Source organism: Artemia franciscana, chromosome 6 (assembly GCF_032884065.1).
Source record: "Artemia franciscana chromosome 6, ASM3288406v1, whole genome shotgun sequence".
Lineage (NCBI taxonomy): Eukaryota > Metazoa > Arthropoda > Branchiopoda > Anostraca > Artemiidae > Artemia > Artemia franciscana.
This window is the reverse complement of record NC_088868.1, coordinates 5,128,081-5,416,438: the sequence shown is the minus strand read 5'-3', so window position 1 is coordinate 5,416,438 and position 288,358 is coordinate 5,128,081. Positions and strand designations below refer to the sequence as shown.

The window sequence follows — 288,358 nt, the reverse complement described above, 5'->3', positions numbered from 1 at the left end:
TTTTCTTGTTTTTGCATTCCTTTTTCTTCGTTAGCATTGACTATCAATGCTCTTTTTCTCTTCCATTTGTTTAGAAAACTAGAGTAAATTAAATTTACTGGAGTTACTAGGTATAATTTAATGAATTACGGTTTTCTATTGAAAACTATGGTTTGTAGAACGCATATGTTGATTTTAGATCACTGTATATGAATAAACTAGAATAAATCGAATTTAGTAGAGTCACTAGGTATAATTTGATGAATTACGGTTTTTATTGAAAAGTATGGTTTGTAGAACACATATGTTGATTTTAGATCATTGTACATGAATAAATTAGAATAAATCGAATTTACTAGAGTCACTAGGTATAATTTGAGGAATTACGGTTTTTATGGCACTTAGTATTAACCATTAATACTATGGTTATATAATTATAATTATGAAAATTAGAAAAAATGAGGTATTTTTAACTTACGAAGGAGTGATCGGATCTTAATGAAATTTGAAGTTTGGAAGAATATCGTGTCTCAGAGCTCTTATTTTGAATCCCGACTGGATCCGGTGACATTGGGGGGAATTGAGGGGGGAACCTAAAATCTCGGAAAAAGCTTAGAGTTGAGTGATCGGGATGAAACTTGGTGGGAAAATAGGCAAAAGTACTAGATACGTGATTGACTTAACCGGAACGGATCCGCTCTCTTTGGGAGAGTTAGGGGCGGGGGGTAATTCTGAAAAATTAGAAACATGGGGTATTTTTAACTTACGAAAGAGTCATCAGATCTTAATTAAATTTGTTTTTTGGAAGGATATCGTATCTCAGAGTTCTTATTTAAAATTCGGATCCGGTGACCTTGTGGGGAGTTTGGGGGGGGGGCCTAAAATCTTGGAAAACGCTTAGAGTGGAGGAATCGGGATGAAACTTGGTAGTAAAACTAATCATAAGTCCTAGATAAGTGATTGAAATAACCGGAACCGATCTGCTCTCTTTGGGGGAGTTGGGGGAGGAAGGTTAATTCTAAACAATTCAAAAAATGAGGTATTTTTAACTTACGAAGGAGTGATCGGATCTTAATGAAATTTGATGTTTAGAAGGACATCATGTCTCAAAGCTTTTACTTTAAATCCAGACCGGATCCGATTAAGGGGAAGTTGGGGGCGGAACCTAAAATCTTGGAATACGCTTAGAGTAGAGGGATCAGGATGAAACTTGGTGGGGAAAATAAGCACAAGTCCTAGATACGGGATTGACATAACTGGAACGGATCTGTTCTCTTTGGGGGAGTTGGAAGGAGGGTTAATTCTAAAAAATTTGAAAAATAGGGTATTTTTAACTTAAAAAGGAGTGATCGTATCTTAATGAAAATTCATATTTTGAAGGACCTTGAATTTCATATCTCTTATTTTAAATCCCGACCAGATCCAGTGTCATTAGGGGGGGGGGGCACCGGAAATCTTGGAAAACGCTTAAAGCGGAGAGATCAGGATGAAACTTGGTGGAAAGAATAAGCACAAGTCCAAGATAGGTGACTTACATAACCGGACTGGATCTGCTCTCTTTGGTGGAGTTGGGGGGGGGGGATTAATTTGGAAAATTAAAAAAAAATTAGGTATTTGTAACTTACGAACGGGTGACCAGATCTTAATGAAATTTGATATCTATAAAAATATTGTGCTTTAGAACTCTCATTTTAAATCTCGACCAGATCCGGTGACATTGAAGGGAGTTGTGGAGGGGGACCGGAATTCTTGGAAAACGTGAAAATCGAGGTATCTTACCAACGAGTTATCAGATCTTAATGAAATCTGATATCTAGAAGGATCTTGTGCTTTAGAACTCTCAATTTAAATCTCGACTAGATCTGGTGACATTGAAGGGAGTTGGAGGGGGAAACCAAAATTCTTGGAAAACGTGAAAATCGATGTATCTAACGAATGAGTGATCGGATGTTAATGAAACTTGATATATAGAAGAATCTTATGTCTCAGATGCTCCATTTTCAATTCGAATTGGATCCGGGGACTGATAGGGTTGGAGGGGGGAAACAGAAATCTTGGAAAACCATTAGAGTGGAGAGATTGGGATGAAACTTAATGGGAAGAATAAGCAAAAGTTATAAATACGAAATTGACATAATTGGTACAGATCAGTTCTCTTTGAGGGAGCTGGGAGTTGTTAATTTGTAAAAATCAGAAAAATTGAGGTATTTTTAACTTAAGAACGGGTGACTGGATCTTAATGAAATTTGATATTTAGAAGGAACTCATGTCTCAGAGCTTTTATTTTAAATCCCGACCTGATCTTTTAATATTGGAGGAGTTTTAGGGGGAGACCAGAAATCTTGGAAAACGCTTATAAATGTTGTAGATGCGTGATTGACGTAACTGGACTAGATCTGCTCTCTTTGGTGGAGTTAGGTGGTGAGGTTCAGTGCTTTGGTGAGTTTGGTGCTTCTGGACGTGCTATGACGTTGAAATATGGTAGGCGTGTCAGGTAGCTGCACAAATTGACTTGATAAAGTCGTTTTCCCCGATTCGACCATTTGGGGGGGGGGGTCTGAAGGGAGAGGAAAAACTAGAAAAATTTAGGTATTTTTAACTTACGACTGGGTGATCGGATCTTAATGAATTTTGATATTTAGAAGGACATCGTGACTCAGAGCTCTTATTTTAAATCTCGACCGGCATTGAATCTCTGATTTTCCTTTTAAAACAATCTATTGATTCTTATAATTTTGCCAGAGCTCATACCATATGAGCTCTTGGCTCCTCTGACCTCGTCACAAGTGCCATATGAGCTCTTAGCTCTTGTTTATTTAAAAGCATGGTTTGTAGAACATATATGTTGATTTTAGATCATTGTACATGAATAAACTAGAATAAATCGAATTTACTAGAGTCACTAGGTATAATTTGATAAATTACTTTTTTTTATTGAAAAGCACATGAATAATTAAAACGAAATTTGCTTATTAACTAACAAGCAGCAAAATAGTTTGGGCATTATTTGCCTATAATTTATTAACTAACAAGCAGAAAAATAGTATTGTTGAAGTAATAAGCAATGTAATAAAATGTATTACTTATTAATTAACAAAAAAATTCCTGGTTAAAGATACAGAAGGAGTATACAAGGAGTTGTTGTAGAAACTTTACATTCAATAGTAAATTTAATGTATGTCATGATATATGTCAGAATTTTAAAGTGTTTTTGGTAAAATTCTACTTATTCAAAACCAGTGAAATCTACTCTTTTAGCTGAAACTATTCCCAGAGAGAGAGTCAGTTACTTGCAATGAATTATTAACACTCCAATATGGATTAAAATTTGAAACTTTACTAGTTGCAATGCTATAAGCTTTAAATTTAATACTAATTATAAAAAATAATACATAAAACAATATACAATAAAATAATAATATTATTATTAATAGTACTAATAATAATATTATTATAATAATAATAATAATATAGTAATAATAAAATAATAAATAATATAAGAAAATAAAAGACAGGTCATTTGCCACAATTATTGTTGTGCACCTAGTTGCCCCAGGAATTTAGAGGGATTCTTTGGGATTAGGGGGATTTGGGGATTTAGGGGGATATATGTTTAGGGGGATTCTTGTGAAATTTTGCAATCCAGTAGATGAAAGATAGATTTTTGTCATTATAATTTATTTTAATATTAAATTTTTCTAAAAGTATATCTTCAACTAAACTATTATCCTCTCAATGAATATTTTCATGCGTGTTCTTTGTAAGTAACTCTTTTCATGAAATATCACAATAGAGTCTCTGACAAGTTACGGCACCATTATTATCAGCCTTATCATCTGGTATAATGACAAATTCATCATTTATATTAGCAATTGCTAGTTTTATGTTAGTGTTAAAAAAATTAAATCTTTATTAAGGTTGTTTGCATTAGTATATATCTTATTTCTTGCTTTATGTATAATCAAACTCTTGTTATTCTGAAAACAATCTTTATTAAATTATTTTTACACCACTTAACAACAAATAAATCCAAATCGTTATTTAAACCAATAAGAGTTAGTAATTATAGTTAAAATCATTAGCCAAATCGTTTTTGGATCATTCTTATAATTCAAATTACTAGGAAGGGTATGTTTGACATTCATCAGGTTTAAAATCCAGGTAAATTAATATCCTCTATTTGTTTAATACTAAAGCTCATAGATAAACATAATGTCTTCTTCTTAATAATAATCTTACAGAATTTTTATAAATTGACAAAAAAAATTGTATATTCTTACGAATTTATATCAGAACATACCAGTCCAAAACCATAAAATTCACATGTTTCCATTAGCCTATTTTAAATAAACTCAAATACGAAATTTTCATACGAAAACCACATTTTGTAGTAGCCAAAGAAAATCAGTAGGCTTATAAATATAGCAGCCAGTACCTTCACGGTGATGTCGCAATAACCAGGTATATACATATATATATATATATATATATATATATATATATATATATATATATATATATATATATATATATATATATATATATATATATGGGATCTATACATGGGATATATATACATGGGATCTGGGGCTTACGAGTCATGGATTTGTTATTAGTTTTCATTTGATTTGTTCTCGTTTAGTCTGAAGATGTTGTTTAGTTTGAAGTATTTATTTTTATTTATTTTTATATGAAAACCACATTTTGTAGTAGCAAAAAAAAAAAATCAGTAGGCTTATAAATTATTATAATTATCAGTAGGCTATCTTATGTTCTGAGGCTGACACACCAAGCTTTGCTCTCCATTGGCTAGAAAAGAAATAAAACTGTTTCCTTTACCATACCTTGAGCTACACTAAATGAGCTACACTGCAATCAGTGGCAACGCAATAGTGGCACGTTGCCTATAGTAAAGCCATAACGGTTCAATATTTTATATATAAAAAAAATGTCTCAGAGGTATTTCATTTGTAAGGAATGTTCGTATACACTTTGGAGGGGACTCATTCGATTGGAAATTGGAAGTTTTAGTGCCCTTTTTAAGAATCGAAAGTGATCGGAGGACAACTAGCCCCGGCTCTTTTTCCCTAATTGCATAAGATAAAAATTTTGAAATAGCCATTGTGTAAAAATAGTTAGAAGATTAAATAACAAAAACTCCGGTGTCGAAATAATCCCCCTACCCCACCCGTCGACCCAGAGGCAGGCGTTGTATTTTATGCCCTGGGGGCATATATAGTTCTTACGGAAGAGATGCTTGTGTAAACTTCAGAGAGGGTTCATTTAATTAGCAGTTCCAATGCTTCTTCAATGTCAGTCTTCATGTTCGTCATAAAAAAGAAGCCAAGGGAGTAGAATGTAGAGAAAAATTATCACTAAAAGTAATAAAAACTCTAAAACTTTAAGTATCACTAAAAGTAAACCCACCAAAACCACAAATCAAAAACCAATAAAATACAAACGAAAAAATACCCATGCAGAACGCTCACACAACGACTCTCTCGGAATATCACTTTCAGCCGATTGAATCACTAAGTCTCTTGGATGAATATTCCTTTCCTCCTCACTTTCAATGACTTCTAAGTATTTTCCAAGTATTTTTTCCAAGTTTTCACGTGTAGCTACAAGTTTAGCTCTTTCGGTCTTTTCACTCCTAGTATAAAAAAAAATCAATAAGATTTTCAATATAGCATGACAGAAAAGCATCTCAAAAGTCAATTTGTTTCTTCCTTGACGTCTCGAGGTTCTCCAGATTTGCTTTTGTATCTTGACGGATTTGAGATTCCAGTAAGGATATTTTCGATTTAAGTATTTCAATTTCTTCATCTTTTGTGGGGGGCATTTTACGTCAAAACTAATGTTATGAATAAACGCTATATTTTAACTAATTAGTATTTTCTGAGGAAATTTTATTTTATCGTGAAAATGACATCATGATATGTATTCTGGTATGATGTCTATACCAAAATGATGTCATATTCTCGACACTACAATGATGCTTACAAAATTAAAAATCGTGTCGTAATGGAAAATAATATTATGCTAAGCATTTTGTTATGAGGTATGAAAAAGCTGAAACTATATTGATGATACTAAAGTATACCCGAGAAATACCACACTATATAAAGGATATCACAGTATACTTGCATTTGACATAGAGGCTAAAAATACTGCGACTACTTCTGGGAGGGAGGGGAATATGTAATTTATGCTCTTGAAATGTGCTCATAAATAGGGCGTCACTCACATCATTAATTCTATATTCTCTAATTAATTCTAGATCAATTCTCTCTACTAATTTTTTAATACTTTTGACCTACTTGATAGTTATTTTTGGGCCAGATAATTCTAGGTTACACATTTTCAAAACAATATATATATATATATATATATATATATATATATATATATATATATATGTATGTATATATATATATATATATATGTATATATATATATATATATATATATATATATATATATATATATATATATATATATATATATATATATATATATATATATATATATATATATATATATATATATATATATATACCGACACTGGATTTATTTAATCTTTGTTATTTTGTTATTTAATCTTTTAACTATTTTTACACAATGGTTATTTCAAAATTTTTATCTTATACAATTGGGGAAAAAGAGCCACTTCCCTCCGATCACTTTCGACTCTTAAAAAGGGCAATAAAACCTCCAATTTCCAATCGAATGAGTCCCCTCCAAAGTTTATACGAACATTCCTTACAAATGAAGTACCTCTGAGACAGCCTACTGATAATTATAATAATTTATAAGCCTTCTGATTTTTTTTTTTTTTTTTTGCTGCTACAAAATGTGGTTTTCATATGAAAATAAATAAAAAAAACAAGTTTTTTAACTGAAAGTAAGGAGCGACATTAAAACTTAAAATGAACAGAAATTACTTCGTATATGAAAGGGGCTGCCTCCTCATCAACGTCCCGCTCTTTACGCTAAAGTTTTCCTCTTTCTCTCAACTCTACTTTTTAAAACTTTTTAAAAGTATTGTATCTAATTCTATGTTATATTTGAAGTGCTAATTAATATTTGAAGTGCTAAGATAGAATTAGCGCTTCAAACTAAAACATATTCAGACTAAACGAGAACAAATCGAATGAAAACTAATAACAAATCCATGACTCGTAAGCCCCAGATCCCATGTATATATATATGTATATATATATATATATATATATATATATATATATATATATATATATATATATATATATATATATATATATGTATATACCTGGTTATTGCGGCATCACCGTGAAGGTTAAGGCTGCTATATTTATAAGCCTACTGATTTTTTTTGGCTACTACAAAATGATGTGGTTTTCCTATGAAAATTTCATATTTGAGTTTATTTAAAATAGCCTAATCGAAACATGTGAATTTTATGGCTTTGGACTGGTATGTTCTGATATAAATTCATAAGAATATACAATTTTTTTCTGTCAATTTATAAAAAGTCTGTAAGATTATTATTAAGAAGAAGATATTATGTTTATCTATAAGCTTTAGTATTAAAGAAATAGAGGATATTAATTTACCTGGGTTTTAAACCTGATGAATGTGAAACATACCCTTCCTAGTAATTTGAATTATAAGAATGATCCAAAAACGATTTGGCTAATGATTTTAACTATAATTACTAACTACGATTTGGATTTAAATTTGGATTAAATAACGATTTGGATTTATTTGTTGTTAAGTGGTGTAAAAATAATTTAATAAAGATTATTTTCAGAATAAGAAGAGTTTGATTATACATAAAGCAAGAAATAAGATATATACTAATGCAAACAACCTTAATTAAGATTTAATTTATTTAACACTAACATAAAACTAGCAATTGCTAATATAAATGATGAATTTGTCATTATACCAGATGATAAGGCTGATAATAATGGTGCCGTAACTTGTCAGAGACTCTATTGTGATATTTCACGAAAGGAGTTACTTACAAAGAACACGTGTGAAAATATTCATTGAGAGGATAATAGTTTAGTTGAAGATATGGAAGATAAACTTTTAAAAAATTTAATATTAAAATAAATTATAATGACAAAATCTATCTTTCATCTACTGGATTGCAAAATTTCACAAGAATCCCCCTAAACCCCCTTTATTGCTGGGGCAACTAGGTGCACAACAAGAATTGTGACAACTGACTTGTCTTTTATTTTATTATATTATATATTATTTATTATTTTATTATTATTATATTATTATGTTATTATTATTAATATTATTAATTATTTCTATTGTTATTAATTATTATAATCATTATTAATAATAATTATTATTATATTATTAATTATTATTTTCAATTATTATTAATATTCTTATTAATACTATTAATAATAATATTATTATTTTATTGTATATTATTTTATGTATTATTTTTATAATTAGGAATAAATTTAAAGCTTATAGCATTGCAACTAGTAAAGTTTCAAATTTTAATCCATATTGGAGTGTTAATAATTCATTGCAAGTAACTGACTCTCTGGGAGTAGTTTCAGCTAAAAGAGTAGACATTCGATTTCACTGGTTTTGAATAACTAGAATTTTACCAAAAACACTTTAAAATTCTGACATACATTAAATTTACTATTGAATGTAAAGTTTCTAAACAACTCCTTGTATACTCCTTATTACAACTTGAAAATATTTTCAGCTTGGATCACGCTATTTTCCCATTTAGTATTTCATGCATGTGCAAAAGTAAATTTCATAAATATTTGAACAGTTTTTCAATTCTCAGGCTTTTTATGGGCGATAATTACCTTCGAATCCTTGGTGATAGCCTGTTTCAAGAACTAGATGGATTACAGGAGTGGTGCCTCGAAAACAACCTGTTGGAGTATCTATCCGCAGAGCTACTTCAACCACTCCGATCCCTGCAGTACCTCTGACTTGATGGCAACAGGTTCACTTTAGTCAGCTCATCAGTTTTTGCTTTTAGTTACAAGCCACAAATGTTAAACACTTTTAGGAATTATAAGCATTACTCATGGTATTATTCAATTTATAACCAGTTCGAAGCGAAAAAAGTCATGTTATCGACGGTATGTAGTCTTGTCAAAAAAATAAAATAAAACATGAAAAAATCTGACGAGTTGAGACAAATCCAAACGACAATTATTTTATTCCATTCTTTTATTATTATTTTTTTGTATTCACCCTTACTTCAGTGTTTTTTTTTGTGGATTTTATTAGAAATGATTCTCAAGTCAAGACTAGGGATCATTTTTGGAACAGGCAATCCTGGTATTATAAATATAAATTTTAATTTTCTATCTTTGTATCATTAAGTAATTAAAATACTGTTATAAATGACTCTTCACACATTTTGGAAAAATATTAATTATCTCTAAAACTTAGATAAAAAAACTATGTTTGTCAGCTTTCTGGAAAAATCAAATATTCCGTTTTTACTATGCCAAAGTCAACTTCACTTTTTAAACAAAAACTTGGCAGCATAACTCAAAATAAATTACAGAAATGTGCAATTTTGAAAAATCCTACCTTTAATATCTTTAAAACTTACGATGTCAATGTTAAATATTCAAAATATTCAGCGTTCCTTTTGGTAACTGTTTTATAATGTAAATAAATAAAAGATGTATCATCAAGACATTGTACTCGCTGTCGAACCTAAACTTTCTCAAACTGACTTTCTTGTACGACGCACAGCAATAAAAAGCCTTTACTAGCAGTTTTGTAATGGTTGTATGGTATAATGAGACAAATCTATTACTTCATTTGGAACAGGAGGTATTGGCAAGCTATAGTAGACCTCTTCCTTTTCGTCCCATCTACTAAGTCATATCTCAGTTTTTCCCAAAACCTACTTTCACCCCATACTAGCTTAGCACTTGTTTTCAAATATAGTTTCAAGTCATGATCTAAGTCTTTCATTTTTGTACTACCGACTATTATAACTATTATTTTTCGGTGACGTGCCTTGAATATATGATGCATTACAGCGTTGCGTCTCTGCCGTTCGGAGCTCAAAAAGTGTTCAGAAAGAATTAACATAATTCTTTGACTATTTTCAATACCTTGCAACATTGAATCACTGACAAACACAGTTGATGGAGTGCAGTCTCTATATTGAAGGCATAACTTTAGCCGTGACCATACTCCAAATTCGATTTTAAAGTCTGTATGACGAATGGTTCGTCCTTTGTGCTGTAAGCAACAAACGAATTGTACAATTCAGATGTCTGTTCTTGTTTTGTAAACAAGCGTATACCATACTTTGAGTGGACCCAGACACGAATATCATATCTGTACAAGCATAAAACTATGACTAGACCTACTTTGCCCGGGCAACGTGAAGTGTTGCGGCAACCATTGTCCGGTTTCGCCGGCTAAAGTGTTGTGAGAGCTACACTTTGGTTTTGTTTCTTCGCTATCGATCAGTAATCACATGATTAAAGGCTATGTCTCAGCGTTGAAAGAATAACAACAAAATACTATCGCAAGAAGGGACTAAATTGACTTTGGAGCCGGTTTATCTTTGTCCTTTTCAATCGTAGACATCGTGATGGATGAAAACTCGGAGCAATATCTTATATAATGTAATCGGTATTATAAAGCCATCCCTAACTTTTCAGGATCAAAATACCATAGATGACATTCTAATAATTATTACGAAACTATCTCATTGTTTTACATTCTCGTTTGTGCTTGTTTCTTCACTATCGGTTAAATGATGAAGTTGTCAGCCTATCGAAGTTTTTAAAACGATATATTTTAACAAGAGCCCTATCAGTTATCACATTACAAAAGGCTATTCCTCAGCGTTGAAAAAACAACAACTACAAAATAATATCGAAAGAAGGGACTAAATTGACTTTGCAGCCTGTTGAAGTTTATCCTTTTCAATCGTAGACATCGTGACGGATGAAAACTTGGAACAATATCTTATGAAAGTTCTTAAGCCGAACTGGCCAGACATGACAATAAACAACAGAGATAAAACTCTACAAAAAGAAAACTTCAAACGAGACGACGGCCAGTAGAGAGGAAAGACTAAAACAACGCGGATATGTCGCCTGTATCCAAACAAGGCGTCCTCAGCACAAGATAAAAAATTAAAAGAAAACTAATCTAAAAACAAATAAAAACCACCACCAATAATAATAAATACAATTGTCGCTACTTATCCACGTAGGCAAAAGCAGCTAATTGAGTTACTTCAATGAGAATCAAAGAGCAACTTTGATTCTTTCAAAGATTTTTGCAACTTTCAACAAGTTGCTCTTTGATTCTCATTGAAGTAACTCAAATAGCTGCTTTTCCCTACGTGGATAAGTAGCTACAATTGTATTTATTATTATTGGTGGTGGTTTTTATTTGTTTTTAGATTAGTTTTCTTTTAATTTTTTATCTTGTGCTGAGGACGCCTTGTTTGGATACAGGCGAAAAATCCGCGTTGTTTTAGCTTTTCCTCTCTACTGGCCGTCGTCTCGTTTGAAGTTTTCTTTTTGTAGAGTTTTATCTCTCTTTGTTGTTTATTAACAATATCTTATATAATCTAGTTGGTACTATAAAGCTATCCGTAACTTTTCAGAATTAAAATACCATAGGTGGCACTAATTATTACGAAGCTACCTCATTGTTTTACGTTATCGTTTGCACCAGTTGCGTAAACACTTAATTCTGTCGGATTTAAAGAGATCGAGCACAATGTGCACCAATTTGCACAAATTTCTAGCACAAAGTGAACATATTCTTACTTACAAGCCCCTCTCCCGTGATAGACATCATGTTCACCGGATAGAAATAAATGAGTACACCAACTAGCAAAAGTTGCAAACCCCTCATAGCTAAAAATGATTTAAAGATGCCCAACAGCCGATCATCACTTACAAGCTCCCTAGATGTCTTACCACTGGAACCAAATTGGTTGAACCATCAAATACACCGGAAACAAATAATAGATACACCAAATAGCAAAAGTTGAAAACCCCTCATTACTGAAGATGATGCTGAGCTAAAAGCCGTTTCTCACTCATAGTGATCCGATTCTTACTTATAAGTCCCTCTCCCGTGATAGTCATCAAGTTCACCGGAAACAAAGAAATGAATACACCAACTAGCTTAGTTGCAAACCCCTCATCGCTGATGTTGACTGTAGCCTAACAGCAGACTATTACTTACAAGTCCCTTACATGTCTTACCACTGGAAACAAATTGGTTTTACCATCAAATACACTGGAAACAAATAATAGATACACCAACTAGCAAAAATTGCTAATCCCTCATTGCCTAAGGTGACTATTACCTAACAGCCAACTTTTGCTTACAAGTCCTCTATATGTCTCACAATTTGTATTGGTCTAGATTTCGTTTCAGTGTGTACCTTACTACTGAAGTTGTCAACCCCTTGAAACTTTCAAACTGGTATACCTCACTAAGGAATTTTTGTACCAAAAACTGGATGTCATGTACTTTGATAAGCTCATCAAGAGCTATCGATTGCCATTGAAGTTGGTTTTTTTTTTTGCCATACGCCAACTTTCTAGTGTCACCACTTAGAAAGGAGCAAAGGATGAGCTCCAATTTCTTTGGCAATGAGAGAACTTTTAAAGTTTATTAGGCACATCTGATTTCTCTACCGCAATCCCAATTCCGAAAAAGCGAATGATAAATTCAGCTGAAATAACGAACAGAAATGGATAGAAACAATAGATGGGAGCACTTTCGGACCCGTGGGAAAATGCCACTTTTTTGCTTCTGTAAATTTTTCTATTTATCACTCAAAGAAGATGTATTGGCTGTGGGGCCGGGTAACTGCCGCATATACTTAACACTTCTAGATTTTAGTCCATCTTCAATTTGAAAGTGGTGCCTGCCTTCTTGCCTGCTAGAACGGAGCTTTCCACTCGAAAGCAGAAACATGCTATGATGAAACGAAAGCTTGGCTACACAACTTCAGATACTCCTCTCTGACATAGGCTATATAAAGCCACTTCACTTCGCACACCATAGGCTCTGGCTCGTGGACAAGCAAAAACTATCTTTTTTGGCCCCAGGCAAGAGTTCTGCGGAGCTTTCCAAAATGTAATGTCATATTCATCAATCCAGCCTGAGGTCCACATTTTCCGTAAAAACCGCAAAGGTTAGACCCTTACCAGTTTCCAGGAATAAGCTGAGATCGGGGACAGAGGAAAAAAAAAACGGGACAAAACCAAAGTGTTACTCTTGCAACACAATTCCACTTAATTGGTTCTCCTGTGCGAAATGTCCATCCAGTGAAAATGATAATAAGTTTTTGAATCCTAAAATTTTCAACCATTTAAAAAGGCACTAGCCCTTTTTAGAGTTCATCAAATGAACTCTTTTTGAAGTTTTTACGACAACAAATATCCATCTCAAAATTTCTATCAGATGCATTTCGGGATAATACGAGGTGTGTGTGTGTGTTGGGGTTTATCTACCCACCAATCACTTTGAATTTTAAAAGCAGCACTAAAACTTCTTATTACCAATCCAATGATACCTCTCCGAATTTTATGAGACTACCCTTCCTATATCTACCTTATATGCCCCCAGGGCATAACTTGCAACCCTTGCCTTGAGGACTCTGGGAGGGGAGGGGGCGCTCATCCTCAAAGACGTAATTTCCGGAACTTTCATTTACGCTGAACAATAATGAACAACTCAAAATCATGATTGGATATGTTTGGGAAAATGGTGGACATGGGAAGGGGGTTTGTTACCCTCCATTTACGTACGACTGTTGTGAATGGCACTAGCCCTTTTAATTTCCATTCGAATGAGTCTTTTTCGAAGTTTCCACGACAACAAATGGCCATCTCAAAATTCCCACAATATGCGTTTCGATAAAATACGAAGCGTGTTTGTGTGGGGGAGGGGGGTGTATCTGCTCTCCCATCATTCTGAATCTCAAAATGGGCACTAAGACTTCTTATTAGCAATCCAGTGAGCCCCTTCCAACGTTTATACAATCACTGTTTCTATATAAACCTTGTATGTCCCAGGACATAACATACGACCCTTGCCCTGAGGGCTGTATGGGGTTTGTTATCCTCAAATATATAATTTCTGGACCTTTCAAATACATTGAACAAAATGACTATCTCAAATTTTTTATTAGAGGAAATGGTGGGTGTGTGAAGGAAGTTTGTTGCACTCCGATCACTTTCGACTATTAAGAGGCACTAGCCCTTTTAATTTACAATCGTATGAGCCTTTTTCGAAGTTTCTACGACAACTCCTTCGATATGAAGTGCACTAGTCTAAAACAAAAAAAAATAGATGAATAATACATTGAACTCAATTCATTGAAACATTGAAAACGCATTGTGGATACAATGCGTTTTTACATTCCTGGTGCCGTAGTTACATCATTCGCAGATGACACAGCTCTTACAGTGATTGGGGAATCTGTCGAAGATCTTATAGAGATAACTAATGTAGCTTTGGAGAATTTATCTCAGTTCACAAAGAATAGTTTTCTTGCATTGAATACTGAGAAGACTAATTATATGATATTTAGTCGTATTGGTAAAGTTGTAAATAACTGTCATAGTATTCTTTTATAAGGTGTTTCCATTAGTCAGGTTTTTCAATGTAGATATCTAAGATTTTATTTTGACGTAAATTTTAGTTGGATTCATCATTGCAAAGTTTTATCTTCAAAATTGGCTCGCGGAGTCAGTATTTTAAGAAGATTTCATAATTTTTTTCCTCTACATGTCCTGAAAGCAATTTATTATTCAATTGTCCATCCTTATTTAGTGTATGGTTGTTCATTGTATGCAAGCAATTTTTCTAGTCATGTAAAAAGGGTCCAGATTATGCAGAATAAGGCAATTATAAGTTTGGGTGAGTATCTTGCGTGTGGTAGTACTAGAGATAGTTTTAGAGATTTACATATTTTGAATATCGATTTTATTAAATCTCAACAGATTTTAATTTTTGTATACCAGGTTTTAAATGGATTGTCTCGTCAATATTTTAGAAGTTTTTATCGATATAGTTCAAATTATCACGATTATTCTACTAGGAACTCTGATCAGCTGACTAGTGAAATCAGGCATACAACGCGATCTGGGTTTGTGATTAAACATGTAGGTGTTGTTATTTGGAACTCAATTCCAGAGAGTGTTAGGTGTTCTGAAAACCTTATGTTATCTAAAGTAAGAATAAAAAATTATTTTTTGAATAAATTATAAATTACATTGGTTAAATTTTTATCCCTTTTTTTATGATGAGAGATGGCTGTTTAGAGATTGTATAGTGTTTCGTATGTTTTTTTTTTTTTTTTTTTTTTTTTTTTTTTTTTTTTTTTTTTTTTTTTTTTTTTGCGTATTTCTTTGATTTTGAATGAATAGTTATCATTTATTTGTTGTAGTTTTGCTGCTGAACAGGGGCATTTTAGGTCCCTAAATTGAGCAGTATATTATTGATTGTAAGTGCAATTTTAGTAATTTTTATTTGATGAAATAAACGCATACCTACCTACCTAAAAAACTCACATCGATCTTTACTTAGGCAGTGTTATTGTGCTCTCTATGTAAATAATCGCCAGCGGGGCTAAAATGTTGTACCTTGAATTGTTGTAATTGTTGTATCGACCTTCAACATAGGTATTAGCATCATTGTACATCTTACTCCGTTGATTTCCATAGCTTTTATCGAAGCGAACTCATGTCCTTTCTAGATGTGTTTGAAGGTTCTGAAACATATAAGCATTACATGTGGCCGCTTGACGATCATATGGTGTAACTCTGCGATTATCTTTGTCTTTTTGGAACACTGCAACATGATGTGACAACTCTTCTCGATTACTTTTGTTCAATCTGGGGTCATAACAGCAACGACACTTTACTTTTTAATCATCCGCTGAAAGGAAAAATTATTTTTATTGCATTGGAAAACCAAAGTGGTATTATAATATTCCATGTTTATTAATCATATATCTGGTGGCTGGATTCAACTTCACTCCGCATGGCTTGTGAATAATCCCATTTTAACTCCATTATCATCAAATATAACCTATACTGCCTGTTTAATTTCTGTCCAATCAGGATTATAAGTCAAGATGGTGGAGAAAGCTGGTTATCCACGGTGATGAACGATTGATTTCGCATTTGTAGAGTTGTCAGCCATAGTAGCATCTTGATCCAGGGAACGAGGATGGCAGTGTTACCTTTGTTTCTTGCTTTGTCCAGTTGCTATGAAGGTAAATAATTTACAACTATTGATGGTTCGATCATCGCTTAGGCTAAATGAAGCTGAAGCAAAACGTGAGTTAAAGTTTTGGATTTGTATTTTGAACTTATTAACAAATGATGTTGTAAAAAGCCAAACTAATTCATTTGAAAACTATGAAAGTTGCAATAAATTTCAACCAAGTAAGTAATAATCTCCAAATGCATTATATTTACTTGTTACTCTTTGTTTGAGGAAGCTGAGAACTCCACTGTGAATTATTATAACGTAGAAGGGTTCCAATGATTAAAGATTGTGTATTTTATGGTTTATTTTTGGTTAGTACTAGGTTTTGATGCATAGCTTGTTGCCGTCTAACGTTGCAAAAGAGTTTTTCTTTAAATCACAAATTGTGAAGTGCTTTGTTTTCGCTTGCGATTCGTTGTGATAGTTGTTATATTTTTAAAACTGCCTATTTCGTTGTGCATCGTTTAGCTTGTGAATCATTATAGTTTTATTTGTCACGTGTCTTCTAACCACCGATTTTGATGTGCATCAATTGCTTTAGTCATATCTTGTGAATGATTATTGTTACACATCTTTTACCCACAGATTCAGCTGTTAATTTTTTCAAACAACGTAATATTTTTAGCGATTGTGAATTTATATTTTTTGGATCTTCAGTTAAGCATATTTTGTCAAGAGTTGTTTATCTTAAAGTGAGTTTTGAAACAGAACCAACTCATTGGGATTTCTCAACGTTGTATGTATTCACTGCAAAGTCATTTTATTTCCTCGGTAAATGTAATTCATTTGAGATTGCTGCTTGCCTGGTCGAATTGCATTAACACATTCACTGTCTCCAAGTAAGGTTGTTTTCCTTTTTTCACAATGTCATACTCTCTTTTTAGTTCCACAAACGGATTTTAAGCTTAAATTCATGTTTCGCTTTATATACACTCAACGTAAGCGATGGTTGAAAACATCAGTAGTCGTAACGTTTGTAGTTTCAAAGTAGCTGAACAAATTTATCTCACAAGTACTTTGATGTTAAATCCTCCATAAACCATTGAAGGTAATTTTGAGCCACCTTCAAAAGACCAAATGTACTTTTTAAACCCCAAAAATACTCCTGAAAATCACCTTGCGCATCACCTAAATCGTGAAATCCTTAGTACCTTAATGGCTTTAATGGAAGATATATTACAAGACTGAAACTATTATGCAAAAGGATGTAAATAGAATGAAGTCGCCAGAAGCAGAGAATGATGCAAGTTTTTTTTTTTTTTTTTTTTTTTTTTTTTTTTTTTAAATAAAAAACGACCTCTAAACACGAAGGTCAATGGTGTTAATTATTGACGGTTAAACCTTCTTGCATATAATGAAGTACGTATTGCTCTTACTCTTAATGCTGACCATAGTTTTCCATCAAATAAAATATTTGTAAAAGAGTGTGGCAAAACTGTTGTCAGTTTCAAAAACTTGACCATCATGTGGAGCTCTTTACCTACCCATTGTTTCAGCCAACTGGAACTTGTCAAGATAAATCTTGGGCATGTCAATGCAAACATCTTGTGTATAATATCCAATAGGTCTATTTATTTATAATTATATCTAATAGATTTTTTTAGATATAATTATTTACAGACCGGGGGGATTAGGTGAGTATAATTTTTTTTAATTTCCATTTGTTTTTTAATTTCCGTGGTAGTTTCTGACCATTTTCTGTACTAGCCGAAATAAGCTGTGTCAACGCTGCTCTTTAGATCTGCCCATTTCCAAAAGAAACAGAAGTTAGGCCCTAAGATTTGTGTTTGTCGGAAGAATACGCGGAAGTTAGACACTGAGAAGCTTAACTTGAGATGGGAATAGATGTAGCCAGATTTTCTGGTGATATTGATGAAGATCTCTTATGCCCTATCTGTTCAAATGTCTTAGAAGACCCTCTCCAGGTATGCAGGTTTTGGCTATGCAGAACTAGCCTAACAAGTTGTTGAAACAGCATACTTTTGATCTCTTTCTAAAGGATAAATCTCAGGTGTTTGTAGGATTTTTGGTAAAATTCTAGTTAACTGACTTCTTGCTATCTCAGAAAGGGTTTAGGTTAGGAAAATGAAATTTTCAGGGATGAATCTGCAGACTAAAGTATGTCCTTGGAAGGTATTTTGAAGAAACTACCTCCACTCCTTCTCCCTCTAGAGGCCCCTGACCTTTGATGACCTTTAAAAATATGTGGTTTATAAAAGTGAAACCTTGCAAAATAGATCTTCTGCTTAATTGAAGTACAACAAAATTGTTTTCAGCTTCATAACTTTACTCAATTCCATTTTATAAGGCTTTAAAGATATGCAAATACATTTCCTAAATTTTGAAAAAAAACATTGATATGGCTCAAAATTCTACTCAAATAACAGGAATTGCATTTTCAGAACTAAAGGTAGAGAAAAAGCAACTAGTAACTAAAAATTAAAGTAAAATGTTGTTTTGTCAAAATTTTAATAGGTATAGACCTGTCATGTAGGCAAATTTCAGGGCCCTATGGAGGGAGAAGGAGTGGAGGTAGGTACTTTAAAATACCTTCCCGGGGCATACTTTAGCCTGTAGACACATCCCTGAAAGTTTCATTTTCCTAACCTAAACCCTTTCCAAGATAGCAAGAAGTCAATTAACTAGAATTTTACTGGATTTTTGTCTAGGGTAATAATAAGTCCTCTTAAGAAGGAGGTAGCCTATGCTAGTTCATAAAGAAATGCATTTTCATGTTGCTAAATTTATGCTCACTTTTATGTTTTGGATTGCAATTTGACAATTCTTCCCCAACCTCTGTCCTGTGGTGGTGCAGTGGGTTTGACCTTAGCTTGGTAATACAGGACCCAGAGATGGAATCATGCTGCAGTAATGCACTGCAGGGCCAACACAGGGACCTGAGTAATCAAGACACATTAATCTGATACAATACCCCAACCTCTTCAAGTTTCATTTTCCTAACCTAAACCCTTTCCAAGATAGCAAGAAGTCAATTAACTAGAATTTTACTGGATTTTTAGTCTAGGGTAATAATAAGTCTTCTTAAGAAGGAGGTATGCTAGATCATAAAGAAATGCATTTTCATGTTGCTAAATTTATGCTCATTTTTATGTTTTGGATTGCAATTTGACAATTCTTCCCCAACCTCTGTCCTGTGGTGGTGCAGTGGGCTTGACCTTAGCTTGGTAATATGGGACCCAGAGATAGGGTGGTTTTATATTTTAATGAGCTTGTGTTGTGATTTTATCTTAAAGGGGGTTTGCGTTGAGTTGCTTGGGACACTTCTAAGTCTTAATAGCTTAATGTGGATATGGGAGCTAAATTATTAATAAAATAAAAAGGCTTCGTATAGAATCCCCGGTAACCTGGGAGACAGAAACATCTCAGTGTTGTTTGAGGTCTCCTGAAACAAATATAGATTCCCTTGGGACCGTACCTGAAAGCTAGAGGAACTGTACCTGATGCCCTAATACATAGACAAAAGATGATTAAATACAATAAGGTTTATTTACTTACAATATACAACTATTGACAAAACAGCTTCAATGACTTATTGCATGAAAAGGTGAACATGAGCAAAATTGATCTTGACAATTCGAATCCTTCCTTCAGACTACCATTTGCCCTTGTGTTGGGCTCATATATCCAACGCGCGCACTTGCCGGACAGGCTTGGTGACCTGCGGAAGTTGACCTCCACTACTATTGGTAATATTTAATCATGTGACTAGTCACGCATCCAAAAGCTGTTCTTATGGCAAGGATTTCTCTTTTGGTTTTGAGAAAAACCCATAGGTCAGAATAACTGGTTACTTAACTTGTTGAGTAACATTTTTTTTATCTAAATGCACGTAATCCAACCGCGTTGGACTATGCAGACTGTTGAAAAACTCAGGGGTCAGAATAACTGGTTACTTGACTTGTTAAGTAACTTTTCACTTATCTAAATGCATGTAGTCCAACTGCGTAGGATTATGTAGACTTGTTAAATTTAGCAACTGTTAAATTCTAAATGATTTTATTCAAAACTTTTTCAAATTGAAATTTACTAAAGGGGTGTGACTGAGAAATTTAGTCCTGAATTTAAGAGTTCCTAGAAGAGTATGGATGAGAGATTTGGTCCTATATTTGAGGATTCCTAAGGGGATGTGAATGAGGGATTTGGTCCTGAATTTTATAGAGGGGAGGGGGCTGGTCTATATGTTACAGAATCATGCTGCAGTAATGCACTGCAGGGCCAACACAGGGACCTGAGTAATCAAGACACATTAATCTGATACAATACCCCAACCTCTTCTAATGGTCTCATATAGCACTAGGCTGTATTAATAAACTAACAGAAAAAGGATCAAATAACTGCTTTATAATATTAAAAAAGTAGCTTATCAGTGAATCATTTCCTCATTTTCTTCCAGTTTTCAGAAGTTTATGAATCAGCTTCCATCAGTTAGGCTATTATCTTTCATAGCCTAAGGCTATATAAGACTATTAGAGGGGGCTTAGGAAAAATTGTCAAAAGTGCAAATCAAACCATAAAATGAGCATAAATATAAGCTAGTAACTTAACAATGCATCTATCTTGCTGAAGTATGTCTCCTTCTTAAGAAGTCTTAATCTAGACCTTACCCAGTTTAGACTTTTCACTCTCAGAAGAAAAAGAAAACATAATTTAAGAAGCTACTGTAAAATATTATAAAATGTTCAGGCTACTTAGGCTAGCCTATATCATTCATTAATAGCCTACATACAACCAAACTTCATTCTTACTCTCCTTAGTATAGCATAGACAAATTTTATATGCTTGATGAATTTTTAATAGTAGCCTATGCCTTTTTTCTCCTTATACCTTTGAATCTAGAAGTAAAAAATCAGGAGGAAAGAGACATGCTACAGCTAAGAGAGACAAACTTTTAGATTACTAATTTTATATTCATTTAGTTTTTGCTTCCTTTTTTGACAATTTATCCCAACTCCCTCTATTAATCTCATATAGGCTTAACCATAGGCTATACAACCATCTCAAGTAACCCAGAGTTTCTGAAGTTCTGAAGAGTTCCAGAGTCTCTTAACCCATCTCAAGAGTTTATTTAACCCAGGCTTTTACAAGTAAGCAATTACTACTAGAGCACAAGCAAAGGAATCATAATATGGGCTAAGGTCAATTACTACATCTCCCTTCTTTTAACCATGAATGACATGACTCATGTTTGTGTCATTTTCACACCATACTGATGCAGAGAGGGGCATCACTAAAATTTATTTATGTTGCAAGAAGGTGCTAGACTTGCTTCTCTTGTGTGTATTTTTGGTGTGCATAACAGTTATGCACTAATCAATTCTACTCTCACACTCTTCTTAACAAAGTACAATAAGGCACTAGGCTCACTTTCCACTACACATAACTATTTACAGGTTCAATCTCTTTGGTGGCCTCTATCAGTCCTCCAAACTGTGTTCTGGTGCCAACTTGGGAACCAGATACTGTTTCATGATGCTGAACTGAGGATTCCAATTGGGTGGTCTCTGTCCCCAACTGTTCTATTTGCAAGGAGCAGAGCAGTGTAGGAACATCTGTAGAGTGGACTTACTGGCCATGGAGGTGATTTCTGAAGCAGAACAGCCTTGTTTGAAGTAGTAAATGGGGTCAAAACTATGACAGTTTGACTACTAAGTTCTTTTGTCCCAGAATCATTACCAAGGCAGTTTGGGAGATGTATTTTGTTTTATCTGATGACAGATCCATCCTTTGTCTTGACTATGTAAGACTGCAGAGACTTGGATTGGGCAATTACTCTTGCTGTGCTCCACATCCCACCTAGAGTTTTCTGCACATAAACTTGATTTTCCCACCATTACTGATGGTAACAACCTTGACACCATGTTTTGACAATGCTTCTATTGTCTCTGAAGAACCATACATTTCTCCAAGAACTTATGACTGCTGACCAATTTTTGTTTTAAGTGGCCAGTGGTACATGACAGAAAAGACCTCAGTTAACTACTCATTAGAAGTTGGGATGGTAAGGCTAGTCTGTCCATGGGTGTGCTCCTGGATTTAATGACTCCTAAGCATGGGTCTTCACTATTTTCTGAGACCTTTGTCATGAGATTCTTAGCTGTCTGGGCACAAGACTGTTGGACTGGGGATATGTAGAGCTTGATCTCCTGTGAGCAAATCCCCAAGTTTTGGCAAACTCTTGAAATTCAACTGAGCAGTACAGAGGGCCACTGTCAGACATTAGTATAGATAGGATGTCATATCTTGCAAAGTGGGATTTGAGTTTAGAGATGATGGCCTTTGATGTAGTGGAGCTGAGTTTGTCCACATCAAAAAGTGGCTATTATAGTCACAGTCACAAGATAGTCAGTATTGTTCAATGTGAATAGGTTGGATGAAACTTTTTGCCATGGAAGAATTGGTATCTCATGATTGATCATAGGCTCTTTCTGGTTTGATGACATTTTCTGGCACAATGTGGGCAACTCTGGACATACTGCTCTGTGTCTGCATTTAGGCCTGGCCAGTAAACCAGCATTTGAGTGCTGTGCATGGTCTTTTCCATACCAAGATGTGCAACATATAGTTGTTTCAAGATGTCTTGCTGTAATTCCTTGGATATGACCAATCTCATCATAAGCCTCTGTCAGTCACATTTTCTTGCATTTTGGCCAACCTTTGTGGACTGTTTTCAACAGAATCCTCAATTGACTTTCTCTGGCAATTTCTTCCTGGATCCATGGAATTTTCTTATTGCTTACTAGTAGGTGTCTAGATATCTAATACATACATGACTATCTCTGTCTCTAGTTTCTCATCAATATCAGAAAGGTGCAGGCAAGAAAGGGCATTGGCCTTTTTCATTTCAGAGCCTGGTTGGAACTGTACTATGTTAGGGGAGAGGATGCACTTTCAGGGTTATAATTATTATGTTGAAAAGGAGCATAAGATAAAGAATCTAACAATACAATTTGTACTTTATGTTCATATTGTGTATAGCTTATGGATATATAGAGGAGGGGGAGGGGAATGAATCATCTACTGGGTTTCCACAAAGTCTGGATACATGCAAATTTGGATATCTTATTTGTTAATGTTAATTTTTATTATCTGATCAAATTATGGCTCTGTCTGAAAAAGAAAGACTTGAGTTGGTACTCCCAAGTGGTGAGGGGAATTTGTAGGGGTTGAACTTTCCAGGGGAAATTTGCCAGAATTCCTATATGTAGTTCTTTTTATTTCTCTGTTATGGAGGGGAATTTTCAGCATGATCTGAAAAACTATCAGAAATTAATATATTTTGTTAAATTAAATTATGCTAAGAATAACCTTTCAAGCAGAATCATCCACAAGAAATTTTCTGGTGGGAAAACTCAGTGAAAAAGGTGTTGATTGGTGTAAATTTTTCTGGAGGCAGGGGGACATTTTATATTGGAGGAACTCACCATGAAGGCAAATTTTGTGGGGGTATGCAATTTTCCTTGGAGGGGAGCTGGATTTCCTGGTATTATTTAAAAAAATGATCAGAGATTAAGTTAAAAAATGTTTTTTAACTGAAAGTAAGGAACAACATTAAAACAAACAGAAATTCTTACATATATGAGGTGGTATGCTCCCTCTCAATATGCTGATCTTTATGCTAAAGTTTGATTTTCCTTCCAGTTCTCTAAGAATAACGCCTGAAACACCAGGGTGTTCATTGAGAACAATAAGAAGCATTTTTAAAAGCACTTAAAAAATTAGGAGGGGGCTATCTTTTTCATATGTGGAATACTTTCTATTTGTTTTAAGGTTGCTATAAAAAATAATTTTTATTTGTTTTAAGGTTGCAAATGTTGACCATGAGGTACAAAAACTCTTTTGTTCCCTATTTTGTTTTGCATTTTAATAATTGATTTAACTTTGTAATTATGTTTATCCCTTAACATCTGTTTTATCATTGTAATTGTTCTGATGTGCTTATGCTAGCTTGTGTGCTATTTTAGCTAATAAATCATATTCTATTCTATTCTATAAAAAAGCTGGAATCTTAAACTAAAATAATATGACAACAACATATATAAAACTAAAACATCATAAAAGATAAATATACAATTAATACTCACATATAAAATTACCTAAGCTCATGAAGTAACCTATGCTATGCTAATTACCTATGCTATGCTCATGAAGCTACAAAAGTAACTGCAAGTTACTTGTTTCATTCTGGTGAGCTGTTAATCTTAACCTTTACCTTATGCAGCACCATTAAGTCATTGCAGCATCCTTGGGTAGCAAGGAATAGAAATGGAAGGCTAGAAAAGCTCAAGAATTTCCAAACCTTAGGCTACTTAAACTTTTGGGAATAGATCCAGGTTTTTTATTATCCCTTTTGAAGGTATTTTGATGTACCTATGTGCAGCCCTTCCCTGACCAAGGGGCACAGACGCTTTTCAATGCTTATGCAATAAAAATAAAACCCTCAGAAATTGATCTGGGGTAAGATACCCAGTAGTCTGATAGCTAGCATAATCCCCACTTTAGCAGTTAAATCACTGCAAAATTTCAATTTTACCAACTAGAAATTATAATGTTTTACCATTGATTCAGTCTAGATTTTCTTAATAATTGTGTGATTATTTTGAATATTTTAGCCATATACAATGCTGGATATTTTAAATGCAGCTGCTAGCCAATAGTAGAGTCTAATCTTGGAATGCTGCCCAATCTTGGACATAGGATCTTAAAATTAGATCAAAGTATCTTAATCATAGAGTGAATCCTGAACAAATTTTTGACAAGCATTTTGCTTGTCAAAAATTTTTTTTGACAAGCAATGACAAGCAAATTTCAAAAAATTTTTGTCAATGCTTGTCAAGACAAGCATTTTGCAGCAGAATGATTGTTTTTGATTAGGCTAGGCAGTAAGGGTAACTCTTCTCTAAGGTAGTTGTCAATGCTGGATATTTTAAATGCACATACAATACAATGCTGGATATTTTAAATGCACCTGCTAGCGAATAGTAGAGTCTAATCTTGGAATGCTGCCCAATCTTGGACATAGGATCTTAAAATTTGATCAAAGTATCTTATCATAGAATGAATCCTGAACAAATTTTTGACAAGCATTTTGCTTGTCAAAAATTTTTTTTGACAAGCAATGACAAGCAAATTTCAAAAAATTTTTGTCAATGCTTGTCAAGACAAGCATTTTGCAGCAGAATGATTGTTTTTGATTAGGCTAGGCAGTAAGGGTAACTCTTGTCTACGGTAGTTGTCAATGCTGGATATTTTAAATGCACATACAATACAATGCTGGATATTTTAAATGCACCTGCTAGCGAATAGTAGAGTCTAATCTTGGAATGCTGCCCAATCTTGGACATAGGATCTTAAAATTTGATCAAAGTATCTTAATCATAGAGTGAATCCTGAACAAATTTTTGACAAGCATTTTGCTTGTCAAAAAATTTTTTTGACAAGCAATGACAAGCAAATTTCAAAAAAATTTTGTCAATGCTTGTCAAGACAAGCATTTTGCAGCAGAATGATTGTTTTTGATTAGGCTAGGCAGTAAGGGTAACTCTTGTCTAAGGTAGTTGGTCAATGCTGGATATTTTAAATGCACATACAATACAATGCTGGATATTTTAAATGCACCTGCTAGCGAATAGTAGAGTCTAATCTTGGAATGCTGCCCAATCTTGGACATAGGATCTTAAAATTTGATCAAAGTATCTTAATCATAGAGTGAATCCTGAACAAATTTTTGACAAGCATTTTGCTTGTCTAAAATTTTTTTGGACAAGCAATGACAAGCAAATTTCAAAAAAATTTTGTCAATGCTTGTCAAGACAAGCATTTTGCAGCAGAATAATTGTTTTTGATTAGGCTAGGCAGTAAGGGTAACTCTTGTCTAAGGTAGTTGTCAATGCTGGATATTTTAAATGCACATACAATACAATGCTGGATATTTTAAATGCAGCTGCTAGCCAATAGTAGAGTCTAATCTTGGAATGCTGCCCAATCTTGGACATAGGATCTTAAAATTTGATCAAAGTATCTTAATCATAGAGTGAATCCTGAACAAATTTGATCTAAGACAAGCATTGTGCAGCAGAATGATTGTATTTGAATAGGCAGTAAGGGTAGTAAAGTAAGGGTAGTAATAGGCAGTAAGGGTAACTCTTGTCTAAGGTAGTTGTCAAGGAACAAATTTTTCTAAGATTGTAGTCCATCAGCCAAACTGAAATGTTTAAATCTAAACACATCATATCCAAGATTATGCACTGTCTGAGTTCTGAGGGTTTTACCCTAGTTTGCAAATAAAGTATAAAAAGTGTTTTGAGCCTCATACCTTGGTAAAACGTCACTTTAGCAGCTCCTCTAAAACTAAAAGAATCACCTATAAACACCATGGTTAAGTTCTTTCCAAATATCAAGGTCATCTTCCATACAGTACAGTCCATCCCTCCCCACAATGATCCAAAACATGACTCAACAATATATTCCTCTGCTGATTTGAATTTTTTGAAATTCAATTGTGATTTTTTTTTTGTCTTCACAAATTCTTTTTATCATGACACAAAATTTTTTTTGTGTCTTCTTTTTCATCCAGTTCTCCTGTTTAAAAAAACAAAAAAAGAACAGAGTAGAGCATAGGCTTATTTTGTTACAAATGGAAAATAAAAAAAAATACAACAAACAAGAATTGGACCCCTAGGTATTGACTGTTATTAGAATAAAAAATAAATTCCTTAGTTTTAACACATTATGGAAGTAATGAAATACATCAGAATGCACAGAGACAAAATCATGACACTCGTCTTAAAGGCACTGAGTAAAATGGTGACCAGTGTTTACACCCTCCCCCCAGCATTTACCCCCAGCAGAAAATACTGAAATTTGATTTTTGCTTTCCAAATTAGAGAATTTTATTTTAGTTTTTTTTTTAAAGCAAACTGTCCCTTATGTGCAAATATATAGCTCAAATAATATATTTCCCATCTATTCTGTCACTTCTCTTTGTCTTGTCTCTTGCTAAGCTGAAGGAAATGAACAAAGAAACCAGTTTTTTCTTGAGTTTTACAAAGCGTAAATTTGAGTGACTAGTGTATAATACATAAGTATCAAAATTCCTTCCCCCTATGGAAAATAAAAACAAAACAAAAGTCTTATAAAATTCTCAAATTTGAAAAGCCTTATTTTCCACTGGAGAGTGGAAAATAAGGGGGATCTTCTGGGGGGGGGGGGTAAACGCCTAGAACTAAGTAAAACACTTTTTACAAATGCCATGAATATTATGGTTCTGTATACTGTCTTTATACTTTTCTTGCATTCAAGACTTATGCCAATTCAGATTTACATGAACAATTCATTCACAATATTGGATAAAAATATTGATTGAAATGACCAAAAATATCAATAACAATGGAAAAAACCTGGTAATCCAGTTAATAGAATTATGGTGCATATTCTACAAAAGAATGGCATTGTTTTAGTGTTTTTCTTTTACTTATTTATTTATCCTTTCACGTCCTGGCTGGATGGGTTGGTGCGCTGGATTCGGATCTCTTGTCTGAGAGGACGCGGGTTCGAATCCCAGTGCACCCAATTCTTCAGTTTGGGACGAGGGTCAGTGGCGTGACTCTGTAAGCTTAGCCAGTGTCGACCCAGCTCTAAATGGGTACCTGGAGAAATCTGGGGAAGGTAAACAGGAAGGGTGTGCCAAAGCAAAGGATGGCTGGCCCCCAGCCCCCCATTGCACTTCCTGGCTGAAGGGCCAAGAAACGGAGATCAGCACCGCCGGTACGGACTGTAAAGTCTAACGCCGTATCCTTTTATATCCAGGACCATCAGAAAGAGGGGGGGAAGTCTATTGTCAGAAAAACAATATGATATTTAGAACAACTATACAATAAGGAATCTAATGGCAATGCTCTTTTATTTATTAATATTTCCTTTAGGAGGGTCACTAAATTATGATTCTGCCCCTACTTGGGGTCAGTTACAATTTATAGGCCAAGGTTTTAAAAATTCGAAAATCTTTTTTTTTAGATTTAAAATATTATTAAAAAATATTACAGGCAAACATAGAGTGTAATGTCAAAATTAAGCTGAAACATTTTTTTTCAAAATTTTTACCTGTCATCTCCATAATCTTTAAACCCCCTAGTGATAAGGGACAAGTAGGAACAATAGCTTGCTAACACCTTTTGGGGTTTTATTTTATGCCTAGATTTATCCCTGGGAGTCTTGTTCACTTAACAGGGGCAGTTTCCAAGAATATAAAAAGTCCATTAACTAGAATTTTATTTTAATTTAGCATGTTTTACATTACTTAGCTAGAATCAAGATCAACTATCCACTTGATTTGTCTTCTTTTTTTTTAGTATGCTAAATGATCATTTAAATCAACAATGGTTGAAAAGTCTTTGAGTGCCCACTTTAGACGAAACTAATTGGAAATAAAAGCTCAAGAACAAAAAGTAACTTTAGATAATATGAGTCAAAAAAAGAAAAAGAAGAACAAAAAAACAAAAAAAGAAACACACCAAGGCTCAACAATTTGACCAAAGAAGAAACTTACATAACTGTTTAACATGGGTTGTAGCACATGGGTTCTTCTCAGCTATCTGGTCAACTTACCAGCGTTCACTCCCAAACGCTTGTCCAAAACATTCATTCCGCTACTCATACAGCTCTTCATACTCGGATACAAAACGAAATAAATTCTCATTCACACATAGGGCAAAAATAGGAGCCAGTCACCAGCCTAAACTTTCCTAAAAATTTTCTTCTCTCACCTAAATCCAAACTAACCCCTCTTACCAACAATATATTTTCCAAATCCTCTTCATTCAACCCAAATTTACCTCAAAAACCTCAAAGACATAGATTGGTCCTTGTGAGCTTGCCATGCTTGTTTTTATTGGTTGTTTAGTGTTTGCTGGACCTCTTTCCATACTGACACGCTTTCATCCATTGGGCCCTTTCCTTCATTCCATATCTCTGGGTGGCCACAAAGGTCCAGTATTTTCTTGGCCATGAATCACGTCTACTGTCATTCAAGGTCTCCAAAGAAGCCACACTCTAGTTAGCCTCATTATTGTCTCTCAGAAATTCACCATTCTAACCAATCTAATACTCCTTAAAGTGAAAAGCCTCAAATCGCCTGTCAGTACCACTGAACTAAATGAATCCTTCAACCCTAAAATTCTCTTAAAATATCTTAGCTGAACTACTTCTAGCTTAGCTGCTTTAGAAAAACCCCAAACCTCAGAACCCCAATGTAGACTAGAAGCTATTTTTGTCTGGAAAACTCCTCTGGATCCTCAAGTCAGCTAGCTGACCTAAATTACATTACTTACCTGATCAAAAGCATATTTATTAGCTTATTACCCCATAAATTATAATCTTCTATATTCCTAGACATCCCCCTTAATGCACTAAACTTAACACCCATATAAACAAAGTCTTCTTTAACCTCTAACATAATTCCTCCAAAATTAAAGTCATCCCCAGAATCAACATTCCCTTTGCTCCTAAATACTAATACTACTGATTCTTAGCATTCAACTCTAAAATCCTTCTTTTCTAAGTAATTTTTTATTACTAATTGCTATTGCTCTAATTTTATTAGAGCAATTTTATTAATTTTATTTTTATTTAATCTATTTTTATTGCTCTAATTGCTTCTGAAGATAATCTCTACTATCTGCCACTAGAACTATGTCATCTGAAAATAACATACATGATATCCTGAACCAACCAAAGATACATAAGGAGCTCCATTAATTTTCATAAAACTATCTAAATCACTAACAAACAAGGAGAAAAGCTTAGGAGATAAAGTACATCCTTGTTTCACACCCACATGCAGCATAACCAGTCTTGAAGAATTTCCAAAATCTTCTCAACAAATGTCACGCCCAGATATATATATATATATATATATATATATATATATATATATATATATATATATATATATATATATTTATATATATATATATATATATGCTATTAAATAAAAAAAAACAAGCTTTTTTAACAGAAAGTAAGGAGTGGCATTCAAACTTAAAACGAACAGAAATTACTTCGTATATGAAAGGGGCTGCTCCTCATCAACGCCTGCTCTTTATGCTAAAATTTGATTCTTTCTCTTAACTCTACTTTTTAAAACAGTAAAAAAAAACTTTAGCGTAAAGAGCGGGGCGTTGATGAGGAAGCAGCCCCTTTCATATACAAAGTAATTTCTGGTTTCGAAGGCATAGATGCATAATTTAAGGCCAGATATATGGCTTCAAAAGAGGGAGAGGATACTGGTTACATTAGTTACCTGTGCATATGTCAGGATTGGTGATTGGAAAATTGAACGTTTCTACTCTTTTGTTGCATTAGTTTCATATTTATTTCTTCATATTTATTTCTTTTATAGCTTCATATTTATCTCTTATCAAACACATAAGTCCTTTTACTTCTTGTTCATAACCCTTTGGCCTTCTACCAACCCACCAGTGCTGTCATTAACCATATCTTCTCCTATTCTTGTGATCCAAAACACATTAACCTTCACATATCAGAAAACACCTTCCTTACACCTTAGTTCCTCCAGAGCCATCGTTGGCGCACATGATATAGGTGCCGGCCATTCTCAGATCTTGGTCATATGTTTGTCTCAATGTATGTTTGGGGTGGCCTCTCTTTTTTCTACCGTCTGGCTTCCATTCATAGGTTGCTCAAGGAAGGCGGCTCTCTTCCATACGAAGAACGTGTCCCAGGTATGCCCATCGCCTTCTTTTCAGCAACTCAATGACTGGAGGTTGACCTGTTTTTCTGCGTATTTCTGCATTTGTAATTTTTTGTTACCAGCTTGTATTCAACATTCTTCTGAGGCTCATATTTCCAAATGCAAGGATCCTTTTTTCAAGTTGGATGTTTATTTTCTAACATTCACTTGTGTAAAGGAGAATTGAGAGTACATTGCTGTTGAAGAGTCGAAGCTTCAGTCGCATTGAATATTCATTACTTCTCCAAATAGGCTTCAATCTATTGAAGGCACCTGTAGCTTGTCCAATTCTATGTTTAATCCCGGTCGAGATCTCTCCATCACAATCAATCCAGCTACCCAGGTACTTGGACTCCTGAACTTGTTCTAGATCCTTGTTTTTGCAATGGAGAACAAGTGGCGAGGTTGTGATGGCCATGCTCTTTGATTTGTCAATGTTTATCTTTAGCCTGACATTCTCTGCATTCTCGGTAATAGTGTCAAGTAGCTGCTGCAACCGTTCTTTAGACTCTTCAAGAAGGACAACGTCGTCCGCGAAGTCCAGATCGAACAGTTCAGAGTCCAGATCTGAAAACACAGTCAACCATAATATGTTCCAGAAATATTATTGACTACTTTTTTCTATTCATAACCCGACAGATGTTTTCTACCTATATAAGTTTAAATTGGAGTAATGCTAGTCAGATTTTGAGTGCTGGGGTTCAGCATGTACTTTTAAATAGTTTTTTTTATTGTTGCTAGACATCTGTATGTATTTACTTTATTTTAATTTTGTGTTCATGGATATAACTGTGTATAATTTTTATATTTACATTCAAGGCTCCAACATGTGAACATGCGTTTTGTAATAGCTGTATTACTGAATGGCTAACTAGAAACCAAACTTGTCCTATAGATAGAAGATATTTAACTATTGATGCTCTAAAACCAGTTCCAAGGATTCTGAGAAATCTTCTTTCAAGGTATTTATTCATCTTTATTTGTCAAATACAACAAATAAATAAGGGGATAGATCCTCCATAGATATTGACGGCGCAGAGCGTGCCAACAACCATTGACGTTTCTTGGGACCACATCTATTGGTAAATTGCTCAACTAAGATTAGTTGTTATATTCTCAACTGATGTGTATCTTGTTTAGCTGTATCCTGTATCTACACACCACGAAATTCACATGCAAAAAGATGTTGCAATGATATTAATATCTAGACATAAAATAAATAAATACAGACGGTCACTAGTGTAGAGGAATGAACCAGTGAAGAAACTGAGTGGGAACAGCCACAGGTAATCAAGTGAAAAGGGTAATTTTGATAAAACATGAAGCAATAAAGAAGAATATAACTGATTAAGAGATGTATCTTAAATATATATAATTTCTTCTCCTTGCATAGTACCCTAATCCTAATGATCACAAAATTAATCAGGGGGAAAGATCCTCCAGAGATATTGATGGTGCAGAATGTGTCAACAATTATTGACGTTTTGGTTGTTGGGTCCACAGCTATTAATGAATTGGTCAACTAAGTTTAATTGTTATGCTCTTAACTAGATTGTATTCTTGTTAGCTGTACCTTGGTACTATTCAGCAAGAAATTCAATTACGAGCAGAAGCTGCATGAATATTCTTATTTAGACGTACAAGTGTATTACACATATGAATGCAACTTCAAAAATATGAAAATTCTTGTAACATTAAAAAAGTATACTAACGGCAATGGGAAGTGTTGTAATGGGATTAAGTGAACTTGAAAACATCAAGGTTCAAAATCAAAGTTAGGGTAGCCTTCTGTCTCTCAATTCTCTAGAGACCGTCGATTATCAAAAACCCTTTAAATAGCACTTATTCATTGGCGGAAATAGCAGGTTAATTATACCAACTTGTCAATCTGGTCTCTAGGGGTGTTATCAGAGATTTGACACGATTCTTTCTGACAAAAAAACTTGTAAAAATTTCAGGTAGCTGAAAATATTCTATGGAACTGTTCAAAAACAGGAAAGTACATCGAAAAACGGTTGCAATCATCTTGCAGGTCATTGTCTTCTGCTCATGATAGTACCAATTTTGTTTTGAAAGCAATATCCTTCATAGAGTACATTTGTAAAAAAGAGCTAGACATTTTCTAAGATATCTAAGCAATTGAGGAAATAGAGCAAAATCCTAGCAAACATTTTGTAGCATCCCCAAGAAGCTACGGCCTGATATTAAAAGTGGTATCTTCCGCCAATGAATACTTGAGTACTTTTTAAAAATAAATTTTCGATTTTAACATGGGATTTTCGAGTTCCATCAGTTCACTTAATCACGGCCTTAAACTTAAATAACTTGATGAAATTTAAACTTGAATAGCAAGCCATGGGTTTTAGCTTTTGGTATCATGGCTTAAACTTGCATATTGCCAACCCCCCTCGCCTCCCCCTAGGAATGTTGACCATTAAGGTAACTTAAATCAAGCCTTGAAGTTAACTTGACTGTGTGGTGTGTTGATCTTATTGTTTTCTGCCATATGAGTTGTTAGTAGTAGTACTTTGCGAACCTATTTTGTTTGCATCCTCAATGCTAGTGAGTTTGTACCATGGAAGTGCCAAGTTTTTAAATTACGATGAATCAAAATTGTTAGAACTGAACGTAATTTAGTCAAATTTGTAGTGTTTAAAATAAAATGGTATACCTAACTACCAGTCATTATTTAGGTGAACCCTCATTAGAACTTTTTGCTCAGTAATTTGTTAGTACGATTTTTAATATGAAGCACTGTAAAATGAATTAAATCCATAGCATTTCCTGGCCACTTTTTTTTAGACCGCCACTGTTTGATGCCAAAATCATTACTAATGAGAGAAGATTTTCATTTTTCACTTCATCACTAATGAGAGATAAATAAATCATAATGTTTTTTTAAATAGGGACTTAGGGGAATATTCATTAAATTCTTTATGAACAAGTTCAATTAAAAATCATCTAAGTAAGTATTTTGCTAAACCAATGGACAATAGCAGTGAACCTGGGGTTCTCAAAAGGTTGTGTCTGCTGCCGCTTGTCCTTAAACTAATTTATTCTTGATGTTCTTGGTAATTTAATAATTGTTTGGTCTTTTGCGTCTAAAAGTATAAATAGCATAATTGACTTTTGTTTTTCCTTCTTTTATTATCTAAACTAAAGGCCTAAAATGCTAATAAAGCTTAAAATGCACTACATTGAATGTGGATAAATCCATGACATTATTTTTTAATTAAACTCCAAAAACTCCCAAACACTGTAAACTGAATTGAATCCATAGTATTTCCTGTCCACTTTGAGAGAAGATTTTCACTTTTCAAATCATTGCTAATGAGAGTTTGACCTACGTAATTGTATGGATGGGTAGGGCTAAGGCCTCATTCAAGTACTGATCTATATTAATTACTAATGTAGGAAAATTGTCTTCCTTTTCTCCTTTTGTCCTTTTTTTTCTGTGGTATTTGTTTATTTATGTGTTTGTGCTGTTGCATTGGTGATTCCTTTTTTCATTGTATCTTTTGTTGAGCTTAAAGGGCGTGATTGTGTTTTCACTCTATTGACATTGACAAATTGAACATTTGGGTTGTTAGAATTAATCTAAATTAACAAATTTAGTTTCATTAAATTTTAGTGTCACTGTTTTTGCTGTTGGTTTTTTTCAATAGGATTTGACAGTCAAACTGATATTATAGCTGATATTATATGCTTATTTATATAGATTAAGCTTGATGTGTGACAACGAAAAACATGGCTGCCCAGCAGTTGTAAAACTGGAAGCACTTCAGACACATCTTCTTGAATGTGAGTTCAATCCCAAAAGGCCAGTACCATGTAGCTTAGGCTGTGGAATAACCATACCCTTTGATGAGCTGAAAGACCACAATTGTGTTAGGAGTTTGAGGATTGAATTGGTCAATATGGAGACGAAGGTGGCCACATTACAAACAGAAAACGCTGAAACCAAGTCCAAAATCTCCGAACAAATGAGGCAAATCCAAGTACTGAAGGTAAGTAGTATAGTAGTATGTAAGGTAGTGTGATAGTATAATTTGCAGTGTGTGGCATCACTATGGATAAGGTAATAGCATAATAATGACATTATAGTATAAGCTAAGGTAATGGTAATAGTATAAGGTAAGTAGTATAGTAGTATGTAAGGTAGTGTGATAGTATAATTTGCAGTGTGTGGCATCACTATGGATAAGGTAATAGTATAATAATGACATTATAGTATAAGGTAAGGTAATGGTAATAGTATAAGGTAAGTAGTATAGTAGTATGTAAGGTAGTGTGATAGTATAATTTGCAGTGTGTGGCATCACTATGGATAAGGTAATAGTGTAATAATGACATTATAGTATAAGGTAAGGTAATGGTAATAGTATAAGGTAAGTAGTATAGTAGTATGTAAGGTAGTGTGATAGTATAATTTGCAGTGTGTGGCATCACTATGGATAAGGTAATAGTGTAATAATGACATTATAGTATAAGGTAAGGTAATGGTAATAGTATAAGGTAAGTAGTATAGTAGTATGTAAGGTAGTGTGATAGTATAATTTGCAGTGTCATCACTATGGATAAATGATAAAGTTGTGGCATCACAGTTGTGGTATAAAGAATAGAGGATAAAGTGTGGCACCACTATGGATAAAGTTGTGCCATCATATGAGTGTGCCTCAAGGTATATTGCCCTGAGCTACTCTTAAGCAATATCTTTATCAAGGTGCTCGAAGACTAGCTATCTTCATGATAAAAATAACCAATACAATGACACTGATTTTCCCTTTTTTTTGTATCAAGGAAAGTTAAATTGAACTCTGATTGCCTGAATTCCCAAATAGACAATTGTACAGCGAAACATATCAAAAAACGGAAAAATCAGGAATCTAGTATTCAAGGAAAAGGATCTCCTTACACCTGTGTGTTTAGCACATTGTAACGGAGTGTTTCCGTTACAATGTGCCGAATTTAGAAAAGAAAAGAGAAAAGTGGGTGAAAAATCAGCATAAAAATAAGTTAAAAGCATATGATACCAAAAAGCTTCAAAAGTTGTAACTTCATTTTGGAGGCCCAGTTGTCGTTAGAAATGAATCAAGAGATTATTAATGTCTGAATTCTTATAAACGAAAAGCGTTGTCAAATTCATTTAATTGATTTGTTTTTACTCAGTTTGGGAACACTAACAAAATGTGATGCTACCCTAGGAACTCCAAAAAGAAAATTGGGAAAAAAAGACGAAAACTTTGTGAAATTTTAGTCATACTTATTAATTAAGGTCAACCAGGTACAGAAACCAACCATTTTTCAAATGGTAATACCTGGTAAATAAACCAGGTATATACCAGTAAAATTACCCTAATAAAGTAGACCAGTAACATTAACCATAATAAACCAGGTATACCTGGTTTTACCTGATAAATAAAATACTGGTATTGCCTGGTAATTTTAGGTGTTTAGTGTTATATAAATAAGGTATGTAATATTATAAATTAATATTGTTTTTCAAACTAAATCAACAAGATCTGGTAGAGTAAGATTCCCTTGTTGAATCCAGTCAGGGTAAAAGTAAAAATTAGAAAAAAACTAACAATTTTGTTTAATAATTAATTCATTTAATTATTGGAAAAATGTATTTAGTAAAATTTTATAAGTAAAATGAAAATCCATTTATTTAGTAAAATAGTTTATTAATTAACTTAAGTTAGGTAGTTTAATATAGTTAAATGTTGACTACATAAATTAAACATAAAAAAATTAATAAATAAACTTTACTTAATGAATTGTAAAGAGGGAGTGTGAGATTCATTTGTTTAATATATCATTTGTTTAAGTAAATACAATTTCACGCATGGAATTGTATTACTATTTGTACAAAGCAGTTATTTGGTTTTTCAAAGTTCACTGCTTTATTAAATCTTTCTCACTTTTTCTGTATTTTCATTTTATTTATATTATAAATGGAAAGGCGGTATGGTCTGAGATATTACTCACTACCACTGGCGGATCCAGGGCAATCCGGAAGGACCTCTCCCTCGTTCAAGATTTTATATGGTGCCGTCTTATTATGTTTTTGTCCCTTGTTTCCTCTTTTTTTTTAAAATTAACTGGTCAATTTGGTCAGTTATTGGCCCCTTTGTCACATTGGGCCCCCCGAAGATTTTGCTCTAGATCTGCCCCTGCTCATTACTCATTCTAAGTCCGATCGACTTTAATTTTCTGAATCGAATCAACATGTTTTTAATAAAAAAAAATTCTTCGTTTTCTATTTCTGCGACCCCCTTTTTTTTTTAGCTAAAAATATTGAAAATAACGTTTTTTGAATTTTTCAATGGCACAAAAGAGATTGTTGACAAAAAAAGACAATGAACCACCAGAAAGTAAAACCTCCTTTGCTTTCTGGTCCTTTGCTTGATATCCTACAACTTCTTATTTTAGATGAAAAAAATATAGGAAATTGAGAAGCAATGTAATCAAGAAGAATCTAGGAAATTAACGATATTGCCGGATGTGTCAATAAATTAACAACCGTTAGTTGACAAGAATTAGTCACTTTTCCATAGTCTAATGCTACTGCTACTAACAGCTTACTGGAGGACCTTAGTCTAATGCTACTGCTACTAACAGCTTACTGGAGGATCTTAGTCTAATGCTACTGCTACTAACAGCTTACTGGAGGATGCCTGAGCATGACCTGAGCACCGCCAAGCATGCTCCTCCTCTACTCCAGTCCATTCAAAGCCTCCCTCTGCATGCTCTCAGGAAGTTTTAATTTTCTTTAATTCTATCTTTACGACATCCGCCCACCCCAAATGTGGACCACCTGCTTTCTGTTTAGCTCTAGATGGTTGGCCGAAAGGTACAATATTTGGCAATCTGTCATCCTTCATCCACAAAACGTGCCCTAGCCATCTCTTATGGGCTTTTTGATTACCGAATACCATATTAGATGTAAAAAGATTGTTTTACCCATAAAACTATGTGAGTCTGTAACCATTGTTGTGTTCTTTTCCTAGACCAAATTCACCTAGGCAAGGATGCCATCTATTCCTATTCCTGCCAACAAGGGCATTAAAATCCCCTAATAAGAGTACCATATTTCTACCTGGGATTATGTCTATTTGTCCCAGTAAGTGAAATTCATCTGAATAGTCACTACTCTTTCCATATAGCGTTTCTTTACAGGAGTATATACTACTATGATTGACACTTTGCAAATTTTCGTTGGAAAAGGAGAAACTAGAGTTCTCCCATCATTCATGCCTGATTAAATAAATTCAGTATCAACAAGTCTCGTGATTCCTACCCCTGGGATATGAGTTTCTGAAATTTCTAATCAGATGAGTTCAAAGCATCTGAACTCTTTTGTCAAAATTTCAATACGGTAGTTGTTTGTCAACCGTGTAATGTTCCAAGTTGCAATTTTTACATTACAAAAATCATTGAAATTGCTATGGTCGTAGGAAAAGCAATAAGTCTCGCAATTGCAGGTTAACTCTTCTTAAGTCAACACAAATCGCTTAAGTCAGTTCAGAACCGGACAACAAAAAGTCCTTAGGACCGTTAGTTGTACGGAGGCTTTCTGCAATCATAAGCCTATCTTGATTGGTACTCTGGAATGGAACCGGATTGAACCTGGAATCAAACAGGGATGTCTTCTATCCCCATTTAAGTGTATAATTTTGATGGAATTTTTCCTTAGGAATACGAAAAAATTCAACCTGGGAGCTTAGAATCAAACATGTAATTAAAGCCCCTAGAGCGATTTTACTGATGATCTGATCATTCTAAATTAAAAGATTGGCGAAATAAAGGATGTTTTGAGGGCTCATGTTGCTGGAATACCTTTGAAAATTAATATTAAGAAAACTGAGTCGCTTAGTGACTGGGAATAAATGAATTTGAAGATTGCTGGGTAACAAGAAGATTAATCAAGTAGATGGCTGCACTTACATGGGCAGTAGTATCAGTAAAGATGGCGGATGTGGTAGAATAGCCAAGGCTCAAGGTGGTTTTCACCATTTGACAAAGCTCTTCTATCAACAAGAGTCGAAGTTCTGCCCAAAGAATTTCAAGCCTATAACCACCGACTCCTGTATATTTATATCTACATATGTTGTCCTACAATCTGGAGACAGTTCGGAATAGATAACGTAACTAGGAAGTTGTTTTTCAGCCCAAAAAAGCCCACCAAAATGAACAGAATCCAGAAGAAATGTCTATAATCAGAGTCTGATTAACGAAAATCGTAATCCGAAAAATGTTTGTTCATTTAGTTATTAAAATTTCCAAATACGAGCCGTGTTTTTTAAGTAAGGTCCGTTTGAACATAAGCACACAACAAAAGGTTATTTTAAATAATTTTTTTTTCAGAAATTATATACTTTACTCTATTTTTCGACATAGTTACCAAGTTTTTTCAAACACTTATCAAACCTCTCAACTAATTTTAAAGTATAGTCTTCATAAAAATTTGACGCCAGCTCCAATAACCAAGAGTTCACTGCTATTCTTACAATGTTCTCCGCCCTTCATCTTTGTAACAGTCGCCACTGAGGTGGCAACCGGATGAACAGGAGACGAAACATGGGTTTCGCATATCACGTCCAAATCGAGGCAACAGAACCTGGAATGAAACACCCCCACTTCCCTGAAAATTTGAAGGCCAAACAAACTCTCTCCCTACCAAAAATCATGGTGTCGGTGTTTTGGAATAGACATGATGTTTTTTGGTTGACATCATGCAACGAGGAGCCACTATCAATGCAGAAGCATACTGCCTAACGCTCAGAAAGGTCCTCAGAATGATAAAAAAAAGGGGGCATGCTGATCAAGGAAATTGTCCTTCTTCATGACAATGCGAGACCTCACATTGTTCGTCTGACCCGTAATTTGTTTGACAGTTTTGGCTTGGAAGTTTTAGATCACTCACAATACAGTCCAGGTCTTGTGCTGAGTGGTTACTATCAGTTTCTCCACTTCAACAATCACCTCAGTGGCAACTTTTACAATGATAATGACGGCGTAAAAACGGAAGTGAAATACTGGTTACCAAAACTGGCGGCAAGTTTTTATACAGAGGTTACTTTAAAATTTGCTGAGAATTATGATAATTTTTACAACAAACTGGGCAACTATAGAGAACTGGGCAACAAACTGGGCAACTGGGCAAATAGAGTAAATGTACTTTTTGAAAATAAATTTACTTTTTTTTAAATAATCTTCTTTGTGTACCTATGTTCTAACAGATCTTACTTAAAAACACGCCTCGTATTTAAGACCATGTTTTTACCTGGAATCCTGTCTATTTGTTCCTGCAACTGCATATAAAATTCATCTGAGTCACCAAAGTAAAACAGTTCAAAATAGGGATGATACCTTTTTATTGACAGTGAATAGATATAAAATTATTTAACTGGATATTTAGAACACATATACAGTGTTCATCATCAGCAGTAAAACTGTATATCAGAACTGTATCATCAGAAGGAACACTGTATATGTGTTCGAAATATCCAGTTAAATAATTTTATATTTATTCACTGTCAATAAAAAGTATCATCTCTATTTTGAACTGTTTTACTTTCGTCATGGAAAGGCAGTGTTGTCTTCGAAGTTATCTAAATTTGAGTCACCATTATCTATCAGTTAGATCTGCAGGGTTATATACTATTACGAAGGATACCTTCCATCTCAGTCGTAGAAAGAGCAAATCCATTATTAATACCTTCCCAATCTAAGCAAGATTTAGAAATGTCCTTAATCCCTATGAACCCTTATCTCTGGCTATGTACCATATTCTACCGGAAAAAATAAACTCTTTATGCTATACTGCCACATCATAGTGATTATAAAACAAAATTACCTGGGTATTCAACTGAACTATTCAGCTATCATCTTGCAGTAGGCATAAAACAAAACGGTGCGCATGCTCACCAAAAATATTCATGCTTATATAATATGCTGTCATATAATAATGATGATATTGACTAAAATGAACTATTCTAGCTTATTTTAGGATTTGGTGAGATCCATTTGTGGAAACAATCCTGCTATACGAGCTCTAACTGATCAAATGGAAGCTGATGAAGTTGTTCGATGGTCCAATAGTCTATCAAGAGCAAGAGTTACTCGGTGGGGTGGAATGATATCAACCCCGGATGCTCATCTACAGGTAATTCTTCGTCATCTTCCATAAATGAGCAATTGTAGCAGATTGGTTTGCAATTAAGATTTTACCTTTGAATACGTGTATGCTTCTCCCTGGGTTTCTTTTTTCGTACCAAGTTTTATTAAAAAAAAATTGATGCATTTTTAGAATTGTGTTTTATTTTTCCTTGAATATTTTGTATTAAATGATAAATTTTAATATTCAAGGAATAGACACCCTCCCCTCTTGAAAATAAACTTAAATATACCAACAAGTATTTTGGGCAAGCTAATTAAAGCTGAATATCCGTTTTTTACATAAAATAAGACATTGGTTTCTTGCTCATTTGCTCTAAATCTATGTAATTTTAAGCTTATTGGTTAGTGTATTTTGTCCATAGAAAGTTAATATTCCATAGAAAGTCCATAGAAAGCTATAATTTTAAGCTATGTAATTAAGCTGTATTTTGTCCATAGAAAGTTAATATTCCATAGAAAGCTATAATTTTAAGCTATGTAAATAAGCTGTATTTTGTTCGTAGACAGTTAATATCCCATAGAAAGTCCATAGAAAGCTATAATTTTAAGCTATGTAATTAAGCTGTATTTTGTCCATAGAAAGTTAATATTCCATAGAAAGCTATAATTTTAAGCTATGTAAATAAGCTGTATTTTGTTCGTAGACAGTTAATATCCCATAGAAAATCCATAGAAAGCTATAATTTTAAGCTATGTAATTAAGCTGTATTTTGTCAATAGAAAGTTAATATTCCATAGAAAGCTATAATTTTAAGCTATGTAAATAAGCTGTATTTTGTTCGTAGACAGTTAATATCCCATTGAAAGTCCATTGAAAGCTATAATTTTAAGCTATGTAATTAAGCTGTATTTTGTCCATAGAAAGTTAATATTCCATAGAAAGCTATAATTTTACGCTATGTAAATAAGCTGTATTTTGTCCGTAGATAGTTAATATTCCATAGAAGGCTATAATTTTAAGCTATGTAATTAAGCTGTATTTTGTCCATAGAAAGTTAATATTCCATAGAAAGTCCATAGAAAGCTATAATTTTAAGCTATGAATGAATGAATGAATGACTGTATTTAAAGCCATTTTTCAGGCCGTATACATACATATATAACAACAAACAAACTAAATTATGTAACAATCGACTTTCGAATAACAAGACCCTCCCGGACAAAATTTGCCACTGCTACTATATTTATTTTCGACGTCGACTTCAAAGTTCCAAGAAGGGGCTCACGACTATCCACTCCAAGAAAGCTCCCTCTTAGCTCATTTAGCCCCTGACACCTGAAAAGAAAATGGTCTAGCCCATCAAGATCACCGCAAATTGGGCAAGTATACCGCATTTCCGGGTGACACCTATTTTTCCAAATACTGTGAAGAGGGAGACAGTTTGCTCGCACCTGCATCCAAGACCTCAGGGATTTTTTTGGAATCCCTAATTTAAAATACAAATCTTCACCATAATTTTCTTTCACCTTATAGTAAGAACTTAAGCTTTCCGACTGGCTAAGGTCATTCCACCATTTCGGAATTTCTTGGTCTTCCAGCCTTGTTTGGATCTCTGACAGAAAGGCTTTTTGATCTGAGATTGGGCCCTCTCCTCTATTCCATGCATACGATAGACCTGTGCTGTCCAGTAGTTTTTTGACATGGAAGGGCCATGACGATTTTTGTCCCAGGGTAATTCATCATACGCTGCTCTGATGAGTCTTGAGGAGGGACATTGCAGTATTTTCAGCCAAAACTTAATTAGTTGGATCTGTCTATGTTTTCTCATTGAGAAAAGTCCCAAGTCTCCCTTGATGAAAAGTGTGTGAGTTGTGGCGTGCAGACCTAGCATTCGTTTATAATATTGTAGCTGTAGTGTTTCTAATGAATTTACCACTTCTAGGCCCCATACTTCCCCTCCATAGTGGAGGATTGGCCTTATTTTTGAGTTGAACACGTTTTTGTGCATCTTTAAGTCACCTATTCCCGTCAAATTACTGTTCCTGAACAGCGTTGCCATTGCTGCTTTTCCTCGATTTGCCATCTTCGAAATATGATTGCTCCATCTTCCGTTCGATGTTAGATGGAATCCTAAATATATTGCCTGAGACACAACCTTCACAGCTTCACCATTCAAATTAAAACTTTCTTCATCTTTATTTCCTGTTGATTGTCTACGGCAAAAAATCATCACCTCTGTCTTTTTTGTGTTAATTTTCAGTTTCTTTTCCTCTAAATATTCAGCTGTTAAATCTAACAGAGTTTGTAGCTCCGAATTGGATCTGGCGAACAAGGCAATATCATCGGCAAATACTAGTAATGATAATAGTTTATTTCCAAGGTGTACAACTGGCGCCCACCTTTTTCAAGGTATTCGGCAAGATCATTTATAAAAATAGCAAAAAGTTTCGGTGATAGGGTACTACCCTGTTTTACACCTTTTACATTAAAAAACTCTAGATATACCGCTTCCTGATATCTTTACCACATTTCTGGTCAAACAATACATCGAGAGAAGAACCCTTAAAAAGGGTGACGGAATTCCCGTTCCTAAAAGCGTTCTAAACAGAATTATACGGTCAACATTATCAAATGCTCTACTTAAATCAAGAAAAACCACGTACAACTTTCCGTTTCCCTTGCAATACTTACTAACCAATGCATTTAGAACAAACATTTGATCAGATGGTGAGTATCCTTTACGAAAACCGGCTTGCTCTTCTCTCAGAATTTGCCTCTCATCCAGCCATAATTCCAGCCTTTTGTTTAAGATTTTGTCCAAAATTTTTCCAAGACAGTTTCCTAAGCTGATTGGTCGGTAATTCTCGCACAAACTTGCATCACCTTTCTTAAATAGGGGGATAACTACAGATATCTTCCAAGGATCAGGCCTTGGCTGTATTTTGTCATTAATCCTATGTAATTAAGCTGTATTTTGTCCATAAAAAGTTTCAGCCATTGTTTATAATTCATGGTCTTAGTGATTTATGAATTTTAAATAGAGTTTTAGATTTGAAACATGACGTGAACACCCCCTCCCATCGCTTCTCTACTGTCTCATTAAAATATATTTTATGTTACATTTTATAAATACATTAAAATACATTTAGAATGCATTTTTTATAATTCATGGTCTTAGTGATTTATGAATTTTAAATAAAGTTTTAGATTTGAAACATGACATGAACACCCCCTTCCCTCGCCTCTCTACTGTCTCCTTAAAATATATTTTACGTTACATTTTATAAATACATTAAAATACATTTAAAATGCATTTAAAATGCATTTTTATAATTCATGGTCTTAGTGATTTATGAATTTCAAATAAAGTTTTAGATTTGAAACACGACATGAACTCCCCCTCCCCTCGCCTCTCTACTGCCTCCTTAAAATACATATGCATAGTTAAAAATGTCCTCTAAAGAAATCCCAGTGCATTGTTGTTATGGGACAAACGGTTTGTAGACAACACTAGCATTGTGTTTTGTCTTGAACCATAAGTGAATGAAAACACACTTTTACATGGAAGACGTTGTTGCTTTTCCCCCAGTTGCTTAAATTGCTCAGTTGACTAAAATTGTTCATTTGGAGCAATTTTTCGCTTCGTTGCTACTGTAGTTAGTGCTTACAAAAGTTGTTTTACAGTCAAGTATTTTTTTTTGTCTTTCTTCTCAAAATTTAAGACAGAGATTATACATTTTTAAAAAATGAAAAAATGATACGTATTCTTTATGCGTCGTTTGTGTTGATATTGCTTTTCAAACTGAGTATTGACCGTTTCAATTTTCTGCTTTTGAAACAGAAGTGAAACGCTAAAGTAAAAAAAAAAAAAAAGAGAATCAGTTTCTTGGTTATCCACTTCTATATTAATTACTTAAAAAATTAGTCTGTCCTTACTTTATTAAAAAAGTTATTTTTTAGTAAATTGATTTATTTTAATTTAGTTTTATTTCTTTAGAAAAAGGTAATTTCTTGAAAAGAATAGCCTGACATTTTTTTAATTGTGGATTTTCTTGCTTTTTGGTTGCTTATTTTTTATATTTATTTTTTTTTGTTATTTATCTTTTGTTAATGTCTGTTATTGTGTGTGTTATTTGAAACAAAAATCATAATATTTAAGAAATTCGGAACAATTTCATTTTTTACTTATTTGTCTCATATGTTACAAATTCTGAATACTTTTATACTTTACTTATTTGTTTGCTTAGTCGTTAGAAAATTTAGAAGCCTAGTTATAGTCTAATAATAAGCAGTAGGCTGTTTGATATTTTTTTTTACTTGAATTGGATAGCTTGTAGATGTCAGTGGTAATTACAACGACAGGATTACCATGGGATAGAATTACAAGGCATATCACCGATATCTTAGTAAATAAATGCACTAATATATATATACTAATTGTTTGCATTAAAAGTAATTTCGAAAAATATGCTAGAAGATTGAGGGATTGAATGACATCTTATTGGGCATACGAAAAATATTGGGAAATCTCCCGATTCAACACAAAACCAGCTGATACCCTCATTTCCAACCTTAACTGCAACAGTGTTATTCTCGTACATAGCATTAATCGCTTTAGTGTATTTGTCTGGTATACCATACAAGGATAAGACCTTTGCTACATCTCCTCTATCAACAGAACCGAACGCACGCTCATAATCTATAAAACTGAGGACCAAAGGGGTTTGACAACTCAAGGACTTCTCAATTATTAACCCAAGAGTGAAAATTTGGTCGACACATCCTCTACCCTCTCTCTCTACCATGTTCTCCTCTTATTACTTTGTCTACAGCATCTCTCTGTCTAAAAAGCATCATATTATTAAGTAATTTGCTACCTACAGAGCAAATAGAGAATAGAAAAATATCAATTGACAAATTTAAAGCGCTCCTTTAGGAAACGAAATTGGCTATCTTTATAATCTGTGATTTGCCTCATCGTGAGTAATGTGAGCTCATTAGGACCTTCTGAGGACTCATCATTACAATATTCTTAATTACTTTTTAACAATAGTTTTATATAAAAAAATATTTGAATTATAAACCTACGTATACGAATTTAACAGGACTTCTTTGAGCCCTTCTAAATGTACTTGGCTGTCCTTGTGATTTGTGATTTAGGTCTTTGTAACTAATCAAGATAATATTCGTATTTTGGGCAAAGTTTCTAGAAACTTTATTTTTGCGAAACTTGCCAAATTAGCCACAAACTTCTGTTTTACAGATTATTAGGAAGCTTTTGGTTCAGCCGATAGGAGAGCTTTAGAAATGGCCCTACCCTTGTATAATATACCAGATAAATAAATTAAGGTGATGGGCACTGTACCAGTACTGCGGTTAAAGCAGGGTTGAGGTTAGTAGCTGGTTTCGTGTTGAACCTGGAATTAAACAAGGATGTCTTCTATCCTCATTTAAGTGAATAATTTTGATGGACTATTTCCCAAGGAATACGAAAAATTCAATCTGGGAGCTTAAAATCAAACATGTAATTAAAGCTCTTAAAGCGATTACATACTGATGATCTGATGATACTGATGATCTGATACTGATACTGATACTGATGATTTGATCATTATAAATGAAAAGATTAGCAAAATAAAGGATATTTTGAGAGCTCATGTTGCTGGAATACCTTTGAAAATTAATATTATGAAAACTTAAACTGGGAATAAATGAATTTGAAGATTGCTGGGTAACAAGAAGATTAATCAAGTAGATGGCTGCACTTACCTGGGCAGGAGTATTAGTAAAGATGGCGGATGTGGTAGAATAGCCAAGGCTCAAGGTGTATTTTCACAGTCGAATAGTTTTAGAAGAATTAGAAAATATGTCTTTTAGAAAATATGAATTAGAAAATAAGTCTGCGAGTCAAGATTAGAATATCGGAAGCTATGTTAATGACAGGGGTTCAGTATGGCTCTGAAACCTGTGCTCTACCAAAGACGGAGGAGCGTTTATTAGATGTTTTTTTCAGAGGAATTGTTCCGATTGTTTTGGTTATGTTTCTGACTGATATTTCGAACAGCAAGTTGTACGGAAAATGTGGTTCTATCGTACTTTCTAGGGCTATAATGACAGAAAGGTTGAGATGGTTAGAACACGTACTGTGGTAAAATTATAGCAGTTCATATAACTGGCTTACCAATAAAGTGATCATACGACTCGATGTCTTTTTTATGGTCTTTACAAATATAATAATCGTTTCTACCGTAAATTCAAATTTAAGCACTTTTTAACCTAACCTAAACTAACCTTATTATAAATAATTTTAGCACTGAGAAAATGTAGCATTATTTTTTCGAAAACGACGGAAAAGATGGCGCTGAGAAAGCGCAGTATTATTTTGTGGAAAATAAGCGATAAGTCATACTTTAATTGAGAATTTGTCAGTTTTAAGAGCTCAAAAAGTCTTTAAATTTGGATTTGCGGTAGAAGCGATTATTATATTTGTAAAGAACATAAAAAAGGCATCGAGTGGTATGTTCACTTTATTGGTAAGCCAGTTATATGAACTGTCATTATTTTTTTTAAAAATCCCTCATTTTTAAGAGCTCAAAAAGTGTTTAAATTTGAATTTACGGTAGAAGCGTTGATTATAATCTTAAAGAGCATAAAAAAGGCATCGATTGGTATGTTTACTTTATTGGTAAGTCAGTTATATGAACTGCTATAATTTTACCCGTTCTGCTAACGAAAAATGAGTTCAAGTTCTTTATTTTTCTTTGACTATACATATTTAAAACTATTCACATAACATCCCCGGTAGGGAGACTGGCTCGAAAGCCGGGCGACAATACAAATGGTACAAACAAACAAACTTAGAAGAAACGGATGTCATCACACTTCTCACTCTATCTCACATTAAATAATTAATTATTATTAAATTATTTATTTTTTATTTATTAAAAATTAAATTAAAATTATTTATTAAATAATTAACTATTAAAAATAAAATTAAATTAAAATTAATATTTAATTTAAAATTAATTTAATTAATTTTAATTAATAAATTTTAATTAATTTTTAATTTAATTAAAATTTAAATTAAATTAATTAAATTAAAATTAAAATTAAATAAAATTATTAAATAAATTTTATTAATTATTTACAAAAATTATTTATTAAAATTATTGCCATTATTTATCCGATAACTGAACGGAGGGAGCAAAAAATGAGAGATTGCTTAAGATCGTCCTTTTTGCCCCCAAAAAGCTGATTGTTCGTAAAGGGTTGGGAGAGGTCTTAATAAAGGACTTATAGGAGATTGGAACTACTTAAGAGGAGATGTAAAGAAAGAAGCTTTAAATAGCTTTGGAGACAGAAGGAGCTTACGCTGCTCTGCTGGCAACGGGGGGGGCTTGGTGGTGCTTTAAGTTGCCAAGATAGGTACTTTTAACAGCAGTTTAATAGTTTTCTATCATTTAAATTTCAGGGGTAAATGATTAATGGTTTCAAGCCTTTAAACCCCAGAAATGTCACTAAAATTGCAATTTGGTTCCCTTAAGACGTTTTAGGATGATTTTGTCATGACGAAAGTATACAAAGCGCTTAAATAAGAGTGTTAGCTATCAAACGACCTTCAACAGCTCTCTACGATGTTCTAGTACCCTATTAGAACTGGAGCAATAAGGCAAAAAAAGGCAGACATCTCAGCGTTTCCAGTTCTCAGAAAATTCTCAAGAAATTGATCAATCCTCAGAAATTTCATGAGAAATTCATGAGAATTGAGAAAATTCTCAATTCTCAGAAATTTATTTCCGCGATAATATTTTTACTAATACTATCTAAATAATAGCTATTATTCCTGAATCAACATTCACGACAAGTTTTTCTTACGAGACAGTGTTTTTAAGGTTTTGGCTACTATGGGGCGTGTTTTTTCTGTATTAAGGTGCAGCTATTCCTGCTCTCATGAAATGCAAGTGTTTCCGGGCCATGGGCATGCTTGTTGCAAAATATGGTTGTAGTTCCTCGGTATATAAAAAGTGATATCCTTGTTGCTAAATATGGGGGACTGTGGATATTCTAAAAGAGGTTTTCGACTACGTAGATCTCAGTTCTGCAATTATTTCTTCGATCCGACGCGATTTTTTTATGAGGGGGAGGGGTCAGGGCATTTTTTGAATTCCCATAAACTTGTTTAACTAACGAACTTATATCATAAAAACATTCCTGAATCAGTTTCAAATGAATTCATCCTCAATTGACAGTTTTTTTGGAAACGCGTCTTTGAATTTTCGGTTACTATTATTGTTATTTTCGTGCAAGGTTGTCTTGAAAGGGGGGTAACTCCCCTATTAGCTTTCTTAGCTGACAGGTTAACTTATGCTCGTCTTCAGCTTTTAATTTTTTCTTTATTCAGTAGTTTTGTCGATTATTAATAGTTCTGTTTTTATTCTTCACAGAGCAACTTTTTCTTTAATTTAACGAGAAAAATTTAACTAGAGTTTAACGAGAAATTTACCTTTCATATTTATGAAGAATTATTTCAGAATTATTTATACAGATTTCTGTATAAATATGTTAGTTTTAATTTTAATGCTTCAATATATCTGCTGATGACAATTGCTGTACATGTGATCGAAATATCCAGACTTTGTATCTATTTCTACTGTCTAATAAATGGACATCCCCATTTGAACGTTTATTTGTTCATCTTCTTCAATATATGAAAAATCCTTGTTGCTAAATATGGGGGACTGTAAATGTTCTAAAAGTGGTTTTCTACTATGTTGATTTCAGTGCTGCAGTTTTCTTCTTGATCCGACGCGATTTTTTTAAGGGGGGGGGGCTTCAGGCCCTTTTTTGAATTCCCACTAACTTGTTTACGTATGCATTCATCCTCAATTGACAGTTTTTTTTGGAAATGCGTCTTTGAATTTTTGGTTACTATTATTGTTATTTTCATGCAAGGTTGTCTTGAAAGGGGGGTAACCATGAATAGCTTTCTTAACTGACAGGTAACTTGTGCTCGTCTTCAGCTTTTGATTTTCTTTTGATTCAGTAGTTTTGTCGATTATTAGTATTTTTGTGTTTATTCGTCATAGAGCAAATTTTTCTTTAATTTAACGAGAAAAATTGCCTCAGCTGTCTATATATAAACACTACCTTAATAGAGTGAGTCAGATTTTAGGGTCTAGCTAGGGACTGAGCACAGAATCGAGGCTTTTTTCCGTGACAGTCTGAATCCTCGGTTGACAGTCCGGATTGTAATTATTACGTTTTCCACTACAATTTCGATTGCCTTATCCGGTTTTCCATAATCCCATAATCTGGATTATCACTAGTGATATCACTAGATTAGTCAACTAGATTATCACTAGATTTGTCAAACTAAGAATTTTGTTTGAGAAGATTTTCGAGCGAGATTGTAAAACCAACGACAAAATCTCAAAAGTTTTGACAGTGGATTACTGTGAATTTTTTGGAAATTACTATTTTTGATTGCGGTCTCCTTGAACATACCTAAAATCAGATGCGTAATTTGCTATTGGCAGGGGGAGGGGTAACTGGTCCTTCTAGACTCAATTTTGCCCCCTCCCCTCGTGATGAAATCTTGTTTCTTCAATAATCTTGTCAAAACTAAGATAATCCTGCATAATTCAAGCATCCAGAAACCGGGTTAGTTTTCTTTAGTATAGCCTATTTTTATGGCACTTGGTATTAACCAAGTGGCATATAGCAATCTCAAATTCTGTTGGTCTGTCGGTCCCGGTTTTGCTACTTTAGGCACTTCCAGGTAAGCTAGGACGATGAAATTTGGCAGGCGTATCAGGGACCGGACCAGATTAAATTAGAAATAATCGTTTTCCCGATTTGACCATCTGGGGGGGAGTGGGGGGCCCGTTAATTTGGAAAAAATAGAAAAATTGAAGTATTTTTAACTTACGAACGGGTGGTCGGATCTCAATGAAATTTGATATTTAGAAGGATATCGTGTCTCAGAGCTCTTGTTTTAAATCCTGAACAGATCTGGTGACATTAAGGGGGGAGTTGGGAGGGGGAAACCTAAAACTTGGAAGACACTTCGAATGGAGGGATCGGGATGAAACTTGGTGGGAAAAATAAGCGCAAGTCTTAGTTACATGATTGACATAACTTGATCGGATCTGCTCTGTTTGGGGTAGTTGGGGGGGGGGGGTAAACTCTGAAAAATTAGAAAAAATGAGGTATTTTTACTTACGATTGGGTGATCGGATCTCAATGGAATTTGATATTTAGAAGGATATCGTGTCTCAGAGCTCTTATTTTAAATCCCGACCGGATCTGGTGACATTGGGGGGGGGGAGAGTTGGGAGGGGAAAACCTAAAAGTTGGAAAACACTTAGAGTAGAAGGATCGGAATGAAACTTGGTGGAAAAATAAGCACAAGTCCTAGATACATGATTGAGATAACCGGAATGGATCCGCTCTCTTTGGGGTAGCTGGGGGGGGGGGTTAATTATGAAAAAATAGAAAAAATGAGGTATTTTTAACTTACGAACGGGTGATTGAATCTCAATGAAATTTGATATTTAGAAGGATATCGTGTCTCAGAGCTCTTATTTTAAATCTTGACCGGATCTGGTGACAGGGGGAGTTGGAAGAGGAAACCTAAAATCTTGGAAAACACTTGGAGTGGAGGGATCGGGATGAAACTTGGTGGGAAAAATAAGCACAAGTCCTAGATACATGATTGGCATAACCGTAACGAATCCGCTCTCTTTGGGGTAGTTGGGGGGGGGGTTAATTCTGAAGAATTAGAAAAAATGAAGTATTTTTAACTTACGAACGGGTTATCGGATCTCAATGAAATTTGATATTTAGAAGGATATCGTGTCTCAGAGCTCTTATTTTAAATCCCGACCGGATCTGGTGACATGGGGGGAGGAGTTGGGAGGGGGGAACCTAAAACTTGGAAAACGCTTAGAGTGGAGGGATCGGGATGAAACTTGGTGGTAAAAATAAGCACAAGTCCTAGATACATGATTGTCATAACCTGAACGGATCCGCTCTTTTTGGGGTAGTTGCAGGGGGGGGGGGTTAACTCTGAAAAATTAGAAAAAATGAGGTATTTTTAACTTACGAACGGGTGATCGGATCTCAATGAAATTTGATATTTAGAAGGATATCGTGTCTCAAAGCTCTTATTTTAAGTCCTGACCGGATCTGGTGACATTGGGGGGGGGGAGTTTGGAGTGGTGGAACCTAAAATCATGGAAAACGCTTAGATTGGAGGGATCGGGATAAAACTTGGTTGGAAAAATAAGCAGAATTCTTAGATACGTGATTTACATAATTGGAATGGATCCACTCTATTGGGGGGGGGGAGTTAATTCTGAAAAATTAGAAAAAATGACGTATTTTTAACTTACGAATGTGTGATCGGATCTTCATGAAACTTCATATTTAGAAGTGACCAGATCTCTTATTTTAATTCTCAACCGGATCCAGCCTAATTGGGGGGGCAGTTGAGGGGAACCAGAAATCTTAGAAAATACTTAAAGCGGTGATATCAGGATGAAACTGGATGGGAAGAAAAAAAAACCTGTCTAAGACACGTGACTGACATAATCGGACCGGATCTGCTGTCTTTGGTGGAGTTGGGGGGGGGGGTAGTTTTGAAAATTGAGGTATTTGTAACTTACGAAAGGGTGACTAGATCTTAAAGAAATTTGATATTTAGAAGGGTCTTGCGCTTTAAAGCTCTAATTTTAAATTCCGACCAGATCCTGTTGCTTTGGGGGGAGTTGGATGGGGAAACAGGAATTCTTGGAAAACGTGAAAATTGGGGTATTTTTATTTTACGAATAGGTGATCGGATCTTAATGAAATTTGACATTTAGAATGAATTCATGTCTCAGAGCTCTTATTTCAAATCCCGGCCAGATCTTTTGACATTGGGGGGAGTTGGAGGGGGAAATCTTGGAAAACACTTGGAGTGGAGGAATCGGGATGAAGCTTGGTGGATAGAATAAGCAGATGTCCTTGATATGTGACTGACGGAACCGTACTGGATTCGCTCTCTTTGGTTGAGTTGAGGGGAGGTGTTCAGTGATTTGGCGAGTTTGGTGCTTCTGGACGTCCTAGGACGATGAAAATGGGTAGGCGTGTCAGGGAGCTGCACAAATTGAGTTGATAAAGTAGTTTTCCCAGAGTCGAACATCTGAGGGGCTAAAGGGAGAGGAAAAATTAGAAAAAATTAGGTATTTATAACATACGAGTGAGGGATCGGATCTTAATGAATTTTGATATTTAGAAGGACATCGTGATTCAGAGTTCTTATTTTAAATCCTTACCGGCATTAAGCCTCTTATTTTCCTTTTAAATCAATCTATTGATTCATAGAATTTTGCTAGAGCTCATACCATATGATCTCTTGGCTCTTAGCTCTTCTTGCCTCGTCTCAAGTGCCATATGAGCTCTTAGCTCTTGTTGTATCTATGGTACTATTTGGCTCATTTTTCAGTTTTCACTGTCATTTTCATATAATTCGAGAAAATTGGTTCTAACTCACCCCAACCCCTCCCAGAATTTACCATCATGACGAAGTTACGCCACTACCTAAAATGGTTCCTCATAACTCATCCTTGGCAAAACTCTGGGTACATGTGTATTATTCAGAACACACTCAATAAGTAAATTTAGGTTCTTTCGTGAAACAAACTACGATGCGAGAATCCGGTTTCATAGCCACAAAGACAGAACATAATTTAGTTTGCTATGCATAGTGATAGGAGATAGTGTCTGAACATGGATTTTGAACTGAAGATTTGGGATTTGCCAAAGACTGAAAAAGAGGCAATTATATTTTTCCAGGATAAGGGGTTGTTGCCCACAACAAAACAGTGCGCCAATGGACACAACATGACTTTATACTCTTACGAGAAGGAACATTTCTGGAAGTGTAACAATAGGCTATGTTTGAAAAAAGTCATTTGTGTGTAAATACGTGTTTTGCTGACAGTAGAATACCATTTATTACTGTAGTTCGTTTCATTTATTGCTGGGTTTTAATTAAAATGTGCCTGCATCGTAGTTTGTTTCACGAAAGAACCTAACTTCACTTATTGAGTGTGTTCTGAGTAATACACAAGTACCAAACTCTGTCTACAAGCCGTCATTTCTGTTGATTATAGTCTCTTTCACCATATATTCTATATATATATGGGTGATGCACAATTTTAGATCATTTATAATCCTTTTGCTAGTAAGTGATAGTGAAGGTAATAATATTTTGATCCAACTTTTATATTTTTAAAATCACAGTAGGCTACCCTCAGTTGCAGTGCCAGCTAGATAAAGTGATGGTGACCTATAGTATCCTAGTGCTAATGTGTCAATTTCACTTGATGATTGAGTCCCAATTCAGCTTCTAATCAAATCTATATCACCTTAAACTTTGAATTATTCTCAAGTGGCAGCCTAGATTGTCTTCTCTGTCAGCTCATTCTACAATGGTACAGCTCTAACAGAAACATACTTTACCATTCTCTTCTTTGGCAACAGGGTAGTAGTTTTTTTGCAATGACTCATAGTATGGCTCCATACTCCATAGTATGAAGTATGGGTCAAGAGAGCCATACTCTGAGCCAAGAGAGCCTCTCTGTGCCATACTCCATAGTATGGCTCAAGAGAGGAGGTGTAAATAAACTCTTCACTATCCTGAAATTTAGCTACTTTGGAGTCATAATTACATTGCTCTTCTTTTGTCAATATGTCAGATGCAACATACATCTTGTATTTGATGTCCACATAGTATATGATGCAGGCTCGAGACAAGTCTTGTTCCCCTTTTTGTCAAAACTCCCTATAACCCTGCACCCCTTTTGTACTCCAGGGATGTTACAAATGTTCTAAACTAAAAGTGAGAGTATACAAAAACTTTATACAGTCTCTTTAACACAGAAGGTCTTATCATGATGAATGTGTGCTTGTAAAAACCAAAGGTTTGGTTAGTTTTAGCCATATGGGTCTTTTTGTTGGTATGAAACTTATTATTATTTATAATATAATATAAATGTAAATTATATAATATAATAATATAATATAAAATTATAATAAATAATAAAATTATATGTTTTTGTGTTTGTGCTGTTGCATTGGTGATTTCTCTTTTCATGATATATATATATATATATATATATATATATATATATATATATATATACGCAGCAGTCTAGACGCAGCAATGGAGAAGCCAAATCCTTGCTATTATTCTTGGAATATATATGTTACATATTATATGTTAGCCTAATATATATATATATATATATATATATATATATATATATATATATATATATATATATATATATATATATATATATATATATCCATTTGACCCATAAGGCCCATGACCCCGTCATTTGGGGGGGGGGAATAGGCTGGAAGTACTCCCAATAATTTAGAGGAAAAAATATTTTATAGCCCATGCCCCCTGACTATCCAGATATGAACCCTTCTTGCCCCCCCCCCCTAATACTATGACCCCAATGCAGAAATTGGATATTTGAATGCAGGAATAAGAACTGGTACTCATCTAGCCTTAATTTTGTGAAACTGCGGAATCAAAGCACATTTCCCTTAGTGATTCAGTGAATATTTTAGTTTTTTATTTGAATGCCCAATAGTTTTGCATACCAACCCCTTTTTAAGGGGGGGATCCAAATAAGATAATATAAAATAAACTATCTCGCTTGTCGAGAACGGGAAAATACTAAAGCAGATCTGAAGAAGACGAGTCAATATTATATTCGTGAATCAATTAAAAAAAAATTGACCTCGACGTGATTTGAACACGCAACCTTCTGATCTGGAGTCAGACGCGCTACCGTTGCGCCACGAAGTCTTGTCAGAAAAGAATAAAAAAATAGTATATGCTAAACATTGTTTTATATGCTAAACACTGTTATCACGTGTACAATGGTTAAATTTGCAGTTGAATACACAATTTAGCTTGGATGAAAGTGAAAACATCACTTTGTGTCTTTTATGCTAATTCATAATTCAATAATTGCTTCTTGGGTAAATTATAGGTAAATATATGACTGTCCATTTTATTGACTTACCAATAAAGTGAACATTCCACTCAATACCTTTTTTATGCTCTTTACGAAGAAAATAATCGCTTCTATCGCAAAATTCATATTTTAGCACTTTTTGAGCTCTTAAAAATGACGAATTTTCAATTAAAGTATGATTTATCGGTCGTTTTCCGACAAAATAATTCTACATTTTCTCAGTGCCAAAATTATTTATAATAAGGTTAGGTCAAAAAGTGCTTAAATTTGAATTTGCGATAGAAGCGATTATTATATTCGTAAAGAGCATAAAAAAAGGCATCGAGTGGTATGTTCACTTTATTGGTAAGTCAATAATATGGACAGTCATATATTTACCAAATTATATTTTGGACCCTTAAATGGGTAAAAGAGTTTAAAACAGCCTATAGCAACCGAAAGTTTAAAAATGTGTCTTAAAAAATGATTATTGAGAAAAAAATTTCATTCTTAGCTTATTCAGCTAATATAAATAGATATATTTGCTTCCCGTGGTCTCTCATTACCATTCCCATGGTTTTTTCGTATCTTTGATTTGAGTTTGAGATTTAAATTGAGAATCAATTCTCAGAGCATTCCCGTGGTCTCTCATTGCCTTTCCTGGGCTCCTATAAATATATAAATATTTTGCTAATGGTAATGTAATTTTCATTAGTCTACATCCGTGGTTCCCAACGTAGGCAATGGCAGTATTTTGATGGACCATGTGTGGGACGTCCACACTTCGGCTGCGGCTGACTATATTCTAGCTAGATAGTAAATGTTATTATGAAAACAAATTTGCAGAAATTTTAAAAGTAACGTCATTAAACTCCTTAAAAGTAACGCCAGTGTTGCTGTGACATCATTTTTGGGGGGTTCAGGGGTTCATGTTCGAAAATTCCTGTAAATCTGTTTTCAAAATAGTATTTTAACATAACGACTAGTGATAATAAAAATTATCATTCCTTAATCAGCCACAAATGGCAAATTTGTCTCACTAGACAGTTTTTTTTTAGAAACTTGTTTCAAACTTTTAGTTTATTTTACCTTTAGGGGTCCCATTAAGGGTTCAAAATGTAAATTCCCCAAGAAGCAATTATTGAATTATGTAAGAGTATAAAAAGGACGGTACTTGTCCATTATTCAGAACACACTCAAAGATTTGACCTGCAAGATCTGACAGAATCGGTTTAGCTATCTGTATTCGGAGACAATTAGCTTTGGCTCGGTGGAAAACTACGTTGTAAGTATATTGTAATTAAATATTTAATACATAGAGTTGGTGTTTTGGTTAGATCGGCTGTCCTCCGACAAAACCTAGTATCTACACAAAAAAAAATCAAATTTGAGTTAGGAGTGGAACCCACCTAATCAGACCACGAGTAATTCAATGGTGAACTCGGAATATTTATCCAAGGTTTAGTTTCATAGATCTCACCTAGTGGAATTTCACCTAGATCAGACACAAGGTCTGAGCTTTATTTTCGGGCTTTACCTAGTATATACATACTATAAATTTGCTTTTTCTCCAAAACACCTATTTGCACTAGATCTGAATGGAGAGAGGAAAATTACTGGTAGCTCTCGCTAGAAAGAGAGCAAAAGAACAGGATGAGCTGGAAGATAAAAGGTGAGACTTTTTTTTAAGGTCATGGCTACTATCATATGAGTCAGTAGGTACAGCTTTGGCACTGGCTGGGTATACTGGGTTGTTTTTGTAAACAGTAGACACACAAATAGAAATAAACCAGTAGGCGGAAGATTGGCTGTCAAATCATTTTTTAATTGTGCTGTTTCCCAAAAAAAGAAACAAAAACTCTGACAGTAGGAGTTTCAGGAACTTCTGCAATATTAGCGCCTTCCATATTACCACCTTCCATTTTTTTTATTTTCTTTGTTTGTACTAATTGATTTCAACAGGATTAGTGCTTGAATCATATCTAAGCTTACTTTATAGGAATTGCGACCTTCAAGATACTATTTTCTTGCGTTCTGTTCTACCTGTACGATGACTGGTGTAAATCCAATAAATACCAAGGAAGCAAAGTTGAAAGAGGATTTAAAAAAAGGAGAGTTAGATAATGTTTCATCTATTAAAATTTATTTGTATATTAGAGAAAGAAAAAAAAGGACCAAGAACTTCAAGCTGAGTGTACAGCCTTATCACATGTGATGGAAGAAGTAGAAGACACACTGGAATTTCACGAAACGGAATTCTCTCAAGTACAGCTGGAAACTTGTATTAGCGATAGCACAGAAAACTTCCATTTGATGCAGCCCCTTGTTCTGGACGAGATAGATGTGGAGATATTTAACGAGATAACTCCAGCTATGGTAATAACAAACCAAGATACAGAACCAGCTGACTTGCCAACCACACTTGCTGAAATGCCCGTAATTGAAGCTACAGAACGACAGGCTAGGAAGTCTTCCTAATGTTAGTGACAACAGTGAAGCAGCAAGTGTTACACCGATGGTCCCTAGCCTTGGGTCCCATCCTGGACGAAAAAGAGCCAAAAGCGGAGAAGAATAGGTGACGCGAGACAAGCGGAAACATCCGTTTATTGATTCAACCCCCTGTGGACAGTTTTGTAGGAAGCACTGCAAAGAGCTTACCATAGGAAATCGTTTTACCATATGGAATAGCTTTTGGGAAGAGCAGTATGAGTCGAGGCTTAAGTGGCTTGCAAGTTGTGTAAGGTTGGCCCCCGTCAACCGCCAAACAGTTGAATTCACCGAACAGAAATTCAAGAAAAATGAATCGAGGCTGTATTTTCTTCCAAAGGTTGTGGAACATCTCACAACAAAAATCCCAGTGTGCAAAAAAACATTTATGATCACTCTTGGCTTGAAAACTGATGGACTTATCACTGAATTGTGCAAAAAGATAAAAAGCGGCATTGTTTGTCAGAATGTTTGTGAAAACCGTGGAGAAAGAGCGCCTCAGCACAAGATTTCGGTGGAAATCAGAGAAAAAGTCACTTCACATATCAACAGTTTTAAGCCCTGTACCCCCCACTACCGGAGAAAAACTGCTCCGGATGTGAAGTACTTGCCTTCTTCGCTGACAATCCAGTTTATGTTTGATGACTTTGTGAAAAAGAATCCAGACGTTGCTATCTCAGTCGAATAACCATAAACATATCCCTGAGAATGCCGCTGTCTGATGCCTGCCCCACATATGAGAGATATTCAGAGAGAAATAATGATGATGAAGTAAATGATGAAGAGCCTGGTAAGGAACTAGACAGCTCATGGAGAGACGAATGGCTACTGCACATAGACATGGCTAGGAAAGCTACTCACAAGTATCAGGAAGATGCAAGTGAAAACGACAGTCCTGATAAAAGAGTGTATGCAGTTGACCTTCAAAAGGTGATCTTGCATCCCGAGTTCCCGGGATTAAAACTCAATTTTCTTGAGTCGTTTGATAGTCTTTAACGAGACATTTGCAATGGTACACCCGAAAGATCCAGGATCTTTTGGGTCAGAAAACTCATTTTGTGTGCTATGGTATGAAGCGTTGCGAGGTAGAGGAGCGGAGAGCATTGTGGACTCTCTCTTCTCAGTGATCAGTGCAACAAGTGAAAGAGACGTCAAGTCATTCATATTCTGGATGGACAATTGTACGGGCCAGAACAAGAACTGGGTTTTATACACAGCCCTTGTACAAATAGTGAACCAAGTTTTTGGGACGGAGCGTATTATTCTGAGATACCTCACAAAGGGACATACCCATAAATTAGCACACGGAATTCACGGGAACATCGACATGAAAATGAAAAAATGGGCAATACATGACTTTGGTGATCTTTTAACTTGTGTTAATAGATCCAGGAAAGGAATTAATATTATCACTATGGACAAACTCTTTCAGGAATTGGACTTCAAAGAAGAGAGCCTGCACAAAAAAGGTGAAGTTGCCTCACCTGAATGCTATTGTTGAAGCTGAATTCCGGAAAGGATCAAGAAATATGTGTTACCGCACCAGCTTTGACAGTGATGAAGTGCTGCTTTCAGACTTTCTGCAAAAGTCATTCAACTATACGGAAATTCCAGACCCTGACTCGACACCAAGGGGCATTTCTAAAGAAAAAAAGGAAGCCGTTGTGAAAAAGCTATGCCCCATTTTCAGATTTATGGCTGTTCAATCGTTCTTGAGTTCAAAGTGATTTGATAATGCTACTTAAGGCTAGAACTTTAAATACCGATTTTTTTTTTAAGACTCCAAATAGTGTAGATACCAGGTTTTGTCGGTGGAAATTCAAGTTGATCTCACCGGAAAAACACCGACAAAACCTAGTATCTACCTTCTCCCTTGTTTTAAAAAAGACTACGGCCTTGTAATTAGTATAGTTGAAATCAGTGAATTATTTGCTATTTTTCTATAACTATAAGGTTCTAAAAATCATACGAATGAAGAAGCAGCTTTAAAAAACAACGTTTTCGCGTTTTTCTCGGAACTTACTCAGATGTAGATACTAGATTTTGTCGGAGGACAGCCGAGATTAGGTTAGGTATTTAATATAATGCATTCGGCTTTACATAATTTTCTGCTGTAGTTCCCATAATTTCGTAAAAAAAAGTATTACATTTTTATCGTATTTTGATTAGAAACCGGTTTAGCTATCTGTATTCGGAGACAATTAGATTTGGCTCAGTGGAAAAACTACGTTGTAAGTATATTGTAATTGAATATTTAATATATAGAGTTGGTATTTTGGTTAGATTAGGTTAGGTATTTAATATAATGCATTCGGCTTTACATAATTTTCTGCTGTAGTTCCCATAATTTTGTAAAATAAGTACTACATTTTTATCGTATTTTGGTATACCCGGGTTGCAGCGGTAGCTAGCAGCCTAGCAAGAGACGATCACGTCCAATACTAAGAAATATAATAACCCATAACTCCTAGAAATAGAGTCAGATCATAACAAAATACTATTAGAACCGCATTGTCCGAAACCCATATATAGGGAACTTACCATCTCTTGGCTTGAACAACAAGGGAAATGTATTGGCTTGAAAATCAAGAAAAGTGGCTGCAACTACAATATTCTGCATATACGGCATCTTTTTTTCTGAGATAGTGGGCACTGGAACATCATAGAGAGCTGTTTAATGGCTCATTTTGAAGGAAATGGATAGGGTTAAAAACCTTTTGTAATTAAGAAAAATTATTTCTAAAATATAATCAATTTTTTGCGAAAAACTGCATTTTTCTATAATACTGTTGTAGCTTATGTTATTATAACATCAGGAATGTTTCCCCTCTACTTGCTTTTGTAGTTAAAATAAAAAAAAAAAAAAAACTTTAAAACGAAATCAATATTTTTACAAAGAACTGCATTTTCATGTACAAGATAATGAATGTCGTCATAGTTTTATTAGAATTATGACGTAAATAAAAAAAATGCTTTATTATTTACTACTACTACTACTAATAACTCATCACAGCATCAAGCCGCCTGAGGTCAAATAGCTACGCACGCTCCTCCTCCATCCCAATCTATTCAAAGTTTCTCACTGCTCCCGCCGTCTTTGCTAATAATACTACCAAGGTAAGTAAAGCTGCCGACCTGATCAGTCTTTTTCTTACCCAACGATACCTTTTCATCTTCACTTATTCATAGCCGTAGTGACTTAGTATTCTTAACATTAATTTTCAAACCTATTCTAGCAACCTGAACTCACCAAACCTCTAAAAGCTCATTCATTGTGCTCACACTTTTATCTAGGATGTTTAAATCATCAGCATAATCTAAGTCCAGGAGAGATGCTCCTCCACATTTGATTCCGTGGTCTCTCATTGCCTTTCCTGGGCTCCTTAAAACAAAGTCCATCAAAACGATCCATATAAGGGGAGTTAGAACACAACCCTGTATAACTCCTTATTTAATACAAAACCAGCTGCCCCATCTGTAAAACTGAGGACCTAAGGTGTTTGACAGCTAAGTCACTTCTCAATTATTAACCTAGGAGTGAAAATTTGGTCGACCCACACTCTACCTTTTCTAAAACCGCTCTGTTCTTGTCTTAAAATTATGTCTACAGTATCTCTCAGTCTAAAAAGTATCAAATTACTTAGTAATTTGCAACCTACAGAGACCAGACTAATGCCCTGATAATTACAACACTCACTCTTATCACCTTTCTTATATTCATAATCTTCCGTAACTTATTTCTAACCTAAGGGCCACCATATTTAAAAAACTCATTTACCACACTATCAGCACGTGGAGCCTTATTATTTTTTAATCCTTTTAGTACTGTCACTAATTCTTCTTCACAAAACAACTCTTCCTTCATATTCAAGGTGTCACAAACTTTTTCGCTTATTATTTCATTAGTATTAACCTAACTTCACTTCTTGGGTGTGTTCTGAATAATGGACAAGGGCCAAAAAGGTATCAAGTGATATATGCACTTTCATCTTAGCTAGATTATGGTTCAACTACATATTTACCCTCCAATGTACATACGGTCTATTAATTGCTCCCTTAAAATGTTCCACTATTCACATGCTGTCCCTTTTGTTCTCCATTTTTAAAATATTTTATTTATGTAACTCATTTCTTGAGGTCACTTACCGTTCAATTTATTGTATTAGCAGGTGTAATTTATGCGTCAATTAGCCCATATGGTTTCTTGTAGCAGTCCTTCTAACCCTTGACTTATTAACTTCTCCTGAAACAAAGTACAAATAAATTGAAAGAGTGGAACGTTGCGGTAGAGGTGACGAAAAAATTATCAACGTCATCCTACCTTTGTCGTTTCTTGGTATTTTTCAGTGTAATACTATGGCTAAGACACTATGGATAAGATTTAGGGGTTTTGGGCTAACCCTATTGATTGTGTTATTGTGAACCGAAGACTAGCAGGGTTGTTACAACATATTAGGGTATATAAGAGTCTTTTTATTAATGTTAAAAGTAAAGATGGCCATCTAGTAGTGTCTAATTTTTAACTAAAGCTAAAAATTGCACAAGGGTAACTACTACTTTTCGGGAGGTTATGACGTTGTAAGACTCCAAGATGAGAATTTGAGCGAAAATTTCAGGAACAGCTGAATACTAAACTATAGAGTTAAAATTTGATAACGTAGAAGATGGATAGAATCACTTTAGGGAAAATAGTTTGTGAAGTCGCTGATGGTGTCCTAGGGAAGAAATATAGAAACGCAGCTAGGAATATTAGTGAAAATGACTTATGATTGATAGAGAGGAGAAGGCGCCTATACAAGAATTATTTGAGTGATAGATCATCTGAAAATAAGAGGAATGCAAAAAAAGTGGAGAAAGCAATAAAATTTGAATTAAGGAGGTGTAAATTGGAGGCCATGGATAAAATTACCGAAGATCTGGAAGATGATGATGGCAATCTGGGAGATTGTCGTCAGTAGAAATACTAAAGTATTAAAATTAAAACTAATATATTTAAAAAGAATTATATCAGAATTATCCATTCAGATTTTTATATAAATTGTTAGTTTTAATTTTAATGCTTTAATACATCTGCTGATGACAATCGCTGTACATGTGATTGAAATATCCAGACTTGTATCTATTTTCACTATCTACTAAATGGACTTATCCCCATTTGAAGGTTTATTTGTTCATCTTCTTCAATATGACTCCAATAGATAAATAAAACAGACATCAACTCTGGCCTCTTGTTGTTTGCATATATACCAGGAAAGAAGGATATCCAGTGAAAATATCATAATATTTTCGCGTAAGTTGCATCTGAGGGGTTGTCGTAAAATCGCTTGTTTCAGAGGCGACGCATACCTTAAGTTTGCTGAAACGCAACAAAAAAGCTTAGTTTTTTTTATAGTGCATTGTGTCTCCTTTCTGCAAATGCGAAAAAAAATATTGGAATTTAGGGCTTTTAATAAAATAACTATTTTTGGTGATTGTTGAACAGTGTTGCCCGTCGGTCAGTTCTTAAAGTGCTGCAATGGCCCAAACTGCGTGCTACACAGTGATTTTTGGTGCTGTAGTCAAAACATTGACTGTAATAGTGTTAAAATAGCACTTTTGTGCCAAACGTGGCAACCCTGTTGGTGAGTTCAATATTATATTATATTATTGGTATTATATTATTGATATTATATTAGTTATATTAGTTTATTAGATATTATATATAGTTTATTAGATTATATATATAGTTTATTAGATATTATATATTATATTAGTAATATTATATTATATTAGTTGGTATTATATTATTGAATTCTGAATTCAATAATATAATGGCGAAATTCTTCGTTATTACAATCCGAAATTTTTTATTTATTTGATTTTCAGAACCACTTCTATTTTAACTACTTTTCAACGCCATATAATGCTTATATTAATTTTTCTTTCAGTTTTTAGGTGAATCTAATTCTGAAAATTTTTAATTAAAAATAAATAAAGGAAAAGTGATTATAGATAATAAAATAAAACAATAACATGAATAATAGATAAGTAATAAAATAAAGTATAACATAAAAAAAAAATAATATAATACAAATGAGTTAATGCTGATAAAAATTACAAAGAAAAATATGAGATATTGTTCTTTTTTTTATTCTTTTAGGTCAATCTATATTATATCACGGTTTTGGTAAATCTTATATTAATTTTCTTTTCAGTTTTTAGGTGAATCTTATAATATTTAAATATAAATAAATAAAAAGTAATTATAGATAATAAAGTAAAACAATAAAATGAATAATGGATAAATAATAAAATAAAACATGAAACAATTTATATTGTATTACTTTTTTGTTGAATCTTATATTAATTTTTCTTTCAGTTTTTACGTGGATCTGATTCTTGAAAATTTTTAATAAGTAAATGAAAGTAATTAGCCTATATATGATAAAATAAACGGTAAAATGAATAATAGATAAGTAATAAAATAAAAAATAATACACAAAAATGAAACAATATAAACGAGTTAAAGTTGATGAAAATTAGTAAAAAAAAAAATGTTTCTCTTTTATTCTTTTAGATCAATTTATATTATATTCATTTTTGATGAACCTTATATTAATTTTTCTTTCGGTTTTTACGTGAATCTAATGCGTGAAATTTTTAATAAATAAACAAAAAGTAATAATAGATGGTAAAATAAAACAGTAAAATGAATTACAGATAAATAATAAAATAAAACATAATACAAAAAAAAGAAACAATATAAACAAGTTAAGGTTGATAAAAATTAGTTATAAAAATAAAAAAGTTTTCTTTTTTATCCTTTTAGATAAATTTATGTTATATTAATTTTTCGGTGAACCTTGTATAATTTTTCTTTCAGTTTTTAGGTGAGTCTAATTTTTAAAAATGTTAAATAAATAAATAATAAGTAATTGTAAATAATAAACTAAAACATACTATAAAAAAATTACAGAAATCAGTTAGGGTTGGTAAAAATTAGTAAGAAAAATAAAAATGTATCTCTTTTTTATTCTTTTAGACCAATTTATATTATGTTAATTTTTCGACGAATTTTATGTTAATATTTCTTTCACTTTTTAGGTGAATCTAATTCTTGAAACTCTTTAATAAATAAATAAAAAGTTGTTATATATAATAAAATAAAACAATAAAATGAATAATAGATAAATAATAAAATAAAACTAAATACAACAAATAAAACGGGTTAAAGTTAATAAAAATTAAAAAAATTTTTTTATTAATTCTGAATTTTTTTTGTATTTTTAAATTTCAATTTTTTAATGAAAAAGGGAAAAAATTAATTTAAGAAGGAGAAAACTAAATATATAACAAACAAAAATGAAGCTAGCGCTCCTAGATCATCACTCATCTAATTTCAAGACCACATTATCAATAGAATCAATGGTAATGTGCAGGTATTTTCATTATCTATCAACCATAATGAGCTTCCTTTATCAGCTTTATGGGGTGATTGATCCATAGTGGTGATGGATAATAATTATTAGCTTAGCTGAACTCACATGTGAATGGAGTTCACAGATTTTCCTTTAATTTCACTAGAAATATGGAACTTTATTGGAGTGTCTGTTCGGTCAATCAGTTAACAGCTATTGATTTTTTTTTCATTCATTCTTTTATATTTATTCTTTATAACTTGTTTTTTATCAAATTCTTAATTTTAAATCATTATTTCAGACAACTATCAAGCGCTCTCTCTCCGAGTCCGGCTGTCCTGCGCATATAGTTGATGATCTTATGGAAAATTCCCATGAGCGACGATGGCCTCCAGGCCTCTGTTCACTAGAAACTCGGCAAACGAATCGACGCCAGTATGAAAACTACATCTGCCGTCGTGTACCAGGGAAGCAGGCCGTCATTGTGATGGCCTGTGATAATCCTCATATGGACCAAAATACTTTCGTGCTTCAGCCGGGATTAGTGATGATTTTTGCTCATGGTGTTGAACAGGAGCAGTTTCCAGTTGTGAATGTCCCCGTCCCCGAACCGAGAAATACTACCGCTTAACTATTTTTGTTTATACATATGTTAAGCTTTTCTCATTATCTTTGCCGTCCAAGATTTTTCGAGAGGGGCCTGAGATTTTAGTCTTTCCCCTGTTGCAGGGATAATCAAATGAGTGTGATTTTTACTTTCCGGCTAAAATTTTTCTGTTTTAAGGGGAGTCATCACCTCCGAAGCATCCATATAAACTACTACTAACACTTCACTGCTCCACGAAGCTGCCTGAGGCAAAAAGAGCTACGCGCGCTTGTTTTCCAACCAAATCTATTCAAGGCCTCTCTCTTTACACCCTCCCAAGAAGTTGTTATTTCCCTTAAATCTCTCTTTACGACACGCTCCTACCCCATTCGGAGGCGAACTACTTTCGTGGAGGATCCATATAGCACGCTTAGTTTAAACATATCACCAAACAAAGGGATTTAAGAAAAGTAAATCTCCGTCTGAAATGATATTAAGAACTTCCTCTTGCAACATTATGGTGCTAAATGTACTTCTTGAGGGTTCGTGTACCCCCTCTCATTATTTTTAAACACGGACAATATCCGGTTGTGAATATCCCTGAACCATGGAATACTTCCTGTTTATTATTGTGTGTCTGTTAACTTTTTTTTATATTAATTCCGTTTTTTTTTAATTTCGATTTTTTAATCAAAGAAGGGAAAAAATTAATTTAAGAAGGAGCAAAAAAACTGGAGGGTAACTTGGCCCCCTCCCACGCTTGTTTTCTTCCCAAAGTCACCCGATGAAAATTTGAAAATAACCATTTTGTTCAGCACTTTTTGAAAAATTTAAGAACTATGTTTTTGAGGATGACACAATCCCTCACAGTCCCCCAGAGGATGGGCTGCAAGCTATAAACTTTGCGCATTGTTTACATATAGTGTTGGTTATTGAGAAGCATACAGACGTTTTCAGGGGGCATTTTTTTCTGGTGGAGGGTTGGAGGTTACGTGGGAGGATCTTTCTATGGGGGAAGGAAATTTACTATGAAGGGGGTGCCAGATTTACCAGCATTATTTAAGACACGATCAGAAATTTAATTTTAAAAACAAGTTTCTTCAACTGGAAGTAAGGAGCAACATTAAAACTTAAAACAAGACGTATATGAGGGGATTCGTCCCCAAGTCAATACCTCACTCTTTGCACTAAAGTTTTTTTTAGTGCTTTCAAAAAAGCTATTCTAATTAATTGGCCTTTGTGATTTAGGGGTCACTCTTAAAGAGCTGGAACAAAATCCAATTCCTTTTTTTCCCATTTTTTGCGTTACTTCCAGATATGAAAAAACTTTTGTCCCCTTCATCACAGAAAAAATGAATAAAATATCCCACTAGTTTCTCCCTTTTTCTCTCTCCGTCCCTCTTTTTTATTGGCCCAGGTTGTTGCACTTATTTGGTTGCCCCCCCCCCCTCTTCTGTTTTTTTAGCTTCCCTATTAATTTTTATAGATTTTTTGTTTCGTTCTCTTTTTTTTGTTTATTTACTTATTTTCGTCCCCCTTTTTTTGACAAGTTTTTATCTTTTTAACTTGATATCTTTTCTTTAACGCTGAAACACTAAAACCATAGGAGTAAGTCTCAGTCCCGATTACAGTCAGTCAGTCCCACCAAGCCTAGTTGTATATGAATCTTAGTTTCCTTCCTTTTAATTCCTTTTTGATGTACATTTTCTTTCCTTTTGTTGTTTATTTTGTTTTTATTAGTTATCTAACTAGCCCATGTTTAAGAAAGATATATTTTTATTAATATACTATGTCAGTCAGTCCCAACAACCCTAGTTCTATCTGAAACTTAGTTTCCTTTCCTTTATTTCCTTTTTCATATAGCTTTCCTTAACTTTATTTTGTTTTCTTTTATTAGTCTTTTCCTTTTCATTAGTTTCCTGACCAGCCCATATTTAAGAAAGATATATTTTTACCAAAATACTATGTCAGTCAGTCCCAACAACCCTAGTTCTATCTGAAACTTAGTTTCCTTTCCTTTATTTCCTTTTTCATATAGCTTTCCTTAACTTTATTTTGTTTTCTTTTATTAGTCTTTTCCTTTTTATTAGTTTCCTGACCAGCCCATATTTAAGAAAGATATATTTTTACCAAAATACTATGTCATTCAGTCAGTCTCAACTACCCTAGTTCTATCTGAAACTTAGTTTCCTTTCCTTTATTTCCTTTTTCATATAACTTTCCTTAACTTTATTTGGGTTCTTTTTATTAGTCTTTTCCTTTTTATTAGTTTCCTAACTAGCCCATGTTTGAGTAAGATTTTTTTTTTTTTACCAAAATACTATGTCAGTCAGTCAATCCCAACGACCCTGGTTCTATTGGAAACTCAGTTTCCTTTCCTTTATTTCTTTTATCATATAGCTTTCCTTGACTTTATTTTCTTTCGTTTTTATTAGTTTCCTAACTACCGTAGTTCTATCTAAAACTTAGTTTCCTTTCCTTTATTTCCTTTTTTATAGCTTTCCTCAACTTTATTTCCTTTCCTTTTATTAGTCCTTTCCTTTTTATTAGTTTCCTAACTAGCCCATGTTTGATAAAGATATATATTTTTTTTTACCAAACTACAGTATTAGTCAGTCAGTCCCAAGTAGCCTAGGTTGTCTAAAACATAAATTAAGTTCCAGCTTTAATAAAAAGCTAGTATACAAAGTAATAGTAAAAGTAACAGTACGGTTAAATCGAGGAAAATAGAAAAAATGAGGTATTTTTAACCTACGAACGGGTGATCGGATCCTAATGAAATTTGACATTTAGAAGAATATCGTGTCTCAGAGCTTTTATTTTAAATTCCGACCGGATCTGGCGACCTTGGGGGGAGTTGGAGGGGGGAACCTAGAATTTTGGAAAACGCTTAGAGTGGAGGGATCGGGATGAAACTTGGTGAGCAAAATAAGCAGAAGTCTTAGATACGTGATTGATATAACCGGACGGATCCGCTCTATTTAAAGGGGGGGGGGGTTAATTTTGAAAAAAAAATGAGGTATAAATAGATAAATAAGGAATTTTAAGTTTGGTTCCAAGTGAGAGCAGATTAACTGCTGGAATGATCAAGAATTAACTTTATTCTAAGTTTTTGTGAATACTATTAGCCAGAGTCTTTAGTATATTAACTTTTGAACAATCATCATAAATTTGTAAAATTGGAGGTCAATGAGCATTAACATTTATATTTCTTGTATATTTTTGCTAAAATTTCTCAAATTTTATTAAACATGATAATGCATATTAAAGCACTAGTTATTAAAATCGCAGTTAATCAGTAAATAAAAATTAAAGAAGTAAATAAAATTCGTATTTAATCCGTATTAAATTTGAAGTAAATACGCATTAAATAAGCCGGCTGATATATTGTTTTAATATTGTGACCTGTCGCTGAAGGCCGTGATTAAGTGAACTTGAAAACATCGAGGTTCAAAATTGAAGTTAGGGCAGCCTTCTGTCTCTCAATTCTCTAGAGACCTTAGATTGTCAAAAACCTTCAAATAGCACTTATTCATTGGTGGAAACAGCAGGTTAATTATACCAGTTTGTCAATATGGTCTCTAGGGGTGTTATCGGCGATCTGAAACGATTCTTTCTGGCAAAAAAACTTGTAAAAATTTCAGGTAGCTGAAAATATTCTATGGGACTGTTCGAAAACAGGAAAACACATCGAAAAATGATTGCAATCATCTTACAGGTTATTGTCTTCTGCTCATGACAGTACCAATTTTGTTCTAAAAGTAATATCCTTCATAGAGTACACTTGTGAAAAAGAGCTAGACATTTTCTAAGATTTTTAAGCAATTAGAGGAAATAGAGCAAAATCCTAGCAAACATTTTTTAGTATCTTCAAGAAGCTACAGCCTGATATTAAAAGCCTTATCTTTCGCCAATGAATACTTGAGTACTTTTTAAATATAAATTTTCAATTTTAACATGGGATTTTCGAGTTCCATCAGTTCCCTTAATCACGGCCTTAAATCAGTGTTGTCGGATTTGCTGTTTATATTCAATAGGAGTTGAAGCATAAATTAAATTGTCATTTCTTGGTTTTGATCAGCCATAACTAATTAAAATGATGATATTTGTAAGCTATTGTTATTTATGGGAAAATTGATAATTACGTGCCAGTTTTTTTTTAAATGAATCAGTTTTTCTATGACTATAGACTTCTATATTTGTTTACGATAGACATAAAAATGAAAGGAGAATTTCTACCTTCTGTGCCTATCCACTGCTGAATAGGGGCGAAGATACAGTTTTGAGTTAAGGAGGGGAATATAAAGAAAAAATAATCCAGTCTGCCAACGAATGCGTACACGTAAGCTAAATTAAGACGGCGAAAATTGGAACTTTGCCGGGGGATTCGCCCCCCCCCCGTTTTAGCTGCACCTATGGACTGCTGAGATACCACCTGCACCAATACAGCATTTGCGCATCTAGAAGTGCAAAAATTTATTTATTGTTAAACTTCAAAAATGTTTGTAGGGTAAAAAAAATAATAAATTAAATGTTTGCTGTTGATGTTTTGTTATCTTTGGTTGGATTGAAACAATTTAAATTCTTCAGTTTTAGTTTGCGAATCTTATTTATAAATCTATCAGGGGCACTAAATTGAGGGAGGTAGATTCCCTGCCTCCTTCTTTTTAGATTTTGAAAAATTACTTTTTTTATACGTTCATAAAGACAAAATAGCCCCCTACCTTCCAGATCTTGAGAAATACATTTTTCGGTATGTTTATTAAAAATAAACGTAAAAAAAAGTTGGATCCAATTTTTTCAAATCAAGTGAAAATGACGGTGAAAAGTGAAAATTGAGCTATATAGTACCATAAAGGTAAAGATATGATAAGATAACTGACCCATTGCAGTAGATGATTGAATTATGCAGGCTTATATTAGTTTTGACAAGATTTTTGAAGAAACTAAATTTTCAGCTGGGGGGAATCTGGTGTATGAGAGGGAAGTTGCCCCCTCCTCCTAATCCATAGCAAATTAAGTCCTTGTTTTGGGTTGATTCTAAATATTTAGAGCCCATGCGTACTTGCCTCGGGCTAAATAAGACTTGAAGGTTTTGTTTTCCTATTTTGAAAGTGCAATTCTTGCGTTATATTTCTTATTCCTTTTACTGATATGTTTATTGCAAACTGTTGAATCATCCAAATTTACTTTTTATGGAGTTTCGTCATGTAAGTAGATATTTTCTGGGGTAATGCAATGGGGTGGTCCACTCTGATTGATTTTTTGGGGGAATTTTTACCCTTTTTATTATGGGTAATTTCTGAGCTTCGTTACTCTAACTGTCCATCCTGTTCATTGGGCTATATATTTTTAGATAATTTCGCCAACCACATTGGTCTGCCACACCAAAGATTTTTTTGGAATTAAGAAAAAAATTTAGAAATTTTTGGGGAAATTGTTCATATAATCCGCCTCTTTTTTTGTTCTTTTTTCACCAGCCCCCCATACCCCCTCACCCCTCCCACACCAGAGTAAATGAATAAGAACATGCGATTATGAAACTATAAACAAACTGGTCTATGAGAGTTGGAACTGAACTCTGTACTATTTGTGGTAGGTTATTCAAATATGCTCTAGAATAGTTCTATAGACTCGTGAGTTCTGGTCCTTCGCCTTGTTCTTACACCACTAGTTTTAAAGACTCTGTCTACTTATAAAATAGAATACTATTTTATGAATAAAATTTCGTTATTATGAATAACAATATGTTGTGTTAAAGTTATTTTGGAAATGTTTATTCTATGAAAAATGTAAAAAAAAAAAAGTTATAAATTGGGAGTGAGGTATTAAACAGAAAATCTGTAATTTATTGCACAGTTTTCTGTCTTTTTGCTCTCCGTGAGATTTAAAGATAATTATTGGCGGATGTTTTACATCTCTTCGTCTGTGGTTGTGTAATAAATTATTCGTGGCAAGTGTTGCCGAATGTGGCACAAATGTTTGTTAAGTTGTGTGCTAAATTCTTAAAATCAACTTTGTTTCTGAACCAAATTTTGACTTTTTGTTTGAGAATTCAAGCTTTTTAGGTTGTGCTATTGTATATCAGACATTTGAAAACGCTATTTGTAATCATTACCTTTGAGCATGGCAAATGCTTACCCTATATTAAAGCAATCTCTAAAACTATATACATTTTATGATACAACCACAGCAAAATACGAAATTCTGGCATACCAGAAAAGTATTTAAACTGCATGAGAGTTTCTGTTTTATAAGGCTATGTCAGTTTATTCTATAATTATTGTTCAGTAAGAACAATTTAGTTCAATTCACTAAAAATCCAATACAGCAATGACTAGATTTCGAACTTACTGCAATCGGACTATCCAAGGATTTACTTGGGGTGACAGTGAAAAAAAAGGAAGTTAAAATAAAACGGTTTGATCAGGTCACAATGTTTTTCCGAGAGGAATGCCTCCGTTCTGTCCATGCGTATGTATGCAAGCTAACACACCTGCTGAAATAAATTACGTTTTTTCTTTTATCAATTTTTTTCTTTAGCGACAGAAAATGACTACAAAAATAAATATTTTAATTTCTTAGGCAAGAGAAAAGTACAAGTGTAAAAAGCATCGTGACCTGATATTTTGAACTAAAGTTGAAAAACAAGCAAACACTAAAAGTTGTAGTTTTCATCAATAAAAATATAAAATGGCGTGGCTTTAGGTTTTATCACACCTGCGTTTTCATGCTTCTACAAGAAATATTTCTAAGTTTTGAAGTTATCTTTTCAATTATTTGAGTTTTTTTCAATTGAAAATCTGCCATACTTTGTAAAATTAACTACGTAATTTTGCGTTTTCGTTTTATTGTGTGCTAATTTCTTATGTTATTTGTTTATTGTTAAAATTCTCCATGTTCTTAGTGATCTTGCTGGCTTTAAGTCAAGAATAAAATATTTGTATATTAATTAGTTTAATTTGGATTTTCTATTGTTAGGAATTCTGTCTTAAAGTAATGCTTTCAGTCGAAGAACTGATGTTATTTTATTTATGTTTGACAACAGTAGTAACATTCAGGTATATACGGGGGATGGGGGGATGAATTATGTCACAACCTTCAGTTTTTTAGGATTATCCCCTCTATTCTGGATGCATTATATAAAGACTGCACACGCGTATGTACTTTAGCAATAGAAATTCAGCTTTATCAAACAGCGAACTGTAGTAAGGAGCGACCCGGCTCAATAGTAAACGAAACTCTAAAAAACGGAATTTTGATGCTAAAATATACATCAAAAGAATCAAATTTTCATGCTGATTTTAAATATATAAGTTTAATCAAATTTAGTCTTTGTCATCAAGAGTTACGAGCCTGAAAAAATTTGCCTTATTTTAGAAAATAGGAGAAAACACCCCCTAAAAGTCACAGAATCTTAACGAAAATCACACCATCGCATTCGGCGTATCAGAGAACTCAATAGCAAAATTGAGCTCCTATTTCAAGCTCCTATCTACAAAAATGTGGAATTTCGTATTTTTTTGCCAGAAGACAAATCACGGGTGCGTGTTTATTTGTTTGTTTTTTCCAGGGGTCATCGTATCGACCAAGTGGTCCTAGAATGTCACGAGAGGGCTCATTCTAACGGAAATGAAAAGTTCTAGTGCCCTTTTTAAGTGACCAAAAAAATTGGAGGGTACCTACGCCCCCTCCCATGCTCATTTTTCTCCAAAGTCAACAGATCAAAATTTTGAGATAGCCATTTTGTTCCACATAGTCAAAAACCATAATAACTATGTCTTTGGGAATGACTTACTCCCCCGCAGTCCCTTGGGGAGGGGCTGCATGTTACAAACTTCGACCAGTGTGTACATATAATAATGGTTATTGGCAAGTGAACAGTCGTTTTCAGGGGATTTTTTTTTGGTTTTGGGGGTGGGGTTGAGGGGAGGGGGCTATGTGGGAGGATCTTTCCTTGGAGAAATATGTCATGAGGGAACAGAAATTCAATGAAAAGGGCGCAGAATTTTCCAAAATTACTATAAAAAAAAAACAATGAAAAAATAAACATGGAAAAGTTTTTTTCAATTGAAAGTAAAGAGTAGCATTGAAACTTAAAAACGAACAGAGATTATTACGCATATGAGGGGCTCTAAAAATACTTTAGCATAAAGAGCGAGTTATTTAGGAGGAGATAAATACCTCGCTCTTTATGCTATAGTATTTTTTGTAATTTCAACTATTTATTCTACGGCCTTTCTGATTCAGGGGTCATTCTTAAAGAATTGGGACAAAACTTACGATTTAGTGTAAAGAACGAGGGTACAAACCCCCTCATATACATAATAAAAATTCAAGAATATAAAAGTTTGTTACGTAAGCTAATTCTTAAGTTACGTATATTTTTTACTAATAAAAAAAATTCGTTAAAAAATAAAATTTATAATTGCCTTTTTATGTAACCGAAAAAAATTGCATGGCAACTAGGCCTCCTTCCCCATCCCTTATTTCTCAAAATCGACTTATCAAAACTAATAGAAAGCCATTTAGCCAAAAAAGGAATTAATATGCAAATTTCATTTTAATAATTTATGTGTGGAGAGCCAAAATCAAACATGTATTATTTCAAAAATGTTCAGAAATTACATAAAAAAAACTAGTTTTTATAACTGAAAATAAGGAGCGACATTAAAACTTAAAACGAACAGAAATTACTCCGTATATGAAATGGGTTGTCCCCTCCGCAATCCCTCGCTCTTTACGCTAAAGTTTGACTCTGCCACAATTCTGCTTTTTAAAACAATTAAAAGCTTTAGCGTAAAGAGCGAGGGATTGCGGAGGGGACAACCCATTTCATATACGGAGTTATTTCTGTTCGTTTTAAGTTTTAATGTCTCTCCTTACTTTCAGTTAAAAAAAACTATTTTTTTTTATGTAATCATATACAGGTCGACACTTTTCTTGAGTGCAATATTATCCCATCCTACCTATTTGTTTTCACTATTTACCACCGAAGAAAGAAGTAAGCTGATACAGCTCTGTTAACTGGAGTATAGACAGGAACCGATTTAAAACTTTGACCCTCCTAGACCCAGGCCTTTTTGGGAGCTTTTCGGGGAAGTCTTCTAAAATTCAGGAATACTGGAAGCACTGAACTGAACGCAATTGATGAGCCAAAAGTAATGAAAGAAGAGATGACTCTCAGCTGCCATTCTTGGAGAAACCTGACAGTTTGTAAGTGGCCACAGAATTCCTGTGTTGTTTTTAAATCCCTTTTCTGTGAAAAGTCTGCGTGGCAGCAGTGTCTTTATTGTTTTAAAAAGTAGAGTTGTGACAGAAAGTCAAACTTTATTGTAAAAAGCGAGGTGTTTAGGAGGGGAAAACCCCTTTCATATACGGAATAATTTATGTTCCTATTAAGTTTTAATGTCGCTCCTTACTTGCAGTTTAAAAAAAACTTGTGTTTTTTCATTTAATTATCAATTAAAGACGTTGACGCATCAATTGAAGTGTTGGAATAGAAGATGTTGGTAGATCCCCAGTTGCGAACATATTTGAGAGAAAAGAGTAGAGGCCGCCATATCAAATGGATTTAAGTTAAAGTCTCCTATTATCACAAGTTCACACGAGCGTCTGCCTATTAAATCTAAGACCTCAGGAAGGACCTGAGGAAAACAAGGGAGGTCCACTCGGAGATCTATAAATATTGCCAATTATCAAAACCACATTTTGTAGCTTAGTTTAAATAAACTGGGATTCGAAGACCCCTTCATCATTCCTTGACAGATCGCTTCGAACAGAATAGGGAAGAACATCAGAAATGTACATTACTAGACCACCCTTTACCATCCTTCTGCGATTTAGTCGGCCCATTTTGTAACCTTGTAAATATTAAAGCATTTCATTACTAGAATTAAGAAAAGTGTCACACAATCCGGTAACAGCGGGTTGCCCATCAGAAACTATCTACCTCAACTGATCAATCAATGAAGATAGACCTCGAGTATTGAGCTGAAGGATCGAAAAATAATCATCTCGATCAGAAACTATCTACCTCAACTGATCGATCAATGAACATAGACCTCGAGTATTGAGCTGAAGGATCGAAAAATAATCATCTCGACTAGTAGCCCACTTTAAATCGGAGACTTGCTAGTAATTGATTGGAAATATTTATAGATTACTTGCAACCTATACATTTACACGCAAAACTTACAACCCTTGCCAATGAACTCTGGGGATTGTATCCACCCTAAGCATATTGTTGTATGATTTTAGACTATTGGTAACAAAACGGCTATCTAACAATTTGAATTGAATGTGCTTTACGCAAATAGGATGTCAAGGAGGGGGGCTAGCTGCTCTCAATCCATTTTGACTCTTAAAAAGAAACTAGGACTATACATTTCAAATCAAATGAGCCTCTTATAAAGTTCGCACGACCACCCTTTCTATAAAAACCTTAAATGCTCCCGGGTAATAGCTTACAACCCTTCCTTCCAGACTCTGGGGGATTCTATCCACATCAAAGGCCTTATTACATGATCTTTGGACTATTTTTCAAAAATGGCTATCGCAAAATTTGTATCGGATGCATTTATGAGGAATACGCCGTTGGGGAGGGGGGCTAAGTGGGTAACTCCAATCACTTTTACTCTTAATAAGGGAACTAGAAGGTAAAGGTAAAGGATACGGCATTAGACTTCACAGTCCGTACCGGCGGTGCTGATCTCCGTTTCTTGGCCCTTCAGCCAGGAAGTACAATGGGGGGTTGGGGGCCAGCCATCCTGTGCTTTCGCACACCCTTCCTGTTTACCTTCCCCAGATTTCTCCAGGTACCCATGTAGAGCTGGGTCGACTCTGGCTAAGCTTACAGAGTCACGCCACTGACCCCCGTCCCAAACTAAAGAATTGGGTACACGGGGATTCGAACCCGCGTCCTCTCAGACAAGGGATCCCGAATCCAGCGCACCAACCCACTCGGCCAGGACGGCTTAAGGGAATCCAATGAGCACCCTACGGAGTTTATACGACCATTCTTTCCATAAAAACCTTGTATGCCCTCAGAGCATAACTTACAAGCCTTATGCTGAGGGCTGTTAGGGAGAGTTGTCATCCTTAAAGACATAATATCCAGACCTTTCAACTATGCTGAACGAAATAGCTATCTAAAAATTTTGATTAGATGTGTTTCGAGAATTGATGGGCGTGATCCTCTAATCACTGTTGACTATTAAAAAGAAGTCCTTTCAATTTCCAATCGAACGAGCCTTTTTTTAAGTTTTTACGACAACAAATGGCCATCTCAAGATTTCTACCAGATGCAATTCAGGAAAATATGAGGTGTGTGGAGAGGGATTATCCGCTATCAGATCACTTTTTATCTTAAAAAGGGTACTAGAACTTCCGAATACCAACCCAATGATCCCCCTCCAAAGTTTATACAACCACCCTTTCAATAAAAACTTTTACGCCCCCTGGTCATAACTTATACCCTTGCCCTCAGGGCTGTAAGGGGATTGTCATCCTTAAAGACACAATTTCCGGATCTTTCAAATGCGTTGAACAAAATAGTTATCTTAAAGTTTTGATTGAATGTGTTTGGGAAAATAGTGGGCATGTGAGAGGAGTTAGTTGCCCTCAAATTGCTTTCGGCCATTAAAAAGGGCAATAGCCGTTTCAGATTCAAATCGAATGAATTCTTTTTTGAAGTTTCTACGACAACCAAGATACGAAATGCCCTGGTATAAAACCAAAAAAAAAATAATAATAATAAATAGTACATTGTGCTCACATCGCTCTTTACTTAGGCAGCGCTATTGCGCTGCCTATGATAACAGAGTCATTCCTGAGAATTTATCTTTACTTTCAGTTTTTACCACTAGATTCAGTTTTGCTGCTTCAGAAGTAACTTGTTCAATTTAATTGAAAGTTTGGCTTTTACCTGATCCAGATGCTACCTCAGCAGGTTTGCTACCCGGTGGAAAAAAAATGGTTTTAGTTATTTATGTTGCGAGAGCAACACTTTGGTTTTGTCGTGTTTTATTTTTCCCTAGCACCACGGTTTTAGCTTATTACTAGAAAATGGTAAGGGTCTAACACCTGAGGTTTTTATGGAAAGTGTGGACCTTAGGCCGGATTGATGAATATGACTTATGATGAATAATGAATGTGATCCATAGCAATCCAACTGATCCCCAACTTAGTGCCAAATAGTCCTGAAACACTATTAGTCAGCGTTTCTCCATCTGTCTGAGACAGTCCGTGGATTAGAAGAGCATTCGATCTTCTTTCCTTTTCTATATCGTCGTTGCGGTATTCTGGAATTTCAATAAGGTTTTCTAGCAATACAATTTGAGCTTGAAACCCTTTAAGCATTTTTTCAACACTAGCGAACTTGGAACTGTACTCCAGATTGATCGCATCACAGATCTCAGTGATCGTAGTGTTAATTATTTGTTCAGTGATCATATTTTTATCCCCTGAACATTTCTCAGTCATCTGCTTGTGAATATCTTGACGAAGATTTTGTTTCAATTTGGTAATTTCATTCTTTGCGTTAACAAGAGTAGTCGAGAAACACTGTCTCCCTAGGAGGCAATTCCCATTATTTCTTTATACATATGCGGAAATTTGCCAACTTCAGTGAATGCTCTTAGAGCTCCATTTGTTTTTTCTGTTAAAAAACAAAAAAAATTGAAAAAACAAAAAAAATCAAAATTTTCTTCAAAAGACAAAATGAACACCGAACTTAATGATATTTTTTCATATGATCCATAGCAAAATACTTGATAAGATTGATCTTCTTCGATAAAATTATACCAACTATTCGAACAGGCCAGGATAGCCGTAGAATTTCCCAAATACAACGTCTTTAATATTATAAGGCATTTCACAATTAATAATGTCTAAATTCTTCACCCAAAAAACTAGTCAAACAGGTTTTTCGAAAAACGAATGCATACGACCTTGCGTACATGAATACCTTGCAGCGACTGATGACTGTGGTCGGGATTAAGAAAAGGTAGGGCTAGATACAGCCAATGGAAAATTTACCTAGTATCCAAGGTAATATATGCAAAAACTACAATATCAAGCAATTCGTGGTAACGAATTGTAAATAAGGAGCGACCCGGCTCAATAGTAGCCGAAATTCTAAAAAACGGAATTTTGATACCAATAGGTACATCAAAAGAATTGGATTTTGATGATGATTTTAGACATATATAGATTTCATCAAGTTTAGTCTAACTCATCAAAAGTTACAAGTCTGAGAAAATTCGCCTTATTTTAGAAAAAGGGGGAAAACAACCCATGAAAGCCATATAATCTTAATAAAAATCACACCATCAGATTCAGCATATCAGAGAACCCTACTGTAGAGGTTTCAAGCTCCTATCTGCAAAAATGTGGAATTTTATATTTTTGCCAGAAGAAAGATGACGGATGTGTGTTCATTTGTATTTTCAGGGGTGATCGTATCGACCCAATGGTCCAAGAATATCGGGAGAGGGCTCATTTGATCGGAAATTAAGTTTTAGTGTCCTTTATAAATGACCAAACATTTGGAGGGCAAGTAGACCCATTTACATGGAAGGATCTTTCCATGGAGGAAGAGAAATTTCCATGAGGGGGCGCCGGTTTTCCCAGCATTATTTAAACGTTCCGAAACTAAACACAAAAAACAAGTTTTTTTACAACAGAAAGTAAGGAGCAACATTAAAACTAAAAACAAATTGAAATGATTACGTATATGAGTGGTTCAGACCTTTGTCGATACCTCCTCTTTACGTTAAAATATTTTTAGTACTTTCAAAAGAGCTATTTATTCAAATTAAACGGCCTTTGCGATTCTGGGGTCACTCTTAAAAAATTGGAACAAAATTCAAACTTTATCGTAAAGAGCGAGGAATTGACGAGGAGACGGGACCCCTCATATACGTAATAATTTCTGTTCGTTTTAATTTTTAATACTGCTCCTTCAAAACTCCGTTGAAAAAACTAGTTTTTTTGTTTAATAACTCTTGTGTTAACTAGTCAATAATTGAATGAAGACTGAAAAGATGAACTAAAAATTTATCTATTCCTGCTTTGAGATTTTGAACAGATTAAAATACTGAGATTTTGAAACTCTGCCGTATACTCTCTCCTCAGTACATTGGGGCTTGATTAAGTTCACGGGTTACAAAACCATCGTACGGGTGAGTAAATCAGTCTAGTAAGTATTGAGGCTCTGGCTTGTAACAGCAATACATAGTAAACTACGGCCCTCAATAATGTCAACTTATCTAAAGAAAAAAACACTTAACAAAACAAGAGCTAAGAGCTCATATGGCACTTATGACGAGTTCGGAAAAGCCAAGAGCTCATATGGCATGAACTCTAACAAAATTCTAAGAATCAATAGATTGATTTAAAAGGAGAATCAGAGGCTTAATGCCGGTCGGGATTTAAAGTAAGAGCTCTGAGACATGAGGTCCTTCTAAATTTCAAAATTCATTAAGATCCGATCACCCACTCGTAAGTTAAAAATACACCATTTTTTCTAATTTTTCCTCTCCCTTCAGCCCCCAGATGGTCGAATCGGGGAAAACGACTTTATCAAGTCAATTTATGCAGGTCCCTGACACGCCTACCAATTTTCATGGTCCTAGCACGTCCAGAAGCACCAAACTCGCCAAAGCACTGGACCCCCCTAACTCCCCCAAAGAGAGCGGATCCAGTCCGGTTACGTCGATAACATATCTACGACATTTTCTTATTCTACCCATCAAGTTTCATCCCGATCTCTCCACTCTAAGCGTTTTCCGGTTTCCAGATATGTCACCAGGTATGGTCAGGATTTAAAATAAGAGCTCTGAGACATGAGTTCCTTTCAAAGATCAGATTTCATTAAGATCCGGTCACCCGTTCTTAAGTTAAAAATTCTTCAACTTTTCCGAATTAAAACTCCCCCCACCCAAATACCCCAAAGAGAGCAGATCCGTTCCAATAATATCAATCACGTATGTAGAACTTATGCTTTTTCTTCCCATCAAGTTTCATCCCGATTTCTCTACTCTAAGCGTTTTCCCAGATTTCCGGTTTCCAAGATTTCTGTTTTCCCCTTACAACCCCCTTTTGTCCCCAGATCTAATTCAAATTGAAAATAGAGCATCTGAGACATAAGATCTTTCTATAGATCAAGTTTCATTAAGATCCAATCACCCATTCGTAAGATAAAGATGCCTCAATTTTCACGTTTTCCAAGATTTACGGTTTCCCCCTCCAACTCCCTCCAATGTCACCAGATCTGGTCAGGATTTAAAATAAGAGCTCTGAAGCACAAGATCCTTCTAAATATCAAATTTCATTAAGACCTGGTCACCCGTTCGTAAGTTACAAATACCTAATTTTTCCGAATTACCCCCCCCCCCCCACTTCTCTAAAGAGAGCGGATCTATTCCGGTTTTGTCAGCTACGTATCTTAGACTTCCCACCAAGTTTCATCCTGATTCATCCACTCTAAACCTTTTCCAATATTTCCGGTTCTTTCCCCAAATGTAACTGGATCCAGTCGAGATTTAAAACAAGAGGTCTGAGTTATGATGTCCTTCTGAATATGAAATTTCATTAAGATCTGATCACTCTTTCGTAAGTTAAAAATACCTCATTTTTTCAAGTTTTTCAGAATTACCCCCCCCCCCCACCCAACTCCCCCAAAGAGAGCGGATCTGCTCCGGTTATTTCAATCACGTATCTAGGAATTGTGCTTATTTTTCCCATCAAGTTTCATCCTGATCCCTCCACTCTAAGCGTTTTCCAAGATTTTAGGTTTCCCCCTCCAACTCCCCCCAATGTCACCGGGTCTGGTCGGGATTTAAAATAAGAGCTCTTAGACACATTATCCTTCTAAATATCAGATTTCATTAAGATCCGAGCACCCGTTCGTAAATCAAAAATACCTCACTTTTTCAAATTTTTCCGAATTTTACGCCCCCCCCCCGCGTATGGTAAAATCGGGGAAACGATTATTTCTAATTTAATCTGGTCTGATCCCCGATACGCCTGCCAAATTTCATGGTCCTAGTTTATCTGGAAGCGCTTAAACTAGCAAAACGACATGACCTCTTCTATTCATCCTGAAATATCAAAATAAAAACCGAAATCGTCAGGAAAATATGAACTCTAATAAAGATGCATGTAGGTATGCGCTTCAAACTAAGTATATGAGTCAAAATGCTCCTTGAAAAGGACAAATAATCAAGTGTTTGTTATTTTGTACTTGACACATATAGATTAGTGATTTAAATTCTCAGGGTTTCAAGCTGTCGTAGATTTCTAATTAAAATTTTTAAAATCTTGAAATTGTTAGTTATTCAATTCAAATTTTTAAATCTTGATATGTCTGTTGAGTAAAAAATAAAACTTGAAATTTGGATCCGATCTACCTTTAGATAAGAAAATTATCCTGTAAAACTTTTGATTTATAGATAATTAATAACTAATTATAATTAATCGTGGAAATACAATAAGATGATATGTACGATACCAAAATAAGAATAAAATTCTCAGTGGTATACATAGCAGTATATACAATTTTATGGACAGATATTTACAGCCTCTATACATAAACATAACTATATTTTCTGACTGGTTTTTGTGGAAAAGGTGATAAATTCTGAACTAATATTGTCGGTGCGTTCAATTTCCATGGTTAACTAAAGGGGTGTGAATTTTCATTTTTTTTTTTTTTTACATTTCATTAGTAAATCTTTGAAAAAAAAAATCGATGTCATGCCGCTTACTAGAATTCAGATACTCATCTATGCCGGCTATATAAAGAAAATAAACACATACTTATTATAGTCCGAGTTGTAAAGTTACAAACAAACATTTGAAAATACCTTATCTGAAATCCCTATTAAAAGTATTCACATGAAAAAACATAGCACATGAAAAGTTCTAAAGTCATCAGACAAGAGAGAATGGTTAATCAATCATCATCATAGCTGTTTAGTTATAATTATTAGCAGAGACTCGTGAAAACTAATTGGAGTTCTAATGAGTAATTTGTGACAATAGTACTTTAAGGCTCAATAATGATCTGTTGATGAATGCTTTCTGTATGATTTAATAATATGGTTAATACATTACCTGCAGATAAGATGACGTAATTTTCATTCAAAATCGTTTAGGATGGCATCATAGATTTGTAAAAAACGTGACATCATGCTCCCTATATATTTCAAATCCATGTGTAGAAATGCAAACAGTGTATACGTGTTTAAGTCAAAGAAAGAGAACAACAGAAAAATGTCGGTTAACAGAATTTCAAAAGCATCGAACTTGAAAAATGCCTTATTAAAAGAGATGAAAGAAAAAGATACGAAATCGGATATTCTCCAAATGCTGCTACACAACGGGGCAGACCCTAATCTGAAAGACAATGAGGAAAAAACAGCTTTGCATTATGCTGCTGAAAAAGGCACACTGGATATTTGTCAGCTGCTATTGAGCAATGGAGCCGACCCAAATATAAAAAGCGGTTTCGACGCTGAGACAGCCTTGCATTATGCCGCTAAAAAAGGTAAATTGGATATTTGTCAGCTGCTGTTGAGCAATGGAGCCGACCCAAATATAAATAGCGGCTGCGACGCTGAGACAGCCTTGCATTATTCTGCTAGTAAAGGCACACTGGATATTTGTCAGCTTCTGTTGAGCAACGGAGCCGACCCAAATATAAAAAGCGGCTTCGAAGGAAAGACAGCCTTGCATTATGCTGCTGAAAAAGGTAAACTGGATATTTTTCAGCTGTTGTTGAGCTACGGAGCCGACCCAAATATAATAGATGGCTCCCTTGAGGAGACAGCTTTGCATTATGTTACTGGAATGTATGCTGATGAAAAAGGAACTCTGAATATCTGTCAGCTATTACTGAGGAATGGAGCCAACCCAAATATAAAAGGCGGCGCATACGGACAGACAGCCTTGCATTATGCTGCGACATTGGGCAGAGTGGATATTTGTCAACTACTGCTGAGAAATCGAGCCTACCCAGATATAAAAGACAACAGGTTCAGGAAAACAGCCTTGCATTATGCTGCTGCAGACGGAGCACTGAATATGTGTAAGCTGCTGTTGAGCAATGGAGCCGACCCAAATATAAAAGATAGCTTGCTTAACGAGACAGCTTTGCATTATGCTGCTGAAATAAGAAGACTGGATATTTGTCAGCTATTGTTGAGCAATGGAGCCGACCCAAATATAAAATGCGGCTTCGAAGGAAAGACAGCCTTGCATTATGCTGCTGAAAAAGGCACACTGGATATTTGTCAGCTGCTGTTGAGCAATGGAGCCGACCCAAACGTTGTAAACAAGTACGGCAAGACAGCCTTGCATTATGCTGCTGAAAAAGGCACATTGGATATTTGTCAGCTGCTGTTGAGCAATGGAGCCGACCCAAATATTGAAGTCGACTTGTACAAGAAAACAGCCTTGCATTATGCTACTGGAAAAAGCAAACCGGATATTTGTCATCTACTGCTAAGTAATGGAGCCGACCCAAAGGTAATAGGGGGCGTCAAGACACTATGGAGAATAGCCTTCAATGACTCTGACTGTTCACTCAAATCACTGTGCCGGGATGTAATTAGGGAGCATTTATATTATGATCATATAACCAACAAATTTCAAAGTATAAACATGCCAGAAACTTTGAGACAATATATAATTAAATATGTCCGTGTAACTGAGCCACTGAGTAACTGAAGCCCCATATAAGTGAACTCCTTTGAAACTGAGCCCTGGTGTAACTAAACCACTGATCAACTGACTTTCATTTAGCTAGACCCTCATGCAACTGAACCCTCTTTCAACTCAAGCCCATTTAACTAAACCCCCGTGCAACTCAACCACCGTGCGACTCATCCACTGTGCAACTCAACCATCGTGCAACTGAATCACTGTCCAACTGAACCACCTTGCAACTAAACCACCTTGTGTAACTGGCTCATCGAGCAACTGAACCACTGAACTCAGCTTTTCAGTATTCTAAAAATGTGAGGCAATATCATTGGGTAAAACACAAGTTACAATCTTTAAATGTTCAACCTTGTTGTGATTGTTCGTTTCTTAAAGTCCCGATATAAACGCCTGTCAAGATCATTCATAAGAAAATAGTGTTTTATTTTTGAAAAAAAAGTAAGGTCCGATGTCAACTATTAAAGCAGATTAATTACTTTTTTTTGATGAGTCAGGCATTTCTGAGCGTTAAGCAATAACCATCTGTGTTGAAAATTTTGACTTTTGTGAATCTATATAACCAATTTGGGTCAGACGTCTTTGAGGAGCTTATAGCTAAAAAGGACATGGGAAGGGGACTGGTTGCACTCCAGCCTTTTTTCAACAATCCTTCAATATTCTCTGACAGTTGAAAGTTTTTACCCTCAGATATATGCTCTCAGACATCCTCGTAACATTGCAGATACCTCTATTTGTAAAACTGGATGTAAATAATGCCTTTTGATTTGGTTGAAGATGCTCCTAAACATCTTCAGAACAATGTGACGGCTGATACCATCAGCCATTCTAGATGTTGCTTGTATTTCCTTTTCACATCCAAAAAAGGAAAAAATGTGCTTTAATTGTGTTTGGCATACTTCTTGACATTTTCCTAACGTTTGACCTTAATATTCTATGCTTTTTTGTTTTATTTATACAATCAAACATGCCCTCTTTTCTTGAAAAAAAAAATACATTACCTCATATGTTAACAATAGGCATCTTGTCATATGTCCCCTGAGATATATCATATTTTAACAGGCAACTTGCATAACTTACATCCCTTGAACCAAAAGTAGGGGTTCGTGAACCTTAAAGGCAGTTATTTAACCTTTGAATTTTTTTAAATAAAATGTGAATATCAAAATTAACTATTGGATATATTTGAGGAAAAAAGAGGGTTGGGGCTGAAGCCCTATTATCACTTTTAACACTAAAAAAGTTCAATTGGACTTTTGATTTCCAATCGATTGAGGTACCCCCCCCCTCCCAAGTTCATTAGCTTTTCCATAAAAATCCACAAAACCTCTATAAGTTCATTCATTTTGCTCGCACTTTTACCTAGGACACTTGAATCATCAGCATAATCTAAGGCCAGGAAAGTTTTTCTTTCCCATTTGCATATGTTTTCTATCATTCTTGTGCTCCTTAAGAAAAATTCCATCAAAACGATTCATATAAATGGGGTACAACACAACCCAGCTCAACTCCTGGTTAAATATGGAACCATCTACTAACCTTACCTCCTACCTTAACTACAGCAGTGTTATTCTCGCATATAGCATTGATCATTCTAATGTATTTGTTTTGTATACCATACAAGAAAAAGATCTTCACTATAGCTCTTTTAACAGCTAGGACGGAAGGAAACTTCCGTCCCTAGGCCAGAACAACAAGAAAAATCCACTGACTTGAAAAACAAGAAAAGTGGCTGAAACCAAAATATTCTGCAGAAATTAAAGGGAAAAACTTTTGACAGATTTAGTCATTCAAGACATTAAAAACAAGAATAGCATTATAAACCAATACGTTGATCCAACACTTTGAACTGCCTACAAAAATTATTAAGTTCATTTCAACATCACATAATTAACTGTTTCTATAAAACTCGTTTGAACTGAAAGGAAGCCTGTATTTAAATTTCAAAACAGTGCTTAATGCCATCAATTGTTACTTCTAGATAGCAGCACAGTCTTTTCATTCTTATTGGCATTCCAGAATCTTTTTTTCGGCTTATATACCGGCCAGTACATAGGGAACAGAAATTTAAAAAAATAAGGGTACAAATGGTAAGTGTGGGTATTGCGGAAAAGAGGATACTAATTTAGCCCATTTCCTCATGGAGTGCCAGGAGCTTGAAAGTCTTAGGGATGAAATTTTTTTTTTTGGGGGGGGGACCATCGGCTGATATCCTGAGGTCTTTGATGCCTGGAACCATATGCAAACTGGCAAGATATGTGGAAAAGGTGAGAGAGGATCAGTCGAGCCCGAGGGAATGAAAATAACTATTGTTTTATATTGAGTGTGTGTTCTGTGCAGTGTAGTATTATTAAATCATGTTGTGTATGGCCGTAGGGCTCAAATAAACTTCTTTCTTTCTTTCTTTCTATACTTAACCTCAACTTCCCCAGATGAAATTTTAAAAGATAACAGCAAATGCTTATCCGACTTTTGCAAATGACTTTTGTACACTGAATCGTGAAAGTAAATAACAAGAGCTAAGAGCTCATACGGCACTTGTGACGAGATCAGAAGAGCCACAAGCTCATATGGCATAAGCTCTGGCAAGATTCTAAGGATCAATAGATTGAATTAAAAGGAAAATCAGAGGCTTAATGCCCGTCGGGATTAGAAATAAGAGCTCTGAGGCACAAGGTCCTTCTAATTATCAAAATTTATTATCATCTGATCACCAGCTTGTAAGTTAAAAATACCTAATTTTTCCTCTCCCTTTAGCCCCCCACATTGTTGAATCGGGGAAAATGACTTTATCAAGTCAATTTTCTGCAGCTTCCTGACATGACTACCAATTTTCATTGTCCTAGCACGTCCAGAAGCACCTAAGTCGCATAAGCGCTGGACACCCCCCCCCCCCAACTCCCCCAAAGAGATCAGATCCAATCCAGGTACTTTAGTCACATATCTAAGACATTTCCTTATTCTACCCACCAAGTTTCATTCCGATATCTCCACTCTAAGCGTTTTCCAAGATTTCCAGTTTCCCCTTAAACTCCCCCCAATGTTACCAGATCCGGTCAGGATTTAAAATAAGAACTCTGAGACATGAATTCCTTCTAAATATCAAATTTCATTAAGATCCAGTCAGCTGTTCGTAAGCTGAAAATACTTCAGTTTTTCTAATTTTCCGATTTGACACCCCACCCCCCACTCCCCCAAAGAGAGCGAATTCAGTATGGTTATGTATATCACGTATTTAGAACTTTTGCTTATTCTTTCCATCAAGTTTCATCCCGGTCTCTCCACTCTAAGCGTTTTCCAAGATTTCCGGCTTCCAAGATTTCTGTTTCCCCCCTCCAAACCCCTTTGTCCCTGGATCCAATTCTAATTGAAATAGAGCATTTGAGATATAACATATGTCTATATATTAAGTTTCATTAAGATCCGATCACCGATTCGTAGGATAAAAATACCTAAAAATTCATGTTTTTCAAGATTTCCGGTTTCCCCTCCAACTCCCCGTAATGTAAACAGATCTGGTCGGGATTAAAAGTGAGTGCTCTAAAGCAAAAGATCCTTCTAAATATCAAATTTCATTAAGATCTGATCACCCGTTCGTAAGTTACAAATACCTCATTTTTTTCTAATTTTTCCGAATTAGCCACCCCGCCACCACTTCCTCCGAAGAGATCCAATCCAGTCTGATTATGTCAATCACAAATCTAGGACTTGTGGTTATTTTTCCCACCAGGCATCATCACGATCTCTCCACTCAAAGTGTTTTCCAAGATTTCTGGTTTCCTCCTCTAACTCCCCCCGGTGTCACCGAATACGATCCGGATTTAAAATAAGAGCTCTGAGAGACGATTTCAGTCTAAATATCAAATTTCATTAGGATCCAATAACCCGTTCGTAAGTTAAAAATACCTCATTTTTTCTAATTTTTCCAAATTATCCAATTAGGCCTCCCCCAAATTTGCTAATCATGTATGCTGAAAGCAGCAGTATACTTGAATTAATTACCTAAAAAAATTGGGCATTTGATGATACAGTTTCAAGCTGGGTCTTTCTGTGGTTTTAGTGCAGTAAATTTCTCTGTCCCTTTTTTCTCTCTACCAGTTATGATATATCTATCTCTTTCATTTATTAGTCTATTTTAGTGGTTTTTTAATTAGTTTATTTATAAATTAGCTCTACTACGAACCTTGATCTATTTTAGTTTAGCCTATTTTAATTCCTTTTTTTTAGTCTGTTTTAGTTCTATTTTAGTCTAGTTTAGTGCATAAGTATTGGCAATCGCTCTTCTACGAACCTTGATCTATCTTAATTCAGTTTATTCTAGTTCTTTTTTAGTCCATTCTAGATTTTTTAGTCTATTTTAGTTCAACTTTTCGTCGATTTTAGTTCTTTTTTTGTCTGTTTTAATCTGGTTTAGTGTATAAGTTTAGGAAGTCACTCTGCTACGATCTTTATTTATTTTAAATTTTAGTTTAGTCTATTTTAGTTTTTCTTTTAGTCTATTTTAGTTCTATTTTTTTTACAGTTTAGTGTATAGGTATATGCAGAAATTATACTATGAACCTGGACCTATTCTGACTACATGGTTCAAGCTTTTCGAATATTTAAACCTAGTTTTTTCACGTAATGTATTACCTAATTGGATTTTATTTTTTCTACTTTTTCTACATTCCATATTCTATTTACACATTCCAAATTCTACTTCCACATTCCATATTCTGTTTTTTCCTATATTCCGTAAAAGGGTGCAGCCTCCAAGGTGAGGTGTTAATTAACCGTATAAGTTGAGGTATAAACTCCTCTGTAAACTAACTGTAGTCTAATTGTATCATTTGACTACAAACCTAATTAGATTTTATAAGATTTTGTGTTCTACATTCCATATAAAGGCAGTTTTAGGGGAAGGACAGATGGGGCACTTGCCTCGGGCGTAAAAATTTCAGGGGCGGTTTCAAATAAGAAATCAAATGGTTATAATGCATTTGATGTTATCGAAATTTTATTTTTACTAAAATATAGTAGAGGGCACATCTAATAAATGAAAATAGTTAATAAAGAATTAGTTAAGTAATTGTAATAATTCGGTTTTTGTGAACAACTGCAGTCAACGCTCTTTACAATTGATCTCAATGTTAATAAGTCTGACTCAAATATATGTTCCAATCTGCAAATACTTCACTACAATGGGGAGATGTAGAGTAGCTAGGAAGAGCCCATTTCATCTCAAGAATCCCTCTAAGACATCCAAAATCCAGATGAATTACATATAAATTAAATCCAGTGCAACGCTGTGTTTTTTACAGACTATAAATTCATCAGGGGTGTATTTAGGGGTATACAAAAAGAAATAAATTATAGCGTATCCTAATAGTAGTATTAATAGTTTTGATCATATGTCAAAAGCATGCTTTAATTGTGTTGCGAAAGCAACACTTTGGTCACAGATATTTTGGTAACAGACAGTTTTTTTTTTTTTTTTTTTTTTTTTTTTTTTTTTTTTTTTTTTTTTTTTTTTTTTTTTTTTTTTATTGAAGTCAATAGCTATAGATGAGTTGATCAAAGCATATTACATCCATTTTTTGGTAGAAAAATGCCTTCATGAGATATACTAGTTTGAAAGTATAAAGGGGTTGACAACATCAGTAGTAAGGTACACACTGAAACCAAAAATAGGCCGATACCAATTGTGAGACATATAAGGGAGTTTTAAGCAATAGTCAGCTGTTAGCTCATAATCATTTTCGGCAATGAAGGGTTTGCAAATTTCGCTAGTTGGTGTACCCGGTGTATTTAATGGTGCGACCAAATTGGTTCCAGTCGTAAGACATGTAGGGGACTTGTAAGTAATAATCGGCTGTTAGGCTATATTCATCTCCAGCGATGAGAGGTTTGCAACTTTTGTTATTTACAATGAGGGGTTTCCAACTTTTGCGAGTAGGTGTACCTAGTATTTTTGTTAAGATCCTTACAGTTTAACAACTTAAGCGTTTAATCGAAGCGATGAAACAAACCAAAGTGCTGCTCTCACATCACTCTACTTGGCGAAGCCCAACAAAGGTTTCTGCAACACCTCACGTTGCCCATGCAACGTAGATCTATTTTTTGTTTATGGGGCTCAGGATAACTGAAGTTATATTTTTCAATCTCTCTCCTTTTTTATATTTTTTTTAATATTTTATTCAAAAATTTATATTAATAGCAGAGAGAGGGGGGGTTACTAATTTTATCAAATCATGCAGTTTTCAACTGACCAGCATGATAAGCTCCTTTGTTGTAGGCCATTAATTGTAAATTATGATTGTTCCTTTATATTATTATTGTAGTTCATATAATCGCTTTTTTTTTTAGCTTTATTAATTTTTTTCTCATTTAACAATAAAGTTTATTCAGGGATATACTGGAAGTTGTGAAAAAAACCGAAAGACTTTATTAGCTATGTGTACAAAAAAACTATCACAACCACATAAATAACGATGAATCGGATCCAGTGAAAACTATATCATACAAAAGCGTAATTCACACTGAATAGCAGTAGTTATTGCAGTCAAAACAATTGTCACTTCAAGTAAATTATTAGTTTGATATTATCGCTTAGGCATTAAATTGTCTATTACCTTATTCCTGTAACTCTAAGAACATAAATCGGCAGAGAAAATATTTCAAGCTTCAATTCTTCCTCAAATATGTCTGAGGACCCCTAACTTCATATAGTAGACATAAAAACTGGCATAATTCAAAAACGTGCCTTTGATATTTAATAGTTATCGGGTAATTTATGTTTACTGGAAATTTTGACTAAACCTAATGACCCCCCCCCCCTCTTGCTGCTTAAAAAACAAGATTAACAATTGCAAGGGTAATACAATTTTAAATAGTCTATAATACTGTTAAAAAAGGTTCAAGTTTCAGATGACAAAAATCCATGCATAAAAAACGCACCTTTCAGTTTAAAAAGTTAACGGGTTATTTATGGTTGTTTTAGCTTTAAATTTCCTTCCTTTCACCTTTTCCCCTGATTAATTAAAAAATAAAGTTAATTTATGCTTTAAAAAATCAAGAATGGAGACCCCCCCCTGTGGAGAATAAATTAAAAAAAACGTTAATTTTTATGGAATTACTACTGAATATCAAGAAATTAGTATCACTTTTATACCATGTACACTTTAAGAAAAATAACACAACTCAAAATGTAGGCTATATTTAAGTTTTAGTGACCAATGAACGATTCCTGTTAACTTAAAATTTCAGCTTTAATATGTCTAGATCTTACTTAAAGTTGAACTTTAATCTATATAAAAAGAAAATAGTACCAAGGAAATTTAAAAGAAAATTTTCTAAAACTTTCTTCAACATTCAAGTTTCACAAACAAGATTTAATACAAGTGAAAGTTTTAAACTGCAAATTTTCCATAAAATGGGCATATTTACCTCTTCCTCATCACTCTGTGGGAAGTTCTAATGTTTTTCAGTTAATGAGTGTTCCGGATTTTCCATATCATTTTGGACAGTCGGAACAAGCTTTTAGAATTATATATGAAAACAAGAGCTAAGAGCTCATATGGCACTTGTGACGAGGCGAGAAAAGCTAAGAGCCAAGAGGTCATATGGTATGAGCTCTAACAAAATTCTATGAATCAATAGATTGATTTATAAAGGAAAATAAGAGGCTTAATGCCGGTCAGGATTTAAAATAAGAGCTCTGAGTCACGATGCCCTTCTAAATATCAAAATTCATTAAGATCCGATCACCCAGTCGTAAGTTATAAATACCTAATTTTTTCACCCCCAGATGGTCGAATGTGGGAAAACGACTTTATCAAGTCAAATTGTGCAGCTCCCTGACACGCCTACCGCAGGAGATCGTCGTTCTAAGCTTTTGGCACACAATGAGATTGCTACTGACGAAAATTCTCTCATAATAATTTGCTTAAAATCTTAATTTCTTACGCCCTAAGAAAACACTCTTAGACTAGATTCATGTTTTTTTTTTTTTTTGTTTTTTTTTTTTTTTGTGTGTGTGTGTGTGTGTGTGTATGTGTGTGTCGCGGGTCGTTTTTTACTTTGATTCTGTCACCACGAACTGGAACTGTGAATTCTGTTACCACGAAAGGCAAACAATTTTAAGTAACATAAAGTTTTAACGCCATTTGAAGGGAAATACTGTATACCCCGCTTTCTGGTCAAGTTAGTTCAAATGACTTGGAGTATCAAAAATCAGATATTTTCCCCGGCGAGTGTCTATTTAAAAGATGCATAATTTTCTAGATTTTTCCAAATCTCTTGGAAGAGAAGTTTTACCTCTTAAGGTGACATACAATGAAGTAATTGCTGGTAGCAGAGAGGCTGGGTAAGTCCTTCTCTATTATTCATCTCTCTCTCTCTCTCTCCCTCTCCCCCCTCTCTCTCTCTCCCTCCCCCCCTCTCTCTCTCTCTCTCTTTCACCTAACATTTAGGAACAATTGTAAGTTTTGTCAAGGAATATTAAACTGGCGTGCACGTTTACGTTCATTAGGATGGGATATATTTAAAAAAATAACTAGAGTCTAAAGCAGGCGAAATGTCAGAAAGACACGTCCAGAATCCTAGCACGTCCAGAAGCACCAAACTCGCCAAATCACTGATCCCCTCCCCCCAAATCCCCCAAAGAGAGCGAATCCAGTACGATTCTGTCAATTACGTATCAAAGACATTTGTTTATTCTATCCACCAAGCTTCATCCCGATTCCTCCACTCCAAGTGTTTCTCCAAGATTTCCCCCTCCAACTCCCCCCAATGTCAAAAGATCTGGTCGGTATTTGAAATAAGACCTCTGAGACATGAATTCCTTCTAAAAATCAAATTTCATTAAGATCCGATCATCTATTCGTAAGATAAAAATACCCCAATTTTCATGTTTTCCAAGAATTCCGGTTTCCCCCTCCAACTCCCCCCAATGTCACAGGATCTGGTCGGAATTTAAAATTAAAACTTTAAAGCACAAGACCCTCCACACTACTTTTAAGTTAATTGGAAACCAGAGATGAGTTTTGAGGAGTGAATGTCAATAATGGTTCTTTAATAAAAGAGGCCAAATATGAACCTGATTCCTTATAAGAGGACTAATTTCGTAATAGAAACGAGAGACATGGGGTATGTACAGGTCAATAAAAAAAGAATAGATGGCAGTCAAGTGTAGTTTTTGAGTCCGCCCCCTAACCTTTTCAATCTAATCAACATCTATCTGGAAGGATTGGAAATGCTACTGCAGCAACTTCTTCTTATTGACCACATTGCTTGAGAAACAAATTTAATCAAGAAAAAGGGTGTCAATCGGAAAGAGCGGGAGGTAAAGCGAGCTACTGGGTCTTCCCCTCCCCTAGATTTTTGTATTATAACTTTTTTGGCATTTTCGTTGGAAAATATATTTTGTCTATTCATTGACAAAATAAATAAATACCCCACTCTCCCTAGAATTTAAAATACAATTTGCCCCTTCCACACTACTTTTAAGTGAATTGAAAACCAGAGATGAGTGTTGCGGAGTGAATTTCAATAACGGCTCTTTGATAATAGAGGCTGAATATGAACCTATTTCCTTATAAGAGGACTAATTTGGTAATAAATGCGAGAGACCTGGGGTAAGGACCCAATCAATAATTTCAAGAAGTCATAATTTGAATTTACTAAATAAATTTACATTGTGGGAAATCCGAAAGAGATAGAATGTGTCTTTCGTGGTTATGATATCTTGTGCAAGTTCTGCATTTAGCCGGAAATTTGAGGTAATTACTTCCAAAGTAATTTATTAGCATTTAGTAAAGCATTATTTAACAGGTTGTTATCTATAGGTTAGAATTGGAATTTTATAAAGGAAGCTCTTTGAATACTCTGTCATCGGGGTTATTTCTGTGTTCTACTTTCTTCTGTCAGATTCTTAGCACCTTCTTCATCTGGCAGGTCTTTCCCCATCAAGATTTCAACCTACACTTAATGGGATATACAAAGCACACACTACCTGGTGATCACCGGTATCACAAAAGCAATAACGACTGCCAAACAGTTCCATAGGACTGCCGTAATCGTCATTGCAACAACTAGACACTATATTAACTGTTGGTCACTATTGTAACTTTTTAGACCTAAATACACATCTCTAGTGCTAAATGATTTATTTCTTTTTTGCACCCTCTTCTTCTAGTTTCTCTACTCTTCTATGTTATATTCATCTTTCTCAAAATTTGTATTTCTAACCGTTTTTTTTTTTTTTTTAGTGGCAACAAAACAATAGCATAATAAGGCAAGACTAATCATGATTTACAATTAAGGGCTAGACCCCTTAAACTCTCTAAAAGTCTTGGTCATCATTTGTGCTGTAGTGAACACCATAAATATTATAGACTATGTGGTTTTTATGGTTCGAAATATTACGAACAAAAAGAAAAAGAAAATCCTGCCAACGATCAAAATTAAGAGAAAAATATTTCTTTATTACGTTTATGGCTTTAAATTTACTTTTACTAAGTAAGAAGGAAACTGTTTTTGTTCAATCTTGATCTTTCAAATCTATATATTACAAACAAATTACAAACTCAACATTTTTATTATACGTATACACATGGTGACGGGGGGGGGGGAGGGGGCGAGTGGGAAGCTGTTCTTCTCCTAGAAATCAAAAATTTCACTAGATATGGCTGAAAAACCATGTGGTTGAAAAAGCGGTTGAAAAAATGTAGATAGCTAAAAAAGCAGTTGTTTAAAAGTAGATGGTTGAAAAAAGGTAGAAAGGTAGAAAAGCAGTTGTTTCAAAGTAGATGTTAGAAAAAGCGGTTGAAAAAAGACATATAGGTAAAAAAGCAGTTTTTTAAAAGTAGATGGTTGAAAAAGCGGTTGAAAAAAGGCAGATAGGTAAAAAAGCAGTTGTTTAAAAGTAGATGGTTGAAAAAGCGGTTAAAAAAAGGCAGATAGGTAAAAAAGCAGTTGTTTCAAAGTAGATGATAGAAAAAGAGGTTGAAAAAAGGCAGATAGGTAAAAAAGCAGTTGTTTAAAAGTAGATGGTAGAAAAAGCGGTTGAAAAAAGGCAAATAGGTAAAAAAGTAGTTGTTTAAAAGTAGATGGTTGAAACAGCGGTTGAAAAAAGGCAGATAGGTAAAAAAGCAGTTGTTTCAAAGTAGATGGTAGAAAAAGCGGTTGAAAAAAGGTAGATAGGTAAAAAAGCAGTTCTTTCAAAGTAGATGGTTGAAAAAGCGGTTGAAAAACGGTAGATAGCTAAAAAACAGTTGTTTAAAAGTAGATGATTGAAAAAGCGGTTGAAAAAAGGTAGATAGCTAAAAAAACAGTTGTTTAAAAGTAGATGGTTGAAAAAGTGGTTGAAAAAAGTTAGATAGGTAAAAAAGCAGTTGTTTCAAAGTAGATGGTTGAAAAAGCGGTTGAAAAAAGGTAGATAGTAAAAAAAGCAGTTGTTTAAAAGTAGATGGTTGAAAAAAGGTAGATAGGTAAAAAAGCAGTTGTTTCAAAGTATATGGTTGAAAAAGTGGCTGAAAAAAGGTAGATAGCTAAAAAAGCAGTCGTTTAAAAGTAGATGGTTGAAAAAGCGGTTGAAAAAAGGTAGATAGGTAAAAAACAAATTGTTTCAAAGTAGATGGTTGAAAAAGCGGTTGAAAAAAGGTAGATAGCTGAAAAAGCAGTCGTTTAAAAGTAGATGGTTGAAAAAAGGTAGATAGCTAAAAAACAGTTGTTTAAAAGAAGATGGTTGAAAAAGCGGCTGAAAAAAGGTAGATAGCTAAAAAACAGTTGTTTAAAAGTAGATGGTTGAAAAAGCGGTTGAAAAAAGGCAGATAGGTAAAAAAGCAGTTGTTTCAAAGTAGATAGTAGAAAAAGTGGTTGAAAAAAAATAGATAGCTAAAAAAGCAGTTGTTTAAAAGTAGATGGTTGAAAAAGCGGTTAAAACAGGCAGATAGGTAAAAAAAGCAGTTGGTTCAAAGTAGATTGTAGAAAGAGATTGAAAAAAGGCAGATAGGTAAAAAAGCAGTTGTTTAAAAGTAGATGGTAGAAAAGGCGGTTGAAAAAAGGCATATAGGTAAAAAAGCAGTTGTTTAAAAGTAGATGGTAGAAAAAGCGGTTGAAAAAAGGCAGATAGGTAAAAAAGCAGTTGTTTCAAAGTAGATGGTAGAAAAAGCGGTTGAAAAAAGGTAGATAGGTAAAAAAGCAGTTGTTTAAAAGTAGATGGTTGAAAAAGCGGTTGAAAAAAGGTAGATAGCTAAAAAGCAGTTGTTTAAAAGTAGATGGTTGAAAAAGCGGTTGAAAAAAGGTAGAATAGCTAAAAAAGCAGTTGTTTAAAAGTAGATGGTTGAAAAAGCGGTTGAAAAAAGGTAGATAGGTAAAAAAGCAGTTGTTTCAAAGTAGATGGTTGAAAAAGCGGTTGAAAAAATGTATATAGCTAAAATAGCAGTCGTTTAAAAGTAGATGGTTGAAAAAGCGGTTGAAAAAAGGTAGATAGCTAAAAAAGCAGTCGTTTAAAAGTAGATTGTTGAAAAGTGGTTAAAAAAGGTAGATAGCTAAAAAACAGTTGTTTAAAAGTAGATGGTTGAAAAAGCGGTTGAAAAATGTAGATAGCTAAAAAACAGTTGTTTAAAATTAGATGGTTGAAAGAGCGGTTGAAAAAAGATATATAGCTAAAAATGCAGTTGTTTAAAAGTGGATGGTTGAAAAAAGGTAGATAGCTAAAAAAGCAGTCGTTTAAAAGTAGATTGTTGAAAAGCGGTTGAAAAAAGGTAGATAGCCAAAAAACAGTTGTTTAAAAGTAGATGGTTGAAAAAACGGTTGAAAAATGTAGATAGCTAAAAAACAGTTGTTTAAAATTAGATGGTTGAAAAAGCGGTTGAAAAAAGGCAGATAGGTAAAAAAGCAGTTGTTTCAAAGTAGATAGTAGAAAAGGCGGTTGAAAAAAGATAGATAGCTAAAAAAGCAGTTGTTTCAAAGTAGATGGTTGAATAAGCGGTTGAAAAAAGGTAGATAGTTAAAAAAGCAGTTGTTTAAAAGTCGATGGTTGAAAGAGCGGTTGAAAAAAGATATATAGCTAAAAATGCAGTTGTTTAAAAGTGGATGGTTGAAAAAAGGTAGATAGGTAAAAAACTAGTTGTTTCAAAGTGGATGGTTGAAAAAGCGGTTGAAAAAAGGTAGATAGTTAAAAAAGCAGTTGTTTAAAAGTAGATGGTTGAAAAAAGGTAGATAGCTAAAAAACAGTTGTTTAAATGTAAATGGTTGAACAAAGGTAGATAGCTAAAAAAGCAGTTGTTTAAAAGTAGATGGTTGAAAAAGCGGTTGAAAAAAGGTAGATAGCTAAAAAAGCAGTCGTTTAAAAGTAGATGGTTGAAAAAGCTTGAAATAAACAGCTGGAATTACAGAATAAAAGTCAAACAAGAAGACATTATCCATAATGCCTTGGAAAGATTTATCTCAAATCCAAGAAGATTAAGGCTGAAGCTTATTGATGATTTACGATTTTTGGTGATTACTTATTAATAAAGGTTTCATAGGTATGATAGAACTCTCTGGCAATGTAAGGTTTTGTGAACTGCAAATATAACTTCAGCTCCTCCTTGCCCTTCATCACAGGATCTGCTTCCCCCCTTCCTTAGACAAGAAGCTATGTACACCCATGTGTCTAAATATGGTTTAGACACCCTTGTGTCTAAATCAAACCCTTAGAAGTTCCTTATTCTCCTCAGCAGCAGCGTTGTGCTACGCTAAAACAAATTTGAATTTGAGTCTATTTTCAAGCGTACAACTTTCAATTACAAAATAGATTCTTCATATAACAGCCACTGGTTCACTAAGCACAAAATCCACAATTACGATAAAAAAAAAACATTCGCACGTAAATACAATTATTCATACTTCGTACAATTAGATAAAAAGAGCGTATATACAGTCTAAATTAAGATTGCACATTCCTCTAAATTGAAAAATTAGTTCGTAACAAATTAAATTAACAATAAATAGATTGTAAAACTGAAAAAAAGTATAAAAATAAAACTTTTAAAATTAACAGCAAAATTGTAAAAATAAGGAGTAAAATCAAACCTAATAAATGAAGTCAAAATCCACACTATTTTTGTCATCGACTGAGAGAAATTTTCAAGCAATTTTGTTTGTTTCCTTCGCAAAAAAATGTATAATTTAATGAGTCAAGAACCATTAGTTTAATGGGTTTTTTTTTACAATTTTTTTTACAGAATGATCAAACGGGAGGAAACAGGATTATCTAGTAATCTTTGTTTAAAGTTGATTACAATTCCTTTTGCCCATCTTTTTTCTTTACTTTAAGTGTGCCTTTATTGCAACACATCTTTACATTTAAATGTGTTCACTCTGAAGTAACAGTCGCTATTTTTTTGAATTGGCTTTATTATTGCTATTGATTTTCATTATTCCTAAAATCTATTTTAGGGAGTTTATATATTCTATCCCTGTACAGTTCCACTTTTTTTTAGATTAAAGAATTACGATTAAAAAGGAACAAAGGAAAAAATTAAATTAGAAAAAAAAATACTGGGGTAATAACGAATAGAGGCCAGATTCTGCCAAATTCACGGTCGGATTTCCACAATTTACAAATAACGCCACAATTCAAGAAATTAACCTTCTACCTCCTCTGCTTTTGTATGGTTTCTGAAAAATTATGAAAGCAATCTTGCTAAAAAAGTCTTAGAATTACGACCATGACTTCAAAATTTGAAAATTCAGCTTGACTACAGGTTAAAGTCAACTTTGAAAAAAGTAATTTTACGGTAAGCCACTGGTAGCAAATTGAACTAACCAGATATTTAATATGTAGTATTGGATTCACTTGACCCATGAACCGCCCCAGATTTGTGCCTAATGCATAAGAAAGTAAAACAAATCATTTTAAACAGTTTCAAAGTTTTTTTTTGTACCTCCCCCCCCCCCAGAGCAAAATCCTGGATTCACCCTTGCTTCACAACAAAAAAGATTATTCGAGGATCCACATTAACATCTTTCTTTATATATCACATTAGATTTATCATATTTGTACCAATGAATCCATTATTCTTAGATTCAACCAGCCAAAATGTGTGATATCACATACACTGTTTCTCCGAGAATAATCTAAACTTCCTAAACAAATTAAAATTATAGTTTTTTCAAGGCCCTGTACACCGAATTTCAAAAATTTTTATTTAGTTGATGGATAGAAATGAATCTTAACTATGAAGCAGGAGAACAATTTTTGTCTTTTGTTGGTATATCAAAAGCATAGAAAAGAAAAATAATATAGCGAAACTTGCAGTGGGAACATGACACTAATGGCAAAACCAAAGAGTATGGAAGGGTAGAAACTGACACCAATGTCAAAAAAAAACTCAACCCCATCTAGGATTTGGAATTTTTTTAGTGCAACAATAAGAATAATAAATTCAATTTTTTCAGCTGGTGAAAAGTGTCTGATCTCAGTTCCTACCAGAAAAACGATTACAAGGCTAAAAAAAAAAATGCCCTAAGCGTCACCAAACGCTAGATGGCGCTGATGATTTTCTTTTGCCAACAATAGCCTTAGATTCCTTTCTTATATGTTAACTATAGTCTTGGGGCAAAAGTTTGTAGAGTCTGGGCTATATTCCTTTTTCTATTTTATTGATAATCCCATTGAACTCACTTCGATTAAAGAGTATACAGTTTGTCGTTCTTATTTTGATTTAATGCTACACATTTTAACGACATTTGATAAGAAATACTGGACTAATTGAGAAGTGATAACTACGGATAAAAAGATTCGCCTTAAATCTGACTCAAGATTCAACTTAAAACAGAAAGTTTGTGTACAAAGAGGCTTTCGCTCTCCCTGAAAGCTAGGTAAGGTATAAATAAATGATTAGTTTCAACATGTGAGGTATAAATTAGGAGGGGTATAAAAATGTGAGGTATGAATATGTATGCCGTGTGAGGTTAAATCATGTGACGTCTCGTACTGAAAAGGTCTTTCTAGGAAAATTTTCTAATTAAATAATTAATATTATATAATACATTTGTTAACAAAATATGACTATATAACGTTTTATAATTATATTACATTAATCATATAACATATGATTAATTTACTCATCCATAAATTTGACTTTTTTGATGCTAAATTAACTTTTCCGTAACGCAGCATAAACTTGTGTATCATAAAATTACATTCAGAACTCGAGCACTAGCCGGTGCTATTCTCTCTACCCGATATATCCGTAAGTTTTCTTAGTACTTCCTATATTACAGACACAAACTTGTTCCACAGGATTAAATTACGTAACATAGTCATGAATTATGCTGGTGTGTATGGTTCTACGTCGTAGTGTGTAAGCACCCTTATGAACGGAACTGCATTCACTTAAACACAATTCAGATACAAATTTAAACATATACGCTCTTTTTACCTTGGGAAAAATAACACTAACTAGATCAGGGTTTTAAAACTATTCAAACTGCACGGCAAATTGGGGGTCAAATATTTGAATAAGAGGTTTTACCATAAAAATAAATGAGTATGGGTAAAGTATTTAGCTTTTCTTTTTCCCTTTCAAAGACCGAGACAGCATATTTACATGTGAGTTAAAGAAAGTTGCTTGGGGGGCTTCCAAAGGCCCTATCCCGAAAAACAAACTTATTATAAAACATAACTTTAACATTCTTTTATCTTGAAAATAATGAAGTGGGATGTTTTCTTGGTAAATAAAGGAAACAGTATTTGGCTGACTTTCATGGGGCATACCCTGAAAGACTTCGGTGGATTTTACAACGCAGGTTATTCCATGATGCTAAGTTATACGATACATTAAGGAATTACCCTATCTCGTCTACTATCCACTTTTTTAGTTTGTGTGCCGCCAATAAAAGATCTAAAAAAACGACGAAAAGCCAACACATACTTGCATGAAAATTTTAGAAAAAACATTCCCCCATTTCCCCCATTTTGCAACGGGGATGGAGATGCTCCGTTTTTATAAACATACATCCTGAGAAAGTGTAATTTTTTCAATTAGATAGAGTCGGAAAAGGTAGTCCCTAAAAGTATTCTAGCATACCTGCACAGAAATCACAAAAGATTAGTTCAAATAAATTATTATTTGAGTAATTCGGCCGCTTTGGGAATTCCCTGTGGTGCCATCTCCTTTTATTGTGAAACTCGCCGACAAATCTGAAGAGAAACGGCTAAAGATAACTCTAACGCTATCTACCTTAGACCTCCCCTAGTATGGATGATAGATTATCATCAAGAAGTGAAATTAATTATTTTTATAAAACTTTGAAAAATTTAAGCCAGTTTAACCTCTCAAAGAGACTATTTATCCTGGCTTTACTCTAATTAAACATTGCTCTCAAGTCTTTAATCACTTTTACCAAGTTTGTCGAATTCGATCAACTTGTCTTTCAGGCGAAGGCTATGTCTTGGAGATTGTCAGCCGACACTAAGGATCGTAAAATAATTTTTAAGTAATAATGATAATTAATAGTTATTATTATTATTATATTAATATTAATTATTATATTATAATGTTATATTATAATAATAATAATTATTATTATAATATAATAATATATTAAATTATAATAATTATTATTATTATTACTAATAATGATTAGAAACAATAATAATAATTAGTAACAATAATAATTTGTAAAATAATAATTAATAAAATTAGTAAAATAATTTTAAGTGAAAATAAATGCCGCAAAAAAATTAGACAAGTTTCAAAAAATAAATCTAATTTTAAAATTGGATTTTCCAAGTAGAGTGGAGAAAACTATCTTCCCAGTAAAACATAGCAGATTTGAAGTTTCCCGTAGTTACAGTTACACAGTTCTTATAGTTTTAAAACCCTTGAAGCTAAAAAAGAAGCTGATAGTTAACACTGGTGGTATTCTTTGGTAAAGGCAGCCAGACACTCCTTCGTGGGTCCACATATAAAAACAAATGTATAAAGTACAGGAATTAAGGGTAAAATAGTAAATAAACAGAATAAAAAGTAATTCTTTATGATTAGTTCAGACAAAAAATTATGTTTTCTTCTATTATCTTTTAAAAACACAATATAGGTTCTTCTATACATTAAAGAAAATTGGAGAATCAGGTGGATCTAATCAGGTGGAGAATCACTCCTTCGTGGGTCCACATATAAAAATAAATGTATAAAATACAGGAATTAAGGGTAAAATAGTAAATAAACAGAATAAAAAGTAATTCTTTATGCTTAGTTCAGACAAAATAATTATGTTTTCTTCTATTATCTCTTAAAACACAATATAGGTTCTTCTATACGTTAAAGAAAATTGGAGAATCAGGTGGATGAAACTTTCAGCAATCAACTCAAATCGTAAAATCTCTGTAAGTCTCATTTACAAGCTCTTCTGTCTCTAAACACTGACGAATGTTTGTCGAAAAAGCGTTTTCTATTCTAGAAACACCAAAAATCAAAGAAATCTCATCACAATATTAAAATATAATTTGTTTACGCCACATCACCTTCCAACTGAAATACTATTCAGACTTTGATTACTATTTACATAAAATTATCTTGCAAGTCAAGCGTTTCTGCAATATCAAAGAAAGGAAGTTCAATTAATTTCCTTCGCGAAACCCCCTCCCCCGTATTAATTACCCTCCTCCCCTCAGAAAACCCCTCCCCATCCCACAGAAAAGAAAATTTACCTTGATAATTCCTTTTCAATAGAGAATCGAGTCTATAAGTAAAAAACAAGACAATGGGCTAAATCAATAAACCACAACCGTCAATTTTCCAATCATCATGCTTTCCACAATAGAGTCAATCCCAGACTGAATAAAGTTGTCTTATACCCTACATTAATATAAATTAATTAAATGGAACAGGGTTTCAAGTTTAACAAAACATACATTTATTTAACGCCGTCTAATATTTTCTGACAGTTTTTGGCTTTTTTCTTCTTTTTGTTAATGCCTGAACAAAGCATACAAAGAGGCTAGAAATATACTTTGTATAACAAACCATAAGAGAGAGGTTTTTTTTTTTATTCCGACCTAGGTTCACAGAGATGTTTTTTGTCTTGCACAGAATAAATTAATGTTTCACGAAGGAGGATAAATCGCAGAGCGGGCCGACATGAAGTCAGAGCGTTGCCAACTAAGAAAAAAAACAGGTAGATTTGGGATTCAAAATAAGAAATAAAAATACATATAATATAAAAATAATCTAAAACAAAATAAATCTAAAAACAAAATACCTAACAAAAAAAGAAAAAAAAAATTAAAAAAAAAAATTCCAACATAAAACGTTTATTGTTTGTGCTGAAGCATTACGAAAATTTGCAGCAAACCGTCATGTTCATAGAATTTGAATTTTTTGCCAAACTAGTTTTGACGTACAAAGCAGTCAGGTATTCGTATGTTGGCCAGTCCAACGGATAGGCTAAAGGTTTCACTTAGAGGAAGTACAAAGTACGTGAAAATAAAAGCACTGTCTGTCCCTGGATCCATCTTAGGTCAATTCATACATAAAAACAATCGATTTTATATCATGGTTCTGTATAAAAATTTCGTCGGTGTTGCCACACTGAACTGTAAAAATAAATAAAAAACTTCGATTTGGCAACGCTTTTCATCCGTAAAAATTCAAGCATTTAACAATATGTCAGTTTCCAACGACTAATATACCTTCAAATGAAAGCTAATCCTTCTGAAAATGCTTGATACCATTTTAATTTACGCGCATCCTTTTCTACCAAAAACTGTGTAACTGTATACGGGAGTCTTTTGCAATAAAAATTGAGGTTCCTGTTTTTCAATTTTTTGGAAACATATTTCGAAATTTCAACTAATTCCAAGTTAATTGTTTAATTAAAATCAATTAAATTAATTAACTAACAAAGTAAAATTAATAAAAATTCCAATTAATCAATCCCAACAACAAGATTTCAGTTTCATTGCCCTTGGTATTTCACGCCTGGATAAACAAGATACGTGTTATATGCTTCGTGCACAAAAACTACAAATTCAATTCAACTTCAATTTGTAATAGAAAAAGACCTTCATATGCAGTTAGTTTTCTTTCTAGCGGGCCTCAAATTTAAAAAACGCAAAAATTACGCAAAAAACAAATGGCAGCAAACAGTTTAAGAAGATACAGCCTTACTTTAGAGGTGTCGTTAGGAATCAACAGATTATTAATGCTTGACGTTTTATGGACAAATAGCTTCTTATCCAACAAATTTGATGTACTTATTTATTTCCAAATTTCAACGAGACAACGCTGACAAAAAAGTTATACCCAAACAACTTCATAGTTTTGATACAACCTAAAGTGAAAGAAAATAAAGGTTTTTAAGCTCGAATAAACTGAAAATGGGTCCGGAGGTAGAAAAAATACTATTATATTATTAGTACTTCAAAGAATTTTGACGCCTTGATGGACGATGCCTGTTCTTTACATAAAAACCACAAATTTATAGTAGGCCAATCAAATGACAAAAAAAGGAAAAAAAGAGGAAAAATGTCAATGGAGCTCAACTAAGATGAAAACCCTGGCTGAAAGATAGAATTTTTTTTCAGACTTTTTTTTAGATTATTTCGATATTTTTGTTTAACAACTTGTTAATCGTTTTCTTAACCTTGTACGTTATAGCAGGTTCGGTAACTTGCATAATTCACCTAATCTTTCAGGCAAGGCCAGAAAATAAATATTTGACTATATTTACCCGTTTAGGTAAATTTATTTTGATTATTATGTCTTCCCATACAATTTATAACTGTCTCTTCTCATGATTAATTAATAATAAAAGGTATTTTTTAATTTTTATAACATTATAAAAAAGTCACTTTTCTCTTCAGTTTTAACAGAGACAATGCTTTCAACTATTGCTGTACCCATTGATCTTTTACATAACATAAAATCCTCGTTTCCCAAAAATTATTATAAAAAACTCCAAAGTAGATTAGAAAATTATCAGGTTCTTTTTTATGTTTAGTTCTTTAATTTGGATGTTGTTAAGTTTTGGTTCCACATAAAACTTATTCAAACCCAGAATTAGGTCTCTATAAAAGGTACTAAGTTTTCTTTTTGCTCCAGTTAGCCCATGCATAGAAATATTTCTAAACACATGCGTCTATAGAAAAAAAGTTACGCATAAGAGAAATTTAGCGAAAAACCGGGTGAACGCTTTACATTAACAAATACATCAGTGTGAATGCTTAGGACATCAACGGGTATTTCTATTTTTTGCTCTAGTTAGTCAGTTGATAGAAATATTTTAAACACACGACATGTGCCAATAAAATAAAGTTACGCATGAGAGAAATTTCACCGCTAGCGAAATACGCTTAAAACGCTTTACATTAACAAATACATCAGTGTGAATGTTTAGGACATCAACAGGTGTTTCTATTTTTTGCTCTAGTTAGTCAGTTGATAGAAATATTTTCAAACACACGATATGCGCCAATAAAAAAAATACGTTACGATAAGAGAGATTTTTCTGCAAGCTAAAAAACGCGTGAAACGTTTTGCATTCAAAACACATAAGTGTGAATCTTAGAGATATGAACAGGGGATTTTTCGTAATTCTCCAATGACTAACTGATTGTTTTTTCGCGCTTCTCCAAATAATTAACTGATAATAAAAGAGATTGAAACTGCTTTTCCTAAATTTGCCGTTAACTTTCTCTAAGTACAATCAGATCAACCTCGTTGATTTTAAACAAGAATGCAACTTTCGTACAGCGTGAGTTGATAGGAGACTAGACAACGAAAAAAAAAACAAAAAATAGAATCCATTACAGTTAGGGTTTCAAATTACCAAAACCATAGGTGTCAGAGAACCACGAAAATCATATAAGGGGATTTATAACATTGCCCCTTGTGCCCTCTACTTATGCAACAACAGCCCCAGCTTCACTTCTTGAATCAGGTAGGGGTGGAGCAAAACTCCACTGTCCCGTATAGGGGTCATAGACTTCAACATCAGAAACTGTGATCTGAGCACGATAAAAATTGACTTCGAGGGTTTGATCCCCTCCAATGACATACAAAAGACCGTTTGAAACTGCAACAGCTGGACTAGACCGACCAACAGACATAGATGGCATTTCTTCCCATTTATTCTGAAATAGAGGAAAGAACTTAAAAATGCGGAATTGTACAGAACGAATGGCTAAGTTAAAAAACCAATTATTTTCTTCAAAAAAAAAAAAAAAAAAAAAAAAAGGAAAGATATGACACGTAAAATACCTTTTTGATTTGGTTTTAAACTACATTGGTAAAAAAAAAGTTAATGATTTTGTATGTATACTTATGCGTTTATTAAAAGAATAATATACTTAGTGACATTTCTATATACTGATGAGCTTATAAAATGACTAATCGGCATCGTGAAATTTCCATAAAGCTATTTAAATTGTCAAATAAAAATCCTCAGAAGATCAATCAACTTGGTTCTGTGTAAATCTTCCAAAATTTTTTATGATCCGTCCTAACCCTCATCTACGAAAATCTGACGTTTGTCATCAGAGTCATCAGAGAAACCTGCACTCCCCCTCCCAAAAAAAATATACTTTTCATTCTAATTGGATTTTTATATATAATACTAGCTGTTGGGGTGGCCCTTCGTCACCCCAACACCTAGTTGATGGGGGCACTTCGCCCCCCCCCGCACGCGTAAGTCTTTACGCGCCATTGTAGTTGTGTCCCTGTGTCCCACCTGTGAATATATATATATATATATATATATATATATATATATATATATATATATATATATATATATATATATACATATATTTTTAACTACATAAAACTTACAAATATACAACATTCTTCGATGTCCCATTGTCTGTGCATACAAATAGATTGTCAGGTTTACCGACTCTTGAACATACAACATAAAATTGTCCATGGGAAAAACAATCCGTATTCAGATCTATACCTAATTATTCTAATGATTGCCCTTGAGCTTTGTTGATGGTGATTGCTAATCGAACATTCCCTGTGTCCCCGTCGTCATTTATATATCCCCCTGTGCCCCCGGCGTCCCCGTTGTAGTTGTGTCCCTGTGTCCCGGTCGTCATTTATATTCCCAGTATCCCCGTCGTCATTTGTGTCCCAGTGTCCCAGTCTGTAATTTTTCTTTGAGCGTCCCGGTCGTCATTTATATTCCCTGTGTCCCGGTCATCATTTGTGTCCCGGTGTCCCGGTCTGTAATTTCGTCAGGTGACAAACATGACGTCAGTCGACACACAACTTCATGACGACATACAGCTCAATCCTTATAATGAATCAGTCGAAACACAAACATGACGTCAGTCGACAGAAGACACACAAACAAACAACTTATTTTTATATATATAGATTTAGGGATTTTTTTTATGTATGCTTATGAGTTTATCAAATTAATAATGTGTTTAGTAACATTTTCGGGCAGTTTTTTCAATTGGCAAATGAAAATCATTGAACGATCTTCCAATCTTATCTTGTGTAAATATCCTAAAAATTTTTATGATCAGACTTAACCTTCACTCTACGAAAATCTGAGATTCGTAGAAGTCCTCTTATCGAAAAAAAAAAAAAAAGAAAAAAAAAGAAAAAAAAAAAAAAAATGAAGGAAGCTCTCCTAAAGAACTTTAGGAATCAGAATTCCAATTACTTCATCTAATGAACTCTCTTATTTAAAAAAAGAAGCAACCAAATATGTGTTCTATTACACTAAAGAAATGACACTGCAAGAGTTAATTTGTATGGAAAATTTGTATTAATTAATACAATTAATTTGAGTTAATTTGTTAAAGTTAATTAATTTGAGTTAATTAATTAAAGTTAATTTGTATGGATTCTGGTTGACAAAGTAAACTAGGGAAGAAGTTTTCTCCTAACATTAGAGCTTTCTAAAACCCTCCTTTCACCCTGATTCAAAATTGTCAGAAAAATAAGGTGGTAATGGTTGAATTACTTCTATTAGCGTAAGACAGATGAATGTCTATTTATATTTCTTAAATGTTGGTCAATCAAATGTAGTTCACATCCCCAAAATTTTGAACAATACCTTTTTGGAAATTTTCATTGAAAAATGCCTTTTTTGGTAATTTCACTGAAAAAATGACAAATTTGCCCCCCCCCCTAAATTTTCGTGACTTGATACCACTGCATCCAGGACAATTTTTTATCATTCCTAATCTTTCAATATTACGTGTAAAGGGAAACTTTAAACCCGCTGTATCCATCAATCTGCGAAAACTTAATCCTATAATTTGTAATTATAGGATGATAAAAAGCTCGAATTAAGAACTATATTCATGGTATTAATCATGACACTCAGGTTTTCTAAAAAAAAGAGCATTTTATGCTTTTATGAAATGTTGTGTTTAAAGAGTTGAATAAATAGCGTAACAGCCTATATTTCTCTACAAAATATATATCTTTTTTTCAAAGTATCAAAGTTTCAAGTTTATCAAAGTATATTCTTACGTATAAAGTATATTCTTAATAATAGTTTTCTCAAGAACAAAATTAAGCTTTAAAATAAAACCTTCATTTAATTTTTTAAAAAAAATATTTAAAATTAAATCTATAAGACTTTTAAAAAAATTAATTTTTTTTTAAAACTTAAAGATAAAATTAAAAAAAAATTAAAAAAAATCTTTCTTTAATTTTTAAAATAAATTTTAAAATGCCTCTTATTGTAATACGTGATATATCTTGAAGCTCAATAAAATTTGAATATAAATAATAAAATAATATAATAATCTATAATAATTGCTATAATAATTTTATGCTATAATAATTGCTAATATCAATAATAAAATAATCTATAATTTGTCACGCGTGATACATCTTGAAGCTCAATAAAATTTGAATATGAATAATAAACAATAAAATAATCTATAATAATTGCTAATAATCAATAATAAAATAATCTATAATTTGTAATACGTGATACATCTTGAAGCTCAATAAAATTTGAATATAAGTAATAAAATAATATAATAATCTATAATAATTGCTGTAATAATTATATGCTATAATAATTGCTAATAATCAATAATAAAATAATCTATAATTGGTCACGCGTGATACATCTTGAAGCTCAATAAAAATTTGAATATGAATAATAAATTAATCTATAATAATTGCTAATAATCAATAATAAAATAATCTATAATTTGTAATACGTGATACATCTTGAAGCTCAATAAAATTTGAATATAAGTAATAAAATAATATACTGACCTATAGTAATTGCTGTAATAATTTTGTGCTATAATAATTGCTAATAATCAATAATAAAATAATCTATAATTGGTCATGCGTGATACATCTTGAAGCTCAATAAAATTTGAATATAAGTAATAAAATAATATAATAATCTATAATAATTGCTGTTATAATTTTATGCTATAATAATTGCTAATAATCAATAATAAAATAATCTATAATTGGTCACGCGTGATACATCTTGAAGCTCAATAAAAATTTGAATATGAATAATAAATTAATCTATAATAATTGCTAATAATCAATAATAAAATAATCTATAATTTGTAATACGTGATACATCTTGAAGCTCTATAAAATTTGAATATAAGTAATAAAATAATATACTGACCTATAGTAATTGCTGTAATAATTTTGTGCTATAATAATTGCTAATAATCAATAATAAAATAATCTATAATTGGTCACGCGTGATACATCTTGAAGCTCAATAAAATTTGAATATGAATAATAAATAATAAAATAATCTATAATAATTGCTAATAATCAATAATAAAATAATCTATAATTTGTAATACGTGATACATCTTGAAGCTCAATAAAATTTGAATATAAGTAATAAAATAATATAATAATCTATAATAATTGCTGTAATAATTTTATGCTATAATAATTGCTAATAATCAATAATAAAATAATCTATAATTGGTCACGCGTGATACATCTTGAAGCTCAATAAAAATTTGAATATGAATAATAAATAATAAAATAATCTATAATAATTGCTAATAATCAATAATAAAATAATCTATAATTTGTAATACGTGATACATCTTGAAGCTCAATAAAATTTGAATATAAGTAATAAAATAATATAATAATCTATAATAATTGCTGTAATAATTTTATGCTATAATAATTGCTAATAATCAATAATAAAATAATCTATAATTGGTCACGCGTGATACATCTTGAAGCTCAATAAAATTTGAATATAAGTAATAAAATAATATAATAACCTATAGTAATTGCTGTAATAATTTTATGCTATAATAATTGCTAATAATCAATAATAAAATAATCTATAATTGGTCACGCGTGATACATCTTGAAGCTCAATAAAATTTGAATATGAATAATAAATAATAAAATAATCTATAATAATTGCTAATAATCAATAATAAAATAATCTATAATTTGTAATACGTGATACATCTTGAAGCTCAATAAAATTTGAATATAAGTAATAAAATAATATAATAATCTATAATAATTGCTGTAATAATTTTATGCTATAATAATTGCTAATAATCAATAATAAAATAATCTATAATTGGTCACGCGTGATACATCTTGAAGCTCAATAAAAATTTGAATATGAATAATAAATAATAAAATAATCTATAATAATTGCTAATAATCAATAATAAAATAATCTATAATTTGTAATACGTGATACATCTTGAAGCTCAATAAAATTTAAATATAAGTAATAAAATAATATAATAATCTATAATAATTGCTGTAATAATTTTATGCTATAATAATTGCTAATAATCAATAATAAAATAATCTATAATTGGTCACGCGTGATACATCTTGAAGCTCAATAAAATTTGAATATAAGTAATAAAATAATATAATAACCTATAGTAATTGCTGTAATAATTTTATGCTATAATAATTGCTAATAATCAATAATAAAATAATCTATAATTGGTCACGCGTGATACATCTTGAAGCTCAATAAAATTTGAATATGAATAATAAATAATAAAATAATCTATAATAATTGCTAATAATCAATAATAAAATAATCTATAATTTGTAATACGTGATACATCTTGAAGCTCAATAAAATTTGAATATAAGTAATAAAATAATATAATAATCTATAATAATTGCTGTAATAATTTTATGCTATAATAATTGCTAATAATCAATAATAAAATAATCTATAATTGGTCACGCGTGATACATCTTGAAGCTCAATAAAATTTGAATATGAATAATAAATAATAAAATAATCTATAATAATTGCTAATAATCAATAATAAAATAATCTATAATTTGTAATACGTGATACATCTTGAAGCTCAATAAAATTTGAATATAAGTAATAAAATAATATAATAACCTATAGTAATTGCTGTAATAATTTTATGCTATAATAATTGCTAATAATCAATAATAAAATAATCTATAATTGGTCGCGCGTGATACATCTTGAAGCTCAATAAAATTTGAATATGAATAATAAATAATAAAATAATCTATAATAATTGATAATAATCAATAATAAAATAATCTATAATTTGTAATACGTGATACATCTTGAAGCTCAATAAAATTTGAATATAAGTAATATAATAATATAATAATCTATAATAATTGCTGTAATAATTTTATGCTATAATAATTGCTAATAATCAATAATAAAATAATCTATAATTGGTCACGCGTGATACATCTTGAAGCTCAATAAAATTTGAATATGAATAATAAATAATAAAATAATCTATAATAATTGCTAATAATCAATAATAAAATAATCTATAATTTGTAATACGTGATACATCTTGAAGCTCAATAAAATTTGAATATAAGTAATAAAATAATATAATAATCTATAATAATTGCTGTAATAATTTTATGCTATAATAATTGCTAATAATCAATAATAAAATAATCTATAATTGGTCACGCGTGATACATCTTGAAGCTCAATAAAAATTTGAATATGAATAATAAATAATAAAATAATCTATAATAATTGCTAATAATCAATAATAAAATAATCTATAATTTGTAATACGTGATACATCTTGAAGCTCAATAAAATTTGAATATAAGTAATAAAATAATATACTGACCTATAGTAATTGCTGTAATAATTTTGTGCTATAATAATTGCTAATAATCAATAATAAAATAATCTATAATTGGTCACGCGTGATACATCTTGAAGCTCAATAAAATTTGAATATAAGTAATAAAATAATATAATAACCTATAGTAATTGCTGCAATAATTTTATGCTATAATAATTGCTAATAATCAATAATAAAATAATCTATAATTGGTCACGCGTGATACATCTTGAAGCTCAATAAAATTTGAATATGAATAATAAATAATAAAATAATCTATAATAATTGCTAATAATCAATAATAAAATAATCTATAATTTGTAATACGTGATACATCTTGAAGCTCAATAAAATTTGAATATAAGTAATAAAATAATATAATAATCTATAATAATTGCTGTAATAATTTTATGCTATAATAATTGCTAATAATCAATAATAAAATAATCTATAATTGGTCACGCGTGATACATCTTGAAGCTCAATAAAAATTTGAATATGAATAATAAATAATAAAATAATCTATAATAATTGCTAATAATCAATAATAAAATAATCTATAATTTGTAATACGTGATACATCTTGAAGCTCAATAAAATTTGAATATAAGTAATAAAATAATATACTGACCTATAGTAATTGCTGTAATAATTTTGTGCTATAATAATTGCTAATAATCAATAATAAAATAATCTATAATTGGTCACGCGTGATACATCTTGAAGCTCAATAAAATTTGAATATAAGTAATAAAATAATATAATAACCTATAGTAATTGCTGTAATAATTTTATGCTATAATAATTGCTAATAATCAATAATAAAATAATCTATAATTGGTCACGCGTGATACATCTTGAAGCTCAATAAAATTTGAATATGAATAATAAATAATAAAATAATCTATAATAATTGCTAATAATCAATAATAAAATAATCTATAATTGGTCACACGTGATACATCTTGAAGCTCAATAAAATTTGAATATGAATAATAAATTATAAAATAGTCTATAATAATTGCTAACAATCAATAATAAAATAATCTATAATTGGTCACGCATGATACATCTTGAAGCTCAATAAAATTTGAATATGAATAATAAATAATAAAATAATCTATAATAATTGCTAATAATCAATAATAAAATAATCTATAATTGGTCGTCATACATCTTGAAGCTCAATAAAATTTGAATATGAATAATAAATAATAAAATAATCTATAATTGGTCACGCGTGATACATCTTGAAGCTCAATAAAATTTGAATATAAATAATAAAATAATATAATAACCTATAGTAATTGCTATAATAATTTTATGCTATAATAATTGCTAATAATCAATAATCCTTTTTGGCCGAAGATTGTCCTTTTTGGCCAACCGTCTGGGGCTACACGGAAAGCAGGTCGTCCTTGTCCGGGTTGGGAGGATTTCATAAATAAAGATTTAAAGGAAATGGGAACTTCCTGGGAAGGTGTAAAGAGGGAGGCTTTAAATAGATTAGGTTGGAGGAGGAGCGTGCGTAGTTGTGTTGGCCTCAGGCGGCTTGGTGCTGCAGTGAGTTATTAGTAGTAGTAGTAGTAGTAATAATCAATAATAAAATAATCTATAATTGGTCACGCGTGATACATCTTGAAGCTCAATAAAATTAGAATATGAATAATAAATAATAAAATAATCTATAATAATTGCTAATAATCAATAATAAAATAATCTATAATTTGTAATACGTGATACATCTTGAAGCTCAATAAAATTTGAATATAAGTAATAAAATAATATACTGACCTATAGTAATTGCTGCAATAATTTTGTGCTATAATAATTGCTAATAATCAATAATAAAATAATCTATAATTGGTCACGCGTGATACATCTTGAAGCTCAATAAAATTTGAATATAAGTAATAAAATAATATAATAACCTATAGTAATTGCTGTAATAATTTTATGCTATAATAATTGCTAATAATCAATAATAAAATAATCTATAATTGGTCACGCGTGATACATCTTGAAGCTCAATAAAATTTGAATATGAATAATAAATAATAAAATAATCTATAATAATTGCTAATAATCAATAATAAAATAATCTATAATTTGTAATACGTGATACATCTTGAAGCTCAATAAAATTTGAATATAAGTAATAAAATAATATAATAATCTATAATAATTGCTGTAATAATTTTATGCTATAATAATTGCTAATAATCAATAATAAAATAATCTATAATTGGTCACGCGTGATACATCTTGAAGCTCAATAAAAATTTGAATATGAATAATAAATAATAAAATAATCTATAATAATTGCTAATAATCAATAATAAAATAATCTATAATTTGTAATACGTGATACATCTTGAAGCTCAATAAAATTTGAATATAAGTAATAAAATAATATACTGACCTATAGTAATTGCTGTAATAATTTTGTGCTATAATAATTGCTAATAATCAATAATAAAATAATCTATAATTGGTCACGCGTGATACATCTTGAAGCTCAATAAAATTTGAATATAAGTAATAAAATAATATAATAAGCTATAGTAATTGCTGTAATAATTTTATGCTATAATAATTGCTAATAATCAATAATAAAATAATCTATAATTGGTCACGCGTGATACATCTTGAAGCTCAATAAAATTTGAATATGAATAATAAATAATAAAATAATCTATAATAATTGCTAATAATCAATAATAAAATAATCTATAATTGGTCACACGTGATACATCTTGAAGCTCAATAAAATTTGAATATGAATAATAAATTATAAAATAATCTATAATAATTGCTAACAATCAATAATAAAATAATCTATAATTGGTCACGCGTGATACATCTTGAAGCTCAATAAAATTTGAATATGAATAATAAATAATAAAATAATCTATAATAATTGCTAATAATCAATAATAAAATAATCTATAATTGGTCGTCATACATCTTGAAGCTCAATAAAATTTGAATATGAATAATAAATAATAAAATAATCTATAATTGGTCACGCGTGATACATCTTGAAGCTCAATAAAATTTGAATATAAATAATAAAATAATATAATAACCTATAGTAATTGCTATAATAATTTTATGCTATAATAATTGCTAATAATCAATAATCCTTTTTGGCCGAAGATTGTCCTTTTTGGCCAACCGTCTGGGGCTACACGGAAAGCAGGTCGTCCTTGTCCGGGTTGGGAGGATTTCATAAATAAAGATTTAAAGGAAATGGGAACTTCCTGGGAAGGTGTAAAGAGGGAGGCTTTAAATAGATTAGGTTGGAGGAGGAGCGTGCGTAGCTGTGTTGGCCTCAGGCGGCTTGGTGCTCCAGTGAGTTATTAGTAGTAGTAGTAGTAGTAATAATCAATAATAAAATAATCTATAATTGGTCACGCGTGATACATCTTGAAGCTCAATAAAATTAGAATATGAATAATAAATAATAAAATAATCTATAATAATTGCTAATAATCAATAATAAAATAATCTATAATTTGTAATACATGATACATCTTGAAGTCCAATAAAATTTGAATCAAGAGTCGTCTGTCTTCTGAAGACAGCATAAAAATTTCAATGCTTTAATCTTAGAGATAATTTGCGTAAACAAAATAATAAAGTACATAAACATTAAGTAATTACAAATAATACTAACTCTTTTTACAATAAAATAAGTAAATTGATTATAATGCACCGTGACTTTGAATTAAATTAAAATTAAATAATCTCATTCTTATAAGTAATATAAAACAATAAACAAACAAAGAAATACTGTAAAAATAAAAAAATGAAAGTATAAACAAATAGAGATATATTGTAAATATATACGAACAAAAATCAAAATAAATGATAAAAAATAATAATATATAAAAATAAATAATAAAACAAAAACAAATGTTTGTTGGAGATAATGTTATTGTTTTGCAGTACTTCAATCGATAAAAAAATAATACACTTAGAAAACCAATAATAAAATCGATTATAAAATTTTTAATTGTAATTAAAATTTCCACATGCTAGAATCTGTTTTAATCCATGTTTGAAGATTGGGGAGAATAATGGGTTTACTAACTGAAATCGTTAGTTGACGTTAAAGACCCATCGTTGCTCCCCAAAATAGGAACAGACACTCCTCCTACAGCCCACTCTGTTCAGGGCTTGGCTAGTTATCCCACACATGAACGTCCTCCTAAATTTTGTCTTTAAGGAGTTGGTCAAAACAACAAGAGCTAAGAGCTCATATGGCACTTGTGACGAGGTCGGAAGAGCCGAGAGCTCATATGGTACGAGGTCGGAAGAGCCAAGAGCTCATTTGGACGAGGTCGGAAGAGCCAAGAGCTCATTTGGCACTTGTGAGAAGGTCAGAACCTAAAGTTAAACTTTATAGCACAAGATCCTTCTAAATATCAAATTTCATTAAGATCTGGTCACCCTTTCGTAAGTTACAAATACCTCAATTTTCAAAATTACCTCCCCCCTCCCAATTCCACCAAAGAGAGCAGATCCGGTCCAGTTATGTCAGTCACGTATCTTAGACAGGTTTCTATTCTTCCCATCCAGTTTCATCCTGATCTCACCGCTTTAAGTATTTTCTAAGATTTCCGGTCCCCCCAACTGTCCCCCCCCCAATTACGTTTGATCCGGTTGAGATTTAAAATAAGATATCAGAGTTACGAGGTCCTTCTAAATATGAAGTTTCATGAAGATCCGATCACTCCTTCGTAAGTTAAAAATACGTTATTTTTCTTATTTTTCAGAATTACCCCCCCCCCCCCCCGCAATTGAGCGGATCCGTTCCAATTATGTAAATTACGTATGCAAGACTTTTGCTTATTTTTCCAACCAAGTTTCATCCCAATCCTTCCAATCTAAGGGTTTCCCATCATTTTAGGTCTCCCCACCCCAAACTTCCCCCAATGTCACCAGATCCGGTCAGGATTTAAAATAAGAGCTTTGAGCCACGATATCCTTCTAAAAATCAAATTTCATGGAGATCCAATCACCCATTCGTAAGTTAAAAATACCTCATTTTTTCTAATTTTTCAGAATTAACCCCCCCCCCCCAACTACCCAAAAGAGAGCGGATCCGTTCCGTTTATGTCAATCATCTATCTAGGACTTGTGTTTATTTTTCCCACCATGTTTCATCCCGATCCCTCCACTCTAAGTGTTTTCCAAGTTTTAGGTTTCCCCCTCCCAACTCCCCGCCCCCATCACCAGATCCGGTCGGGATTTAAAATAAGAGCTCTAAGACACGATATCCTTCTAAACATCAAATTTCATTGAGATCCGATCACCCGTTCGTAAGTTGAAAATACCTCATTTTTCTAATTTTTAAGACTTACTCCCCCCCTCCCAACTACCCCAAAGAGAGCAAATAAGTTCCGATTATGTCAATCATGTATCTGGGACTTGCGCTTATTTTTCCCATCAAGTTTCATCCCGATCCCTCTACTCTAAGTGTTTTCCAAGATTTTAGGTTTCCCCCCTCCAACTCCCCCCAATGTCATCAGACCCAGTCGGGATTTAAAATAAGAGCTCTGAGACACAATATCATTCCAAACATCAAATTTCATTAAGATCCAATCACCCGCTCATAAGTTAAAAATACTTCATTTTTTCTATTTTTCCGAATTAACCGGCCCCTTCTCCCCCCCCCAGATGGTCAAATCGGGAAAACGACTATTTCTAATTTAATCTGGTCCGGTCCCTGATACGCTTGCCAAATTTCATCGTCCTAGCTTACCTGGAAGTGCCTAAAGTAGCAAAACCGGGACTTTAGGTTTTCCCCCTCCAACTCCCCCCAATGTCATCAGATCCGGTCGGGATTAAAAATAAGAGCTCTAAGACACAATATCATTCCAAACATCAAATTTCATTAAGATCCAAATACCCGCTGATAAGTTAAAAATACTTCATTTTTTCTATTTTTTGCGAATTAACCGGGCCCCCACTCCCCCCCAGATGGTCAAATCGGGAAAACGACTATTTCTAATTTAATCTGGTCCGGTCCCTGATACGCTTGCCAAATTTCATCGTCCTAGCTTACCTGGAAGTGCCTAAAGTAGCAAAACCGGGACCGACAGACAGACCGACAGACAGACCGACAGACAGACCGACAGACAGACCGACAGACCGACAGAATTGGCGACTGCTATATGTCACTTGGTTAATACCAAGTGCCATAAAAACCGAAGTTTGGCCACCATTTTTTAATTTTCCACCATTTCTTGATTTTGAGAGGGAGTAGGGTAGGCTATAAAAAAAAAAAAAAAAAAAAAAAAAGCCGATATTCTACATCCGTCGGCAGATAATTTACTAACCTCTTCGAAACAATATCTTTCAACTGATTTCAACATATCACTGTGTCTATTAATACCCCCAACAACGTAGAGATAGTTGTTAAGGACAGCAACGCCCATTTGCGACCTGGACACTTGCATCGGAGCCAGAGAGACCCATTCCCCGATCACTGGATTATAGGCAATCATATCTTTGATATGTCTTCGACTTCTTGTGCAACCTCCGACAACGTATATCATACCTAAAAATAAGAAACAATGAGTGGAAAAGATAATTCAAAATTATAGAATTGCCATTCAACGTTAGTTCGCATAATTATTAACTAAACAGAGATGGATATGAAACAAGAATTTCCTAGCTTACAACGCAATAGCACTGCCTAAGTAAAGAGCGAAGTAGGCTAATTTTTTTTCACCACTGTAGGAAGAGCTTCGGAGGAGGTTCATTCGATTAGAAATTACAGTTCTAGTACACTTTTAAAGAGTCAAAATGACTGGACGAGCAAGCAGCCCCCCCCCCCCTCATGCCTGTTATTACCTAAAGGACATCAGATAAAAAATTTGAGATAGCCATTTTGTTTAGTAGAGTTAAAAGGCCCAATAATTATGCCTCTGGAGATGACCCCCCCCCCAGAGTCCTTGGAGCAAGGGCTGTAATTTACCGTTGTTTACATAGAGTATAGGGAAAGGGGAGCATGTTTAACCCAAGGTGCCCAAAAAGGTTAAGACAATAAGTTGAAGCTTTCAGGGAATACTGCGATGACTGTCGAACTAAATCAAAACATACTATGTGCATGCAGGTTGACAAAAAGGAAGTATCTAAGGAACGACATAGGGTATTGACTTTCAAGGAAACGATTAGAGGGATGATCAACTTACTAAAAGGCAATATGTGTATGCTGCTACTACTACTACAACTGCAACTTCAACTACGACTACTACTCAGGCTACGGGTACTAAGGTGAAAATTTCTGGGAATGTTGAGGGAAAAGATAAACTAAATCAAAACACGCTGTGCGAATCCAGGTTGTCAAAAAGGGCGTATTAGCAACATCTTAGAAATGGCTCAAAGTAAAAAGCTGAAACTTTCAGGGTGCGTTGAGGGGATTTTTGAACTGATAAAAGGCATTGTGTCCTACTGCTGTTCCTACTGCTTCTTCGATTACTGAGGCTATTGGTATTAAGTTGAAACTTCCAGAATACCTTTATGAAGATTTTAACTAGACCAAAAAACACTTCGTGCATATAAGTTGTTAACGGGTGTATCAGCAATGCCCCGAGAACGGTTTAGAGTACTAAGTTGAAACTTCCATCTCACGTTGAAGGGCCTGTTGAACGTAACAAGAGGTCTTATGTACACACTATTACTACTACTTCCACTATTGGTCCACTGCTTCTACTAAGGATGAGGGTACTAAGGTAAAATTTTCTGTAAAAACTGAGGGGGATGTCAAACTAAATCAAAATGTAATATATGCATGCAAGTTGTCAAAACAAAATATCAGCAATGTCTCAGAAAAGCCTTAGACACTACTACCACTGCTGCTACTCCGACTATTTATGACTGCTAGTTTTTATGACTACCTACAACTGCGAATACTTGTGAATGCGACTAATCGCAACTCCATGCGACTTTGTCTGCAACGACGACTTGAGTCTGTAGCTTTTTACGACTGCAGCTACACCTACTTACCACCCTGACAGCGAATAGTTGACATAGTGACCGTCAATACCTGCGACTGCCACTACTTGAAACTCCAATTTTGCGTATATATGACTGTAACTAGTTGCAATTGCTACTATTGCTACTACTACTACTACTACTACTACTACTACTACTACTACTACTACTACTACTACTACTACTACTACTACTATTACTAATATTACTACTACTACTACTACTACTACTACCACTACTACTACAACTACTATTACTACCCCTGCTACTCTTACTACGACTATTACTACTACTACTACTACTACTACTACTACTACTACTATTACTACTATTACTACTACTACTACTACTACTACTACTACTACTACTACTACTACTACTACTACTACGAGTTTAAGCATATTTAGGTTGTCAAATTGGCGCAGATCAATATCTCAGGAAGGGTATTCAGTTGGCATATTCAGGAAAAGTTGACGGGTATGTACAACTAAATCAAAATAAACTAAGTCATCTGGATTGTCAAAAGGGTGTCTTTCCAATATCCTAGGAAAACTAAGGGTATTACGTTGGACCTTCAGAGGATATTTTTAGGGATGTTAACCTTAATCAAAAGACACTATGTTTACCAAATTTGATCCGAAGGGCATAACTTCAGTATCTTGGGAACAGTTTACGGTATTAAGTTAAAATTATCACGGCTTGTTGAGTGGTAAATGAACTAAATAAAAATGAGTTACATGCATCCAAGGTCGTTAAAAGGTTGTATCTGCAATATCTAAGGAAAAGTCGAAGGAATTAAGGTGAAACTTTCAGGGCGTGTGGAGGGGGATAGTTGATTAATATTTGTCTACACTCCAGGTTATAGCTCGATGGGGGTTAGAACTCAATCCAGCCTATAGAAGCTCAAATATTATGCACACTTTCGACCCTCACACTTGAATATTTTTACCTGTACCCATCAATCCAAAACACTAGAGTACAACTATAATTAAAAATTGTCAATACATTTTTTCAGTTTATAAATAGTAAGCAAAATCTAGATTATTACAGAGAAAAGCAAAAAAGACTAAAAATATTATTCACTTAACCAATCAAAACGATATGTCGATTAAAAACAAGTAGAAATTCACTTAAAACTTTTTTCCAGAATGGAAACTTTTTAAAAAATAGTAAAGAGCTACATTAAACCAAAGCCGAACAGAAATAAAGTCAAGTAATATTTCGAGCGTAAAATTACTATAAAACAATATCAATAAATAAATGAAACTTAAGGCGAACACAAACTGTAGTAAGGAGCGACCCGGCTCAATAGTAACCAAAACTCTAAAAAATGGAATTTTGATACCAATAGCTATATCAAAAGAATCGCATTTTAATGCTGGTTTTAAATATATAAGTTTCATCAAGTTTAGTCTTACCCATCAAAAGTTACGAGCCTGAGGAAATTTGCGTTATTTTAGAAAATAGGGGGAAACACCCCCTAAAAGTCATAGAATCTTAACGAAAATCACACCATCAGATTCAGCGTATCAGAGAACCCTATTGTAGAAGTTTCGAGCTCCTATCTACAAAAATGTGGAATTTTGCATTTTTTGCCAGAAGGCAGATCACGGATGCGTGTTTATTTGTTTTTTTGTTTTTTTTCCCAGGGGTGATCGTATCGACCCAGTTGTCCTAGAATGTTGCAAGAGGGCTCATTCTAACGGAAATGAAAAGTTCTAGTGCCCTTTTTAAGTGACCAAAAAAATTGGAGGGCACCTAGGCCCCCTCCCACGCTAATTATTTTCCCAAAGTCAACGGATCAAAATTCTGAGATAGCCATTTTATTCAGCGTAGTCGAAAAACCTTATAACTATGTCTTTGGGGACGACTTACTCCCCCACAGTCCCCGTGGGAGGGGCAACAAGTTACAAACTTTGACCTGTGCTTACATATAGTAATGGTTATTGGGAAGTATACAGGCGTTTTCAGGAGGATTTTTTTGGTTGGGGGGAGGGGTTGAGAAGAGGGGGATATGCTGGGGGAACTTTCCATCGAGAATTTGTCATGGGAAAAGAAAACTTCCATGAAGGGAGAGCAGGATTTACTAGCATTATTTAAAAAAAAAAAATAAAAGATAAATGTGAAAAAGCTTTTTCAGCTGGAAGTAAGGAACAGCAATAAAACTTAAAACAAACAGAAATTATTACCCATATAAGGGGCTCACCTCCTTATGATACCTAGCTCTTTACGCTAAAGTATTTTTAGTAATTTCAACTATTTATTCTACGGCTTTTGTGATTCAGGGGTCATTCTTAATGAATTGGGATAAAATTTAAGCTTTAGTGTAAAGAGCGAGGTACTGACGATGGGGCGAATCCCCTCATATATGTAATAAAAACATGAGAATACAAAAGTTCTTTACGTAAGCTAATTTATAAGCTACGTAAATCTTTTACCAATAAAAAGATTCGTAAAAAATTAAAAGTTCTAGTTGCCTTTTTAATTAACCAAAAAATCGGAGGGCAACTAGGCTTCGCCCCCGCTCTTTTTTTCTCAAAATCATTCGATCAAAATTATGAGAAAGCCATTTAGCCCCCCCCCAAAAAAAAACAATATTCAAATTTCGTTTTGATTATTCCTCTGCGGAGAGCCAAAATCAAAACATGCATTGATTGAAAAACGTTCAGAAATTAAATACAAAAAAACAAGTTTTTTCAACTGAAAGTAAGGAGTGACATCAAAACTTAAAACGCACAGAAATTACTTCGTATATGAAAGAGGCTGCTTCCTCACCAACGCCCCGCTCTTTACGCTAAAGTTTGACTCTTTCTCTCAATTCTTCTTTCTAAAACAGTAAAAAACTTTAGCGTAAAGAGCGGGGCGTTGATGAGGAAGCAGCCTCTTTCATATACGAAGTAATTTCTGTGCGTTTTAAGTTTTGATGTCACTCCTTACTTTCAGTTGAAAAAACTTGTTTTTTTGTATTTAATAACAATAAATAACCATGTTAAACTCATAAGAAGCGGAATACTATCAATAAGAAGAGTAGGGCTACCGCCCATCGTGTCTGAGTGAGATAGTCTGATTGAGAGGCAAAGCTGGCATAGGCCCTTTTCGGAATTGTATAAAAATGATTTCATTTTCACTTGCTGATAGAAAGTCAATCATCCGTCCATCCATCCTAAGGCAGAACTAAGGTAGACAGCCATAGAGCTAAGAGATGAAAGACTGAATTGATTTTGGTTTGACACGTGACTGACAATGTCCATTGGACTTCTTTGCAGAATCTGGGACTGAAATTGCTTGGGCTCATAGAAGAACAAGTAAAACCTTTTCTCAGAAAGTGTTAAGAAAGGAAGGAGTAGAATCTGAAGCCAAAAGTTTACAACAAGCTGGGATCGTAAGAGATGAGCACAATCCCGGGCTCAAATAAGACAAAATTTTCAGGCTCAGAAAAGCTTAAATCTATCAAACTAGGACCATTTCAGCCAAAAATCAATTTTTCAATAAACGAGGAGATTCTTCTTCTTCTTCTTTCTTCTTGTTTCAGGACACAAGCTCTTCAGCTCTCCCTGGCGCTATGATCTGGCAGACGGTTGAGTGCCAAGCCGCTCGGTCGTGTGTGTGTGGTGCACATATTTCAAGCCACTGCTTGTCCCATCTTCGGCCGTGTCGTCGGAAACCACCAATCGGCTCTAGGTCCGCCTTGAGTGTGTTAAGCCAGGTCTTGACTTGTCCACCTCGCTTCTTCTTCCAGTGTGCGAGGGGTTTGCAGTATAGCGCCTTTTTAGTGAGGGTGTCATCTGACCTCCGACAAACATGGCCAGACCAAGTTAGGCGGCGTTTTTTTATTAGGGCTTCAATGTCATGCTTCTGGTGGCATCGTCTACGAATTTCGACGTTGCTAATTCTGTCTCGGAGGGAGACACCGAGGATTTGTCTCAGGCAGGAGTGGTCGAATTCCGTAGCTACATGCCTAGCGAAAGAATGGCTAAAGTGTGGAGGCGCCGACGGACTGGGGACCTGTCGGTCAATAATATTCCCACGAAACGTAAACGAGGAGATCCAATTCGAGAGTTCCTAACACCAGTTGCGGTTTGTTATAATCTGGCGCAATGAGTGCCTTCACCTGGAGTATAGTGTCTAGAAATACTTAGCCTAATGTTTTGCCTGTTAATTGTTTCCAACTGGACCTGGCCGAGATTTTTGGGATCGAGATCTTTTATTACTTTAATAAATACAAAATTAATAAGACTTTCAGGCATAAATCGTGGTATATTATAGAAGATCAATCTACATCTGTTTGCTTTTTTCTGTAATCTTGCTTGTGATGATTGAGTCTTCATTCAGTTTTTGACCTATATGGATCAAAACCAGTTTATATTGGTTGGTCAATTTACAGAGGATTATTGTTTGGATATTTATTTCATTGCGCAACGACTGAAATTGTATATAATGCTGAATAATGCTGTGAACAATTTGCTTTCGATAATTGGATAATTAAAATCATGTACGCAACTATTGAAGTTGTGTAACGTGCTGTACAGCGCTGTGAACAATTTGCTTTGGATAATTAAAATTGTGTACGCAACTTGTGAATATACATCTTGTGAATATTGCTACCTGATTTGCTATTGCCCTTACTGACAACTATTGTGGCCCCGCCCAAGAATTTTGATGAAATTTGATCATTTCACGGGATGATGCCAGGTGAAAGATTTGTCTTGAATCCCGTGTTGAATTTCATTTCACGGGCTAGAACTGCAAGCTGTTCAGCTGATAATATCGTAAAAATTGCTTGCAATTTTTACAAAGGAGAGATGTTAATTGAAGCAAAGAAGATTTTGTGGGCTGACGCCTCTATTACTAGGGTAACTGAGCGCCCAAAGTGACTGATAATGTAAGCGATATGGTTCGAGCCTTTGATCTTTGTGACGAGAAAAAGATCAGCCTACCTCAGTATCTGATTTTCGAGCCAGGTCATGTCCCATGTGTGCCAGGAGAGACAACAGCTACGTTAACTCGAAAGGTTAATGAACTCTACATGGAATTTAAAAGCTTCGCTGAGCACCATAAAGCAAGGTCATTCGTGCAAACTATTCCTGAAATGAAACCTCCCCCACCCACAAAACCGTCCTATTCAGTTATTGTGAAAAATCCACCAAAAAACTTGAATAATCCTGACGCTCGAAAAGATTTCCTGGATAAAGCTTGTGGGGGTGTCAGTTCAAGCATAGTTGTTTTGAGGCCTAGGAGGGATGCATGGCAAGTAGTTCTGTCGGACAAGGGTGCCGCCAATACTTTGGCAGATACATTAAGCAAAGCAGACCAATCCATTAATGCTAAAGTGAAGAGTCCTGCCTTTTTCGGTATAGTACGCCGAGTGCCTGACGGAACATCTAAAAGTGACCTATGCGATCTCGCTAATAACTGTACAGAAGTTGTTCAGTTAGGAAGTACGAGGTCTTTTCGATTAAAGTTTGAGTCACGTGACCACCTAAAGTATACCACTGAGAATCCCCTTGCTATTGGTTACGAGCGTCTACCCATAACTGAGTACAAGTTTTTGTCTACCCAGAGCTACAAATGCCAGTGCTACGGCCATACTGCAAATAACTGTAAAGCTTCCCCGAGATGCTATAAATGCGCTGGTGACCACCAGAACTCCAACAAAAACCCGTGTCAACTTGTCATGAAATGTGCTCTCAATGGCTCCTCCGACCACCCCTTTTATTCGTATAAATCTCCAGAAGCACAGAAACTACTGCTTAAGAAATGAACAGTCAAACAAACACAAGTACAAGTACTGTACAAGATTTTACGTTTCTTACTAATTTGTAATAATGTTGTTTTTAATTATTACGATGACCAAAATAATCTGTCCACCAACACCTTAGCTAGCCCCGATAGCCCTTTAAACCAAATTAACTGTAAATATCTCGACACTTTTGATTTTGTGAAAAATATGAAACCTAAGCTAATGGAAGAGACCAAACTTAATGTAATTTGCTTTAATATCAGAAGCATACGGGATAAGTGGGCTAATTTTAAAGATTTAATTTTAACAAATGGTTACTGCCCTTTCGACGTAATTGGAATAACGGAGACGTGGCTTTCATAAATTGATGATACTAATGAATTTTCCCTCACTGGCTTTCAAGCTATTCATATTGAAAGAAAATTAACCAAGTCCTCTGGTGGCATTTCTCTTTACATCCGATCAAGTCTAAAATTCAACAGACTATTAGACTGTGAATTCTTGTTCTCGCAACCTATAAATAATAGATGCATTTATTCAATAATCGTCAACATAAGTGTAGACGAGAATTCTTTTATTTTTTCGTTATTTTATAAACCACCCTCATTTCCGACACCTTTCTTTTGTAGTCTGTTAGATGATTTTTCTAGTTTTATTAATTTACCACAAAAGAAGGCAATAGTTTTTGGGGACTTCAATTGTAATTTATTAAATGTTAGCAATAACAATGATTGTGATACCTTCTTTGAAACATTTACCTTAAGTGGTCTTCTTCCCACAATCCTTTTTCCTACTAGAGTTGATCCCATGAGATCTACCGCTACTTTAATTGATAACATTTTTGTATCCACTTCCCTGGGAAACCACCTGTCCTCCAAAATAATATTCTCTGACCTGTCAGATCACTTTCCAATCTATCTTTCCTTACCCTCCCTATCAGCTACTCAACCCCGTAGAACTAATACCCCTACGTCTAATAGAATATATAATACTGTTAATATGAACCTGTTCACGGATTGTTTGAAATCCTTCGACTGGTCCAAGACTTTGGATTGTCAGGATGTTAATTCAGCCACAAGGAGTTTTACACAGGGACTGAGTGATCTTATCAGTTCAACCTTTCCAGTTCGTAAATCAAACCGAAAAACTACCCATATACGCCCCTGAATGTCAAATAGCCTGATAATCTCTATTGACCTGACTAATTATAAAAAAATACAAAAACGTATATACAATACTCATCCGGGAAGCAAAGAAAAATTATTATTATTCAAAAATCTCTCAGTGCAAAAGGAACTTGCAAAAAATTTGGTCTACAATAAATGAAATTCTTTAAAAAAAAAAAAGGAATTCAAGATCTGTTCCTATTAACCTTAGGGACATCAGTGGCAGATTAATTGACCCGATTTCAGTACCGGATGCTTTTAATAATTATTTCACTAATATTCCAAATGCTAACTTCTGTTCCTTCTCACAGTCAGTACACCCTAGCAAGAATCCCAGATCCATGTTTTTCTCTCCAACTGATCGCAAAGAGGTGCTTCAAGTTATCGAATCTCTCTCTAATAGTAGTACACCTGACTTCTTTGGCATAAGTAATAAGCTTCTTAGGACCGTATTATCCTATATTTGTGAACCCATTGTGCACATAGCAAACCTGTCTATGACCAATGGAGTCTTCCCAGAAATATTTAAATCAGCAATTGTTATCCCGATTCATAAAAAAGGCGATCCGTCTGAGATAAGCAATTATCGTCCAATCTCACTTCTCCCAGTTATATCTAAGGTGCTCGAGAGAATTATATTCCGACGTCTTTCTCCCTTTGTATTTGGGAATCATTCATAAAATTCGTTGATTTCTCCCCATCAATATGGCTTCCGTGCAAAATTTTCAACTGCTCATGCACTAATAGACGCCACACAGTTTATACGTTCCCAACTTGACCTTAAAAATACTGTATTGGGCTTATTTCTGGATTTTTCAAAGGCCTTTGACATGGTTGATCACAGTGTTTTATTAAGTAAACTCAATAACCTAGGGATTCGCGGAGTTCCTTTCTCATGGTTCGGCTCTTATCTCTCTGGTAGAGTACAGAGTGTGAGACTGGGCGGGGTGACTTCACATCCCCTACCTGTCCGGAGGGGCGTCCCACAGGGCTCTGTTCTTGGTCCAATACTTTTTCTCCTTTATATTAATGATTTGATTACGGACCTGGGTCCATCACTGCACCCAGTACTTTTTGCTGACGATAGCAACTTTTTCATTACCGGTCCTAATTTACCATCCGTCGTCACCCCTACTCAAACCCTTCTGAATAGAGTACAGGAGTGGTGTCTCGTTAACTGCATGACCATTAGCAGCAAGAAAAGTCAGGTGGTATTATTTCGAACCCCTTACAAAAAAAAAATGAAGCTCAGCCAGCACGTGGCCTAAAATATTCTACCAATCTCCTCCCGCAGGTCGAAGTTGCCAAGTTTCTTGGTGTCCACATAGACTCCTCCCTATCATTTACAACACATGTGTCCTATATCAGAGCCATAATTTTGCGACAGGTAAGTATGATTAATCGTGTGAATTATTTTCTTCCTCCCGATATCCTTGTCACCCTTTATTATTCTTTTATTTACCCATATATCTCATATTGCGGATCTGTATGGGGCAATACTTATCCTTCACTTACCAATAAATTAAAATCTGCTCAAAACCGTGCCGTCAAAGCAGTTTTTCGGTTGCCACGACTATATCCCACCAAGGACTTGTACTCCGATTTTGGTATTATCCCTTTTGAAAAAATCATAAAAAAATTAAATCTATCCCTTGCATACTCCGCTTACCATAAAAATCTTCCTCCCCACTTATTATCTTATTTTAATAGTAATAATTCTGAAGACCACTGTCTCCGTTCATCCAACCGTTCCTTCATTGTCCCCAGGTGTATCTCTAGTTGCGCCCAGCGATCCCAAATTTATAAATCTATAATTCAGTGGAATTTAATACCCTCAAGTGTCGAGCTATACACAAGTTTTCGGACCCTATATAACAATGTACTAAAATCTTAATATTATATTTCTCTAAATATTTATTCAATTTGCTTTAAATACCCTTATTTTCTCTTTTCTTTATTTTTCTCTCTCTTCTTCATTTTCAATTTTTTTTTATTTTGGTCCTTAACAAGTTCGCTTCTAGGATCTTTATTATTATTGTTGTTATGTGTTTTCTTTTCTTTTTGAATAAATTGAATTGAATAATAAATTGAAATTGATGATTTTTTCTGTTTTCTTTTTTTTTGATGTTATGAGAAATAAAAATACATAGCTTAAAAAAAAAGATTGTTTCCAGTAGGGACATAGACCTTAAAAGTGAATAATTTTGAGACATATATTTAAGTATGCTTCCATCGTTTTTCTGAAGCAGTCTTTAAAGCTGAATAGTTTTCTGATATTAAATAAAAAATAAGTTTTTTTTTAATTGAAAGTAAGGAGCGACATTAAAACTTAAAACGAACAGAAATTACTTCGTATATGAAAGGGGCTGCTTCCACATCGACGCCCGCTCTTTACGCTAAAGTTTGACTCTTTCTCTCAACTCTTCTTTTGAAAACAGTAAAAAACTTTAGCGTAAAGAGAGAGGCGTTGATGAGGAAGCAGCCCCTTTCATATACGAAGTAATTTCTGTTCGTTTTAAGTTTTAATGTCGCTCCTCATGTTCAGTTAAAAAAAAAAAAACTTGTTTTTTTATTTAATTTCTGAACGTTTTTGAATCAATGCATGTTTTGATTTTGGCTATCCGCAGATCCGCAGATGAATAATTAAAACGAAATTTGCTTTTTTTTTGTTAAATGGCTTTCTCATAGTTTTGATCGAATGATTTTGAGAAAAAAGAGCGGGGGAGGAAGCCTAGTTGCCCTCCGATTTTTTGGTTACTTAAAAAGGCAACTACAACTTTTAATTTTTTACGAATGTTTTTATTAGTAAAAGATATACGTAACTTATAGATTAGCCTACGTAACGAACTTTTGTATTCTCATGTTTTTATTACATATATGAGGGGGTTCACCCCCTCGTCAATACCTCGCTCTTAACAATAAAGCAGAAATTTTGTCCCAATTCATTCAGAATGACCCCTGAATCACAAAAGCCATGGAATAAATAGTTGAAATTACTAAAAATACTTAAGCATAAAGAGCAAGGTATTAGGAGGAGGTGAGCCCCTCATATGCGTAATAATTTTTGTTCGTTTTAAGTGTTAAAGCTGCTCCTTATTTCCAGTTGAATATTTTTTTTCATATTTATTTTTTCATTGTTTTTTTTTTTTAAATAATGCTAGAGAATCCTGCGCTCCCTTCATGGAAGTTTTCTTCCCCCATGACAAATTCCTCGATGGGAAGTTCCCCCAACATATTCCCCTCTTCTCAACCCATCCCCCAACCAAAAATCCCCGTGAAAACGTCTGTACACTTCCCAATAACCATTACTATAGGTGAGCCCTGGTCAAAGTTTGTAACTTGTAGCCCCTCCCACGGGGACTGTGGGGGAGTAAGTCACCCCCGAAGGCATAGTTATAAGGTTTTTCGACTAGCTGAATAAAATAGCTATCTCATAACTTTGATCCGTTGACTTTGAGAAAATAATTAGCGTGGGAGGGGGCCTAGGTGCCCTTCAATTTTTTGTTCACTTAAAAAGGGCACTAGAACTTTTCATTTCTGTTAGAAAGAGCCCTCTCGCAACATTCTAGGACCACTGGGTCGATACGATCACCCCTGAAAAAAAAAAAAACAAATAAACACGCATCCGTGATCTGCCTTCTGGCAAAAAATACAAAATTCCACATTTTTGTAGATAGGAGCTTGAAATTCCTACAATGGGGATTTTCGTTAAGATTCTATGACTTTTACCCCTATTTTCTAAAATAAGGCAAATTTTCTCAGGCTTGTAACCTTTGATGGGTAAGACTAAACTTGATGAAACTTATATATTCAAAATCAGCATTAAAATGTGATTCTTTTGATGTAGCTATTGGTATCAAAATTCCATTTTCTAGAGTTTTGGTAACTATTGAACCGGGTCGCTCCTTGCTACAGTTCATTACCACGAACTGTTTGATAAATTTGAGTGGGTTTTCATTAGTTTGCTGGGATAGGCCTTAAAACTAAGTTAATTCTGAGATATTAATTTAAGCGTGATGTCATCTGTTTACTAGAGCAGGCATTGAACCTGAATCATTTATAGATAAAAGTCTGAACGTGCTGTCATAGGTTTTCTGGGATACACCTTAAAACTAAATAGCTTCGAGACATGAATTGAAGTAAACAAATTTGAATATTAAGGAAAAAAGAGATTTTTAGAAGCAGTCGGTAGAAAAAAACCCCAAAAAAGATATAAAAATTAATAATGTCCCTCTATATGAAAAAAAGGTATAATGAACCAAAAATTCCAGCAAGAAGAAACTCTCCAGACTAATTTAAACTAAGGGTATTTGGAGGTACCATAAAGCAATCATTTCTATTAATGATTAATTATTAAAAATAAAAAATGTTACGAATCATTTAGTGCCCCTTTCAACAAACACGAACTGAAACAACCATTTTAGGTCTAAATAACCAAAAGTTTCGGGAAGAACATATTCTTTTGATTAATCATAAGCGAAAGAAACACCTTAAGTGCAGTTATGACTACTTTTTGTCACGTTTGATCGATTCACAAAAATAGCCAAGGAATGAAGAGATCAATCCACGGAACTGTGGGAAATTAATTATTTTATTTATATTACATAACCAAATTTAGGTACAAACACCAAAATCAAGAAGAACAATAGGGAATTTCTCAAAACAGTGGGAAACAAATTAGAATGAATATTTCGGCCCTATGTCCAAGGGCCGTCCTCAGCAATACAAAAATATATAAGAAAAAACAACTTACAAGAGGATAAAATCAATAAAACTAAAATGAACAGTGTTTCAAAAAAGTCCCACTGTCTTAAAATTTCCCTATTGTTCATCTTGTTTTTAGTGTTTGTGATGGAAAGGCAGTGTGGTCTTCGTCACTATTTACAGATTTAGGTAATTAAATAATTAACCAAATTGACATACCATCATGTGCAACAACACCCATACTGAATCTGGGTTCTGGCATTTCCCCAATCAGCTTCCATTCGTTTACTACCGGGTCGTACCTCTCTATGCTACCACCTATGTCCTCACCAACCCAACCACCTAAGGCATATAGAAGATTGTCCATGGTGCAAAGGCCAAATTCACATCGGGGTTTTTGAAGACACGCTATCTCCGTCCATTTGTCATCGTTGACGTCATAAACCTAAAGACAAGTTGAATTAAATCAGTATTTTCCAAATTCAATTGCATTTCTTACTAGGAGAACAAAAGGAAATACAGTCTGCCATAGAGGATGAAGAACGTTTTATAAAACAGCTCGTGGTAACGAACTGTAGTAAGGAACAACCGGGCTCAATAGCAACTGAGACTCTAAAAAAAACAGAATTTTGATGGCGATAGTTACATCAAACAGAATTTTAAATATATAAGCTTTATCAAGTTTGACCTTACCCATCAAAAGTTACGAGCCTGAGAAAATTTGCCTTATTTTAGAAAATAAGGAGAAACACCCCCTAAAAGTCATAAAATCTTAACGGTAATCACACTATCAGATTCAGCGTATCAGAGAACCCTACTGTATTGGTTTTTATTGGTTTAAAAAGTAGAGTTGTGAGAAAGAGTTAAACTTCAGCGTAAAGAGCGAGCCGTCGAGGAGGGGACAACCCCTTTCATATACGGAATAATTTCTGTTCGTTTTAAGTTTTAATGTCGCTCCCTACTTTCAGTTAAAAAAGTTTTTCCATTTAATTTGAATTAAGACAGTGTGACTTATGCCTACCATCTTCTACAAGGGTAGACTGTGGTAGCTTACGCTGGCTTAAAGACCGCACGAGTCCACCAAAACAAATCATATACATTATATTAACACAAACAACTTGTGTTTAGACTGAAATTAACTCCTCTAAAAACAAACCACATAAATTGCATAAGGACAAATCATTTCTTAGACCACACTGCCTTTACGTTTATCACTGAAACCAAATTATATCAAAACGAGTGAATATTTTTAAAAAGACAGAAAAAAATACGAAAATAAAACTTTTTAATACAAAAATAATACTAAAATTTCGAATATTTGCTTTGTTACCTTACTGTTTCATGCTTTGGTTCTCTACTATGTTGGATTTTGTTGAAATGCAAGTTTTTATGGCACTTGGTATTAACCAAGTGACACATAGCAATCGCAAATTCTGTCGGTCCCGGTTTTGCTACTTTAGGCACTTCCAGGTAAGCTAGGACGACAAAATTTGGCAGGCGTATCAGGGACCGGACAAGATTAAATTAGAAATAGTCTTTTTCCCAATTTGACCATCTAGAGGGGGGGGAGTCGGGGGCCCATTAATTCGAAATAAAAATAAAAAAATGAAGCATTTTTAACTTACAAACGGTTAATCAGATCTTAATGGAATTCGATGTTTGGAAGAATATCGTGTCTCAGAGCTGTTTTTTTAAATACCGACCGGATCTGGTGACATTGGGGGGGGGGGGGAGTTGGGAGGGGAAACCTAAAATCTTGGACAATACTTAGAGTGGAGGGATTGGGATGAAACTTGGTGGGAAAAATAAGCACAAGTCCTAGATACATGATTGACATAACCGGAACGGATCCACTCTCTTTGGGGTAGTTGGGGGGGAGGGGCTAATTCTGAAAAATTGAAAAAAATGAGGTGTTTTAAACTTACGGACGGGTGATCGGATCTCAATGAAATTTTAGATTTAGAAGGATATCGTGTCTCAAAGCTCTTATTTTAAATCCCGACCGGATCTGGTGGCATTGGGGGGAGTTAGGGGCGGGGGAACCTAAAATCATGGAAAACGCTTAGATTGGAGGGATCGGGATGAAACTTGGTGGGAAAAATAAGCAGAAGTCTTAAATACATGATTTACATAATTAGAATGGATCCGCTCTATTGGAAGGGGGGGGGGGGTAATTCTGAAAAATTAGAAAAAATGACGTATTTTTAACTTACGAAGGAATGATCGGATCTTCATGAAACTTCATATTTAGAAGGACATCGCAAGTCTCTTATTTTAAATCTTAACCGCGTCAATCTCAATCTCAGCGTCATTGGGGGGACCGGAAATCTTAGAAAATACGTAAAGCGGAGAATCAGGATGAAACAGGATGGGAAGAATAAAAACCCCTCTAAGATACGTGACTGACATAATCGGACCGGATCTGCTCTCTTTGGTGGAGTTGGGAGGGGGGGGTAATTTGGAAAAATGAGGTATTTGTAACTTACAAAAGGGTGACCAGATCTTAATGAAATTTGATATTTAGAAGCACCTTGTGCTTTAAAGCTCTATTTTAAATTCCGATCAGATCCTGTGACATTAGGGGGAGTTGGAGAGGAAAACCGGAATTCTCGGAAAACGTGAAAATTGGAGTACTTTTATCTTACGAATAGGGGATCGGATCTTAATGAAATTATATATTTAGAAGGAATGCATGTCTCAGAGATCTTATTTCAAATCCCGACCAGATTTTTTGACATAGGGGGGAGTTGGAGGGGGAACACTTGGAAAACACTGCGGGATGCCAATTTGCATCCCGCCTCTTAATCGAAGGACAAGGTGGAGTGTCGACTCCTTTTGGATATTATAGTCGGACAGAGTACGGCCATCTTCAAGCTGCTTTCCAGCGAAAATCAGACGCTGCTGATCAGGAGGAATGCCTTCTTTATCTTGAATCTTTGCTTTGACGTTTTCAATAGTATCTGAAGGCTCAACTTCGAGAGTTATGGTCTTTCCAGTTAGGGTTTTGACGAAAATTTGCATCCCACCTCTCAGTCGAAGGACAAGGTGGAGCGTCGACTCTTTTTGAATATTATAATCGGACAGAGTACGGCCATCTTCAAGCTGCTTGCCAGCGAAAATCAGACGCTGCTGATCAGAAGGAATGCCTTCTTTATCTTTAATTTTTGCTTTGACGTTTTCTATAGTATCTGAAGGCTCAACTTCGAGAGTTATGGTCTTTCCAGTTAGGGTTTTGACAAAAATTTGCATCCCGCCTCTCAATCGAAGGACAAGGTGGAGTGTCGACTCCTTTTGGATATTATAGTCGGACAGAGTACGGCCATCTTCAAGCTGCTTGCCAGCGAAAATGAGACGCTGCTGATCAGGAGGAATGCCTTCTTTATCTTGAATCTTTGCTTTGACGTTCTCAATAGTATCTGAAGGCTCAACTTCGAGAGTTATGGTCTTTCCAGTTAGGGTTTTGACAAAAATTTGCATCCCGCCTCTCAATCGAAGGACAAGGTGGAGTGTCGACTCCTTTTGGATATTATAGTCGGACAGGGTACGGCCATCTTCAAGCTGCTTGCCAGCGAAAATCAGACGCTGCTGATCAGGAGGAATGCCATCTTTATCTTGAATCTTTGCTTTGACGTTTTCAATAGTATCTGAAGACTCAACTTCGAGACTTATGGTCTTTCCAGTTAGGGTTTTGACAAAAATTTGCATCCCGCCTCTCAATCGAAGGACAAGGTGGAGTGTCGACTCCTTTTGGATATTATAGTCGGACAGAGTACGGCCATCTTCAAGCTGCTTGCCAGCGAAAATCAGCCGCTGCTGATCAGGAGGAATGCCTTCTTTATCTTGAATCTTTGCTTTGACGTTTTCAATAGTATCTGAAGACTCAACTTCAAGAGTTATGGTCTTTCCAGTTAGGGTTTTGACAAAAATTTGCATCCCGCCTCTCAATCGAAGGACAAGGTGGAGTGTCGACTCCTTTTGGATATTATAGTCGGACAGAGTATGGCCATCTTCAAGCTGCTTGCCAGCGAAAATCAGACGCTGCTGATCAGAAGGAATGCCTTCTTTATCTTGAATCTTTGCTTTGACGTTTTCAATAGTATCTGAAGACTCAACTTCGAGAGTTATGGTCTTTCCAGTTAGGGTTTTGACAAAAATTTGCATCCCGCCTTTCAATCGAAGGACAAGGTGGAGTGTCGACTCCTTTTGGATATTATAGTCGGACAGAGTACGGCCATCTTCAAGCTGCTTGCCAGCGAAAATCAGACGTTGCTGATCAGGAGGAATGCCTTCTTTATCTTGAATCTTTGCTTTGACGTTTTCAATAGTATCTGAAGGCTCAACTTCGAGAGTTATGGTTTTTCCAGTTAGGGTTTTGACAAAAATTTGCATCCCGCCTCTCAATCGAAGGACAAGGTGGAGTGTCGACTCCTTTTGGATACTATAGTCGGACAGAGTACGGCCATCTTCAAGCTGCTTGCCAGCGAAAATCAGACGCTGCTGATCAGGAGGAATGCCTTCTTTATCTTGAATCTTTGCTTTGACGTTTTCAATAGTATCTGAAGACTCAACTTCGAGAGTTATGGTCTTTCCAGTTAGGGTTTTGACAAAAATTTGCATCCCGCCTCTCAATCGAAGGACAAGGTGGAGTGTCGACTCCTTTTGGATATTATAGTCGGACAGAGTACGGCCATCTTCAAGCTGCTTGCCAGCGAAAATCAGACGCTGCTGATCAGAAGGAATGCCTTCTTTATCTTTAATTTTTGCTTTGACGTTTTCTATAGTATCTGAAGGCTCAACTTCGAGTGTTATTGTCTTTCCAGTTAGGGTTTTGACAAATATTTGCATCCCACCTCTCAATCGAAGGACAAGGTGGAGTGTCGATTCCTTTTGGATATTATAGTCGGACAGAGTACGGCCATCTTCAAGCTGCTTGCCAGCGAAAATCAGACGCTGCTGATCAGGAGGAATGCCTTCTTTATCTTGAATATTTGCTCTGATATTCTCAATAGTATCAGATGACCCCACATCAAGCGTAATAGTCTTTCCAGTCAAGGTTTTAACAAAAATCATCATTGTATAATTCTAAGTGAACAGAAGAACATATAAAGCCGAATTGAAAAATATATATACCCCTATTTCGACAAAGAAAACTTTATTGTACAATAGTATTTACTTATAAAAACATAATATTTTCAAAATAAACCACAAGGAAATATTTATGCAATTATCTTTTCTTCAAAAATATTCTAAATACATAGATTTTTTTACGCAATTCCATTTCGCAGGCAAAATACTGGTTTTTTTCATGACGTTGCAGTCCAAATTTAGATATGTATCTTTAAAACTGAGCAATAATCTAACAAATACTCTTGTGGTCCCAAAACAAAATCCACAATTTTGCTTATACCACCAAATTGACACCACATTAAAAAGACAGATAAATGACCAATCGATCATGTGGAACGGTTAATGGTAACATATTGTAAGTAAAAATTAATACATCAGAACACTTTTTCTTTTTATATTTGGATGATGCAAGACCTAGGTATGTTACTCCATTGTGGCAGAGTTAATTGATCCCTGTTTGACAAAATGTGGCCAAGTGATCAATCTTAACAACTACCAGTCCTTCAATCGTTTTGGCATTTCTGGTTTTGAAGTTCTGGATTTGTATCACATTTATTATTTTTGGCTTTGATTTTTTATTTCAATTGTACACAAACCATATCTCTATGTACCAGGCGATATGACTCAAGCATTTTATGAAAAGTTGCTTCTCTGGCTTATGATGTCATACTTTAGCAACTTCGTTGTTCCTACATTAGATACAATTTGCATAAAAGATACAATTTTTGACAAAGTGTACAGCCATCACTGCTAAATTGGCAAGTGAAACTACTCCTTTGATCAAATTCCTGGTTCAGAAAAATCACTTCTTTACCCGTACACATAACTGTCGTATTTCATTTCTAGTCTAGATAACTTAGTTGTCTTAAAATTAATTTTTGAAACTCTTCTTGTCCACAAACAGAACGGACTACCAATAATAAAAGGCCATAAGGCTTCAAGCTATTATTCATTATAGTTTTCCCAATAGCCATTTCTTATGGAAGGTGTCGTCATGAAGTTTATTCAAGTTCAAGTTCCATTTATTTCCATGAAGTAACAATAATAAAAACAATGTCCCAAAGGGTTCAATGGCCATTATTTGGGAAAAGGCATAGAATAAATAAAGGATCGTAAAACTTACTAAAAAACATCTAAATATAAATCGTTAAGGAAGAGAAATCAACTCACCGGCAGTCCCCACAAAACGGTGACCCTCGCATCACCTGACAATAAAATACCTTTTAAAATTATCTGCGTCATCGACGATCCAACGCCAAAAACAACAACCCCCCAAAAACAACAACCCCCCAAAAACAACTAAACCATAAAAAACATTTAATAAGAAACCTTCAATAAGAAACTTTTCATCTGTCTCTTAAAGGAGCCAAGTTTTCGTGACTGCCATTTTCCATCTTAGTTTTTAAACATGCCACTTAAACGATAAATTGTCATCCAAAAGAACACCCAGGAATCGCAAGTGTCGATCCAGGGGGCGACTTATGTAGCCGAACACTGACAAAAGAGAGATCGCCCTGTAGTTCCCAGGATCCTCACGGTCACTCCTATAAAGAGAGCTATCACACGCGCCAATTTAAGACGTTGAGGAAATACTCCTAGTTGAAATTACTTATTAATAAAATGTCAAATTGGGGTGATAATCCATGGGAGGATATGTTTAATTACTCTGGCAGAAATTTTTTAAAAATCTGCTGAAGAAAACTTTAAAGACAAAACAGTATTTCTAATACTGTTTTGCAGTATTTAATTTCATTTGATAAAACTTGTTTTTTAAGGCAATTACATAAATCAAGGTGCATAGGTGTACCCAGGGGAAAAGACTTTTAACAGACAACGTTAACTTGCAAAATACCTTTAATAGAGGCATTAATGGAGGTATTTTCAAACAAAATGAAGTGGTGTGGGTTGTCGTATACGTGTTGGGCCAAAGTAGAACCAAAATTCTCAGGCCTTTGGCGTAGCTTCATGGCTTTGCAGATTGAAAATTTGGGTTCCAACAACTCCTCTTTCAATTGTTCGTGAGTTCTATCAATATAGAAGTGACAGCGAGAACAGGGGATCCTCTAAACATTACTCCCCAGTACAGTGCTGGTATTATCTTTCCTATAGTTGTAAAAGGTCTGTAGTATATGCTACATTTAGGTTGGGTCTTTTTTTAATTTTCAGTTAATTGCTCATTTTTGGAAAATAGGGCAAAATTGCGAAATTTTTCTTTTCGCCTGCCAATGGGACTTTCAATGGGGCTTTCAATTAGAGATTGCGTTGTTTTGTTATCCTTTACTGGTTTAACCCTTTTCTGTAACTGATTCCAGTAAATTTATAGGACATCTATTGCAAAATAAAACGTCTTTTATGTATTCAAGTTCAGGGACGGTGTGAGCTTCAGAACATATCCGTATCGCACGACTAACCAAGGAAATGGCCACTCCTCTTTTTACATAGGGAAGAGGTGGCGGGTGGTTTGAAGAGAAGTGCAAATGTTTATCGTTGTGGGTGGACTTCCTATATGTCAAAAACTTTAGCGACACAGTAGTGGGGAATTGTCACCAAAATAGTGGTGAACGTCTGCAATAAGCTTTGAAGGAACTAAAGATATGCCACCCATGATAACACTAAGTTGTCTCACTTTTCATAACGCAATTCTAACGAAACTTGTAGATTAGTTAAAAAACGATTTGCTAAAGCTTACATGTAGGTAGTAGGGAGATTTGTCATTCTTCTCTTATTGTTTTACTGAAAACTTTTCAGGAGAGGATGCTCCCGATTTCTGATAGTACGCTATCAGCAATTACAAGGGAAAAAACTACATAAAACGCCTTACAAGAAAATCTCACGACGGTAAAGAAACAATATTTATAGAAAATTTAAAAAAAAAGGTGCTCACTTCACCGTTAGCCAATATTTGGCTCTCCTGTTCCCCTCCAATGACAAAAATCCGTCCATTCATATGTGCAATGCCCGGTAATATTCGTCCAATCTTCATTGGACTCGCCATAGTCCACACCTGACTAAAAGTGTCAAACTTAAGCACAGAGTCGTACGTATACTCCCATGATCTTGTTTGATCAATCTAAAAAAGAATAAAAATATTATAAATTTTGACTCTTATGGTATTACAATGAAACTACAAGTCGCTATTACCCTCTCATCATTACCCGTAATTAAAACGTTTTCTACTGTATAAAAAAAAAATCAGTTTCACTTGGGCGAGACCATATAAAAAGTCGTTAGGAACAGCCTTATATTTTTAAGGTGATGGAATCAAATTCTGTCGCTCCCAGAGTATCTACTGAAAAACTGATTTACGATTTTGAAAAAAAAATTTTAAACTTTAAAAATCTTAATTATATCATTCATTTGTATTCTCATCATAGGTTTTCCGGTTCTTGGTTTCTCTTCTTTTTTTTATGTTTGAATATCGCAATGAAAAAAGGTTATCCTAAAATTTAACTCAAAAAATTCCGACAGAATTTTCCCATATATCGTTAATAGTATGTTATCAACAATAATATTTTATTCTCGCTACGTGATCTTGCATGTATACCAAGTTTCTTAATTGGTCTTGAAAGTTCTCGTGTTTTTATTTACCAATTACTTTTGTAACCATTCCTTAACAGATGTTCAGTCAGCTCGTGTTGACTTTGAACTAATAATGGTACCGAGAAGAGAACTATCACATTATTTAGAATAGACATACCTGATATGATCAGAGAACAAAGATGGTAGCATCATCAGAATGTAAGTCATGTGCCAGAATCCAGATTGCCAAACATATTTCTCCAGCGGTAAGTAGAAGGAACACAGAGACAAAGAGGGCATAAAAATACATTCCAAAGACATACGAGCAAGAAAGGCATGCCATTAGCATACGGGTATTCCCAAAGTGGGAGTATATCTATTACCCACTTAAGATGATGAAAGCTCTTCATTCACACTTCTCTACCAGCAAGTAGAAAGAACACAGCGACAAAGAGGGCATAAAAACACGTTCCAAGAACATACGAGCAAGAGAGGCATGCCATTAGCACAAGGGTATTCCCCAAGTGGGAGTATATCTATTACCCACCTAAGATGAACAAAGGTCTTCATTCACACTTCTCCAGCAGCAAGTAGAAGGAACACAGCGACAAACAGGGCATAAAAATACGTTCCAAGGATATACAAGCAAGAGAGGCATTCCATTAGCATAAGGGTGTTCCCCAAGTGGGAGTATATCTATTACCCACCTAAGAAGATCAAAGCTCTTCATTCACACTTTGTGTGCCTCTAGAAGTAGAGGAGAAGCGGAGGTCTAATGTAAAAAGTTTAATAATTTTAAATTCTAACAACTCAACAAGTTTAATTTAATTTAGATTCAAATATGTCGTTTATACTGAATTTCACCATCTAACTTATACAATATGTTTTAGTAGTGGAAGTTATATCCTTTCCGTGTGATTTTTCATAGAAATGTTAGTCTTTATAGCCTAAAAATAATTTAATGTGTCCTTTCTGAGTCCCCTCACTCTGGTATCCAGAGCACGTCCCTCTTTTGCCACCGAACCCTTCCCCGGATGTTTGTGTGCATTTCAATGTTCATGCATTTGGTTAGACCTGTCTTATATTAGAGAGAAAAAGATGGGTTTATTAATATAAATAACAAAACAAAACAAGCAAATGGCCCGAAGCAAAGCTTGTTTGGGCTTACAACCCCAACACACATACATATAAAACAATACGAAAAAGAAGAAAAAATAAAAAGAAAAGAAAAGGAAAAGAAAAAAGAAAGAAAGAAGAAGAAGAAAAAATCAATTACCCTGCATTTCAATCGAAACGGATTTACACTTCAAAAGAGACAAAACAAAAAGAAACTAAAACCACTTTACCAGTATCGTCAAAATCAAAACCAACATCTTGGCTCCACTTGAGGTCCACTCAACTATCAAAACCATAAATATTAAGGCAAAATAGCTTTAATTCCCGCCGAAATTCAAGAAAGCTATCCAAGTTTCTCAAAGTCGTAGGTAAACAATTCCATGCACGGGGTCCTAGATGCCGAATAGAGAATTGAGATCTACGAGTAATAGTAAGCGGACGACGAATTATATCGGACTATCTCGTAGAATGTGTATGAATATCACTTCCTAATTCAAACATACTTTTAAAACATATTGGTAAACAATTTTGAAAATATTTATATATAAACAGGCTTCGATAAAAAATAATAAGTCCTGCTAAAGGCAAGATTTTGCATTCTATATACCTCTTTTGTACCGAGTCTTTAAAACCTACACCACATAACACTCGAAGCGCTTTATTCTGAAAAACTCGAACACGATCGAGATGAGAAGGAAATGTACTACCCCAAACATTGCAACAATATAGCAGATAAGGATGAATTAAGGAATAATACATTGTTCTTAAAATATCTCTTGGGAAAATATACTGCAACTTTCTTAAAATGCCAACATTCCTAGCGAGTTTAAGACTAATATAATCTATATGTTCTCTAAAGCTGAGACATTCATCAATTAAAACTCCTAGATATTTTGTACAATTCATTCTTAGAATACCCATATCAGCAATATTAAGTCTATCTATCCAAGGGTAATAATTTGAGCTCCTACCATACAATAAAAAGCAAGATTTACTATAATTCAAATTTAACTTATTAAGCTTCATCCAATTGTGTACAAACTCCAGACAAGAACTAATACGACTCAACAGCTGAATTCCTGTTCGTGCAGCCACAGTTATATGAGTGTCATCCGCAAAGCTGGGAACAATTACTTTTTCCCCGTCACATCCAATGTCAAGATCATACGAAATCATATTAAAAGCTCTACATAAATCATTTATAAAAATTAGAAATAACAGGGGACCAAGAACAGATCCTTGAGGTACTCCAAATTTAACACTACTGACTGAAGAAACATTATCTCCTAGTTGTACATATTGAGTTCTTTCTTTTAAAAACGAGGACAGTAATTCAAGAAATGGTCCTCTAAAACCGTAATTTTCTAATTTGGCAATGAGTATAAAATGGTCAACGCAGTCAAAAGCTTTTACAAAACAGAAGCGACTTTCATACCATTATCCAACGCATCATTCACAAAAGTTGTCAAAAATAAAACAGCATGCTCAGTAGATAAACCCTTCCGAAAACCAAATTGATTTGGATTAAAAAATGATTTACTCTCCAAAAATTCAACCATTCTTTTAACTATCAATATATTTAACTATCATTCTTTTATATTATTATTATTATTTTTTTTTATATAAGTTTCGAAGCCTTAAAATTTTAGAAAAATACAGACGCTTCTCTTAAGATTAATTAAAGAATGCTTTAAACAAGATTTAATGACTCAGACGTTTATGTAAGAAAATGGCTGGTCTTTGGAGGGATTACTCCTACCCCCGATGCACTTTATTAATTGATGATGTGGCCCCTATTCTTGCAGAGTATCAGCACTTTCGTCTGAAAACTTACATAAAGCTTTCACACTTCTTTGCATTCCTCGATGACGAAAATGTGTTTCTTGGCTCTTTTTCGAGGCTCCACAGATGACCTAACAAGACTTCCTTTCTTGAATCTCATATCTTCTGAAGCCTTTCGTTCACCTTCTTTAGATTACATAGAACTACACTTAGATTACAGAAAACTCACATAGAACCTACCAACTTTCGTTTGCATCCTCCAATCAAGAAAATGTGTTTCTTGGCTCTCTTTCGTGGCTCCACAGATAAAGTCACGAGACTCCCTTTCTGGAATTCTACGTCTTTCTGAACACTCTTGAGAGCCACCTTAAGACTGATATCTTTCAGGCAATCAACTGATTCTTGCAAAGCACGAGTTGATATGAGAGGAAGTCGAACATGAATTAAAATTTCAAAGACGTATTGCCGACGCTCGTCTAAATTAGATTTGATCCACCGAATTGCACTGTCGAATACCTAAAGAGGAGAAACATTATTTTCATTTATGGAACATATTACTTTAAAAAATACTTTCAACATCCGAGAAATTAAATAGACGGGAGAGATAATAGCCTAGGTTCGACTAAAAAGATTTGACCCGTCGGATTCATGACCCGACGGATTAAGTACCAAATAAAATTCGACGCTGAAGAAAAAAAATCGACTATCGATGATATAAAGTCGACAAGGTTGTCTAAACAAGACTTGGCGCATCGGATTCTCCTTCTATCTAAAGAAAATACTGATTTCAGAGACAAGAAATTTGATAAAACTAGACGCTCTTGAAATTGAAGTCGAAAAGGGAGAGATAAAAGTATGCACACAGTGTAAAATATATTTTATACATTGAGTCCAATGCACCAAACACTTTAAATTCGACATAAATAGACAAGAATCAACAGTTGCCTGAACTAGAATCGATCCTCGGATTACACTGCTAAGTACCTAGAAAGAAGAGACACGGCACTCATCTCTGGGATAGTTTCGTTTCGGGCGATAAAAATAAGAAAATCCAACACTCGAGAGGTTTAAGCTAACAAGAGAAAATTCATATAATATTCGTCAATTGTCTGAATTATATTTGATCAATTGGATTGATGAATTCAACGCATCAAAGGCCTAAAGAGAAATATTACAACTAATTACAGGAAAAAAATTAACTTAGAGGTTAGAACGTACACAAAGCTTCCCCCTTGCCAGAACTATATTTGATCGATTGTGTTGATGAATCGAATGCACCGAAAGAGCGGACATTCAGATTACTTGTAGAAAACAAACTAACTTGGGGTTAGGTTAAACCTGACCCTAACCAAGTTAAACAAATTAACTTGGGGGTTGAAGTTACACAACCCTCGACAATTGTGTGAATTATATTTGACTGATTAAATTAATAGATCTGATGCATCAAATGTCTAAAGAGCAAACATGACAATTATATATAGAAAAACTAACTTAGGGGTTAGATTTTACATAAAATTCAGCTTTTCGGAATTATATTTAATTGATTGGATAGATAAATCTGACGAGCCTAATGCCTGAGGTATCAAATGCCTAAAATCCAATAAAATGCCAAAAAGTTAGTATTGTTTATAGGAAAAATGCATAGGAGATTAAGAATTTTCACAAAAATCGAATCTCATCAGAATTATAATTGCTCCGTGGAATTGCACAGTGAAATACTTAAAAGAAGATGCATTATTTTTATTTGAAGAAAATGCTATTCTGAGAGATAAGAAAATAATTTGAGTCAGTAAATTGCCAAATCAATTTACTTACAAAAAAATTGAAAAGTGATAACAAAGAAAAATTGCTGTCCATCAGTGACACAGTCTGACATAAAGGAGGAGGGAGATTTTAATACCTATGAATAACATCCTAGTTACTCTTTTCCCCTTTTTTTTATATTTGCACCCATTTGAGTCTTATAACAATAATTTACTTCCTCATTAGCATTCCCCATGATTCAAAAAAATAAAATTCCTGAAAATCGTATAATGTTACTGTTGAAAACTCTAACAGCCCCAAGTCACCTTACACTAAAATAGCTGCATAAGCATCCCCTCCACCCAAATCTATTCCATGTTTCAGTCTTTCCTTCATCCAATGACGTATCTCCTCCTTATTCAAGGACGTCCTAGTCTTTCCTTCATCCAATGACGTATCTCCTCCTTATTCAAGGAGATCCTGTTTTTTGTTTGGCCCTAGATATACAGAAAGCACGATGTTCCTATTATTCGTTATCTTGTAAACGTGACCTAAACATCAAAACCTTTATTTCATTATAGCCCTAGAACGTGGGATCAAACCACAGTTTCCATACATCTTATTGTTAGACAATTGGTTATTCGAACGATCCTTGAATAACTCCTTTAAATAAAGAGTAGCACATTTTCCTCAAACTTTCGAAACACTCGCTTTTAAGAGCTATACTTCACCCCTTGTAAGTAGTGATTTTCAGTATTCTCATGTCATATCGAGAACTTATCTTCCTGTTCGTCCAAAGTTTTCTCGGCAGCAGAAAATACTCTGCACCTTGTCTATTTTAATTTTACTCCTCTGTATTCACCAGTATTTATTTGATGGAAGCATTTTGCTGAGGACGGCTTTTGGATACAGAGCCGAAATATTCAATTAAGTTATGAACAAATTTCCCTGTCTTGAAAATTTCCTATTATTAGTTTTTATGATGGAAAGCCAGCGCTTCGTCGTTGATACCCTACGTTTCGCCCAATCTTTTTCAGCAGGAAAAATACCCCACATCTTGGCTATTCTTCTTTCTGCATGTTCACTGTATCAAATATCTATACTAACAATACTACTCAGGAAGGGGGGGTTATTCCCCCCTTCACTCCTTTCACCCCCCCCCCCCCGTTATCACTCCTTTCCTTCGTTTATATCTTGTCTAAGCCTTCTCGTACAAAGCATTAATTGCTTTAATTTATTTATATTGTCCATACAAGGATACAAGGTCCATACATATGGTCCATACAAGCTTCTATCCATACAAGGATAGAAGCTTCGCTATAGCTCTTCTACCAGCTCAAGCAAATGCCTATTCGTAATCAGTAAAACTGGGGGCTAAAGGGGTCTGATAATTCAGCAGTGGCTTACTTTAGTCAAAATTCTGGGGGGGGGGGGGCAAAGTTAGAGCCTGATTTTTAAATCTAGTGAAAATGAAAGTGAAAACTGAAAAACGAGTCATATATTACCATAAAGGCAAAGATATAGTGAAGAAAAGTGACCTGTTCTTCTTGATACTTGAATTATACAGGCTTCTCTTAATTTTGACAAAAATTTTTGTAAAAACTAAATTCCATATGGAGGGGGGGGGTGCAAATTTGGATCCCATATCAAATTACACCCCTGTAATTCAGGCACTTTTCAGTTATTAATATAAGAGCGAAGAATTGGTCGACGCATCTTCCTCCCTCTTAAATCTACAGTTCTTTCCTTAAAACTTTATCTACGGCATCTATGAGTCTAAGAAGTATCATCATGCTAAGGATTACTTCCTGCTCTTCCTTTATATTAGTTTAGTTTCTTCCTTTATTTTGTCTATTTAGCGTTGATTTTCAAATCTATTCTCACATTCTGGATTCTTAAGCCTACAAGAGTCGTTCATTTCCCTAACATTTTATCGAGGGCATTCAAACTATGTGAATTCCCTAAGATTAGCAGAGGTTTAGCTTCCAATTTCATACCATGATCTCCCACAGGCTTGCCAAAAGTCTTTATAAACAATTCATATTAAATGGGGGTAAGGCCTAACTTATTCCCAAGAGAGGTGGCAAAACTCCGGATTCACTTATCCTTTATGTTCCCTTTGACGTTACGGTCTACCTGAGGGGGGAGACATTAATTTTTTTAGCATCCACAATTCATCACTGAATGAATTAATTAGTTTTCTCAACCCAAAACCCTACAACAGTATAACAAAAAAAATGCGGCCCCAATGGAGAGCTGAGCTCGTAATTATTTGGTAAGTCAAACATATGAATTAGTACTTCGACACGAAAAAAAGTAAATAAATAACCTAAAAAAACGACAAAATTAGAAAAGAAATGCGAGCAAAACGGAAAGCATTCCACATGGAGCAAACTTAAAAAATATAAACAAAAATAACATAGAATATGGATAACATAGATTATGGAGTAAAAACTGTTCCCAAAGAAGCAAACTAAAAAAATATAAACAAAAATAACATAGAATATGCTTATGCTCCATAAATAAGCTCCTTAAAGTACATTAATTAGGTCCAAATGACTCAGTTTTTTTTTCTTTTGTATTTAACAGAAGGAAGTCAACGCTATTTAGTGAAATACTTAAAAGAAGATACGTTATTTTTATTTGAAGAAAATACTATCCTGAGAGATAAGAAAAGAATTTGAGTCAGTCAATTGCTAAATCAATTTACTTAAAAAAAAATCGAAAAGTGATGACAAAGAAAAACTCCTGGCCATCAGTGACACAGCCTAACATAAAGGAGGAGGGAGATTTTAATACCTATGAATAACATCCTAGTTACACTTTCCCCCTTTTTTTTAAATTTGCACCCCTTTGATAATTAGATAGTCAAAGAGGCGCATCTACATGATTTAGGGATTCTGGAACAAAAAATATCATTAACTGAAGGAAAAAGAAATATGAAAATTAACAGTCTTAGAAGTTAAAATTGGATGGTAAAAGTTGCCTTAAAAGAAGAAAATGAAATAAATAAGGGGCCTCCTGAGCCATTGCTAGCACATAGGGCGTCGAATCGACGTTTCAGTTGGTGAGTGTTTTTTACAGAGACAGATAGCAAGCTTCTTACCCAAAAATGATTATTGAAATGATTATTCTGTTTTGTATTTTAGAATACCATAATGCATCTCTTCTATGCTTTATGTATGAAATATTTAAGAACAAAATGTTTTCTGACTCCGATGCATTTTAGAGCTTTAACGACAAGCATTGTTTGTTTACTGTATGTTGGTGATAATAATAGCAATAATGATGTCTGAGGAAAACTATTTTTAAGCATTCTCATTGTATTTTTTTTTAATTTAATCAACTGCTGTGGTTTTATATGCGTTATTTACACAGCAATTTAAACAAAAAGTGTGGTTTCACATTTTGGAAACAACATACAGTCAATATTTTCTATCAATACAAGTTAAATGTAATGGCCTAAAAAAGGAGCTAAAAAAGATAAAAAAGGAGCTAAAAAAGATCCGTTGTTAGGCCCCCATTGGACCAACAACAAAATACATTCTGTATTTTCCATGAGTTCATCCACAACAAAATACAACATAAAAAAAACCTGTAAAAGAAAAATCAAGGGACAAGGATTGCGTAAGCTATAGGTTAATGTTTTCCTTTTTTTCTTTAAACATTGAAATTCAGTACAGAATGCATTCCTATATCTAAATTATACAGATCAAAATAACATACAGATTTATTTGACATACTTCATTACTATATTCTTTTTTAAATGTAAAACAAAGTTTTAATTGCAAATTCAAAAAATGGGATGCTCCAAGACACAAAAAAAATCCAAAGAACATCTTTCAGAGATCGATGACTAAATTAAGTGTTTTTTCCTTTTTTACGGCATTACGAAATGATGGGAAGAAGCTTCAACTTCTTAAAATCTAAAATTTTGAAGTATAATTCTTTACAGAGAGCATACACATGGGGTTTTTGAGAAAGCATTAGAAGGCTTTCTAAAATTTCCCATTTTGTGATTAATTTTTGCTTAAAAAGAGCCAAAAAAAGATTTGAGAAAGATAAAAGAAATAAAATAGAAGAAATAAATGGAATAATAAAACCAGAGAAAAAAGGAATAAAGAATAAAACGGAATAAAAAAAAATAAAATAAGAAGGAAGAAAATCTGAAGATGATACTGGTTTACCTACCTGATACTCTTCATCAATCCGTAAGTCCTCAGAAGCTAAAATTGTTAATAAAATATGTTTGGGTAATTCCAAAAATTCCTCTTCCTTGACTACTTCTACAAAATTCTGACAAACAAAATTAAAGGCAGCCTCTGATAAAATCTTGAAATTATGATCCTCTGCAAACCTAAAATGCATTGAAAAGGGTTAAAGCCATATTTCCCCTGCATATATTATAAGAAGAAGGGGTTCCAAATAATCCACCAGCTGTAATTAAAAATTGTAAATTAAGGTTATATTTTATCGTTGCTAAAACACAAACAAAAAATCCTGTAGTGTTCCCTCCCCCCTAATAAGAACATTATGAGGAAAGCTAAGAGCGAACTAACAAAATGTACTGCAAACATCCAAAAACGCTACACAACGTCAAGCAGCCGACATTTTCGAACACTCCTCCTCCATCCAACCCGTTCAAGGCTTCTACTTTGGTGCAACCCCAACTGAGGACTTTCCTGTTTAACACTGGGCGTCTTACTACTTTTAGGACTATTTTCAAAGATAATTTTAATTGACAAATACAAGCAGAACATTTTTTCTGCACCTGCTAAGAAACAAAAAATCCTGTAGTGTCCCCTCCCCCTGATAAGAATATTATGAGAAAGCTAAGAGCGAACTAACAAAATGTACTGCAAACATCAAATACGCAACAAAACGTCAAGCAGCCGACATTTTCGAACACTCCTCCTCCATCCAACCAGTTCAAGGCTTCTACTTTGGTGCAACCCCAATAAATCACTGAGGACTTTCCTGTGTAACACTGGGCGCCTTACTGCCTTTAGGACTATTTTCAAGATAATTTTAATTGACAAATACATGCAGAACATTTTTTCTGCACCTGCTAAGAAAACACCTAAGGGCTTGTTGGCAGCAGGTGGGAGTCTTTTCTATTCTACATATTGTAAAGGCACTACTTTATATTATTCGACATGACATTAATACACAATTCAAACATACACAACCCCCATCCTACTTACATAAAAACAACACATGATTACTATTTTTTTGCAATGAAAAATCTATTTGCTGTAGTCTTGAAGAATACCAGATGGCTTTCATTTCGTATTGCCACTGGAATCCATACACAGGGAGAAAAATTTTCTTATTACCAAAGAAGTTCTAGTCGTATTTTTAAGTAAATGTACCAGATTTGATACTCCTCGCATATCATGATTATGGAGATTACTATTAACGAGAAAAAGGAATTGAAAGAAGAAAAAAGTATATTTAAGTGTGGTATTTAATGTTAAGGTATTTAAATTTAAGGTATTTAAATGTGAAAATAGTAAATTGAAAATCTCTAGTCATGAAATATCAATAAGTAGACTCTTAATTTGATATTCATTAATATTATGAGCAATGTATATTTTAGATAAGAAGTAGATACACCGTATAGCTCTTGTTGCGGTCTGTCATCTGAAGCTTCTATTTCGCCTCACTAACACCTTGAGCTTCACTTTAAGGTTTCACTACCTCTTGTTGCGTCCTGTCATCTGAAGCTTCAATTTCACCTCACTAACACCTTGAGCTTCACTTTAAGGTTTCACTACCTCTTGTTGCGTCCTGTCATCTGAAGCTTCAGTTTCGCCTCACTAATACCTTGAGCTTCACTTTAATGTTTCACTAACTCTTGTTGCGTCCTGTCATCTGAAGCTTCAATTTCGCCTCACTAACACCTTGAGCTTCACTTTAAGGTTTCACTACCTCTTGTTGCGTCCTGTCATCTGAAGCTTCAATTTCGCCTCACTAACACCTTGAGCTTCACTTTAAGGTATTTTCTCTCATCACACTGTCATGTTCCTTTTTTCAGTGAGGAGCATTCTAAACAAAGCACGGGTAACAATCGAAAACCAGTTTTATTATTTGAGGAAGACACAGTAGATGTAGTCTTATAGAATTGGCATACCGATCCATATTATTATAAGCATAAAGGGCATTTGGACTCATTCAGCCAATAAAACTAGGAAAGAAAATGCACAACCAATCTTCATACGGGACTTCCTTCTAATCTTTTCTGATATCAGCCAATAAAATTCGAAATGAAGATACACAACAAATCTTCATACGGGACTTCCTTCTTATCTTTTTTCATATCAGCCAAAAAAATTCGGAATGAAGATACACAACCAATCTTCATACGGGACTTCTTTCTAATCTTTTCTGATATCAACCAATAAAATCAGCAAATAAAATTGGGAATGAAGATACACAACCATTCTTCATAGGGGAATTCCTTCTAATCTTTTCTGAAATCAGCAAATAAAATTCAGAATGAAGATACACAACCAATCATCATAAAGGACTTCCTTTTAATCTTTTCTTATATCAGCCAATAAAATCAGCAAATAAAACTGGGAATGAAGATACACAACCAATCTTCATATGGGACTTCCTTCTAATCTTTTCTGATATCAGCCAATAAAATTCGGAATGAAGATACACAACCATTCTTCATACGGGACTTCCTTCTAATCTTTTCTGATATCAGCCAATAAAATCAGCAAATAAAATTTGGAATGAAGATACACAACCATTCTTCATACGGGACTTCCTTCTAATTTTTTCTGAAATCAGCCAATAAAATTCGAAATTAAGATACACAACCAATATTCATACGGGACTTCCTTCTAATCTTTTCTGATATCAGCCAATAAAATCAGCAAATAAAATTCGGAATGAAGATACACAACCATTCTTCATACGGGACTTCCTTCTAATTTTTTCTGAAATCAGCCAATAAAATTCGAAATGAAGATACACAACCAATCTTCATACGGGACTTCCTTCTAATCTTTTCTGATATCAGCCAATAAAATCAGCAAATAAAAATCGGAATGAAGATACACAACCATTCTTCATACGGGACTTCCTTCTAATCTTTTCTGATATCAGCCAATAAAATTCGGAATGAAGATACACAACCATTCTTCATACGGGACTTCCTTCTAATCTTTTCTGATATCAGCCAATAAAATTCGAAATTAAGATACACAACCAATATTCATACGGGACTTCCTTCTAATCTTTTCTGATATCAGCCAATAAAATCAGCAAATAAAAATCGGAATGAAGATACACAACCATTCTTCATACGGGACTTCCTTCTAATTTTTTCTGAAATCAGCCAATAAAATTCGAAATTAAGATACACAACCAATATTCATACGGGACTTCCTTCTAATCTTTTCTGATATCAGCCAATAAAATTCGAAATTAAGATACACAACCAATATTCATACGGGACTTCCTTCTAATCTTTTCTGATATCAGCCAATAAAATCAGCAAATAAAAATCGGAATGAAGATACACAACCATTCTTCATACGGGACTTCCTTCTAATTTTTTCTGAAATCAGCCAATAAAATTCGAAATTAAGATACACAACCAATATTCATACGGGACTTCCTTCTAATCTTTTCTGATATCAGCCAATAAAATCAGCAAATAAAATTCGGAATGAAGATACACAACCATTCTTCATACGGGACTTCCTTCTAATTTTTTCTGAAATCAGCCAATAAAATTCGAAATGAAGATACACAACCAATCTTCATACGGGACTTCCTTCTAATCTTTTCTGATATCAGCCAATAAAATCAGCAAATAAAAATCGGAATGAAGATACACAACCATTCTTCATACGGGACTTCCTTCTAATCTTTTCTGATATCAGCCAATAAAATTCGGAATGAAGATACACAACCATTCTTCATACGGGACTTCCTTCTAATCTTTTCTGATATCAGCCAATAAAATCAGCAAATAAAATTCGGAATGAAGATACACAACCATTCTTCATACGGGACTTCCTTCTAATCTTTTCTGATATCAGCCAATAAAATTCGGAATGAAGATACACAACCATTCTTCATACGGGACTTCCTTCTAATCTTTTCTGATATCAGCCAATAAAATCAGCAAATAAAATTCGGAATGAAGATACACAACCATTCTTCATAAGGGACTTCCTTCTAATTTTTTCTGAAATCAGCCAATAAAATTCGAAATGAAGATACACAACCAATCTTCATACGGGACTTCCTTCTAATCTTTTCTGATATCAGCCAATAAAATTCGGAATGAAGATACACAACCAATCATCATAAAGGACTTCCTTTTAATCTTTTCTTATATCAGCCAATAAAATCAGCAAATAAAACTGGGAATGAAGATACACAACCAATCTTCATATGGGACTTCCTTCTAATCTTTTCTGATATCAGCCAATAAAATCAGCAGATAAAATTCGGAATGAAGATACACAACCATTCTTCATACGGGACTTCCTTCTAATTTTTTCTGAAATCAGCCAATAAAATTCGAAATGAAGATACACAACCAATCTTCATACGGGACTTCCTTCTAATCTTTTCTGATATCAGCCAATAAAATCAGCAAATAAAAATCGGAATGAAGATACACAACCATTCTTCATACGGGACTTCCTTCTAATCTTTTCTGATATCAGCCAATAAAATTCGGAATGAAGATACACAACCATTCTTCATACGGGACTTCCTTCTTATCTTTTTTCATATCAGCCAATAAAATCAGCAAATAAAATTCGGAATGAAGATACACAACCATTCTTCATACGGGACTTTCTTCTAATCTTTTCTGATATCAGCCAATAAAATTCGGAATGAAGATACACAACCAATCTTCATACGGGACTTCCTTCTAATCTTTTCTGATATCAGCCAATAAAATCAGCAAATAAAATCCGGAATGAAGATACACAACCATTCTTCATAAGGGACTTCCTTCTAATTTTTTCTGAAATCAGCAAATAAAATTCGGAATGAAGATACACAACCATTCTTCATACGGGACTTCCTTCTAATCTTTTCTGATATCAGCCAATAAAATCAGCAAATAAAATTCGGAATGAAGATACACAACCAATCTTCATACAGGACTTCCTGCTAGTCTTTCCAGATACCAAATACTTAGGCCATCAATATTAATCTAGTTTTATGAAGTCCCAATGCCTGTATCAATAAACTTGTAACAGAATTATCACAGGAATTAAGCAGAATGTCACAGGAATAAACAAACATGTACTAAAGAGAAACGGCACATCTTACACTATCTTACTAAATAATGTAACTGTCGTCATTTTAGAAGAATTTGTAAAAGAAGTATCAAAGGAATTAAACAAGACGTGACAGGAATAAACGAGCACAAATATATGAGAAACAGCATATCTTACACTATCTTACTAAATAATGTAACTGTAATCAGTTTACAAGGACTTGTAACTGAATTATCACAGGAATTAAACAGAATGTAACAGGAATAAAGGAACACATATTAAAGAGGAACAGCACACCTTACACTATCTTACTAAATAATGTAACTGTAACAAGATTTACAAGAATTTGTAACAGGATTATCAAAGGAATTAAACAGAATGTGACAGGAATAACCGAGCACATCTATATGAGAAACAGCATGCCTTACACTATCTACCTTACACTATCTATCTTACACTATCTTACTAAATAATGTAACTGTCGTCATTTTACAAGTATTCGCAACAGTATTATCCCAGGAATTAAAAAGGATATGACAGAATTAAAACCAACAAGTATTTGAAATTTTAAGAATTTACAAGAATTTGTGACAGGATTATCACAGGAAATAAAAAGGATGTGACGGGAATAAAACGAACACATATTAAAAAGAAGCAGCATATCTTAATCATCAATTCAAAGAGATATTAGTTTTTATGACAATGTGAGCATTGATTTTATGCCCTTATTTCCTCTTTTTGTATTTTTAGAACAACTTGGTAGTGTTTTTCTTTTATGTATTTTTATAATAAGGTGACACTTGCTTCTTTTTTTAATTTTATGACAACGTGAGCAGTGAATTATGCCCTTCCTTCTATTTATGTATTTTTATAACAAGGTGACACTGTTTTTATGCCCTTCCTTCTTTTTATTTATTTTACAACAACGTGAGCAGTGCTTTTATCTTCAAATTTCCTCTTTTTACATTTCTATAACAACGAGGCAGTTTTTTATGCCCTTCCTTCTTTTTCTTGGATTTTTATAACAAGGTGACACTTTTAATATGTCCTTCCTTCTTTTGATTGTATTTTTTAACAACGTGGCAGTTTTTTTATGTACTTCCTTCTTTTTTTCATTTCTACAAGAACATGGCAGTGTTTTTGTGCCGTATACAACAGCTGAACGTTCGGGGCTTAATTTGCTACAGGGTAGGGGGACAATTGCTCCCAACACCCCCAATTTGCCCCCCTCCCTAGCTGAAAATTAATGTCTTCAAAAATCTTGTCAAAATTAAGATAGACCTACATAATTCAAGGATCCACAGAAACAGATCAGTTTTCTTTAGTCTACCTTTGTCTTTATGGTACTATATGGCTCATTTTCCACTCAACCATTTTCAATCGACTTGGGAAAATCAGTTCCTACTTTGCCTCCCCCCCCCCCTGGATGTTGACGAAGTTATACCCGTGCTGAACATGCTTAAAGTAATGACACTTAAGTCTGCTTTATTGTTGGTTTTATTTTGAGCTTTCCATTTTAACCACACGCTGAATTTACCTTATTTATATCTTTTTTAACCTTTAAAAAAATGGTACTTTTTTAAAATTTTACCTTCTTATTTAGCAGAGTTATTCTACTGTTCAATTTTTCTGTGGACGGCTACTAGATATCTAGCAAAAATTTGAATTACTTTTCTTCTACAATTCACTGTCTTTAAAATTTCGCCAGTGTATTATCTTTTTATTATTTATTTTCATGCTTGTAGTTCTTTTGGTCCTTTCACTATTTCTATATTTAAGATTTAGAAATTGATTACGCTTGGAAGGGCAAAAAACGAGACTTGCCTATAAATACCAAGGCAGTTAGCTGGATGAAATTCTTCAATAAGAAAATCCGTACAACAGACAACTACTTCATCTAATCCAAGCATGTCGGCTGCAACTATTAATTCTTGAACATTGGCACGCGTTACCGATATTTCACCTGAAAGAGGTGCATTTGGATTAAGAACAAAATTTCATAAGCACCATACATTTTCAAAATTGCCCCTTTAGGTTTTGAAAAATATTTTGAAAAAAACACTTTTCAAAAAAATAAGAGCCAACGAAAAAAAGGCTAACTATAAGAAAAACGAAAGAAACATCTGAAATTTTGACAAAAATTCACTAGAACCAATGAATTAACTCAGGCTTCAAAATAATATTCAATTTTGGCAAAACTATATCGATTACTTTCAGAATAAGTCTTTTTTACTATAGTAGAACTTAATGATGAGTCTATAGAATTGCGGTGTTTTAATAATAATTCTTTGAGGGCATAGGCAAATGACTCCCATTCCCGCTAAACAAGAAAGATATCGCAAGAATTTTGTTCCGAGTTTTGTTGAGGTGTATAATAACCAGGAAAACTAGTCATTAATTTTATTGGTATCTATTTATGTTTTATTTTTGACTTTTTAACTAAATGTTGACTCTTTTTGTTATGTACTTTGTACAATAAATTATATATATATATATATATATATATATGTGTGTGTGTGTATATACGTATATATATGTTGACCAAAAGTAGTTTTTTACCAGGTAACCCCCACATCCCACCCAGTTTATATTGGGAAGCACAGTCAAAAAAGTGACCATCATATTTGGAAAGAGCAAAAAGTAAAGAATCTGATGGAATTACCTTTTTTTATTAGTATGTTTCCTTTATATATGGTCAACCACTTACTCTTAATGCTGAAACAGATAAAGATGCTGAAAGGTGCTTAGTTATGTAGAATACTGTTGAGATGACGTTACTGGTAAACAGTGAACTAGTTACCCAATTCTTTTAAAATCAATTTAAAGTCAGTTAATCTTAAATTCAAAAAAAAAAATTCTGTCACACTTAAAATTTTGATCTTTAAACAGAAGCAATTTCTTTTGGCAATCTGACAAATCTGACAATTTGGCAATCTGACAAACTTTAGTAGCCTATCTGAATCTGGCGCAAAGGTGACGAACAAATCCCAATGGGAAGATGCCAACTGGTCTTACCGTTGCTTATCGCTCTTAAACAACCTTCAAAACCAATAATTATACGTGTAAACAAGCAAAACTCTTACTGAAGGGGGGAGGGGTCTCAGGATTTTTTTCCTAAGGAGGGACCAACTTCACAATAAATCCACCCTTTTCCCCGACTTTACATCCACCCTTTGGAATTGAAGAACGTCAAAATGCAAAGGACATAGCTCTGGTAAGTAAAGGATGCATGATACATAAGGGTTTTTGGACGTAGGGCTTATGGGAAGCTTCCGTTTGGAGGTTAAAATTGGTTAATTATTTGGCTTTTTTATACTGTTTTTGGTCATTTGTTCCATACACGTACATTTGTTCCTTTGGGTTCATTCCCCCCCCCCTCCTTCAACCTCTGAAATCTCTAGACTTTAATACTGTGACCCTAAAAATGGAACTTATCACGTTGGTGTATTGGACTGTCAACAGGAAGAGGGTAGAAGGAGGCATGACGAAAGGAGGGAAGAAGGAGGCTTAAAAAAAATCTACCAAACGTCTAAGGTAAAGAAAATTTTTGAACCGTATCTCTTTGAAAATTTGTTAAAAGCCTATAAATATAAAAAGTAATTTGCAAGAGAACCTTTTGCAAATAAGCAGAAAAACCCCTTTCTGTCTCTTACTTTTCTTATTTGTCTCTAAAGCTGAATATCAAGTTATTTCAGTTTCATTTTTGGCAAAGAATCCATTTTTTATTAAATATATTAAAAAGGTGGTATTATGACACTAGCAATAAAATGTTGGGATCTCTGCTATCAGAACCTAGAGATAAGAGATAATCAATCTAGACACTAATTACACAAAAATTAATTTTAGTCTGTAATTTTTTTTGGGTAGCAAAACTCCTTGATGATTTTTGATTTTTTTTTTCTTTTTTTTAGAGAGAGAAATGAAGGTTTGAAAGCGAAAACATAAAATATACAGCTAATTAGTCTGACGGCCTGTTTGGCTAGCTATTTCATACACTGTCATTAGCCATAACATTAAATGAAAAATATGAAGACTCCTTTTAAAATAAAAGGAAAAATCAAACACAGAATAGTTGTCTCCATCTGATTAATTACTGATTACTGATTTCAGCAAGCGGTGTCAAATAACCGACCAAGTCCGACTTAGAAGGTGGCGATACCGAGGGTTACATAGCTCAAATGAGACAAGAAGGACGTCCCTATGACGTTTGGTGCTGGGCTCCTCCGGGCTAGACAAAGAATCACCATTGGTCGTTCCCTAGAAATTGAGGCAAGAGTAGTAAAATAATCCTGCAATGAGCTATGGTCTCTGGCTCAAGATCGCTCGGCGTAGAGATCAACTATTGCTGTCCTATATGCCACTAGGCATTGGAAGATCTAAGTTAAAAATTTCAGTAGCAATTGACTGATTTCATTGAAATTTCATTCACTGCTAGAAAGGTAAAATTTCAGTTGAACATAAACACAAAAGATTCAACATAATATTAAACAGGAAAAATTGGGTGAAAAAATTAAACAAAATATTCCATTAAAAGAATGCAAAAATCAACAAAGTAATCTTAGTTACCATTATTTATAATAATCTTAATAGTAATAAAGTCAAATAAAGCAATTACCTGTATAAACAAAATCCAACAGCATTTGAAATATATCAGAAGTGATTGACTGCAAATTAATAACATCCAGCTGTTTTTCCACCAAGTCGCTTAAAAACATGGCATGAAAGTATGAGCTGCTTGCAGCTAACAGAAGTTTATGCGTCTGAAAAAAAATCGAAAATAGAAGAAAAAAAAATATAGGCAACACTAAAAATACAAATAAAAAACCAATAGCAAATGGGTTTAATAAAAGAAGAGTTTTAAGATAAAGAGCGATAGGACTGAAACTATTTGAAAACCCCTCAGGGCCAGTGCCACCAGAAACCATCTTGACACCAGAACCACCAAAAAAAATCGACTTTACGATTTGCCATGGAATCATTATATTTTCACATAATTTGCCGGCTTTTTTTACATTTTTTTTCGATTTGATTCTCCTCTTTCGTAGTCAACTTTGTGTTTGTTTGTTTTTTTTGTAGGGGAAAATAAGATAACGCGCAGCAATGGCTGAGATATTACTTGAAATAAGAAAATAGAATGCCCTGAAATTTTCTATTATCTTTTCCTAAAACGTGTAAATATGAAAGGAGGGGGATTTTGCTTTAGTTAGAATTTAGATTTGGAGCTTTTTAAACCATCGAAAACTTTAACATAAGGTGAAGAGTGAAAAAGGGGAAATTTCGGGCTAATATCACTAGAAATAGTAGGGGAGGGTGGGATGTTACTGTTAAATCAGAATAGGTACATATGAAGCCATTTTTTACTCCAAACTGTGTAGATTTCTTAGGAATTTGTCCCTACCACACAAAAAAAAAATGAATTTCAGCTTGTTTTTGGTAGTGCTACTGATCTCGCTCTATATTAAGGGAAGGGAGGGAATGACCAGTAATAGCTGAGATGATTTCCAAAAAAAACTGTTTTCCAAAACTTTTCCAAAAAAAATTTATGCAGCCTTTACTTTACCTTTTGCAAGTTTATAAATTAATTTAGACTAATTTGTGCAGATTGATGGAGTTAGAATTTAGATTTGCAAGCTTTAAAAGGAAGTTTTATATAATTTTTCAAAGTTTAATTCAACTTTAATTAGCATATTTCTAGAAAATATTTCCTGAATTGCCGACTGTCACTACATCTCAGCCATCCTCTGTCAAAAAGTAGTACGAAAATAGAAAACTCAATTTTGAGTAAATACTTTTCCTGTAGGAGTTCCCCTATTGTCGACAAGGCAATTGCAATGGCGTACTCCTAATATTTACATCTGCAATTTCTAACAGAAACCTAGCATATAGACGGGTAAAGTAGTTATCACCAATTTTCTATAGCCAATTTTCCTACAAGTCTTGGATTAATATACTAGGTTTACAAAACCTAGAATATATGTTCAACAGAAATAGAACAGAAAAGACGAGACAAAAATGGACTTCGGAAAACCTATTAACTACAGTCTATACTATATTAAAATGATTTGGTTGCTTCAATTAATTGGCAAAATTCAGAGAATCAATTTTATAGCGCTAAGGGTTCAGCCCCCATAGTGATGAAAGTGGTCAAGTATGGTTCTGAAGCGTGAGCACTTCAAAAATGGAAGAGGAACACTGCAACGCCAAGCCAACCGAGGCCAAAATAGATACAAGCGCTCCTCTTTCATCCCTATCTACTCAACACCTTCCTCTTTACACCTTCTCGGGAGGTTCCCATTTCCCTTAAATCTTCTCTAACAACATCTTCCCACAATCGAGTTGCCCCCTTGATCGAGGACAACCAGCTTTTCGTTTGGCCCTACCCAGTTGGCCAAAAGGACAATCTGTCATGTAGATACAGTCAGTAAGTTAAGTACCCAAAAACAATCAGTAGGCAATTTCTCTCAAAAACGTCTAGCAAATCTTTCTGCATTTTTTAGAACGCCCATGCTTCAGAATCATACTTGATTCAATATAGTCAGTGGTTATGCTGACTTATTACAAGCTAATAACCTACCTTAAAATAAGTTCCTTCAACTACCACTGTTACATCACAGAAGCTGGAATGTTTCCACAATTTGAAAAGCTTATTAAGAACATTTCCAGGATACGATTTGTCTGAATAATTTTTCACACCAGACATGTTTTCATGAGAGCTGTAGTTAGTCAGTGGAATTTCTACTGTGGCACTCATTTTAATTATCTAAAAAAAGGACATTATTTCCAAAAAGGCCATCTCAGATCTGCTTAACAAGAGAGCAATATACAAATAGCTATAGAAGTAGAAGCACTAACATACGGAAGTGTCCATCTAAAGAATATAGAAACTGTAGAATAGAAATATAGAGAAATAGAAATAGAAATATAAAAGTAGAAAATGCAAACGGTTATGTCAAGTTTGATGAATTTAATCTAGAATAAAACCCCCAATTATTTCCAGAAAGACTATGTCAACTATTCTTACAAAGAAAACAATATACAAATACCCAATAGATATATTGAACATCAACAAAAAGAAATATCAAGCTTGAAACTACAAATTATTTCTAAAAAGACTATCTCAGATCAAAAAATACTACCTCATATCAATTGAGATCAAAGCATCAACATAAAAAAGTATCTGTTAAATAAAATTTATTAAATAAATATATAATACAATGCATAAAAATATATAAAAAAGTATATGTGCATAATATAGCACAAAACTATGGATTATTTCTAAAAAGACTACCTCACTCCAAAAAAATACTATCTCATTTCTATGTATATCAAAGCATTAACATATAGAAGCATTAATATATAGAGTATAGAAAATCCTAACTATTTAACCTAGTTCAACATAGTAAAAAAAAGTATTGTGTCTGAAAACACTACCTCAGATGTCCTTAGAAAGAAAATAATGTATAACTATCTGCAAAAATAGAATCATCAACCTACAGAGTACATAAGGTGCAAACAGTTTTGTCTGGTTTGATTCATTTAATCTAGCATAAAACCACAAATTATTTTAAAAAGAAACTACCTCAGGTTTCCTTAGGAAAAAAACAATATATATATATATATATATATATATATATATATATATATATATATATATATATATATATATATATATATATATATATATCAGTGCTGTCACTTACTTGAAATACTTTTACTTGAAGTACTACTTAAGTAAAATTTTCCATTACTTGTACTTGTACTTAAGTAAAAACTCTAGGGTGTACTTATTACTTGATACTTAAGTAAGATTACAAAATACTTATTACTTAAGATACTTTTAATGTACTTGTTTTTCAAATACTTTACTTTTGACAGGAAAATTTTGTGCGTGTGTGCTTTGGCAATGTACAAGAAAACATCACCTTTGGATTTAGAGCAAACTCAGATATAGCTTTTGTGTGTCTGTGCTTTGGCAATGTACAAGAAAACATCGCCCTTTAGATATAGAGTAAACTCAGATATAGCTCCATGCCCTATTTTTGGATATGAGATGAGATATTGTTTTTGAAGAAAAAAAATTATAGCACGATTAATACTTGGTTTAATTTTTGTTTAAAAGTTATATAACAAAGAAAATTGAAATTATTTCACAGTTCACTGGGTCCACAGTGAGCTAAAATCCCTTGTTTTGTGTTAAATGTTGCATACTGTAGTCAATAGGGCTTATATTTCTGACATTAGTGTTTAAGTTTTGTCATCTCGTCAGCTGAACCAGATTTCTGTGGAGCAGTGCTTGGGGCTTAGGGGGGTCCAGTGCTTTGGTGAGTTTGGTACTTCTGGACGTGCTAGGACAAAGAAAATTGGTAGGCGTGTCAGGGACCTGCACGAATTGACTTGATAAAGTTGATTTCCCCAATTCAACCATCTGGGGGGGGGGGCTGAAGGGAAAGGAAAAATTAGAAAAATGAGGTATTTTTAACTTGTGAGTGGGTGATTGGATCTTAATGAATTTTGATACTTAAAAGGACCTTGTGTCTCAGAGCTCTTATTTTAAATTTCGACCAACATCAAGCCTCTCATTTTTCTTTTAAATTAATCTATTGATTCTTATAATTTTGCTAGAGCTCATGCCATATGAGCTCTTGGCTCTTCTGACCTCGTCACAAGTGCCATATGAGCTCTTAGCTCTTGTTTCATTCCTTTTTTCTCAGAAAATTTTCGACTTAGTCTCATAGTTTTGCCACTTCATGGTGTGAAAACTGCTGCTAGAAATAGATAGGTTGCAACTTCTGCTGTATTGTCTTCTAGTATATTTAAATGTGTGCTTGCATTGTACCTGTGTCCCCTTAAAAGTTTTGTTTCTTATGGTAATATTGGTTTGTCTTCTGTTGCATATACAGATGATGTTCTTCTTGTTGCCCGGACTGGTTGTGGATTGCTTTCGGATTTTACTATATTAACCAATGAGCTATCTAAGATTGGACTGTCAGTTAATGCGTCTAAATGCGATTTTATTGGTTTTAATAACTCTTATGCGGTTGCTCCATTTGTTGCTGGGACTGCAATTCTGCCATGTTCTTCTTTAGTTAGTTGGCTTGGTCTGTGTTATGGTCCAACACTTTCCATTACCTTTTCATCCCTAGTGAATCAAGCTGTGAAAAACCTATGCGTCACTTATGGAAAAATATCCCCAAACAAAAGCTGTTACGACCGCAATGGTTTGTGAATGATTTATAACGCTTATTGCGCCCCTGTGCTTTTGGGTTTTTATCAGGCATGGCTCATCTGTTTCATAAGAAAAATCCCCATACTCTACATGTGGCTTATTTCAGATATCGCAAAATCCTCCTCCGGCTTCCTAAATGACACCAAAAAAGAAAAAACTCGATTTGGTTGAATAGATATGCCTTCTTGAATTCGGTCTTCCAGTGATGATTTATGTAAAAAGACTATGTACTTTATTCACGGTTACGACCCTCTGCAGCCTTTTTTCCATATTGATACTGGTTAATTAGTCCATGCTGTCTTTTGTTAGTTTGAATTTTGTCTTGCTCTTTATCGTTTTTGTTTATTTATAATACTCTGTACTTTGCGTTTTTTTTATATTTTTACGGATAATAAAGTTCATTCATTGATTCATTCATTCATTTTGCAGTTTGACCATCCATATGGAATGCGTCTGAATCAGTGGACTTGCTGAAGGCCTGTGATTTTATAATAAATGTTTGTAGGGAGTTTTACCAACCATCTGAATTGACGACACACCACGCGACTTGCTTGAGTGAGAACCAGCCATAGGATATAGATGCCATACATTTTCATAGCGTGTCTGAAATTTAACTTGAAAACTTGAGGCAGTTTCCTTGTAAAGGTGCCGAGGGCGAGACATGCCTTCAATTGATTATTGATTTTTGATTATTGAGTTTTAATTTCTCTTGTTAAAAAAGTCTGCAACTGACTCACTTGGCTCCTTACTTTTAAATTTGAGTTGTTTTTTTTTTGTTGCTAAGGTTTTTACTTATTGAATCAGAGAATGAACTACTTTATTAACTTTTATCTGTTTTAAAGCCAATCCAATGTTTATTTTTCTATTTTCCATATTTTTCCACCATTCCGACGTGTTTCAGAATAATCCTGTATTTTTTCAAACGTGCCAGATTTGACTGAACTCTAATCGCCAGAAGTCCAACTCTATGTGCACTGTATTAATCCTTTCATTTGATCAGTCTGATCCAATCAGAAGTTTTTTGACTGCACTTAATTGTTTTGATAGTCTTTTTCTTTCACGCCTTTGTGTTGAAAATTGGTTCAGATTATTTTTTGGACTTCGTTGGGTGTCTACCAGCCAAACAAGGGAAAAAAATATTTTCAATATTTTTTTTATCATTCCCACATGTTTCAGAATAACCGTGTATTTTTTCAAACATGCCAGATTTGACTGAACACTAATCACCAGAAGTTCAACTCCATGTGCACTGTGTTAATCCTGTCATGTGATCCGTCTGATCCAATCAGGAATTCTTTGACTGCACTTAATTGTTTTGAAAGTCTTTTTCTTTCAAGCAGCTGTGTTGAAAATTGGTTCAGATTACCAGCCAAACAATGGAAAACAATACTTTCAATATTTTTTCCATCATTCCCACATGTTTCAGAATAACCCTGTATTTTTTCAAACGTGCCAGATTTGATTGAACACTAATTGCCAGAAGTTCAGCACTACGTACACTGTGTTAATCCTGTCATGTCATATGTCTGATCCAATGAGTTTTTCTGATCCAAAGAGTTTTTTGACTGCACTTAAATATTTTGAGTCTTTTCCTTGCAAGCCGTTGTGTTGAAAATTGGTTAAGATTATTTTCTTGGACTTCATTGGGTGTGTACCAGCCGAACAAGGGAAACGGTTAAAAACGATAAAACGAAAATTCTGGTTCATGATTAAGATTTCCAAGAGAGGAATGACAGACGACATTTTCTAGGCAAGGGAAGGGGCTAAGAAGCTTTCAGAATGGCTTTAAAAAAAGGTAGCATGGACTTTATATCAGAAATATATATATATATATATATATATATATATATATATATATATATATATATATATATATATATATATATATATATATATATATATATATATATATATATATATATATATATATATATATATATATATATATATATATATATATATATATATATATATATATATATATATATATATATATATATATATATATATATATATATATATATATATATATATATATATATATATGTATATATCAAACAGTTCATGGCAACGAACTGTAGTAAGGAGTGACCCAGCTCAATAGTAACTGAAACTTTAAAAAATGGAATTTCAATACCAATAGTTACATCAAAAGAATCGCATTTTAATGCTGATTTTAAATATACAAGTTTCATCAAGATCAGTTATACCCATCAAAAGTTACGAGCCTGAGAATATTTGCCTCATTTTCGAAAATAGGGGGAAATACCCCGTAACAGTCATACAATCTTAATGAAAATCACACCATCAGATTCAGCGTATCAGAGAACCTTATTGTAGAAGTTTCAAGCTTCCATCTACAAAAAACGTAGAATTTCGCATTTTTTGCCAGAAGACAGATCATGGATGCGTGTTTATTTGTTATTTTGTTTTTTTTTTCCCAGGGGAGATCGTATAGACTGAGTGGTCCTAGAATGTCGCGGGAGGGCTCATTCTAACGGAAATCAAAAGTTCTAGTGCCCTTTTTAAGTGACCGAAAAAATTGGAGGGCACCTAGGCCCCCTCCCACGCTCATTTTCCCCAAACGTCACCGAATCAAAATTCTGAGATAGCCATTTTATTCATCATAGTCGAAAAACTTAATAACTATGTCTTTAGGGACGACTTATACCCCCGCAGTCTCCGTGGGAGGGGCTGCAATTTACAAACTTTGACCTGTGTTTACATATACAAATGTTTACTGGGAAGTGTACAGACGTTTTCAGGGGAATTTTTTGGTTTAGGGGGAGATTTGAGGGGGGGGGCTACGTGGGAGGATATTTCCATGGAGAAACTTCTCATGGGGGAAGAGAATTTCAATGAAGGGGGCGCAGGATTTTTTAGTATTATTTGAAAAAACAATGAAAAAATAAATATGAAAAGTTTTTTCTACTGACAGTAAGCAGCAGCATTAAAACTTAAAACAAAAAAAATATTACGCATATGAGGGGTTTACCTCCTCATTATACCTCACTCTTTACGCTAAAGTATTTTTAGTAATTTCAACTATTTATTCGACGGATTTTGTGATTCTATAGGTCATTCTTAAGGAATTGGGACAGAATCTAAGCTTTAATGTAAAGAGCGAGGTATCGACGACGGTAGAAACCCCTCATATACGCAATAAAAACATACGAATATAGAAGTTCGTTACGTAAGTTAATTCGTAAGTTACGTACATTTTTTACCAATGAAAACGTTTGTAAAAAATTAAAAGTTCTAGTTGCTTTTTTAAGTAATCAAAAACTTGGAGGGCAACTTGGCCACCTCCCTCGCTCTTTTTTTCTCAAAATCTTCCGATTAATTGCAATTAATTAGTATGCAAATTTCGTTTTAATTATTTATGTGTGAAGAGCCAAGATCAAAACATGCATTAATTCAAAAACGTTCAGAAATTAAATAAAAAAAAACAAGTTTTTTTAAATGAAAATAAGGAGCCACATTAAAACTTAAAACGAACAGAAATTACTCCGTATATGAAAGGGGCTTTTCCTCCTCAACGCCCCGCTCTTTACGCTAAGGTTTCTACTGTTTTAAAAATAGAGTTAAGAGAAAGAGTCAAACTTTAGCGTAAAGAGCGAGGCGCTGAGGAGGGAAAGCCTCTTTCGTATACGGATTAATTTCTATTCGTTTTAAATTTTAATGTTGCTCCTTACTTTCATTTAAAAACTTTTTTTTTACTTAATATATATATATATATATATATATATATATATATATATATATATATATATATATATATATATAGAATAAATACTTGATGTAGTACTTGAAGTATTACTTAAGTACAATTTTGGCAAGTACTCGATATTTGATACTTAAGTAAGAATTTGGAAAGTACTTATTACTTGATATTTAAGTAAAAAAACAATGAGTACTTAATACTTGATATTTAAGTAAAAATTTGGAGTACTTGTTGCAGCACTGATATATATATATATATATATATATATATATATATATATATATATATATATATATATATATATATATATATATATATATATATATATATATATATATATATATATATATATATATATATATATATATATATATATATATATATATATATATATATATATATATATATATATATATATATATATATATATATATATATATATATATATATATATATATATATATATATATATATATCAAACAGTTTGTGGTAACAAAGTGTAGTAAGGAGTGACCCAGCTCAATAGGAAACGAACCTCTAAAACAGAATTTCGATACTAATAGACAAATCAAAAGAATCGAATTTTTATGCTGATTTTAAATATACAAGTTTATATCAAATTTAGTCTTACTCATCAAAAGTTACGAGCCTGAGAAAATCTGGCTTATTTTGGAAAATAGGGGGAAACACCCCCTAAAAGTCATAGAATCTTAATGATTAATCTTATAACAACATTGCATTCAGCGTATCAGAGAACCCTACTGTAGAAGTTTCAAGCTCCTATCTACAAAAATGTGGAACTTCGTATTTTTTGCCAGAAAACCAATCACAGGTTTTTTCCAGAGGTGATTGTATAAACCAAGTGGTCCTAGAATGTCGCGAGAGGACTCATTCTTACGGAAATTAAAAGTTTTAGTGTCCTTTTTATGCGCCCCAAAAATTTGAGGGCGCCTAGACCCCCTCCCACGTTCATTTTTTCCCGAAGTCAACAGATCCAAATTTTGAGGTAGCATTTTTTGTTCAGCATAGTCGAAAAACATAATAATTATGTCTTTGGGTATGACTTACTCCCCCACAGTCCCCAGGGGAGGGGCTGCAAGTTACAAACTTTGACAAGTGTTTACAAACAGTCTTCCTTTTCTCCTTCTATCTTCTTTTTTTTATGTGTTTGTGCTGTTGCATTGGTGATTTCTTTTTTCATTGTACAGTAATGGTTATTGGGAAGTGTACAGACGTTTTCAGGTGGATTTTTTGGTTGGGGTGGGGTTGAGGGGAGGGGGCTATGTGGGATGATCTTTCCTTGGAGGAATTTGTCATGGGGGAAGAGAAATTCCATGAAGGGGGTACAGGATTTTCTAGCATTATTTAAAATAAAATGGAAAAATAGATATGAAAAAGTTTTTTCAACTGAAAGTAAGGAGCGGCATTAAAACTTAAAACAAACAGAAATTATTACGCATATGAGGGGTTCATCTTCTCCTAAATATCTTGCTCTTTATGCTAAAGTATTTTTAGTAATTTCAACTATTTAGTCTATAACCCTTGTGATTCAGGGGTTATTCTTAAAGAATTGGGACAAAATTTAAGCTTTAATGTAAAGAGCAAGGGATTAACAAGGGGGCAAACCCCCTCATATACATAATAAAAGTAAACGAATGTAGAGGTTCGTTACGTAAGTTAGTCTGTAAGTTATATACACTTTTTACTAATAAAACGTTGGTTAAAAATTAAAAGTTCTAGTTGCCTGTTTAAGCAACCAAAAAATTGGAGGGCAACTAGGCCTACTCCCCTACCCCATTTTCCTCAAAATCGTTCAATCAAAACTAAGAGAAAGCCATTTAGCCAAAAAAATAATATGCAAATTTCGTTTTAATTATTCATTATTCATGTGCAGAGAGCCAAAATCAAATATGCATTAATTCAAAAACGTTCAGAAACTAAATAAAAAAACAAGTTTTTTTTACTGAAAGTAAGGAGTGACATTAAATCTTAAAAGGAACAAAAATTACTCCACGCGTGAAAGGGGCTGTTCCCTACTCAACGCCCTGCTCTTTAAGCTAAAGTTTTTATTTTTTTTAAAGTAGAATTGAGAGAACAAGCCAAATTTAGTGTAAAGAGCGGGGTGTTGAGGAGGGAACATTCACTTTCATACACGGAGTAATTTCTGTTTGTTTTAAGTTTTAATGTACCTCCTTACTTTCAGTTTAAAAAAAACTCTCTTTTTTAACATATCTATAGAAACCAAAGCATCACCATACAAAAGTATTAATTCATAAAAAAAAGAAATGTCAAACAGTACAATCTATTTTAACATAGCATAAAGACAAATTATGTTTTGAAAAGACTACCACAGATCTCCTTAGAAAGATAACAGCATATATATATCTATAGAGATCCAATCATCAATATATAGAGTATAGAAGATACTAACTGTTTTGTCTAGTTTAGTTAATTTAATCTAGTGCAAAAAATATAGATTATTTCTAGTATGACTACCTCAGCTCTCCTTGGGAATAAAAACAGTATATAGATATTTAAAGGGATCAAAGTATCAGCAAGTAGAGGTATAGTATTAATCTATACAATATAGAAAATGCACACTAGTCAATCTAGTTTAGAGCAATTGGCAGCAAAAAAATATTTTCAAAAGTAAACATCATGGACACCATAATCAACTGCAGTTCATCAATAGTTGCATGATTGATCCCAACTTTGTTGTTTTGATTTTTCCTGCTGAAGAGAAGGAAATGATTGAAATACCTCAGGATTTTTTTTTTTGAAATCACGATGACATTAGCTACTGGCTACAACACGTTCTGCAGATGAAGGATGGCAGCATGCCAAAGAATATCTTTTTTGGCCAAATGTCTAGGACTAAACAGAAATCAGGTTGTCTGCAGTTGGGGTGGGATGATGTCATCATGAAAGATTTAAGGAAAATGGGAAATTTTTGGGAGGACGTAAAGAGGGAGACTTTGAATAGATTAGGATGGAGGAAAAGAATGCGTAGCTGTGTTGGCCTCAGGTGTTGCGGTGAGTTGTAGTAGTAGTAGTTTTCATAAATTGGCACTGAAAACTAAAAAAAAATTCAAGCTCAAATTGTTGCCGTTTTCTTTTTAATTTGGCACCGATTTTGCAAATTGGTGCCAAAAAAAGTTCATATACCCTGCATGCAATTTTTGGAACTGAAACTGGAGCTATATGTGCCTGGCCCTTAACTCTTGCCACCTCATGAAGTATTGTTGCAAGGGTAAGATTTGAATAGCAAAACAAAGAGAGAGAAAAAGACAAATTTAAATTGCAATAGACCAAATATTTTTAAAGTTTCTATTTCCCTTGTTGGGTAGCTCTGTGACAGTTTGTCAATTAAACCACAAGGAACTGTCACCCTGTGGTCCCTGACACCTCTACACTTGTCTTGCAGTGAATTATTTGGCTTCTGGCTTGCTATGACTGATGAAGTGCATGCTGCTAAGTCTCTTCTAATCCTGCCTATTAAAACAATCAAATTCCAACATGCTTCAGAGTGCTTATCAACCCTATTTTACCCTTCTTTGACTCTTACTGCAATGCCTACTTTTGGTTTATTTTGCTTTCTTAATTTATTATTGACAGGGGGTCCACTCCCCCCCTGGCTTGTATTTGTTGTATTTTTTATTATGAAAAAGATGTGATTTCACTTTGTTGTTTCACTTTGTTGTTTCACCTGTTTATTATTAACCTATTGATGTTTTAATTTATTTATGGTGACTGACAGGATTGTTAGTAGTCCTGTCACCCCTGACCTAAATAGTTGTAGTGTAAGGATTTTTGCCTTTGGAGTTAAAGGTTGGGGGGTTGTCCCCCCCCTACTCACATTCCTCCCCAAAATCCACTTCCTTTTGACTCTGTTCATCTCTTTTATCCAAGAAGCTACCACCTGGTTCTGGACTCTACTCATTTTTTGCCAAAATAAACCCCTCCCCTCTCAGATACCTTCCACTGTACTTCTCTCTCTCAACATTATCTTGCCTTACCCCCCCCCCCCCTCCCCTACAAAGAACACACCCAATTTGACTTCTTCCCTGATCAGAAAACTTTACAACCTCATAAATCACACATGAGACCCTATTTTGATTATGGGCTTATTGTTTATGGTGCTTGTGCAAAGACCCTGATGCAAAAAATTGAAACAACACAAAATGATATAATCTATAATATTTTCTCTTAGAAAACCAACAAGTACTAAGTTTCTGCTTACTGAGAGTGGATTATCAACAATAAACAAAAGATGAAGCTTTCTTTCTATAAATTATCTGACAAAAATTAAAGCCACCTACTTGACTTACTGGAATTTCAACATAACAACATTAGCCAGTCAATGTTCCTATTACCTGAACAATTGTTTAGGGTCATAAAAATATTTTTATAAAAGCATTTTGACTTTTTGAAAATGTTTTCTCTATTGCAAAACTACAGCAAACTCACTGTTATGGAGTTATTCCAGCCCAAATATTCTTGTATTTACACATAGAATTGCAATCTTTTCCATTTTGTTGATTGGATATTTGAAATCACAAATCTGTAATTGTTTAGAAACAAATTTGGGCTATTTATTTGCACATCAGGGGGGTGGGGGTAAAGTATAGCATATATTAAATATGTAAACTAACCATTGCTGTATTTAATATGTGCTTTGCTTTACCCCCCCCCCCCCACTAAGGTGCAAATATATATTAACTCCATAATGGTGAGTTTGTGGTAATTTTACAAGAGAGAAAAGATGTTCAAAAATTGAAAATGCATCTATTAACAATAGGTTCATGACCCTAAACAACTGTTCAGGAAATAGGAACATTGACCCATTAGCCTATAGGCTATCTTGATTTTGAGCTTTCAGTTTCTTTTTCCCTGGTTTAATTTTGAAAATGCAATTCCTGTTATTTGACTAGAATTTCAAGCAATATTAATGGGTCTTTTACAGAATTTAGAAAATGTATTTGCATATCTTTGAAGCCTCAAAAATTGGAGTCAAGCTTAAGTTATGAAGCTGAAAATACTTTTTTTTGTACTTTTTTAAGCTAAGCAGAAGATCTATTTTGCAAGGTTTCAATGTTATAACACAATGATTTGTAATGCTCATTAAAGGTTAGTGCCCCCTATAGGGAGAGAGAGGAGGTAGGCACTTCAAAATAACTTCCTAGACAGTGGTGTTTTGTTTTTCTTGGCAGCCCCATTTTCCTACTCCCGAATAATTTTGGAGAAAATTATTATATTATGTCCATTGACTTTCTGGATGGACACCCCCCCCCCAAAGGAAATGCTGGAGCTAAGCCCCTGTTCCCTGGACATACCTTGTCTGTAGATTCATCCCTGAAAGTTTCATTACCATAACCTAACCCTTTCCAAGATAGCAAATATTAATTTCTCTAAAATTTTACCCAATTTACTAAATGAGGCACAATGGTCAAAATCTAAAAATGATTAATATAGGCCAGGCCTAACTCAGGAGAACAGCCTAAAGCCTACCACATACATTGTAAAGCAAGCTGTTTTTATTGCTTTTTTTACAGGCTTTTCGGTCTTGATTTGGATAATTCTTTCTTCTTGTTCTTCTATTTCAGTCTCTATTTGCAATATTAATCATTAGGACTGATTTTCAACAGATTTCCCTTTTTAGCCAACAAAACGAAACTTTCGGTAGTGTGTATCCGACCAGAGCAATAAATTTGGTATTAAGTTTGGTTTATGCCTTATCATCTTATATATTTACTGTATTTTTTTTTTATTTCAGAAGGCATACTATACCTTTACCAAATAAAGGAAGAAACGGCTCATTGGAGGCATATTGATCTATTCAATATCAGCATCCCCTTAGGTTTCATTATAAATTTTAGGCTTTAAGCTCAAAAATAAAATTTGAAATAAGTTTTATTTCGTTCAGAGATGGCCAATAAGAGAAGCTTCCTTTCAAAGAGAAAGGCTTTTATTTGCTGTCACTGTAAGTGTTGAAAATCATTTAATATCAACTGTAGTTACATTATGTTTAAAAAACATCTTTCGAAGTAAATGACAAGAAGCAATTTGGTAACATTTGGATCACTTACTCATTATTCAACCTGATTTAGTTTTATAATATACAGATATAATAATTTAAAATCTCTCTTAAAAACACAGAACAGATTTTGAAATATAAAACTGTTTTTGTTCTTCTTTGTGGGTTTTATGTGGCATCCCATACAAAATTGTAATCAATTCTTTAATCTTCCTCCTTTTGATTAAGATGTAGAGCATGTAGAAACTTTATCCCTAGCCGTGGTAATGGTGGGAGCACGTAAAAACCAACCTTTCAAGTTCATTGAGCAAGCGATCTCTGTAGCAGTAAAACCGAATCTGATGGTAACTAAAGACAAATGTTCCATAACAAGATTTTAATAAAAAGTATGATTTCTCACAAAAAGTCTTCCTGAATTATATAAAAAAAACAAGTTTTTTCAACTTAAAGTAAGGAGCGAAATTGAAACTTAAAACAAACAGAACTCATTACGGGTAAGAAGGGGATTACCCCCTTTTCCACACTTCGCTCTTTATGCTGAAGTAGTTAAGTATTTTTAAAAAAGCTTCCTATGGTTTTAATAAAACAACCGTTGTGTTTCAAAAGTCGTTCATAAAAAATTGTGACAAAATTCAAAATTTAGCGTAAAGAGTGAGGTGTTAAGGAGGGGCAGTCCCTTTCATAAACGTAACATATTCTGTTAGTTTTAAGTATTAATGTTGCTCTTCACTTTTGTTGAAAAAACTTGTTTTTCTTATTTAATTTTTGACCGTTTTTAAGTAATGCCAGGAAATCTGGCCCCAATTCCATGGAGAAATCCCCTTCTCCACAGAAATATCCTCTAGACAATACAATCCAAGTGAAAATTTATCCCAGTATAAAATAACTCCATACTTAAAATTGACATGGAAAAGAGAAAGCAAGACATTAAAAAAAAATTATAGGAATTTTTGCGAATTCCCACAATTTAAAATTTTCCTTGACAACTTCACACTCTGGAAACTTTTATCCCATCAGAAAATTCCCCCATGGAAAACCTCCGGCAAAATATCCCCCCTCCAACCAAAAATCTATGTTTACTTAACAAGTGTTTTACAAGTTTTAATGTTGTTTCTAGCCCTCAATTGAAAAAATTGTTTTTTTTTATTTAATAACAATCACAAGCCGAAGCTCCATATTTTCAGTTGAAGAAAACGTGTTTTTTATTTGATTTCTGATTGTTTTTTAAAAAACACTGGAAAATACAGCACCCCCTGGATGGAAATTCACTTACTCATGAAAAAATGAACAGACGGGACTATTGATCAAGGAAATCACTTCCTTGATCAATAGTCCCGTCTGTTCATTTTTTTCTTCTTACCTTTATTATGCTGACGATGCAACATTGATAGAAAAGTGTAGATTGTGCTTGATATTTTTCGCTTCAACAGCTTACAATAAATGCACAACATCTTCATCTTTGTGGGTTTGCCAAGCACATTTCTGACCCTAAAACTAGCGAAATCCCTCTTTCTTTTTGGTGCCCCCCTGAATTTCGGGCCGTTGAATTGCCAAAACGCCCTTTGGGGTTGTATTTTGTGATCGGTTAGTTGTTTTAATTCTTTTACGTTTTCTATCAGGTGGGTTGCTGGCTGATGACACTTGCCCACGACCTATTAAGGGATTTCTGTTACATACACCCCCATATGGGGAGTTGATCACGGTGATTTATTCGCCTTCTAGCCTCTTTTAAACCCATTCGGTTTAATTTTTTCCCAAGCTCGATTATCTCCCAGAAGTTTTCTTCCAATTAAGATTCTGATGGGCTTGACTAAGGCTCCGACCAATTTTTTTGGCTTTGAGTTAAAGGCAGAACTCCAAACCTTCAGCCATTATCGGGCACGGTCTCTTATTCAGAATTAACAGAGAAGAGGTCTCGATGAAAATGTGTTTGGCTAAAATATAACTTTTTTTTACATATGTGAAATATTTTCTGGCCCCGTTTCAGGATGATATCCGCCTCAAATTGAAAACGACAGCTGCGTCAGGAATTTGTGGAAAAGCTCTATTTCATTTCGTCTCCCTGAAAACCCTCGAACAGTTTTTGCCAGATTTCATCCAATGTCAATATTAAAACAATGAAGGCTGGGTCTTATCCGTATAGAGTCTGTCAAAATGAGTTGAATTTAATTATTAATTTTATTACAACTATTTAAGATGGTTGTACAATCAATTAGCTTTTCCAACGCCTTGTCTGCTGCTGATCCTCAATCAAAGCCTGTTCTTATCGTTGGTCAGCTGAAGTTTATTCAAAAAGTGGGATATAACTTCCTGAAAGTCAAGCTTGCTCCAAGAGTTCCAGTAGAGGTAGGCTGGGGATTTAATATTCTTTTGCATTGATAATTATTTAAATATATGGCCGGCGTTAGTTTAAATATTAGGTCCATCCAAAAAGAAACACTATAAAACTATGAAACAATTTTAAAAAATCTAAAATACTTAGCATAGGCTACATCATTCATGAAAGCACTTCACTTTTGCTTTACACCCCCCCCCCCCTAATTTGCCAATATAGAGCCCAAATCATATATTTTCCATTTATTTTTCTGTTTCTTAATCTTATTGATGTTGCTTCTTTTGCCATAGGCTATTATCTATTTGAGAAAAAGTTTAGGCCACATGGTGAAATGTATGGGTCAATGTTCCTATTGGTAAAATTCTAGTTAATTGACTTCTTGATATATCAGAAAGGGTTTAGGCTGGGAAAATGAAACTTTCAGGGATGAATTTACAGACTAAAGTATGTCCTGGGAAGGTATTTTGAAGCAACTATCTCCACTCCTTCTCCCTCTAGAGGGCCCTGACATTTGATGACCTTTAAAACTATGTATGTTATAAAAGTAAAACCATGCAAAATAGATATTCTGCTTAATTGAAGTACAACAAAATTGTTTTCAGCTTCGTAACTTTGCTCAATTCCATTTTATAAGGTTTTAAAGATATGCAAATACATTTCCTAAATTTTGAAAAAAAAACATTGATATGGCTCAAAATTCTACTCAAATAACAGGAATTGCATTTTCAGAACTAAAAGCAGAGAAAAGCAACTGGTAACTGAAAATTAAGGTAAAATGTTGTTTTGTCAAAATTTCAATAGGTATAGACCTGTCTAGTAGGCAAATTTCAGGGCCCTCTAGAGGGAGAAAGAGTGGAGATAGGTACTTTAAAATACCTTCCCATGAAATACTTTAGCCTGTAGACCCATCCCTGAAAGTTTCATTTTCCTAACCTAAACCCTTTCCAAGAAGTCAATTAACTAGAATTTTACCATTCCTATTACCTGAAAAATTGTTTAGGGTCATGAAACTGTTGTTAATAGATACATTCTGACTTTTTGAATATTTTTTCTCTCTTGCAAATTTACTGCAAACTAACCATTATGGAATTATTATATATTTGCACATTAGGGGGGGGGGGGATAAAGCATAGCATATGGTTAGTTTACATATTTAATATATGCTATGCTCTACCCCCCCCCCTGATGTGCAAATATATAGCCCAAATTTGTTTCTAAATTATTACAGATTCACAATTTCAAATATCCAATCAACAAACACAGAAATGATTGCAATTCTATAACTCCATAATGTTGAGTTTGCAGTAGTTTTGCAAAAGAGAAAAGATGCTTGGAAAGTCAAAATACATCTATTAAAAATAGTTTCATGACCATAAACAATTGTTCAGGTAACAGGAACATTGACCAATGCATGAAATAGCCTATATTGAATTTAGGAGTAGCCTATACTATGCATTTACATGTTGTGGCAGTGGGGGGGGAGGGGTAAATTAAGATGCTTATAGGAATAGTATAGGCTAAGTAAGTAAGCTAATTTTGGATTTTCTTAAATCTGATTTCAGATCTTTATTAGGTTTCCTTTTTAGTATGTCTACAAATAGAAAGTAAAATTCTAGTTTAGTGACTTTTAGCTATGTTGGAATGGGGTTAGGTTAGGAAAATGAAACTTTCAAGGATGGGTCCTACAGGCTAAAGTATATCATGGGAGGGTATTTTAAAGTACCCACCTCCACTCCTTCTCCCTCTAGAGGGTCCTAAAATTTGCCTACATGACAGGTTCTATACCTATTGAAATTTTGACAAAACAATATTTTACCTTAATTTTCAGTTACCAGTTGCTTTTTCTCTGCCTTTAGTTCTCAAAATGCAATTCCTTTAATTTGAGTAGAATTCTGAGCTGTATCAATGTTTTTTTTTTTTTCAAAATTTAGGAAATGTAGGCCTATTTGCATATCTTTAAAACCTTATAAATTGAGATTGGGCAAAGTTTTGAAGCTGAAAACAATTTTGTTATACTTCATTCAAGCAGAAGATCTATTTTGCAAGGTTTCACTTTGATAACACACATATTTTTAAAGGTAAGGACCCTCTAGAGGGAGAAGCAGTAGAGGTAGGTACTTCAAAATACCTTCCCAGGACATATTTCAGCCTGTAGACCCATTCCTGAAAGTTTCAATTTCCTAACCTAACCTCTTTCTGAGATAGCAAGAAGTCACTAAACTAGAATCTTACCCTATAGACTAATGTCATAAAGCCATTTAAAAAAAAACAAGAAAGTATAATAGCCAATTCTGGATGATAGGCTTCTTGCTATCCTAGAAGCTGAGTTAGGCTCATGTGAATAAAACTTTCAGGAATAGATTAGACTTAGGGCCTAAGCAAACCTATGCCTCAAGGGGATGTTATCAAAATTCTATTCCTACAAGCACCCTGTTTGTTCAGAAAATTACTTTATCAAGTTCTGAAATGCTGACACCACTTCTAAGAGCAAGTCCTTTATTTTACCCCCAACTCCTTCCTAAGGGTAAAACTATGTTTTCCATATATTTTCTTATTGCTTGTTTGTCATTAAATAAATATAAAGAACAGTCACACATAGAAAATTCACTACACACATACAATTCAGGGTGACCATTAGTGTGTGTGTGTGGGGGGGGGGGGGTTCAAGTAAAATGATGCTCTTTTAGGAATAATATAAATAAGTTCCCCTCTCAGTAATCATAAAACAACAACAACCAAATCCTGTGATCCCCTCCCAACTTGGAAACATAGACCAGGTGGCCAAAGAAATAATCTCTGGCAGACATTTAAGAATGACCTGGATCCTTGGGGCAGCTTCCTCTGACACAGGCATTGTTGGGATAAGGACTGGCTGAAGATTGCAGAAGAGGCTGCTACTGACTAGCTGCTGCTGGACTACATCAGTCATCCCATCATTCATTGGTGTCAGGCAGGATGGGTTATTGTCTGTTTCCCATTGAAAGTAAAGTAAATATTATAAGTAAGTAGCCTATTTAAGAATTTTTAAAGTAGCTTTCAGAATTTTATAGTTTTGCCTTCTGGAGAGACCAACCACTAAAATAATACTAGTTGTTAAAGTTTCCATTGAAAATACGTTTTTACTAGTAAAAAAGAATGTTTTTGTAGGTTTAATTATGGTTTGAAAACTATGACAATTGGGTCAAAGAATATTAGATCAACACAGTTTATAACCCAATGCTTTCAGGGCTATGGAGAATTTTGTGCATTTAATCTGGGATATTAAACCAGTTCATTTATACAGTTTCAGGTTTTTTTCTTATGTATATTGTAGCAATAAAATGGTAAAGCTTGAAAATCTAATAGATTTCAGCAAATGTTGCCATTTTTTAGACAAAGTTGTCTCAGCTCCTTATTAAGATAAAGAAAAATATCTTATTCCTTATTAAGACAAAGACAAATATGATATACAACACAAAAATTTCAAAAATAGAAAATTTTGTCTCAATAAATCTTTTTTTTAAAGTTATGTTTTTAAACAGTTTTGCAGAAAATATGTTGTTGATTAGCATGTGCCTAAAACACATGCACAGTTTCAGTTCAGCAATCCAGAAAATTTTAAGTTGCAGTGCTAAGAAATAAGCAACAAGGGGCTATGAACTTTCAGAAGTCATGTACACCAGCTGACATCTGTTGCTCATTGAAGAAGTATGCCAAGTGCTAGTAGCACATATGGCATCCTTTGATGTACCCTAGGTGGCAGAAAGTTGACAGCCCTTTGATAAGAACAAGTTCTTGGGCTCTTAGCTTTTCAGCAATATATAGGCTACATTTCAATTCCTATTTGGTAACAAGGTATTAGGCTCATATGGTTTCAAATTTTGTGCAGGTCTGGTGCTGGGTTTTTTCACTTTACTTGTTCACATTGAGGGATTGCCCACTTTTTGCAGCCTAGCATGAAGCACCATGTGTGCTGTGCAGTTATGAAATGAATGGTACAGTCCCAACAATACTTTGCCAATGTTGATCCATAGCCATTTTTTCAGTAAAGTACAAATTATGCTTGGGTCTTGAGAAGGTATGGGGGTTGTCAAAGACATAATTCCCAAACCTTTCAACTACACTGAAAAAAATAGCTTTCTAAAATTTTTGATTTGATGTGTTTTGGGAATTGATAGACTTGGGGGGGGGGGGCTTGTTGCCCTCCAGTCGCTTTTGACTAATAAAAAAGGCACTAGCCCTTTTAACTTAAAATTGATGATCCTTATTCAAAGGCTCTACTACAACAAATGGCAATCTCAAAATTTTTTTGGATGCATTCTACATATATATATATATATATATATATATATATATATATATATATATATATATATATATATATATATATATATATATATATATATATATATACACACATATATATGTGTGTGTGTGTGTGTGTTATATATACCCTGGACATAACATACAGCCCTTGCTGTGAGGGATTGGTGGAGGAGAAGGTTGTCATCCTCAAAGACATAATTACAAGGTCTTTTAATTATGTTGAACAAAATGACTATGTCCAAATTTTGATTGGATGTGTTTGGGAAATGGTAGAGAGGGGGGTTAGTTACCCTCCAATCACTTTCTACTATAAAGGTCTCTGGCCCTTTTAGTTTCATGAATGAGCTGTTCTTGAAGTTTCTACAACAAAAAATGGCTATCTCAAAATTTCCATGAGATGCACTTTGTACTTCCCCATGACTAAATACGAGGTTTGGGAGACGCATCCACCCTCATATCATTCTGAATCTTAAAAAAGGGCATTAGAACTTCTGAATACAAATCCAATGAGCCCCCTCTGAAGTTTATATGGTCACCCTTTCTACATATATATCTTATATGCCCTGAGGACATAACTTGCAACTCTTGCCTTGAGTGGTGGGGGGGGGGTTTCATCCTAAAAGACATAATTTCCAGATCTTTCAATTACATTGAACAGAATGGCTATCTTAAAATTTTATTTGATGTGTTTGGGGAAATGTTGGGCATGGAAGTTAGTGAGCATTAGTTGCCCTCTAATCACTTTTGACAATTAAAAAGGGCACTGGCCCTTTCAATTTCCAATCGAATTGGCTGTTTTTGAAGTTTCTACAACAACAAATGGCCATCTCAAAATTTCTATCTGATTTATTTCGGGAAAATATGAGGTGTTTGGGGGGGAAGGGAGGTAACCACCCTCCAATCACTCAGAATCTTGATGGTGGCACTAGAACTTCTGATTAACAAACCAATGTGCCCTCTCCAGAGTTTATATGATCACCCTTTCTATACATATACTTTATTTGCCCCCAGGGCATAATATACAACCTTTGCCCTGAGGGCTGTAGGGGGCCGTCTTCCTCAAAGACAAAATTTTTGGACTTTTCAATAATGTTGAACCAAATGGCTATCTAAAAATTTTTGGTGGGCGTGGGAGGGGGACTAGTTGTTCTCCAATCACTTTTGACTATTAAAAAGAGCACTGGTTCTTTCAATTTCCTGTCAAATGAGGTGTTTTCAAAGTTCTTTTACAATAAATGAACATCACATCATTTCTATCAGATGCATTTTGGGAAAATACGAGGTGGGGAGGGATATCCACCCTCTGATCACTTTGAATTTTGATTTCGAATCTAATGAGCCCTCTCCAAAGTTTATACAATCACCTTTTCTATATACACCTTATATGCCCCCAGGGCATAAATATAACCCTTGCCCTGAGGGTTTTGGAGCGGGGAAGGTTTATCATCCTCAAAGACATAATTTCTGTACCTTTAAATTATGTAGAACAAAATGGCTATCTCAAAATTTTAATTGGATGTGCTTGGAGATATGGTGGGCGTGGGGGGGGGAGTTTGTCCTCAAATCTCTTTCGACTATTAATTGCTATTCAGGAAAATATGAGGTGTGTGTGGGCTATTCACTCTGAATCTTAAAAGGGGAACTAGAACTTTTGATTGCCAATCGATCAAGCCCCCTCCGAAGTTTATAAAATCACCGTTTCTACATACACATCGTACGCCCCCACGGTGTTATTTATGACCCTTTCCCCGAGGGATTTAGAGGGGTTGTCATCTTCAAAGACATAATTTATGGACTTACCAAGTACATTGAACAAAATGGCTATATCAAAATTTTGATTTTATGTGTCTCTGGAAATGGTGGGCATGGATGAGATGGTAGTTGCCCTTCAATCACTTTTGACTATTAAAAAGAGTATTTGCCCTTTCAATTTCGAACTGAAAGAGCTCTTTTCGAAGTTTCTATAGCAACAAATGCCCATCTCAAAATTTCTATCATGAGCATTTCAGAAAATACGAGGTATCCAGGGGGGGGGGATATCCACCCTCCAATCACTTTGAATTTTAAAATTGCCACTAGATCATCTGATATCCAATCAAATCAACCCATTCCGAAGTTTTTACGATCACCCTTTCTATATATACGTTGTATGCCTCCAAGGCATAATTTATAACTTTTGCCTTGAGGGCTGTGGGGGTTCGTCATCCTCAAAGAGCATAATTTTCAGACCCCTCAATTACGTTGAACGAAATGACTATCACAAAATTTTTATTCAATGTGTTTTGGGAAATGGTGGGCGTGGGTGGGAGGTTAGTTGTTCTTCAATCACTTTTGACTATTAAAAAGGGCATTAGCCCTTTTAATTTTCAATCAAATGAACTCTTTTCGGATTTGTCTCGACAACAAATGGCTATCTCAGAATTTCTATTAGATGTATTTCGGGAATATACAAGGTGTGTGTGGAGAGGGATGCCCACCCTCCAATCACTCTGACTCTCAAAAAGGTCACAAAAACTCTTGATTAGGAATCCATTGAGCCCCCTCTGAAGTTTATATGATCCCCCTTTCTACAGAAACCTTAAATGACGACGAAGACCACACTGCCCTTCCATAACAAACAAACGTAAAGTACAAACAATAGGGAAAATCTTTTCAAGGCAGTGGAAATCAGTTCAGTAGATATTTCGGCACTATGTCCAAGGGCCGTCTTCAGCACAATACAAGAAAGAATATATATATATTTATATAAACTTACATTGAAATTTAGCATCCTTTTTTTTTTTTTTTTTTTTTTTTTTTTTTTTTTTTTTTTTTTTTTTTTTTTTTTTTTTTTTTTTTTTTTTTTTTTTTTTTTTTTTTTTAGCAGCCTGCCTCAAAGGTCTTTTTGCAACTAGTTCAGTACTATTATAAATTGGTTTAGTAAAATATTTTTTTAGATCATTTTTATTAAGTTTGATTATAAAGAATTTAGTAAGTACTCCCCCAAGTCCCTATTCAAAGAAATATTATTATTTATTTTGAGACTAATTTCGAATGATTCACAAATCACCTATTTATCCCCAAACCATTACTGATGAGTGAAGATATTTCAACAAGTATCATGTGAGAGGGATTGTTAAATATATGCCAACCTAAAGCAGAATCAGAGGAGTTATTGGAACTATTTGAGATTAGCCTAATGCCTTTTTTATGCTGGTGTAGCCGTTTTTCTAGATTCTGATGGGTCCTGCCAACATAGTAATTTCCACAGTCGCAATGTATTTGATAGACCCCTCTTTAGCGAGTAACTGGGGTTTTATCCTTACCGGAATTAAAAAAATTAATGATTTTAAAATTATTAGTAAAAACTACATACAGTTATTTTTTCAGCAAATATGTTTTAATTTTGTCGTGATTTTTGGGATGTACGGAAGATAGATAATATTGAGGGCTTATCAGTAGCCTAAAATTGTGAAATATCTTCTTCGATTTTACGATTTTATCTCTGACAAAATTTATTTCTGCACTCATATACGAATTGGAGCAAATGTTCAGAGCACGATCAATGAGAGAAGTTACAACTGCTCTTGTATGTATGCATCAAAACAATGTCAAAACTACTAACTATTGTGTTTTCTGAAATACTTGTGTTGCTAAGTTTTTCAAGTAAATTTGTCGAATTACAAACAATTACGAATTGGTTGTTTGTTATGGACAGGCAGTGTGGTCTTCGTCGCTATTTTCGTCCAGCCTATGGGGAGCAGTTGACCTACGATATCTTTTATTTTATTAGTTTAGGTAAAAAACATGCTAGTGTTATCAATCAACAAAATTTTTAGAATCCTGTAGAAATGAAAACCTTATTCCCAAGTCTTTATGATATAAATTACATTTAAATACCCGGGAAGAAGCGCAATTCGCTCATACATTATAGTTCAAAACCTTAGTCCATGTTATTAAAGACAAAAAACAAAAAAGAAATATAATTTCTTCAGAGAGAAAATCTTTGGAAACTTTTTTGCTGGAAACCTGTCCACTGTTGATTCTTCTCAAGTTGTTATACTAGAATGGAATTTGTTTAGCCGTGATTTTCGCTTGTCCAAGGAGCGACTTTATAAAAGTTGGAAAGCTTGAGAAATAAATCTTCGATGAGAAACCGTATTTATTCCTCAAAATTCACTCCTGGACCTGCTATTGTTAACCTTTCTTCTAAAACGTTGGAACCCGAGGAATTCGAAACACTGGAAAAAGGTCCAAAATTCTCTTTTCTATCGAGACAAGGTCCCGTGGCAAATATAGTTTCGTCACTAGAGTCCGCTTTGCATAAATACTACCCATCTGTTTCTAACCCTGATGAATTTAGGTCTTGTCTCATAAATACCCTTTATAACAGCCAAAAAAAGGTTGATCCTCCTACCACTTTCACACCGAAAAATTTGCACGACACAAAAATACTATCTAATCTCCACAAAGACTCCTCTATTATAATAACTAAAGTAGACAAAAGCAATTTACTTGTTGTAATGGATACGACATACTATGACAACAAATTTCTTTCACATTTAAATGACACAACTACATATAAAACAAAAACTCGTGATCCTACTGATCAGTTTGTTAATAATATTATAAAAATGAATTAAAGCAGCTAAAACAGAATGGTAAAATCACCCCATAATTATACAATAAATTTTCCGCCGTGGTAGTTCCTGTCCCAAACTCTACGGTTTACCAAAAATACATAAACAAGGTATTCCCTTCAGACCTATCGTAGCATGTACTAAAGCCCCCGCTTCCAATATTGGAAAATGACTTTGCACAGCTTTCAAACCTCTATTGTATTCCCACAATTCCTATATTCGTAACTCAGCAGATTTAGTTAAAAAACTTAATAACACAAGTATTTCAGAAATCACAATAGTTAGTAGTTCTGACATTGTTTACTTATATACGAATATAGATGTGGCTATTTCTGAGCAATTATTTAAAAACAAAATAGAAGAAAATTATCGCTTAATCGAGGTTTAAGGGACAGGAATTGATTGTGAAGTTTCAATGACTATATCTAAAATTTCTAATAAGTTTTCTATGTATTTTCAGTTTCGTGATGCTTTTTATCAGCAAAACAATGAGTTACCCATGGGGGCACCTTTATCCGGGCTACTGGCAAATATTTCTGTCGAGAACCTTGAAAACTGGGCATTAAATTCCTATTTTTTTTTAAAAGACATCTGTTGGGGTCGCTATATGGATGACGTAATTTCACTTTGGAATTACGGGGAAGCTGAGCTTTGGGGCTTCTTAGATCATCTTAATACTTATGACCAAAATTTGCAGTTTACCCTAGAAGTTGAAATTGAAAATAACCTACCGTTGTTTGACGTGTTAATTATTCGTAATCAAACAGTTCGTGGTAACGACCTGTAGTAAGGAGCGACCTGGCTCAATAGTAACTAAAACTGTAAAAAACGGAATTTTGATACCAATAGTTACATCAAAAGAATCGCATTTTAATGTTAATTTTAAATTTATAAGTTTCATCAAGTTTAGTCTTACCCATCAAAAGTTACGAGCCTGAGAAAATTTGCCCTATTTTGGAAAATAGGGGAAAACGCCCCCTAAAAGTCATAGAATATTAACAAAAATCACACCTTCCGAATGAGCGTATCAGAGAACCCTACTGTACAAGTTCCAAGCTCCTATCTACAAAAATATGCCAAATTTGCCAGAAGACCGATCACGCAAGTTACAAACTTTGACCAGTGTTTGCATATAGTAATGGTTATTGGGAAGTGTACAGACGTTTCCATGAGGATTCTTTGGTTAGGAGGAAGGGTTGAGAAGAGAGGGTTACGTGGGGGAAACTTTCCATGGAGGAATTTGTCATGGGGGAATAAGATTTCCATGAAGGGGGTGGTGCATTTTCTAGCATTATTTAAAAAAAAACAATGAAAAAATAAATATGAACAAGTTTTTTCAACTGAAAGTAAGGAGCAGCATTAAAGCTTAAAACGAACAGAAAATATTACGCACATAAGGGGTTCATCTCCTCCTAATACCTCACTCTTTAAGCTAAAGTATTTCTAGTAATTTCAACTATTTATTCTACGGCCTTTGTGATTCAGGGGTCATTCTTAAGGAATTAGGACCAAATTTAAGCTGGAGTGTAAAGAGCGAGGTATTGACGAGTGGGCGAACCCTCTCATATACGTAATAAAAACATACGAATATGGAAGTTACGTAAGCTAATTCGTAAGTTACGCATATCTTTTACTAATGAAAACGTTCGTAAAAAACTAAAAGTTCTAGTTGTCTTTTTAAGTACCCAAAAAATTGGAGGGCAACTGGGCCTCATCCCCCTCCTTTTTCTCAAAATCGTTCGATCAAAACTATGGGAAAGCCACTTAGCAAAATAAATAAATATGTACACTTCGTTTTAATTATTCATCTGCGGAGAGCCGAAATCAAAACATGGATTAACTAAAAAACGTTCAGAAATTAAATAAAAAAAACAAGTTTTTTTTTACTGAAAGTCAGGAGCGACATTAAAACTTAAAACGAACAGAAATTACTTCGTATATGAAAGGGGCTGCTCCCTCTTCAATGCCTCGCTCTTTACGCTAATGTTCGACTCTTTCTCACAACTCTGCTTTTTAAAAAATAAAAAACTTTAGCGTAAAGAGCGAGGCGTTGAAGAGGGATCAGTCCCTTTCATATACGAAGTAATTTCTGTTCGTTTTAAGTTTTAATGTCGCTCCTGACTTTCAGTTAAAAAAACTTGTTTATTTTTATTTAATACTTATAAACTGGATTCTATTATCTATCAAAAGCCAACGCAAAACAGCAGATATCTTTATTTTAATTCAAATCACCCCCCACAAGTTAAAAGAGCATTTATAACTTCTCTCATCGATCGTTCCCTTAATATTTGCTCTGATTCGTATATAAATGCAGAAATAAATTTTATCAGAGATATTCTTTTTGGTAATGGATACCTCTCCTTTTGTCAATAAGATAATTAACCGTAGACTAAAAAGACATTCCCGTAAATTTGAACATATGTCACAATGTGAGTCTACTGAGCCCTCAAATATTATCTATCTTCCGTATATTTCAAAAATCACAACAAAATTAGAAAATGTTTGCACAAAAAATAATCTGTTTGTAGTTTTTACTAATAATTTTAAAACCATTAATTTCTTAAATTCCAGTAAAGATAAAACCTCAGTTACTCTCTAAAGAGGGGTCTATGAAATTCCTTGTGACTGTGGAAATTACTATGTTGGCAGGACTCATCAGAATCGAGAAAATCGGCTACACCAGCATAAAAAAGACATAGACAAGGCATTAATTTCAAAAAGTTCTAATAACGCCTTTGATTCTGCTTTAGGTTGGCATATATTTAGTAATCCCTCCTACACGGTACTTTCTGAAAAATCTTCACTCATAAGTAAAGATTTGGGGATAAAACTGGTGGTTGGGGAATCAATCGAAATTAGTCTCAAAATAAATAATAATATTTTTTTGACTAGGGACTTTGGGGGAGTACTCACTAATTTCTTTATACTCAAATTTAATTAAAAATGACCTAACAAAATATTTTACTAAACCGATTTATAATAGTATTGGACCAGTTACAAAAAGACATCTGAGTCAGGATGCCAAAAACGCAAGGTTGGCTTTGAAAACTTGCATTTAATCATTGTGTTTTTTTTCCTAGCGCCCCGATTTCAGTTTATTCCTAGAAAGTGGCAAGGGTCTAACCTCTGCCACTTTGCCACGTAAAAGGTGTACCTTAGGCCAGATTGATGAATATGACTTTGCATTTTGGAAAGCTTTGTAGAACTCTTGCCTCTGGTAAAAAATCTATTGTTTCTACCCATTTCTGGTCGTGATTTCAGCTGAGTTTATCATTCGGTTTTGCACCTGGGATTGCGGTAGAAAAATGGTATCAGATGTGCCTCGTAAACTTAAAAGTTCTTTCGTTGCTAAAGAAATTAGAGTTTATCCTTTTGTACTTTCTAAGTGATAACGTTAGAAACTTGGCCTACGGCAAAACAAATCAACTTTTGAACCAAGACAGATAATTTTTTTTTTGGCGGTAGTTGATAGCTCTTGATGAGCTGATAAAAGTATATTTCATCCATTTTTTGGTAGAAAAATTCCTTTATTAGATATACCAGTTTGAAAGTTTAAAGGGGTTGACAACTTCAGTAGTAAGGTACACACTGAAACCAAAAATAGGCCGATTCCAATTGTGAGACATATAGGGGAGTTTTAAGCAACAGTCGGGTGTTAGCTGATAATCATCTTCGGCAATCAGAGGTTCGCAACTTTTGCTTGTTGGTGTACCTATTATCTGTTTCCGGTTTATTTGATGGTAAGACCAATTTGGTTCCAGTGGTAAGACATGTAGGGGACTTGTAAGTTATAATCGACTGCTGGGCTACAATCATCTTCATCGATGAGGGTTTTGCCATTTTTGCTAGTTGCAATAGGGGGTTTGCAACTTTTGCGAGTTGGTGCACCTAGCATTTATTTTAAGATCCTTGCAGATTAACAGCTTCAGCGTTTAATCGAAGCAAGGAAACAAAACCAAAGGGTTGCTCTCACAACACGTTGCGGCAACAAAGTTTGCCACAACACCTCACGTTGCCCATGCAAACTTGATCTAGTTTTTTTTTTTTTTTTTTTTTTTTTTTTTTTTTTTTTTTTTTTTTTTTTTTTTTTTTTTTTTTTTTTAATGAATTGGTCATCTCACTTTATTCTATTTATCAGTCCTGGTTGAACTTCGTTGAAATAAGGATGCTAAGGCTGTTTTTAAAAAACATTATTAGTTTTCATTCTCAAATTTTAATGTTAGTTTATATATATATATATATATATATATATATATATATATATATATATATATATATATATATATATATATATATATATATATATATATATATATATATATATATATATATATATATATATATATGAAAAGAGAAATCACCAATGCAACAGCACAAACACATAACAAAAAAAAGAGAGTCAGAAGGAGAAAAGGAAGACTGTTTTCCTAAATTAGTGATTAATATAGACCAGCACTTGAATGAGGCCTTAACCCTACTCATCCATACAATCACATAGGTCAAACAGCATAGCCAAACACAATCAACCATAAAGAATAATCCATGGACAGGCAGTCATGTCGTCAAAAAGTATAAGACGTCATTTACCAAACAATAGATAAAATAATAAAGACAAATAATTCAGAGGCAACAACCCAACACAAGGGCTCATCAGGAGAATACACTGGCCTTTAGGGTTTCGCCACTTTAAATTCTCTACCCAGGCAAGTGTTGTGGCTACCACAGAATATCCATGGCATCCCCGTGTCAGGTATCACCCCCAAAATACATGCCTATGAAAAAAAAACAGCAAATGTAAAACAACCAAGTAACACCAAAACAAGCTTATCCTGTTAATATATCCCTCTTTTTAGCAACAATAGGTAAACTAAATATGATAAAATTTACCAAATCACAAATATTAACACATTTCAAAAAAAAAAAAATTATATATATATATATATATATATATATATATATATATATATATATATATATATATATATATATATATATATATATATATATATATATATATATATATAATATATATATAATCTTCCTCGTGTTGTGCTGAATACGGCTCTTGGATATAGGGTCGAAATATCCACTGAATTGATTCCCACTGTTTTGAAAATAATTTCCCTATTGTTTTTTGTTATGGGAAGGCAGTGTGGTCTTCGTTGGTATTTTGAAAACAGAATCAGTGTCTGCAGTGATGCAGTGTTTGAGTGATCACTAATCATGAAGTGCTGTCTTATACCAAATACCGAGCATTCATATATCACTTGCTTTTTAGGCCACGTACACTTCAAAGTTATTGCGTTTTTTGTTTTGTTTTTTAATATTCTTCCTAGACTGTGAGTATTTTATAGTTTGAAGTTTTTAATTGGAAGTCTCTATTTTAACGTGTTTTCTAACATAGAAAAACTCAAAGGGGTGGTTCTAACAAATCATTTGGGACTTTCTTCCTGTATATCCCTTCGTGTATCCCCATCTTTTCTCTTTTTGGTGTTAGTGAAAGATACTTTTTAATACATGCAACACTGTCACTTCAAAGAATGAACAAAAATGTTGGGTGATTTCGCTCTTTTTGCTATTTCAGGTATTCGGAGCTGTGCTTGCTGCATTACAAGTTATAGGAAGTGGACCTCATTCACTTTACTTAAATTATGCAATATTTGATTTAATACATCAACTTTTTAATGCGTGCAACACTGCCACTTCAAAGAATGAACAAAAATGTTAGGTGATTTCGTTCTTTTTACCATTTCAGGTATTTGAAGCTGTGCTTGCTGCATTACAAGTTATAGGAAGTAGACCTCATTCACTTTACTTAAATTATGCAATATTTGATTTAATACATCAACTTTTTAGTGCGTGCAACACTGTTACTTCAAAGAATGAATAAAAATGTTAGGTGATTTCGTTCTTTTTGCTATTTCAGGTATTTGAAGCTGTGCTTGCTGCACTACAAGTTGCAGGAAGTGGACCTCATTCACTTTACTTAAATTATGCAATATTTGATTTAATACATCAACTTTTTAATGCGTGCAACACTGTCACTTCAAAGAATGAATAAAAATGTTAGGTGATTTCGTTCTTTTTACCATTTCAGGTATTTGAAGCTGTGCTTGCTGCATTACAAGTTATAGGAAGTAGACCTCATTCACTTTACTTAAATTATGCAATATTTGATTTAATACATCAACTTTTTAATGCGTGCAACACTGTCACTTCAAAGAATGAATAAAAATGTTAAGTGATTTCGTTCTTTTTGCTATTTCAGGTATTTGAAGCTGTGCTTGCTGCACTACAAGTTACAGGAAGTGGACCTCATTCACTTTACTTAAATCTTGCAACAGTTGCTGTTCTTCCTGAGAAGGTGTCGAGGCATAATGCTCCTGCTCGACCTCACGCCCTTACTCGTATTGTCAAGGCCTGCTCTGTTGGAGTAGAGGAGACCATTGTTGTGAGTTTTTTGGTTTAACAATAAGAAGAAACATTTATCCCTTTTAAAAATATAAAGTTTATTGCCAAAATTAATTCTCATCTGAATTGCTGAGAGCCAGAACATCCTCAGTAGTTTTTTGTATGGGGGAGGGTAGGTGGTTGAGTCTATGAAACATGGGATGGACTGAAGACTTCTTGTCCTCCCCTGTGAGAATCCTTGGCTTAAAGATATATAACAACTAATTCTGAAATGGATTAAAAATAACACCCGTGGGTTTTATGGTACTGTGAACGGACAGCCAACACCCTAAATATAGCTCTTGTTTAGGTTTTGTTGAAAAGATTTCGCTATCCTGTCTAGTAATTAGGCTAATGAAAAGATATTTCATAATTCATGTATCAGGTTTTTGGTCACCAACGGACATATGTGGAATACTTGTTCTCGATTCCACACAATTTTATTCAGGCCCGATAGAGGGTAGTGATGAAAATCTCTATTTAGTGCCACTGAGAGTAGTTGGAAAAAGTGGGAACCAAATATTGCTAATTACAGTCACCGCCCAGCCACTTTCTGTCCCGCCCAGTCTCTGACCATGAAGCAGGTTTTGGAGTGAAGTTTCGCTTAGGAGCGATATGAAGTGGGAGAAAGACACTCCCTTGATAGCACTGGCGATCGCACTCCCTTGATAGCACTTGAGGATCAAGTGTCACTTGTCGCTGATGGCTGACAAATAGTGGGTGGTTCTCCCTTCTCTTTTTGGGAACGAGTGTTGCCTCCCAAAGCCGGGGTTCTCGAAAAGGGGGAAAATAATGTGGAAAACATTTACCCTAACAGGGAAGGTTCCTCTGCAAAGGGGAAGAGAAGGAAACAGACAAGCCCTATTTCAGAATACTACGCCTGTGGGGGCCCAATAGCCCAATGGCTATTGTTTTTTTTTGTATGGGGCAATGGGCCTTTGTGGGATGTCTCAGTTTAGTGAGACCACCCACAAAAATGAGACAGTCCAAGGAGAAAATCCTCTTTCTTACATAGGTCACATTAGGTAGGATGGTTGGATGGATGATCACTTCTGATATGATCATCAGGTAATGCTCGCTTGAAAGCAAAGTTAGGACACTACTTCTTCGTTCCACCAAGTTTGGTCCCGATCTGACAACCTTCTTTTGGTAGAGTTTGGGTGACAATAATTTAAGGACCCTTCTACCCCATCTACTTCAAAAGTTTGATTGCCTCCGGACTTTCAAAAGTCATCAGATGGATACAAGATGCGTTCCTATAAAATCTAATTGAGATCTGGTAACTGTTTCTGGTATATGTACAAATAACAAAATTTCTGACACTCCTCTCCCACCTATGAGTTAGATCGCAGGGGGACTAGTCGTCTTGCTTTTGGCTTAAGCTTTATACAGTTTCGAAATTTTTGATTGTTTGTTCAGAGTAAAATTTTACATGAATAAACAAATTTTAAATTTATAATTTCTAAATTGGCCATCCCAAGACTAGAAGTCATACATAATTTTTGATACCAGGTGACAGAAATGAGTTGCATCCAAAAACCTAAAAGGCCCTACTAGGATATTTGCTATTATTTTGCACATTGTTTTGTTGACATGTAGCAGCCTCTTGTGGTGTATGTTTTAGTGATATGAATGTAAGTACTCCCATTTTTCTTCCTTTACAGTGGTTGGATTAAATATAGACTCCCAGGAAGTACAGCTAGGACACTTACCAAGGACCTAGTTGTGCCAACGACCTATTTTTGTCAATCAAGACGTTCAATTTTGTCGCTTTCGGACAACCCGAAAGGCCCAACTAGAATACTTTCTCTGGCTTTACACATGGTTTTACTAACATATAAGAACCCCTTGTGGTGTATGTTCCTATGATAAGAATGTAGTTACTCCAGTTCTTCGCCCTCTTCGCTGGTTTGATCAAATATATACTCCCAGGAAGTACAACCAGGACACTTACCAACGTATTAGTTATGCCAATGTCCTATTTGTATCGATCGGAACCTGATCTGGCTTTTGTGGCACTGATCTGACACTTCCAAAAGGTCTTACGGGTGTTAAGTCGCACGCTAGTCAACAGAACAGCTATTGGTTCAGCTTGTTTAATTGAAGAAGAAATATTTCTGTAATAAGAGTTTAACTTACCACGAGCATCACTGACAAAATAACCAGCGCCAAGAACAAAATAAACAGCGCCAGATCTGTCTGATCTGGCTTTTGTTTTGAACGACAGGCAACTAGATTCTTTTCTTAATGGCAACTAGCGGAAGAGGTGTCAGATCTAAGCCAAACCTGACTAGGAACAATGGTAACTGTCCTAGTTTTGTATTCCGTACCTATTTTGAACTTCGTTGGGTAAGGCTTCTAAACGTTTGCTATCATGACATCTACCAGAACAGGTTGTGGAATACCCATAAGAGGTGTTTTCAATTCCAACCTGGTCCAAACTATTGGCTATAGTGGGTATGGCTCCTAGATTTTTGTCATTACGAGGTTCACCAGATGGGGTTGCTGGATCTCAACGAAACTTAATGGGAAGTACGAGATAATGTTTTTGTTATTTTTTTTTAGAGAGATCAGCATCTGACCCAAGCTATGCAGGGGGAATTTCCCTAAATGCATGTGATCAGAACCATAACCAGAAGAGTTTGTCGGATCTCCAGTCGGACAAATCGGACAAATGAGCAGAATCTTGAGGGGAATGTGACAAAGGTGCCAACAATCGACCAAATCGACAAAACGAAAAAAAACAGGGAAAGAGGGCACCAGAAAAATATTGGGAGGGGGGCTGGCCCCCAAGATAAGCTGGTGGGGCCATAAACTCCTTGCTTTTCTTATAAGAAAATCTACCAGAAGGAGAACACTCAGGTTCCAATCAAGCTTGGTAGAGAGTGAAATGTAGACTTACAGTTGTGGCTTTTTATGGTGCGACTGACTTGAATTCTATCAGGGATAAATGGGGACGGTCCTTGCCCCAGGGGCTGGGGGGTACCCTGGAGGCATATTTATTGAACCTTTCAAATTTTTTAAATAAAACTCTTGAATAGGAGACTGGAACTTCCAATTTCCAATCAACTGTGATCTAATCTCTTATGACCATACTTCCGTACGATGTGGCTGGAAAAAAATAAAAATGACAAAAGTGCATGGAGGCCACTTTACTCTTTACTTTGACAGCGCTACTGCACTGCCTGTGATCATTGTGCACTGCCCTGCGATAGTGATTTCACTCTCCCATTCTGTAACCCAAACCACTTAACTTAAGAATACAAAACGTTCTGTTATTGGTGAGCAAAAGCTAATCCCACGATCTAAAGTAAGACAAATTTTTTTTAACCTTATACGAATAAGCGTAAACCATTATACTGTAAGAATGTAAAATTTTCTACGATTGATCATCAAAAAATAATTCACTAATCAGAAGCAAATTTACGTTCTCGATGATCTTGTAATAACCATTCCAAAAGGCATTCTTAGCCAACGTGAAACCAGGTTTATAATTACAGTTTCTTCTTGTCGTTCTATAACATATACTACTTTAACATAGGAATAAAAATGGTTTAGAGCTGTTCAGCTAAAAATGATCCACTAATCGGAAACAAGTTAACAATCTCATTGACCTTTTGCAAACTAATATGACGTTCCCACCTAACCGACCTTAAAGTATTAAAACTGCAATGTAAAATGGTCCATGATCGGTCAGCTGTTTCACCAATCAGGAACCAGTTTACCCTTACAGACAAGTCCATATTCAGGGGGAGGGGGGTATTTGGGTTTAAACTTCTCCTGAAATTTTTGTCCGACTCGTAAAAACGTTACGAAAATGCATTCAAACTAATTTTGATGCGGTTTTTAAGTTTTTTTGTAAAAAATACCCCCCCCCCTGAAAAAATAGCCCACAATCCGAACAATCATCTTGCATGCGCGCTTGCATACAGACTTTATGTACCAGTATAGTAGGCCTATATTGACAAGGGTGCCAAAGATTTTAAAGAAAGATCTATCCTGAGAAAATTAATGAAATGTTTAGCTTATTTCTGAAACTTGCATTTGAGACTAGTCTGGCTGTTCCTTTGCTTAGTAACAAATAATTTTAACTTAGTCGATTGATAAGAAAAATATTTATCCTGTGTAATTTACTCGAAAATTAGCTGATGAATTTTCAATTGAAACCGGTCATGCAAGCCCGACAGCATTGTCGAGCTGAGAAATATAAGGCTTAAATGAAATAAAATTCCTTGAAAATGTATTTTAAACATAAAACGAAATGTTGAAACGCGCCAATAAGTATAATTACTGCCAAAGAATTAGTCGAGTGATCGTTCCCTCTCTGCCACCTGGTGTACATCTCAAAGTGCCACTTGTTCCAACACGCGGGACATGCTCCCGTCAATATATGCTGCTTCACGCCATGGATTCTACACTTGTGTAACTTTGATTAAACATTTTAAAGGGACAAATATGGAATTTTGGGGTCTTTCTTTCATCAAAGCGCAGAATAAACTATTACAAAAGCAAAATGCTGCTTTTTTAGTTAATATTCAGCCCACTTGTTTGTAATGTAAAAGTCCTAATGGAAGAGGGAAGTTGTCTCTGGAAGTCCCCTCCATTGATGGGCAAGTCTTTGCATATTTCTGGACCTCCTGTGTATCTGCAAAAAATACATTTTTCCCTAGTACCAAATGTGTCTCTAATACCTAGATACTAGTACCTAGGACCTAATAATGTCTCTTTCCAAAGTATTAGTTGATCTTTACTTTAAACTGCTCTTTTCTTTACTGCTCTCGTCAATATATGCTGCTTCACGCAGTATATCTGCGTGAAGCAGCAATGTATGCTGCTTCACGCTATGGATTCTACACTTGTGCAAAGCTAGGTGTATGCCATCTGTCGTACGTGATTTTGAAACTTATTCAAAAATTTCATGTAAGATTTGATGAATATTAAGTTCATTCATTTTTTTTTAATTCAACACAAGGATTTATTTAACATATTCGAAGTGAGTGCTTCCGGGATTGGAGCTAAACATAAATAGTCTAGGGCTATGCTATTTATATTTAGCTCCAATCACGGGTTCAGAGAAGAACAGAGGGGTATGTAGGAGCAATAGAAGAGAAAAGCACTAGGACCTAGAAAATCTTCATAAGAAAACCAGTCTCCATGGGTTCTGCCACGGGGAACCATACTCAGTTACCATTAATTTCTCTATTTCTCTGCAGTGGTGACAATTAAAGCCAGGTACAATATTTTTTCATATCTAGTGGAGAGGGGCATGTTTATTGTTTTTTTTTTTTTTTTTTTTTTCAATAAAAATACCTTCAAAAGGCACTCTGTAAAGAAAATTCCCTCCAAAAATATTTTTCAAAATATAGGATTGGGAGCAAAAGGGGGCTGATAAGAAGTCCCCGTCCCCCCCCCCACTCAAATAGTAGGCGGTGCTTAGGAACAGGGGAAATGTTGGTAACTGAGGACTGTCCCTGTGGCTAACCCTTGGAGACTGGTTTTGAATAAGCTATTGGGTCAGTTTGAACAACGAAAGATCAATTCGTAGGATACTTAATGGGGAATTGGTAGACTTGATGGAAACCTAATTTGGCTAATTGACTAGTAAATTTGTGGCTAATTTGGCTAATGAACCTAGTTTGGCGCATATTATCATCTGCCCATTTGACTTTCATAAAGTCATAAACGTGGATAAAAGCATTACATTTACTTTACTTCATGGTGACGAGGAGACAGACAATTGCATCGATTGATGACTGGTCTTCTCTGATACCAGTATGAGTTTTTTCCGATTTTTTTCTAAACCTTTTCTTTACGATCCAAATACATTTGTTGTAGATTGACTAGTTTTTCGGGGGTACATGTTACGAACATGGAGCATAGCAGCAAAGACAAGCTACTACTATAGGTAGCACAGTATTAGCTGTAAGAACATAAAAATAAATAAATAAATAAAACAAAGTATTTAATACAAATTATTTACTTGTTAAATTTATAGAAAAAACCTGTTTCCTTTGCAATTTTTGTTTTTTTACTTTTTTTGTGCGGTGACGAAGACAAGTTACCTTTACGGAGTCAAAAGGTATTTGCCCTGAAGCGACTATTATATTTGGAAAAAGCGTAAAAATTCAACGAGTTGTGTTCACTTTGAAATTATTGAAAAATTACTAAATTATTTAAAAAACGAAAAATATAAGAAATTTGGTTGTTATATTATTGTACTGTGTGGATATACTGATAAAATTTGAAAATAGATTTACATAAAACACACAAAAAAGCCAGTGACTTGAGGATAACGAGTCTAAAAAAAAGCATGTGGACGAGTCTTGCCAGACAGAAGCAATTACAAATACCTAAATCTCTAGTTCGGGTGTCTCCCAGTATCTCCATTTTTTAGGGTTTTATTTCGAACATTCTAGTGTTAATACCGCAACACTGTCTATTTAGTATATAAATTACCTAGAGATATCACATAAAGATATCTTATCTAAAAAAGATATTTATGCTACTGAAGCTTTTTTTTGGGCAAGTTACTTGAGAAGTTACTTGAGTTACTTTGCAAATTCTTTTTTACCTTCTTTTGTGCAGTGATGAAAACAAGTTGCCTTTTTATCTTCAACAGGTGTTTCCTTTTTCGTGAAATAGGGGAAAGTTCCATGTTCGTAGAAAAATCTTTGCAGCAATCAGATTTTTATGCCAATTTTGCGGACATATACTGAACCGGCTGGAGATAAATATTTTTTGTTCGTTTTGAGTTTCAACTTTACTCTTTACTTTCATAGGAAAGCTTTGGTTTTTGTTGTTAATTGGGTAAACCACCTAAGAATAATTGATCAAATTGACAAGCATAATTTAGAAAATAGTAAAAAAAAAGAACGGAATGCGAATGAGGGTGGCAGAAAAATCTAGGGGTCAAAAAATATTTGTCTCTGAAGCGAATTATATTTGGAAAAATGTAAAAAAATGTATTGAGTTATGTGTTCACTTTGGAATTATTGAAAACTGGCTAAATTGTTGAAAAAACTAAAACTCCGTTAAATATCCGATTTAAAGCTACTTTATCTGTAAGACTAATTTAAATAAAATCATTGAATCCTCTTTTATAGGTGCTTCAGTTCCATTTACAATTTTAATTAATTATATGAAATTATTACTAATTTCGGTCAATGTTTCTGTCATTTTTTTTTTTTTTTTTATACAGCTAAAAAAATTTCTCAAAAATCTTTTGTTAAACATGAACATGGACACAAAAGATAAACGTAATTAAAAAATTAATTTATTAATTAATCACATTACGTAATTAAATCAAAGCAAATTGTTTAAAATTAACAAATTTATTTGGACTTAGTTACCTGTCTTAATTTTAGTATTAAATTTTTACGTTAAATATTAATGATATATTTTGATAATATTTTGCGTTGAATAATATTGATATATTGCGTTCAATATTAGTGTTAATTATTATTAATATATTTGCAGATTATTTGCCGGTCAGACGATGTTCTTGCCTCTGCCTGTGCCGTTGCTCGGGCTTTTCCTCTATTTACAAGAAAATCTGGGAAAAATAAACCTAAAATCAACGCCACTGATGATTGCGAATTAGTTGATGGTGAAAAGTAAGTATTTTTGAAAGGAAATTGTTGGGATAAAAGGTGAATGGGAACTAAAATCAACACCCCTTCCCTCTAAAAGAAGCTTAATATTAGCTGATAGTTAAGATTAAGTTTTTTTCCTGGGATTACAGTGATGTAAAATCAATATTTTACCCCCTTACCAAGTAATAATTAATACCACGGGTGTTTGCGAAGCAGCTGATGTCATTTTTTTTCTATTATTATTATTATTATTACGGCTGATCGGATTTCGAGATTTTTTCCCGTAAAAAGAGCATTTTCGCCTTAATCAATGCTGCTTATAATTGCAAAGAAATTCATAGTAAAAAAAATATTTTGATTGTATAATAAATCAGTTGTAAATCAGTAAAAATATTTTGATTGTATAATAAATCAGTTGTAAATCATACATAAGATTGTAAATCAGTCCCGCTCCACCTCCTAAAAATAATCCCAAATTAATGCCACAGATGGTTGCGAATTAGCTGATAAATAAAATTAAATTTGGAAATTGCTTTGATTATGATGATTGATAAAACACCATAGAAAACAACCCTAAAGCATGTTACGAACAAAAATAAGAACGAGACAAACCTAATAAAAACAGACAATGTAGAAAGCAAAAAAAATCAAATAAAAGCCAAAATTGGAAGAATTAAAATATCTTAAAGCAAAAACCCAGAGAACCATAAAAAATAACAGACAGATAGCATGAAAATTAGCAGAATCAAAAATTGGAAAGCTAAAAATCCTGATTTCAAAATCAAGCCACTAACCAATATCTACTATTAGGAAAAACAAATAGCTCACTCAATAGCTGCGTTCGTTTTCGCCGTTTGTCGTTCTTAAATAAATAAATATATATATATTCGCAAATTTGATGGCAGGCCGTTAAGCCTTTACAAAACAAAAATCTTAATTTGCATTTCTTCTAAATTTGCATAAGGAGAAAATGTCACTTGAATAATATTCATCAACTGCCTTCTTGAATGTCCGTAGGTTTGTGGAGCAGATTACTCTTTCTGGTAAGTTGTTCCAATGCTGAACAACTCGGTTGCCGAAAGTCCATCGGCCCATGTCCTTGTAAAAACGTTCCATACTCACTTTGTACTGATGTCCTCGGAGATGATTTTTATTGAACTGCACGATTCTCTGGGCTGGTACGTTATCGTAGGCTCCATTGCAGAGCTTGTACATTTCAATAAGGTCACCACGATGGAATCTATAGGCGAGGGTTGGGATTTCAAGCTTTCTAAGCCGCTCTTCGTAGGGAAGGAAACGTAACCTGGGAGAGAATTTAGTTATCCTCCTCCGAACATTTTCGAGAGCATCTATGTCCTTGTTGTAGTATGGTCTTGTAGAACAATGTCCATACTCAAGAATCGGGCGGACAAGGGACTTATAGAACGTAGCAAGCATTTTGTCGTCTTCGCACGAGAAGTTTCTTCTGATCATACCAGCAACTTTGGAAGCCTTCTTGACGACAGCTTCATAGTGGCTACTGAAGTTCAGTTCAGAATCCACTAAGATGCCTAGGTCTCTTTCTTCTCTACTAAGAGTGAGTGTAGCGGAACCAAGAAAGTATGAGGACGAAAAGTTTTGTGGACCCAGAGTGAGGATATATGACTTTTCTGGGTATTGATTTCCATGATCCACTTCTTCATCCAGTCATCGATTCGTTGGAGATCCGCCTGCAGGTGGTGAATGTCTTCACATGACGAGATGACGCGATAGAGCTTTGTGTCGTCCGCGTAGAGAAGGATGTCAGATTTGATGCCCTCAACTAGGTCATTGATGTAGAGATTAAACAGAAGGGGGCCGAGAATTGACCCCTGGGGTACTCTGCTAAGAACATCTTCTTCGGTATTACTGAGACAACCTTCTACGCACGCAACTTGCTTTCTGCCAGTTAAGAAGTCCGTAATTCATTGAAGAAGACTGAATGAGGACCCGGATGAGGAGAGACCGTATTTCCTGAGCTTCTTGACGAGACGCTTATGGGGAACTTTGTCAAAGGCTTTCTTGAGATCCAAGTATATGAGATCAATCTGGAACCCCTTGTCGATGTTTTTCTTCCAATCATCTGTGGCACAAAGCAGTTGGATCTCTGCAGATCGTTCCTTAAGAAAACCAAACTGCTTTTCGGTAAGTATTTTTTCTCGTTTTAAGTGTTCTAGGGTGTGGTCTGCAATGAGAGACTCAAGTACTTTACACGTAATACAAGTGAGGCTTATCGGTCTGTAGTTTGATGGGTCTTCTCGTTTCCCACCTTTGTATATTGGGACGACAATAGCTTTTTTCCAAATAGCGGGAAGCTCACCGAGTTCAAGAGACTTTCTGTAAATGTAGACTAGTGGCTCTGTCATTACCGTTGCAAGTTCTTTGAGCAGTTTTGGATGTAGATTGTCTGGGCCTATGGACTTGCTTGGGTTAAGTTCTCTGAGTTTTTTTAGAACATCGCTATGTTTGATCTCTATCGGTCTTATCAATTCGCTTATACCCTGAATTGGTTCCTTGGGGCTAAAGTGGTCTTCGTTCTCAGGTTCCTGAGTAAAAACAGAAGAGAACTGGCTGTTGAAAGTATTTGCCTTGTCCGTGGGGTCGTGTACCAGCTTTTGTTTCACGGGATCGTAAACAGATGAGACTCCACCTTTGTTTTTCCTTTTGCTGTTTACGTATTTCCAGAAACTTTTTGGGTTTTCTTTCAAGGAGAAAGCTAATTTACGTTCTCTAAGCTTTCCTTCTCTTCTTGTTGCTTTTCGAACCCTGTTGCGGAGCCTCTTGAATGTTTTCTCTCGGTCGTTACTTTGTCGATTACTTTTGTAGTCTCTCCATGCTTTTTGTTTTGCTTTAATCAGTTCAATATTGGCTTTAGGTAATGCAACACGGGTGTATTTATTGTGCATAGGAATAAATTGTTCTTCCATTGAGGCTACAATCTTAGTGAACCTTGTGTAAATGGTGTCTAACGACTCCAACCCACTGAATTCTTCAATCCAGTTGACATCCGAAAGCTCTCTTCTCATAGCAACGTAATCTCCCTTGTAGTAGTTACGTTTCGGTGCCACACGTGTCCTCAAAACCTCCGTTTCCAAGCTAAACACAATTACCGAGTGATCCGATTTACCAGTTGGTGACAACTGCTTAATATCTGATAACAGGTTTCCATCGCTTACCAGTAACAAATCGAGGATACTTGGTGTGTCAGATCCCCGCATCCTTGTTGGCTCAGATATTAGCTGCTCTAGAAAGTGTTCGTTAATAACGTCCAGGAATTTACTCGTCAAGCTTGCGGTAGATTCCGTGGTGTATCGCCTATTCCAGTCTATCTTAGGGAGATTGAAATCTCCTATAATAGCAAGCTTTTGGTTGGTGTTCTTAGCGAATGCTGCTATTTGCGAGAACAGAGCTTCGTCGGATGTGTTAGTGTTGTTGGGGCTACGATAACAGATCCCAAGAACAGTGTCGCTGGTCGTTTTAGACTTAATGCAGATCCACAGACTTTCTTTGGGCTCAATCGTGTCGGTTGACCTCGATATTGGATGCACGTTGATGCCTTTTCGACAATAGCAGACTATCCCTCTACCTGTATTCTCTTCCAGATTTTGTTCATACAGATAATAATCTTCGATACTGAGCTCTGTGACGGTAGGTAAGTATCTGTAGTTTTTTGGTTTAACTTCTACTATTGCCACAATATCCGGATTTTCCAGTTTGATAACCTGCTTTGCTTCCTCCATTTTGTTTAAGAGAGAGTTAGCGTTGAAATAGAGGCATTTTATTTTTTTTCGGATTCATTTGTATGGCTTGGGCCTTTTCCTCGTCAATTTTGGGGCTGTCGTTGGCTGGGACCATTTGATGGTCTCGCTTGTTGTCTCATTCTCTGGTTCCCTTTGGACCTGGAATTGGTGCTTCCAGTAACATTAGAGTGTTGCTGTGCTTGCTGACCTTGGCTCGACTTTGCTCGACGCTGTTGTGCCAGTTGTGCCCTTTGCATTGGTGTTCGATCAGGGTTTATGTAGACCTGGTTTTTTACAAGTTCGTTGGTCGATTTTCTTAGATTTGGGGCTGCGCTGAGAATCTTCTGTCGCTTCTTGATTGTGTCGATTGAGTCCTTCAGTTTGACTACTAAGACGCGTGGCTTACTGCCATTTATTTGACTTCCCACGCGTACGACCTCACGAATGTCGTCGTGCTGCAGGTGAGCTCCCAAATCATTCTCTGTAGTTAGGTTAATCACCAAGTCTTTGTCAGAGGTGTCTCCTGACTCCGGGAGACCAAAGATCGCAACATTTGTCCGTTTTCCTTCTCTAAGTTGTTTTTCCTTATCAGCCTTCAGTATCACATCAACAGTAGTATCATAGCTTTGGATGGTGCTTTCCGTTGGAACAAGAGCTGGGAGCGAAGGACTGCGTGCATTTAACTGGAGTGCTTCTTATTTCTATGAAGATATTCTTGGTTTTACTCTTATATTGCGTTTTATTTTGCCGTTCTAAAAACGTCGTTTTAGCTAAAAAAAAATGGCTTATAAGAGCATTCCTTAATTTCAAACCACAGAGAGAATTTCAACCGCAACGAAAATGGATAATTGGAAAATGGATAAACGATAATTCTGGATGCAGCAAGACAAGCATTAGAGTTGCTAAAGGAGGAGTGACTCTGACAATTAAATCCAGCTAGAAACTGAAGCAGACAATATCACTCCCATCAGTGTCAACTCCCTTCAATGTCACCGGATCTGGTCGGGATTTAAAATGAGAGTTCTAAAGCACAAGATCTTTCTAAATATTAAATTTTATTAAGATCTGATCACCCGTTCGTAAGTTACAAATACCTCACTTTTTCTAATTTTTCCGAATTACTCCCCCCCCCCAACCAACCACAAAAAAGAGTGGATCCGGTCCGGTCATGTCAGTCACCTATCTTGGACTTGTGCTTATTCTTTCCACCAAGTTTCATTCTGGATGCAGCAAGACAAGCATTGGAGTTGCTAAAGGAGGAGTGACTCTGACAATTAAATCCAGCTAGAAACTGTAGCAGACAATATCACATCAAGAACCTTATAGCTATGTTTCACACTTGCTGCTGGGGAATTTTTTAGAGCTGACATAGAATAGAATTAAAACTGTGCGTTTGCTCTGCTGAAAATTTATTTTAAAAAAGTACTAAGTTTACAAAATTGTGTAAATATTCATAATCCTGATTCAGTAAACTTGTTTTTAAAACCCCTGCTGTTTTAAAGCATTTTGGAAAGAGTCTAAGCCAACCATGGGTATATTGCTGTTACAAATGGTTCGTGAGAGACTCTAATACCAACTTGAATTAAAGTCAAGCTGCCATCTAGCCATGGCTAATTGGAGGGCTAACATGGCATATTTACATATAGTCATTGTAGTACACGGCTGAAAATTTGTTTTAAAAAAGTACCTTGTTTACAAAATTATGTAAATATTCATAATCCTGATTCAGTAAATTTGTTTTAAAATCCCTGTTATTTTCAAGTATTTTGAAAAGAGTCTAAGCCAACCATGGGTATATTGCTGTTATGAATGATTAAAATCATTCATGAATGAACATCATTCATTCATGAATGATTTTATGAATGAGAATTAAAATCAAGCTGCCATCAAGCCATGGCTAATTGGAGGGCAAACCTGGCATTAGCTTTTTTCTTGAAAGTATAAAAATGATGTCATTTCACTTTTTGATAAATAATGTATCATCCATCCATCCTAGGATAGAACTAAGGTATACTCATAGAACTAAGGGATGATCAAGATTTTTAGGTTGATTCATGACGGACAATATCTATTGGACTTGTTTGTAAAATGCTGGACAGAATTTGCTTGGACTCACAGCAGAACAAATAACCTAAGCTTAATAAGCTTGGCTTCTTAGTCTCCAGTGTCCCTATTTTGCCACTTTTAGGCTGCTCAAAGGCGAAAATAAATATTTAACTACTGACTTAAACGTAGAAGCCTTCTTTTAAACCCATTGAATTGTAAGTAAGATTGTCCTTACCTTAGTCTGGTCTCTGGAAGTCATGTGAGACTGTGGGTCATGTAGATGCGTGTGTCTGTATAATTGAGTGAGTTGAGAAATAAAGCGTATTGAAAGTGTAGGTTTGATGGGAGATGGCTTGTGAATGTATTGAGTGATAAATATTGTGTAAGATTTAAAAACTTAGGGCAATTGCTCAGGTTGGCAATAGAGCACAGAAGAAAAAATTATGATTTGTTTTTCTTTGTTTCTGTTATGTTTATGGAATGTAAAGTAATCAAAAGTTATTTAATCTCTTTGTTTTGTATTTCCATGAAACTAGGGCGTTAGTGCATTAAAACTTACTTATATAAATTCATTTTCTGTAAGCAGACAGGAGGTCTATGCCTCCTAGCTTCAACAAATTCAAATGCCATTTTGAGACCAGGGATTCTATAGTGGGTCATCATCTTGTAAATGAACCTCTAATATGAATGAGCCATTTAAAAAAAAGTTTATCAATTTAAAAATAAAGCAACACTCATGTAGCAACAACATGTAGCAACAAACAAAACAAATAAATAAAGAAAAGTACACTTTTTCACCCATCGAACGTAAGCTCACAAATGTAGGGCATCCTTAAGATAGAAATAAACAAAGCTTCAATTATGCACCTGTGTTCCTTAAACAGACAGAAGGGATAAACCTCCAAGCATTGACAAATTCAATCTCACTTTTTGGCTTTTTTTAGGGAGACTTTCTTTGGATTTTTTTCCCATCCAACTAAAAATAGTAGGGACACAATCAGGTACAAATGACCATCCACTTAGCCTGCATATGCATCGTATGTCATGCAGCTCTCCTATAATTTACCCTTAACCTCTCTAATATGCAAATATGTAGCCCAAATTATATATTTCAAATGTATTTTGTTGCCTGTCAATGTTTTTCTAGTTCTTGTTTTGTCACAATTGGTTGAATTTACTAGTACGCGAGTTGAAACAAGAGAGACAGAGCGGCAGAAAAAAATGGGAAATATGTAACTTCAGGTATAGATTTGCACATTAGGAGGGTTGGGGGTAAAGTAGAGCAGGGTTGCAGGCAAAATGTGTTAGCTACAATTATTCTGCATAGTACGTTTTGAATAAAAATATCGTTCTGTATAAGTTTTTGGAATAAAATATTGCAAATATTTTTTGGGGAAGAGGAGGGTTAAGCAAAGGAGGGCCAGGGGTCAGCCCCCATAAGCTTTGAAAAGTAATTATAATCCATCATATGGAGGATTTCTTCCTGAGATTTTTCCAAAGTACCCCTCAGAAATTTTTGGAAAGTAATTTGTTTGGAAAGCACTTAATGCCAAAACTGCTTCCACAAACCTGTTAAAAGATATCTGGTACAAAAGCAAATTCCTACCATTTTTAAGATAATATGTCCCACCCACGAAATCTACAGAGTTAAACAGATCAATTCACTGACTGGTAGTTTGTTCTTGCATGGTTTTTGATTTTAAAACTTGGCGCTCAAAAGTAAAACCAAACTAGTGAAACGGAGTATGAGGTTCAGTTCGTCGTTCTAAAGAACGACGTACTAAGAACGAAGAACGTCATTTCAAAGAACGTCTTATAAGCGCAAAGTAAAATCGAACGGCTTATTAGTAAAGCCGAGGATTGGACATCGATAGAACGACGAAAACGAACGCAGCTAATGCCAGACTAGTGACTGAAATAATTACAGGTTTTTCATTCGCAAGGTGAGTGAACCCATAATCTGACACAGTATTTCCTGAGCTTAGTTAATTAACTAAGCTTGAGAAATACTGCGTCAGATTTTGCACAATCTTTATTAGTGCTTCTCTTGCACTAGTCCTTTTCAGTCTGAGGGTTTGGGGCCACGTGTCCCCTTGTGATTTGGAAAGTGATACAGGATTTATCTTAGGGATCAATAAACTATCAGTCTCTCCTCTAAGAAAACCAAAATAAGAGTTATTTACTTGGTCTAGGATTTTGGATGATGGTCAGTATCATGACCCAATGACCTCAGCAAAAGCCTATCCATCTCCAAAACGGACACCTGGAGAAGGTTAAGATGGAGGATATGTGAAAATATAGGACCCCCCTCCATTTCACTTCCTGTCTGGAAGGCCATGAAACAAAGATCAGCAGTGACGATACGGACTTTCATGCCTGATGCACAAGGCCGTATCCAGGGGAAGGAGGCTAGGATGTTTGACCCCCCCCCCATTTTTTGTCTGACACGTACAAACGTATATAAATAAATGTCTTATGTGTTTCTAAATATTTTGATTATGGATGTGGCTTTGATTATACTGCATCCTTAACCTTTTCTTGTTACCTTATGTCTTATTAGCTGCAAAGCAATAATTTTTGCTCGGTTTAATTTTCAACTTTGCTCTTTACTTCCAAAAGGAAAACTTTGTTTTCTAAAACAAATTTCGCATGTTTTATTTTTCAAAACTTTATGTATAAAACTTGAAATGTAGACACGAATAATACTGTTTAAAGTAGCATAATAGAAACACATTATCCATAAATTATGGAATAAAAATTTGTTTGATTATGTGATTTTTATTTCTTTTATTTTTAATTATGCTTAGGCTGAAAATTTCACCCTTTAAACCATATACGTTTATATTTACTTGCTTAAGTGGAGCTAAAATGGTTATACGGGAAGGCTATTATGGGTGAATGGGAGAAACATTGCTACGCAACATCCCAGAAAACTTCCCAGCAACACCAGGATGGTGTTGCTAAATGTGTCGTGTTTTTATTTGTGTAATTATTGTGCGTGTATTATGTTGTCGATTTTGATTTTGTTTGTCATTTTCTGTCGTTCTCTTGATTTATAGTATGCTCCGCTTGTCATTGTGTTTTCAACAGGTCATAAATAAATTCAATTCAGTAATTTATAATGAAAAATGGAATCACCTTTTTGGTGAGAAACAGCACAAACACAGAAATAAACATACACCATAAACAAATATTTATTCAAAATGGAACGCTTTATGTAGTGTTTGTATTATATAATGTATTCTATGGAACGCTAGTTGGTATTGCAAAAGATAACAATCTTTCGGAAACTCTGTTTTAAAGTCTATACACGTCTTTGCCTTATGGCTGTTAGTACACCAAAGTAGAAGAAGATAAAAGTCCAGTTGTATGTGGCTCGATTTGACTGGGCTTTTCACTAGTCTGGCACTAAGATTCTGGCAATTGATATTAACCTATCTTTATAAATAGTTATGGCAATTCTAAAATTCTGGCAGTTGATTCTAATCTAGCTTTATAAGTAGTTCTGGCAATTCTAAATTCTGGCAGATGATACTAATCTAGCTTTATAAGTTGTTCTGGCAATTTCGAAATTCTGACAATTGATACTAACCTAGCTTTATAAGTAATTCTGACAATTATAAAATTCTGGCAATTAATGCCAACCTAGCTTGCTGGCAATTCTAAAATTCTGGCAGTTGATATTAACCTAGCTTTATAAATAGTTATGGCAATTCTAAAATTCTGGCAGTTGATTCTAATCTAGCTTTATAAGTAGTTCTGGCAATTCTAAATTCTGGCAGATGATACTAATCTAGCTTTATGAATAGTTATGGCAATTCTAAAATTCTGGCAATTAATATTAACCTAGCTTTATAAGTGGTTCCGGCAATTCTAAAATTCTGGCAGTTGATATTAACCTAGCTTTATAAATAGTTATGGCAATTCTAAAATTCTGGCAATTGATATTAACCTAGCTTTATAAGTGGTTCCGGCAATTCTAAAATTCTGGCAGTTGATATTAACCTAGCTTTATAAATAGTTATGGCAATTCTAAAATTCTGGCAATTGATATTAACCTAGCTTTATAAATAGTTATGGCAATTCTAAAATTCTGGCAATTGATATTAACCTAGCTTTATAAATAGTTATGGCAATTCTAAAATTCTGGCAATTGATATTAACCTAGCTTTATAAGTGGTTCCGGCAATTCTAAAATTCTGGCAGTTGATATTAACCTAGCTTTATAAATAGTTATGGCAATTCTAAAATTCTGGCAATTGATATTAACCTAGCTTTATAAATAGTTATGGCAATTCTAAAATTCTGGCAATTGATATTAACCTAGCTTTATAAATAGTTATGGCAATTCTAAAATTCTGGCAATTGATATTAACCTAGCTTTATAAATAGTTATGGCAATTCTAAAATTCTGGCAATTGATATTAACCTAGCTTTATAAGTGGTTCCGGCAATTCTAAAATTCTGGCAGTTGATATTAACCTAGCTTTATAAATAGTTATGGCAATTCTAAAATTCTGGCAATTGATATTAACCTAGCTTTATAAATAGTTATGGCAATTCTAAAATTCTGGCAATTGATATTAACCTAGCTTTATAAGTGGTTCCGGCAATTCTAAAATTCTGGCAGTTGATATTAACCTAGCTTTATAAATAGTTATGGCAATTCTAAAATTCTGGCAATTAATATTAACCTAGCTTTATAAGTGGTTCTGGCAATTCTAAAATTCTGGCAGTTGATATTAACCTAGCTTTATGGGCAATTCTAAAATTCTGGCAATTGATATTAACCTAGCTTTATAAATAGTTATGGCAATTCTAAAATTCTGGCAATTGATATTAACCTAGCTTTATAAATAGTTATGGCAATTCTAAAATTCTGGCAATTGATATTAACCTAGCTTTATAAGTGGTTCTGGCAATTCTAAAGTTTCAGCAGTTGACAGCCACCTAGCTTTGTAAGTATTGGTTCTATTGATCATTCTGGAGCCAGAAAAGACAAAATTTACTCTCAATGAGAAAAGGCAAGGGTATGTTTGCTGTGGTTGACCTATAACGAAATATAACGAAATATGCTAATAAAATAAAACTAATACCTTTAAACTACCTTTTTACGCTCTTTGTAAATATAATAGTTGCTTTTCTGACAGTGCACCCCACCCCCGGATCGCCTTAGATATTTTCAGAAAACTACAAGGAAATACTAAAACACTGAAAATCTTGCTTTATATAATGCAGCATGATTCAGATTATCATTTTTCCTTCTATTGTTATCAATGTTTTTAAATCATATCGAATAATGTTCTTATTTACAATGGTATTGCAATCACTTAAGCAAAGCTTGTATTTCAGTGGGTAGAGAATTTGTGGAACTGGTTAATAAAGAAGATAGGGTGTATCACGAGGTGCTAAACAACGGAGAAATATGATATCAAGGCTATTCACCAGGGGCTGGGGTGTATTGTCAGGAAAGTGACCACCATATTTCGAAAGAGCATAAAATAAGGACTCTATTACTACTACTTTTCTTTTGATAGCATATTTCCTTTAGATGTGTTCAACTACAGCAAATTCACCGTGGCTGTTTTATATATAGAACTAGCTGTTGGGGTGGCGCTTCGCGCCACCCCAACACCTAGTTGGTGGGGACGCTTCGCGCCCCCCCACCAAGCCCCCCGCGCGCGTAAGTCGTTACGCGCCATATTAGTTACGCGCCATTGTAGTTGTGTCCCTATGTCCCACCTGTGAATATATATATATATATATATATATATATATATATATATATATATATATATATATATATATATATATATATATATATATATATGTTTTTAATTATGTAAAACTTGCGAATATACAACATTCTTTGCTGTCCCATTGTCTGTGCATATAAATAGATTGTCAGGTTTACCGACTCTTGAACATCCAACATATAATGGTCCATGGGAAAACAATCCGTATTCAGATCTATACCTCATGATTCTAATGATTGCCCTTGAGCTTTGTTGATGGTGATTGCTAATCGACCATTCCCTTTGTTGCCGTCGTCATTTATATATCCCCCTGTGCCCCCCCGCGTCCCCGTTGTAGTTGTGTCCCTGTGTCCCGGTCGTCATTTATATTCCCTGTGTCCTTGTCGTCATTTGTGTCCCGGTGTCCCAGTCTGTGATTTCTCTTTGAGTGTCCCGGGCGTCATTTATATTCCTTGTGTCCCGGTGTCCCGGTCGTCATTTGTATCCCGGTGTCCCGGTCTGTATATACATTCGTTTTTGAATTGGTCTTTTTTTTAGTTTTTAGTTTTTTACCTTTTTCTTTAGTTTTTTTAATTATACCTCATGATTCTAATGATTGCCCTTGAGCTTTGTTGATGGTGATTGCTAATCGAACATTCCCTGTGTCCCCGTCGTCATTTATATATCCCCCTGTGGCCCCCGGCGTCCCCGATGTAGTTGTGTCCCTGTGTCCCGGTCGTCATTTATATTCCCTTTGTCCCGGTCGTCATTTGTATCCCGGTGTCCCGGTCTGTATATACATTCGTTTTTGAAATGGTATATGATGAAATAAATTTTGTATTTTTCCCCTTTTTTCTTTTTAGTTTTTTTAGTTTTTTTCTTTTTTCTTTTTAGTTTTTTTATTTTTATTTTTTTTGGTTTTGTTTTTCTCCTTTATTTTTCATTTTTTTTCTTTTTTAGTTTTTTTTATTAGTTTTTAGTTTTTTTTTCTTTTTAGTTTTTTTGTAGTTTTTACCTTTTTTTTTTAGTTTTTTTATTACTTATGTCCTGGTCGTCATTTATACTCCCTGTGTCCCTGTCGTCATTTGTGTCCCGGTGCTTTGTTGATGGTGATTGCTAATCGAACATTCCTTGTGTCCCGGTCGCTTTCTCTTTGAGTGTCCCGGTCGTCATTTATATTCCCTATTTGCCGGTGTCCTGGTCGTCATTTGTGTCCCGATGTCCCGGTCTGTAATTTCGTCAGTCGAAAACATGACGTCAGTCAACACTCAAACATGACGTCACCCGACAGACCCACACACACACAGACAACTTATTTTTATATATATACTAGCTGTTGGGGTGGCGCTTCGTGCCACCCCAACACCTAGTTGGTGGGGCGCTTCGCGCCCCCCCAAGCCCTCCTGCGCGCGTAAGTCGTTACGCGCCATTGTAGTTGTGTCCCTGTGTCCCACCTGTGAATAGAGATAGATATAAATATATGTTTTTAACTACGTAAAACATGCGAATATACAACATTCTTCGCTGTCCCATTGTCTGTGCATATAAATAGATTGTCAGGTTTACTGACTCTTGAACATGCAACATATAATTGTCCATGGGAAAAACAATCCGTATTCAGATCTATACCTCATTATTCTAATGATGTGTCCCTGTGTCCCGGTCGTCATTTATATTCCCTGTGTCCCGGTCGTCATTTGTGTCCCAGTGTCCCAGTTTGTAATTTCTCTTTGAGTGTCCCTGTCGTCATTTATATTCCCGGTGTCCTGGTCGTCATTTGTGTCCCGGTGTCCCGATTTGTAATTTCTATTCGAACAATCCCTGTGTCCCGGTCGTCATTTATATATCCCTCCTGTGCCCCCGGCGTCCCCGTTGTAGTTGTGTCCCTGTGTCCCGGTCGTCATTTATATTCCCTGTGTCCCGGTCGTGATTTGTGTCCGGGTGTCCCAGTCTGTAATTTCTCTTTGAGGTTCCCGGTCGTCACTTATATTCCCTCTGTCTCGGTCGTCATTTGTGTCCCGGTCTGTAATTTCTCTTTGAGTGTTTTTTCTTTTTAGTTTTTTTTTTAGTTTTTTACCTTTTTTCTTTTTTCAATTTTCTTTTTCTTCTTTATTTTACAGCGTCACTATGAAGTACATATCGACGAACCTTTGTTTTTTTAACTTAAATCTGGTAGGCATTGATGACCTTATCCAAGTCAAAATCCCAAACCCAATCATCATCCCTATCATTTTCAGTTTTGATATGTTTTGACTCTCGCTGTCCAGGTGGATTTTCATCTAACTGCGCGGTTTTGCGTTCTTTAGCCGCAAACCTGTTTTCTTGCTGTTCTTGTGATTCCCCGGCACGCTTTCTTTTCTTACTTTCTCTATCAGCTGCAAGCCTGTTTTCTTGCTGTTCTTGTGATTCCTCGGAACGCTTTCTTTTCTTACTTTCTCTATCAGCAGCAAGTTTTTTGGCATAAACTCTTTGAGCAGCTTCCTCGGCTGTTGCCATTGTAGGTTCTTCAGTCATTTTACAATTAAACATTTTTCCGTGAACAAATGTCTTAAATACCGTTAATGACGTCACCGTCATAGCAAAAATGACGGCAACTAACTTCATGACGTCAGTCGACACAGAAACATGACGTCACCTGACAGACAGACACACAGACAGACAACTTACTTTTATATATAATTCAGCCATGGTCTTTTGTCTTTTGCCTTTGGTGGTAACAGGTCTGAAACTTTCGATTTGGATCTACAAAGAGAAGCCCAGCTCTCCCTAATAAAAAAAACTAACTATTTATTCTATTTTTAGACCATCACCACTGCTAGTCACCGTAGAATTCATAATTGTTGATGATGACGGATCTATTATCCCTGATGCTTTGTCTCAACAAGATCTAGACACGTTAACCGTTTTGTCCAATAGTGTCAGGGAAACGGCAAGAGTGGTTGACACACCAACCAATGAGATGCACACAGATATTTTCCTAGAGGTATGGCAGATTTTGTATGTTAGTGTCGAGTTAAGTGTTGGACTAGTGAGACGCACACTGATATTTCCCTGGAGGTATAACAGTTTTTGAATGTTATTGTCAGGTTACTTACTGTTCAAAAAGTGAGATGCATACTGATATTTTCCTAGAGGTATGACAGGTCTTTGAATGTTAGTGTCGAGTTAAATGTTGAACCAGTGAGAATCATACTGATATTTCCCTGGAGGTATGACATGTTTTTGAATGTTAATGTCAGGTTACTTACTGTTCAACCAATGAGATGCACACCGATATTTTCCTAGAGGTATGACAGGTTTTTGAATGTTTGTGTCGAGTTAAGTGTTAGACCAGTGAGACGCACGCTGATGTTTCCCTGGATGTATGACAGGTTTTTATGGCACTTGGTATTAACCAAGTGACATATAGCGATCGCAATTTCTGGCGGTCTGTCGGTCTGTCTGTCCGTCCTGGTTTTGCTACTTTAGGCACTTTCAGGTAAGCTAGGCCGGTGGAATTTGGCAGGCGTATAAGGGACCGGACCAGATTAAATTAGAAATAGTCGTTTTCCCGATTTGACCATCTGGGCGGAGTGGGGGGTCGGTTAATTCGAAAAAATAGAAAAATGAAGTATTCTAAACTTACGAACAGGTGACGGGATCTTGATGAAATTTGATGTTTGGAAGGATATCGTGTCCGGAGCTGTTATTTTGAATAACGACCAGATCCGGTGGCATTGAGGAGAGTTTGAAAGGGGGAACCTAAAATCTTGGAAAACGCTTAGAGTGGAGGGATCGCGATGAAACTTGGTGGGAAAGATAATCACAAGTCCTAGATACGTGATTGACATAACCGGAATCGATCTGCTCTGTTTGGGGAGTTGGGGGGGGGGGGGTTTAATTCTGAATAATTAGAAAAAATGAGGTATTTTTAACTTACGAAGGAGAGATCGTATCTTAATGAAATTTGAATTTTGGAAGGATAGTGTGTCTCCGAGCTCTTATTTAGATCCCAACTGGATCCGGTGACATTGGGGGGAATTGAGGAGGGGGCTAAAATCTTGGAAAACGGTTAGAGTGGAGGGATAGGGATGAAACTTGGTGGGAAAAATAAGCACAAGTCCTAGATACGTGATTGACATAATCTGAAAGGATCCACTCTCTTTGGGGGAGTTCGGGGGGAGGGTTAATTCTGAAAAATTAGAAAAAATGAGGTATTTTTAATTTACGAAGCAGTGATCGGATCTTAATGAAATTTGAAGTTTGGAAGGATATGGTGTCTCAGAGCCCTTATTTTATAACCCAACTGGATCCGGTGACATTGGGGGGAATTGAGGGGGAACCTAAAATCTTGAAAATTCTTAGAGTGGAGGGATCGGGATGAAACTTGGTGGGAAAAATAAGCACAAGTCCTAGGTACGTGATTGACATAATCGGAACGGATCCATTCTCTTTAGGGGAGTTCGGGGGGAAGGTTAATCCGAAAAATTAGAAAAAATGAAGCATTTTTAAGTTACGAAGGAGTGATCGGATCTTAATGAAATTTGATGTTTGGAAGGATATCGTGTCTCAGAGCTCTTATTTTAGATCCGACCGCATCTGGTGACATTGGGGGGAGTTGGGTGGGGGAACCTAAAATCTTGGAAAACGCTTAGAGTGGAGGAATCGGAATGAAACCTGGTGGTGAAAACAATCATAAGTCCTAGGTACGTGATTAAAATAACTGGAAGGGATCCGCTCTCCTCGGGGAAGTTGGGGGGGAGGAGGGTTGATTCTGAAAAATTAAGAAAATGAGGTATTTTACTAAGACGAACTTACGGAACTTTTACTGAGGAACTTACGAAGGTGTGATCGGATCTTATTGAAATTTGATGTTTGGAAGGATATCATGTCTCAGAGCTCTTACTTTAAATCTCGACCGGATCCGGTGAAGAGGAATTTGGGGGGTGGCGGAACCTAAAATCTTAGAAAACGCTTAAAGTATAGGGATCGGGATGAAACTTGATGAGAAAAATAAGCACAAGTCCTAGATACGGTATTGACATAACCGGAACGGATATGCTCTCTTTGGGGGATTTGGGTTTGTTTTTTTTTTATTCTAAAAAAATTAGAAAAAATAAGGTATTTTTAACTTACGAAAGAGTGATTGTATCTAAATGAAATTTCATATTTAGAAGAACCTCGAAACTCAGATCTTTATTTTATATCCCAACCGGATCCAGTGTCATTAGGGGGGAGGGGACCGGAAATCTTGGAAAACGCTTAAAGCGGAGAGACCAGGATGAAACTTGGTGGAAAGAATAAGCACAAGTCTAAGATAGGTGACTGACATAACCGGACCGGATCCGCTCTTTTTGGTGGAGTTGGGGGGGGGGGTTGAGTAATTCGGAAAAATTAGAAAAAGTGAGGTATTTGTAACTTACGAACGGGTGATAAAAATATCAAATAAAATTTAATATTTAGACAGATCTTGTACTTTAGAAATCTTATTTTAAATCCCGACCAGATCCGGTGACAAGGGAGTTGGAGGGGGAAACCGGAATTCTTGGAAAACGTGAAAATCGAGGTATCTTACGAATGAGTGATCGGATCTTAATGAAACTTGATATATAGAATAATCTTATGTCTCAGATGCTCCATTTTCAATTCGAATCGGATCCAGGGGGCATAGAGGGCTGGAGGGGGGAAACAAATCTTCGAAACCGGAAATCTTGGAAAACACTTAGAGTGGAGAGATCGGGATGAAACTTGATGGGAAGAATAATCACAAGATATAGATATGAGATTGACATAATTGGTACGGATTCGTTCTCTTTGGGGGAGCTGGGCGTTGTTAATTTGGAAAAATTAGAAAAATTGGGTTATTTTTAACTTAAGAATGGGTGACCGGATCTTAATGAAATTCGGTAATTAGAAGGAACCCATATCTCAGAGCTCTTCTTTCAAATTCTGACCAGATCTGTTGACATTGGGGGGTGTTGGAGGGGGAAATCGTAAATTTTGGAAAACGCTTATAAATGTCGTAGATACGTAATTGACTTAACCGGACTGGATCCGCTCTCTTTGGGGGAGTTAGTTGGTGGGGTTCAGTGCTTTGGCGAGTTCAGTGCTTCTGGACGTGCTAGGACGATGAAAATTGGTAGGCGTGTCAGGCAGCTGCACAAATTGACTTGATAAAATTGTTTTCCCCGATTCGACCATCTGGGGGGCTGAAGGGAGAGGAAAAATTAGAAAAATTGAGGTATTTTTAACTTACAAGTGGACGATCATATCTTATGAATTTTGATATTTAGAAGGACCTCGTGACTCAGAGCTCTTATTTGAGCTCTTATTGGCGTTCCTAAAGCAGAAGAACCAAGGTAGATAGTCATAGAACTAAGATAGTCATAGAACCTATAGTTTTCCAGGTGTTTGGTTAAATGGCACGGGTAAACAGAGGGAGTAAGTATGACCGGGTTTTTGAATGTTGATGTTAGGTTAATGTTCAACCAATGAGAGGCACGCTGATATTTTCCTGGAGGTATGACAGGTTTTTAAGTGTTAACGTCGAGTTAAGTTTTGTGAGACGAACACTGATATTTCCCTGGAGATATGATAGGTTTTTGAATGTTAATGCCAGGTTATTGTTTAATCAATGAGACGCATACCGATATTTTTCTTGGAGGTATGACAAGTTTTTGAATGTTAGTGTTGGCTTAAGTGTTGATCCAGGGAGACTTGCACTGATATTTCCCTAGAGGTATGACAGGTTTTTGAATATTTGTGTCGAGTTAAGTGTTGGAGCAGTGAGACGCACACTGATATTTCCCTGGACGTATGATAGATGGGTTACGTTCAGCCGTGTTGACCTCAGGCTACTTCACAATGCAGTGAGTGAATAGTAGTAGCAACAGCATTCCAATTTTTGATGTTCAATTTTATTAGTTTAAAGTATGCCTGTAGATGTTTCAAAATCTGGATATTATGGACATTTCGAAGTATAGAGAAAACTAGACTGAGTGGTATTACACAGTGTACTTTATGAGTCTTGACTTAACCTTTATGTGGTAATGAAGCTAAGATACTATCTTTCCTGTTCTTTTTATTGGCGAAACATACTATGTCCTAACTTTAAAAAAAAAATCAATAAGCAATGTCTAAAGCTGATTGAATAGAACTGAAAAGTACGACCTGTCTCCACGGAATCCTTAAAGCTTTAGAAGTAGAAAAGATTTGGGGGTGCAAGGTAGAAAATGCCTTTGTGGCCATGGTTTGATCTTCGTGGCTTTTTCTGGAGAGTTTCATGACTATACAATCCTGAAAGTTTCACCTAGCATGACAACTCTCTATGTGCTAGCGAAACCACTTCTTCTATCTTCTACTCCTACTTTTTCCTCTTCTGCTTCTACTTCTTCTTTTTATAGGCCAAATATACATTTTCCTGACTTTAAAAAATCAATAGGCAATAGCTAAACCTGATTGAATAGAACCGGTATTTACAGCTTGTCTCCGTGGCCTTTTCTAGAAGGTAGAAAACGTCTTTGTGGCCTTGATTTGATCTCCGTGGCTTTTTCTGGAGAGTTTCATGACTATACAATCCTGAAAGTTTCACCTAGCATGACAACTCTCTATGTGCTAGCGAAGCCACTTCTTCTATCTTCTACTCCTACTTTTTCCTCTTCTGCTTCTGCTTCTTCTTTTTATAGGCCAAATATACGTTTTCCTGACTTTAAAAAATCAATAGGCAATAGCTAAACCTGATTGAATAGAACCGGCATTTACATCCTGTCTCCGTGGCCTTTTCTAGAAGGTAGAAAAGGCCTTTGTGGCCTTGATTTGATCTCCGCGGCTTTTTCTGGAGAGTTTCATGACTAGACAGTCCTGAAATTTTGACCTAGAATGACGACTCTCCGACCTAGTGAAATCACTTCTTTTATCGTCTGCTTTTACTTTTTCTTCTTCTTATGCCTCTTCTTCTTCTTTTATAGGCCAAATATACTATTTCCTAACTTAAAAAAAATAATATGAAGTAGTTAAAGCTGATTGAAGAGAATCAAAATTTACAACCTATCTCCACGGAATCCTTAAAGCCTTAGGAGTAGAGAAGAATTGGAGGTGGAAGGTAGAAAACGCCTTTTTGGCCTTTTATGTGACCATCGCAGGCTTGGTTTGACCTTCTTGGCCTTTGCTGGAGGGTTTTACAACTATACAGTCCAGAAAGTTTCACCTAGCACGGCTACTTTCTGAGCTAGTGAAACTACTTCATATTCTTCTACTTCTACTTCTTCTTTTTATTGGCCTATAATTTGTACTAACTTTGAAAAAAATTCCTTAAAGCCTTAGAAGTAGAGAAGAGTGGGGTGTGGAAGGTAGAAAACGCCTTTGTGGCCTTGGTTTGATCTTCGTAGCCTTGGTTTGAATTTCGTGGCCTTTGCTGGAGAGTTTCACGGCTATACAGTCCCAAAAGTTTCACCTAGCATGACTACTCTCTGAGCTAGCGAAACTACTTCATATTCTTCAACTTCTTCTACTTCTGCTTTTTCTTTTATTCGCCAAATATAATGTGTACCAACTTTGAAAAAAAAATTTAAGCCTGAAAAAGCCTTGAGAGTCCAAGAAGTAGAGGAGAGTTGGAGGTGGAAGGTAGAAAAAGCCTTTGTGGCCTTGATTTGACCTTTGCTGGAGAATTTCACGTCTGTACTGTCCTAAAAATTTCACCTAGCATGACGACTCTCTGAGCTAGCGTTACTCCAACCTTTTCTTCTTCTTCTCTCTTATACTTCTACTTTTTTCACTTCTTCTACTTCCACTTATTCTTGTATTAGCCAAATTTACTTTGTACCAACTTTGAAAAAGAAAAAAATATATAATAGCTAACGCTGATTTAATAGATTTGAAAATTACGAACTATCTCTACGGAATCTTCAAAGCCTTAGAAGTAGAGAAGATTTGGAGGTAGAAGGTTGAGCTTCGTGGCCTTTGCTCGAGAGTTTCAAGACCGTACAGTCCTAAAAGTGTTGAGCTTCGTGGCCTTTGCTCGAGAGTTTCAAGACCGTACAGTCCTAAAAGTTTTACCTTGTGCGACAACTCTCTAAGCTAGCGAAGCTACTTCTACACTTCTTTAATAAATTTAATCCTGCTTCTGTTTAATTTAAAAAGTTTAAGAATGAATACGTTATTTTATTCAAGGCCTACAACTGTTATTTCAAGATTAGTTTTAGAACAAAAGAATAAAATAATGGTTTTGACCCGTGCGTCAGAGATAGACAAATACCATACGTGGAGTAAAAAGAGAAAGGAAAGTAAAAACTCTATAAACTGTATATGAAATGAAAACGAAAGAACTATTGTAAACTAATGTATCAGGGTGAATAATAACGGGATCTGTTAGACTCAAGTGACTTTAAAACTCAGCTCTACGTTTATTCACAGCATCAAGTCAGTAATACAAAACTGGGTCGACTTTTTTTTTTTTGCACGGTGGCAGGTTCAAAAGGAATTTTTAAATGCTTATAGACTTTCCATACTGAGGGACAGCACTTCATCAAGAAGAAGTACAGGAAGAAGAACGATTTTTTTTTAATTTAGGCGCAGAAAAGAGTTTTTTTTTTTAATCCATGGGGAGGGGGTTGTTTTTTCTTTACCGTTTTTTAATTAAAATGCCTATTAAAAATTATTCAAAATCTAGTGGTAGGCAAATAGCCCCTCTCCCTTCAGCTCATTTGTGCCCTTTTACACTTATTTTGTACATAGTTTTTAGCTACTTCAACATAAATTTGTATGCTCATTGAGCCACGGTGGTAGATTCAAGAGAAATTCTCGTCTTATAAGTTTGAATCTGAGAGTCTTTTCTTTACAAAAGGAAATTAATATATTTTGGTCTTGAATTTTAGCTCTATTTTATAGGAAGTAAATAACGTGGCAGCTTCCATAGGTATTACTCCTTCAATTGTTCAAGGTGAAGATTTAAAGACCAGAGGGTTTGGTGGTATTTATGGAGTTGGGAAAGCCGCCGAACACCAACCAGCATTGGCAGTGTTGTCATATAAGCCAGAAGGTGCTACAGAGACAATTGCTTGGGTTGGGAAAGGTATTGTGTATGATACTGGTGGACTTTCTATTAAGTCGAAGGTAATTTTTCGCCAATTTTTATTTAATATTTGTTTAATAACAAGCTGTGTATGGCATAACTCTATGCTTGAAAATGGAATGTACTCTGGAATTTATTTTAAACCTGACTTTTAGAAAAAATGCAAAACGGGTAAGTAAATTATTTTCTCAAGTTTAAGAAAGCTCTCTCCCTCTCTTTGCGTGCGTGTGCATAAGATAGACGAGAATATACATTAAAATTATGGTAACATTATGGTAACATTGAAGTATGGTAAAGAAAACGAGTAAATTTGTATTTTTTTAAGTTTGTATTTTAAAAATTTGTATTTAAAATTACGGTAACTTTAAAAATATGGTAAAGAAAACAAGTAAATTTGTATTTTTTTAAAATTTGAATTTTAAAAATTTGTATTTAAATAAAATTATGGTAACATTAAAAGTATGGTAAAGAAAACAAGTAAATTTTTTATTTTTTAAATTTGTATTTTAAAAGTTTTTATTTAAAATTATGATGACATTAAAAGTATGGTAAAGAAAACGAGTAAATTCGTATTTTAAAAATTTGTATTTAAAATTATGGTAACATTTAAAGTATGGTAAAGAAAACGAGTAAATGTGTATTTTTCGAAGTATTTACATTATAGATATGGTTATTTGAGCCCAAAGTCAATACGTATTAAGTGAACACTTGAAAAATAAGCACAGTAAGTCTCAAGTAAAGGAATACATAAAAATAATAAATGAATAAATAAAAGCCAAGACCGGTAAATGCTTACATGTAAATACTGACATGTTAAACATGTAACCTAGCTGTGAAATACGTTCTGTGTGGGTATAATGATCATCCTTGCTATTCATATAAGTGCCCAACCGCCCAAGCATTACTTTCCAAAAAATGAATTATCATCTGCTTAGCATTACAAGCTGGAATATTAATGGTGGTATGCTGGATAAAAGACCCTTTCTGCGTTAGCTGTTGAAAACTAGTGATTTACTTTGCGTACAGGAGTACTTCTGAGGAAAGTATGAGCCTCTTGGACTTTGGAAGCTCATTTAAATTCTTCGTTGTTGTGGAATGCGCTTCTTGAAGGGGCAGGCCTTGCGGCGGTGTGGCTTTTATCACACCCAATGAGCTATCTCCGTCACTGGTGTCATCTTCTGACATCCATGTTGCCATTCTTGGAAAAACAATAATTGTACTTTCAGTATACCAACCGATTACAAAAATGATAAGTTAGACCGAAAGTTTGTTCTTGCTTGTAAAACATTTGTAACAGCGATGGCTGATGCCCGTAGACGATTGTAGTTGTGTCCCTATGTCCCGGTCCTCATTTGTGTCCCGGTGTCCCAGTCTGTGATTTCTCTTTGAGTGTCCCGGTCGTCATTTATATCCCCCTGTGCCCCCCGGCGTCCCCGTTGTAGTTGTGTCATTTATATTCCTGTGTCCCGGTCGTCATCCCGGTATACATTCGTTTTTGAATTGGTATATGATGAAATTTATTTTTAATTTTTTCCCTTTTTTTCCTTTTAGTTTTTTTTTATTGGTTTTGACCTTTTTTAGGTTTTTTAGTTTTTTCTTTTTTCTTTTTAGTTTTTTTTGAAGTTTTTATCTTTTTAGTTTTTTTATTTTTATTTATATTTTTTTAGTTTTCTTTTTCTCCTTTATTTTTCAGTTTTTTCCTTTTTTTAGGTTTTTTTTTCTTTTTTAGTTCTTTCAGTTTTTACCTTTTTTAGTTTTTTTTAGTTTTTTAGATGAAATTTTTTTTTAGTTTTTTTCCTTTTTTTCTTTTTAGTTTTTCATTGGTTTTTACCTTTTTTTTTTAGCTTTTTTAGTTTTTTTTTCGTTTTTTCTTTTTACTTTTTTTTTTTAGTTTTTATCTTTTTTATTTTTTTTATTTTTATTCTTAATTTTATTAGTTTTCTTTCTCTCTTCTATTTTTCAGTTTTTTCCTTTTTTTAGTTTTTTTTTAGTTTTTAGTTTTTTTAGTTTTTTAGCTTTTTTATTTTTTTCATTAGTTTTTAGTTTTTTTTGTAGTTTTTGCCTTTTTTTAGTTTTTTCAGTTTTTTTTTTTAGTTTTTAGTTTTTTACCTTTTTTAGCCTAACCAGGATTTGAACCTGGGACCTTCATTCTCCGTTCTGACACCCTCTCTCACCGAGTGACTACTCCAGCATGTTCATTTTGGTGTTTTAAAAGGTATATTATTAACCAAATTAATGCGTTTTACAATATACTAAGCATCGTCATAACAAAAATGACGACAACTAATTTCATGACGTCAGCCGACACAGAAACATGACGTCACCTGATCCACAGATCCACAGACAGACAACTTATTTATATATATATAGATATATAAAATTGTATATAAATATATAATATATAAATTATATTATAATTATAATTATATAAATTATATTAACATATAAATTATAAATTTATATATTTCAAGATTTAGTACATAATTCTAGCTCTACTTCTGCTCTTGACTTTTTTCTACAATCTATATCGAACTCCGCGGAACCTACTGCTCATGTCAATACAGCAATCAGTGCATCTGATCACCTCCCCGTTACCACTAGATTCGATCTTGATAACCTGTCTTTACCTGCTGTGATAGAGAAGAAGTGGATTACTAAATCTGAATGGGATAAGATAGACTCACCGCTATATCAACTCTGTGTGATGATGTATTAGGAAGAATTAAGGTTACTTACCATACAACTTTCTTCAACACAGAAAAGCAGATAGAGTTAAACATATATTGTGCTGAGTTAATACACATTGGTTGCGGATACAGCCGGAATTCCGTCTTGTAAAGTCCGTGCTTTTACCGAAGTGTCCAAATGGAGCCAGAATCTTGTTCTAGTAGAAATTTGCCGGGCTTCTAAGTTCTGGTGTAGAATATGGTGCGAGAGTGGTAGACCAAGGTCAGGAGTGGTTAATGATATTTGCATTTATTTGAAACGTAAGTTCTATAAAGCGCTAACCAGACACCAATCTAACCTTATCGACGAAAATAGTGCAAAAAATGATCTAAACTCAAAATTATTGTGGAAATTAAAAAAAAAGAAAAAAAGCGGAATGATGGTAACGATGCTAGTCTGTTGCTGTCTGAAAGGGATTGGGTCAATTATTTTCAGTCTGATGCTCTAGGTTTTGTGCTAACTCTCCCTAGTGTTTGTGCAGCAATATCAAAAGCTAAAAAGAAGTTTTCTAGTGGTATTGGCAATATTTTTGGAATGCACTTACTGAATGTTAGTCTTAAATTGATGGAGCACCTAGCGCTATTGTACCGGATGATTTTTACAAATAGTCTTGTGCCTGACCTCTTCCATAGGAATTATTACACTTGTCCTGGAGAAGGGAAAAAATCCTACCCAGTGCTCTTCTCACCGTCCTATAATTGAAGTGCCAGTATGGGATAAAATATTCAAGCTGTTTATAATTAGCGAAATTAATCGAGTTTGTGTACCGCTTGATTCGCAGTTTGGTTTCAAAAAACTTATCAGTAGGGAACATGTGCATCGTTTGATGTGTCATATCATATAGAGTGCGACAAACTTAAAAAAAAATTATTTGCTGCTAGTCATGATGTGTGTTGTGCTTTCGATTTGTGTATCCATAGCCAATTACTTCTCAGTACTTCAAAATGTGGCTTTGATAAGTCGATTATTGAACCACTCCGAAACATTTATAGTAGGTTGAAGGTCTTTGTTAAGGTTTTCGGGCAAAGTCGTCCCGTTGCTTCGACTACTGTTATTCCTGTGACAAAAGTAATTAGACACGGAGCAATATCCTCCCTACCTCTGAATAATAACAGTATCATAGATGCATGGGTAGTTGTTCGTTTTATTTTTAGAGGTTTAGATATTTCGCTATTGAATTATGCGGATGATATTTTTTATTTGAGTAGGACTAGAGTTTTGATTGAAAGTTTCTGCAGCGTTAAGTGATTCTTATTTGGCAATAGGTCTTTCTTCAAACGAATCAAAGAGTGAAGTAGTGTCTTATTCGAATTTCTGGGATGGTGCTCTAGATGTGCAGCTTAGAGTCTATAGTATTAAACCGGTATCTAGCCTCATGTATCTCGGACTGCCAATAGGTAATGATGTGAAATCGACTCGGCACTTATATGTAGATCATTTTAATACAAAATCTAGAAAGGGCTATAGAATGCTCTTTGCAAGTAAGGCTCTTTACGACCGCCGTATTAGAGCCCATCTTTCATGGCTATGGAATGCGTGTTGCAAGTAAGGCTCTAAAAAACTGCCACATTAGAGCCCGTCTTTTCATGGCTATGGAATACTCGTTGCAAGTAAGGTTCTGAACAACTACCATATTAGAACCCGTATTTTCAGGGCTATGGAATGCTCGTTGCAAGTAAGGTTCTGAACAACTACCATATTAGAACCCGTATTTTCAGGGCTATGGAATGCTCGTTGCAAGTAAGGTTCTGAACAACTACCATGTTAGAACCCGTATTTTCAGGGCTATGGAATGCTCGTTGCAAGTAAGGTTCTGAACAACTACCATATTAGATACCCGTATTTTCAGGGCTATGGAATGCTCGTTGCAAGCAAGGTTCGGAACAACTACCATATTAGAACCCGTATTTTCAGGGCTATGGAATGCTCGTTGCAAGTAAGGTTCTGAACAACTACCATATTAGAACCCGTATTTTCAGGGCTATGGAATGCTCGTTGCAAGTAAGGTTCTGAACAACTACCATATTAGAACCCGTATTTTCAGGGCTATGGAATGCTCGTTGCAAGTAAGGTTCTGAACAACTACCATGTTAGAACCCGTATTTTCAGGGCTATGGAATGCTCGTTGCAAGTAAGGTTCTGAACAACTACCATATTAGATACCCGTATTTTCAGGGCTATGGAATGCTCGTTGCAAGTAAGGCTCTGAACAACTACCTTATTAGAACCCGTATTTTCAGGGCTATGGAATGCTCGTTGCAAGTAAGGCTCTGAACAACTACCTTATTAGAACCCGTATTTTCAGGGCTATGGAATGCTCGTTGCAAGTAAGGTTCTGAACAACTACCATATTAGAACCCATATTTTCAGGGCTATGGAATGCTCGTTGCAAGTAAGGTTCTGAACAACTACCATATTAGAACCCGTATTTTCAGGGCTATGGAATGCTCGTTGCAAGTAAGGTTCGGAACAACTACCATATTAGAACCCGTATTTTCAGGGCTATGGAATGCTCGTTGCAAGCAAGGTTCGGAACAACTACCATATTAGAACCCGTATTTTCAGGGCTATGGAATGCTCGTTGCAAGTAAGGTTCTGAACAACTACCATATTAGAACCCGTATTTTCAGGGCTATGGAATGCTCGTTGCAAGTAAGGCTCTGAACAACTACCTTATTAGAACCCGTATTTTCAGGGCTATGGAATGCTCGTTGCAAGTAAGGTTCTGAACAACTACCATATTAGAACCCGTATTTTCAGGGCTATGGAATGCTCGTTGCAAGTAAGGTTCTGAACAACTACCATATTAGAACCCGTATTTTCAGGGCTATGGAATGCTCGTTGCAAGTAAGGTTCTGAACAACTACCATATTAGAACCCATATTTTCAGGGCTATGGAATGCTCGTTGCAAGTAAGGTTCTGAACAACTACCATATTAGAACCCGTATTTTCAGGGCTATGGAATGCTCGTTGCAAGTAAGGTTCTGAACAACTACCATATTAGAACCCGTATTTTCAGGGCTATGGAATGCTCGTTGCAAGTAACGTTCTGAACAACTACCATATTAGAACCCCTATTTTCAGGGCTATGGAATGCTCGTTGCAAGTAAGGCTCTAAGCAACCGCCATTTTAGAGCCTGTTTTGTCATGGCTATGGTTCTGTCCCATGTGATAGCTCTGTCACTGTTTTGGGACCTTCTTTCAAATGCTGATAAAAATCAATTACTGCAACTTATTTTCAGTTTTGTAAATATATTCTTGGTTTCCCATCATGAACCAGCAATCACTAGTATAAGCATATTACGAATGTAATATTTATAACGGAGTTAGATGCTTTTTTTCGTCTTGGAGGGTTACACTCCATTGTGGTTGTAAAATTAATTTCATTCATAAAAATTAAATTAACGAAAGAGTTTTTAATTTTTTTTTTCTTAGCTTTTCTTCCTTTGTTTCTCAACGTTTGACTTTTTTTGTCTTTCTTTATTTTTTGAGAATAATAGAACATGAATGTATACGATTGTATAAGACTGACTTTACTTGTTGGGTGAATCCTTCTGTTCATGAAATCTTGTTTGATTTTCTACAAGGGATCGTAGTTAACAATCATGTGCTGTGCTTTGAAGTTCTTAATTTCAATTTTCTAATAGATATCTCTCTTATGGTGTTTTATTATATATATGACTAGTTCATGTATTTGCCCTCTCTTTCTCGCCCCTCGCCCCCTGTTTCCCCCTCTATATCTTCCCCTTTCCCTATCCTTCCTCCTTCTCTTAGTCTCCATCTACTATATTTCTCCCCTCCCTCTTTCTCTCTTTCCTTAACTTACCCCTGTCTTTTTTCTCCTATCCCTCGTTCTTCTCTTCCCTCCACATATCCCCTTCCCTTTATCTCCTTCGTATTTTAGACTCCTTTCCCCTTTCCCTTATGTCCTCCTCCTCTCCCCTCCCCTTCCTATCTCTCTCCTTATTTCTATATCCCTTTCCTCCTCCCTCTCTCTCCATACCTTTTTTCCTCATTTTCGCTCTCTCTTCTCTCACGCTTCTCTTGTTGTGGTGGCTATAAGACATAAGTATTGATTTGTGCTTCGAAGTTGTTGCTCAATCAGTACACATTCACTAACTTCTCTGTCAAGCACAGTTCTAATGAATTAAAGAAACAATGAAATCAAGTAAGTATTATAGTGGAGGAAAAATTAAAAAGTATTTATGGCCCTGTTTTTGAAGCACCAGGTCCCCCACGCCCAATCCAGGTGATTCCCTCTCAAATTTTGGGTTGATGCACATCAGCCCATGTGGGCATAGAATATTAAAACTTGATCGTAACTTTCTAAAGTTAGAATTAATGAAAATTAGAAAACATTTCGAAATATATGCGTTTAATAACCCTCTTTTGAAGCACCAGACCCCCCACATCCCTGCTATTTCCCTCTGAAATTTTAGCTTAAAGTTCCTGTGGGCATGAAACCTTAAAACCTGATAGATGCAATCTTTAGCCAATTTCCGCTATGACTTTTTGCTGGTTTAGTTTAAATTAAAGTATTAGTTAATTAACGTGTAATTAAATTACTCTGAATTTTTTCTCTCTCTTTTTGTCTCTTTTTTCTCTCTCATGATGTGAATTAATTATGTATGTTGTCCTTTTACTCTAGAAACCCAACAGAGTTATATTTTGAAAATTTTCAGACGGGAATGCCAGGAATGAAAAGAGATTGTGGCGGTGCTGCAGCTGTGCTCTATGCTTTCCAAGCAGCTGTCATGAATGGCTTTACTCAGAACTTGCATGCAGTACTATGTCTAGCTGAAAATTCGGTTGGCCCAAAAGCCACTAGACCAGATGATATTCATACGTTATATTCTGGAAAGTAAGTAAAATCATAAATTATGTCTAAAATTAACGTCATAAATTGTAACGTCATAAATATGTCTAGCTGAAAATTCGGTTGGCCCAAAAGCCACTAGACCAGATGATATTCATACGTTATATTCTGGAAAGTAAGTAAAGTCATAAATTATGTCTAAAATTATAACGTCATAAATTGTAACGTCATAAATTATGTCATAAATATGTCTAGCTGAAAATTCGGTTGGCCCAAAAGCCACTAGACCAGATGATACTCATACGTTATATTCTGGAAAGTAAGTAAAGTCATAAATTATGTCTAAATTTATAACGTCATAAATATGTCTAGCTGAAAATTCGGTTGGCCCAAAAGTCACTAGACCAGATGATACTCATACGTTATATTCTGGAAAGTAAGTAAAGTCATAAATTATGTCTAAAATTATAACGTCATAAATTGTAATGTCATAAATATGTCTAGCTGAAAATTCGGTTGGCCCAAAAGCCACTAGACCAGATGATACTCATACGTTATATTCTGTAAAGTAAGTAACGTCTTAAATTATGTCTAAAATTATAACGTCATAAATATGTCTAGCTGAAAATTCGGTTGGCCCAAAAGCCACTAGACCAGATGATATTCATACGTTATATTCTGGAAAGTAAGTAAAGTCGTAAATTAGTGCATGGTTGCACGCTGATGATTATTGATAGATAGATAATTTTTATTTGCAACAATTAAATAAATAAATATGACAAACCAGTGCACATGCCTGGTGGCATACTTTGGCACTGACAAAATAAAAATAAATCAAGCCAAAATACAAGCCTACAGCATCAGCATAAATATACAAAAAAAAATAATTCCCCGTAACATATTAAACACAAATCACCTAATCATTTGTTAATTAATTACATATTTGAAAACCCGTCATAGCTTACATATAAAGCCGTCATACCTTTAATCCTTGTACCCAATAATTTTGACAAATTTCAACTTATGATTATGTTTGCGATTTTTTAATAAATAGTAAGTTCATTATTTCTGAAAAAATTATTTTCATCACTGCGTTGCTTATTTTTTTTTTTATAATTTTAAAAACTTTCGCTTATTGCGAGATTGAGCTGATATTGAGGGGGCTTTGCCCATCCCAAAATTTATGATATCTTTGACAATTTACATTAATAATAAACAGAAATCTAATTTTAAATTTAGTTTTTACCCGAATGAAATAGTGTTAAATTTTAAAGCAAAGGACAGTTTCTAAGTTCCTTCTTCCGCAATTTCTGTAAAATAGGATTTTCATGAAGGGAAAGTTGATTAGAATGTAGCCAAACTAGTCTAGGAGATCGGACCGTCTCTGAGATCAGACAACGAGTACAATAAGTCATGACTCGTTTTTGTGCCAAATTAAGATTACGCTTGTTTTTTTCAGGATTTTATATAGCTTTCCAAATTGTGATTTTTGCAATAGTTGTTAATCATGTCTGAGTTTTACTCTATCCGTAAAAGCTTCTGTGGTGGAAGAGCCCTACCACTGTTTTGCCTGTGATAGGTTTTTCACAGGGTGTGGCTTGAAGGGTATAGGATGCTGATCAGAGATTAACTGTACGAACCTAAAGCTGGTTTAATTAAAAAACTGTTTATTCATTAACTTATAATTCATTAATAAGTTAAATATTTTTTACAATAAAAATTTTAACCTTTTAATATTATAAATTAATTAACTGATAAAGAAAACGTCCCTTTCACCTTCTTGTTTCACCAAACATCTGGTGAACAAGGTGCCATGGTGAACATGGTGCCATGGACTTCATTAGCAAATATCGCATAAGCGACCCGGAAATCGTGATGTCAAAACTGATTGGATCGCTGAATCGTTCAGTCTAGTGTACAGTTCTTATCTTCTTCCCGATAATCATAAAATAAATTTGTAAATTGGTGATAGAAATACTAAAAAAGAGGCTGACTTATTATATTCCCCTCCCTTTTTCAGGGTGTACTGGCCATTTCGTCTAATCTTATTCATAGTTAAAAAGCAGTAATACAGGGGAAAGAACCTGCATAGCTTTCTCTTACTAGACCCCTAATGCATCAGGTCTTACCCCCATGTCCCATACTTCAGATTCCGCGATATAAAAAATGAATCTATTTAGCAGTACCTATTTGAATATAATTTGCTAACACCAACTCCCCGTTATAAAATCTTCATTTTTTTTTGCTGAAGTGCCTCAAATCCCACAAATAACTACGTTCAGTTAAATGCCTGGTTGACAACACTGTTACGAAAGTACAAACCTAAAATATTCTGAAATATACGAAAATATTGAACTCGGAGCATACGCCAGAATATTCTAGTGCCTCTAATCCAAGATGTTGCTAACAGTACAACCTATCATAAGTTAGCATTTCATTTTGAGGCCTAAAACAGGAAGAAGACTTGAAAGCAGATACACTCAAATAGAAAAAGAGGAACTTTTATCCTAAGAAGAAGAAGAAGAAAGATCTAAAAAACTATCAAAATGGACTTGCTCCCTATATTGAAAAAAAAACATTTGTATTTTAATCGCTTGCACTTTCTAAACTACAAATCTATAGTGACACAAAAAACAAAAAGGTGGTAATATATTTATGAACTCTGTTTTGTGAGTTATAGAGTTTTCCCTATAAAAGGGTCATTAAGACGATCCAATGTCTTAAACTCTGTTTGTTAGTCTCAGGCTAGGCGGACTGAATTCTCCCATTTTCCCAAGCGAATTCTCCCAGAGAACCAGCCACCATCGAGGATTCAAGATTTGATTATGAAATTTACTTAAAATACTTTGAAATTGTTACGTTCCTTTTGTTGGCGAGCTCGTCAATCAAAACGGGTGGCACCACACGAAACTCCTGAAGAGGCCAAATTTCTCTTACGATATTTCCTTTTGGCTGATTCTTAGTATTTTCTTGTGTGTTAAAACCTCTTTAGAGGGTACCCTTTCCTGAACTTCAAAAATAAAATGCTGTTCAACTTAATGTAACAACCAAAATCAACACTTTCTGATGTTTTGAATTTCATTAAAATTGAAAAACTCTGTCTCCAAAATTTTTCTAAAAAAAAAAAAAATTCTAAGATTTCTGGAATATTAGGTGCTGGTTTTTTATTTTTTCTGTCATGTATTCTATGTTATGGCAAGGGTGCCTAACAGTTTAACCAAGGAAAAAAAACTTTAAGTGAACGAGATAGGGGTTCCTTTAAATTACCACATCGCCCTAATCAACAATTTTTTTTTGTAATTAACCATAAAAAGCCCAATGGAATAAACTGATATATTGTGTTGCACATAAAGCGATTTTCCTTCCCTACCCTCTCCCTTCCATAAAGAGATTTACTTGTCACTGTGGCATTTTGGACTAGAATTTGAAATAGAAGAGGATATATATAATCTTTGTAAGTGAGTAATAATTGTGTATATATTTAGGTAGTTGTCGAAAATGGCTCCATATTTTTTCGGGAAAATTGGTATCTTCTGATATTCTGGCATAAAAAAACATCTAGATAAGTCAGAAATCCGAGAAAATTCTTTAAAAGCCTTATTTTGGTTTTTGAAAATGACGTCATATACTATGTTAGTACATTATATAAGCATTTTCTTATATGATGTGATGCATAGTATAAATAAGATTGAACCATATTGAAAAAATAAAATTGTCTGAAAGAATCGAAATCCAAAAACGTGTCAAAAATGAAAATAAAGATCAAAGACACATGTGATTAGAAGACATGCGACACCAAGCATGTAAGCAAGTTAAAAATGAAGAAAAGAGACATACGCGGTTAGAAGACATGTGACACCGAGCATGTGAGTGATTCAAAAATGAAAATGAAGATCAACCTGTACAACAAGAATCAAAACGTCAAAAAATTGAAAATGATAGTGATGATTATCGGTTTAGGATTTTTGCATGGATAAGATCATCAATGCCTACCATAAAAAACAAAGGTTCGGTGATTTTTATTTCATACTAGCTGTTGGGGTGGCGCTTCGCGCCCCCCCAAGCCCCCCCGCGCGCGTAAGTCGTTACGCGCCATATTAGTTACGCGCCATTGTAGTTGTGTCCCTGTGTCCCACCTCTGAATAGAAATATATATATATATATATATATATATATATATATATATATATATATATATATATATATATATATGTTGCATGTAAATAGATTGTCAGGTTTACTGACTCTTGAACATGCAACATATAATTGTCCATGAGAAAAACAATCCGTATTCAGATCTATACCTTATTATTCTAATGATGTGTCCCTGTGTCCCGGTCGTCATTTATATTCCCTCTGTCCCGGTCGTCATTTGTGTCCCGGTGTCCCAGTTTGTGATTTCTCTTTGAGTGTCCCGGTCGTCATTTATATTCCCTGTGTCCCGGTCATCATTTGTGTTCCGGTCTGTAATTTCTTTTCGAACAATCCCTGTGTCCCGGTCATCATTTATATATCCCGCCTTTGCCCCCGGCGTCCCCGTTTTAGTTGTGTCCCTGTGTCCCGGTCGTCATTTATATTCCCTGTGTCCCGGTCGTGATTTGTGTCCGGATGTCTATTTTTATATATATAGAAGACCCCCTGTTCCCCCCGGCGTCCTCGTTGTTGTTGTTTCCCTGTGTCCCTGATTGCTAATCGAACATTCCTTGTGTCCCGGTCGCTTTCTCTTTGAGTGTCCCGGTCGTCATTTATATTCCTTATTGTGTCCCTTTGTCCCACCTGTAAATATATATATATATATATATATATATATATATATATATATATATATATATATATATATATATATCTATATATATAAAAATAAGTTGTCTGTGGATCTGTGGATCGTGGATCAGGTGACGTCATGTTTCTGTGTCGGCTGACGTCATGAAATTAGTTGTCGTCATTTTTGTTATGACGATGCTTAGTATATTGTAAAACACATTAATTTGGTTAATAATATACCATTTAAAACACCAAAATGAACATGCTGGAGTAGTCACTCGGTGAGAGAGGGTGTCAGAACGGAGAATGAAGGTCCCAGGTTCAAATCCTGGTTAGGCTAAAAAAGGTAAAAAACTAAAAACTAAAAAAAAAAACTGAAAAAACTAAAAAAAGGCAAAAACTACAAAAAAAATAAAAACTAATAAAAAAATAAAACAGCCGAAAAACTAAAAAAACTAAAGAAACTAAAAAAAGGAAAAAACTAAAAAAACTAAAAACTAAAAAAAAAACTAAAAAAAAGGAAAAAACTGAAAAATAGAAGAGAAAAAGAAAACTAATAAAATTAAAAATAAACATAAAAAAAATAAAAAAGATAAAAACTAAAAATAAAGTAAAAAGAAAAAACGAAAAAAAAATAAAAAAGCTAAAAAAAAGGTAAAAACCAATAAAAAACTAAAAAGAAAAAAGGTGAAAAACTAAAAAAAAATTTAATCTAAAAAACTAAAAAAAACTAAAAAGGTAAAAACTAAAAGAACTAAAAAAGAAAAAAAAACTAAAAAAAGGAAAAAAACTGAAAAATAAAGGAGAAAAAGAAAACTAAAAAAATATAAATAAAAGTAAAAAAACTAAAAAGATAAAAACTTCAAAAAAAAACTAAAAAGAAAAAGAAAGAAACTAAAAAACCTAAAAAAAGGTCAAAACCAATAAAAAAAAACTAAAAGGAAAAAAAGGGAAAAAATTAAAAATTTATTTCATCATATACCAATTCAAAAACGAATGTATACCGGGATGACGACCGGGACACAGGGAATATAAATGACACAACTACAACGGGGACGCCGGGGGCACAGGGGGATATAAATGACGACCGGGACACCGGGACACAAGGAATATAAATGACGCCCGGGACGCTCAAAGAGAAATCACAGACTGGGACACCGGGACACAAATGACGACCGGGACACAGGGAATATAAATGACGACCAAGACACAGGGACATAACTACAAAGGGGACGCCGGGGTGCACAGGGGGATATATAAATGACGATGGCGACTCAGGGAATGGTCGATTAGCAATCACCATCAACAAAGCTCAAGGGCAATCATTAGAATCATGAGGTATAGATCTGAATACGGATTGTTTTCCCATGGACCATTATATGTTGCATGTTCAAGAGTCGGTAAACCTGACAATCTATTTATATGCACAGACAATGGGACAGCAAAGAATGTTGTATATTCGCAAGTTTTACGTAGTTAAAAACATATATATATATATATATATATATATATATATATACATATATCTATATTCACAGGTGGGACATAGGGACACAACTACAATGGCGCGTAACTAATATGGCGCGTAACGACTTACGCGCGCGGGGGGGCTTGGGGGGGGGGGGCGCGAAGCGCCCCCACCAACTAGGTGTTGGGGTGGCGCGAAGCGCTACCCCAACAGCTAGTATATATATATATATTCTTCTATATATATAAAAATAAGTTGTCTGTCTGTGGATCTGTGGATCAGGTGACGTCATGTTTCTGTGTCGGCTGACGTCATGAAATTAGTTGTCGTCATTTTTGCTTTGACGATGCTTAGTATATTGTAAAACACATTAATTTGGTTAATAATATACCATTTAAAACACCAAAATGAACATGCTGGAGTAGTCACTCGGTGAGAGAGGGTGTCAGAACGGAGAATGAAGGTCCCAGGTTCAAATCCTGGTTAGGCTAAAAAAGGTAAAAAACTAAAAACTAAAAAAAAAACTGAAAAAACTAAAAAAAAGGCAAAAACTACAAAAAAACTAAAAACTAATAAAAAAATAAAAAAGCTAAAAAACTAAAAAAACTAAAAAACTAAAAACTAAAAAAAAACTTAAAAAAAGGAAAAAACTGAAAAATAGAAGAGAAAAAGAAAACTAATAAAATTAAGAATAAAATAAAAAAAATAAAAAAGATAAAAACTAAAAAAAAAGGTAAAAAGAAAAAACGAAAAAAGCTAAAAAAAAAAAAGGTAAAAACCAATAAAAAACTAAAAAGAAAAAAAAGGAAAAAAAAACTAAAAAAACTAAAAACTAAAAAAAAAACTTAAAAAAAGGAAAAAACTGAAAAATAGAAGAGAAAAAGAAAACTAATAAAATTAAGAATAAAAATAAAAAAAAATAAAAAAGATAAAAACTAAAAAAAAAAGTAAAAAGAAAAAACGAAAAAAACTAAAAAAGCTAAAAAAAAAAGGTAAAAACCAATAAAAAACTAAAAAGAAAAAAAGGAAAAAAACTAAAAAAAATTTTCATCTAAAAAACTAAAAAAAAACTAAAAAAGGTAAAAACTAAAAGAACTAAAAAAGAAAAAAAAACTAAAAAAAGGAAAAAAACTGAAAAATAAAGGAGAAAAAGAAAACTAAAAAAATATAAATAAAAATAAAAAAACTAAAAAGATAAAACTTCAAAAAAAACTAAAAAGAAAAAAGAAAAAAACTAAAAAACCTAAAAAAAGGTCAAAACCAATAAAAAAAAAACTAAAAGGGGAACACTGGGACACAAATGACGACCGGGATACTGGGAATATAAATGACGACCGGGACACAGGGAATGTTCAATTAGCAATCACCATCAACAAAGCTCAAGGGCAATCATTAGAATCATGAGGTATAGATCTGAATATGGATTGTTTTTCCCATGGACAATTATATGTTGCATGTTCAAGAGTCGGTAAACCTGACAATCTAAATAAATGACGACACTCAAAGAGAAAGCGACCGGGACAAAAGGAATGTTCGATTAGCAATCAACAAAGCACCGGGACACAGGGAGTATAAATGACGACGACCGGGACACAGGGACATAACTACAAAGGGGACGCCGGGGTGCACAGGGGGATATATAAATGACGATGGCGACTCAGGGAATGGTCGATTAGCAATCACCATCAACAAAGCTCAAGGGCAATCATTAGAATCACGAGGTATAGATCTGAATACGGATTGTTTTACCATGGACCATTATATGTTGCATGTTCAAGAGTCGGTAAACCTGACAATCTATTTATATGCACAGACAATGGGACAGCAAAGAATGTTGTATATTCGCAAGTTTTACGTAGTTAAAAACATATATATATATATATATATATATATATATATATATATATATATATATATATATATATATATATATATATATATATATATATATATATATATATATATATATATATATATATATATTCACAGGTGGGACATAGGGACACAACTACAATGGCGCGTAACTAATATGGCGCGTAACGACTTACGCGCGCGGGGCGGCTTGGGGGGGGCGCGAAGCGCCCCCACCAACTAGGTGTTGGGGTGGCGCGAAGCGCCACCCCAACAGCTAGTATATATATATATTGAACTACGTCAAACTTGCGAATATACAACATTCTTGGCTGTCCCATTGTTTGTGCATATAAATAGATTGTCAGGTTTACCGACTCTTGAACATGCAACATATAATTTTCCAAGGGTATAACAATCTGTATTCAGATCTATACCTCATTATTCTAATGATTGCCCTTGAGCTTTGTTAATAGTGATTGCTAATCGAACATTCCCTGTGTCCCCGTCGTCATTTATATATCCCCCTGTGCCCCCCGGTGTCCCCGTTGTTGTTGTTTCCCTGTGTCCCGGTCGTCATTTGTGTTCATTTATATTCCCTGTGTCCCGGTCGTCATTTGTGTTCCGGTGTCCCGGTCTGTAATTTCTCTTTGAGTGTCCTGGTCGTCATTTATATTCCCTGTGTCCCGGTCGTCATTTGTGTCCCGGTGTATTGTTGATGGTGATTGCTAATCGAACATTCCTTGTGTCCCGGTCGTCATTTATATTCCCTATTTCCCGGTGTCCCCGTCGTCATTTGTGTCCCGATGTCCCGGTCTTTAATTTCGTCAGTCGACAAACATGACGTCAGTCGACACATAAACATGACGTCACTTGACACACACACACACACACAGACAACTTATTTTTATATATATAGATAGATAGAAGATTGACGAAAGACATGGGGAGGTCAAACGGACCAAACAAATCGGAAATGATGAACAATTAAAAAAACAAAGGTCCGGTGATAAAAGACAAACCGAGGCAAAAGACAGAAATTTTTGGCCCAGCAACTGTGCAGTTAAGAGAAACAAAGGTTCTGCGATATGTGTTTCGTAATGACAAAAGACAAGCCATGGCAAAAGTTAAAATCTAATAAAAAAAATAGGATTTTACAAAGGCACTACTTCTGATTTTAGGTCCGTTTGGACGTCTTGTTTCCTGTTTTAAGGTTTTCGAATTGCTTTAATCCATTGTCAAAATATATAGAAATATTTGTGCAATCACCAGTTTTTTACATTTTAAGCAATTTAATAATAATTTCTTTTTGACGTTAATTGACACTGACAAATTTTCTTTGAGCAGCAAGCATTCTAAAACTTCAACAATTTCTACTAAACTTCAAACTTTTGGTTTTCTGTTTTAAGGTTTTCGAATTGCTTTTCATTGTCAAATATATATCAAATCCGTTGTCAAAATATATTGAAATATTTATGCAATCACCAGTTTTCTACATTTTAAGCAATTTAATAAAATTTAAAAAGAACCTCAATTTTTTGAGCTCGTGTAACGGTAATAACGTGTAGCGGTGTAACGGTAAAGATAGTGTAACAGACAGACGGACGGACGAACGGACACTACATTTTTATATATATAGATAATAATACCCGATTAATTTCTATTTCTAATCTTTATTGGACACGAAAAACTGTGCTTATTTCCATCCTTGCCCTACTACCAAATTTTATTGGGGGGGGGGAATACTTTATTACCTCCAAGTGTCAAAACTAGGATGAGCCTAAGTGTTTTTTTTGTTGTTGTTGTTTCTTTTGCATTCATTTAAGTTTCTCCTTATTTTTATTTAAGAACCGTCGAGATCAATAATACTGACGCCGAAGGACGTTTGGTGCTTGGAGACGGTGTGGCATATGCCAGGAAAGATCTTGAAGCGAATATCATTTTGGACATAGCTACGCTTACTGGAGCTCAGGTAAGTAGTTCTTCTGTATTAGGTAAAAAAAAAATTCTTATTTTGAGAGGTGTTTTCATTTTATTTAACTTTCTTCAATGCCTTTTTTACTTACTTTATTATGTGTTTGTTTATTTTTAATATTGGCCAGCACTTCTCGAATTTGTATCATGTAAATAGGAAGACACTGGGAAGAGCTGTAGGAAATTACTAAACCTGCCCTATTAGCCCTATTTTGGACTTTTGGAGTGGTACTAGCAACGTTTTCAGAGCACCGGTATACAGCGGGCATCCATACTCGGCAATGTATCTGATGCAAGACTTGTAAAGTAGGATAATGGGGCTGTGCGGCAGAAGGTTTTTGTACCAAAGGTTTATCCCCGACTTTCTTGCGCTGGAGGTTCTCACCCGATTAAGGTGGGTGTTCCAAGAGATATCTTTGGAGAAGTGGAGTCCAAGAAGACGAAGTTCGTTGACTTTACTATATACCTTCGTTCAAGAAGATGAAACTGGGGTGTATACATGGTACTTTAAAATCAATTCCGTCCTTTCCACTCTTCAAGAACAGCCATAGCCTTTTCGCTCAGATAGCTATTTTGCAATAGACGATGAACCAGGGTTTGTTGTGGTTGAATATCTGTACCTCTTCTATTACTACTACTGTATACTTGGTACTTTTGACCGGGAGATCATCTGCTCTTTTGTTTCCAATGCATTGAATCTAACCATTGAGGCATCAAACCAGTTTCCAATTTCCAAAATATCTGCAGTGGCAGGGAGGCTTTGATTTTGGCATGACTTAATGTTTTGCTGTGTCATTGGCAAAGTGATGCAGAGGGCTTGCAAGGTTATCCTCTATGTCATTCGTGTAAACAATGAAAAGTATAGGTCCCAATACACTACCTCGTGATACGCCTGCCATTACTATTCGAGGGAGGCCAACCCGTCAAGAACAACCCGCAGTGAATAACCTGAACGAAAGCTTTGAATCACCTTCAACAGACTTCTCCTGACACCGTAAGCGTAAAGTTTCTTTAATAGGCTGCCATGCAATACTTTGTCGATAGCTTTAGCGAAGTCGAATGACAGTAACCTGATGTCGTATCCTTTTCCAGAATTTCGATCTACTTCTGGTGCTGGGCCATTAAGCAGTCAAGTGTTGAACGGTTCCGGTGGAATCCGTTTTGGCAGTCGCCTAAAAGTTCATCTAACTACAAGTAATAATAAAATGAAAGATATGAAACATTTTAGTAAACTTTTCTAATGCAATAGAGGAGGCTGATGGGCCTCTAAGAGCCTGTGCTCATTGGAATGCCTTCTAATTTAGGTATAGAAATGACATACGCAGATCTCTATATGGGTAGAAGGGTTCCAGGGGAAAAACCCACTCGGTAAAGCCATAACAATGGTCAGGCCAATTCGAAATTGCAGATTTTCAAGACAGTATCAGGTAAATTGTTTTAACCCATGGATTTCGTCATATCAAGACTCTGCAGAATGCGAAGGACCTTAGGAGTGGAGTGGGTCACACGATTAAGGACAGCATCGATTTGATTAGAGAAATCGTAGACTTTTTTACCGCCGTCTTCCAGATTTATGAATTCAGCACACGCCTTGTCAAGAGCTTTGGTCTTTGATTGCGGGTTTTGGAAAATAATCCAGTCATTACTTCTTAGGGAGGGAATTGAAGTTCCTTTAGGTGATAGTAAGGCTTTTGACAACTCTCCACTAGCTCTCAGTCGAGGCATTTTGGAGCATGGAAGCGAATTTTTCTTTGTATTGGACACGGGATTGCCAAATCGAGTGAACTGTTTTCTTTTTCAGTGTTTTATAAAATAAATTCTGTCCTTTTCACTCTTCAAGAACAGCCATAGCCTTTTTGCTCAGATAGCTATTTTGCAGTGGACGTTGAACCAGGGTTGTTGTGGTTGAATATCTGAACCTCTACTACTGCTACTACTACTAATTACAATAATAATAACTCACTGCAACACCAGGCCGCCTGAGGCTACACAGCTACGCACGCTCCTCCTCCATTTCCTTTAAGTCTTTTATTTATGTCATACTCCTACCCCAGACGAGGACGACCTGATTTCCGTGTAGCCCCAGCTGGTTGGCCAAAAACGACAATCTTCGGCAACCTGTCATCCTTCATTTGCAGAACGTGGCCTAGCCATCTCAACCTTTCTTTCATTATAGCCCTAAAAAGCGGGATTAAACCACATTTTTGTACAGTCTACTGTTGGATACGGTCAGTCAGCTGGGTACCCAGAACAATCCGTTGGCAATTTCTCTGGGGAACATCTAGTAAATTTTCGTCCGCTTTTCGGAGCGCCCATGCTTCAGAGCCAAATTTGATTACTGTCATCACAGTACCGTCTAATATTCTAATCTTGATTTGCAGACTTATCTTCCTATTGTTCCTGTCAACTAAGGCCTGTTGGTACCTTTCTGCAGCTTTTTTGGGCCCTTCAAGGAGGAAGGCTCTTTATTGCTGAGAAGCAATTGCTTTTTAAGCCATCCCAATCTCCTCCTTTTGCATTGCGAGATTTGTTGCTCGTGCTTTATAGGGGAGGAAACAAAGACTTCCAAGGACAATGACGGCAACATAATCATTTGTGAAGGCATGGGCGTCAACCTTCAAGGAATCTGGGTTATCCGTACGAAATAGATCAAGACAAAATGATCCGTTCGGGTCGTGGAAGGTATGGTTCATACCGTTATATATCGTTATACTTTCTATCGTTTTACTTTTTAAATAATTTACGAATTTTTTTAAAGCTTTCAATCGGTCACGCAAGGAAAAATAATTTTTGTTTGTTGAATTTTTTTTCAAGATTCAGTTTTTTATATTGAAGTTTAAGGAAGTTGAAGTGTGTATTGTGTTGTTTGGATTATTCAGAATGTAATTGAATGACTTCAATGTTCTTGTGTATATTTTTTTGCTCCACTTTCTCCGAATCTATATGTATAAACTGTATTTTCTATTTTTTAGAATCCAAAGTTTAGAGGGTTTTTTTTTTTTTTTTTTAGAGATTGGTAGAGACGTGGGAGAGAAAGAGAGAGAAGGATTGGATTTATTTTTACTTTTAGCAAAAGTCTTTGAATGATTTGCTTATAAGGATAAAAAAATTAGTGTATGTTCTTTTGTGGGGATCGGTAAAACTATTTTATCCCTCTTCCTTAGACAAAATTCAAAGTCCTTTAACCCTCCTTTCCCCCTCTGCCCCCAGCAAACTTGATCTGAAAAATTTATTTTAATTCCTCTGCCTAGAGGTATTACAGGTTAGAAGTACTTCTTCGGAAATACTCATTTACAAAAAGAAAAGACCCCCCCCACGACTATTAATGGGGTTCTTAGTCTCCTGCTCGTGTAAAATAGCTTAGTATTCATTGTTTCTAAAAAAAAAAACTATTTTCAGAATGTAACTAAATGACTTCAATTTTCTTGTGTTAATTTTTTTGCTCCACTTTTCTCCGAATCTGTATGTATAAAATCTTTTCTATTTTTTAGAATCCAAAGTTTTACTATAAAGCTTAAAAGGGGAAATATTCTATTATTTAAATGCGTTTTGTGTGGATCAGTTTTTCATATTTTTTTTTTTTTTTTTTTTTTTTTTTTTTTTTTTTTTTTTTTTTTTTTTTTTTTAGAGAGATTGGTAGACGTGGGAGAGAAAGGGAGAGGAGAATAGGATTTATTTTTACTTTTAGCAAAAGTCTTCGGATGATTTGCTTATAAGTGTATGTTCTTTTGTGGGGATCGAAAAAACTATTTTTTCCCTCTCCCTTAGACGAAATTCAAAGTCCTTTAACCCTCTTACCCCCTCTGCCGCCAGCAAACTTGACCTGAAAAATTTATTTTAATTCCAGCCTTGAGGTGTTACAGGTTAGAAGTATGTCTTTGGAAATACTCATTTACGAAAAGAAAAGACCCCCCCCAGGACCATTAATGGGGTTCTTAGTCTCCTGCTCATGTAAAATAGCCTAGTATTCATTGTTTCTCCACAAAAACAATTTTTTCCCCAAAATTGAATACATTGAAAATATAAACCTGATACAAGGCACGAACATACGAACCCAAGATCCAGAAATTTAATTTTCTTAGCCGGCTGTGCTTGTCAAGTAAGACAGAAAGAATAATGGCGAGTTTATCGCGCCAAGCTGAGGAGGGGAAAATGATCGTCAATCGTGAAAAGTTGCTCGTATTAACTTTTTTCTGAGGGACAGTCTTGCATTGTCTTGGATATTAAACTTTGGGGAATATATCTCACATATGGCCAGAAGTGGGAAAATTAGACACAGGAGATGATCAAACGGGAAAACCTGGGTATCCTCTATTTAAAACTCCTTGCTCGTCACCGTGTCCCAACCCCCTACCTATTAAGTATTTTTCTTACGTTTGTCAGATGGTAGAATATACTAGTCCTGTTTGGCATTAGAGCCTGACTTGGGACCGCCTGGAAAGGATACAGTAGTGATCTCTTCTGGTGGTGTCTAAATCTCCCCAAGTCCCTTATTGCTCCCTTTTATAGCAATTTTCACCTACAACTCTAAGGGAATATGCTTGTCCCGTTTGACGGCCTGACTTCGAACCGGAAAGAACGCCTGGAAAGGATCCAATACGGAGCTCTTCTGGTGGTGTCTAAATCTTCCCAAGTCCCCTAATGCTCCCTTTTAAAATAATTTTCACCTATAACATTAAAATTAATTTTCACGAAATAATTAGAATAGTTGAAATAATTCTGCATTTTCGTGAAATCCCCCCCTGAGTATCTCCCTTCGCGCCAAAGGCTCGCGTGACATGTAGCTCAACCGGCTCCAGCACGACATACGCGAAACGCAAGTAGTTTTGTTCCCTCGTTTGTTAATACTTTTAATTCTGCACTCACTCGTCAATAATTACATATATTTTTGTGCTTTAGTTCATTTCTCTTTTTATTCGTTTGACTCTGTTTGACTCTGTTTTGTTCGAACCTGTGATATTTTGAATCAATGTATAATTTTGTATGACAACGGCTATGGCTGTGATTTTTATATGTTTTATATGTTTAGTGCTTTATAATGGCAAGAACTGCCGCTGATCGGCATGACCGTGTAAGGCCTTTGAAGATAAAATTGTTTTATTTATTATTAGTTTATTTTTAAATTGTTTCACACCTTTGTTGCATACGCAAGAATAAACGCTTCCCCATGAATGGGTTCTCACTGATGTCAAGTGTGTGTAACAGATTAATTTTTGTCTTTTGAGTCCTGTAATACAAGGTCTATAATTGTTGACAGCAGAAAAGTTTAATCTACAAAATGGTTTTTAAAAGCGTCGCAGTGGAAATAAAATGTGGAATATGTTTCCACGTCTCATGAAGTCGTTTATCGAAGGCGTTTTCGCTTTGACTTCTTAGTTTACAAGTCCACATCTATTGCTGCTATCTCTCAAATATTCATTATATTTAAGCTCAACTATTAGTTCCATGCAATTTTGAAGTGCTTGAAAAGGAAGTGTTATGGAGAAAGCAGCTATGTTATGGAGAAAGAGATCCTGCTTTGAAAAGTTTGAATGAAAGCTCTGGCTTCTTTTTTGTGTTTTTGGGAGACAAAACGTCATAAATGTTCATTATTGTTTTTTAAAAATGTTGTCCCCATGCTTCAAAAGGCAACCTAATACCGACCAATATTCTGATTTACATCTGGATGTTACAGAAATCATCATGTCTGAAAAACCAAAATATCTTCTTATGATGTACAAGTTATGCCATATTGGCATTAAGTTGTATGGTAACTTGGCATAAAGTTATATGGCAAATTTATACCATCTTGAGATAAAAAAAAAATTTGCAGTTGCAAAAGGTGATGAATAGCACTCATTGTGCTTACGCTTTTGTTATTTCGTCAAGGAATAACCACTGGAAGATACAACTTAGCTGTGGTCACAAATAGACGGCATCTCGTTAAGTAATTTATCAAATACTTTTTGCTCTGACTTTTTCGTTAATAAGTCTACCTCTTTTGCATCTATCTTTGGTGATGAATAACACTTATTACACTTAAACTATTGTTATTTTTTCAGGGAATAGCCACTGGAAGATACCACGCAGCTGTGGTAACAAATGACGAGGAGTGGGAATCATCCGTGGTCAAAGCTGGGAAAATGTCAGGCGATTTGAGCCATCCGCTGCCATATGCCCCAGAATTCCACTATTGTGAATTTGACTCCGCGATCGCTGATATGAAAAACTCAGTAGCTGTAAGTTTTTATTCAAGTCTCTATTTTTAGGTTTCTTCATGTCATTAATAAAACACTCATAAATTTTGGTACAGCGTTGCAACAGCCACATCATCAGAAAAGTACAACTCAAGTCAAATAACAAATTAGTTTTTGGCTGGAATTTGTTTATTAAAGTGAAATTGTTTATTAAACGCTAGCGATTTTTTAGGAGTCTGTTCCATCCTTTCTGAATCGTTGGATTTCGGCTACCATTGTAAGTGACGCCATGAGTTAATTAGCGAATTGAATGCTTATTGCAGTGACGTTTACAGGGTGAGGTCCTTGGGTACTGCTTTTTCGCCTCCCTACCCCTCCCCCCCCCAAATCTTCATCTGATCATCAGCTTCCGTAAAAATCGTTCTACTGTTTCCCAACTAGTAGTGATACACGACTACATCCAGTCTACCCTTGACCGTGGGATTCCAATAGATATTATCCTAATCGGTCTACTTAAGGCCTTCGACCGAATATCCTTGCGAAAACTCATCCACTGCCTAGAAATCTATGGAATCAAGGGACAGCTAAAAAATTGGCTCTTAGCCTACCTGAATGATAGAAAAATAGCAGTCAAGGTTGCAGACACACTATCCACATGGACAGATGCAACCAGTGGCGTCCCACAAGGTAGTGTTCTCGGCCCAGTCTTGTTCGTCATGTACATAGACACTTGCATAAATGCCATTTCCCAAACCGACTTTGGCCTGTTTGCAGACGATACGAAGCTCCTAGGAGAAGCTAGTGCATCATCACAAATGCAAAGCGACGCCCTGACAGATAAGCTCGAAGAATGGCAACTTTCACCAAATTTAGCAAAATGCTCTGTCGTCCATCTTGGCCGCCAAAATCCGATGTACTCATACAAAATGAAAGGTATCGACCTGACAAAATCTACCTGTGAAAAGGACCTAGGTGTAATTCTGAGCTTGGACCTCAAACCAGAAAAGCATATCAGCCTAGTTGTGCGTAAAGCGTCGAATACTCTCTGGCTACTCAGTCAATCCCTACGATACCTTGACAATCACTCAAAGATATCCGCATACACAAGCTACGTCAGGCCACAGCTTGAATACGCCACTGTCATCTGGTCACCATATCTCAAAAAGGATATTGACAGAATAGAACGGGTCCAGAAACGCTTTGTAAAAGGACTTCAAGGATTCAGAAACCTTCCGTATGACGAAGCTCTAAGAAGGCTCACCGTCCATAAACTTGAGACAAGAAGAACGATCTTAGACTTAAAAACCCTCTTCAAGATAGTTCATGAGAATTTTGGGAACGTAAAAGACAAACTTCTTCAAAAAATTTCCCAAAGCAACACAAGATCGCACAGTCTGCAATTGGAGCCCGTGAAAATGAAGATTGCAAGATCTAACTCTTACCATCATTCGTTCATACCCCGGGTTATCAGGATCTGGAACAAACTACCATTCCCAGTAGAAAAGATGAAATCACTGGAAGCCTTCTCCAACAGCCTAAACATAAACATACCATATCTCGAGACTTTTAACGTAGGACGACTTTAAATGGAAATCGTGCCGCAGTCGATCCGCTCTTCGCCCTGCCATAACATTTTTCTTTTAAAAAGATGTCAGTTGTATAGAAATTTTGTATTGAGAGGTGTGAGGAATAAAGTTATTATTATTATTTTTTTTTATTCGGGCACGAATATTCCAATTTTCGAATTTTCCAATTCCAACCGTTATTAAACCACTGTATAAGAAAGGTGATAAGAGTGAGTGTCGTAATTATCGAGGCATTAGTCTGGTCTCTGTAGGTTGCAAATTACTTAGTAATTTGATACTTTTTAGACTGAGAGATGCTGTAGACATAAGTTTTAAGAGAATTACAGAGTGGTTTTAGAAAAGATAGAGGATTTTTTGACCAAATGTTCACTCTTAGGTTAATAATTGAGAAGTGCCTTAGTCGTCAAACACCTTTGGTCCTCAGTTTTGCAGACGGAGCAGCCGGTTTTGTATTAAATCAGGAGTTAAACAGGGTTGTGTTCTATCCCCCTTGATATGGATCAGTTTGATGGACTTTGTCTCAAGGAGCAAAGGAAAGGCAATGGGAGACCACGGAATCAAATGGGGGGGGGAAACTCTTCTGGCCTTAGAATATGCTGATGATTTAAGCATCCTAGATGAAAGTGGGAGCAAAATGAAAGAAGTTTTGGAGGTTTCGCGAGTTCAGGGTGCTAAATAGTTTTGAAATTTAATGTTAAGAAGACTAAGTCACTAAGGCTAGGAATAAGTGAAGATGAAAAAGTCACGTTGGGTAACGACAAGATTGATCGGGTGGGCAGCTTCACTTACCTTGGTATTATTATTAGTAAAGACGGTGGGGTCAGAGAAGACGTTAAAAGAAGAATAGCCAAGGCCCGGTTTTTTTTTTCACTGTAGAAAAAAAAAGTTTGAAAGAATAGGAAGATAAGCGTGCAAACTAAGATTGAAATATCGGAAGGTACAGTGGTGACAGTAGCCAAATATGGCTCTGAAGCATGGGCGCTCCGAAAAATGGATGAAGATTTACTGTATGTTTTCCAGAGAAATTGCCCACGCATTGATCTGCGTACCCGGCTGACTAACCGTATTTCAAAGGCTGTACAAAAATGTGATTCAATCCCGCTTTCCATGGCTATAATAAAAAAAAGATTGAGATGGCTAGGGCACGTTCTGAGGATGAAGGATGACTGATTGCCAAAAATTGTCCTTTCGGCCAACATTTTAGGGCTAAAAGGAAAGCAGGTTGTCCTCGTCTGGGATGGGAGGATGTCATAAAGAAAGATTTAAAGGAAATGGGAACTTCCTGGGAGGGTGTAAAAAGGGAGACTTTGAATAGATTGGGATTGAGGAGGAGTTTGCGTAGCTGTGTTAGCCTCAGGCAGCTTTGTGCTACGGTGAGTTGTTAGTAGTAGTATGTCCAAAGGCCGTCCTAAAAAAACAGACATATATAAAACAAAAGACTTGACTTGAGTTTATTAAACAAGAAATAATATACATAAATCTCATACAAAGGAGACAGGGAGGCAACTCGTTTTGTCTCCTTTAACAATATAAAGAGAAAAAAGAAGAAGGAATTATACCTCAATAACTCACACGGAGTACATAGAAAGAGAGAGAGAGAGAGAGAAGAAGCGGAAAAAAATCGACACATGGAGATACGAATGGGACTTATAAACTAATTTATAAATAAATCACTTTACATTCAGTCCTCGCTACTATAGACAGAAAGAACTATCTCTTTCAATTTCTTTTTATATGTAAAGAGTGATGGTGACTCACTTATTAAATCAAGTAGTTTATATTTATTGGCAATCTCAGGATGTTGATATCTTAAACTTAGTCTTGATCTCTCATTTTTAATAAAAGGAAAAAGAAGCTTATTCCTTGCTCTTGATAAATGGCTATGTTTATTTTCAACCAAGAGTAGCATGTTATTGAAAAAGTTATCCCTACGTTGGATTTCTAACAACCATATGCCTATATTAAGGTGAAAAATTTGTTGTGAATGAAGAATATCAAGAAATAAAAAAGATGTTTTAGTTTCAGATAATTCTTTTGTCTTCCTAGGGTGTGGTAAAAAAAGGTCCAGGATTCTTATTGCCTTGTTTTGGACGATTTGGAGTCTTCGTAAATGTCAATGGAATGTCAGCATCCAAACGGTCGGGCAATATTGAAAATAGCATTCCGCTAATGAAAAATATAATTTTCTCATTATTTGGTAAGGAAACAGGAACTTTACTCTATGCAAACAACCGAGATTCCTGGACACTGTAGCCTCGAGTGCGATATGCGCCTTAAAAGACAGAGTTGAGTCAATGTAGATATCTAAATATCTAAATACATCCACTCTTTTTATGGACGAAGTTCCAGTACTAATAATTTTAAATGACACACGCTTCACTGCTCTCAAACTTCTCCCAAAAACCACAAATTCCGACTTCTCTAGGTTAGGATTTAGTCGATTAGCATGGAACCAAGAATTTACATTAAAAGCAACAATTTCGAGGGTCATTCGTAGGTCCTCCTCGTTGCTAGCCTTCAAACTAATTGCTGTGTCATCTGCAAACAATATTGGTAATTCATCGTCCGAAGGCATGCATTTTGGAAGGTCATTTATATATAAAAAAAAAAGTAACTGCCCCAATACAGACCCAGATTGTAAGACCATACATACATTAAAATAAAATGAAATTTTAAATTTAAATTTAAAATTTAAAACAATCTCAGCACCCTTACTTCAGCGACGTTCAATCAGGACCGATAAATAAAGTGAGTATAAACAAAGCAATGCATTGAAATGAAAGAAAAATGATTAAAAACACGCTTTCATCGCTAATCTTGCCTTTTTTAACTGGTTCTGTATTGGTGTCTACTGGTTTTTTAATTAATTTTGTAAAATCGTTTCTAATTAAATTTCCGTATAGAGCATTTAGTGAGTATTCCCCCAAGTCATCGTAGAGACATAGTTGTTTCTAGTTTACATCGGAATCTGAAGGAAGTATTTGTAAAATTGAAAGAAAGCAGGACGGATTTGTTCGCGTTCCATCGCGGCAAAAAAAAAGAGAAAGAAGTTAGAGAAAATATATGTGGCGCAACGAACGAATTGTAAAGCCGGCGCAAAATTATTTGTTCAATTGACCCTTGACTTCAACAAGTAACCGACATAATCCCAAAAACACATTCTTCATAAAAGTTCAATATAAACTAGCATCCAAACATTGAGAGCATCCACTCGACACCGATAGCAATAAATAAATTTCTAAACTCATATTTTAACACGCCAGATGTTGATCTAATCTTGCTCAAGTTAAAATCAACAGTATTATTAAGTCGGCCAAAGAACGGATTGACGGCTTCCCCATCTTTTTCACGAACTTCAAGAACGGTGTGCCACCTAGGGTATTATGTGCTTCTACTTTATATTTGAATCTGTTGGAAATATTTGCAAATTCGAAAGAAAAAAGAACGGATTCTTGGAGTTCTGCCGCGGAGAATAATCGTCAGACACAAATCAGAGAAAGCAAATGGGGGGTAAAGCCGAACCAAAGTTCCTTTGTCTAAATGACCCTTGACTTCCATACATAATCTACAGGTTTTTTCTGCTTATCCTTGAGAGCAATAATAATGAAAATTCTTGTGTCATAATATATACACTGAGCAGGAGACCAAGATATCTTAGCAAAACACGAAGAGGGATTATTGTGGTTCCCAAATAGATAGTAACATTGGTGAGTTGTTTAGGCCCATAAACAGGAAATTCTGTTTCCAATAGGGCATATGATGAGTCGGTTGGTGCGCTGGATTTGGGATCCTTTGTCTGAAAGGACGCGGGTTCGAATCCCAGTGTACCCAATTGTTCAGTTTGGGACGGGAGTCAGTGGCGTGACTCTGTAAGCTTAGCCAGAGTCGACCCAGCTTTAAATGGGTACCTGGAGAAATCTGGGGAAGGTAAACAGGAAGGATGTGCGAAAGCAGAGGATGGTTGGCCCCCAACCCCCCATTGCACTTCTTGGCTGAAGGGCCAAGAAACGGAGATCAGCACCGCCGGTAGGGACTGTAAAGTCTAGTGCCGTATCCTTTACCTTTTTACCTTTACATATGACGAGTGACGACTCGAATGACTTAAATATAAAATTTCATTTGCATGCTGACCAATGATCTGTAATAAGCTGCATCCCAGACGTTACTCATATCTATTTATCCTGGTACCAATTCCACAAACATGCACAAATAAAAGGATTCACTCTGTTCCTTAAAGGAAACGAAATACCCTGGGAATGCACAACGGAACCAAAAGTCAGATCAATATCAATGGCACAATAAATAGGTTTTTCTTTGATTTTTTTTTGGGGGGGGGGAATCAAAGATAGATAAAGAAGTAGCGCATGCATTTTGGACACCAAGACCTTATCGAAAACCGAACTGATTGTCACCGTGATTACAATTCGGACCAATTTCGCCGTAAAGAATCCATTAAAACAATTTACCTATATCTGACCATAATGTGATTGGATGATATGATTTTGGGTCCTTATTCTTTTTTTGAGACAGGTAACTACGCCTTCATGTAAGGCATCGGGTGTACATTGTTGAGTGTAATAGTTTAGACTAAAATCGTCAGGAATTCGATTAACTGGGGAGTTTCATGAAAATAATTTTTTTGTTGCAGACTATCGGTTATCTGTGCTTTTCTGACTCTTTAGTAAACGAATACAAGCCTCAATGGCTGATGTGATGACAAAAAGTGCTGTTATAGAGTTCGGCTTGTATATTCTCACCATTCAATGTGGCAACACTGACAAACATATATTGCCCTAAAAAGTCAAAATTTTGAAACAACCAATAGAAAAATAGCTTAAAAGGGTTTCTAAATATGAATATGTACTTGGTAGGGAGGTTGGGGGGAGACATTGGATTTCGGAAATTTTTGATAAGTAGGTGTTACTTAACTATAAATAATATTGGAAACTTCGTCCGGGTAGGTATGAGGTATCGTGATGTTTTCTTAAATAATTAGTTTAATGTCTTTTCAGTCTATGTTTGTTGCTGTATTTTTTTCACTTGTTTTGTGTATGTCACCATGGCCCAATTGGGCTTTTCGTGTGAATAAATCTATCTATCTATCTATGGCTTAAGATGCGTCAAGCGAGGTAAAAACTTTATGTTTATGTCAGTAGCGCTTCAAGTAGGCTTTGTCATTTAAACAGGAGAAAAAAAAGTCAAATTTAAAAGTGATTATTTTTTTTCAGAGCCGAGACAATGCTCAAGCCTCCTGCGCCGCTCTATTTATAATGTCGCACGTTGGTTTTGATTTTCCTGGTGTTTGGATACACGTCGATATGGCTGCACCTGGTCACACTGTAAGTATCTTTCTCATTCATTTTGTCCGGTTGCATATAGAACTGTGATTAGTCCACGTTCCAGGCAATTAATCTGGCCTAATTGAACGTCATACGTTCCAACTAAACCCCATGAAAAACTACAGAACTGACATTATTGAACAGTTCTAGGAAGTTTTTGGTAATTCTTAAATCTTGACGTTTCAGTGACGTGAGTTTCAGGCCCCTTCCTCTTTTCTCCTCCCACTTGCATGTCTAGTTTTAGTACTGAAGCCAACTTCAAATAATCCTAAATGTAGGCAGTATAAGCCCCCAACCTTAAGTAAACGTTATGATATTACCCAAAACGGAATCACCAAAGTAATCCTTTTGCATGTAAATGTTACTGGGACATTAACTATTATTTGAGGTACAGAACGAAAGCAGACTTAAAATGCTAAAAGGTGGAAAGAGACCTTGTTACTTTTTTTTTTTTTTTGTGAATTGTCTTACTCAATGAAAGAACTGGGTTGTAATTTTTGCAAACTTTGAGCTCAGAGGATTTTTAGAACTGTGGTAGACATTACCCCTCATTACCCCAAGACAATTACCGACTTGCAATTCAAAATTGGAAAATAGGGGACAAGCTTAATTTGTCCCAGTTGTGGAAGAGTGGAAACTGGCGCTAGTGTCGACAAAAAAGATTACCGATGTCATCTAGCATTTCGGATTTTTTGGCATTGTTTTCATTTTTTTTTTTTTTTTTTTTTTTTTTTTACACTGAGACCTGATTTTTATTTTCCACTAATTTTGCCAATTACACTAATTATTCTAATTTTTACAATTACACTAATGACTCTAATTTGGCCTTATTATTACTATCAATACTGTAACTATTACTATTAATAGCTCTATGCAGCATCAAGCCGTCTGAGGCCAACACAGCTGTGGACGTTCTTCCTCCGTCCCAATCTGTCCAAAATTGCCCTCTTCACACCCTCTTAAGAAGTTCCAATTTCCTTTAAATACTTTCTTCCCATCCCATTTGGGGATGACCCCCCCCCTCCAATTTTTGTTTGGTCGAGGATGGATGGCCAAAAGGGACGATGTTTCGCAATCTGTTATCCTTCCTTTGTGTAATGTGTTCTAGTCGTCTCCATCTTTCATCATTATAGCCGTAGAAAGTGAGATAGAACCACATTTTTTGTATAACTCACTGTTTGAGGTACGTTCAGTCACGGGTATCCAAACAATCCGTAGATAATTCCTCTGGAAAAGATAATGAATCTTACTCAGTTTTCCGAAGCACCCACCTTTCTGAACCATACTTCATCGCTGTCATCACCGTACTTGCAATGTTCTAATCTTGATTCGCAGAGTTATCTTCCTATTTTTTCGAAGTTTTTCAACTGTGAAAAAACACCGTGGGCCTACTTTTTAAATATTCACTAAATTCACCTCCTTTACTAATGATACCATCTTGGTAAATGGTACAATCCACTTAGACTATTTTTTCATTACCCTACATAACCTCTTCACTTTCATCTAATCCTTTCTAAGCAACTTAGTCTTCTTAACATTACTTTTTAAACCTGTTTTTGCACTCTGAACTTTCAAAACCTCCAAGCTAACAATTTTGTCTAGGACACCCAAATCCCAGCATAATCGAAGTCCAGGGGTGTTTCACCTTTTGATTCCTTGCTCTCCCATATTTTCGCCGTGTTTCTGAGCATAAAGTCCATCAAAATGGTCCCTATTGGTATTATGAAAAAGATGCCAAACCCTGGACGTTTTCATGATTTATTTTGTCGACACTAGCACCAGTTTCCTCAGTTATATATAGAGGCGAACACAGAATTAATGTTTAGAAGGTACCGATAAAAATTGACCCCACCCCTTTCATCGAAATTTTCGCCCCTCCGACCCTGTAATTGGTGCAATTTCTGGCCTTCTGGGGGGGGGGGAGAACATGTATCCCTAAAACCACCCTCTCTATCCACCCCTACTCATGTCATCCATATCGCTTTGTGGTATAAGCTCCACTAGTGGCATAGGTAGGCTACGTGAGAAGTAACTTCCTATAATAGTTCACACAATTAATGGTTAAATCCTTTTGGCCTCCTTAAGGGCTGATAAGCAATCTCGATAGGAGTGTTTATTTGAGAAAAGTAAAATTGCACTACCTTCATCAGAAAGTGTTTATTCTCAAAGAGTAAAAGAGGTAGAATACGATCTTTCGAAAGCTCTGAGCTCGGATTAGATTTATAGTTGTTGGGAAAAAGAGATAAGATCCAAGACAGGATGAACTGCCTGCTCAGGTTTAATTTATTTCAAAACCATTATGTCTATCACAAGTAGAATTCCGTTCTCTTCTCATTTTTCACGATTCAATCTGATGTGCATAATATCATCGGTGTACATGACAAGTACTTACCTAATATTTTCTTCCGGGGGGGGCGCACAAGTTAATAAAATTAAACGTTATACATAAAAGGTTGGAATATTGTAGCATGCTATAATTTAGGAAGTACCAGCTCATTACCGAGTTTTGTCGATTATTTTTAAGTTGTAATAGTCTGTTTTGTTTCCATGATGAACAGGAAACAAGTTATGGAGCGGTATTACTGAACACTTTGCTATTCTGGCTATTTTCTTCTTGATTTTTTTTTTACTATTTTCTTTGCTATAGAGTGACATTGCTGAACCTCCTGGTTATTTTGGCTTTTTCTTGGCTAGCGGAGTGGAATTGTTTAACACTCTTGGCTATTTTGGCTATTTCCTTCTTTCCATTTTTTGGCTATAGAGTGACATTGTTGAACACTTGGCTATTCTGGCTAGTTTCTTCTTGGCGATTCTATTGGCTATGGAGTGGCATTGCTGAACACTCTTGTCTATTCTGGATGTTTTCTTCTTGGCTATGAACTGGCATTGCTGAACACTCTTGGCTATTCTGGCTATTTTTTTCTTGGCTTTTTTCTTCTTTTGTTAATAAGTTCCCAAGTACTTATAACTTTTAATGTTTTTTTTTTTTTCATTTCCAGGGTGAACGGGCGACTGGCTATGGAGTGGCATTGCTGAACACTCTTTTTGGAGCATACTCTAAGAGTCGTATGCTTCGATCCTTAGGAATAAAAGCAAGTTCTCCCAAGATAAATGCTGAAACCCCGACCAAAAAAGCTAAGGTTAACTAGTTTTTTGTGTGTGAATTTCCGGTCGGAATAAAAGTTAGTCTTGTTTGAGACGTTTTTAGACTTAAAAATATCTAGGTCGGCAACTCTGGTTTCCTTGGACTGTCGAATCCACATTATGGTTAAAAGTCTTAAAATTTGAATTTGACTCGAAAGAATTTAGCTAAAAAAAACTTTGCAGTGGCTTAGATCTACTTTCCACATCTAGCCAATTACTGTGTTCTCTCATATTACTACCTCATATATTACTGTGTTAATCATAAATATCAGATAGAAATCAAAGCCGGTTATGTTAGCCAGCTCGCAAATAGCGTCCTAATTTATCATCCTTTAAGTAAATTCTTTACACAAGAGAAAAAAATTAATTTGCATTAAGTTGGATAACGTTAATTGCGTTAATTGCTTAATTTGCATTAAATTGGATAACGCATTAAGTTGGATTAAGTTGCTGGTCAGCTTGTTTCATCAAAAGACCAAAACTCATCCTAATCAGTGCTCTGGATACGTTGATAAAGGCGTATCAAGGTCATCTGTTCAAAATCCTATTTGGAAGATAAAATTTTTAAGGCCTTTAAACTAAGATGAGTGAACTCAGTTCACTGATCTTAATTAAGCTTCTTGCATTTTAATTAAGCAAAACAAAAAATTTAGTAGATAATGACAAGTTAAAAAAATTAGTATTTTACCCAAATGATTAGCAAAGAAAATAGTTGCTACTACCTTTTACTCAGAGTTGAAGAAAAGACATGAACTTAAAAGGGATTAAATTAGACACTTATTAGTTTAACAAATTGTTATTTACTTAAAAAAATTATCATCTAAGATTTATAATTAATTAATTAGATTCTGTTTCTTGATAAACAAAAAATGATAAAAATCCCCGTGATGGCATAATATTTGTAAGCATGAATTTATAATAAGTTGGAGTAGATTGTCTGTAAAAGATGTCGTCTCTTGTTGATAGAAGAGCATCGCCAAGAACTGAAAACCATGTTGCGACCAAGATCGGTCCAGGATTGCACAATGCCCCCATTCACCCGGGGATCCCAGGGACTCCTTGCTGTCCGGTGTTAATCCGGCTTAAGCGCTTCGGCTTACATTTGAGAAGATATGTCTGTCCCCGTTCTGCACTTGCGTTTGGGACCATTGCTTTTCCTGTGGCAAAAATAATTTGCAACTTGGAATGTTACAACATTAAAAAACAACTATTTTATTGACAGACACTCATATCCCGGGGTTAGGAAACATGAAATTAGGTGATATGAAATTAGGTGATATAGAATTTATTTATTCAGGCAGGATGGGCTGCCTAGGCAAGGAGTAGGGGTCATGATGAATAAGAAAGCTGCCAAGGTTTGTTAAGGTTGAGAAGGTACAATAATACAATGGTACAATGGTAGTCACTCATTTTACGGATAAATAGTGCAGGGTATCAGTCTTAGTCGTATATGCCCTTTCTGAACCGACTGATGAAGATAGTAGTGACTGAGAGGAGTTTTTCTTACAGTTACCGGAACAAATCGAAAGGGGCCAAGGAAGAAATATGGTATTTTTATTAGGGGATTTTGATGCCCAAGATGGTAAAAATAGGGATAGACAGAATCCTAGCCTAGGTAAATTTTGTGTTGAAAAAGAAAACAGTAATGGCTAAGGGCTGCTGCAATTTTGTAGGTACAACAATCTAGTTGTGAAAAAAAAAGCCCGACCGATACAAGATGTTGGGCTATATAGGGCTATATATGTATGGGCTATATAGTGCTACTATTGATTGTAAACGTAAAGATCACTATCTAGTAGTGTCTAGGGTTAATTTGAAGCTGGAATTTGGGGAGGATGACTACCTTCCAGGAATCTGTGACGTGCGTAGATTCCAGGATAAGAATTTGAGAGAGACTTTCCTGGAACAGTTGAATACTGAACTAGAGAGTTCTAAATTTTGCAATTTAGAAGATGTATGGAATAATCTTAGGAAAATAGTTTGTGAAGTTGCTGATTGTGCCTTAGGGAAAAAAGTTAGAAACACAGCTAGGAATATTAGTGAAACTGCTTTGTGTTGAATAGAGAGGAAGAAAGACCTGTAAAAGAATGATTTGAGTGAGAGATTATATGAAAATACAAGGAATGCAAAGAAAGAGGAGACAATATTAGCCTGTGAATAAAGGAGGTGTGAAGTGGAGGCCATTGATAAAATTACGGAAGATCTGGATGATGCAGACAAATGGAATAATAGTAAAATATCGTAGAAGCATGTAAGTAAACTTAGAGGAAATAGTCTAGATTTGTTCCAGTTTAAGATTGGAACGGGGCCAAAAGAAGGAAAGAGTTAAAAAGAGATGGGCAGAAAATTTTGCGAATGTGCTAGACCGTGATAGAGTTACAGGAAAAGATATAGAAAAGAACGAAAACGTTTGTGACACTTTGGATGCGAAGGAAGATTTATTTTGTGAGTTTGAAAGGCTTGGTTTGGAACAGCTCATATTTTAAGGTCTAAAAGTTATGTGGAAAAATTTGTTCTTGTGAGAATTTTTTTTAATTACACAATGTTTTATAGTCATATTATTGTAATTTTAGTTTCCTTTATTTGAATTAAGTTCCCCTAATTTTACTCAAGTTAGGCTAAGACGCTACCTATGAAAACTACTTTTTGCTTTTCTCTAATAAGAAAGATGTCAGAGCTGCTAGTTACTGAGTTATATAGAAAAGTTTGAGTAAAAAGTATTTGTTTTTTTTTAAAGAGGAGAGAAATGGCTGACCGAATCACTCAGCTTCAAGATTACATAAATAACGTAGGATTTTTTAAATATTAAAGATTGATGTAAATAAAGAGGATGAAACCTCAAAAATATAAAATTGGTCAGGCCTACGAGCCTATTTATTGTAGGATAGAAATCAGAAAAAAAAAAAAATGAATACCTACTCTTTAGATTTTCCACTTTATATTTTGGTTAGAATGTACAAGTATCCACAACTGACATAGGGAGAAGGTGAAAATTATCCTAGACTAGGCTACAAGGTTCCTTTTGGTATGTTCTTTCCAAGTATGGCTAATCAGTTCATAGGATAATTCAATAATTAATGCTGATGCAATTGAAACTTGTTAAGAAAACAATGGTAAAATTTGGTAAATGTATCACAGTTCTTATTATTGACTTAGTAATAAAGTGAACATACCACACAATACTTTTTTTTATGCTCTTTACAAATATAATAATTGCCTCTTTTGCAAATTCAAATTTAAGCACTTTTAGACCCAACCTAACTATAAATATTTTTAGCATTACAAAAATATAGGGTGAAATTCTAGCTTAGTGACTTTTGGCTATTTTGGAAAGGGGTTAGGCTAGGAAAATGAAAATTCTGGGGATGGGTCTAAAGGCTTAAATATAATCTGGGAAGGTATTTTAAAGTATCCACCTCCACTCCTTCTTCCTCTAGAGGGTCCTGAAATTTGCCTACATGACATGACCTAGCCTATTGAAATTTTGACAAAACAATATTTTTACCTTTATTTTCAGTTACCAGTTGCTTTTTCTCTGCTTTTAGTTCTCAAAATGCAATTCCTGATATTTGAGTAGAATTCTGAGCCATGTCAATGTTGTTTTTTTTTTTCTTCAAAATTTAGGAAATGTATTTGCATGTCTTTAAAGCCTTATAAGTTGGGATTGAGCAAAGTTGTGAAGCTGAAAACAATTTTGTTGTACTTCATTCAAGAAGAAAATCTATTTTGTGAGGTTTCACTTTTATAACTCACATATTTTTAAAGGTCATCAAAGGCAAGGGCCCTCTAGAGAGAGAAAGAGTAGAGGTAGATACATTAAAATACCTTTCCAGGACACACTTTAGCCTGTAGATCCATGCCTGAAAGTTTCATTTTCCTAACTTAACCCCTTTCTGTGATAGCAAGTCACTAAACTAGAATTTTACTGTTTACCTAAAATTCTAGTTTAGCTGCTTTTTGCTACCTTGGAAAGGAGCTAGGCTAGTAAAATTAAATTTTCACAGGTAGCCTAGGTCTACTGGATAAATTTTGTCCAGGGAAGGTATTTTGAAGTCCCTCTAGAGGACACTGACCTTTGATGATCTTTAAAAACCTTATATTATAAAGTGAAACTTTACAAAATAACAGATAACATACAGAGTTTACAAATAATTGACAAGAAAACTGTTTTCAGTTTTACAACTTTGCTCAATCCCAATTTATAAGGTTTCAAAGATATGCAAGTATATTTCTTAAATTTAGGAAAAAATTAATAATATTGCTAAAAGTTTCTTCTCAAATAATATGCATTGTATTTTCAGAACTAAAACTAGAGAAAAAGAAACTGATCACTGAAATTTAAGGCAAAATGTTGTTTTGTCAAAATTTCAAAATGGCAAAAGAAATATGCCTGTCAAGCAGGCACATTTCTAAGACTTATAAATTAGAAGAGGGTCAAAATAGAAGCTTAGAAATACCTTCCTGGAGTATGTTTTTAGCTTTGGATTCATTACTGAAAGTTTCATTTTCCTAACCTTACCCCTATCCAAGATAGCAAATAGTAGCTAAACTAGAATTTTTCCAAATCCATTCTTACTGTATATGCATATGTGTATGTTTTGACTGCAATTCCTCTACACTTTGCCTCCCCTCCCCATCCATATGTGCAAATGTAAAGCCCTAATTATCCATATCACTCTTGTTTAACTTGTGCACCCCCTAAACTAAATCTATGCTGATAAATCAAGAAACAGAAAAACACTGGTAGTATAAAATTTGGGCTGTATCCTATTTGCAAATTAGGTAGAGAGGAGGAGCTTGCAGGTAAAGTATAGTAGAATCACTATATTTTTTTTCCTGAGGAACCTCAAACCTGGTGTTAAATCAGGTTGAAGACCATTCACATTGTCTTTAAAACAATGTGAACTCCCTCAGAAGGTTTTCAATGAAGCATTTGATGTTCAAAGAATGTGAGTTCTTTCTGATGTGGTTCTATTGGAGTATCTGAATAATAGTCACTATACAATTAGCACTAAGTTTGATATTGAATCATACTACATTATGATATTCCAGAGACAATCTAATTTGTCATACTGTTGTTGTATTTGGTGCTATTGGCATGGTGACTATTATTTATATTGAATGTTATTAAGATGTGAGATTTTTATGGGACTTGGTATTTACCAAGTGACATATAGCAAGTACAATTTCTGTTGGTTGGTCTGTTGGTCCTGGTTTTGCTAGTTTGGGCACTTTCAGATAAGCTAGGATGATGAAATTTGGCAGGTGTATCAGAGACCAGACCAGATTGAATTAAAAATAGTTGTTTCCCCCAATCAAACATCTGGGGGGGAGTAGGGGTGTGTTAATTCAGAAAAGTTAGAAAAAATGAGGTATTTTTAATTTGAAAATGAGTGATTGGGTCTTAATGAAATTTGATATTTAGAAGGAACTTATAATTCAGACCTTTCATTTTAAATCCCAACTAGATCCAGTGTCTTTTTGGGGAGGGGACCTGAAATCTTGGAAAATGCTTAGAATAGAGAGATTGGGATGAAACTTGGTGGGAAGTATAAGCTCAAGTCCTAGATATATGATTGACATAACCGGGCCAAATTCGCTCTCCTTGGGGGAGTTGGGGGGGACCTAATTTGGAAAAATTTGAAAAAATGAGGTGTTTTTAACTTATGAATGGGTGATTGGATCTTAATGAAATTCAGTATTTAGAAGGGCTTTGTGTCTCAAGAGATCTTTTTTTTAATCCTGAACAGATCTGGTGACATTGGGGGAGTTGGAGGAGGAAACCAGAAATCTTGGAAAATGCTTAGAGTCGAGAGATTGTGATGATACTTGGTGGGGAGAATAAAGACAGGTCCTAGGTATGTGATTGCCACAACCAGACTGGATTGGCTATCTTTGGGGGAGTGGGGGGGTGTTAATTTAGACAAATTAGAGAAAATGAGGTATTTTATCTTACAAATTGGTGATCAGATTTTAATGAAATTTGATATTTAAAGGACCTTGTGTCTTAGTGCTCTTATTTTAAATCTCGACTGGATCTGGTGACATTGGGGGGAGTTTTGGCAGGAAATCAGAAATCTTGGAAAATGCTTAGAGTGTAGTGATCATGATGAAACTTGGTAGGAAGGATAAGTTCATGTCCTAGATACATTATGGACATAACTGGACTGGAACTGCTCTCTTTGGAGGATTTACTATTTTGGGTACTTTTAGATAAGCTGGGGCAATGAAAGTTGGTAGGCATATCAGGGACCAGACTAGATTAAATTAGAAATAGTCTCTTCCTCAATTTTACCATCTGGGAGGAGTGAGCAAACAAGATAATTGAGAAGAATTTTATTTGCCAATAAAACAAATGATTGTTTTTCTTAAGTATGGCTTGTGGTCTAGGGGTATGATTCTCACTTAAGGTGCAAGAGGTCTCAGGTTTGAATCCTGGACCACCCCAATTTTTACATGAAGAAGATTCAAAACTTGATACATGATCAATATAGTGATCGCTGAAAGTTGGCAGGCATATCAGGGACCTGACCAGATTAAATTAGAACGAGTTGCTTCCCCAATTTGACCATCTGGGGGAGGGGGGGAGTGGAAGGACAATTAATTTGGAAAAATTAGAAAAAATGAAGTATTTTTAACTTACAAACAGGTTATTAGATCTTAATGAAATTTGATATTTAGAAGGACCTCATGTCTCAGAGCTCTCATTTTAAGTCCTTACCAGATCTGGTGACATTGGGGGAGTTAGAGGGGGAAACTGGAAATCTTTGAAAATGCTCAGAGTAGAGAGATCATGATGAAACTTGGCGAGAAGAAGCTCTTAGCTCTCCCAACCTTGTCACAAGTGCCATATGAGCTCTTGGCTCTTGTTTTCATTGTCTTATTTTTTTTTTCTCTGTTGACAAAGGCTTCTGGATATAAAATTAAAATATCCAGATTTCTTTATTATCTCAAGTTTTTGGTTTTGTTTTGTCTACTACTTTGTTTCAAAATACTACACCCATTTTTCTAATATTTCCATTTGTTTGATTCTGATTAATATCTGCAAAACTTATTGCCTTTCTGACCGTTAAGATTTAGAGTAGAATAAAATATGATTTATTGCCTAAAATAGCACACAAGCTAGCATAACCACGTCAGAAGAATTCCAATGATAAAACAGATGTTAAGGGATAAACAAAGTTACAAAGTTAAAAATCAATTATTAAAATGCAAAACAAAATAATTGAGCTTTAAACAACAAATAAAATAACAAAATAACAGTTGAGTTTTTGTACCTCATTGTCAACATTTGGGGACACAAGTCAAGTTGGGTGTTTGAAGCTCTACAAGCATTAGGTCTTGTATTAGGAAGGATTGGGGGATTGAAGGGGGCAAGAAGACATCAATTACAGTCAGATCTCAGGCACTTGTGCCCAAAGTTCATGGTAAGGATATGATGTTGTGATTCCAACATAAAAAGTTCAAGTCTAGCCAAACCTTCATGATAAGTAGTATGGGATGTCCTCAGTAAAATTTTATTGCTCTTTTTTTGAATGCTTTTAATTTTAGAACATTGGGCATTGGTCAACCCAGGGTGCCAGACAGGAAAAGCATATTCAAGAAAGGGTCTTATATAAGAACAAAAACTTATTTTAAGGTTCTGGATTGATATGGAGAAGCGTTTAAGAAGGGAGAAAGATTTAAGGAGAAAACTACCAGATTTAAATAAGTGAAAAGTGTGGGATTTCCATTTAAGAGAGTTCTTGGTTCCATTCACAGGCCCCTTATAAAGTCTACAAGAATAATCAGAAAAAAAACAACAAATTAGTAGGGTCTAGGCATTCTCCCCTGAAAATCCCCCTCCGAAAATTTTCCTTTGGTGGAAAATTAACCCTCCGTCTCCATTTTCCCAAAACGCGTCCGATCAAAATTTTGAGATAGCCATTTTTTCAAAATAGTCTATAGGTCGAACAATTATGCCTTCACGTTTGACCCCCCCCCCCCCCTTTCCAGCTCTCAGCACAGGCAAGGGTTGTAAGCTATGCAAGTTGTCCACTTTTAGGATACAAGGTTTTTATAGGAAGGGAAATCTTAAAAACTCTGGAGCGGGACAGTTGCCTCTGCAACTGTCTCCAACTGCACACCAAGCAGTTTAACCATATTTAAATTTGGTATGCAAATGTAACTATTGATTAAGGGTATATTTTTAAAAAGGAGAATAGCATTAAACTGCTTTTAGGTTGAGTTTAACATTGTCAAGATCATTCTTTAAGTTGTTAATGAGTGAGTCAAGTTTAACATCCAAAGTATTTGAGATTTGACAAAGATTAAGTCATGTCAAATCATCCAAAAATTTAAAAGTATTGTCAAAATTTGGCAAAACAATGTTAAAAACAATTACAAATGCTAAAGGACCTAATTTAGTCCCTTGGGGTGCTCCACAGGAAATCAAGGTAGAACCTGATGAATCTCTGTTAGGGAGGACTACACATTGCTCATGACCAGAAAAAAAACTAGCTACCATACATAAAACAAAATCTCTGACACCTAAAGCCCTTGCATTATCAATAACTGTCTGGTGATCCAAGTTGTCAAAGGCTTTGGTAATATCAGCAAAACAGCCTCAACATAGGAACTATTCAACTTAAGGTGTTTGAAAACAGTGTCAAGTATATAAATTAAGCAATGTGTGGTGCTATGATTTGGCCTAAAGCCAAACTTATTTGGGTTGATTTTATTGTGAATATTGTCAAAGAGGAAATTATAAATAAAACTTCCAAAAATTTTAGAGAAAATAGAGGTTTTTGATATTGGTCTTAAGTCAGAGGGAACTTTTGGGGTCTTGTTTTTCGGTATAGGTGACATAATAGCTCGCTTAAAACACACTGGAAAAATACCATTTTACGAAACATTGGTTAAGAATTGCAGTTAGAGGTACACTTAAATACAGGGCACACTTCACAGTTAATCTTGTAGGGATATCACCTGGGTATACTGACTTATTTGTGTCAAGATTTTCGAGTTTAAGCTGGGTATGATGTATTTCAATCACAGAAGTATTGCTCACTGCACTGTTGGCCAACATATTTTGGGGTGGTGGTTGAGTTTTATAAATTGAAGCAAAATAATCATTTACAATATCTGCACTCACTGAGTCACCATTACTATCCAGTAAAAAAACTTTGAAGAGACCTTTCCCAGGAGATCTTGGATACATTTGTGAAAATTCTTAGGGTTATAATACAGTAACTTATTGAGCAGATGAGCACCATGCTCCTTTCTTCTTTTGCAGATTTCACTAATAACAATGTTTCAAAGTTTTCAAGATTCTTGGAAAAATCCTTCCTTAAAGCTCCCTGTTTCATACTACAAGTTTATCCATTTAATTTATAATGTTATTGTCCTGTAGTACCTCATTTATCTTACCAATTTCCCATAATTTTTAATTATTTTTTTTGGTTCATTTTATTTTTGGACTGCATGTTGTGTGGCTAGAAGATCACAAAGGAAGTACTTAATGGAACTTGGAACTTCTTGGGAAAGTGTAAAGAGGGAGGTTTTGAATAGAATGAGATGGAGGAGGGGCGTGTATAGGTTTGTTCACATCAGACAGCTTAGTTTTTTTTTTATTCTGGCAGTGGATTTCCTAAATTAGTTTTTGTACAATATTTTGAAAAAAAAAATTCAGGAGCTACACATTGATTGTCTTTATTTGTTGTTGCCTAGACACTGGGTTTACCTTCAGCAATTACACAAGCTGGATATTTCCATGACCAAAAACAACCATGCCCCAAAGGACTCAATTTGAAAGACAATATTGTATTTTTGATATGTTCCATGATCCATAGAAAGTGTAGCAAGAATAACATCAAAGTATGTCTAAACTATGTAGGAATTGGGTCTCAATCAGTGACTAGGAACCATCTTTAATTGTTATTATTTGTTTAGCCTTAAACTAAAATTTATTCTACCGACAAATAATTATACAATTTACAATGACTTATTCACAAAATACATTCCTCAAATTTAGATAAATATATAGGCTTTTTTCTCTTGGCAATGTTGTTTTTAACTTCAAATATTCCTTTGACAAAAAGAACTTCTTGGAACAACATTGGTTATCTAGAAAAATATCACCAAAAATAAAACAGAAAATTTTATCTATGGAAATTCTAACAGCCTATCACATTTTCCCTTCTTTTGTTCTATACTTTGTCGTAATGAAAGCATCTGGGTTGGTTTTATATTAAACTGAAAATATACACTGAAATTCTACTTTTTTACAGCAAACAAAGCCTTTTAGTAAAGTTGAAAACCAATTTCAACTGTTTCTATAAAATTGAAGAGGATGTCTTTTTTATTGTATATAGGGAGATATAGTTAGTGTTTGCTAAGAAGCTTACTAAAATATTGGTTCTGGACTCGCGTCTGGGTTTAAATAACCCCTATTGAACCCCTCCAAACTGAATGGGAATAAAGTTTAGTACATTATATGTTACAAGAAAAACTCTCTGTAGGAATTCCTCTTTGTTGCAACAATTTTGCTTTCATCCCAGATAGTAATTCTTCAATAGCGTTTTCACATATGCTGTATAGTTTAAAATAAACAAGAGATTTGCATAATTTGAGAGTGTGTTAAGCAATGATAAGGAAATGATATAGAAAGAAATTAAAACATTTTTTGTAACTTGGAAGTGAAGAAAGACTTGTTTGAGAAAGAGCAGTTAGTAAAGTAGACAGCACTAGAAATCGCAATCCAAACTGGCAGTACTGATCTTCTAAGATTAGATATATGCTAGATTACTGAAGATTATGGATACGATTTTGAAAAGAGGAAAGTACATTGTGGTTCAAGAAAAACTTTAATAAGAGCTTTTTTAGGAATATGGATAAGAGTGAGTGTGATAATTATAGAGGCATTTGCTTGATCTCTATAGGAAGCAAATTACATAGCTTTTCCGTGTTTATTAGAGCTGTTTGTAAAGTTGTAAGAGAATAACAGTTTGATTTTATAAAGGGGAGATATGCTGACTATGTTTTCACTCTTAGATTAATAATTTGGAAGTGGGAGTTGTCAGACCCCTCTAGTCCTCAGTTTTATAGATTATGGAAAGGTATTGGAGTCAGCCAATAAAGAAGCTTTAGTAAAGGATTATCCTTGTTTGGATATCAGATAATCATTTAAGGTGACGAGTCTTATGTGTGAGAACAATATTGCTGTATTTGAGGTAGAATATTAAGTTAGTTACTGGTCTGGTGTTGAATCAGGAGTTAGGTAGGATTCTGTCCTAATCCTGTTTATATGTGTTATTTTGTAGGACTTCATCCTAAGAAACATAGCACAGGTCAGGAGACCATGGAATTATATGAGATGGTAAAACTTTCCTAAACTTGAGTTATACAGATGATAAGAATGTTGACAAATTAAATAAGTTTTTGGAGGGTTTGTTAGTTCTGGGTGCAAAAACATGTTTAAAGATTAAGGTTAAGAAGACCAAGTTGCTCAGACTATAAATAAAGAAGAGGAAATCAGAACTTCATGCAAGGGGTTAAAGAGTGAAACTTTCAATTGATTGGAGTGGCAGAGGAACAGGCTCAGCTGTGTTGGGCTTAGGAGGCTTGGTGCTCTGGTAACTTGATAGTAATAGCTGTAGTATTCTCAGCTCCTTTTTATACTCAGAAAACTTCCTAAAATTGAAATTTGACTTTTCGGTACCAATAATTGATTATAGGTTCCTGTAATTCCTATGTTTATTCAGGTGAAAGAAACAAGAAGATGCTTTGCATTTTCTGCCAAAGACAAAGATCTTCCCTAGCCTTTGAGTAAAGCAGGAGTCATCCAAGGGTTTAAAGGCTCCGATTTTTTGTTGATCCCACAGAGATAAGGGGTGGCAAGTTTGGTGGATTTCGGTCTAGACTGAATCACCAAACAATCAAAAGATGTGTTACAGTCTGAAACAGCTTGAACCTCATCCCACAATTGTTTAGTCAAAAATAATTTTAAATGATGCCAATTCTTTTTTAAACAAAGACATATTGATGATCTAGTCCTAATAGAAAAAGGTTAAGGTAAGGCTAGCTTGCAAAATATATATGGAGTGTTCTGAGATATCACTCACCAAAACACAGCCAAAAATATTTGCCAAAGATAAAAAAAAACAAAACAATATCAATTAGAGTAGATTCTATGTGATCTACTTAAATAGGCACAAACAACATCATCAGCATGCCACGGAAGAAATATTCAAAATATTTAAATTTGAGTCACTCATTATTGTCCTATCACAAGATTGGCTTTTGTTTTTGCAAACAAAACTGAAATGGAACCACTTTGAGTTTATTAAACCTCCCTGGTAATCAGCTTTTCTTCCAAGTCTGAAGTTTTTATATACAGTGATTCAAATCTGAAAAGACAGTGATTTGAGACAGATAGATGGTGATTCAAGATAGAAACATATATACAGATGGATCTGTCCAGGGAGGTGGAGCACGAGCATGAATCCTATCCTTGAACTTGAGCATCTGTTCTCCTCCCCCATTGAGGTCTTTTATTTTGTCTGCTGAATTATATCCCATTCACCTGGCCCTGGATGCACTTTTAAATTATAACATAAAATCTGAAAATACACTCGGTCTCTCTGACTCTAAATCAGCATTACTATTGCTCCAAAATATTAATAGAACTGCCAGTGACAAGGATTTATATAATATTAGAAGAAAGCTTCTTAATCTTAAGACTAAAGGCAATCAGATTTATCCCCAACATGTTCCAACTCATAAAGGCATCAAATATTATGATATGGTTGATTCTCTAGCAGCAAAGGCTTCCATGTTAATCCCTAGTCCTTCCTATGACCTCAATTCACAAGATATTATTAGGCAAAGATCCAATGTTAATTACAGTAAATGAATTTTTATCCCCATTTTGTACTAGATTAAATACTGTGCTATACTACCAGCTGAAATCAGGTGCCCTTCTTCTAAATAACTTTTTACTTAATTGGAAGCTACATCATTCTCCCTTATGCCTAGTCTGCTTTTCAGGAGATGAAATAATTCAGCATGCATTATTTGATTGCCAGGCTCCAAGTGAGGAGACTAATTCTCTAAAGTGTTTCTGCTGTTTGGCCAAGATTCCAAATACTTATACAGCCATCCTAAATTCTAACCTGTCTTGTTATATTGATTGTAAGATATTTAAGGCATCTATTGATATCTTAAAGAAGAGAAACATTGTTTAGTGATTATTGAAGAATGAAGAAGTTAATTTAAAAGGAGATGATTTACACATAGATTTTGATTGTGCAGGAGAGAGTGGGAGGGAGTAGGAAGAGCCATATTGGTACTGGCCAGCCTAATGGCCTTAAACTGCTTGGGACAGGTAGCTGAGGTACCTGTGATTCCCACAATCAATAGCAGTGCATCGTTGTATATGATAGTGTGTATTCATTGTTTGCTGACTGGAGGAGAATAGCTTCCAATGGCTAGCCTGTCCAATGAAGGCGTCAAAGAGGTGAAAGGACTTGATGATAGTCCATATACCTCCCTACAATTTTTGGAACTGGAAGACAGAGACAGTGATTCAAAAAGATTCCGAAAAAAAATATATGAAGGGAATATGCAAATTAAAGAAGAATAAAAGATCCTCTGGAGCCATCGCTGGCACATAGGGTGTCGAATTGATGTTGCAGTTGATGGGACTTTTTTACAGGGATCAGTAGCTAGCCTGTTGCCCAACGTTGCTGTGGTGGGGATTGAACCCTGGGCCCTGTGTTGCCAAACAGAGCATCAATCCACTACATTACAACAGGATTATGCAAATTTAAGGCAACACCTCTCTTTGATTTTGATCCCAGTTCAGCCTCTTAAAAAAATAATTAAGCATATTCAGGAGTGAATCATTCAAAATATCTCCTATAAACCAACAACCTCTAGTAGTCAATTATTCATTAATAAATTGAGTTGGTCAAACAAGATAGGCACTTGAGTGTAAGTAGCACTGAAGCTCCACCATCCAGTCTAGCACAAAAAAATTCTCTTCATTACAAAAGTAAGCTGTTATATTTTATCACTTCATCTTTACCTCCAATTGGATTATTCAATAAACCTTCAACATCTGACTTGTTTCTTACCATGAGAAGTCAAACCAAAAAAAAAAAAAATTTTTTTTCACCTAAAACTAAGGAGCAATGTTAAAACTTAAAAGGAGCAGAAATTGTACCATTCGTGAGGAAGGAAGGGAGGGATACTCCTTGCTACTTACTTCTAGTTGAAAAAACTTGTTTTTTGTTTGATTTAAAATGTTTTTCAAATCATAGCTGGAAATTTCCCTCCAATTAAAGGAAAATTCTTTCCCTGAGAACCCCCTTCCAAAAAAAATGGATATATTTCTCAATAACAAATACTATATATAAACAGTGAGCAAATTGCATAACGATACCTTTCCCCAGGGACTGTGGGGTGGGGTTATGTCATCCCCAAAGGCATAGTTATTTGATCTTTCAACCATGCTGAATCAAATGACTATCTAAAAATTTTGATAATTATCCCTCTCCCAATTTTTTAGGGCCATTGGTTTGATACAATCAGCTCCAGAGAATAAAAAAATAAAGAAAACCAATAAATCTGTATGTGTGATGTTTCTATTAGGAAAAATGAAAAGTTCCATTTTTCTATCTAGGTTAGGTTATAGTTATCTATAGAAGGACTCGAAATCTCTACAACAGGGTTCTCACAGTTTTTATGGTATGCCGAATCTGATAGTGTGATTTTCATTAACATTGCTTGACTCTTTGGGGTGTTTTCCCCTTTTTTGAAAATCAGGTATATTTTCTCAGGCGTGTGGCTTTTGATGTGTATTATTTAAAAAAAAAAAAAAAAATCATATGTTTGGAATCTTTGGATCTATGTGATCCAATGCTTTTGATGAATTTATTGTTATAAAGATTCCCTTTTTAGAGTTTTGGTTACTATTGGGCTGAGTCCCTCCTCACTTACAGCTCGTTAGCATGAACTGTTTGGAATGAGTTGATAAATAAAAACAGGGGTGTCAGTTGGACCATCATGCGGCTTTACTTGGCCAGGCACCTCAACAGCCCTACCACCTCAACCACTAATTAAATGAAATGAAAGCTTCGAAGAACATTTTAGCCACAAGCAGTATAGCAGGAATTTGGAAATAAGTTCTGTGAAATGCAGGCAATTAATGTTGTTGTTTGGTCAGTTGTTCATAAGGTTTCATTTAACAAGCTGCCGTTTGAGTATATAATCTCTTACAGATTTCAACTGGTGAATCTAGTGTTAAACTATTAAATAAGATGAGGAAAGTTAAAACTGACAATAGAGAAGGAAATTTATAATAAACAGTTTTGTCCTAAAGTCATATTTTAATCATACTTCCTGATAAAAATTCAACATTCTATTATTATATTTTCTAAGGTTTACACTTTAAAATTAAGTGTATGTTATGATGGTTCGTGTTTTTTAGAGATGAGCCTGAATATGATACAAAGAATTTGTCAGCGATTAGAAAACCGATTAAAAGGTCAACAAGGTCTGCATTTTTGATTTGCCATGTTCTTCCTTCTATATGGGGGTCCCTTCCTTATGATATAGTTCAAGAGACTGATAGGCTGAATTTTGTGGGTTGCTTAGGGACCATTTTTTGGGTATTTATGATTTATGATTTTTCTTTCTTAGTAAATAGATAAAGTAGGGAAATAGTGCATAAAAGCATAGTTATATTAGGTTAGTGTAGTATAGGGTCTCAGGTGGTGACTTTTTTTGCTTATTATTGTTTCGTTTTTTGATTTTTAGGGGAATCTGTTGATAATTAACTTGTTTTGTAGTCTCGAGAATAGTTGCACAAGCCATAAGACTTTTTGGCAAATTTTTCTTTTTTTGCATTTTTTGTGTTTTTATAAATAAATTCTCTCTCTCTCCAAAATATTGGACCCATTTTTGGGTTCCATTATTGAAAAATATAATAATAATTTTTACTAAAATACCAATAACAATCAAGAACATGCTAAAGAAAATATACATACTTTGTGTCTGAATTCTTCATTTAAATGTATAGAACAATCGTACCTAAATTAAAATTTGAAAATGAATAGTTATAATTTTTGAAGAAATCCATTTTGTTATTTGAAGCGAATTCTTATAAATACAAATCTATTCGGCTCTTTTATTCATTTTGAAGATTCATGTTTAGAGCAACGAAAATATGAATGGCCTGGGGACTCAAAAACCCACAGCTTAGATACCAATATACAGTTATGAAAACTATCTTGCCCATAAGAAGCTTTTGGTACAGAGCTCTGAACTTGGCGCCTCCTCCAAGCCCGCGCTCCGGCGCGTAGATCGTACTACAACACCATAAGCGGGAACGCAATTTTGTTTTGTTGTATACGCAGCTTAGATATCAATATTGGTTATCTAAGCTGTGCTGCCAGTTTCCCGTCTCCAGCCGCTAGCATCGCTACCGTGCACTGTTTCCCAAAAATAAATCGATTTTTCATAACTGTATTGGTATCTAAGCTCTGCTCAAAACCCATACTGGTTGTTGTCTCTTATAAATTAACATATCCATGCATTAATAGAAACTTCACTCTAGCAAGCTGACAATTTTTGTAATGCTATTGGTGTACTACAACGATTCGCTGTTCCTAGTCCAGTTCCAGGCTTTGATAGAGGAAGTGCCACACCTCAGCAAAACCAAACAGAAATGCAAGGTTAGATTTTTTTGCTATTATTGTAATTTTTCAAAGTTCAAGGGGGAAGGAGCTAAGATACACAAGACAGCTATAATTTTTTAAAGTAAATTGACGAGTGTTAACAGACTATGGGCCATCTTGTGTTGGTGCTGTTGCAGCTGGCAGCTCATTGTTGCATCCAGCTGGCTGATGCCAATTAAAGAAAAAATGCAGCAAAAAAGGGTACTTGTTAATTATTCAGAAAACACTTAAGACTTTTGTTCTTTAGATCTGTAAAAACCGGTTTCATACTTGGGTGACTGAATGCATTTGATTTATATAATTTGCGCTATATATTTGCACATTAGGGGGTTGGGGGTAAAGTATTTGGACAGAGTGAAGTTAGAAAACAATTCTTACTTCATAATATGCCAAATAATTGTAGCTAAAATAATTTGCATGCAGCCCCGTTATGCTTTACCCCAGACTCCCCATAATGCGCAAATATATAGCCCAAATTATAGAAGTCTAATGCATTCTGTCATTCGTCACTTGTCTTTGTTGCTGTGAAACCGCTTTTCTCAGGTCTTACATTCAGACCAGGAACTTGAGTGTATTCTGAATAATTCATAAGCACCAAAAAGGTTAGATTAAAATAGTGAAGGCAAGTATAACAGATATACCTTTTAGATAATCCGCCCACTGTTATTTGTTTTATGAACATATTTGTTTCTAAAATATGAAAAGGTCCAACATTTATCTACTAAGCATCTTTTTACACATGGACTTCTTTTGCAGCTTTTTTAAAAGTGTCTTTCATTTTATCATCTTTGTGGAATCTTATTTAATTTGTAAGAAATAGGAGAGAAAAAATAATTTAGTACGGTAAATAGCTTCTCTCAAATCACCTGATTTGTAAATGTTTACAAAGATTATATGGCATTTAAAGTGGTTTTATTAATTATTTGAGACTTAATTTGTTTGATTTTTTCATTATTTGACACTAAAATACGTTTACTAATTATTTAGTTCTGAAATTAGTTTTTTGAGTGTTTGGCACTTAATTGTTTTTTTATGACCTTTTCAAGCTGTTGTATTCAGTATTTCAAACTTTTGTCCGCATGTGAATTATGTTGTGAATTCTTACAGGTTAAACAAAGAAATGTGTCACTTTCTTTTTTCGAAAATTAGAAAGTGAAAAAGACTCATTGTGTATCTCTATCGAGTAGTTGCATAATTTTTTATGCTGTAAAATTTTTGCTTGTTGGGTTATGGGGGTGACAGCTATGATTGAGTAGCGCCTCCACGAGTGGTTTCAAGCTCCTTTCTGCAAAAATGTGGAATTTCATAGTTTTGCCAGAAGGAAAATCACAGATGCGTGTATATTTTTTTCCACAGCGGTGATTGCATGGTACCAATGGTCTTAAAGATTGGAATAGGGCTCGTTCCGACGGAAATTAAAAGTTCTAATGCCCTTTTTTAATGATCAAAAGGATTGGAAGGTAACTATCCTTCCTCCTATACCCCCTTTTCCCTGATAGTTATTTTGTTCAGAATAGTTGAGAGATCCATTAAAGATGCCTCTAGGGATAACATGTCTCTACGATGCCCCTGGAGAAAGGGCTGTAAGTTACGGATTTTGCTCGTTGTTTACATATAGTATTTGATGTTGGGAAGTATACAACATTTTTTATTGGGGGGGGGGGCTCTGGGAGTACGATATTTTTCACGGGAAGAATTCTTTGTGGGGTGCGAAGTTTCTAGGGGGGGGGGGGTGATTTTCAGGAGAAATCTTATACTGGAAGGTTTTCTCAGAATTCATGTGTGACATTCTTTTTATTTGTCTTAGGAGTGCTGTTTCTTAGGCGAATAAATTTTACACGTGGAGATGTTTCGAAGTAACTGTCCGAGGGGGATTTTGGCAAGATTGAAATTGTCTGAAAGATTTTTCCATGAGGATGGGAGTTCCGCGGTAAAGATTCTCCATACGGGGAATTTTCCTCAGGAGCTACTTTCCATTTTGGGACAGGGATTTCTGGGAAAAAATGTTCAAACAGGGGATATTTCTGGCACAATTTGAAAAATGATCAGAAACTAAATAAAGAAGTCTTGTTTCAAATGAAAATAAGGAAAATTTTCCTAGGTGGAATTGTCTGAATGAAATATTCTTGGGCCACTTTCAGCCAGGATGGCATTGCCCCGGGTAATTCTCCAGGGGGGAGTTTACTAGGAGGAATTTTTCATGGCGATTTTTTTCATGCAGGATGTAGGTGGATTTCTCGGCATTATTTGAAAAAGATCAGAAATGAAATTTGAAAAAAGTTTCTTAAACCAAAAGTTTGGTGCAGCATTAAAACTTAAAACGAACTAAAATTATTCCGTGCACGAGAGGGCCCTCTCCTCAATACCTTGTTTTTTACATTAAACTTAGACTTTTTTTCCTAATCCTTTGAAAACTGCTCCTGAAACACAAGGGTCATTTAATTGGATCAAGAAGGTTTTTTATAGTACTAAGAAACGCTAGGCTGAAGAGCAAGGGGTTACGCCTGTCGCATACTGAATAATTTGTGTTCGTTTTAAGTTTCACTGTCACTCCTTACTTTCAGTTGAAAAGCACTCGTTTTTTATTTAATTAAATTCAGGAATGAATTTCCTGTTTGTATTTCTTTTTAGTTATTATTTAGATTTGCGGGGTTAGACAGTGGCAATGACAGTGCATTGACAGTGAAAATTTTGTTTAAAGGCCCAAATTTATAATACAATTATTCACTTCTGCTTAGCCTTAGTATTTGGCTCCTGAAATTTAAAAAAAATTATAAATTCTCCCGAAATTCCTGGTATTTTTCTTATGATTGGTTTATTATTTTTTATTTTATGATTTATGATTTAAATCATAAAATTTATAATTTATTATTTATTGAACCCCCAATCTCTAAACTAGATTTTCTTATTCGTTATTCGTTCTTATTCATTCTTATAATTTCTCCGAAAATTCTTTGTATTTTTCTTATGATTGTTTGCGCTTTTGTATTGTTTATTGAACCTCCCCATCTATAAACTAGATTTTCTTATTCGTTGTGGGTTGATCTGACTAAGATCACCTTGGATTTAGAATGAACTCTTAGATTGACGTATTCAGTTCAAATAACAAAATAGATGTGTTGCTAAGTAAGATACTTAGGCTTTTTGGTTCGACGAAACTGTTCACATGCAAGTGTCCCCAAAGAAGGAACTTTAAAAACTTAGCTTTTTGAAATGCAACAACTTGGAAGGGCCAATTAATTCAATTGCTTTAGGTTTTTGAACTACACTTTAAGTGCAAACGTCCTGATGATATAATTTAAATGAAAATTGAAGCAAACAATGTTGCTTATTGATATTTATCTGAAGATATAGGTTTAAGCAAAGCTACGATACTGGTGAATTGTGGGTGAGGTGCTACTGTGACTCCAAGAATTTTATAATTTTTTGCTGTCACTCCTGCTAAAGTGTAAGGAGAGTCTATTATGGTACCTTCAATTTAAAAGGTTATTTGAAGTAAAATAAGATAACGTAGTAAGTAATAAATAAAATAACAATGTAAGCAGCGGAAAATGTTAAAGCCGAGAAGGGACAAAGCCCTGACACTAAAACTGACTAAAACGTTGCAACATTGCCAAACATTACTAAAAAAAAAAAAAAAACCTTGACACCAGACTGGGCAATGTTTGAAAATTTTAATTATTGCTAAGATAGGTGCTATGGAAGGGTAGATTATCTCTTAGTATGCTTTTTAATATCCATCACTAGCAAGTTTAAGTTCGAAATTCGTTAAATAATTTTCTAACCTTGTTTCACGGGTAGACACTATTAAGGCCTATATTTGTTGAAGCTGTTATATTATATTAATTATATTAATATGATTTTATATAATATATTTTTATTTTATATATTTATATAATTTAATTACATATTTGTATAATCATTTTAATTATATTTTTTATAATATGATTTTATTATATTAGATTGTATTTTGATATATATTAATACATTTTGCTAAAGCTGTTTATTTCTTCAATGTTTTAGATTTAGCGAAAATATATGCTGAACAGATTGCAAGAACGGCCAAAGATATTGATGTTTTGATCGAATCGTTACCTAGCGAGGAATCTACAACTGACTTGCAGGTAAAATTGTTGTTTGAGGTTGTTTATAAATGTTATGAGGTTGTTATGGTTGTCATACGGTTTGTTATAAAAATCTTTTGTTGTTTGATGTACCATACATTACAATGCATTTTCAGTAAGTCAAGGGTTTGTAGTAGTTTTATTGCGGTATTTAGATTGACCTCTCTAAGTAAGATGTCCAGAGATATCACATAAAAATATTTAAATTGCCATATTTGGGCTTAATTTAAAAAAAACTAAAATGAGCTCTTATCTTTGGATTAAAAGAACAGAAAAGAAACAGAACCGTTCACGGAAAGGAAGTATTATTGCTAAAAGGCCATTTTTGGTGAATTTGCCTTCTCCAATGAAATTCTTTCAGCCCTCCCTAATCATAAGGATTGGCTCGTATTGCCATTTCGTTTTTTTTTTACATGGAATAATTTTTTGGTCTCTAGAGAACGATTTAGCCTTGATGTAGTTACGGAAATGATCCCATCTCTTTATATCTGAACCCACGGAGTTGGGGTGTGGGTAGGAGTTTCGCTTTGAAAGAAAAAGAGAATTTTTTTTGCTATCTTATAGACTTTCAGCTAGAATTTTACCATTTCATTTGGTGTTAAGTTTTTTTTTCTTTCATTGGTTTTATGTCTTGAGGGTTGCCATGTAAACCCTTGCTTTACTCAACCCTTGTTGAAATTAACCCCTGTTTAGCTCATTTTATGTTAGACAACAGATCACAGAGGGAAACTAGATCATAGAGAGGGGCAATTAAAAATTCGATGCTAATTAATGCTGCCTAAATTTTGGTCACACGAGCACAAATATTAACTGCAGTATATTATTCACAACCAAATATCAAATTCAGAATTTTTTTGGCTTTAGGGGTTCGAAGCTACTGCGTTCAAATCGATACTAAAGTCACAGAATACAAAAAAATGGTAATACATTCTATTGTTCAAGTGTTTTATTGGAACAAAATTCGAATTTTAGTGTATAAAGGGAGGTATCGACAAGAGAGCTAACCCCATCATAGTAAAAAATATACAAATAAAGAAGTTCGCTACGTAAGTTAATTTTTAAATTACGTATATTTATTGCTAATAAAAACGTTCGTAAATAAAATTAAAAGTTTTAGTGGCCTTTTTAAGTGACCAAAAAATTGGAGGGCAACTAGGCTCTCTCCCCATCTCTTTTTCCTCAAAACGGTCCGACCAAAACTTTGAGAAAGCCATTTAGCCAAAAAAAGTAAAATTAATATGAGAATTCTGTTTTAATTATTCGTGTACGTTGAGCCAAAATAAAAACCTGCATTAATTGAAAAACGTTAAGAAAGAAAATAAAAAAAAAGTTTTTTTAACCAGAAGGAACGACATTAAACGTTACAACGAACAAAAAATTTCCGTATATGAAAGGGGCTGTCCCCTCCTTAATACCCCGCTCTTTACGCTAAAGTGTTTTATTGTTTTAAAAAGTAGAGTTGTGAAAAAGAGTCAAACTTTAGCACAAAGAGCGGGGCATTGAAGAGGGGACAGTCCCTTTCATATACGGATTAATTTCTGTTTGTTTTAATTTTTAATGCCTCTCCGTACTTTCAGTTAAAAAAAAACTTTTTTTTTTATTTAATATGTAATAGGTCCCATTGAGCTCCAACCAATTTAAAAAATGCTCTATATTCCTGGTGGGGACGTTAAACAGCAACACAATTTTATTTTTAGAATTTTTTTCCGCTTCTTCTCTCTCTCTCTCTCTCTTTCTCTATGTACTCCGTGTGAGTTATTGAAGTGTAATTCCTTCTTCTTTTTTCTCTCTCTATTGTTAAAGGAGACAAAACAAGTTGCCTCCCTGTCTCCTTTGCATAAGATTTATGTATATCGTTTCTTGTTTAATAAAGTCAAGTCAATAAACCTCAACCACCATGTCATATCTTAACCTTGGGTCAAAATCTGTTCTCGCGTGTTGTCCAAGCCCACCATAGTGATGGAAAACATGATCATAGAAAAAAAAAGAATCATAACTCCTCACTGACTTGCAGTATGATCCATTAACCAAAGTTGTGCTTTCAGGCACCGGGTTTGAATTGTGCTTTGAGCAGGTTTGACAAAAATCGTTTTCAGGTACTCCGTGTTCAACCCAGCAAAATTTCAAGCGTTTTCAACTTACGGGTTTTATATGTGTTGGACCCGGATTTCTGGAAATTGTAACGTGCCAGAATAGCAAGGTTGTGCACGAGTTCTGAGAAGGCAGTTGCCCGTGTTGAACACGACACTCAAAACGAGAGTCTGGACAACCCTTTGTTTCACTCTTTTGTTGGATGTGGATGGCCTGAAAACGAGGCTAAGGTTAGGCACGAGTTCTGAGAAGACAATCAACCGTGTTAAACATGACACTTAAAACGAAAACTTGGACAACCCGTGTTTCACTCTTGTGTTGGATGTGGGTGGCCTGAAAACGAGGCCAAGGTTAAGCACCAGTTCTGAGAAGACAATCACCCGTGTTAAACACGACACTCAAAACGAGAGTCTGGACAACCCTTTGTTTCACTCTTTTGTTGGATGTGGATGGCCTGAAAACGAGGCTAAGGTTAAGCACGAGTTCTGAAAAGACAATCAACCGTGTTAAACATGACACTCAAAACGAAAATTTGGACAACCCGTGTTTCACTCCTGTGTTGGATGTGGATGGCCTGAAAACGAGGCCAAGGTTAAGAACGAGTTCTGAGAAGACAATTGCCCGTGTTAAACACGACACTCAAAACGAGTCTGGACAACCCTTTGTTTCACTCTTTTGTTGGATGTGGATGGCCTGAAAACGAGGCTAAGGTTAAGCACGAGTTCTGAAAAGACAATCAACCGTGTTAAACATGACACTTAAAACGAAAATTTGGACAACCCGTGTTTCACTCTTGTGTTGGATGTGGGTGGCCTGAAAACGAGGCCAAGGTTAAGAACGAGTTCTGAGAAGACAATTGCCCGTGTTAAACACGACACTCAAAACGATGATCTGGACAACCCGTAATGAACTCTTGTGTTGGATGTGGGTGGCCTGAAAACGAGGCTCAAGTTTCCGTAAAACAAAGTTCAGAAATCACGATAATTTAATTGTAAAAAGTGCAATTCATCTAATCTCATATCCTGACCCACGTCAATTGGGGATTTATATGGTGCTTTATATCAAGGTTCACTTTATCATTACCCTGAGAACTGGCATCAAAACACCTATGCAATGTACTAAATCATCTAGACTTAATTCGATGTTCTTAATCAAAACTAACCTATCATTACTAATATATTTTGTACTAAGCTAGGATAGCCACAGTTTGCACAGGAGTAACTATATAACTTATCAGATCTAACTCTAAGAATCCAGTACATATGGCCCGTCACGCTCAATAAGACATGAAAAAAATTCTTGGAATAAACAAAAACAAATTGAAATAAAGTAGAAAGCACTGACAAATAAAATGAGAGCCGAATAACAATCAGCCACACAACTAAACAAAGCCAGGCAAACCAAAAAGATAAAATATTATAAAATAGACTGAAAAAAACGTATACCGCCTAGCAGCATACATACAGTGGCAAATCCTGGTGGGGGTGCGGGGGGCATACGCCCCTAACGTAGTGGTGGATTTTTGGTTAGGACCCGTTGCTTTGGTTGGCGTTGGGACGAAAGTTATTTTTTCTTTGTAATTGGTTTTTAATAGTCAAGTTATTAAGAAGTTTTTAATCATCTTTTTGCAAATAAGTTTGAAACAAAGTTTGTTATTTCGTGGGGTCTCTGGTACTAATTACGATCTGACTAATTACGGGTCTACTAATTATGAATCTTCATTTCATAATAAGAAGGGAAATTTAAAATCAATTATTGGTAAAAATTAAAAAATTATTTAATGTTAAATTATTTTATTAAATTGAAAAAAAAATTAATTTAAAAATTCATGTTAAATTATTTAATGTTTGATTTTGAAAAATTAAAATTGATGATTCATAATAAAGAGGGGAAATTTAAAATGTCAACTTCTTTAGGCTATCGAAATAATATTTCAGGATTGTGCTCTCACAACAAGGCCAAAAAAAAGTTATAATTTAAACTTCTTTTTGCGGTCAAAATTTGTTTTCGAGTCTTTCTATGTCATATGGGTTAGGAAATTCATATCATTACTTTTTTTGCCTGTCATAAAATTTGTGTTTGCTTTTTTTGCGAAGAGGGGTGGTTTTTACATCGTTGTTGTTTTTTAGGGGATTTCTATAATAGGAAGTAAATGTATGGGAATTACAAAGATATTATTAATTTACGTTTTGGATTTTGATGAGGAAATGGAGGCCACTCTACTGCCTGTTTTCATCTAATTGTATGACGTTAATATGTATATGACGTTAATTATAACGACGTTAATTCTAAGTATATATGTCTTAATTATATGACGTTATATGACGTAGAAATGGAGGCCACTCTACTGCCTGTTTTCATCTAATTATATGACGTTAAAATTAATGCGATCATTTAACACCTCCTCTCTTCATCCTAAAAAACTAAAATAAAGACTTTAAACTCTTTAGAAATCTCTGAAATTTACTAAAGATTCTTATAAGTATACATTTAAAACTTAGTATTTGAATCGAAATATTCCTTCAAAGGTCGGAGTAATCATTTGAGATAAACAAATTTTCGAAAAATTCTTTATAAAAGAAAACAATTTTGTGTTATTATTTTTATCTAGCCGGTATAGACGGGTCTCGGAATTCTCAGTTCGAATCAATAGAATGGCATCGATATTTTTTTTTTTATATTTTCTAAAGAAATGTTGAAAAAAAGTGGAAATTCACACCACTTGAGTAAATCACGGAAACGGAATGGAACTAAAATACTTCTTCAGAATTTCTCACTCTCAATATCAGCCAGTCGATAAATATAGGTATGTTTTTGTATTGTGGTTGCATATATTTGTCCATAAATTTGTATAAAATCTTATATATACCACTGAGGATTTTTATGCTTACTTTGGTACATGCCATCCAATCATATTTCCAGTATTAGTAGTTTATAAGCCAAAATTTTTACAGGACAATTCTCTTACTTAATGCTAAATGCTAAAAGAACTTCTTTCTAAAAGAATTTCTTAGTGCTAAAATAATTTCAAATTTTAATTTGTGTTCTCAACAGACATATCGAGGTTTAAACGTTTGGAATGAATATCGGAAAATCTCAAGGTATTAAAAAGATTAATTTAGAAATCAACCACAGCTTGAAACCATGAGAATGTAAGTCACCAATAGAATGGTGATTTCAAAAATACCTATCAAATACAAAAATAACAAACACATAATTATTTTTTTTTACGAGTATTCCAATGTTTTAGGATGAGTAGAAGAGGAAATACTAACGAAGAGCTCTAGACTGACAGGACTTGCCATTATAAACGTTAACGTTGATATCAATAGATATCACGGGAGTAGAAATAAAGAAATACACGTTTTCTTTTAGAATTGTGATTTTTGTAATTTAAGCAAAATATGTCAAACTTTAAAAAGTGGAAAGATATGCCACGTTGTTATGAAAAGTAAAAGTTTGATTAGTAATTTTTTAAGATTTCCTCAAATTTGACACTCTTTATTAAAACTCTATTGAAAAAAAGTAGTGATTAGTTGATCCTTTGTTGCCTATACTGAAGACACTAGTTTGAAAAGTATTCTATGTATGTCTATCTCTTTGTTCAATTTTTCTTGTTACACCCCTAAACGATCTAGTATTTGATGTTTCATACATCTTTTACTAATATATAAGTTGTATCTTAATACCACGGCCGTATCCAGGATTTTTTATCGGAGGATGTTTTACACTAGAATTTTTTTGGGGGGAGGGGGGGGGGCGGGTACATATTAAAAACTAAAAAAACGCATACAAATTTGTTTTTATCGATTTTTGTTACGTTAATATAGTTTTGACTATATTTTCGGGGGTGGGGGGCAGTTCAAACCCCTTACCCCCCTGGATATGGCCTTGCTTAATCCTCATTTCCTACTATTCATTGCTATCATAATTACTAAGCGATGCCATAAAGTTAGGCAACACACTAAATGGATTGACTTATATAAATAGTCCCAATGATTGCATGACCCCCAATAGATGTTTTTTTTTTTTTTTTTTTTTTTTTTTTTATACAATACAAAGCTTAACTCACTCGCTATAGTGGTCGAGAGTGCAAAGTCGAAAAATTATGCAGAAAATATAAATCTGATATTTTTTTTTTTTTTTTTTTGATGGTGAATAGCTTTTTTTTTATGGTGGGGTGGTTTTAAAACTCACAATTTTTGTATCAATATTTGTACATCATTTTCAATATTTACACATCAATTTCAACAGATTTATTAGAACTTAAACCCACATCAGATTGTAGATTAAATTTTTCCACTACCGACCTACGACGCATAATTGTCGAGGTTCCCTGTAAATTACTGGTATTTCTTTGTTCGCAAGTTTATCAAAGCAACCTATTATGCGCCCTCGCTAAGAAAAATACTTGATCCGCCCCTGCATAAATATCTAATAAAACTGGAAACCCAGCCATTGAGTATATATGTGTCAATTCACCAATAGCCATTGATGGAGGTTCACTAACAAGTTTAGGGACGAGATCATCGGAACCAAACTTTAAGGCGCTAACACGATCAACCTGAATGCTGGAGGAATCAAAATTGACACCCAAGATGAAATACCCATAGGAGTAAGCTTAGATTTGGGGTATACTACCTACTCTCATACATATGTAACAAAAGTGAAAACACGGTCACTAAGCACATGTGTTAATTAACCGATAACAATGGGGATTCACTAACAAGTTCCGGGATTAGATCATCAACTCCAAACTAGGAGGGATCTCTTCTAACACAATGCACCTGGATAAAGGGAGGGAACGAATATTAGACTTTATCACAGGCAATTTCTTTCTAGCAAAATGTACTGATGGTGGGGAGCCATCACTGACCACCAATTTTTCTATGATTATATATGGTTTACCCTTCAAATTCTTGGCGTTTCGTAATATCATAGCTTGAAATCATGGCAGCGAACATATACCCTTAAGAATGTACTGTCCTTTTTTATGCTAGCAGCAGAAGATGACACACAGGGAAAATTTCTAACACATCAAAGCACATCTTCTCAAAAACAGACTCGAAAAGCCCGCGTTTGCTGAAATAGAAGAAGAAGAAGGATTTCGGAAGCTATAGTGATGACAGTGGCTAAGTATGGCTCTCAAGCATAGACTTGGTGTTTTCCAGAGAAATTGCCTACGGATTGTTCTGGGTACCAGTCTGACTAACCGGATCTCTAACAATAAGCTTTATGCAACAATATGATTCAATCCCGCTTTCTAGGGCTATAATAAGAGATAGGTTGATATCGCTAGGACACTATCTGCGGATGAAAGATAACATTGTCAGGATCGTCCATGTCGGCCAATCATCTAGGGCCAAACGAAAAGTTGTTCCCCCCAAATGGGATAGGAGGATGTCTTGATTTAAGGAAATGGGAGCTTGTTGGGAGGGTATAAAGAGGGAGACTTTTATAGATAGATATGGAGAAGGGGTGTCCGTAGCTGTGTTAGCCTCAGGCGGCTTTGTGCTGCATTAATTTATTATTAATACTAGTGGCTAGAAAAAAACAGACTTTTTGCAAGTCATCAAACCCTTTCTGCTTTGAAAAAAAAACCGTAGTCCCTTCCCTCACTAAAGTTACGCAATATACAAGGTAGCCAACAGTAAAAAAGAAGAAGAAAAGAATCATTTTAGATATGGATTTGCTAAAATAAACCCATGAAATGTTTTTGCGCTTTAAAAACATTTTGTTGGAACATTTTAAATGTAGCTTTCTGTTTAATAGACCTAATAATCAAATGTAGAGATTACAGATTGAAGGAAATGTGATACTAGTAAGTGGAAAATGTACAGCTACAATAAAATATCACCAAGGAGAAAGGCACTTATAGACCCAAGTGCCATTTTCAGGGACGGGGTTGGATGTAGCTTTCTAATGGCATTGGCAAAAATTGTTTTGAGGTTTTTCATATTCAATCCAGTGAAACTTAACGCCTTTTCATCTTCGGGTTTTAAGTATGTTGGGCTAAGATTAGGCAAAATTAGAACATATTATTAATAAATCAAATAAAAAAGTAACAAAATTAAGAAAATATGCTGCCAAAAAAGTGATAAATTGTATGAAGAAAAAACATCACCAGAAAGATGTGTTTGAACAATAAGAGGCGAAAGTGAAAAAAATGTATAAGTTTATCTTTAACTATTAACCAAATAAAAAGCGTAAATTTATTAAAATGTGATATTTAACAGAAGAATATGTTAAGAACACATTACGATGTCAAGGCTGTATCCAAGGGACGAGGGTATTGGGTTTGAATCCCCCCCCCTTCGAAATATTTATTTGAATCATTAATTAGTCATGAAAATCAGCAAAATAGATATTTTGCGTTTAAAGAAATTAAAAAAAAACCTCGCACTGCAAGTTGCTTTAAAAAATTTAGACAAAAAAAAAATATTCGAGCCGTTTGACAGTCCACGGAAGATAAACTCCTTCTTTTATTTCACCCTCCCCTGATCAAAAATCATTTGGTAAACGCCCCCTCCTGAGCAAAGTCTTGGGTACGGCCCTGGTTGTGTTATTACAATGAAAGATCAATAAGGGAATTGGGGCTATGTCTGAAACAAGCGTTTCATTTATTTTAGGTGGCTAGTCTTCAAAAATTGGAGCATGAAAACTTCGAGGCAGCACTGAAGTTGGAGTCAGTTGTTAAAGAAGGTGAAACGCTGTTGGAACATTTGCAAAAAGTGCTGCATGAAATTGCTCAGAGTCAACTTCAGTCACAAGACGTGACGATGGACACTAATTAAATTTATTTTAAGATTTTATATATTTATTTCTTATACTTAACGGATAGCGAAATTCCAAAAAAAATGTATAATTATTTGTATGATTTACTAAATAAAATTGTTTAGCTGTTTTTTTTTTGTTAAAGAAGGTGAAACGCTGTTGGAACATTTGCAAAAAGTGCTGCATGAAATTGCTCAGAGTCGGCCTTGAGTGCTGAGCTTTCCCCTTGCTAAAAGAGAGAAAAAAAGACAGAACTGACTCAAAATTACCCGTACGTCAAGTTCGCAGCGAGCACGGCGTTTCACCTTCAAGGCTGAGCACTCCTTGAATTGAGGATGATAAGGACATAACTGTAAATAATCCTCATGTTTTAAATTTTAATTCTATTGTTTTATAATACATTAAAATATCGGTAGCACTTACTAATGAACAATCCTATGGTTTGTATATCACCTAAGCAAAAATAATAATAATCAAAAAAAAATACAAAAATCATATATCTTAGTTCATATATCTATTAAATTTTTTTTTTCGACCTTTCTAAATCTCAAGTTTCATAGTCCCTCTTTCTAATGGTCCCAGTTTATTTTGTTCCTGTATTCTAAAATTATTTTCTATGGACTCTTACTCTCTTTCATTTCATGAACTTTTTTTTCTTAGGGACTCTAAATTTTTAACTTCCTTTTTTGATATCTGAAATTAAAAATTTCTTTTTTAATCCAACAAAGATAGTTGGATTTCAATAGCTTGTAAACAAATTATATAAAATACATTTAACTTCTAGAATCGAGTCTTTTTTTTTATGCCTTTAAGACTCCTTGCTGTTGCCTCCTTCTGAATGATTCAGATCATGTTTGCAAGACCTTTGTCTGAGAGGACACGGGTTCGAATCCCAGTGTACCCAATTCTTCGGTTTGGGACGGGGGTCAGTGGTGTGACCCTGTAAGCTTAGCCAGAGTCGACCCAGCTCTAAATGGGTACCTGGAGAAATCTGGGCAAGGTAAACAGGAAGGGTGTGCGAAAGCACAGGATGGCTGGCCCTCAACCCCCCATTGCACTTCTTGGCTGAAGGGCCAAGAAACGGAGATCAGCACCGCCGGTAAGGACTGTAAAGTCTAATGCCGCGTATCCTTTACCTTTTTTTTTTACTCGTTATTCTAATGACCTGATTCTTTCATTTAAATTACTTTTAAATTATTTGTTGTCAAAATATTTTACACTAAAATAAAATTGAAGGACGGCGCTTTGTTTTAAAAATTATGTTTATTTTTGAAAAGTATAGAAAGAACCTTTGGAAAAATCATCCAATGTGAATGTAAACCCATATTTTAGAATCATACTTGACAACTGTTATCAGTGTAGGTTTTGAAATTGTGATCTTCGTTCACAAATTTATCTTCCTATTCTTCCAAACTTTTTCAGCTTTAAAAAAACGTGGCCTTGGTTATACTACTTTTAACTTACTTTATTTATCTATTAAAAAAAAAAAAAAAAAAAAAACAGAGTAAGCCACAGGCTTGTCTTGTTATTCACTAAATCCACATCCATATATTCATTACATCCACCATCTTTGTTAATAATTAGTTATTTTTAGGTTTAATTTCTTAGCGTAAACAGTGAGGCATTCAATAGTCGTTCTTTCCCATGGTATTTGAATGTCATTAAGAAAAATAAGCTATGGCCTATGAAAAACCTCAAAAACTCCTCTGGTCTTGGTTTCAGCTCTTAGTGTAAGCAGCGAGGCAATAAGAGAAATTTGCTTTCTCATATATGGAACAACCTCTGTTTGCTTTTAGTGTTAATATAGCTCCTTACTTTATAGTTGAATAAACGAAAAATGAAAGAAGTGTCCCATTGTTGCATCTTTGGGCCATGAAAAAATCTAAAAAATTCCTCTGGTCTTGGTTTCATCTCTTAGCGTAAACACCGAGGCATTCAATAGTCGTTCTTTCCCATGATATTGAATGCAATTAAGAAAAATAAACTCTGGCCTATGAAAAATCTCAAAAACTCCTCTGGTCTTGTTTTCAGATCTTAGTGTAAACAGCGAGACAGTAAGAGAGGTTGGAACAACCTCTGTTCGTTTTTAGTCTTAATGTAGCTCCTTGCTTTATAGTTGAATAAACGAAAAATGAAAGTAATGTCCCATTGTTGCATCTCTGGGCCATGAAAAAATCTCAAAAACTCCACGGGTCTTGGTTTCACCTCTTAGCGTAAACAGCGAGGCAATAAGAGAGGTTGGCTTCCTCATATACGGAACAGCTTCTGTTCGTTTTTACTCTTAATGCAACTCCTTACTTTATAGTTGAATAACACTCACCCTTATCATCTTTCTTATAGAGGGGTTTAATCAAATTTTTACTAAAATCTCCAGACACTTCCCCTTTGTTAAAGATCATATTCATAATCTGATTTAATATAATATCATAAATCGTCATTTATCTCTAACTGTACAACCATCATATTTATGAAACTAATTCATCACACTATCATCACTTAGAGCCTTATTATTTGTCAATGTTTTTAGTATTGTCTATAAATCTTCCTCGCAAAATAAATATGTAACTTTTCCTGTAAAGTTATCATTTCGTTTAACTTTATCACGGTTTATCATGTTCTCAAAATGTTCTACCCATCTCTCTTTAACTCATTCCTTATCACTAAGTGTGACCACGTTCCTGTCTTTAACTGGGACAAGTTCAGATTGACTTTTCCCTCTCAGTTTTTTAACATGCCAGTATAATATTTCAGTATAATGCCACCTTGCTTTATGTTCCAGGTCTTCAGCAGTTTTATCCAAAGCGTCAATTTCACACCTCATTAATTTGTATTTTAATGATTCTCCACTTTCAGTATATGCCTCTTATTTTCGTGAGACCTGTCACTCAAATACCCTCAATGGTAGAAACAATTATTGTCATCTAAAATTAAGCGTTTGCGCAGCAACTACAAGTAATTATAAAAAACAGTGACATTGTTCAGTGATTACTTTCCACACTTTCTTTCTTCTGCACTTTCTGTCATGTCAGAAAAAAAATATTTCTATTTTTTATTTTATTTTTTATTCTATTTATATATTTTACTAGCAGCTATAACAATTGTTTTTCCTACAGAAAGAAATGTAGCGATTAAACTCGATAGGCAGAAATATAAATAAAACAAATTGTCAGAGGCGTATCTCTTGATTGCAGTTGAATTTGGCCAACTTTAAATTTTTAGAAAACATTGGAATTCAATTTGTTTTTAAGTTTTCTTTCTAATTCAGTCTTATTCTTTCTCTGAAGTGTGCATATTTTCATCCTTTGGTTTTAGCTTTTATTTCATTCTCGTTCTT

The 288,358-nt window shown here is 34.6% G+C and overlaps 7 protein-coding genes, 1 long non-coding RNA gene and 1 other non-coding gene across 9 annotated transcripts in view; 5 read left to right on the top strand and 4 right to left on the bottom strand.

The window, feature by feature from the left end:
- Positions 1 to 9,018, top strand: part of LOC136027947 (protein abrupt-like) — a 70,550-nt gene extending 61,532 nt beyond the window's left edge. Inside the window, exon 5 of the mRNA XM_065705419.1 lies at positions 8,792 to 9,018. Coding sequence (XP_065561491.1) covers positions 8,792 to 8,850 — 59 coding nt within the window. The 3' untranslated portion in view covers positions 8,851 to 9,018. The remainder of the gene's footprint in view (positions 1 to 8,791) is intronic.
- A 6,289-nt stretch (positions 9,019 to 15,307) lies between these two features.
- On the bottom strand, positions 15,308 to 20,207 carry LOC136027949 (uncharacterized). The gene is made up of 2 exons (XR_010617705.1): positions 19,762 to 20,207; positions 15,308 to 15,909 (listed from the first exon to the last, which is right to left on the bottom strand). It is a non-coding gene; the product is annotated as an uncharacterized LOC136027949 (long non-coding RNA).
- On the top strand, positions 17,989 to 73,580 carry LOC136027948 (E3 ubiquitin-protein ligase NRDP1-like). The gene is made up of 5 exons (XM_065705420.1): positions 17,989 to 18,170; positions 31,832 to 31,974; positions 34,731 to 35,019; positions 41,028 to 41,183; positions 66,344 to 73,580. The coding sequence occupies exons 1-5, from the start codon at positions 18,081 to 18,083 to the stop codon at positions 66,671 to 66,673; spliced, it is 1,008 nt and encodes a 335-aa protein (XP_065561492.1). The 5' UTR covers positions 17,989 to 18,080; the 3' UTR covers positions 66,674 to 73,580.
- Positions 55,936 to 56,007, bottom strand: Trnaw-cca (transfer RNA tryptophan (anticodon CCA)). The gene has a single exon. It is a non-coding gene; the product is annotated as a tRNA-Trp (tRNA).
- A 10,325-nt stretch (positions 73,581 to 83,905) lies between the features above and the next one.
- On the top strand, positions 83,906 to 85,360 carry LOC136028468 (putative ankyrin repeat protein RF_0381). The gene has a single exon (XM_065706310.1). It carries the CDS (start codon positions 83,906 to 83,908, stop codon positions 85,358 to 85,360), a length of 1,455 nt encoding a protein of 484 aa, XP_065562382.1.
- Positions 85,361 to 106,749: 21,389 nt separating this feature from the next.
- LOC136027946 (actin-binding protein IPP-like) lies at positions 106,750 to 174,160 on the bottom strand. The gene is made up of 10 exons (XM_065705417.1): positions 174,065 to 174,160; positions 162,174 to 162,359; positions 160,215 to 160,359; positions 157,424 to 157,562; positions 150,528 to 150,693; positions 144,834 to 145,109; positions 141,061 to 141,246; positions 133,269 to 133,494; positions 119,780 to 120,000; positions 106,750 to 107,459 (listed from the first exon to the last, which is right to left on the bottom strand). The coding sequence occupies exons 2-10, from the start codon at positions 162,348 to 162,350 to the stop codon at positions 107,229 to 107,231; spliced, it is 1,767 nt and encodes a 588-aa protein (XP_065561489.1). The 5' UTR covers positions 162,351 to 162,359; positions 174,065 to 174,160; the 3' UTR covers positions 106,750 to 107,228.
- LOC136027945 (polyubiquitin-C-like) lies at positions 135,579 to 138,125 on the bottom strand. The gene has a single exon (XM_065705416.1). The coding sequence runs from the start codon at positions 138,120 to 138,122 to the stop codon at positions 135,756 to 135,758; it is 2,367 nt and encodes a 788-aa protein (XP_065561488.1). The 5' UTR covers positions 138,123 to 138,125; the 3' UTR covers positions 135,579 to 135,755.
- A 2,549-nt stretch (positions 174,161 to 176,709) lies between the features above and the next one.
- LOC136027944 (probable aminopeptidase NPEPL1) lies at positions 176,710 to 255,370 on the top strand. Its single transcript, XM_065705415.1, has 10 exons — positions 176,710 to 176,929; positions 192,111 to 192,293; positions 199,769 to 199,905; positions 214,226 to 214,406; positions 221,288 to 221,512; positions 228,882 to 229,060; positions 238,947 to 239,070; positions 245,114 to 245,290; positions 252,063 to 252,173; positions 255,173 to 255,370. The coding sequence occupies exons 1-10, from the start codon at positions 176,780 to 176,782 to the stop codon at positions 255,320 to 255,322; spliced, it is 1,617 nt and encodes a 538-aa protein (XP_065561487.1). The 5' UTR covers positions 176,710 to 176,779; the 3' UTR covers positions 255,323 to 255,370.
- Positions 255,371 to 257,980: 2,610 nt separating this feature from the next.
- On the top strand, positions 257,981 to 285,154 carry LOC136027943 (mediator of RNA polymerase II transcription subunit 21-like). Its single transcript, XM_065705414.1, has 4 exons — positions 257,981 to 258,105; positions 271,915 to 272,032; positions 276,059 to 276,159; positions 284,880 to 285,154. The coding sequence occupies exons 1-4, from the start codon at positions 258,064 to 258,066 to the stop codon at positions 285,042 to 285,044; spliced, it is 426 nt and encodes a 141-aa protein (XP_065561486.1). The 5' UTR covers positions 257,981 to 258,063; the 3' UTR covers positions 285,045 to 285,154.
- The last annotated feature ends 3,204 nt before the right edge of the window (positions 285,155 to 288,358 follow it).

What these genes read in the sequence shown, in the direction of transcription:
- LOC136027948 (XM_065705420.1), top strand. Translation starts at nt 18,081, where the DNA reads ATGGGAATAGATGTAGCCAGATTTTCTGGTGATATTGATGAAGATCTC. An exon ending in TCTTAGAAGACCCTCTCCAG is followed by an intron (nt 18,171 to 31,831) that starts GTATGCAGGTTT and finishes TTTACATTCAAG; the next exon opens with GCTCCAACATGTGAACATGC. An exon ending in CTGAGAAATCTTCTTTCAAG is followed by an intron (nt 31,975 to 34,730) that starts GTATTTATTCAT and finishes TTATTTATATAG; the next exon opens with ATTAAGCTTGATGTGTGACA.
- LOC136028468 (XM_065706310.1), top strand. Translation starts at nt 83,906, where the DNA reads ATGTCGGTTAACAGAATTTCAAAAGCATCGAACTTGAAAAATGCCTTA.
- LOC136027945 (XM_065705416.1), bottom strand. Translation starts at nt 138,122, where the DNA reads ATGATGATTTTTGTTAAAACCTTGACTGGAAAGACTATTACGCTTGAT.
- LOC136027946 (XM_065705417.1), bottom strand. Translation starts at nt 162,350, where the DNA reads ATGAGTGCCACAGTAGAAATTCCACTGACTAACTACAGCTCTCATGAA. An exon ending in GGATTGATGAAGAGTATCAG is followed by an intron (nt 145,110 to 150,527) that starts GTAGGTAAACCA and finishes TCTCCTCTTTAG; the next exon opens with GTATTCGACAGTGCAATTCG. An exon ending in GAGGATGCAAACGAAAGTTG is followed by an intron (nt 141,247 to 144,833) that starts GTAGGTTCTATG and finishes ATTCTTTTTTAG; the next exon opens with ATTGATCAAACAAGATCATG.
- LOC136027944 (XM_065705415.1), top strand. Translation starts at nt 176,780, where the DNA reads ATGGTTGTACAATCAATTAGCTTTTCCAACGCCTTGTCTGCTGCTGAT. An exon ending in CTCCAAGAGTTCCAGTAGAG is followed by an intron (nt 176,930 to 192,110) that starts GTAGGCTGGGGA and finishes TTGCTATTTCAG; the next exon opens with GTATTTGAAGCTGTGCTTGC. An exon ending in GAGTAGAGGAGACCATTGTT is followed by an intron (nt 192,294 to 199,768) that starts GTGAGTTTTTTG and finishes ATATATTTGCAG; the next exon opens with ATTATTTGCCGGTCAGACGA.
- LOC136027943 (XM_065705414.1), top strand. Translation starts at nt 258,064, where the DNA reads ATGGCTGACCGAATCACTCAGCTTCAAGATTACATAAATAAC. An exon ending in TTCAAGATTACATAAATAAC is followed by an intron (nt 258,106 to 271,914) that starts GTAGGATTTTTT and finishes ACTTCACTCTAG; the next exon opens with CAAGCTGACAATTTTTGTAA. An exon ending in AATCTACAACTGACTTGCAG is followed by an intron (nt 276,160 to 284,879) that starts GTAAAATTGTTG and finishes CATTTATTTTAG; the next exon opens with GTGGCTAGTCTTCAAAAATT.